Source organism: Diceros bicornis, chromosome 26, assembly GCF_020826845.1.
Source record: "Diceros bicornis minor isolate mBicDic1 chromosome 26, mDicBic1.mat.cur, whole genome shotgun sequence".
Lineage (NCBI taxonomy): Eukaryota > Metazoa > Chordata > Mammalia > Perissodactyla > Rhinocerotidae > Diceros > Diceros bicornis.
The window spans coordinates 43,691,747-43,965,225 of NC_080765.1; the positions used below are offsets into that span (position 1 = coordinate 43,691,747).

The following is a 273,479-nucleotide window of genomic DNA, read 5'->3' on the forward strand; positions in this document are numbered from 1 at the left end:
CCAAATTTCATGTCTTCCATAATCTTTATCCAGCAGTATCTCCCGGTCCAGTAAGAAAGTCTGACAAGGACGGGGTTATTAGCGTGGAGTGTGGGGGTGCTGACAGAGGGCACGAAGTCAGGGGGGGTGGCGCAGAGGAGGGGGCAGCGGGGAAGATGGGAAGAGGGAACGACAGACTCAGGTCATTTTTAAATGAGTTTTTAAAAAGCAACTGAGCAAAGCCATAGAACAAGCAATTCAAGCACGCAGGAAAAATAAATGCAGAAGAAATTTTTAAAAAACAAAAATAAAATCCAAACTCTATAAAAGGGTGTACGATGAAAATTCAGATTTCTCTCTGGTCCCTCCTGAGAGGACTCACGGCTAGCAGCCTCTTGTGGATCCTTCCAGAAGTTTTCTGTGCATATACACGCGTTTATTCTCGCTCTCTCCCTTGCACTTGGCTGCTGGCGCCTGCCTCGATGTGTGTCTCGGCGGTATTCCACATCCGCCTCTCATTCTTTCCCATGTGCACGGTCTTCCCAGTGTGGACGCCCTGGGTTATTTAGCCACCCTCTCCCGATGGCTTCCTCCCCAGCAACAATGCGCCTGCCCTCATGCATGAATGTCCCATCGTGCATGCTTGGTTCCCACGTGAAAGCCCCCTGCAGGGAAAGGCACTGGGAGAAGGAAGGAAAGGGTTTCCAGGCGGAGCTTCTGGGTGGGGGTGGGGGTGGGGCAAAAGCATAGAGACCAGCAAGGTTCCCTCCTGAGCCCCATCTGTGGCCCACTTGGGGTGCGGGCAAGGGGTCCTGTGAGCAAGCCCTGTGCTGAGTCCAGGCTTCTGCAGGCCCCAGGTGCCACCCACCGGTGTTCTGAGACCTCGGCTCCTCCCTGACACCTGCTCCCAATGTCGGCCGGCGGGAAGGCCAGTCCCTCGGTGCCCTCCAGGCCCCGTCCTAAGCTCAGAGCTGGGAAGGGAAGTCAGTTCAGGACAGAGGGAATCTCTCCACCCCGACCTGCCCCGGAAGGAACTCCCTGCCTGCGGGGAGCGCCTGAGAGAGGAGCCAGGCAGAGCCAAGTTCACAGGGCAAAGACCGGGTCAGGTTTGGTGGAAAGGGGTGTTCAGGGCTCCCCACCTGAGCACTGGGGGGCTGCAGGCAGGATCTCTCGCTCCTGGCTTCTCACAGAGAGGCCAGGGACCCCCGGGGGACTTGCCAAAAGATTCCTGAGCCCCTCCCCACACTGCCCAGTCAGGAGCTCAGGTGGCGGCCGGGGGCGGGGGGTGAGGTGGTGGTCAGGGCCCTGGAATCTGCATTTTCACAAACTCCCCGGGGATCCTGATGCACACCTTCAGAGCCGCTGCATCTTGCAGGATCCTTTATCCTTTTTAGGTTCCCAGACCCTTTTGAAAAGTTAATTTGAGGGTCATCAATTTTTTAAAATTATTATTAGTATGTACCACCCCCCCGCCCAGCCAAGAGAAAGGCCCTTTTCTCATCAATGTAGCAGAACCAGGCACCAAGGCTGGGAGAGTGTGTGTGTCTGTTGAATGAACGAATGAATGAACCCATTGAAAGTGATAGACCCTCCCCCAGAAAAACCCACGTATGGACACACACATTTTGAATGATATTCTTTTGTGTGTGTGTGTGAGGAGGACTAGCCCTGAGCTAACATCTGATGCCAATCCTCCCCTTTTTTCTTGAGGAAGACTGGCCCTGGGCTAAGATCCGTGCCCATCTTCCTCTGCTTTATATGGGACGCCGCCACAGCGTGGCTTGACAAGCAGTGCGTCAGTGCGCGCCCAGGATCTGAACCTGCGAACCCCGGGCCACCTAAGCGGAGTGCGAGCACTTAATCGCTTGTGCCACCAGGCTGGCCCCTGGACACACACATTTTGAAAGCAACCGTGGGGGGATTCACAGACCCCCCTAAGCCCACTCACAGATGCCCCGTTAGGAATAAGGTAACCTCTGTAACCCTTTGAAACCACAGACCTTTGGTGGCGGGGACAAGAGATGGCCTAAAGGACACTGCGTGTTTTCAGACGCTCTGGGGTCAGTGGTGGGAAAAGCCCCTGGGAATCAACTTGCCACCAACCTCCTTATTTCATAAATAAAAGCAGTCCTCAGGCACTGGTCTGAGGACTCTGGACGCCCAGCCGGGGGCTCCTGCCTCCCTCCCCGCAGACCTCATTGCCCCCAGTCTGAGCCCTAATAGCCCTTTGTCCATAACTTATCTCTCGGCCTCCTGGCATCTCCCCTGGAGACTGTGTGCTCCTCCTTCCCAGCCGGGCTCAGACGCCTCAGTGCCCACAGAGCGGTGCTGAACCCTCCGAGCTGTCGGCACCCCACTCAGGCTCACTCCCAGACCCGGCTTACTGTCTGTCCAGTTGCAGCCCTCTCCGTTGGCACACAGGGTAACCAGGCACACACTGGCCCACGGTCTAGCCTGGGCACACAGCAGCACGCAGTGTAACCGGGCACATGCTGGCAGAAGTGTGACTGTGGCTATTCTGAACCGGAATCGAGCAGCTTTTATGACCAGCCATGAAGTATTTCTATCATGCCAGGGTCTGGAGTTATGAAAGTTTCAAAGGATTTTTTGTCCGCTCTGGACTACATGATGATCATGATGGCAAAGATTCCTGCACATTCGGGCAGGGCGCTGTGCTAAGGGCGTTGTGTAAATTATCGACAGGAATCTCGTCATAACCCCTAGGGAGGGGGCAGTTGTCATCACTGTTTAACAAATAAGGAAACTGAGGCTGGAGCGGTAAAAAGCCTTGCCAAGGAGTCAGCTGACGGCGGCGGTGGATTTGAACTCAGGCAGGCGCATCCAGATCCCCCTTTTCTCAATTGCCTTCCACACTGCTCTCACGGAGTGTAACTGACTAGCCATCCAGGGCATGGAGACCCCCGGTCTCTGCCACACCTGTCTGGGGCCCAGCCGGTTGTCACCCAACCAGAGGGGAGCGCTGAGCGTCCGGGGCAGCAGAGAGCCAGGTGAGGGCCCGCAGCCAGGGGGCGCGCCAGGCCCAGGGGTGACGGGGGGTGCTGAGAGTGCTCAGGAAAGCGGCCTGTGCGCCCCCAACCGCCTGCCCAGCCACTGGAGTGCCCGGCCTGGGGGGCGCGTGGTGTCCCGACAAGACCCGGCGTCCCCGTCCCCAGCCCAGACCAGGCGCCCCACTTGCTCCGACCCGGCGAAGGGCGCGCGCCCGACGCGCCTGGAAGCCCCGCCTGCCCGGTGGCCCCTCCTCCGCGAAGGTAAGCGCCACCTTCTCGGGGAGCGGCCGGGAGACCCAGTGGCCGACGGGCGCCCCGCCCCCCGCGAGTAGTGCCCGGGCTCCGCGGCCGAGCCGCACTCGGGGCTCCCGCGCCGCCGCTCGCTCACCTGCGCCGGGCCCGCCCGCCGCCCAGTGCCAGCCCGGCGCCGCGACCCGCGCCCCGCCCGCGCACCCCGAGCGCCACCATGAACTCGCTCTTCAGGAAGAGAAACAAAGGCAAATACAGCCCCACGGTGCAGACCCGGAGGTGAGGAGGCGCCCGCGCTCCGCGCCCGGGACGCCCTCGGGAAACCCGCGCGCTGTGGGGCGCACTGCGCCGGGGAGGAACGGCCGGGCCTCGAGGGCTGCAGGGGGCCCAGCAGGCACGGCCCTGGGAGGCCCCGGGGGCGGGGAATTGAGCCAGGAGTGCGCGAGGAGCGGGAACGCGGGGCCCGAGGGCCACCCCTGAGCTGGGAAGCACCGCCGGCGTGGGGATGGGGATGGGCTGGGGGCGCTCGAGGAGACACACGGTATCTGGTGCGAGAGAGAGAGTTCTAGGAGCCCAGGGAGCACTGACTTGTGCGCCTAGAGGGCGGGGAACTGAGCTGGAGGCACAAGGGACTCGGTGAAATTGAGCTGGGGCGTCGGGGGGCGTTCCCCAGCGCTTCTTGGAGAGCGCTCAAGTGCTCCTGGCGTCGAGGAGGCGAGAGGTGGGGGTGGCGCCACCTGCCGCAGCACTGGCCGGCACCTGCCATCCTGCGCTCCGGAGCCTCGCCAAGAGGAACCGGTGGGTGCGGGGTCAGGTGGGGGGGCACCGGCTGAGGCACCCCGTGTCCCCCCTGGGCGGCGTCGCGGCCTCCTTCTCAATGCACGATTTCTTAGGGGCGTGGCTCCCCCCCCCCCCGCCCCGTCCCTCCGCCCCAGCCCCGAAACTGGCAGCGCCTCTGAGCCGCGGGTTCCCAGGGCGGCCTGGGAAGGGAATGACATGTCTGGATGTGTTTGCGTGGAGACAGCAGCCCACGTCCGTTTAGATAAGTCTATTGTATTCTCTTAATAACCGGTTTAGGGGAGCCTCGTGGTGATGCTGAGATTGAGGGAGGGGGTGGGACCTCCGCCCGTGCCTCTTTTCCCCTCTAGGGAAAATGGGGTGGGGGCTCCTGGCTGGCAGGGGGCTCCTGGCTGGCAGGGAGCGCTTTACCAAGCTTCTCCCGAGGAGGGCTTCATTCAGGTGGAAGGACAGGGAACTGCCCAGCCCACCTCCCTGGGAGTAGCTACTGGAAGGTGCCCTCACCATCAGCCCAGCCTCTGCCCCTGAGCAGCTCCTCACTCCCTCCCAGGCCCCAGATGAAGGCGAGGGGAAGACTGGCCAAGGCTCGCAGCCTGCCCTGTGGTCCAGCCCAGGCGGGCCTGTCCCACAGGTGGCAGAGGGAGTGTGGGCCCTCCATTTCTGTGACCTCCAGTGCTTTCAGAAAGTCCCCCACCCTGTGGTCCCACCCCATCTCTCCTTGGGACGTTTCAAGCTCAGAGGCATTTCTTTCCCTCCTCGGAGGTCTCCCCCCAGCCACAGCCTCCCCATTCTTTCACAACCTCTGAGATTGGGCGGGGCCCTGCAGGCTGTTCCTCTGTGCCTGGGTCCAGCTGGCTCTCAAGCCCAGCTGGGGTCCCGTCCAGTCCCCGCGCTGTTCTCTCGGGCATTGCACAATCGCGTGCTCTGTGCCAGCCACAGAGGACTGTGCTGTTCTCCCCCCGCCAAGACTCTGGCCCCTCCAGTCCTTTGCACATGCACAGCCCACACACCAGGGGATGAGCCAGGCCTCGCCCTGTGTCCAGTCCCCCAAGGCCTGGGCTTGGACCTAACAGAAGGTTATAATGAACCCAGACAAGCTGAGAGGGTCTCGGCCTTCCCAGCAGAGGGTGGGAAGGAAGGATTCCCATCCTTTACAGCTGCGGGGACTCTGAGGGCCTGGGGTGGTGAGGACGTGGGGTCCTGTCCCTCCCCATACTCCTGGCCCAGGGCAGCCACCCTCTGCCCCTGGCTGACAGCCATCGATCCCAGATCTCAGCTTAGCGGTCTCTTTCTCCAGGAAGGCTTCCTGATTCTTTCCCCAGGATGGAGGCAGAGACCCTTCCTGTGCCCCCTCCCTCCCCCTGCGCCCGGGCAGTCATAGCCCTGCGTGGTCTTGCCAGCCCAGCGCACCCCTCCGCCCTTCCCCTTGGTGGGGCCAAGTTTATGGACTGGATGGTGGGGTGGGGGACGACTTCTTGTTTATTCTCTCAACGAGAAGCTCTTGAGCATTACCTGGTGCCCTGTCCTGCCGTGACTATTTCACCCTGAGTTTCCTGGGGTCTCCTCCGTTGTCCGGGACGGGGTGGGGTTGCAGGTGAGATTCCGCATGGCGAGGTGGGTAGGAGCTGTGGCCCTGGGAGCAGAATGCCTCGCTTCTGATCCTGGCTTTGCCTCATCTGCTGTGGGCAAGTCAGGGAACCTCTCTGAGCCTCAGGTTCCTCATCTGCAAAGCAGGGGTGGTGCAAATAAGTGTCTTCTGCATGGGGTTGCTGGAGGAGCAGATGTGACAATGGAGAGAATGCCCCCAGCACACAGGAAGTGCCCAGAGGGTCAGCATCGCCGCCCCCATCTGGAGGGACCCAGGAGCCAGAGCTGTGACCTTTGCACCCAGGTGGTCACGGGCTTTGGCCCTCAGGTGCTGAGTTAGTGACCGTAGAGCCCCCACGGAGAACACCGCCCCTCCCTGTTTGTCAGCCTTTTAGCAGCTGAAACGGGAGGGCCGGGAGAGGGTGTGAACCCCGCTGCTCCTGTCACCCTGGTTCCTAATGACAGGTATGGAGCTGGTGTTCACACCTGAGCTAATGACAGGGTCAGGCCTGATGGCGCAGGTCACCAAGGACAGCACCCAGCCCAGCGAGGAGGGTCAGGAGGGGACTGGATTCCACCCTCCTGCTCCGTGGCTGAGAGCGCAGCCCGGGCCAGCCACTGCTTCCTGGCTGTGCGGCCTGGGGAGAGCTGCTTGGCCTCTCTGAGACTCTGTTTTCTCAGCTGTAGAATGGGCATAAACATAGTACCTGCCTGGTGACATTGTTGACATGAGGATTAAATGAAATAACGCAGGGAAAGGGTTGAGAATTACAGGAGGCCTCAATCCACGGCAGCTTGATGATTATAACTATTGAACAGGTGCAGATCAAGCACCTACTGTGTGCCTGGGATTGAACTGGGTGTGGATGGGCAGGCTGTGCACTGCACAACTCCAGGGGTGCCGTTCCCGGTGGTGAGGGTGGATCTGGAGGAGACGTTGACAGTCTCCCTGCACTTGATGGAGTTACGCTTAATTACCAGTGTGGTTACAGGACTGTGTCTGGGGAGGAGGGTGGTGGGAACCCAGCAGCGGGGCAGTGGGACATGGAGCTGGACAGACGAGGTCCCCAGCCCAGTGGCTCTGGTGCTCGCCGACTGGTCCGAAGTGAGAGCTGTCAGGGGTAGGGTGGAGACCTGGAGACCAGGGAGGACTTCCTGGGGGAGGTGTCCCACCTGTCCTGGGGAGGAGTGGAGTGGTTAAGATCCAGGAGTTAGACTGAATTCTGCCTCTGATTTGGGCAAAGACATTTGGCCTCGCCGAGCCTCAGCTTCACCACCTGTAAAATGGGTCTCATCTTGCCCCTCCACCTGGACCTGGGTCCCCCACCTCGCCTGGGCAGGGTCCTGCAAGAAAGGCCCAGTCCTAATGGGGCACCCTGCATGGGAGGCAGGGCCCAAGGCTCTGGAGGCTGGGGTCCCCGGACCCTCTTGGTGGTTAAGAGCAGGGTTTGATGTCATCCAGGTGTGAGTTCAAGCCCCAGCTCTGCCTCTCCTGAGCTGTGTGACCTTGAGCAGGTCACTTCACGTCGCTAAGCCTCAGTTTCCTCCTCTGTGAAATGGGAGTGGTGATAGCAGCGCCCAGCTGAGGCCGCTGGGTGGATGGAGCGAGATAATGCGCGTGTCGGGCCCAGCCCCAGACCTGGCGCACAGCGGCTGCTCAGCAGATCGCAGCAGCCCACGTTAGTAATCACACCCGGCTGTTATTAGGGGTGAGGATAGTCTGGGCCCGGAGCTGACCGGGCAGCTGGTCTCCTTCCAGCTGTGGAGGCTGCAGCCTGGGGAGTCAGGAGGTCAGCTGACTCTCATCCATTCACCCCCACATTCGCATGGACCCCCCCGAGCAGACCCATGGAGACACACACATGCGCACGTTGATCAGTGATGGCTGGAAAGCCTGAACAATTGGGGTGGGTCTGTCGGCAAAGCCCACCCCAGCTGTGTGGGTGACGTGGACTGGAGTGGTCCTGCCGGCCATTCCCAAGCACCTGCCGTGTGCCCGGCCCCGCCATGGACATTATGGCCTCTATTCTGACACCGTGCCCGCCAGGCTGGTGGTGGCGTCCCATTTCACAGAGGGTGACACTGATGCCAAGAGTAAAGGCACTCACCGTGGGCTCACAGCTCACATGGCCGACGCTGAGGGCCCAGAGCCCCCTGGGGAGGGAAACTAGGTCTCCCCTCCTGTACCTGGGGTGGATGGCAGCCGTCTCCAGGGACGGCCATGGGCCAGATGGCGGAGTCGCTGGCTTTTGTATTCCCTGACTCTGCCCCAGCAGCCCTTTCCCCTTGCCTCTCTCTGGCTTTGCCCCTACTTGCTCGGTCCCTCTCTTGGCAGAGGGAACGAGATTCAGAAGAGAACCGAGCTGAGCCTGTAGGAAGGGCTGCTGATGGCGGCGCTTCAGGATTGCCAGGGCAGTCATCTGGGGACAGGGAGTTTTGGGGGAGAGGGTTGACTTATTCGTGCCATTTAGGCGGCACCTAAGGAGGGCGAGGGGCGTCTGGAGGGCCCTGGGGGCTGGGGAGAAGCTGCCTTCGAGGCGTTTCCGAGGCTCCTTGCGAAGGGAGGAGGACCCGGGAGTCCCAGCTCCTCTCTGCTCCGCGCAGGGCCGTGCGGGGCGTTGCCAGCGCCACCTGCCACCTTCCAGCCTGCCTGCCCCGGACTGTCTCTGGAGCAGGAAAGGGAAACAGCCTCTGGTCTTTGTTCTTTGCTTTTGGTGGGTCTTCTGTGTTACAGCCTCCTGAGCCTGGGCAGGGAGGCCCCTGGTGCCCCTTCCTGCTTCCAGGCAGGACAGAGCTGTCTGCAGGGCCCAGCAGCCCTTTCCCTGACTTCGCCCTGCCTCCGGAGCTGGCCGCCCAGGCCTGAGCACTTGCAGCAGCCTCTTCATGGTTCCTGCTGCCGCCCCAACACCGTAGTCCCTTCTCCCCACGCGGCCAGGGAGCTCTTTGCAAGATACAAATCGGATTCTGTCTCCCGCTGTTTAACCCCCGCCCCAGGCTTCCCTCTGCTCCTGTTGTGCTGCCCTGCACAACACGAATGCACACCCCTCACCCTCTCCTTGCCACACTGCCTCCAGCCTCTCGGCCTTTGCCCACGCTGTTCTCCCTCACTGGAATGCTCTTCCCACCCCTCTTCGCGAGCTGCTCTTCCTTGGTTGGTCTCTGTTCCTCAGGGAAGCCCTCCCTAACCTCTTGTCGCTCTTGTCTCAGCAGCCATATGACTCTGGGCGTGGCCAGGTGGGGATGAAGGTCTCTCTCTCCCAGAGACTGGCTGTGCAGCGTGTGTGCTGAATGAATGAATGAATGAATGAGGGTGAGCCATGGGGGACTGCTAACGTTCTCTCCCTCCATAAACATCTCAGAGAGCACAAGCTGGTGTGTGCACACCCCCCACCCCCAGACCAAGAAGGGGTGGGTGGGAGTTCCATCTAGTGGAAAGAGGTGTGAGGGGCTGAGCAGAGTGTGCCCGTTGACCCCGGCCCCGCCCAGTCACCTTCTGTGTGCTCGGTAAACAGGTGGCAACAATGCAGGGTGGTAGGTGCTGAGATGGTGGAGGCAAAGGGGCCCTGACTGGCCAGGTGGGCTTCTGGGGGAGGGGGCGTCTAGGCAGCGCCCGAGGATCGGCAAGAGAGGGGTGGCTGGAGAGAGAGCCCGAGGGGGATGAGACGGGGATGGTGCACGTCCACGTGCATACAGCTGAAACAGCATCATGTCGTGTGAACACACCAAGTTGAGGAAGGTTACAGAGTACGTTTGGGTACACTTTAAAAAGCATTCATACCCAGCAATTCCGTAGGATGTTTCTGGATGCAGACACGGATATGCACTGAAAGTATAGAACAGGCTTGGGAAGAAACCAGCAGCTCCTACATTACAGCTACCCCGGCGGAGGGGGCTGAAGGGATGCTGAATGATGACGCTGTATCCCTTTTTACACAAAATCGGAAGCAGATATGGCAACGTGGGAACATCAGCTAAGTCTTGGTGGTCGGAGTCTTTCCTGCACTTTTCGGCGTGTTTGAGCTGGCTTCTGAGTTTTCACGTTCTCTGCAGGGGGTGCTGGGATGGACAAGGAGAGTGGCTGGCGGGAACATCGTGGGCGAGAGCCGGGAGTCTTGCATCTCAGAGTGCAGGCGGTAGGGAGAGAAGGGGTCTGGGGGAGGAAGAGGAGGCGGCTCAGGAGGGGAGGGGCCCGAGGCCTGGGGGGCAAGAATGGAGGGCAAGCAGGAAGGTTCCGGATGAGGAGACAAATGGAAAGTTTCAGGAAGCAGGGGACGGACTGGGAAAGGTGTGGACACCCAGGGGGCTCAAGGTGGAGTCCTAGCTGTGACTGTCGGCTCCCTTAGGTAACACCACCCTCCTCTCTCTTCCCTAGGTGAGGCTCAGCGTCTCAGTAGCCTGCCCAGGGTCCCTCAGCTGCTCTAACTGGGCCTTCGGAGCCGGGAGCCAGCGAGCTGGCTGGTGGGGTGTCCTGGCCGCCCGCCTGGCCCCTCCTTTCCTGGGCAGAGGGGTTTGTCAGGTCTTGTCAGATAAACGCCCCCCGGGCTGCTCGGCTGGCGGCTCCGTCCCTGGGAGGCTGTGCGGGGTGGGGGTGTGGCAGGGACACAGTCCTGTGCAGAATTCTTTGCTGTCCCAGCTGTCTGGGCTCAGATCTCAGACTCATACCTTTCAGGGTTTTAACTTCTCTGTCCTGGGCGTGGGGACTTTTTGGTTCCAGTTGGAGGTTGAGGAAGGAGGCTGAGTTTGTGCCACCAAGAACAGAGAGGGCTCCACTCCTGCTGCCCCGGATAAGGAGCTTGACTCTTCCCAACTATAAAATGGGCAACCAGGGGCTGGCCCGGTGGCGCAAGCGGTTAAGTACCGGTAAGGGGTTCGCCGGTTCGGATCCCGGGCGCGCACCAACACACTGCTTGGCAAGCCGTGCTGTGGAGGCATCCCATATAAAGTGGAGGAAGATGGGCACGGATGTTAGCCCAGGGCCAGTCTTCCTCAGCAAAAAAAAAAAAAAAGGCAACCAACCCCCTGTCACTTGGGGGGGAAGCTGAAGTCCATGGGCAGGGATGGAGGACATGGAGGGGACAGCAGAAAGCGCCTGGGTTTGGGAGCCACAGACCTGCCTTCCAGGCCTGGCTGTGCTGTTTGTCAGCTGTGCCGCTGGCCACATTCCTGCCCCTCTCTGGGCTTCATGAAGGCAGGGACTTTGCATGCTGTGTGGTCACTCCTATACCCCCAGAACAATGCCTAGCACATAGTGGGTGCTCAGTAAACAGTCGTGGAAGATCTGCTTTGAATCTGCAAACAAGAGGCGTATCGGATGTGGAGAGGACTGGAGATGGTATGTGTAAAGCATCAGGCACTTGGTAGGTGCTTAATAAACAGAGGCCGGTGCTCCTCGTCCCCTGGTCTCGAACCCAGAATGATGTCCTAACACCCCAGGGCACCAAGATTGACTTGAGCCCTGTTTAAACCTTGCATAAATCTTCAAGACACACCCTGGTGTTACCCGAAGCAGCTTGAACTTCTGAGTGTGTCTGTAATGAGCCCAAAAGCACATGGCCGACATGGGCACGGCGGAGATGGGTGGCCTTCCCTGGGCGGAAACAGGTGAGGCCATGAAACGGAGCCATTGTTGCTACACCAGCAACCCTCTCAGTTTAGCATAGACTTCCCCAGGATTAATAGCTGGGTGTGGAGGAATTTACTGTCTAATTACCACGGAAGTTTCTAGTAGGAAGAGTATTAGTCAATTGACCCATTAACCCGGTATTTATTGGGTGCTTCCTGTGTACTGCTTTCTCACAAGACCTCCTTCCTGTAGAAATCTGGGGGTTCTTCCTCACTCTGCTCCCCCAGCCCTGGAACACACTGCCGTGGTTCACTTCCTCGTTCCAGCCCTGGCTGCACATTAGAATCATCTGAGGAACTTTAAAAGCCATGTCCTGGCCCTGTCACAGACCAGTTAAGTCAGAATCTCAGTCAGGGTCCAGACTTCAGTCTTTCAATGGGCAGCCGGGGATGCAAACCACATGTTTACACTGATTGCCTCGCTCCTTCTTGTCCTGGAGTTACAAGCACCTTGCTTTCCCTTTTCAGTAGCAGTTGTCTGGTATGTCACACTCTATTCCTTTGTTTTCAACCTTCCTATATCATTTTGTTTCAGGTATGTGTCTTATAAAATGGCATAAAGCTGGCTTTTGTTTTGTTTTTGTATTCTCATCTCAGAGTCTTTATCTTTTAGCAAGCGAGTTTAACTCATTCATGTTTATTGTAATGACTGATGTGTTTGGACCTACTCCAGTCATGTTATTTTATATTTCCTGTTTGTCATGCTTTCTCTTTGTATTCTTTTTGCTCTTTTCCTGCATTTTATTGGATGGAGCTATATTTTTATGATTAAGTTAGGATATAAGGCCTGAATGGGACAGAGCAGATGAAAATACTCTGACCCAGGCAATCTGAATCTTTGTCATTATAGTCATTGGGGTGCTTTCTTAATCCTGCCTATTGGGCTATAAACTTTTGCACAATAAGGACTTACCTGTCTTTTGGGGGGCCTTTCTGTAGTTCTCAATTCCAGACCTTGCATAGGCTTGGGACTCAATAAATAGGTGTTGAATTGAGCAGACATTTTATAGCATGTTGACAGTACCTGTCTCTAGGGGCTTGGTAATGGAGAAGGGCCTGTCTCCAGGGCCTGAAAGAGGGGCAGAGAGATGACAAGGAGTTGGAGGGGTGAGGGTGAAGATTTATTCAGCAATTATTGACTATCTAGAAATAGTGACTATCTAGAAACAGCTGGGGTGGCAGCAGTCAGCAGCATAGACAGTCACTAACCCTATGGCCCTGAGCGAGTCTCCCCTCCTCCCCAGGGGCAGCCTCCTCATCTGCAGTGGGAGCAGTACTAGTACCAACCTCACGGGTTGTTATGAGGATCAAAGCACGAACACGTGTCAGGTACCGGGGTTGGGGTGGGGGGTATGGCCCAGGGAGGGGTCCCTCCGGCTAGTTCCTCCCCTGTGAAAGGCCTGCTGGCAGAGGGACAGGCTGGGAGCCCCTCATGGTGGCATCTTAGGAGAATGACTCAGCCTCAGTTACCACCACCGATTGTTACCCAACCACTGAGATTAATTGTTCTGACGAAGTTGCCAACGAGATATAAATCACTCTGCCTCCTGTGGGTGGTGAACACCTTGCTGCTTCATCCCGTCTCCCGGATGCCTCCCTGTCACTTTGTTTGTGGATCGGTATTGACGTCCCTCTTGTTCTGAGGAGGTGGCTCTGGAGCCTAGGGGCTTGGGTTCAAATCCTAGCACTACCACTTTTTAGCTGTGTGACCTTGGCCAGGTTCTGAACCCTTCTGAGCCTCACTTATCTTCCTCTGGAAAATGGGGAGATAGGAATTGTTGATGTGCTATAAAACGTCTTCTCAATTCAACACCTAAGTATTGAGCCCCAAGCCTGTGCGAGGCCTGGAAATAAGGGCTACAGAAGAGCCCCCAGAAGACGAGTGAGTCCTTATGGTCCAAAAGTTTGTAGCCTAACAGGCAGGATTAAGAAAAGTGCCCAGTGACTATAAGGGTGCCTTTCTCCTGGACTGTGAGACTTCAACACGTGATGCCTGAAAGGCTGAGCGGGCGACAGGCACCTGGTAGGGGCTCTCTATGTTTGGTTGTTCGTATTCAGCGGTCATCTCCTGAGTCCCTACTGGGTGTGCCTCTGGGTCAGGGCTGGGACAGATGTCCGGGAGTGAGGACCCTTCGCTCCCTCTGCCAGGCAGTAGCTAAAGGAGGTGGAGGCCAGGGCCACCCAGCACCCAAGGCGAGCCTCCCCCAGGGCTGGAGGTCCCTGGGGAGCCACGCTGGCCCGGGAGGCCAGCAGGACCCAGAAGAGGATGGCGGAGGCCAGCAGGAGGCCAGCCCCTTCTCTGGGTTCCGGGAGGGGCGAGGCTGATTCCCGGAGAGGTGTGCACTCCTTGCATTCCGGACATTCCTTCCGAGGCTGATGCCTCCCATTCCCCTGTGTGCACCTAGTGAGACAGAATTAACCCTAAAAGGGAGGAGCCGTAGACGTGATCAAGGGCCAGAACATGGGGACTGACTCAGGCCTGGAAGGCAAGTGGCCCTGGCCAGGGAGGGAGCGCCATCCCCACCAGACATGCCCCGCGCCCGCCAGTTCCCATCTCTACACAGGAAGAGAGAGCAAGAGGGGCTGTGACCGACGTGGGATAGAACAGTTCTGGGCAGACAGGGACAGCGGGGCGGGGGCTTATGGCAGGCCTCTCTGTGGCCTCTGGGGTGTGATCTGTTCCCCGGAGTGGGGGATCAGGACAGAGGCCGTCCTCCCAGCCTGAGGGAGGGACAGCTGGGGAGCCAGCCCAGTGTCCCGGGCTCTGCCCTGTGGCCTGTGGGCAAGGGTGCCACAGCGCTGGGGGCCTGGGGAAGGGTGTCAGCCTGGGGTCTGTGTGCCCTGGCACTCCACACCCAGACACCAGGCTCGGTTGGGTGCAGCTAGGAGCTCTGGTTTGTTTGGAAGTCAGGCAGCCAGGGACCCGTAGACAAGACTGGCCTTGGGGCAGGTGTCGGGCCCAGCTGTGTGGGTCTGGTGGCAGACGGAGTGATCACTTATTAAGTGTCTGAGCAGGGCAAAGAGATGCTCTGAGCATCCATTGGCTTTGTTAGGGCAGAACTGATGGGCTGCAGCCACTGCGGGCTTAGAGCGAAGTGGTCCAGAGGCCATAGAATCCCCTAGAACTGACCATCCCGTTTGGTAACCACTAGCCACCTGAGAGGTACTTAGAACAAACTGAGATGAGCTGCAAGTAAAAACCGTAGTATGAAAAAAAGAACGTCAAGTATCTCATGAAGAATGGTGTTCTATTGACTACCTGTCAAAATAACATTGTGGAAATATTAGGTTAAAGGAAACATCATCTAAAAATTAAGTTCACCTGTTTCAACGTTCTTCATGTGACTACTAGAAAAATTTAAACTACAGATGTGGCTCGCAGTCTATTTCTGTTGGACAGCAGTGGCCTTGAACGCATGAGAGCATTTGGGAGCCCCGGCAAGTTTGAGGCCAGACAGTGGCGAGCGTTGCAGCTGGTTGCAGCGTTGAAAGCTCTCTCTGACAAACGTGCAGAAGCTGGCGAGAGTCGGGGTGCGGGGAGTGGTATGGGGTGGCTGTTGCACTGGGCCAGGTGGGAGGCGGTGACCTTGATCAGGGTGGAGACCATAGGGGCAGAGGGAGGATGGAGGCCCCGGAGATCTGTTCCCAGGAGGAACTGGGGAGGGAGAGGCGGGGATCTGGGTGGTTCTCAGCGTTCTGCATGAACAACCGGGTAGGCAAGTCCTCCCCACCCTCCCTTCTGTGGTTTCTGTCCTGCAGACAGAAAGTTCTCTGGGGAGAGTTCTCAGAGCAGCAGAAACCCTGGGGGAAACACCCCATACCCCTCAAATCCCCAATCCTACTGACCCCATCCTTAGCCCAAACCCAAGATAGTTCAGCCGGACCAGTCCCAGGATCTGTGTCCCCCATGAAGCTTCACTGCCCGTCAACGTGCCCCAGCCTCCCCTGCAGCGTTGGAGGAGACGTTTCCAAATATTGAGGTTACATGTGAATTCCCCATGCCCAGCGAGGTGACCTCGCAGGCAGAACAGGAACACATCTGGGCTGGTCCGAGGATCAGTGTGAATGGCAGGGGCGGCCCGGGTCTTTTTTTAGCTCCCCGGTGCAGCGGGTTCTGACGGCGGGCCTCTCGACTGCTGGCTTTTATCAGCTCCTTAAAAGGAGCCCAGGTCCCCGGATAGTGGCCCCGGGTGAAAGCAGAGCCTGGGCTCCCGGCTGAGGAGCACTCATATCCTCTCTCTCAGTTAACCCCCACCCTGCGGTGCACGTGCCGCGACAACCCCATTGACAGATGGGGAGACTGAGGCTCAGAGAGGCTAAGTCGTTTACAGCTAATAAGGACTAAGCCAGGATTCAAATCCAGGCTGTCTGGGTGCTTAACCACTAGGCCATACTGCCCCTCGAGCTGCGGAAAAGGGCAAAGGGTGCCCCCACAAAGCTAAAACAAGGAAGAGATGACTAGCAGGGTGAGGGGCGAGGGTCTCCTAAGACATCTGTGTTCTCTTTCTTTGCCCGTGTGGATTATCTGTGGTGTCCAGATGACCTGGGGTGCCACCTGTGTCCCCGCTTCTCTGGTCGGCATCCCTGCTGACCAGACCGTGGGCTGTCCTGGGCCATGCCCCGGTGTCACGCAGCTCTGGGCTCCAGGCCCAGCTCCCCACTGGGCAGCTGACCGCTTTGGCTGTGCGTGGCCACCTATAAGGCAGCCGGGCTGTGGTCACTGAGTTTCTAAGTGCTGGGGACAGAGCGCAGGTACGTGATGCCACTTGAGGCTCCCGGGCCCTCTCCTTGCAGTTCCAAAGCTCTGAGTACAGCCCGGGACACAATCAGGCGCCTGTTCCAGGCTGGCGCCTGCGGGCTCAGACCCAGAAACCCCGCTTGTCCCTGAGTGTGTCCTCAGACCCAACCCTGGGCTCTGAGGTGGCGCCGGGCAGCCCCCCCCGGCCTACACCCTGTTTGCCCCTCCTTGCGCCAGAAGTCTCGTACACACACCAGGCCACGTAACCGGGCTCCTTGGGCCTTGGACGGGACTCGGGCGCTCCTGGACCCGAGCCAGACTCCCGCTTCCTCAGCCCTAGAGAAGAGAACAAGGGCCGATTCTCTGGAGAAACAGCCCCAATCTGCTGGGCGTGACCCCCACCTGGCTTGTGAAACCTGCATAGCAGCTCTGACCGCAGCCTGGGCTGGGCGGAGGGGGCCATTTCTGGGGACAGCTGAGTCCTGGGTCCCCGTCGGCTTTTACTGGGTGGGGTCTCGGGCCACGGCACCCCACCTCCTCCCTGCCTGTCTGCAGGTGGGCATCCTGGACGCCCAACACCCAGAAGCATCCGCTCCTAGAGAGGTTTGCCGGAAAACCCAGAAATCTAGAAGGAAGCTTTTTTTAAAAAAACTGAACTATAAACTTTTTTCTAATTCCCAGTTTTTCTCCTGGGGTCCCTTTTCTGTTCCAGGGTCCCACGTTGCATTTAGTTATCACATCTTCTCAGTCCCCTCCAGTCCGACTGTTCCTCATTCTTGTCTCTCGTGACCCTGACACTTTTGAGGAGGTCGGGTCGGGAGTTCTGTAGGCCGCCCCTTCATTCGGATTTGTCTGCTGGCTTCTGGCCATGAGATGGACGGAGGCGATGCATTATTGGGAAGGATTCTGCAGAAGTGATGTTGTGTCCTCCCCGGTGCCGGGTGTCGGGAGTTCCAGCATGTTGACGGGCCTCCTCCCCGGGATGTCAACCTTGTCGTCCTCGCCACTGTGACGTGACTGTTGTTAGACAGAACCTATTTTACAGGACCAAGAGCCACTGGCAGGCGGGGGTCCCCAGGAGAGAAAGGGGGGCCACGGGAAGAACCCCCTGCACAGTTCAGAGAGCAACCTAAGGCCTTAGTTTTGTTGTGAGTGGCAGCCCCTCGGGGAGTAAGAGCACAGTGAGTACGTGGTGCGTGAATGAAGGGTCCTTCTCACCATTTTGGAGCCCCCACAGTGTGCTAGGTGACTTGCGGTCCTTCATTGAACGGATACTTGCTGAGTGCCTCCTGGATGCCAGGTGCTGTTTTAGGTGCTGGTGAAACCAGTGACACCCCCTCGGGGGCTTAAATGCTCTCTTATCTGCTTTGGGGCCCCCAGAGGCTGCTTTGAACCTCCAGCTCAGTCCTCGTCCCCCAAAATGGTCTTTGAAGCTCAGTCCAGGTGTTTCCAGAAGTGGCCCTGACCCTCCCCGCCTACCTCACTTAACTAGGTGGGGTGTACTACTCCCATTTTACAGATGGTGAAACCGAGGCTCAGAAATACACAGTAGCTCCTCTGAGGTTACAGCGCTGGTCAGTGAGCCAGGACTGGAACCCTGGCCGGCTCTGGACCCCGGCTGCCTCCCGCGTGATCTGGGGTGGATGCCTCTGCTTCCGAGGGCCCCAGTTTGCTCCTCTGTGTAATGAGCAGGTGGGGCTGGATGGCTTCCGAGGCACCTTCTAGTGCCACGGCCGATCCCCTCAGCACCCGTGTCCACGTTCAACTTCCCAGTAAATGGAGGGAGGGCTGGGCGTGTCCCCCTCTCAGCGTGTCACTCAGATCTGCTTCCCTTCCCTTCTCCCTTCCAGTCTCTGGGGTGGGAGCGCCTCGGATTTTCCGTCTCCTTGGGTGGGACAGGACTGGGAGGAGGGTGAAGGTAGGGCTGTATCTCAGCCCCCATCAGCCAGGCTGACGGCCACGTCTGGCTGCCCTGGTGTGGCTTATTAGTGAGATGAAAAGCTGCACCGGCCCGGCCAGTTCCCAGCCCTCTTGGGACCTGCGCCCCCTCCCTGCGGTTCCCGACCCACCCACATTCCTGCACTCCTGGCGTGGGGCTCCGCAGCTCTCCCCGGGGGGCCAGCTGGACGGCGGGAGGAATGCAGGACCCTCTGGGGCCTCTCCTCTGGGACCCCAAACCCAAAAGGCGGAAGTGCTGGGACCGTGCTCCCGAGGCCTGGATTGGAATCCCAGCTCTGCCCTGCTTTCTGGCAGCGGGACTGTGGTGGAGTTATCTAATTGCTCCGTGCCTCAGTTTCCCCATTGTAAAATGGGAGAACAGTGTTTCTTCAGGGGGTGGTGGGATTAAATGAGCCAACCTATATGTGACTTGCTTAGCACAGGCCGGGCCCACGGTCAACCCTCTGTGAGTGTTACCCAGCATCTTCCTGGCAGCTGGGCATAACCCGGAGCTGGCCCAGCCTCCATGGAAACAGGATAAAGGGCGGGACTGACTCCAAGGGGTGAGGAAGAAGAAACAAGCCCCTCTCACTCGCAAATGGCACTTGCCAGTGTTTTCAGTAACAGCTTTGTTGAGATCTAACTCACTCACCAGGCAGTTCCCTCATTTAAAGTGTATAATCCAACGGTTTTTAGAATATTCACAGAATTATACAACCATCGCTGTAATCAAATTTTAGAACATTTTCATCACCTGGAAAAGAAACCCTGCACCCATCAGCAGTCACTCCCCATCCCTCCCCCCACAGCCCCTGGACCACTTGTCTGCTTTCTGCTTCTGTGGATTGGCCTGTTCTGGACATTTCGTAGATATGGAATCATACAATTCGTGCCCTCTTGTTCTGGCTTCTTTCACTGAGCGTCGTGTTTCAGGGTTTCTCCATGAAGCAGGTCTCGGGACAGAATTGTATTCCATCGTGTGGATGGGCCATGTTTTGTTTATTCATCAGTTGATGGACATTGGGGTTGTTTCCACTTTTTGTGTGGACCTGTGTTTTCACATCTCTTGGGTGGGCATCAAGGAGTAGAATTGCTGGGTTATATGCAACTTTAGGTTGAACTTTTTGAGGAACTTGTAGACCGTTTTCCAAAGCAGCCACACCATTTCACATCCCCATCAGCAGTGCGTGAGTGTTCTGATTTCTCCACATCCTTGTCAACACTTGTTATTGTCTTTTTGATTATTGCCATCCTAGTGAGTGAGAAGGGGTGTCCCACTGTGGCCTGGGGCACTTGGCATTTTAAGTTAATCTGTTAAGTGCCTGTGATGTGCTGGGAGCCCCGCAGGACTGTCGCCTGGGGTTGTTAATGGGCTGGACTCCTGGGCCTGCCTGGAGTGGAATTCTAGCTCTGACATTTAATTACTGTGTGACTTTCGGAAAGTTACTGAACCTCTCTGGTCCTCAGTTTCGACATCTGTAAAGTGGGGATGATAATATGATCACCCACCGGCCAACACCTACCTCGCAGGGTTATAGTGAAGATTAAGGAAGAAGTGAGTGGGGAGGCTGGCATGTGGAAAGTAAATGAGCTCATACTGTTAAGTGATGGTGGTTGTTGCTGGATGCTGGCTCCTGTGGTTTTCGCAGCACCCCTATGAGTAGCTGTTAGCCCAGCGTTTGACCATGTCGCCTGGAGCAAGACTGCCCGAGGCGATGGCTCCCCATCTACAAGCTGTGTGACCCTGGGCCAGTGCCTTGACATCTCTGAGCCTTGGTTTCCTCATCTGTAGAGGAGCCCACAAACCTCCCCCGGGGACTTAGGGTGAGGATGCTGCTGAGGTGGAGCCTGTGAACGTGTCTGATTTCTGGTGTAGCGTGTGCAGTAAGTGTCCGATTGCCATGATGCCTTTGCGGTCATCCCCAGTCGACAGGTGGAGAAACTGAGGCACCTCAAGGGTAAGGTGCTTGCCTGAGATGGTCCAAGCAGTAAACGGCCCAACAGGACCTGAAACCCACGCCAGTCTGACTGTGACTCCCGCTGAGCCCACCTCTGTTCTCCACCAGGAGTGCCAGGTCCCTGGGGCTGGCTGTCCCCCACCCCCTGTCCCCTTCCGGTGCTGGGCTTCGGCTGGAGTAATGGGCCGGCCAGGGTGGGGTCCAGAAGGCGCTTGCACCTGCCGCAACCAGTGAAGGGGCTGGTTTGGGAGCTGGCCCCATGCGCTGAGGTGGAGCTGGGCGGGCCCGAGAGGGATGGAGGCCCCCGCCCCCGCCCCCGCCTAACCCACACTGCAGGTTCCTGACGGAGGCCTGAGCCGTCATGGGTTAAATATTTGTGTTGAGACTTGCCGTGTCTGGGTGCAGCAGGCCAGCCGAGGGTCAGGGGCTGGGGTGGGGCTCAGGGGCCCGGAGGTGTTTACGTTCCCCGTGCTGTCCACCCAGCCAAGGGGCAGGGGCAGTGGGGGTAGGGGCAGTGGGGGATGGGGGCAGTGGGCATGGCGGGAGTGGGGGGTGGCAGCAGTGGGGGCAGGAGCAGTGGGGGTGGAGCAAGGGGTGGGCCCGTGTCGCGACAGCCCAGCCCTTACCCTCCTTACCCGGTTCCTCCATCCACAGTGCTCCTTTCCGAGCCTTCCTGGCCGCTCCACTGAACACCAGCTGTCTCCACTGCAGGACTTCTCAGAGCCTTTACTGGCTCCTGAGCTTATTAAGGGGTTAGGTTTTCCTAACTGCCTTGACTGGCGGAGCCTTCACCCCGGGAGTGACTTACGGGACCGGGGTTACTGGGACCCCACTTTGGGAAAGGCTTCCTCCTAGGTTGACTTTGTGGAGGGTGCCAGCTGGGTCTTTCTCCCCAAGAGCCGCCCCCTCGCCCGGTTCCTGTGTGTCCAGGCCTGGCACAGAGCAGGCCCTCAGGCAGGTTTGGGACACGGACGGACAGACTCCAGCTTCTGTTTGCTGTGCCCGTTCCCGCCCCCGCCCCCCCGACACCAGCAAGCAGCAGCCACAGCATTGGACCCCAGACTCTGGAGAGAACCAGGTCCCTGGGGAACCTGGGAAAACGGCAGCAATGATGATGCCGCTGCCTGGGCCCAGCTCTGGAGATGCGCGTTCAGAGGGCCTGGGTTAGTGCCTGGGGATCGGAATGTTTCGTGCCCCAGGAGCTGGGCCCCAGGCCTTGAGTGGAGGAACTCCACTCTGAAGAGCTGGCGGCCCCTTCTGTCTTGAGGGTCCCTTGACCCCCCCCCCCAAGGGACACACCCAGGACCTGCCTCTTTCATGGCCTCTCCTTATTGGAGCCTTTTACCCATGAACCCCAAACTCCTCCTCGTCCTTCAGACCCAGCCGCCACCACCTCCTCCAGGAAGGCTTCTCTGACCACCCCTGTCTCCACCCAGCCAGTTAGCAGCCTCCTCTCGGCAACCCCAGCCCCCATGCCGGCCTGTCTCACGACTGTTTCTGTAAATGCTGAGTTCCTCCTGGTCTAGGGGATGAACTCTCAGATGGTGAGGCTGCGTCTGTGTGCAGTGCTGGGCCTTACACACAGTGGGTGCTTAGTGAGTGCAGGTGGAATGAAACTCCTGGGTGCTTAGCTGCTCAGGCCCCACTGTGATTGGTACAAAAGGGTCTTCGATGGAGGTTGAGGAACTGGGCACTAATCTTCTCAACCATTGCTGACTGACTGTACGACATTGACTAAGTTGCTTTCCCTCTCTGGTCTTTGTTTAAAGAAAACAACAACAAAGGCAGGCTGGGCAACAGTCAGTGAGTCTCGTTAATAACTATAATCACAAACTTTTGTGAGATTTACTGTGTCCCTGGCTCTTTGCCCGCATAACCTCACTTCCATTCCTAACACCCACCGGGAAAGGTACAGTTACTCCAGGGGCTGTTCCGTTGGTCTCAACGTGTGCAGGCGGCCGAGTATCCAGCTAGAACCTCATGCCATTGTTTGATTTCCATGGAATTTATTTTGGTGGTTACTTCCATTTATGGTAAGGGCTTCTGGTTTTCTGTTTACAGTGGGGAGAGGAAGTTCCCTTTTTAAGTGAATTTATTTAAATATAAAGAGTGAGTAGATTGAAAGAAAAGTATCAGGTATTTGACAGAAAGGGTGCTTGCACAAAAGCTTGTACCCAAATGTTCATAGCAGCGTGATCCGTAATGGCCAAAAGGTGGAAACAACCCAGATGTCCATCAACAGATGACCAAATAAACACAATGTGAAATATCCACACAATGGAATATTATTCAGTCATAAAAAGGAACGAAGCGCTGACACATGCTACAACATGCATGAGCCTCGAAAATACTTTGTTAATTGAAAGAAGCCAGACACAAAAGGCCACATAGTGTGTGATTCCATTTCTATGAAACATCCAGAATAGGCAAATCCATGGAGATAGAAAGTAGATGAGTGGTTGCCAGGGCTGGGGGGATGGAGGAAGGGGGAGTGACTGCTGATGGATATGGGGTTTCTTTGTGGGGAGATGAAAACGTTCTGGAATCAGAGAGTGATGATGGTTGTATAACCTTGTGAATATACTAAAAACCACTGGATTATACACTTTAAAAGGGTGAATTTTATGGTATGTGAATTATATCTCAATAAAAAATATGGGAAAAAAAGAATAAAAGTGCTCTGCCAACAGGGCAGAATAGCAGCATTAGAGAGATGACCAGAGTGGGGGCTAGTTACCCCCAGGCGCTGCCTCATCTCTGTGGCGTTGTTAATTGAAAGAAGCCAGATGTCCCCCAGGGGACATCCAAGCTCCATCTGTGGCTCACTGTGCAGCTCCTGCTCAGAGCCGGGGCTGGGGACAGCCTGGGAGGCCGGGGCGCTGGTGGGGGGTGGGGACACGGCCCCTGCCCTCCAGGCCCTCACCCACCCCCGCCCCTGTCTTCTGCCTGCAGCATCTCTAACAAGGAGCTGTCGGAGCTGATCGAGCAGCTGCAGAAGAATGCCGACCAGGTGGAGAAGAACATCGTGGACACGGAGGCCAAGATGCAGAGTGTGAGTGCCCCCACTTCCCACCCGGCTGCCCCCCATCCCCCCAGCCCCGTACAGGACCAGGGTCTTGTCTGAACCAGTGGTGATTCTGCCCCCCGTGTGGCCACATCTGGAGACATTTTTGGCCGTCACAAGTGGGAGTGTGGTTGACGAGCATCTAGTGGGTGGAGGCCGGGGGTGCTGCTCAACATCCTGCAGTGCACAGGACGGCCCTGCACCCAGAATGATCCGGCCCGGATGTCAGCAGTGTGGAGGTGGAGGAACCTCGTTGTTGCTGTTAGTACCAGCCCCCACCCCGGGTACCAAGTTCCCGCAGCTTGTGGGCCCCGTCTGGAGAAGAACCCCAGCCTCAGGAGCCAGGCCCTGGTTAGGGTCCCAGCTCTGCCATTTTCTCTGTGACCTTGGGCGAGTCACCTTACCTCTCTGTGCACGTGATTCCGTCTGCAAGGGTGGCAGCGGTCGCCCCCATCTGCGGGCTGCTGCAGAGAGTCAGGGAGATTATGCAGGTGCGAGCGGGGCTCCATGTGATCGTCAGTGTCACCGTTCTTACCTCTCGTTCTTACCTCTCGTGTCACCGCTGTCCCAGCAGTCACTGACTAGCCAGTCACAGCGCTGGCCCCAGAGATGGCGTTGCCAGACTTAGCAAATAAAAATAAAGGATCTCCAGTTAAATTTGAATTTCCAAACACAAATTTTTTTTGTATAAGTATGAGCCATGTCCTATTTGGGCTATACCTGTTCTGCAGAATCATCCGTTGTTTACGTGAATTTGTGAAATTCACGTTTCACCGGGGGTCTGTATTTCATCTGCATGCCCACCCAGCGGGTGACTAAGAGGTGGGTCCAGAGGAGGGGGGACTGAGGGTGGACAGGTCACGAGGGAGTTCAAAGTCTGGGCGGCCCCAGTGCTGTCCCCAAGTCCACCCATGGCTGCCCCTCCCTCTGATCACCCAGCTGTCCACCCACCCGAGGGCCAGTCGGCGGACGGGGGTGAGGAGTGGGGGCAGGAAAGGCGAGTGGCGGGTTTTGTCCCCTCACTCCCGCTCCCTCCCTGCCCTCACCAGTCCTCAGCTGCCCCTCCTCTCCCCTCCCCTCCCCGCCTGCCCGCCCTCCCCCAGCGCCTCCTGTGATGTTTTTGCTCCCCTCTCCTGGCCCCTGTGGTGGTGTTTTCTTTCCTAAATGAAAACAGCTTTTTGGGGTGTGTCCTTTTTTCCTCCTAATAAAAGTAATATGTGTTTGTTAAAAACATTTCAGGACTGATAAACAAGTATAATGAAGCAAAGTAAGATCAGGAATAATTCCACCACCAGAGAGATCTGTCAGCTATTAACCTTGTGGCGTGTCTGTCTGACCTTTTGTCGTGTGTGTGTGTGTGTGTGTGTGTGTGTGTGTGTGTGTGTGTGTGTGAGAAGAAGGTCTAGCTCTCTCATTTTATTTGCTTAATGACTCACAGTAATGAGGATGCATTGGGGAGATAATTTTGAACTGTTTTCTAACTTCGGATGAGAAAACGTGAAAAAAGAACCTGTGCTTTGAAGGCCGCATGGTCTAATCTTTTTCTTTCTTTTCTCTTCCTTCCTTTCTTTTTTCAGAAGACATCATTATTAATTTTATTATCCAAAAGTTCTCTTGAATTTTCCTATTTTTTCAATTGAAGTGTGAGTCACCTAACATAAAATTGACCATTTCAAGGGTACTGTTCGGTGGCATCTAGTACATCTGCAGTGTTGTGCAGCCATCACCTCTGTCTGGTTCCGAGGCATGTCCGTCACCCTGAAGGGAAACCCCGCACCCCTCAGCGGTCACTCCCATTCCCCGTTCCCCCAGCCCCTGGCAGCCACTCATCTGCTTTCTGTCTCTCTGGATTTACTTATTCTGAATATTTCATATAAACAGAATCATACAATATGTGACCTGTTGTGTCTATATAAATTTTTAAACGTGCAGAAAAGTTGAAAGAGTTGCATGGAGAACGTCCGCGTCCCCACCGTCCAGATCCTACCAGTCACTCTGCCACATTTGCTGTCACCCGTCTGTCCATCAGCATGTGTGATTTATTAGATAAGTCAGTCCCTATGATTTCTTTTTACTTTAAAAAGCCTTTCTATGAGCTACAACGCATATAAGGCATATGGAAGGCGTCCAGATTTTGAGAGATCGCCCCCGTGAATGTTGCGTCGTGTAACCGCTGCTCAGGTCAAGATAGAGAACGCTTCTCGGAAGCTCGCCCATGACCTTCCCAATCGGGCTCCCCCAGAGGTCACCACTGTGCTGACCTGTCTCACCCTCCATCAGTCTTGCCTGACTTTGAACTCGTGAACACCTGCACGGCCTCTCTCAGCTGGATGTTCTCTTCCTCATCTCAGCTAGTGTGTTTTCAGAGGGCTTGGAGTCCCACACAGCACCCGCGTGAATTAGGTAATGATTAATGTACTTCCCCCTTTTGCAAAATTAACCTTTGACACTATAAGCCCAAAGAGCTGCAGGTCAGCTGGTGATGATGGAGTGGGTAAAATTCCACCCAAGCCAAGAACCGTAACATTTTGTTGTAATGTTTTTAACTGGCCAGACCCACCCAGGGCAGGGAGGTGGCCCAGCTCCATGGCCCCTGGCCTGGGGGGCCCGCCCCACTCGCCCCTCCCCCCTCCCCGAGTTGGCCGCAGAAGGCGGACTGGACACCTTTGCTTCCTCCGAGCGGAAGTCCAGTCTACTCGGTACCAGGCAGACTTCACCTCCGTCTACTGCTTTTTCCTTTTGCCGTTTCTTCCTTCCTTTCCTCTTCCTTTTTAGCCGCTTTATCGAGGCGTATTTTACATATCATAAAATGCTCCCACTTCAAGTGAACGATTCGGTGATTTTTAGTAACTTCACGGGTGGCGCAGCATTTCCGTCAGTTGGTTCAGCACGTTCTCATCCCTGGGGAAGGCCTCTCGTGCCCATGGACCGTTAATTCTGTCGCCACCGCGGCTGCAGGCACCCTCGCATCTACTCTCTGTCTGTGGGTGAGCCGACTCGGACGGGTCACATAAACGGAATCCTACCCTTTGTGTCTGGCTTTTCTCACTTCGCATGGTTTTCAGGGCTCGTTCATGACGGTGTCAGCGGTCCCATCTCTTCACTGCTGAGTGAGACTCAGCTCACGGCGATGCCTCTTCTGGGGGTGTTTTTCTTACTCCCATTGCAGAGCTGGGGACACAGACCCAGCAGGGGGAGGGGACTGGCCTCCTCTAGGCACCCCGTGTTCCCCCCGTTTATCCTAGATAGTCACTGACTCGTCATCGCCTCCCCCGCTGGCCTGGGGTCCCCAGGGCCTGGCACAGTGCAGGGCGTGGCTTCTGGAATGTTGACGAAGTGAATTAACAGGCTGTGGTTAGAAACCCACTGTCCTCACCCCAGTTCAGTGCTCTTCCCCAAACAAGCGGAGACCCCGGACTCATCAGCGACTATCGATTGTACCTCCCCAGTATCCACCCACTCTGTCCATTCTCGCCATTTCCACTGGCACCACCCCAGCCGGGGCCACCCTCAGCTCTCACCTGGGTGCTGTCGCATCTGCTGACTGCCCTCCCAGCTCATCCCCTCTCCCTGCAGAGCCCCAGGAGGCATTGCCTCTAAGGATAGGTGGGGCTATGTCGCTTCCTGCGCCCCGCAGCCCACAAGTCCTTCCTCCTCTGGTCCAGCCCTGCCTGCCTCTCCCACTTCCTCCCCCATCCCTCCTTTCAACCTTGGTGGCTTCAATCATGGCTTGCCCTTTCCTGCCTCAGGGCCTTTGCATATGCTGTTCCCTCTGTTTAGGACAGTCTTCCCTTTTGTCCTTCATTCTAGCTTGTGTCACGGCCTTGGAGGGGCCTCACTGACCACCGGAGCTAAAGCAGTTCCCCTTCGTTCCACCGTAGGTGTGTGTCCTTGGTAAACACAGACTCGTACGAACTTGCAGTCGCCTTTGTGAGGTTCATCTGTTGACTTGCCTGGGCTGGGGCAGGGCCGTGTCTCTTCGTTCACAGCTGAGTCCCAGAGCCCCCCACAAGTAGGCACTGAGAGCCCAGAGGAGAGGCTAGGTGGTGCCGGGGGGCCCCTCGCTAGCCCCTCTCCTCCCGCCCCCTCCCATCCCCGCAGTGACCACTGAGTCCCCGCCCTGTGCCCCCTCCCGTGACTCTCGCAGGACCTGGCCCGGCTGCAGGAGGGCAGGCAGCCCGAGCACCAGGACGTGGCCCTGCAGAAGGTGTCGGACTCGGAGAAGCTGCTGTACGTGCTGGAGGCGGACGCGGCCATCGCCAAGCACATGAGGCACCCCCAGGGGGACATGATCACCGAGGAGTAGGTCCCCTCTGCTTCGGGCCCCGGGTAGCTGCTCTGGGTCAGGGCAGGAGGGCTGCGGCCTGCTCGGCACTCAGGAGTTGAAGTCAGGGTTTGCTGAGGGCCAGCTAGATGCCAGGCGTGTGCCAAGTGCTTTACCTTATCCTCATGACGACCCGTTCTACAGTGGGGGAAACTGAGGCTTAGAGCACCACGACTGTTCTGGTCATTGTGTGACTGCAGCTCCCTGCCTACCATGCTGTCTGACCTCCAGGCTTGTGAGCACACTCTCCCACTGCCTGATGCCCAGCCAGCTTCCGTGCTCACGGCTCTTCTCTCAGCTCAGATGTGGATAAATCGACCCCCAGGATGCTCCCTTGTCCCAACCCCGCACCCTAGCAGGGGCAGGGGTCTCTTGGTGCCCCACAGCCCCCTGCTCCTGTCCCTGTCATAGCCCACACCACCCCTGTGGCCCCTGCTGGATGGTAGGCTCCAGAGAGCAGAGGACCTGCCTGTTTCTTCTGGAACCTTCTACGGTTCTGGGCACACAGCGGGCCCAGGGGAAATGTTGATGGAGGAAGGATGAAGGAAAGTGGACAGGAGGAGGGTGCCAGTGATTCTCCAGAACCCAAGGCCACTGTCACCCTGTCCTTCCGGGCCACCGAGCAGAAAGCCCGAGGCCGGGGTCTGGGGTGGGAGGCCCCTCCTTGCGGGGGATGCGGGCCGTGCCCCTGCCAACTAGCCCCGCTGACCGGGGCTACCGCTCTCCCCGCTCAGCATCCGTCAGCTGAAGGAGCGCGTGACCAACCTCCGCGGGAAACACAAGCAGATCTACGAGCTGGCGGTGAAGGAGGCGAGCCCGCAGGTCAACTGGGCGGCGCTGGTGCAGGAGAAGCTGGTACAGCCCGGGCTGTGGCTGGGGAGGGGGCCGGGCGTGTGCCGGGAGAGCCCTGCCACTTAATGGGCACCACGGCCTGTGGAGAGGGAGTCGTCCCGATGTTTGTGTCGGGAAGAAGAGCGAGGCTCAGAGAGGTGCAGAGCGTGACCCAGGGTCACACAGCAGAAGTGGTAGAGACTGGGACCCTCCTGAGGTCATCCTCCGACCGGGCTCCTTGGGGTCCTGGCCGACGTATGGCCGGCCGCTGCCCTTCCTGTGCCCATGCCAGCCCAACTCCACCTCAGAGGAGCGTGGCCACTGGAGCCAGGAGGCCTTTTTAAGTGGTGTGACCCTGGGCGAGTGACCCCCTGGCCGAGCCTCTGCTTCCCCATCTGTGAAACGGGCACGGTGCCGCGTGGGGCTCTGAGGTCGCCGTGAGGGTAAATGAGATGGCAGGTGTCGACGTGGTGGCAGAGGTGACAGCCTCCCCCACGTCTCTCGCGGGGCCGCCCTGCTCTCTCCCGGCGGCCCGTGGGGAGGAGAGCCGCGGCCCACGGCTGTGGTCCCCCGCCCGCCCGCGCAGGACAAGCTGAGCAGTCAGAGCTTCGGGACGGACCTGCCGCTGGTGGCCCACCAGGTGGGGCAGCACAACATCTTCCACAACGAGGTCAAGGCCATCGGGCCCCACCTGGCCAAGGACGGGGCCACGGTGGGTGCACGGTGCTGGGGGGAACCCGGGAAGGAGGGGCTCACCCCCGCGCCCCGCCCTAACCCGTGTCCTCCGCTCTGTCCACAGGAGCAGGATGGTGAGCTCCAGGCCAAGTACCAGAAGCTGCTGGTGAGCAGCCCCAGGGAGCCGGGGAGCGGGGTCAGGGGGAGAGGAGGGGATGGAGGGGTGGGGGGAGGTGGGGGAGTGGGGGGATGGAGGGGTGGGGGGAGGTGGGGGAGTGGGGGATGGAGGGGTGGGGGGAGGTGGGGGAGTGGGGGATGGAGGGGTGGGGGGAGGTGGGGGAGTGGGGGATGGAGGGGTGGGGGGAGGTGGGGGAGTGGGGGATGGAGGGGTGGGGGGAGGTGGGGGCGTGGGGGATGGAGGGGTGGGGGGAGGTGGGGGAGTGGGGGATGGAGGGGTGGGGGTTAGGTGGGGGAGAGGAGGGGATGGAGGGGTGGGGGGAGGTGGGGGAGTGGGGGGATGGAGGGGTGGGGGGTAGGGGGGCGGGGGGGTGGGGGGGCGTGTGGGGTGAGGGAGATGGGGGGATGGAAGGGAATGGAGAGGATGGGAGAGGGTGAAGGGGGTGGGAGGGGATTGGGGGCCAGGGCTGTGGGGACAGGAAGTGTGTGCAGTAAACATTTCAAACAGGACGGAGGGGATGAAGGGGAAGAGACGGCACCCCCGTCTGCCCTGTGCTCATGGAAAGCCCCGATATACCCTATGGATACAGCCTGGCCTACAATTTGCTTCTTATTTCTTTATTGAGCACCTACTGTGTGCCAAGTACGAGGCCATGTGCTATCAGCAAAAGTTCTCTATTTCCCTTTGTAAAACCTTTAAAGAGTGTGTGCTTTTTAAAACCGCACAAGTGATGCATAAATGCTTGTTGCAGGTGTTTCAGCCACCTCCTGGGATGGGGGGTACGGGATGGCCGTGAGGCAGCTCTGGAGCCAGACTGCCTCCTCCCCTTGTTGGTGGGGAGCCCTTGAGCCGGCTCCTTAGCCTCCAGGAGCCTCAGTTTCCCCCTCTGTAAAGTGGAGTTACTTTGACTGCCCGCCTCACAGGGTCGCTTTGAGGACAGCGCCAGTTAACGTGGAAAACACGGTCCTGGCACACGGCGCCCCGTGTCTGTGAGCTGCTGTTCTTATTTGCAGAGCAAGACCTCCCTCCTCCCCAGCGCCCCACACCCCACCTCTTCCCGGTTTGCTGTGTATCCTAGCCATCCATACAACAACATGATAAAAATAACAGTGGGAGCTGTAGCTGCTGGCGTTTACTGAGCAGCAACTGCATGCCGGTCTTTGTGCCCTCTGAGATCAGTGCTGTCGTTATCCCATTTCACAGATGAGCGAACTGAGGCTCCACAAAACTGTCAGGTCCCCGAGGGTTTTGTCTGTTTCTTTCACTGCTGTATCCCTGGTGTCTGGAGCCATGCCCGCACTTAGCGGACGCTCGATAAACGTTTGCTGAATGAATGAATGAGTTGCAGAGGGTCAAGGGGTTCCCGCTGGGAAGTGGTGGAGCTGGGCTTGTCCCCGGGCGGCCCAGGCCCCAGCCCTGTCCCTGCTCGGCCCACAGGCGGCGTCGCAGGCGCGCCAGCAGCACCTGGGCTCGCTGCAGGACTACATGCAGCGCTGCACCAACGAGCTGTACTGGCTGGACCAGCAGGCCAAGGGCCGCATGCAGTACGACTGGAGTGACCGCAACCTCGACTACCCCACCCGCCGGCGCCAGTACGAGGTGGGTACGGGGCCGGGGCCGGGGCCGGGCCCAGGCCCCGAGGGAGCAGGGCTGCCCGGCTGAGCCCCCCGCTGCCCCCCACTGCAGAATTTCATCAGCCGGAACCTGGAGGCCAAAGAGGAGAGAATCAACAAGCTGCACAGCGAGGGGGACCAGCTGCTGGCCGCCGAGCACCCTGGAAGGAACTCCATCGAGGTGCGTGTGCCCCGGCAGGGGGCGCCTCCTCCAGGCGGGCCTCAGGGCCACCCCTGGTGTGGGCCCCTGGGGTGGGGGTCCTGCGTCCTGTGTCCGTCTGTCTCTCCATCTTGCTCCGTCTGACCCTGCCTCCTCTCATTATCTTGATCCTTTTCTATGTCCTGCCTTCGGCCCCTCACTCCTGAAGCCCTAACGGTGCCTCATTTCCTAGGATTGCCGTAAAAAATGACCAGAAACTTGGTGGCTTTAAGCAACAGAAATTTATGCTCTCACAGTTCTGGAGGTCAGAAGTTTGAAATTAAGGTGTCGGCAGGCTTGTTCCTTCTGAGGGCTCTAGGAGAAGATCCTTCCTTGCCGCTCGCCCGGCTTCTGCTGCTGCCAGCAGGCCTTGGCGGTGCTGGGCTTGGAGCCACATCACTCCTGTCTCTGCCTCCGTCTTCACATGGCCTTCTCCCTGTGCGTCTGTGTGTGTCTCCTCTTCTCATAAGGACACCAGTCATTGGACTTAGGGCCCACCCTAAATCCAGCATAATTTCATCTTGAGATCCGTAACTAGTAACATCTGCAAAGACTCTATTTCCAAATAAGGTCACATTCTGAGTTCTAGGTGGACATGAATTTGGGTATGGGGGGGACACCATTCAACCCCCTACATTGCCTTTGTGAAAATATTTAAAAAGCACTACTTTTTCTGGGCAGACACAGCACCTACTTTCCCCTTGTGCAGTGCACAACCTGAGCACCAGTACATGGCAGCCATGCTTGACTACTCAACATGTCCCCTCTCTCCTCCCACCCCTGGGCAGAGCTGGCTGCCTCTGTGGGAGCCAAGCCCAGGCAGATGCCAGATACCTCCTATCCCACCATTCTCTGGTGCAGAATCCCACCATCCCTCCCTTGGTGTCCCAGGCACCTGCCCAGCAGCCGTCTACCCCCCTTCTCCTGGCAGGCTCACATGGAGGCCGTGCACGCAGACTGGAAGGAGTACCTGAACCTGCTCATCTGTGAGGAGAGCCACCTGAAGTACATGGAAGACTACCACCAGGTACCCGGGGCCCACTGGTGGGGGCATCAGTGCCTACTTGGCTCACGCCTGGCCTCAGAGCCACTTCCCCCAGGAGCTTTGCAAGGCTGCCTTCCCAGGCCTCACAGCACCCACACTTCTGATGGCATACCCGTGTGTGCCCTGAGCTGGCTTGGTCCTCATGTATCTTCCCTGGGGGCCGGGGCTGGAGGGTCTGGTTCACCAGGTCAGCCCCAGAAGCGTGTGTGGGGTTTTCATAAGAAATTTGCCATTTTAGCCATTTTTAAGCATATAATCCTGTGCTATTTATTCATTACATTCAGTGTTGTGCAGCCATCACTACTGTCTTTCCAAAACTCCTTCATCACTCCAAATGGGTTAGTCTGTACCCATTAAACAGTCACTCCCCATGCCTTCCTCCCCCTGCCCCTGTCAACTTCTAATCCTTTCTGTCTCGATGGATTTGCCTGTTCTAGATATTTCATGTAAGTGCAATCACACGCTATGTGGCCTTTTGTGTCCCGCTTCTTTCACTGAACGTGTCTTCTAGGCTCATCCACATTGTAGCATGAATCAGAACTTCATTTCTTTTTATGGCTGAATAGTATTCCATTGTAAGGACAGACCCCGTTGCATTTATCCATCCGTCTGTTGGTGGACACTGGGTTGTTTCTGTAGGAATGTGTTTTTAATGAGACTTGCAGGTGATTCTGTTGAGTGGGTGGCATGGGGACACTTGAACTCAGACTGCGCTTACAGAACTCCTGGTTTGGGTCTGAGCCCTGCTGGGCCGTGAGCTTCACAGGGTGCCAAAGTCCTGCTCACGGCTGCAGCCTAGGGACAGCTGACAATGAGTGATTCCAGAGCTGATGGACTGAAGAATGGGCAAGAGAATTTTCTAGAACAGAGAGGGGAGGCTTGTCTTCTGTGTCTCAAGACTTAGAATGAAAGTACAGCCTTAAGTCAGGGTGCCCCTGGCACAGAGAGGAGTGGAACGGAAGGGAACCCAGAGCTTACTGGTATATATATGAAAGATTCACATGTCATGGAGGTGCGGGCGTGTGGACTGGTGGGAAGGGACCCGGCTTCTTCCCTGCGAGGCCCCCAGGAAGTCGGGCTGGGGTGGGTTGGGGGTGTGGCGGAGCAGCAGAGCCTGTGGATTCAGGGTGAGCCCCAGCCCCGCTGGGGATGGGCTTGAAGCCACAGCCAGGCTGAGCCCCTGATGTCCCCGTGGTTTCCTGTCCATAATCGGGCGCCGGCTCCCCTCTAGTTCCACAGAGACGTGAAAGCTGCTCAGGAGCTGCTGCGCAAGGTGGACTCGGACCTGAGCCAGAAGTACAGCCCCGACTTCAAGGACCGCTACCAGCTGGAGCTGCTGCTGCGGGAGCTGGACGTGAGTGCGGGCCCCTCCACGCCCCGCCTGCCGCCTGCCCGCCCCCGGGAGGGCTGCGTGGTCTCACCGGGCGCCTGCCTGCCCGCAGGACCAGGAGAAGGCTCTGGACAAGTACGAGCACGTGGTGCGGGGCCTGCAGCAGCGAGGGCAGCAGGTGGTGCCCCTCCGGTACCGCCGGGAGACGCCGCTCCAGCCCGTCCCCGTGGAGGCGCTCTGTGACTTTGAGGGTGACCAGGTGAGCCGCTGCCCAGGCGGCCGGAGCCCCGGGCAGGCCGGCCCAGCCCAGAGCTGCCTCTTCCCGTGTCACCGAAGGGTCTTGGGGTGACATGGCTGGATGGCGGACCTCAGACGTTTTCAGGACCCCGCGTTCGTCTCCGTCGCTGGGGTCGCTCTGCCGACGCCCCGCCCACCGGCCGCCCGGCTTCTGTTCTGGCCGCTGAGCGAGCCCAGCCGTTCCGCGTTAGTCCGGGCTCCGCGTTAGTCCGGGCTCCGCGTTAGTCCGGGCTCCGCGTTAGTCCGGGCTCCGCGTTAGTCCGGGCGAGGGTTCCCATGGGCCCGCTTTGAGTCACGTGTCCAGCCTACACCAATCACAGTGACCGGGGGTGAGGCCGTTCTTTCATTGGCCAGGCCTGGGTCACGTGTCTGCTCGTAGCCGTCAGGGACTGGGAAGGGAGACAGGACGAGGCCACGTGGACTGGGAAGGGGGTTCCCCAAAGGGAAACCCAGCTGGGCGCTGGACCCGCAGACCCAACACACGTCCCCGGCCCCTCCCCACTCTCACGGTGGAGACGCCTCGGGGAGGGTCTGCGGGAGCCGGCTAACACTCCCCAGGTCCGAGAGTTGGGGGGGCGGGGGCGAGATGGCGGCTGGGTTCCCCGGGCCCTCTGACCGCGTGGCCTGCCCCGCCAGGGCCTGATCTCGCGGGGCTACAGCTACACGCTGCAGAGGAACAACGGGGAGAGCTGGGACCTCACCGACAGCGCCGGGAACAAGCTGACCGCCCCGGCCGTCTGCTTCGTGATCCCCCCCACCGACCCCGAGGCCCTGGCTCTGGCCGACAGGTACAAGGGCAAAGGAGGAACCAGCCTGGATTGGCACCCCCACCCCGGGGCCCGTCAGGCCCCGTTCACAGCCCTGGGCATCCCGACGCAGCCTCAGGAGGTGACTGACACCCCCGCACTTGCACCCCTTGGAGACCCAAGTGGGACAGGAGCGGATCCTCTTGGCTGGGCTGACTTGCTGTATGTGAACGTCCACCTGTGGGCACAGTTCAGCAAGCAGTTTCTCTGCATGTGCTGCTGGGCCCTTTGCACATGCTGTTGCTCCTTCTACATGGCCACCTACTTGCTGCCTGGTTGGCTCAAGCCTCTTGGCTTGAAGACCCAGCCCTGGGGTCACCTCTTCTGTGAAGCCTTCCCTGATTGCCCCCTGGCCCTCCACCCTGGCTCCAGAAGTGCTGCCACCTCTTGGCTCTCAAGCACCTTCTTCTGTTGCACATACCACTCTTTATTAGGATGCCCTGTATATGAGTCAGTCTCATCTGGCAGGGGCTCCTTGGAGAGATTTATTGTCTCCAGGGCCTTGTTCAGTACCCGGTGCACAGTAAGTACCCAAGAACTCTGTTCAATGAGTGAGTGATTCAAGGAATGCTTTCATTTATTCATTCAGTAAATATTTATTGAGCACCTACTGTGTACTGCTCCCTCAGGGGTAACCTCCTGGGGGGAAGATAAAGGAGCAAACAAGATAATTTTAGGTATAAGATTTGCCATGAAGAAAAGAGAGAAAGGAAGGAAGGAAGGAAGGAAGCGGTCCGTCGGAACCCAGGAGCAAAGAAAGCCCAGGTGTTAGCGCGAACCCTTCCTATGTGTGTCGTGTTTTAACTTTTCAAAGCATTTTGATGAGCCCCTGACTCCTCTGGGCCATATGTGTCTGTGGGTGGAGGGGGCCGTGGGCTGCCCGGGTCCCCAGCCCAGTTTTGTGGGTGGAGGGGGCCGTGGGCTGCCTGAGTCCCCAGCCCAGTTTTGCCCTCACAGCCTGGGAAGCCAGTACCGGAGCGTGCGGCAGAAGGCAGAGGGGAGCAGGAGTGCACTCCAGCAGCGGCACGAGGTGCTGAAGACAGAGAGCCCTGGAGGTGGGCGCCGGGGCTGTAGCCCGGGGGCTCTGGGGAGCCAGGGAAGTAGGGCTGGACCCGGGTCTGTGCCATGGATGGGGCAGGGTCGGGCACAGGAGGGGCGTCACGCACCGTCACCTGAGTCTGTGATTTCCCTCTGGCAGATGCCTCCGACCTGCGGGGGCGGCAGCTGCTGGCTGGCTTGGACAAGGTGGCCAGCGACCTGGACCGGCAGGAGAAGGCCATCGCGGGGATCCTGCGGCCGCCGCTGGAGCAGGGCCGGGGCCGTGCAGGACAGCGCCGAGCGGGCCAAGGACCTCAAGGTACCACCTAGCTGAGGGCACAGCTGGCCCCCTGCCTCTCTGGGGCTCCTGCTCAAGGTCTCGTCCCCACAGGGGTCCTAGTGCTCGATGGGGACCACCTGCCATGTGTAACAAGAAGTCCTGAGTCGGGGAGGTAGGGGGCTGTTCTAGGCTGAGGACCGAGGAGGTGCCTGAGTCCTGGTGCTCCCCCCAGACACATCCCCAGGAGAAAGGGTTGGCGAGGCTCACGCTGCCTCTGCACAGTTTGTCGCCTGCAGGCTCATGGCAGTACAGTCATGTGTCACTTAACGGGAATACGTTCTAGGAAACGCGTGGTTAAGTGGTTTCGTTTTGCGAACGTCATAGTGTATACTTACACACAGCTAGATGGTACAGCCTACTCACACCCAGGCAACACCGTAGTGAGCGGTCGGTCATTGACTGAAGTGTCATCGTTATGTGGCGCATGACTGTACTGACGACAGCAGCAACCGTGGCCTGAGCAGCACAAGGGAGCACGAGGCTCTGTGCGTAACGGCACTCCAGTTGCACAGAGCCAGCTCACTCGCTGCTTGACCACGGACGTGTTACTTCAGCCCAAGCCTCACTTTCTTCAGCAAAATGGGCTGGTCCCCACTCGCGGGGCCTTGGGAGGACGGAGTGAGGGCATGTGAATACCAGCCAGGATTCAAGCATCACCATCCTCGGTCCTCAGTGCCCTCCGCATGGGCATGACCGTTCCTGATGTACAGGGGAGTGCAGTGGCTCTAGCTGTGGCTCATGTCAGGGCTGGTGGGGGCCGAGCCAGGGCCCGGAGGATGCCTGGCGCTGTGGGGGGGGCATGGCCAGGCTCTACCACATCCTCCCTAAGCTGCTTGGAGTCATGGGGTCTCCCCCTGTGAACCGGGAGAGAAAAAGCACCTACCTCATAGAGTTGCCCCCATAGATGAATGAAATCACCCATGTGAAGTGCTTGAACAGTAAGTGCTCGGTAATTACCTATTATTTTCATCACTCTTGTGAGTCACGGTCCACTGCATCAGAATTCTCTGGGATGCCCATAACAAATGCAGACTCCTCGGCTGGCGCCCCACACCTGGAGAGGGCCCAGGCCTCTGCGTTTCAGTCAGGCCTCCCCAAAAGCTTCCACTGTCCCCTGAAGCATGGGCACCCCCCTGGGGGCTGGGGACTGCCTGGCTGTGGCCGACACGAAGGGCTCTGGTCCCCTCAGAACATCACCAACGAGCTGCTGCAGATCGAGCCCGAGAAGGCGCGCAGCACGGCCGAGTGCGAGGCGTTCCTACAGGCCGTGCCGGGCAGTGGCAGCGCCCCTCTGCTGAGGACTCGAATGGAGGACACCAGCAGCAGACACGAGCGCCTGCTGCAGCTGCTGGACTTGGCCCAGGAGAAGTGGGTGGCAGGCGGGCAGCGGGGAGGTCGGGCGGGGTCAAAGGGCCAGGCGGGCACCCTCTCTACTCCTGCCCCGTGTCCTCAGGGTCAACGTTGCCAACCGCCTGGAGAAGAGCCTACAGCAGGGCTGGGAGGTGCTGGCCACCTACGAGAACCAGCTCATCCAGGATGACACGGTGCCCGCGAGTGGCTGTGCTCTGGACAGCAAGAGGCAGGAGCTGGCGGTGAGTGTGGGGACCCTGGGCCTCAGGAGCCTTTCTCTCCAGGCGCTCCCACCTCACCACCTCTGGACACACGAGGGGCCAAGGCCCCATGGACAGTGGCAGCGAGTCTCTGCAGGTTTGGAATGTCTGCACTGTGCCAAATTGGAAGTTGCCAGTGGAGGCCCATGGCCCAAATCCCAGCTGCTCATGGAGTTTGTGTGGCTTGTGGAAATCAGGTGCTAGTGTTTGAAAACCAAATATCTGCATAACCCCCCAGATTCCCAGGATCTCTGGGCCCACAGGCCCCCGGGTGAGGTCAGCTGGAGCAGAGAAGCAGCTGCCCCAGCCCCAGCATCTGCTTTCTGTCGTGGTTGCCACTGGGCCCACTTCCCGTATTTGCCTGCCTGACCACTGTAGACAAATTTGAGTCTGTGGGCCTAGGGGAGGCGACGATCACACACCAGTTCACAAAATCCTTGCGGCGTGTTGAGTCCTCGCCTCAGAGCTGAGAGAATGGTCTCAGAGGACAAAGCCGTCACCGAAGCCTGGAGACTGGAGAGCAGCCGGCTATTCCAGTCCGGGCATGGTGTCACAGCGCATGTGCTGCCTGCTGCAGGGTGTAGAAGTTAGTTTTTCCGGTTTTGTTCATTGTAACGGAACATCACAGAAATGACCGCCAGGTTTGAGGAGAAACGCAGAGGCAAAGCCCCAGCCCCTCCCCAGGCCCGGGCTTACCACCCCCAAAGCAGGAGGCCCCAAGCATTTCGGGTAGCGCTGCCCCGGGCCCCAGGGAGCTCTGGCCACAGTGCCCGCCAGCTGTCTGCTTCTCCGCCCCGGCAGGCCCTGGGCTCTGAGCTGCAGGCCCAGAAGTCCCTCGTCGGAGAGGCGGAGCAGAACCTGCAGGCGGCCAAGCAGTGCTGCGGCTCGCTGGCCAGCCGCTTCCAGGAGCACTGCCCGGACCTGGAGCGCCAGGAGGCCGAGGTGCACAAGCTGAGCCAGCGCTTCGACCACCTCCGCCAGCAGGTTGAGCTCAGGTGAGGGGCCGTGGGTGGGGTCGACCTTGAGGCCACCAAAGGCTGCTTGTTTTCTAAATAATTTCCTCTTTTTGAAAACAGCAATACATATACAAAGTAAAAAACTCCAAGTGATCATAATGACCAGCGCTTTTCCCCCAAGGGAAGCACTGCTCCCAGTTTCTCGTGTTTCCTTCCAAAAACACTCTGTACAAGCCTGAAAGGTGGACAACAGGATGACAACATACCACACACACTGCATCTTGCTGTCTTTCCTGTCATGTATTTCGCCGGCCTCATGGGCAAGTGTTCCCTCCCCTCTTCTGTTTTCTGGAAGCGTTTGTGTAGAACTGATATTTCTTTCTTAAATGCTTGGTGGAGGCCGTCTGGGCCTGTGGTTTGATTTTTGTATGGGGAAGGATTTTAACTACAAATTCAAGCTCACTGACAGACAGCGGACTGCTTGGCTCGCTTCCTTCTTGACTCAGCTGCAGCAGTTTGTTCTTTCGAGGAATTTGTCCATCCCATCAGGTTGTTCAACTGGCATAAAATTGTTCATGATGTTCTCATCCTTCCGGTGTCTGCAGGATCTGAGGGGATGTCCTCTTTCTCATTCCTGTCATATACCTTCTTTGTATTTATGTATTCTTTTTTTTTTTATAATTTTATTTATTTTTTCCCCCAAAGCCCCAGTAGATAGTTGTATGTCATAGCTGCACATCCTTCTAGTTGCTGTATGTGGGACTCGGCCTCAGCATGGCCGGAGAAGCGGTGCGTCGGTGCGCGCCCGGGATCCAAACCTGGGCCGCCAGTAGCGGAGTGCGCGCACTTAACTGCTAAGCCACGGGGCCGGCCCTATATATTCTTTTTTTTTTTTTTTTTTTTGATTATTGTGTCTGAGGTTTATTAATTTATTGACCATTTCAGAGAACTAGCTTTGGTTTCAATGATCTTTCTCCTGTTTTCTTGTTCCCTGTTTCATTGACATCTGCTCTTTATTATTTCCTACTGCTGCTTACATTGGGTTTAATTTGCTCTTCTTTTTTATTCTTAAGGTGGAAGCTTAGACTGTTGATTTGAGAGCTTGCTTCTTTTCTAATACAAGCATTTAATACTAATCACTTTCCTCTAAGCACTGCTTTCGCTGTGTCCCACAAATTTTGGTATGTTTTTATTTTCGGTGAGTTCAAAAGATTTTCTACCCTTGCTTGTGATTTCTCCTTAGACATGTGGGTTGTTCAGGTCCTATAATACACAGCACGTGTCTCTTCAAGTCGGTACACGTGGACCCACCAGTTCTTTACAGAGGCCGTGGAGGACTCCAACTTAACACTCCATAATTTACTGAACCACTTCCTTTCTGGCAAATGTTTAGGTTATTTCCAATTAAATTACATTTGGTTCCCCGTCCCCTTTTACAAAATGAGCACAGATGACTTCTTTAAGAAGAGGTGAGGGCAGCTTCCAGTGAGGCATCTGCTCACCGTGGCAGAGGCCTGCCTGACCGGCTGGCTTTGCCCCACAGGGCCCAGAGCCTGCAGAGCGCCAGGGCTGCTTACGATGACTACCGTGGCAGCTGCGACCACGTGCTCCGGTTCTTATCCGACATCCCCAGCCACGAGCCCCAGGAGACAGACAGCCTCAGCCAGATGGAGACCAAGCTGAAGAATCAGAAGGTAAGATGGCTGCTTCCGCATGCACAGGCATGTCACAAGGTGGGGTCAGAGGTCAGCAAGCCCCTCTCTAGGAGAGCCGGGCGGTGGCTGCCGCTTGCCGTGGCAGAGCTGTGTCCTCACGGGACTGTGGCCCTGCCTGGCTCCCAGCACCTGACTCTAAGAAGAGGAACCGTGTCTCACTCACTCCTCCCTCCTCAGCGCCCAGCAGGGGGCCTGGCCCAGAGTGGACACTCAGCACAAGCTGGCTGAAGGAGCGAATGGCTACGGAAACATAAGAGGAGCCCTCGTGGGGAAAAGTCCCATTTCCAAAGTTCAGTCCTGGCTCCTCAGAAGGCAGCAATGCCTCAGGGTGAGGGCTGAGGACCATGGGAACCTAACAGCCTAGGCTCAGGTTGGCCGTGTACCCACGGGCAAGTCATTGAGTCTCACTGTGCCTCAGTTTCCTCACTCATAAACTGGAGATAATGATGGTGCTTACTTACCTCATAGGACTGTTGGAAGATTATATGAGGAAATCTAAGTAAGATATCAGAACAGTGCCTGACATTTTGAAGCACTCAGTAAGCTTTCGTTTCCTGGTAAAGATAATTATCTTCTTGGCCCTTCTTCACAGGGCCTTAGAGTTTCCTTTTGTAACAGACAAATGTGTTCGAGGAAGCCATTCCTTATACTTTGTACTACAGAAAAATAATTTTAGATTCCAAGGAATCTACCTACTTTATTAAGTTTTTTTTTTAACTTTTTAAAATTTGACTTTTAAAGTCTCTGTTGTTTTACAGAACCTGCTAGATGAGATAGCAAGAAGGGATGAGGAAGTACAGAAAGTCTGTCGCCAGTCCCAGCAGTACCAGCAAGCTGTCAAGGTGAGAGGGACACTCCTGCCAGAGCGCAGCCACAGGGCCTCTCTCCACCAGCTGAGCTGGGAAGAGCAGCGGCGGGGCCATCCCCAGGCGCTGCTGACAGCCATGCAAGCCGGCGCAGCCCTCTGGGGAAACCGGATGGCACCAGGCGTCGAACACCAGAAAAGGGTTTTCTACTGTTTGAAGCAGTAAACTGGGCAAATTTATCCCATTGGGAAAAAATAGAAAAGAATAATAATGCAGGATAAACAAAATCATTGTAACATCATCATTTACAATAGCAGAAGAGACAAACTAGAAATAATTTAAATGTCCATCCAGTGGCAGAGGAACAGCTAGGTAAACTATCACCCACCCACCTGATGGGTTATAAAGTCATCAAACTGGTCAACAGGAGGGTTAGAAGGTGGCGACATGAGAAAAGGCGTATGGCACAGTGTGAAATGAAGACAGCAGAATGTCACACTCTCTAGGCCAGGAGGGAGCACTCGGCGGGGGGAGGGGCACTGCGGGCATCCGTTTCCTGGTCTTGTCTGTTGTTCAGGGACGTAGCTATGTACTGCGGACGTATGATGGTTCTCAGAACCTCCTGGCAGTCAGCGCAGGTGCAGCTGTGTGGAGGACCTCTGCAGTCAGCTGGAAGCAGTGTAAGAACGTTTCCGTGTCAACTCCTTGTCTGCCCTCTGCCGTGTCTCTCACCCAGGACTATGAGTTAGAAGCAGAGAAACTGAGGTCCCTTCTTGACTTGGAGAATGGAAGAAGCAGCCACGTGAACAAGAGGGCCAGGCTCCAGTCCCCTGCTGCCAAAGTGAGGGAAGAGGTGAGTCTCTGCCCTTCAGGATGCGCGGCACGCAGGCCTGAGATGCACACGCAGTGGGGAAACCAGGCAAGAGCCCTCCTGGGTGCAGACAGGTTCCGTAAGAGAGGAAAGTCGACTTGTTCTGGGGCGGCGACACTGATGTGCCCAGAAAGAAGCCTGCGGGAGGGATCTGGGCCGGAGCATGCGTGTGGCAGGTTCCCACTTTGCCCCCCTCAGGAAGTACACAGAGGGCGGATGTTCAGTTTCTTCTATGCACTAGAACATGCAAGACTCAGACAGAGATCTGCTCGAGGCCCCTGGGGATTGAGACTTCTGACTCTAAATCTACTTTTCTCTCCACCAGATGAGACTGTAGTGTAGCTCCAGGTAGCAAGGGGCAGGAAGCTACCCTCTATCCCCAGATGCCAGACCTCCCAGAAACTGTCTGAGCTCTCTCTAGCTTAGCCTGCTGACTCCTGTTTGCTGATTGCTCTCCTGTAGGAAGCGGCTCTTGCTGCCAAGTTCACCGAAGTTAACGCCATCAACAGACAGAGGCTGCAGAATCTGGAGTTTGCTCTGAATCTTCTGAGACAGGTAATGGATCTTAGTAAGACATTCTACTCACTATTCCAGGGGCCCGCCCCATGGCCAAGTGGTTAAAATTCCACACGCTCTGCTTCGGCAGCCTGGGGTTCAGGGGTTCGGATCCCGAGTGCAGACCTACTCTACTCATCAGCCATGCTGTGGAGGCATCCCACATACAAAATAAAGGAAGATTGGCACAGATGTTAGCTCAGGGCGAATCTTCCTTATCAACAAAAAAATCACAACTGTTCCAGCAGGTGAGAAATAAGACTCATTCTGCCTCAAAGTAACAGCCCATGAGCTAGTGGGAGTGAGTATCCCTTGCTAACGTGGCTGGGCAGCACCAGCGTGAATACTGGCCCAAGCCAATGCTTCTGTTCACAGGAGTATAACTTAGGTGTTCCATCCAACAAACATTTGCTGAGCACCCAGTAAAAGGTAACTTAACTCATTTGTTAAAGTCCATAACGTTTATGACAGCATTGTGATAGCAGGAAACTGGAAGCAACTCAATATTCACCCGCAGCAGGTGATTAACTAAATTAGGGTCTGTGATACAATGGGAAACCGTGTAGCTGTTACGCAGTGAAGGAGCACTCTCGGTGCTGCTGCGGATTTCTCTCTATACATTAAGTGCGATAAGCAGGGTGTGGAACAGGGGACTACCATTTATTTGTTCACAAACACATGACGCACATTAAAAACACACGTGTCTCAAAGATGTCAGGTATCCTCTGGGAACAGGACCAGAGGGGGAGACTCTGGTTTCACTTCACGTCTTCTGTGGTTTTAAAATATTTCACCAGATGCATTTAAAAAACCTAGTTGTTTACTATTTTCAAAAGTAACCCTAGAACTCTAGTGGACCCAGTGCTGAGGGAGTCCTTGGGGACCATAGGACAACCAGTCCGACCTGTTCACAGGTGACCCAGGTGCGCTCTGACCAGATGAGAACAGGCTGTGCAGAGAGGCGGGCTTTAACCGTGTGCTGTCTTCTCCTTCCCAGCAGCCAGAGGTAGGAGTGACCCATGAGACCCTGCAAGGGAGCAAGCCAGGCTCTGGAGCAGAGGAGACATGGAAGATTCGGAAGGAGCTGGACGAGGAGACGGAGCGGAGGCAGCAGCTGGAGAATGAGGTCAAGAGTGCCCAGGAGGAAGTCCGGATTCTGCAGAATCGGAGCCCCCAGGAATCGGTGGTGAGGAAGGAGGTGCTGAAGAAGGTGCCAGACCCCGCACTGGAGGAGAGCTTCCAGCAGATGCAGTGGACCCTGGCAGAGGAGCAGCACAAGAACCAGCTGCTACAAGAGGAGCTGGAGGCGCTGCGGCTGCGGCTGCGCACTCTGGAGCAGGAGACCAGGGACGGGGGGCAGGAGTACGTGGTCAAGGAGGTCCTGCGCATCGAGCCCGACAGAGCCCAGGCCGATGAAGTCCTGAGACTGAGGGAGGAGCTGGAGGAGCTGAGGCGGCAGAAGGGCACCCGGGAAGCAGAGGCGGTCCTCCTGCAGCAGCGCGTCGCGGCCCTGGCCGAGAAGAACCGGGCTCAGGAGAAGGTCACGGAGAAGGAGGTGGTGAAACTACAGAATGACCCCCAGCTGGAGGCCGAGTACTGGCAGCTGCAGAAGGACCAGCAGCAGGAGGGCAAGCTCAGGGAGAAGCAGGAAGAGGAGCTGAGCTTCCTCCAGGAGAAGCTGAAGAGGCTGGAGAAGGAGCGGGCCATGGCCGAGGGGAAAATCACCGTCAAGGAGGTGCTCAAGGTAGAAAAGGATGTGGCAACAGAGAGGGAGGTCGGCGACCTCAGACGCCAGTACGAGGACGAGGCCGCCAAGGCTCGTGCCAACCAGAGGGAGAAGACGGAGCTGCTGCGAAAGATTTGGGCCTTGGAAGAGGAAAACGCCAAAGTGGTGGTCCAGGAGAAAGTGCGAGAGATCGTCCGGCCCGACCCCAAGGCAGAGAGGGAAGTGGCCAGCCTCCGCCTAGAGCTCATCGAGCAGGAGCGCAAGTACCGGGGGGCCGAGGAGCAGCTGAAGAGCTACCAGGCTGAGCTGGAGGCGCTCAGGAGGCGGGGCCCCCAGGTGGAAGTCAAGGAAGTGACTAAGGAGGTCATCAAGTACAAGACTGACCCCGAAATGGAGAAGGAGCTTCAGAGGCTCAGGGAGGAGATCGTCGACAAGACCAGGCTCATCGAAAGGTGCGATCTAGAGATCTACCAGCTGAAGCAAGAGATTCAGTCCCTGAAAGACACCAAACCCCAGGTACAGACCAAGGAGGTGGTCCAGGAGATCCTCCAGTTCCGGGAAGACCCCCAAACCAAAGAGGAAGTGGCGTCTTTGAGGGCCAGACTATCAGAGGAACAGAAGAAGCAAGTGGATCTGGAAAGGGAGAGGGTTTCCCAGGAGGAGAAAATCAAACAGAAGGAAGAGGAGCTTTCCCAAGTGAAGGAAAAGGTGGTCCCACAGGAGGTTATCAGGTATGAGGAGGAGCCCGGCCTGCGGGCCGAGGTGAACGCCTTCACCAAGAGCATCGATGTCGAGCTCCGGCAGATCGACAACCTCCGTGGGGAGCTGCGGCGGCTGCAGCGCCGGCGAGCCGAGCTGGAGTGCCAGCTGGAGGAGCTGGAGCGGGAGCGGCAGGCGCGCAGGGAGGCTGAGCTGGAGGTGCAGCGGCTGAAGCAACGGCTGGCCGACCTGGAGAAGGAGGAGGGGGAGGCACGAGAGAAGGTGACCCTCAAGCAGAAAGTGGTGCTGCAGCAGGACCCCCAGCAGGCCAGGGAGCACTCCCTGCTCAGACTCCAGCTGGAGGAAGAAAGGCACCGGCGGCAGGTCCTGGAGAGTGAGCTGGAGACCCTGAGAAAGAAGCTCGCCAACCTGGAGAAGATGGAGGTCAAGGAGAAGGTGGTCTTCTCTGAAAGCATCCAGGTGGAGAAAGGCAACACCGAGCAAGAGATTCAGAAGCTCAAGAGCAGCCTGGAGGAGGAGAGCTGGAGCAAGAGGGAACTGGATGCAGAGGTGAGCCGGCTGGAAGCCAAGCTGTCAGAGCTGGAGTTCTGTAACTCCAAGTCGTCCAAAGAACTGGACTTCCTAAGGGAAGAAAACCACAGACTCCAGCTGGAGCGGCAAAACCTGCAGCTCGAGACCCGAAGGCTCCAGTCAGAAATTGAAATGGCGGCAACAGAAACACGAGACTTGAGGAACATGACCACGGTGGGCTCCGGGACGAACCTCGACTCCAGACTGTGGTCCCTGGAGAGAGAACTGGACGACCTCAAGAGGCTCTCCAAAGACAAAGATGTCGAGATTGACGAGCTGCAGAAGCGCCTGGGCTCCGTGGCCGTCAAGAGGGAGCAGAGGGAGAACCACCTGCGGCGCTCCATCGTGGTCATCGACCCCGACACGGGCCGGGAGCTGTCCCCAGAGGAAGCCCACCGAGCTGGTCTCATCGACTGGAACATGTTTGTGAAACTCAGGAGCCAGGAGTGCGACTGGGAGGAAATATCGGTGAAGGGTCCCAATGGGGAATCCTCTGTGATCCACGACAGGAAGTCGGGCAAGAAGTTCTCCATTGAAGAGGCCCTGCAGAATGGAAGGCTGACGCCTGCTCAGTACAACCGTTACATCAACAAGGATATGTCCATCCAGGAGCTGGCTGTCTTGGTGTCTGGGCAGAAGTAGGCACAGCCCTGCCCTCCATCTTCTTGGAAGCAGACGGCTGGCTCTTTTCTACCTAATAACCTCCTGGTGTCGTCTGCTCCCTGGCCCCGTGCAGACCCCCTAATCTGTGCAGAGCCGAGCATGTTACCCGAGCCCTGGCCATCAGGCTGCTCACAGTGCAGCTCACTTACAAGTGGGACAGGCACTGGCTGAACCGTCATTCAACCTGGGTGAGTGACCCACTTCGTCCCCCAGTGATTCAGAACCACCCTGCCCTTCCTTTTTCTCCCTTTTCCTATACACACCCATCAATAGACTCCTTGTGTGATACCTGGAAGCAGGTAGATAGACTGGAAGCAGTCTAACTACTAAAGCACAAGACGACCAAGGCAGACAAGCCCGCTCCAGGGAGCACCGGCCTTTGCACACCAGACGGGGAAACTCTCGGGCAGAAAGGCTTCCCTTCCACACACCTTTCCATTCATCAGAGGACTGGGCCCCTCGGGGCTGCCAACCTGCATTCACACCCGTCTTGGATTCTGGCTGAGAGCCGACTTTCTGTCAGAGGCCTCCTAGTGAGACAGATCTGGGCTCTATGCCAGAAAAGGTGCCAAGAAGGCAGAACAGTGTCTGGCCCTCGGTGCTAGAGTGAAGGTTAACTGTCAGCCAGATTGTCCCAGGACAGCACGCCATCAGAGAACGTTTTATGGCTCTGCAAGTACAGTATTGCACAGTGGGCTGTGCTGCTATTAGCCTTAGTCTCATGCCTTACATGTCCTGCTTATTATCTCACTGGTATTTAGGTATATACTACAGCTGATTGTTCACCAAACAAATTCTGGGTTCTCTGTATCTCATGTATTAGATAAGAAAATGGGAAGTAATGGGGAACTCTATTCATAGTGCAGAAATAAATGCCCCGTGGCTTGATTCTAACTTTGTGGTGTGGTTCTTCATCTTTGCCATGTGAGGCTTATTTCACCGCCCCCCCCATCCCTCTTGGCTTTCAGTCAAAATGGATATTCCATATAAGACCAGCTCCTACAGGAGAAAGAACTGTTTGCAAATATGGTAAAAAGAAAAGACTGAGAAACAATGTTTTGGAAACCTTGAAACAATTTATTGAGTTACTTTATACAAGATTAACAATTTCCACACCACCCCCTAACACCAACTTAGTCGCTGCACAAAAGCCACAGCCCCTTTCACACCTAAGAAACGGCCGCACCAGGGAAAGCCCTGCAGCGCTGCAGCCCCCAGCCCCCAGAGCCTGCTCTGCCTGTAGATCTGCCTGGCCATGGCTGTTGAAGTCATTCACTCTTTCGTTACCACAAATAAAGCATAAACAAGAAAAAGAAATCTCATAAACTCCCCATCAAAGAAACGTTTCCCTGAGGCAAGAGGCATCACTAGATTCCTAAAAATGAGGGTATTCTGCTCCAGCTGCACACTCAGTGGTCTATGGGGAGGAGGGAGCACTGCAGGGAAGGGAACCGGGTGTTCTCGGGCAGAGAAGCCTGGTGAGCTCCTCCCCACCGCTCAGCATTCATGAACGGCCTCTGCGCGACTCTGAGCTCAGCAATACAAATCTCTTCTTTGGCTCTTTTGCTACTACCTAAGACTATTCTGTAAACAAACTGGAAACCCAAGTTGCAAAAAATAGATATAATAAAGGGATAAGGAATCTGCCTAGCCCAATGTGAAACACGTGTTGGTGCTTATGTAAAAAAGAAGTCAGAGCAGAGGCCTGGCTGGATAGCTGACAGAGGTCTCGCTCCCCTGGAAACCAGGCAAACCCCTGCATGAATTGTGAGTTACTGAGCATTGCACCCTGGGAGGAAGGGACCAAAAGAGCTGCCTGTGTCTCCACACAGGTGTACATTCTGAGGCGGCTCTTTATTCTCAACATATTTGAAATCACTTAGCTGAAGCAGTCAGTTCAGACACACCTTGTGGCACAGACTTAACAGGACAAGCAACTGCCCTAACAATCCTTGTGAAGCAGCCACTGGTTGAGTGGGAACAGCACGGTGACTTGGGAGCTCCGGGGTAACTGTCCTAGTCTGTCTGACACACCCACCAAGCTCACTGGCATGTCACCCTTAAGTCAATACATAGCCCCGCTGCCTGGAGAGCCCCAGGACTTCAAGGCCTGTTTCTATATGTGACAGATGGTTGCTTCACAGAGGCCTGTCCCTGCAGCTCTGCCTGAGAATGATTTCTAAATAAAACAAACTGGAATGTCTATCTGTGACTTGGAACCCCCAATATCCTTGGCCCTGAAAGAGATGAAGAAGGGCCTTGGGGCTCTGCAGTCTACCTGTATGAACTCTGGAAAAACAAAACAGAGGCCCTGGCGAATTGGGACTTGGGATTTGGGGGCCCAGATGACCTTCAAGTCAGGATGGCACAGATTTTATGATGTGCAACCATAGAAAACTCAAAAGTGGCTATGTCTTAAATATAGACAAATCTTTAAAAAAGGTCTTCATCTGAGATCCACTCAGAGGGCTGAATGGATGTGTGTCTAATTCTGCTCCACCATAAAGGCACTGGAATTATGTCTTCCTATAATATGACATGTGAAGAACAGTCCCATTCTATCCAATGCATTTAATGGTGATGAAAAGTGAGCCAAAAATAAGTTTCTTTAAAAATCCTATCACAATTGTTGAATCTACAAAGGTCTTTTCTCTAAAAGAGCTTCATTGTCATGTTCAGCGGAGAAACTGGCCCCCATGATGAGCACACAATTAGGTGTTCTGAGTATTTTTCCAAGAGACAAGGTAAGTCTCCCAGCTGTGGCATCAGCCCAGGTTTTTATCCTGTTGAGCACAGCCTAAGGATGGGACGGACACCATGAGCGTCCAGGGAGCGTACTGTGGCCAAAAACAGCCCTGACCAGTAGGGCGCCGTGAGGTACTCTGGCCAAACGCCAGGGGGTTGGACAGATTTAACACACAGGTGTGCCAACTGCTCTGCCCTGCCGCCAGAGCTTCAGACACAACCAGCGCGCTCCTCAGCCTAGAGCTGCCTCTCCAACGATTGTCCATAACAGAGCCACGAGGCCTGGAGCACCAGGCCAGTCAGTGGCTCCGGAGAAAGACGGGGCTGCTCCCCTAGCTGAAGGCACGTCACAAGTGCCAAGAGACGCTCCACTTAGCACTCAAACCTTCTCCAGAAGAAAACCAATCGGCAGAAAGAGCATAGTGATTATCCAATTTCTGAGACCTACTCGTTCAGCTTCCGGCCTTTCCTCTGAAGAGGTCACAATTTCCGTGGTACACCAGGCCCTTTCCCATGAAGCTGAGAAGCATCTGAAAAAGAATGAGCAAAAACAGAATACAAGTCTTGCAGGATCTCTGGTACCCTTAAGGCAGCAGTAACCAAACGTCAAGGGGATCACTTCTTAAATAGCAAAAGCCCCTGAACGCTGACTGTTCTCTAAGGCTTAAACAAGCCAAGAAACCCTTGACAGGTTGAGGGAGTTGCTGCTTGCCGCAGTCTGCAGCAGGCATGGGACTCTGAGCTGCGTGAAGGCAGCTGCTCGCTGAGTGCTGTGTTCACAGAACAGCAACTCTGCTATGCAATAGGGGCCATGTCGATTCTGGGCTACGACTACCATCCGGGGGCAGGCTGGGATTCTACGGCAAGGTCTGATGACCACATGGAACTCAAGTAGCAGTGAGCTTTCTCTCACCATCAAGAGACCCTCAGGTCCTACAGAGACAAGCTCCAAGGTACCAGCATTCTGAGTCCACAGAGAAAAGAAAGCAAAGCAGACAGAAGTCACACAGCTGAAGCGAGCAAACAACTTTTCATTTACAACCACTCTGTGTGATCCTACAACCTGAAAAATGTCGAGAGAGAGGAAAGCCTACTCACATAGCCTGTTTTAGCATAGGTGCGTTTCTGATAGACTTCTAATACTCAGAGGAAAAACTGCAAAGAAACAGTACAAGAAAGCACTTTCCCCTTTTCTGCTGAAAATGCCACAGGCCAGCAGTTGCATTCTAATGCCCCTCTGATTACAGTCACGTGTCGCTTAACGACAGGGACACCTTCTGAGAGACGGCGTTAGGCGATTTCACTGTTGTGTGAACACCAGAGTGTACTTGCACAAACCCAGATGTGCACAACTTCTACACAACTAGGCTCTATGGTACTGATCTCATGGGACCAACGTCATATACGTGGTCCGTCGTTGACCAGAACATCTTCATGCGGTGCATGACTGCTTTGTTTCTCTGAAACAAGAGGTGGCAGTGAAATGAAAGCAAGCAGAGGCAGTGCAATCTCTTTCAAAACCACAAGCTCTCACCTAGGTGGCTCTGTGACCCCTTACATTATACTGTTAGCTGCAGCGGCAGCCACCAGCTTGTGGAGTGAGTCCTCTGCACTGTACTGCTTCTCCAGAGGAAAACAGAATAACTGCTGATACAGGCTTAGCCCCTCAACTTCCTTCTCTCAAGAAGCAACATTTCCATCTTGGAGATATACAATCCATTCTTGCACCCAGATGGCCTCTGGCATTCACTATGAATGCGTCAGCCTCAGGACACGGGGGACAGGGACCCACAGCAAATCTGGAGCAGACCCAGACTCGGGTGGTGTCGGACCAATGCTCTCGGTGTGGCAGGTCAGGACACACCAGCTGGGCGGCTCCCGGTCTGCCACCTGGTACCAGTCCACCAGGGCTGCCCCAGGCTCAGCTTCCTGAAGAATGGCTCTCCCCACGTTGTTTCTGGAGCAGGCCTAGAGTAGTCGGAAGAGCAGTAGGCCAAAACCAACATCCCATGGGGCTTCACACCACATTCCATTAGGTGTACGTCAGACAAATTCCCAGGACAGGGCAAGGCAAACTGCTCACTGCAAGGGTGCAGGCTGGGGCATCTGTGCCCTCTTCTCAAAGTTATAAACCCAGGGCTTGTCGAGGGTCCCTTCTGAAAGCCACTGCTCTACAGAGAGAAAAAGCAAGGGAAGGGAGCACTGCCCGAGCTCCTGCTGTGCCCCCAAATCTCTGCTCTTATGTCTGAACTGAAAGCTGCTCCTCTCCTGGATACACGCAGACACCAGAGGTAAGGGTCCCTCCTGAAGCCTGGACCCTGTGACCTGCCATTGCCACTTGGACTTTACGTGTCACTTAAGTTTACAGAGCCGTCTGTTAGCTGGTACCACCTGGAAGGTGTAGCAGCCTGAATTTAAAGGCCTGTAGTGCCCCAAACAGCCCTTGGAAAGCTAGCACGATTACCCTTATGTATTTTCTTAATACAAGAAGAAAAGCTGAGCTAAGGGTGGGGAACTGCTCTGCCTCACACACAGACCACCAAGACTTCCTCTGTGATCACACAGGGTAAGGCTGGCCCAGTGGCAGTTCCAAGTGGGGGACCAGGGGAAATCTCAAAGCAGTAGAAGCCTGTGCCTTTCTGAGTACCCCCAGAGCCAGAGCCAGAGCCTCAAAGGACAAACCAAGACAACACAGTGACGACGAGGGGAAGATGCTGAAATCCTTGGCAGCAGACAAGGCATCCAGTGGGTGAGAGGGGAATGGTGCACAGTGCGTGTGGCACTCTGACCGCCCGGCAATTACCTGACAGACTCTGCGGGATGTGGGCGGACACGGCAGCGTGTGGGAGAGGCGCTGCATGGGGTGGGCTGGAGTGCAAGCCAGCCAGGAGACCTGAGAGAAAACAAAGGTGGGGAGAAAAGAACAAAACACACACATTGAAGACAGGAACAGAAAAGTAGCTTCAGCGGTCAAGAGCCCCAGATAACCTACTGGACCGGTTCTGGGTGAACACCCCAAAGGAGGGGGCTCAGCATGGTCCCCGGGAATGCTGCCCAAGATCACACACGAGACAAACACAGGAACCCGGTACACAACAACAGGACTCGTGGGTCACAGCAGAGGCACTGGGGAACATTCTGTACCTCCAGCCTGAGGAGAGGAAGGAGAGAAGCACTTACTGGGGCTGAGGCCATGGTGGAATGTCCCAGGGGCAGGACCTGTGACGATGGCATCCTTGGAGACCCCTGCTTTGGCAGGGGAGTCGGTGCTAAAGGAGAGCACACGGAGAGGAAATGGGGGGAGAAGTCCCAGGGCGTTTGAGTTCACGGCCCCGGGCAGCTTTGGGCTGCCTGACTTGTAGGATGAAGACAGCAGATTTAAGGGCGAGGAGCTGGTCAGCAGCACAGCCCCACTCGTTCCTTTCTGGGGAGGAAGCACACAAAGGGGTCAGAACTCCAGCCCCAGCCACAGCTCTCACAAACCAAACCTGGTAACGCACCGGGGCGGGACACATACGCGTGTTCGTCAACTGCCCCTGTGAAGGCACCGCACCCCCTACTCTGCAGCCTCAAAGGAAGGCAGAGGACAGTCGGTGCGCTAGCATGGAATGGCTCCCAGGACACACTGTTCATTTTGAAAAGCAAGGTATTAAATATGCCTCCTTCGTGCAAGAAAGAAAAGGAAGAATATTGTATATAGGTATCCATGATTTAGGTATATATGAGTATGTGAGTATTTATTTTAGAAAGAGGGAAAAAACCTGGAAACTAAGGCACCAGGTACCTTGCAGGGGTGGTAGGAGCACAGAGACAGGTGAGACCTCGCTGCACTTACCTTTCTATAGGTTTGTCTTTGTAACCACATAGTTTTATATATTGGAAAAACGAGAGAAGAAAAAAAAGCTCTCTCCCATTTCCCCAATCTGCCTCCAAATTCCTTGTAATTACCTGCAGGCAAGCCTCATTAACCACCAGACTCGGTCAAATCGCCTTTGTCTGACCTGCAGAGTCCTTCAAAACCCAATCAAGAGAATCACTCTTAGAAGGCACTGATCTTCCTGGGGCACGAACATCTCCACATAACTAGTGACCTGATAAGTAGCAGTATTTTCATCTTGTTTGGAGAGATGGATGGGTAGGAGGCTAGGGAAGGGAAGTTTTGTGGCTCATTCTATGCCACTCAGATTCAGAGCCTCCCTGCAAACACTGTGCTGACTGGTCCATGCCCTCTGCTTGTCCTCCTAAGAAGTTTCAGGCTCTCCTGGGATTCCTGCCACCAGAAAAGTAAAGACCTGAACACAGGAAGCCAGGGCCTCCTTCCAGTTTCCAGGCTTACTGTTCCTACCTGACCCTCACGTCAGATCTCACCCTCCAACCCGGGCAGGGCAAGTGGTCCTGTCCACAAGACCCACGAGGGGCGGCTGCCGTGCTGGGATACTCACTGGCAAGGAGGTAGACGATGTCACGCTGCTAACCACGCTGGGCTTCAGGGAGGAGGTCAGTAACTTTGCCACTCCCTGGGTCCCACCACTAGAATCTCCATTTGGACCACCTGGAGGGGCCACCAAGGTCAGCTTCTGGGAGACAGGTGGTTTTTTCACTGTGGAGCCTGGGACAGGTCGGCTGGCAGACTGTCCTGCAGAGGGAGGCTGTATACCAGGGACCAAGCTGCCAGAAGCAGAGCTCTGGACTGGTGTTCCCCCAGAGGAAGAGCTGCCAGAAGAGATCCCATGTTTGGAGACAGAGCCAGCAAAGGGACTATTCTTGTAAGAAGGCCCTGAAGCGCCGGCTGAGTGCTGTTTTGCTGGATGGCTCAGGGCAGTGGAGGACGAGGCTGGGGTCTTATGAGAGCTGCTGCTGGAGGCTGGCATGCCTCCTGAAGAGGCTGGCGTGGAGGGATGGAAACTCTGGCCTTTGGCTGCTGTCTTCACTAGCTGGAGGAGGGAACGGTGACACTGTGGGGAGGAAGGCTTTGGGCCCTGGAGCTTATTGACAAACGGAGCTGGGGGGGTGAAGCTCTTTTGCTGCTGAGCTCCTGCATGAAAGACTTTGACTTGGGGGCTGGGCACGGGAGCTACCGCCTGGGGCGCGTGAGACGTCCGTGGCAAACCATGGTGTTTTGCTTTGGACTGGTGCACTTCTGGCAGGCCCTTGCTGAGGGCAGCCTGACAGGACAGCTCTTTGTAGCCAGAACTCTCTGGTTTTTTCTCCTGAGAGGACTGCCCTAGTGCCAAAGCCTGTTCAGCCAGAAAATTGAGGGGTGACTGCAGAGAGGTGGAGGGTGGTGGGGCAGAAGGGCTGGGCTTCGGAAAGTTCCTTTTTTCTTCTGTACATAAAACCCCTGCAACCTTCTCTGCAGGTGCCTTTGAGGGTGCAGGCAGTGTGAACTCAGAGCTCCCACTTGCTCTGCTGTTCAGTGCGGCCAGTTCCTTGGACACAGCCTCCAGAGAGGAGGCTGAATTACGGACCAAGTCTCCATTCAGCGAGTCCTCCAGGTTGATAGGAGCAGGATTAGCAAGGCTGCCAGAGGCCTGGGATGAGAGCTCCCTGGTCGCAGCCCCAAGGCTCAGGCCTCCTCCCGGATGTTCTGAAGGCAAAGCAAGAGGGCCGCCAATCTGGCCTGATGGGACGGAAACCTTTTTATCAGGCTTCGTAGATGATTCCTAAAGGAAAGCAGAAATGCTGATGTTTAGAAATGTCCGAAGACGTCAACACTGGCCCTGTTGTGAGGACACAAGCGTGAGAATATCGTGAGGTCCAAAGAACTGGGCCTTCCTGTGTAATCACAAAACAAGGGAGGAAGAGAGGAGGTGCCATCCCAGTGTGGACTTGAAAATGCCACAACTTCATCCCCCTCTGGAACACGTCTGGCCAGGGCCTGACCCAAGCATGCTCTGTTGATAAGTACACACCCCCACGGGGAACTCTTCTTCTCTGTTTCCGAAAAAGTACCAGACTTGAGCAAAGAGATGCTCTCCCTACTGGCACTCACACTATCTCAGAGCGCGCCTAGCTGCCATCAGGAAAGGATGTGTGGCATGAGAACTGCCTTAAATTAGCTGTCTTTTCCTCCTTGGTTTTTATCAGCACATGTCTCCTCAGTGGGGTTCAAAAGAAAAGTCCTTTCACAGGAACAGGAATGGGGTGTGCCTGACATTCATTGTAGGAGCCCATCAGGTACTCAGGAATACACGAGTCCTATTCTCACGGACGGTTTAGGTGTGGTTAAGGGCACTACAAAGCCTCAGGAACCGGCAAAAATTTTGGTAAAACACCAATTTTTACTACATTGAGAGGTTCCTACAATATCTTAGATCATTTCCACAGTCTCTATTCTCCAACCACTGTATATCCCTCCATTTCTGTCAGGTAAACTCAACAAAGCCACCTGTCCTTTCCATTGTGGCTCCAGGCTCCAAGTGCAGCCAACCTGTACTTGGCTAGAATGTGTTCTTCCATAAAAGGATTATGCTGATAATGAGTATGATACTTTTACGTCTGGCAGGGGCTCTTCACTCCTCAGATGGCTGTCAGGAAATCCTCATTTAATCCCACAACAACCCCAGGAACTGGTCAGGTGGGTACTGTTGCCTAGAACCGAGGCTGGAGGGTACTAAGTTACCCAGCTCAGGTCTCTGCCCTGCCAACCCCAGACCCCTCCGGTGGGCCAGGCTGCCTCTTAGTGTAGCCTCAAGAGTGCCATCCTGAAGAGCTGTACCCCAGACCAGCAAAGCTCAATGAGCTGCCCTGGTCACTCGAGGGGGTTCGTGAGCATGGCTGGAGGGAGATGAGAAGACATGGCCCATGATCTGAGCAGGCTCACTCACCTTCACCTTGATTTTGGAAGGGGCCATTACTTTCTTCTTGGCCCTGTTCAAAGGAATGAACACAGAAAAGGTTTAGGGGAGTTCCAAGAAGGAGACAAAAACGACAGTAGTCCTGAGAAGTGAAAACACTGAGACACTCACAGGATTGATGTCAGGTGCCCGTGGCCTCGTCTGCTCTCCTTAAACAGAGTCCTGAAACAGACAGAACACTGAGCAGTTTGCATAAGCCCCCTGAGAGCAGAGACTTTGCTCCTAGAGCTCTCCTCCCATCCCTGGTACACAGTTGCTACTGCTCATTAACTGTCAGTGGAATGGTGAGCTTCACTGCTGGTGAGAGGATCTGAAGTGGTCGCCCTGGCCACTCGGAAGCCAAGAGTCTAGGATTTACTAAAAAAAGCTATGGCTCTGCCTCTACCCTTCTCACAGTGATTTTCCCTCTAAAGGCAGAGTGCTTTCCTTATTGCCTATTCGCATCCCTTCCAAGAGTAAAATGTGGAGTGACCCACAGCAGGTCTTTTTCCAGCACAACCCAACAAAATTTTCTTTATGCTCTTCCCCAAGTACCTTCATAAGTCCAATCTATAAGAGTAGAGCAATTCCATTTAAAGAAGGGACAGCGAGACACGAAAAGGCTCCATGATTTGTCCAAACCACAGAAGAAACAAGCCCAATCAAGAACACTAGCTCTGGGAGAGGAAGCTGGGAGGATGGCAGAGTAGGAAGCACCAGGAATCGTCTCCCCACCTGGACACCTGCACTGGCACAATGTGTCTGATGGAACTATTCTGGAACTCTAGAATTTGTTCAAGCCTTGCAACTTCCAAGGGACAACTGGGCAGGTAAAATGTGGTTGATTTCAGTCAATTTCAGCTCTTAGCATAGCAGCAGCTACCCAGCCTACACTCCCCAGACATGGTAGGCAGCTGTGCACATGTTCCTGGAGCAGCTTGCACACAGCTTGTGGGAACTGGGGGGGGGGGCAAAAAGGACCCTGTCCTCCAAATATCAGGGATCTGTGCTCTGTTTGCTGCTTCTGATCACAGTGGTGTAGACAGAGAGGTCAGCACGGTGTTGTTGCACCTCCCCTCGTTGTTGTAAGCCCCTCCCCCTCCAGCGAGAGAGACTTCCAAGAGATTTAATGGGCTGGCTTCCCTTTCTAACCACCTTCATTTTTCAATTTCCCCATTTCAGGAGCCAGACGTTAAAGACTAGGACATTCAACAACAACTGCATACACAGGGAAAATTAGAAAGTGACTGCGCGTGCCCAAGGAAAGGCTCAGAAAAGACCTAAGACGACAATAAGTTTACAGCTCAGGTTGATCCTCAGCACAGAGACAGTCTATAACAATAAAAAAAAACAAAAACAGGCCAGCCCAGTGGCGTAGTGGTTAAGCTTGTGAGCTCTGCTTTGGTGGCCTGGGGTTCACAGGTTCGGATCCCGGGCGTGGACCTACACACCACTTATCAAGCCACGCTGTGGCGGCATCCCACATACAAAATAGAGGAAGACTGGCACAGATGTTAGCTCAGGGACAGTCTTCCTCAGAAAAAAATAAAAAATAAAAAAAATAATAAAGAAACTTGCCCCTCCTTAAAAAAAAAAAAAAACCCAATAACAAAAAAAAAAGTAAACCCTGGGGAAGGAGGAGAATCTGATTTCCAGAGTTACCACATTATTGGATCCAAATGTCCAGTGTTCAACAAAAAAATCTTAAGGCATACAAAGAAACAGGAAAATATGGCCCATTCAAGGTAAAAAAGAAATCAACAGAAACTGTTCCTGAAAAACTGATGACAGATCTACTAGCCAAAGACATCAGTCTTTAAAGACAACTATCTTAAAGATGTTCAATGAACTAATGGAAGATGTGGAGAAGGTCAAGAAAAGGATGTGTGAACAAAATGGAAAAAAGAGATCAAGAGACAGAAAACCTAAAAAGAAACCAAAAAGAAATTCTGGAGGTGAAAAGTACAATAACTGAACTGAAAAATTCACTAGGGGGATTCAAAGGCAGATTTTCGCAGGCAAAAAAAAGAATGAGTGAGGGGACCTACACACTGTTTATCAAGCCATGCTGTGGCAGGCGTCCCACATATAAAGTAGAGGGAGATGGGCACAGATGTTAGCCCAGGGCCAATCTTCATCAGCAAAAAGAGGATTAGCAATAGATGTTAGCTCAGGGCTAATCTTCCTCACAAAAAAAAAAAAAAAAAGAATCAGTGAATTTGAATATAGAACCATGGAAATTATCAAGTCTGAGGAACAGAAAGAAAAAAGACTGAAGAAAAGCAGAGACTAAGGAATCTATGGGACAACATCAAGTGGACCAACACATGCACCACACACCATGGAAGTCCCAAAAGAATAAGAGAGAAAGAAAGGGGCAGAGAAAATAGTGGAAGAAATAATGGCTGAAAACTTCCGAGATGTGAAAGACAAATATAAACACCAAAGAAGCTCATGAACTCCACATAAGATGAACTCAAAGAGACCAAGACACAATATAATCAAACTTTCAAAAGCCAGAGACTAAGAGAGAATCTTGAAAGCATCAAGAGAAAAGCAAATCATCACATACAAGTGATCTTCAATAAAATTATCAGCAGATTTCTCATCAGAAACTTTGGAGGCCAGAAGACAGTGGGCTGATATATTCAAAGTACGAAAAGAAAAATATTGTCAACCAAGAATCCTATATCTGACAAAACTGTCCTTCAAGAGTAAGGGAGAAATTAAGACATTCCCAGATAGATAAAAGCTGACGTTTCTGACCAAAAAACATGCCCTGCAAGAAACGCTCACGGGAGTCCTGCAGTATGAAATAAAAGGACACCTTTTGCGTAATGATTTAACTAGAATAATTTAACAAAGAGAACTTAAGCTAAATAACAGACAGTAACTCAAAGCCAGATGGAGAAATAAAGATCTCAAAAAGGTAAATACATGGGCAAAGGTGTATATTATTACCTTTATATTACCTTCATATATTAAAGGTTATATTACCTTTATATTACAAAGGTAATATAAAAGCTAGTACTACTGTAACAATGGTCTGTAACTGCACTTTTTGTTTCCTACATGATTTAAGAGATTAATACATTTAAAGAAAAAAAATTAGTGTAAAAGCTAGTATTACTGTAACTTTGGTTTGTAACTCCAAATCTTGTTCTCTACGTAATTTAAGAAGTCTCTTAAATGCACTTAAAAAAATTATTAGTTTATGTTTTTGGGCACACAATGTATAAAAATGTAATTTTGTAACATCAACAACCAAAAGGGGTGGGGATGGAGCTGTAAGGGAGCAGAGATTTTGTAGGTTAATCAACTTACAGAAGTAAGTCCCTCCTCTGTCAGTAATTACTTTAAATGTAAATGGATTCAACTCTCTAATCAAAAGACAGATATTGGCAGAATAGACTGAAAACACATTGTCAAACTATACGTGCTGTCTACAAGGGACTCACTTGAGATCCAAAGACAAAAACAGGTTGAAAATGAAAGGATGGAAAAAGATATTCCATGCAAATAGTAACCAAAAGAGAGCAGGGGTGGCTATACTGAAAATAGACTTTAAATCAAGAAAGGTTATAAGAGACAAAGAAGGACATTATATATTAACAAGAGGTTCAATACAGCAAGAAGATGTAACAATTATAAACATTCATGCCCCTGACAAGCCACCAAAATGTATGAAGCAAAAACTGAGAGCACTGAAGGGAGAAGTAGTTTTACAATAATAGTTGGAGACTTCAATACCCCTCTCACAAAAATAGACAGGACAGCCAGATAGAAGATAGAGAAATAGAGGACTTAACACAATAAACCAACTAGATCTAACAGACAGATACAGAACGTTCTACCCAGGAACAACAGAATATACATTCTTCTCAAGTGCATATGGGACACTTCTCAGGATAGACCGTATGTTAGGCCACACACTAAGTCTCAATAGATTTTAAAAGACAGATATCATACAAAGTGTCTTCTCTGACCACAATGGGATAAAGTCAGAAATCAATAAATAACAAAAGGAAAACTGGAAAACTAACAAAATTGTGAAAATTAAAGAATAAACTTTTAAACAATCAATAGTTGGAAGAAGAAATCACAAGGAAAATTAGAAAATACTCAAAAGATGAAAGAAAATGAAAACACAACATACTAAACTTATGAGACGTAGTGAAAGTGGTGCTAAGAGGGAAATTTATAGCTATAAATGCTTCCATTAAAAAATAAGATCTCAAATCAACAGCCTAACTTTACAACTTAAGGAACTAGAAAAAGAAGAACAAACAAACCCTAATGCTACCAGAAGGAAGGAAATAATAAAGATTGGAGCAGAGATAAACAAAATAGAGAATAAACAATAGAGAAAAATCAATAAAACCAAAAGTTGGTTCTTCAAAAAGATCAACAAGATTGACAAACTTATAGCTAGACGGACTAAGAAAAAAAGAGAGAAGACTCAAATTACCAAAATCAGAAATGAAAGTGGGGACATTACTACTGATTCTACAGAAATAAAAAGGATTTTAACAGAGTACTCTGAACAACTGTACACCAACAGATTAGATAACCTAATCAAAATGGACAAACTCCTAGAAACACAAAACCTACCAAGAAATCATGAAGAAATAGAAAATCTGAATAGACCTATAACTAGTAGGAGATTGAATCAGTAATCCAAAATCTCCCAACAAAGAAAAACTCTGGACCTGACATCTTCACTGGTGAATTCTACCAAACATTTAAAGAACTAATAGCAGTCCTTCTCAAACTTTTCCAAAAAACTGAAGAGGAGGCAACACTTCAAAACTCATTCTATGAGGCCAGCATAACCAAAGAGAAAGACGCTATAAGAAAAGACAACGACAGACCAATATCCCTTATCAACACTGATGCAAAAATCCTCAACAAAATAGTAGCAAACAGAATTCAACAGCACATTAAAAGGATTATACACCATGACCAAGTGGGATTTATTCCTGGAATGCACGGATGGTTCAATGTATGAAAATCGATCAATGTAAAACACCACATCAACAGCATGAAGAAAAAACCCACACGATCATCTCAATTGATGCAGAAAAAGCATCTGACAAATTTCAACACCCTTTCATGATAAAACACTCAACAAACTATGAATAGAAGGAAACTACCTCCACAAAATGAAAGCTATATATGAAAAACCCACAGTGAACATCATACTCAATGGTGAAAGACTGAAAGCCTTTTCACTAAGATCAAGAACAAGGCAAGAATGCCTGCTTTCACCACTTTTATTCAACATAGTACTGGAAGTTCTAGAGAGAGCAATTAGGCAACAAAAAGAAACAAAAGGCATCTAAATTGGAAAGGAAGAAGTAAAATGATCTGTTTGCAGATGATATGATCTTACAGGTAGAAAACTAAGGATTCCAAAAAAAATTTTAGAAGTAATAAATGAATTCAGCAAAGTAGCAGGATACAAAGTCAACACATAAAAATCAGTTGCATTTCTATACACAAACAATGAACAATCTAAAAGGAAATTACAAAAATAATTCCATTCACAATAGCATCAAAAAGAATAAAATACTTAGGAATTAACTTCAACAAGGACATGAAAGACTTATACAATGAAAATTACAAAACATTGATTAGAGACATAAATAGAAACACATCCCATGTTCATGGACTGGAAGACAATATTAAAATGTATTACCCAAAGCAACCTACAGATTCAATGTAATCTCTATCAAAATCCCAATGATATTTTTTTGTAGAAATAGTAGAAAACCCATCCTAAAATTCATATGGACTCTTAAGGGACCCTGAATAGCAAAAACAATCTTGAAAAAGAAGAACAAAGCTGGAAGAGTCACTCTTCCTGATTTTAAAACTTCCTACAAAGCTACAGTAATCAAAACAGTGTGGTATTGGCAGAAAGACAGACATATAGACCAATGGAATAGAAGAGAGCCCAGAAATAAACCCTCACTTATATGGTCAAATGATTTTTGACAAGGGTGCCATGACCACTCAATGGGAAAAGGAAAGTCTTTTCAACAAATGGTGCTGGGAAAACTGGATATCCACAGGCAAAAGAATGATGCTGGACCCTTACTTAATACCATACACAAAAATTAACTAAAAGTGGATCAAGGACCTAAATGTAGGCCCTAAAACAATAAAACTCTTTGAAGAAAACATCATGATTATGATCAAAAGCATCATGACACTGGATTTAGCAATGATTTCTTGAATATGACACCAAAGGCACAGGCAACAAAACAAAATAAAACTGGACTTCATAAAAATTTTAAAATTTTGTGCATCGAAAGACACTATCCACAGAGTAAAAAAGCAACCCACAAGATGGGAGAAAATATTTGGAAATGATCTATCTGATAAGGGATTAATATCCAGAATATACAGAGAACTCCTAAAACTCAACAAAAAAAACCCAAGCAAACCAATTCAAAACCGGGCAAAGAACTAGACATTTCTCCAAAGATATATAAGTGGCCAATAAGTACATGGAAAGATGCTCAAAATCACTAATCATTAGGGAAATGCGAATCAAAACTACAATGAGACACCAACTCACACCCATTAGGATGGCTACAGTCAAAAACACAGAAAAACAAGTGTTGGCGAAGATGTGAAAAAACTGGAAACCGGTGCACTGTTGATGGAAATGTAAAATGAAAACAGCCACTGTGGAAAACATTGGTGGTTTCTCAAAAAATTAAACATAGAATTACCATATGACCTAGCAATTCCACTTCTGGTTATCTACGCAAAAGAACTGAAAGCAAGGTCTCAAAGAGATATTTGTACATCCATGTTCACAGGTAGCAGCATCATTTGCAAAAGCTAAAATGTGGAAGCAACATAAGTATCCATCGACAGGTGAATGGATAAGCAAAATGTGGTATATACATACAATGGAATATCATTCAGCCTTAAAAAAGAAGGAAATTCTGTAATATGCTACAACATGGATAAACCCTGAGAATATTATGCTAACTGAAGTAAGCCAGTCACGAAGACAAATACTGTATGATTCCACTTATATGAGGTACTTAGAGTAGTCCAAATCATAGACAGAAAGAATGGTGGTTGCTAGCATCTGCGGGGAGGGGGAAATGTGGAGCTATTGTTTAATGGATATAGTTTTAGCTTTACAAAATGAAGAGTTATAAAGATGGATGGTGGTGATGGCTGCACAACGTATTTAAAACCAGTGAACTACGCAAAATGGTTAAGAAGGTAAATTTTATGTTAAGTGTATTTTACCACAATAAAACATTTTTTTAAAAAGAAGAACATCAGGGCCAGCCCCGTGGCGTAGCGGTTAAGCGTACGCGCTCCGCTGCTGGCAGCCCAGGTTCGGATCCCGGGCGCACACCGACGCACCACTTATCAGGCCATGCTGTGGCAGCATCCCACGTAAAGTGGAGGAAAATGGGCACAGATGTTAGCCCAGAGCCAGTATTCCTCAGCAAAAAGAGGAGGATTGGTACGCATGTTAGCTCAGGGTTGATCTTCCTCACAAAAATAAACAAACAAATAAATAAAGAACATTAGCTCCAGCAAACTTTCTCTGTCTGCATATTGCAGATGTAGTCCATTCATGGGAAGCTACGTAACACAAAGTGGTCTATGAGAAAAGTCTGGCACCTAACTCCAATAAGTAGTCTGCCCTGCTAATTGCAAATGAGATTTCTGTTTGGAACATTAAGATGTTCCCAAGAAGAATCCGTCTCCCAGCTTCTAGGAGGAGCCATCATCTCAAACAGGAAAGGGCAAACTGAGGTGGGAAGAGCACATGGCCAACTTTGAACTGAAGTACGACAAAGAGTAACACAAAACCCCCCAGATACCTTCCCTCTTCTAGGGAAGACTGAGAAGACCTGTTCCTAGAGACCAATGTGCCCCACGACTACTCAGGTGAGATCAGAGTCAACTAGACAGTGCTTCCCTGAGGGAAAGGACCCTGTTGGCACAAAAGAAGCACTCAGTTATTTCTTTTCTGCAAGAACGCTCCACCTCATCCTCACACTGACCATACTGGCTGCTCATGGGCCCTCACCTGGCCTGCATCCAGCCTTTGGGCCAGAGAGGTTTGACCTCAGCATCCAGAAACGCCTTCACGTAGTCCTCCCAAGACTGGGCCTTGTTGTTCCTCTCCAGGTCATAGCTCTCCAGTTTTATTTTCACCACGTGGCAGAGCAGCTCCCTGAGGAGTAGGCAGAAGTCAGGAACTTCAAACTACCCCAAATGCTTCCTTAAGGTTTCAATCATGTGCTTCAGCAGCCCTGATTAAAGTAATGATTCTAACCTTCATTAGAAATATGGGAACATGCTCAGACACTGGCCCCACAAACCCTCCAATGAGGTAAGGTCCCAGTTTGGGCACACCTGATTTCATCATTCCACTGGAATTTCTTGCGGGGTCCCATTATCCTCCTGCCCCCCTTTTCTTCATCTTCTTCCTCATCAGAACAAATCCTCTCTCTCTGCTCCTTGTCCTTCTCCTCTTCCAGCATCCTACAGGGTGAAGAGAATTAAATAGGACCCTGAGGTCACCAAAGAAGAACTGCTTACGCCTGCCCACCACCTCCCCCCAACAAGCTCCCCCCATCCCCGCGATTTCTAAGATAAGAAAGTGAGAATACTGGAGAGAGCGACGGGACACACTTACTTAGCAACCTTGGCTTGTGTGTGTGCCTGGCATTCATCCTGGTACTTGGCCATCTGCTCTGGCATTGCCCTGCCAATGGCTTCCTTAAGCTTCTGGAGAGGCTCCTTCAGACGGCCCCCCTGCAGAGAGCAGGACATACCGTAAGTCTGGTTCATGCATGACTTCTTATACTGAGGACACACTACAGGAATAATCGCATGGAGGCAGTGCAGCCACAGACGTGGCATCTGTGAAAATTCACCTGCCCCACTCCAAAGGCACTCACCTGCTCATAGAGGTGAAGTTTTCGAGCACGTTTGACCAGGGTGTCCTTGCTGCAGGGCAGGAATGAAGCAAGATAGGCATATACCCCAGAACGGATTTGGCCACTCAGCTCCCGAGTTTGCACCTCTATGCTGAAGAACAGAACAGAGTTACCAATGGCTCGCAGCTCACTGCAGCTTCTCTCGTCACTAGGTCACCTGACCACAGAGAGGAAAGCTAGGATCCAAGAGCAGGTCAAACCTTACCTCATCAGTGACATAATGTAACTGAGTGGCCAGCAGTCACCACACAAGAACTCCCACACCTGTGAACTTGGCTAGGTAAAGTGGGTCAAGGCTCTCAGATCAAAGATAAGACCAAGGCAAAGGTAGTCAAGAAAACAGAGCCTGAGAGAACACGCTCTGATGTACGAAATTTCATAAATAAAACATAAAAGCTTTCAAAATGGAAAGTAACCAAGTTACTTGGGGTCGACAGGAAATACTTTCCAGCACTGTTTCCTCTTTTTCCCAGCTCCCAGTTCTATCCCTGATTAGGTTGTCAGGGAAATCCTGATCCCTCCAGGGTCCCCGTCTAGATGAGCAGAACAACCTTTGTCCTCAATCCTTGAGCTCTCCGGATTTGGCACGTTCCAGTAGGTGTTGTTGACACAAGCCTCTCAGCTGTGCTGACCCTCACGTGCTCTCTACAGCCCAGGATCCTGACCCATGTGGCCAATCCCGATCCTGGCCAGGGACCAATCCCGATCCTGGCCAGGGAAGGTCCTTTGCTAGAATATTCTCAAGTCTTAACACTGTTCTTACGTGTGCAAAACTCCCCAGTGGTTGAGCAACAAGCTTCCTCTGCTGCATAATGCAAGTGGGAGAGAAGCTGGCAAAGCTGGAGGGCCAGATACAAAGAATCTGGTTTGGATTTATATGTGTGGGGTTTTTTGCTTTTTAATCCAATTCATACAGTGTGGCATCTCAGAGGCTCAAGTGTTTGGGAGAAGTGTTACGGAATGATGTGCACTGGCTGTGGGAGCAGAAGTGAGAGCAAGAGGAGACTGACCAGGTACGCTGAGGAGTACCCCAGGAGAGCAGGGCTCTGGGCTGTACCAAGTTGTCTCCTACTTTTCTCAGAGATGGGCAAGCAACACTTTCTCTCTCATCTCTTCTCTTACTTGCCAAGAAATCCTCTTCCAACAGGCCATGACTATCATATACAGTGTTCTAATAACGTCTGCTGCCTAAAGACTAGTAAGGTCTATCATTTAGTAGAGACAAACATTTGGTGTCATCCTCCCACCTTTTAAAAAAGAATAACAACAATAAAACCCAATTTTTTTTTATCTCATCGGTGGTCACCTTTATGCAGTTCAATCATACTCCCATTTCCCCTGGCGTGCTCAACCCAGGCTGGGTAACAGCAGATACAAAGAACAAAAGATACTCACTCTAAGAGGATGCCATTAATATCCTGGGTGAAGAACTTCTGTCTGCTCTCTCCCTCAGCAGCTCTGGCAGCCTGGTTCACAGCAGACAGTAACATCCATTAGTGCCCTTTCCCCACACGGCCCTCACACTCACCCACAGGCACAAGAGCAGTCAGTCCCTACAGAAGACCTGTCGATGAAATCCTCACTGTGCCCTTCCCTATTCAGCCCTAACCCCAGATTAAGCACATCTATAATCACTATATGCTCCAGAAATGGTAGATCCAGCTCTTTTCAAATGCTGCTGAAGCATGTAGGGACCATCCGTTCTTCCCAGGACTTGAAACAGCAGTCACATAAAAGAAGACCACAGAGTCAAAGCAATCACGATGCATTTGATTTGGCCAGCTAGCTAACTCCATGCCCAGCACTCCACCATCTAAACTGTGAGTTGGAATTTCCATACATCTACCATATAAAAACAATCAAGAACTTTAACAAACCTGCAAGATTTGAAGGCCTTTATCCACCAAAATAATAATAATGATGATGATGATGATGATGATGATGATGATGATAATGTGCTGCTTTAGCATTTAAGCACATTATAATTCTTTGAAAATTTATAATTTACTTTGGTATATCACAAACTCTACTACCCAGACCATTGGAATGACTAACATACCTTGCTACCTATTAACACGAGATACAGCAGGTTACAGGGTTTGGCTTCCCATGAGAACACAGGTAATACCCCAGAGGGCAAGCTGGAGAGCCTGAAGCAACCACAGCAGGCAGCCCAGGCACTGAGTGCAAGAGCGAGGAAAGCAAACTCTGCAGAAGTCTGACCCAGTGCTTCTCCTATTTGACTGCACACTGGAATTATCTGGCAGCTTCCCCACCCTAGACCAAGCACATCAGAATCTCTGGGCACGAGGCCCAGGAATCTGTACTCTTTAAAAGAGTTTACCCAAGTATCAGTGCTCTTTAAAAGTAACTCTGGTGACTCTAATGTGCAGAAGATCAAGGACCGCTAATCTAAACCCAAGAGTTGCTGGTCCAAAGGCTTTATGCAAAATAAAATTTCAGGCTTGATATATAATAATGATGGCAAACAAAGGCAATAAGGTGAGTGTCTACCACAAAATGACTGATCCTGATCCACCCCTCTGAAACAGCAGGCACTAACGACCACCCTCCATCTTCATCTCGCCCCACTTGCCTCCTCTCATCGCATCCTCTGGGTGTTCCTCCTACCTCTGACTACTCCATCTCTGTCTCCTCCACCAGCTCCTTAACTACAGATGGACTTGCAAGGTTCTATCTAGAACCCACTTCTCTTAGCAATGTCTTCCCTTCACAGCTTTAAAATAACATATGCACATGTAGGTCTCTCAAATCTAAACCCTAGCCCTAAACCTTCTTTTCTAAGCTCTGTATCAGAATTCCCAATTACTTCTATGAATGAATGACCCTCTGGTATGCAAACTCAACTTGTCCAAGACAAAACCCACTGGTTTCTGCTCTCCCTCTGTATTCTAAAAACGGCATTCTATCCTTCTTAAATCCTTCTACTCCCTTCTTTAGAACCCTTCAGCAGCTCTTTCCAAGCCTAGAATCATACACAAACTCCTTCATGTGGCATTTAGGGTCCTCCAGGATCTGGCCCCAGCGATCCACTCCAGCTCCCATCTCGCCCCACATTCCACCGGGGTCCCTATCATCCAGCAACTCGCCCATCCTCAGCTCTGTGCCCTGGCTTACTGTAAGACCACCTTTCCCATGAGGCTGGCCAAGCCTCTTTGCTGCTCCCAGTCCAATTCCTATGTACCCCCACAGAACTTCTTTTACCTCCTTAAGTCTAACTGTCTGCCTGACCATCTACCTGGCCATCCAAACAGCACAGAGCTTGTTTTATTCTGCTTTGTCCTAAAGTCAATTGTTGACAGTTGGCCCATTTATATAACAAGCTCATGGAGAACAACAACTGAATCTCATTCATCAATACATTCCCCACAGCTGCTATCACTATAATAGATGCTCAGTAAATGTCAGCTGAGTGAATGGATGAACAAACAAACCAACAGGTATCACTGAAAAAATGCAAACTAGAGGAGGAAAAGCTTAGTACTGAACAAGCAAACAGAACTTGCAGAGGATGTGCAAAACTCAAGCTTCTGCAGATCCCTTGGCTAGAGGAGAGGGCAGAGGCCTGAGATGAAAGTGGGTGAAATGGACGGACGGAAATGGAAGAAAAAAAGGGCAGTGACTTTTAATCCATTCATCTGCCAATTTCTTATACTTTCACAAGGATTCAGAATTCTACCTGGGCACTTTTAATGTACTGGAAGTATGATTTTAGTTTGAGAGAAAATAGAACTAAGTCATTCTTTTTCTTAAGCTTATACACTGCTAGTTATAAGATCCAGAAACACCTTCATATTAATTCAATCTAATTTTAACACATATTTCAAATGCCCCACTGTTTGTCAGACCCATCAACACCTTAGGTTTCCAATCAAATTTTATTTTTAGATATTAGCCGTTTCTCCAATATTTCAGAAGCTTTCTAGCTACATAATTTTTTAAAAGATTTTCTTTTTTTGTGTGTGTGAGGAGATCAGCCCTGTGCTAACATCTACCAAGCCTGCTCTTTTTTTGCTGAGGAAGACTGGCCCTGGACTATCATCCATGCCCATCTTCCTCCACTTTATATGGGACGCCTCCACAGCATGGCTTGCCAAGCAGTGCATCAGTGTGCACCCGGGATCCGAACCAGTGAACCCCAGGCCGCCACAGCGGAGTGCACACACTTAACCACTTGCGCCACCGGGCTGGCCCCAAGATTTTCTTTCTTGATGCCTTTTGAATTGTGGAGACAGTATCTCTGAGGGTCTAGTTTTATACCAGACAATCAGAGTGCTGCATTTTTAAATAAATCTAATTAAAAGACCAATTAGATATATATCTGATAGTCTTCCAGAAATAAGTGAAGTCTCTCACCCCTAAGAAGAGATACTCTTGTCCAGGGAGTTGTATAAATTGATCAATCCTAGATTAACTAGGAAATGAAGTTAAACCAAACAGCCTGATCATGTTGATTTAGAATAATTCCAATAGCCTTTAATGAGCTGATTTATTATAAGAAAAGCCACTTGTAGCCTTTCAGCACCTAGATCAGAACCTTATATACTGTACCTGTTTTTGCTAAACAGAATGAAATCTGGCATGATTTTCTTTTTAAAAAAGATCAAACAGGTTAGTTTTTTTGACCTTATTCTCCTTGGATCCATGTCTCCCTGGATTTGCGATACAAGGGTTCTAACTCTACAGGAGGGTAAGTAGTGAGCGGGGAGAGCAGAGGGGTGGGTGACATGAGGTCTCTGTTTCTTCTCTATTCTAGGTATTGTTCCCATTTTACGCTTGACTGAAGAGGACAAAAACAGACCTGGGTCATCTGTAGGGACCAGGCTGAGTAGCTGCCAAACTACATCAAGACAGTAACCTGAGGGGGCGACACACCTGAGCTTTCCACCTAGACAAAAGACACAATCAACATCTATGAAGACAAGACAGGGTAAGGCCGTCAAACCAAATCACTGGATTCCCTCGGGCCTGTAAACAGGTACAGTACAAGGGAGCGAGAAACAAAAACTGGGCTAATGTGAGAAGAAAACAGTAAACATTGTTTGGGCATCCACCACAGTCACCTTCTTGGAGTATCTCTTTAACATATGTAAGTTTTTAAATATATTTTTAAAAATTTTAAGTATCACATCCAATTAGAAGACAAATCTAATTTTTCCTCTCCACAGCAAAAATTTGTCCCTAAGGGATCAATACACATCAGATTAGAATCTGCTTATGTACTGTGGTAGACTGCCAACAGGACCACAGATTCTGTCCCTCCAGGTACATGCATTCCCTCACGGAGAGGTGGCCACTAGCTCCCCAACCCTCAAATCTGGTTTGCACCTGTGACTCACTCTACCAACAGGGTAAGTGTGGCAGAAGTGATGTGGTACATGCAACTTCTAAGGCTAGATCTTAAGGGCCTTACTGCTTCCACCTTCACCCTCTTGAAATGTTGCTCTGAGACTGCCATGCCCTGAAGAAGCCCCAGATGAAAGACCAGACGAGGGAAAGGCACTGCCACCCCGGCCATCCCAGCTGTCCCAGTGCCCAGCCATCGTGCCAGCTGAATGCAGCCACAAGAGCAAGCCCAGACAGGACCAGAAAAGGAACCGCCCAGCCAACCCACAGAATCAGGAGAAAGGAGAATCACTCTTTGAAGCCACTAAGTTTTGGGGTAGTTTTTTAGGTAACAGTAGAAACTGATACACGTATCATTTAGGGCCAAGATTTAATATCTAGACAAATATTATAAAAATAAAGGAAATAAGAGGGGAAAAAAAGAAAAAGGAGAGTGAAAAATAAAGTGAGAAACACATAACACTGTTAATGTTAAAGGTATGTACATCAAGTTTAATTTAAATTTTAAAAATGCAATGTCCAGTTCAAGATCTCGGGCAGGGCTCCTCATTAAAGATCCAAATATCCACGTATGGCTTTTGAAATTATATGCAATTTTTGTATACATAGGCAGTTTTCCCCTGGGAAGAATATCTTTCCCAGCAGATTCTCAGTAGGGTCTGGGTCAGGTGCACTCGTGCACACATGGAGAGGCTCCCAGAGCCCCAAGTGCAGGGCTCTGGTGGGAACAGAGCACCTGGGGATCCTTTGGAGTGGCATTAAGTAACTTTCTAAAATAAGCCTTCTTTTTCATGCAACATTAAAAGTAATGAGGGCTTTATAATAATATTTATTAAGTGAAGAAACCAGAAAACAATTATTCACAACTATAATTACAACTGCATAAAAACATATACACAGAGGCTAGAAATGAATATGGAAATTGAAAATAGCTTTCAGATTGGCGGGATGATGGATAATTTCCACTTTCCATCCACTTCCCATAGTTTAATGCTGTTAGAGAAGGGCCAGAGACTAAGTATCGATTTCACATTTGAACACTGTATTTCGAAGCCAGTACATCAATCTCTTCTGATGACCACCTTTCTACCAGGACCCAACCCCACCTTATCTATGGGATCCTGAACCCTGTCTCCATTGTGCCCAAGAGATAACCAAGACTTGGCAATCACTAAGGACAGCTTGCTTACAGTGTCCACCCAGTGGACTCCAGAAAGTAAGGCTTTCTTGGATCACAACTCCACACTATTTCGTGTTATACCACTTTGTTTCCACTAAATTTGTCCATCTTTCCCAAAAAAGTGAAATAATGAGTTTAAGTTATCAGACAGACACAACCTATGGTGGGAGTAGGGACACATCCAAGAATTGTTTTGACTTGTCTCTAAAAAATGACTGGCTACTGCCACATATACCTTACTCAACTTACTTAACAAGACTTTCAGAAGCTACAAAACAATTTGATTACAAACCCGAGGATTGAAAAGAACAAAGAGTAATGTTTTTTTAACATAAATTCTGAGAGCAAACACAGGACAGTAAGCTCAAACGTGCCACGTTCAGATTCAACTTCTTCCACCTTAACGTCCTATTAAGATATACTCTGAATCCCTGATGTGGTACAATTCATTGAAATTGTTACATTCAAATAAAATATTTATATCCAACACTGCACACAGGCTAACGAGGATGAACTAGAGATCTGAATAAGATGTTCAATGTACTTCATATGTTGTGTTCAAGTATTTTTTGGAAGTGAGAAAATCATTTGTAGCAGTGGTTAACATTTTACCCTGCCCTAAAACATGAGGGATATTATATGTAACAGTGATTCTGAACCACTATGAGAATCACTGGTTTAAAACTTACAGCTATAGAGTATAAATGCCATTGGAGTTGCGTTACAAGTCATGATGCCCAAGGCAAAACGTTATTTTAACTAAAAGGTAAAAGTCATCATAACTAATGATCTGTGCTTGGTTTATAGTCAGTAATACATTACTAAATTGTCAGTTCTTAGCGCTCTGGGGATCAATTCCCACTCGCGGGGGGAAAAGAGCAGCAATGGCTGCTATATTCTAAAGACTGTCACTATTTTTAATGGGGCATGAATAGCATTTAGGGTTCCGCTCCTTTTTATTTATCACAATTTAGGTATTCCTGTAATCACTACCTAACACTGATGATGTGCAAGTCTAGGCAGCAACTGAAACCCAGTGGCAATTAAGCATATACGGTATGTGTGATATACGTCTGCAAATACTCGTGAATTTTCAAAACCTTCAAAAGATTACTAAAAAGATGGACCTCTGCCTCAGCTGCCTGCTGCCAACATTAGTGTCAGTCTATCACACAAAAGGAAAGATACTCTGTGGGAAAGGAACTGACAGGCAGAAAATGGAAAAAGAGAAAATCTCCCCAGAAGGAAGTAAATTTTCCAGTAGTGAAGGAAAACACAAAAGGCCTAAAATGATGCCTGACAGGCGGAGCTTACACTGTTTCCTCACTCGAGATGAGAAGACAGCTTGGAAAAGATTACACTGCAACTGCCAACTCACTAAGGGTTGCTCTGGGCAGCAAGCTTCATACGGTGCGGAACCAGCATCAATCTGCCCAAACCGCTTCCAGGAAAGCCCGGCCACTCTGTGTCACCATACCTGAGCCAGCTCCTTAACGCGCTTCTCCAGGGGTGCGGGCAGGCCTTCAGGGAGGGAAGAGGGCTGCCTGAATTCCTGGTCCAGTCCCACCCCAAGGGAATCGCTTTCATCATCCATATCACGGAAGGGGCTTCCTTCTGGAGACTCACTGAGCAGCTGCTCCAAGTCCAAATCAGTCAGGGAGTCCATGGCAGTGGCTGCCTGGAGCAAGTCGTTGTCAGATGCGGAGCCGAAGAGCGAGAGCAAGGGGTCAGAGGCACCCTCCAATTCCCGTAGGCCCTGAGCTTCTGCCGATGAGACCGCCACAGGCTTATGCTCTTCATCCCTCTTTCTCTGAGCCTCCTTCTCCTTCTGAAATTTCTTTAACATCTCTTTCACGCTCAAAGCCCCAGAATACTTCTTTTTCTTCTTCTCCTTACTGGCATTGAGGGCTGTGAAGCTGCAAACAAGGGGGAAATTGGTTACTAAGGCTGCAGCCCACTTCAAAACGGAAACTCACAGAGGGACTTCATCCCTGCTCCCAGCGCAATGGTCTCCAGGAACCTCAGTCACAAGTCCACCCTGTTATTCCTCCTCCCTCCTCTTGGCATATGGAGCTCCTTCTTGATGGGACCAAAGCTTGAGATTTAATACAGGTTAGCAAAACGGTGTCACAAAATGCTAAATATCCGATAGGTTTTTAAAACCACTGCCAGGCTGAAATAAAAGGTTGCAAAACGGGGGGGTTGGGGCAGAAAAATATTTAAAGGGAGAAAGCAGGAGCAGCAGAGAGCAGCAGCAACTTGAAGGGCAGCTGGGGTGAGACTGAGTGAGGCAAACGAAGCAGGACCAGAGAAGACAAAGGGAAACAGAGACAGAAGGAGAACTGGGGCAGAGGAGGGGTGCCCAAGAGAACGAGAGACATCAGCAATCATACAGGGACAGAAATAGCTGCCAACACTGACAGTGGGACAGAGAGCTCTGGATGTCTGACACACAGAGATGTGAGAGCACTGACTATGCCCACAATGGCACTGTGGGAGGCGTGAGGGGAACGGAAGGCCAAGCCCTGCTGCCTCTTCTGAAGCTGTGAGGAGGAGGGCGAGTCAGCTCCCAGGTGTCCTGCCCTAACAGTTCAGATCTTATCCTAGCAAAGAAGCTGCTGCCTCTCACCCGGCTTTGGAAAACTTGGACTTTTTCGATTTCTTCTCCTTGTCATAAGTGTCATCTTTTTTCTTCTTCTTTATCTTCTCACCACCTTCCTTCAACTTCCGCTTCTGAGAATTAAAGACAAGGCACAGTTACACGGCTCCCTAACTCTGGGAGCAAGTGCACTACACAGCACTGGCCTTGCTCCGCCCGGGGTACATCCTGAGAGCTGTCTTACTGCCTTCAGGAACACAAGCTTTCAGATCGGTCCCTGGGCCACAGACCTGCAGCAGGTCGATACAGCACTGACAGTGTCTCCTGGAAACACCGGGGCTGAAGCGACAGAGGCCATTCTGCAGCCTGATACCTTTCTAGTTTGAACTGAGCTGTATGTGGGTCCTACCTCTTGTTTTAAACACAGGCAGTGTAGACAGATTTTCAAATAAACTTATCTTAAGGCCAACTTGTTTTTGCTGGGATGACAGCCCTGGGAACTGAAGTCCTCTACATGTCCACAGAAGAGACACAGCAAGGCTGGTGCAGACTCCCTTCACTGCCCTCATCCCCGCCCTGAGACCACCTCATGAAATGAATCCCTGCCAAGCCTGCTGGGACACAGGCATGGACACAACAACCGAGACCTCCAGGCTCACGGCACCTCGCCACGGCATGGGTGTGAGAAGTGAACTGTCAACCCCGGCACAGCTCACGCCTTTCCGCCAACCTCCTAAACCGGCACAGCTCCTGGCAAGTCACCTACTGATCTTATAAGGTCACACAAAAAAGCACTTCTGAAATCTAAAAGCGAGCATTGTTCTAACCTTTGGAGATTTTTTCTTCTTTTCTTTAATGAAGTCATCCTCAGATTCTGATGCTTGTCTAAACTGCAGGGTTCCCGAGTTAATGTAAAATCCTCCATACTTTGTAGTCAGAGAAGCAGGAACAAGCTCATCATACTGAAGGGGGAAAACAAACGTTCAGCTCCAGGTTCTGGGACTACCTACAGCCCAAGGGTGCAGAGCAGGTCTTGACAGAGCAGATATGCCTCTGTTTCTCTGTCACATTTCAGACGGCATGCTAAGACATGCTTCTGGTCAATCAGGAACGTCTGAGCTAGCAGGTGCTTTGGACAGATCTAGTCATCGTTTTCAGTGAAGGCACCAAGGCCCAGGTCCAGGCTGTCACTTCCTCTCCTCAGTGCACTCCTTCCGCATGCTGAGGGCATGCCCACTCTGACCCCAACCCCACCTCTGGGACCCTCTCAGTAGAAGCTAGGGTGTGGTGGTTCTGAATCCACCTTTTCCTTAATACTTACCGCCTCAGAGTTGTCGATGAAGGAATCAGACTCATCATAGCCATACCCCATATCAATCAAGTCCTGTATTCGGTCTTTCCTACGTTTCTTTCCACCCTGAAATTTGAAAGCAATATGTCATATGCTTTTTTTTTTTAAATTGTGTGGTAAGAACTCTCAACAATTTTTGAAGTCTAAGGTCACGTGCTTTTTTTTGATACACAGAGTTACTGTAGCCTTGAACTCCATCAGCCAGTGACTGAAGGCTGTAAAAAGCACTGGAACAGTCACAGTCACACACACACACCAAAAGCTCCTTCCCTGAAGACCTTTAAAAATAGAACAGATTTATATCTGCATTTAATGGCCTAAAACAGAAGAAGAAATTAAATGGCTTCGTATGCTTTGTATCAAACATTTATTTGTATCAATATTAATTCTAAGGATAAATTCTAGGAGTAAAAGGCCCTTCTTGTTCATTTGTCCATTTAAGTCCACACACTAGTGCCTGCCACAGGCATTTTCTGTACTTTAACACACTTGTTTAATAATTGCATTCTGTTCTCTCCAAGCTCACATTTGCTTTCACATCGATGTTGATCAGATGACAATCCACTAAAGGAATACAGAAATGTCTGGAAACCTCTCCTACCCAACAAGGTTGTTTTGTTGCCCAAGAGAGAAATCTTACATATTTTTCTTCAAATTTCCGGGCAAGCACCTCCACTTTATGCCTTTCCTTTTCTTCGTCATTAAAAGGATCTGAGAGATCTTTCTTCTGTAAAGAGATCATTCCACAAAAATAAGAGTCACAAAAAAAGTCCCACAATCCTATTCATAGTACCCTCCCTGACTACTCAACACCTATAAACTGCATGATAAAAACTGTTTTTCATAAAAGACAAGGTGGAATACATGCTACCGTCCTGTCAGAGCTTATCTCAGTTGTTTAAGAAAGTACAATCTCAATTCACATAATTTGACAAGATGGGATTAAATGCCCACTACATCACTGGGTCTACAGGGCTCCAAACATGGCAGAGGGCCTTTAGTCGGGGATGCTCCACCTTACAGAACTGTGCTTCAATATAGCTGGTTTCCTTTGTAACACTAAACACTGTTTTATGCATTTAAAAACACTATTCAAAGAAGGGGTCCACAGGCTTCACCAGATTGCCAAAGCAGTCAACGGCTCAAAAAGTTAAGAACCCACTGAATGTAGTACAAGTTCTCAAGAGCTCTTCTACCTTATTGGCGAAAGTGTGGTACAAATTTGCTTTTCTCTCAGTGCTACCAAAAGCCAAACCCAACTTCACAGCAGTCCCTTTCCTTGGAAGCCTATCGTGAAGGATCAGTCATCTCCTCTTCTCTCTCAATCTCAATACTCACTCCAAATATTTTCGTGAAGTTTTCCAAAGTTCATTTCTACTCCATAAACTTAACTCTTGCATTTTTCTCATCAAGCAAATTTTCCAGAGTTGGACCTTAAGCTTCTTTGCCAAGGAATCTTAATTTTAATAAAAGACTCCTATACCAAATATGCTTAAGACTTGAGAGTAGGGCAGAAACACTAAAGAACAGATGCTTGTTTGAAAACCCTCCTATCTCTGCCTACTGAAATCCCACCCACCCGTAAAGGATCAGTTAAATGATTCAGTGCATATACGTAAAATGGGACATTACAGAACATACGTAGAATGTACGTACCACAAATGGGTGATCTTTAAAATATGTGTTTACCTGTATCTTCTAATTTTTCTACAATGATCACATATAGCTTAAGTGGTTAAAATAATTTTAAGAAATCCCACTGATCTGGAGCAACAATGGATTCAATGTGTACTCCTTAATGCCTTGCAAACAGCAGTCATCAAATAACTACTGTTTCCTGAATGTATTAAGGTCCAGCTCCGTCCAAACACAGGAGGAATGTAAGCCCTCATCTGTCCAAGCCCTCCAGGGCCTGTATTTGTACCAGACTTAAACAATTACCACATTGTGAGTCTTGTTACTTGTGTTCGTATAATTCTCCTAAAACATCTACAAGATCGTAAGTCCTTTTGAGGTTAGGACAGCAGCTTCTCTACCTTGATACAGTCCTCAGCATCTAGCACACTGCCTTCACATTATAAGAAATATATGCTAAATGAATTAATATATGCTAAATGAATTAACAGATGAATGTGTCAGATTACATTATGCTTTGAACACCTCAGAACAGACACATTGATTCAGGAGTTCTAAATCTGAAGGCCAAGAGTGAATCCCCCAAAACTGGATCCAAAGTTCTCTGTGTAGGCTCCATGCATTTTTCTGCAAGGGAGAAGGGCATCTGGACCCCAAAAAGGGGAAATCAGAGCATAAGCCTTCTAATTTCAGTTGACCTACTGATTTGGTTTGAGCCCATAAATAAATACCTTAACCAGTCCCTGTTATTTTCTCCTACTCTCAAGGAAGAGGATACCATTCCTACTTTGGAAAAGGGATTGTGAATGGATTTGAGATTATTTTTTCTCATTCTGCCCACTGGACCTCATTCTGCCCACTGGACCAACAAGGTTGGCCCTTGGCACAAACTCACTGGCTTCCATTCAGCCACTCAGATCTTAATCAAGGAAACACATTTTTATCTGAGCCAAGAAAAGTAGATAATCCTTCTAACCGAAGGCACTCACCCCAAATAGCCATGAACTAGACTGAAGGAGCACTGGCCACTGAGGCTCTGTGCCACAAACTACACCTGCATGATCTCATTTCCCCTCAGACACCCTGTGAGCCACGTCCTAATCTTATCCCCATTTTACTAAGAGCCACTCTAGAGACCAAAATGCTGCCAAGTACGGGACCCTACTAACCTTGCCCTTAGAGGCTAACACAGTGCGTGGGTATACAGTAGGTGTTTATAAATGCTCTTCACTTAGCTCCTACTCATACTGTATGATTCCACCTACATAAAAATACAAAAACAGGGTCGGCCCCGTGGCTTGGCGGGTAAGTGCGCATACTCCGCTGCTGGCGGCCCGGGTTCGGATCCCGGGCGCGCACCGAGGCACCGCTTCTCCAGCCATGCTGAGGCCGAGTCCCACATACAGCAACTAGAAGGATGTGCAGCTATGACATACAACTATCTACTGGGGCTTTGGGGGGAAAAATAAATAAATAACTAAAATCTTAGGGAAAAAAAAAATACAAAAACATGCAAAAGTGATCTAAGCTGTTAGAAACCTGGGCAGTGGTTACCCTTGAGGGCCGGGGTAGTATTTTGGGAGCGCAGGAGGAGGGTTTTTGGTCTCCTGGAAAATGTTATATTTTGTAACCCAGATTACACAGGCATGTTGAATTTGTGAAAATCCATCAGGCTTGCCCTATCAAATGTGTGCTTTTCTTATGTACATAATTCAATTAAAAAGTTTATAAAAATTTTTACAATGTTAATGAATTGCCAAAACAGCAGTAATAGTTGAAGCAGGGTGATGGGTACATGTGGGTTTATTATACTATTCTCTCTACTCTGTGCATGTTTGAAAAGTTGTATACTAAAAAGTAAAACAAATCTCCCAGGAAAATAAATAGATCATTTGAAAAGCATTTATGAAATCGAAGTGATTCTCAAAAGCCCTGAAGGCTACAACCCAATTCTGGCAAAAAATCAAGTTAAAAAAAAAGGGCAAAAATAAGTTTCTATCCATCCAGGTAAAGAAACTATCCAGAACATTACTGTGTTTAGAAGAAATGAGCAGTTGTCTTTTCTTGTCTGCCCTTACACTAGGCAGGCAGTGAGATTCCCCTGGAAAAGAAAAATGTCCAGCATGAAATTTCAGCACTGGAACAGCCAGGGACTAGTCACATTTACACATAACATTTATAGCCTTGGCATGAAAAAATTTGTTTTTATTTATTTTATTTATATATTTTTTATATCTTTGATTTATATTAATTAGTCATAATTGAAATTAGCCTTAGATGTGCCATATACGTTTTCCCCAGCATAAATGAGGAGAATGGGTCTAAGAAAGAATTCTATCCCTTCATGCCTAGAGACAAACCGAGCAAACTTGTGCTTGCTTTGGGATGAGTGCCTTGATCTTGGGCAGCCAAAGCCCCTCTGGTCTTGCTTCCACCCTCTGGAAGGCCCATTTGCACACGCAGTCCCCAAATAAGATCTGCAGAGTGCGTCTGGGGCCTCTGGGGTGTACCTTGTCTCCGGATTGAAGGCCTTTCACCTTCCCTCGTATGTTCTTCACCAGCTCTGGGTAGAAGAACTCTGGGCAGCGCTTGTGATCTGGCTCAAAGAGGGTGAGTGTAATCCGAACAGCTGCTGCAGCCGGCTCAGAGTCTTGAGGCTGTTCTGCTCCCCCAACCTCCTCTTTCCGGGATTTCTTCAAAAATGTGGGATTCAGAGAACCTGGGAGAGAGGTGAACTGGACCCTGTGGGGCTCCGACATGGCTACCAACAAGTCTTAGCGGTGTCACTGCATGGCTTCTGTTAACATTGAAAAGAAGGGCCAGGTCAAACCAAGATAATAAAAATGATTTTTCTTGTTCAGTTATACAGATTTAAGTTTAAAAGAATTTCATTGTCAAGAAGAATCCATTGTTAAATTTATCTTAATTACCATTTACTGCTTTTTTCCTGCTTAAATACTAGTCATCTTAAACAGAAAATTTTCCATGTACATATATACACACACACATATATATATACACACATATATATATGAAAAGCACCCCAAATCCTATCATTCAGAGATAACCACAGTTTAGCATACTTTTTTCCAGTCTTTTTCTATGCATATTCACTAGATTCTTGACATTAGAGAACTCATACAGACAGACCCTTAAAGAATCCTTACAATTGCAAAGAATCCTAGAGAATACTATTTTTCATTTAATTTATCCAATATTTTTTTTCTGGCTGAGAATAACCTCTTTCTTAAGACCTCGTTATTTTCATCACCAGCAGTTTAATTTCATTCAGGGCAATGACAGAGTTTTCATCAGCTCACAGAAGGTACTGCCTACTCTGGGATAAGTAAAAAACCAGCGTCTCAGGAGTGGTGTGGCTAGCTCACTTCCTAACACAGCAGCCTCTCACCCCCCAAACTTCGGCCTCAGCAAAGTGACAAATTATCACATGCCAAAGACCTTCCGAGTTGCTTGGGCATGCTCAAAGTACATTGTGAACTCCAGAATTCCAAGTATTTACAGACTACAAATATGCAAATATATGCTATATATATATATTTGCTTCATGTATAATTTTGTGTCCTGCTTTTTTAAACTCACATTCTAGTGTGAACTTTCTACCACATCAATAAATAAGGACATTCATTGCAGCCTTGTTTGTATAGGAAAAATGACAGAAGTAACCTGAATATCCAGCATTAAGGGAATAGTTGAAAAAACTGCAACTTTTTGTTGATTTATAAGGGCTTTTGATGTGTTATAGATGTGTAACGTATATTATAAATGTATAACGCCTGCCATATCTTTTATAAGTACTTTTTCCTGCTTCATTATCTACTGCTTAATTTTGCTTAAAGCAAGGTATGATGAAAGAAATTTTAACTTTTTATGCAGTTAAAATTAGCCTCTTCTCCCTTATGGTTTCTCCCGTTTCTTTTATGCCTAGAATGTCCTTCTCCAGCCAGGTAATTCTTGTGTAAGAATTTACCTATCCAGCCTTTTATAGATATATTTTTCACATTGAACTCTTTAACCCAAGTTGAATTTGCTCTGCTATAAGGTGAGAGATGAGGCTCTAACTTGGTTTTTCCCAGCATCAATCACTAATAATCCTTCTTTTCCCTGCTGATTTGGCATATATCATATGTAATGTCTTAGATATCTTAAGATCTATTTCTGAAATCTATCCTGTTATATTAATCTAGTATCTAGAGATTCCTCAACCAGTACCATATTGTTTTGACAAATTTTATATTTTAACATCTTGAATTAAAAATTCATCTTTCTTCTTCTTTTAAAAGTAATACTTGGGTCTTCCAACCTGTTTATCATTTCAGATCAATTTTAGAATCACTTTGACAAGTTCCCCCAAAAAACCTCACTGCATTTTGATTGTAAATGAATCATAAATATGAATTAATTCAGGAAGATTTTACATATATCATATACATCCAAATATATGTATATCTGTATATATGCAATATTCATTCTATTATGATCATAAAATTTTAATCTTTAAGATCAGATAAGGGAATAAAATATCTAAAAACGAAGAGTTAAAATAATTCTAATTAGACAGCAAAGTGATTAGCAGCAAAACAGGTTGGTGGCACAAAAGACCATCATGCATTAAAATGTTAAAAGAAATTCCCCTAAAAGAAACTTTCAAGGCCCCCAGGACATTCCTGATGCACTGGGTTATGAAAATAAGTCCCAGCTGCAAGCTGCAAGTCCCCCACTGATGAGAGCAGGCACAGCCTCACTGTAAGAGAATCTGCAAGTTAACCGATGGGATACAGGAAGGTCATCCTGGAAGCGGCAACCAGGTCCCTGCCCCTGTCTGGGCAGTAATTTAAAAATGTAACCTTAGGGCCGGCCCCGTGGCTTAGCGGTTAGGTGTGCGCGCTCCGCTACTGGCGGCCCGGGGTTCGGATCCCGGGCGCGCACCGACGCACCGCTTCTCTGGCCATGCTGAGGCCGAGTCCCACATACAGCAACTAGAAGGATGTGCAGGTATGACATACAATTATCTACTGGGGCTTTGGGGGGAAAAAAATAAATAAATAAAATTAAAATAACTGTTTAAAAAAATAAATAAAATAAAATAAAAATGTAACCTTATCTTGGCCCAAATTTTAGACATTTTAACTTCAAACCTATATGGTAAATCTGCTTCTCTTAGTTGTGGAGGTGACTTTGCCAGCCTGAGAAGTTATAGAAATAAGACTACAGAATCAAACCTACAGCATATTAACACTTAGATCTTGGATTAAGTTTTATAATCATCATGATAATTGCCGTCACTTGTTACTAAATCATTTGCAATATTTAAGAGAATCAAACATATGAATGGGGGCCAGCCTGGTGGCGCAAGCGGTTAAGTGCGCACGCTTTGCTGCAGCAGTCCGGGGTTCGCCGGCTCAGATCCCGGGCGCGCACCGACGCACTGCTTGGTGGGCCATGCTGTGGCGGCGTCCCATATAAAGTGGAGGAAGATGGGCACGGATGATAGCCCAGGGCCAGTCTTCCTCAGCAAAAAAAGAGGAGGATTGGCATCAAATGTTAGCTCAGGGCTGATCTCACAAAAAAAGAAAAAACAAAAACATATGAATGAATGACTTAGACTTACAATTTTAATTTGAAATCCTTAAGAAAATATAACTTTGAAAGTGTGCGTTTAAAAGAACCTTACATTCACACATTTATTAGCCTTACAAGAGTTAAGTCCTTGGAAAGACTTTACTACTAGCTTTATAAGTTCACCGTTCTATAAGTTTGAAGTATTTGAGAGAAAAAGCATATAAAACTTTAAATGCAGTTTAAAACACTTAAGGGAATTTAACTTTGTAAAGCGAATTCACTGTTTAGAGAAATTTAATCTGTTAAACTGACGCCTTAATCGAAGCTTTGTCAAAGATCAAGTATTTTTATTTATATAAACATTCTTAGATTTGTAAATAAAACAAGATTTGAGTAAAATTTAAAAAGCTTAAGAAAAGCTAAGTATTTAAATACTCAACTTTAATGAGTTGAACATTATTCGAAGTAAAAGCACAGTATTCTACACACAAAAACACCCCTCTTAAAAAACTCAACTGATGTTATCCAAGAAATGCTAGCCTCCTTTTGTATCTCAGAGGTTATTCCCCGGAATTGTATATTTTTTTGTTACACAACATCTTAACTACTATATTTTCAAACGGATTATTGGTGAAACAAAGAAAAGGAGAATTTTGTATACTGATTTTACAATTAGTTTCTTTACAAGTGAACTCTTATTTTAACGGTTTTCCCTTAACTTTTTTTTCAAAATAGGCTGACCTCTCATCCACAGAAATGAGAATTTTGTCTTCTCCTTTCTGAAAAATTATTTTTCTTATTTTTGTTTCACGTCTTATTACATTGGCTAGAACTTCCAGAATAATATTAGACAATATATTCTTTGCCATGTTCCTGACTAACGGGAATGCCTGTAGCCCAGTGCGATGTCAATTTAGGATTTACATATTTTTACCAAGTCATTAAAATACCCTTCCAAGTCCTCAAAAAATAAAAGTTTTTAAATTAGGAATGTGTGTTTAATTTCACTAAATTATTTTTTGGAATCTTAAACATGCTTTAAATGATCAGTTTGTCTTTAAAAAACACAAAACAGTCAATGACAGTTCCTGAAACTAACGGACGGTGTTTTAGGGAAACTGAACGCCCAAGAAAAACCAGGCTTCGAACAAGCTAGTTCGCTAAAAGCCCCTTACAACCCAAGTCTCCGCAGAACAAAACGCCTATGGGAGACGCGGGCGGACCCGCCACCTTTTCAAGCAGGATACGACCCAAGATCAGTCCGGTTCTAAGTTAACTCTTCCCTCGGACTCCCTGGAGTCTGCAACTGGCATTGGGACCTTCTAAATTTTGTTCCCTCCCTGGTGTGCGGACACTTGGGCAGGCGCTGTGCTGAACCGCCGATTACAGTTCCCATTCAGTGGCTTAGTTTTAACGTATCGAGACCGCGCCCGGCACCTGCCTTCCTGTTGTCACAACAGCCTGCGCCCAACTTCCCTCAAAGTGTCAAACTACAGCAAGGCAGACGCGAGAGCCCGGTCCCCACAAAGACACGCACCTTTGTCCCCGGCGCGACGCAGGCTACTGCCCCGCGGGCCGCACTCGTCCCCCGGCGGCCGTCCTCATGCCGGCCCGGGAGCCCGGGCTGCGGCGCCGCTAGCGGCCGGCCCCCGAGCCATGCCTCCCCGCGGGCGGCCGGCCCGCGCCGCGGCCCATGGCCGGGTCCCCGCGCGCCCGGGGGAGCCTCGCGGGCCGTGCCGCCGCGCCCGCCCAGGAGGAAGCGGAGAGACGCCGGCTCCACGTCGGCCGAGCAGCTCGCGACCTCGGGGCGGGATGCACCGGCGCCCCGGGACAACTTGCGGCGCGGACGCGGGCTCGGAGCCGCTCCCCGGACCCCGGCCGTCAGAAAGCAGCCTCCGAAGGACCCGTCGGCCCTCCGGGCGCGGCCACGTAGAGCTCGCCGGGCGCGGGGCCCCGGGCGCGGGCGGAGGCTGGCTTCCAGGCCGCGCCGAGGTCTGTCAGGGCAGCTGCCGGCGCGCCGAGGCGGCCGGCCCCGGGGCCCGCGCGAGACTAACGGCCGTAACGGAAGCGCCGAGGAGGAGGGGGCTGGAGGCCGGGACCCGGGGGCGGGGCGGGGCGGACCGCAGGGCCGGCTCCCTCGCGCTCTCGGCCGGCCGCACAGTCACTACCGCCGCCTCCACCGCCGAATCAGACCGCCGGCGCTTCGTTGTCACGAGCCGGAGGGAGGGGGAGAGGAGCCGGGAGTCTCGGGGCTCCGGCGCGCGGAGACCGCGGCTCCCGGGTCACGTGCCGCTCAGCCGGCCAATGAGCCCCGGCGGGCGCGGTGACGTCAGAGCCGCGGCGTGGCCGCTGACAGCCGGCCCCCGTCACGTGGCCGGGCGCACTCCAATGGGCGGCGCCGGGGCGCCCTGATGTTCCCGGCGGCCCGTGCGTCGGCCGTGGTTGGGTGGTAAGATGGCGGCTGTGAGTCTGCGGCTCGGCGATTTGGTGTGGTGAGTCCGGGCGGCCGGGGCCGAGCGAGGTGCGCCGCGAAGCTGCACCCCTGGGCACGGGGGTCGCCGCCAGCTTCGGAGCTGCCCTTCTATGCGCTCCAGGCCGCGAGAGAGGGCGAGACGAGGTGCCGGCGCTGGGAGCGACGCCGGGCGGAAGGGGCAGCCCGGCCCCGGGGGACTGAGGCCGAGGGTGGCCGCGGCGGGCCGGTCTCTGAGCCCCGGACCCGGACGCCGGCGGCCACGGTGGAGGGAGTGCCCGGTGCCGCGCGGCTCCTGCGGACGCCGGGTCCTCGAGGTCTTGCCCAGGCGTCTCGGAAAGCGGCAGAGTCGGGGAGCTGGCGGGGCCATCTCGCCGGGCGAGCCCGTCAAAACCCGCGTTGCGATGGAACCGACCTGTGCGGCGGCTCGGCCCGGGGTGTCGAAACCGGACTGTTGGCGCTGCCCCGTGAAGAAATGGAGGGGGGACTTCTCCTTTACACTCGGAGGCTTGGCGGGGACTAGTGCCTTTCTGGGTGCCTTCGTGGTCCGCTCGTGTGTCCCAGACAACCGCCCGAACTGAGACTGACGCTCGCCGTCTCCCTGGAGCTGCGTAGCTCGTTTCCCGACCCAGAGGAAGGCTCCCATTAGCATTTGTCAGAGCCGGGCCGTCCCGCGGTGAATTAAACCAGACTTGGCGAGGGGAAGTCTGTGTTTACAGAGCACACTGCTCCCCGCCCCCGTCCCGGGGAGGCTCTAGACAAGTGATTCTTGTGGTTTCATTATTGTGTATTTGTTGTCACCAGGAGAATGCACATACCTTATGCACATACGTTTACAATTTTGCATCCCAGCTCTGAGGGATTTGGGCCTCTTGGGCCCAGCTGTGGAAGCCAGATTAAGAACTCCTGTTTGCAAACTTGTTCTGGCACTTGAGGGTGCGAGTGGAGATTTAGAAAATAACTTGCATGTTGAGTGGGTTGAAGGAGATGGACTGGCTTTTCCAAGGCAAATGCTGATTCTCTGTGTTTTCTCTAGGGGGAAACTCGGCCGGTATCCTCCTTGGCCAGGAAAGGTGAGTGTGTTCTACTACTAGAAGCTACTACAGGAAGACATCTGAAGTTGCGTTTGAGAAGGTAGAGAATGTAAGATGCACCCGCCTCAATTTCTAGCATTGGGTCAAACTGGGCCTACTTAAATGACACTCAGAATTTTTTTTTCTCTATTATCAGTTTGTTTAGAAAAAGCAATATAATATAAACCAGGTCATTTAATCTACAGTAAATGCTTATTTCTTGAATCAGAGAGAGTTGTGGTGAAGTCTTTTAACTCTGGAAATCAATTCTAACTTGAATATAGCTTTACAGTTAAATCTAACAAAAAGAGAGGAAAATAAATTCTCCAGGAAGAGAGAAATCTAAATGTAGGTTAGTGAAAAGTCAAAGTATTTTTGTCCCAACTAAGTTTAAATCTTTCCATGTTACCATATGTGCTGCTCTCTCCAGTGCATCTTTGCAAAAGTTGGCATTCCAAATTTTGCATGAGGCGATCCGTCATAGCTTTCCAAATGTTCTGTTGTTATATTCTTGTTTGGAGCCCGGGAAATGTCTTTAGACTGTCTCTTTGCAATATGGCATTTTCAGTGCCTCGGTTGTCCTTCTTTGTCACTATTACCTGTCACAACTCTTCCTGCACACAAGTATTTTTAAGAGTGTCCTGTGTATTTCTTCAGTGATGACAAGGTCACACTGGGGGCAAATAATGTTGGTCTTAGTTGTAAATGCTTTTAAAATGCGGCCATTGCAGTAAAGGGGATATTGTATCTATTGAATGCTGTGCTACATGTTAGATGTAGGAACTTCTGGAATATTTGCATGTTTCCTCACATCATGATAAAGTGCCACATTTGGACGTGTGCTAGGCTCTGGGTTCTTTTTCAGTCATATTCCTTTTGTTTTATTTAGGTTTTTTTCTTGTTAATTTGGAGCTGTGGAAAAAAACTTTTTTTCCCTTTTATCCCCCAGATTGTTAATCCACCCAAGGACTTGAAGAAACCGCGTGGAAAGAAATGCTTTTTTGTGAAGTTTTTTGGAACAGAAGATCAGTGAGTAGTGCTCCCCAAGAGTTGCACTGTCCCTTTGTTTGAGCGTTGCCGTGGGTCTGGGCTGCTTTGAGAATATTCTAGGGACCCTAGTTCCTTCTTACTGTAGTGTATAAGAATGGCATATCATTCTGGCTTCTTACCTAAATATAAAGTGCTGTTCTTATCTCGCAGAAATTGTCTTGGGGCCAATAACAATGTCAAGTGAGAATGAGGGTTCACCATCTTCTACATATGGTAATCATGTTGAGATAGTTTCTTACATCTCTTTACCCAACTTCATAGGCAGTTCCTATTATAAGGGCCATGTTTGTTTCTCTTTTTAATGGCTGTTTATCATGTGGCTCATGCATAACGTATACAGCGAAAACTAAAATTTTATTTACCTTAATAAAAGTAGTGGGGCCGGCTCCGTGGCTTAGCGGTTAAGTGCGCGCACTCTGATGCTGGCGGCCCGGGTTCGGATCCCGGGCACGCCCCAAGGCACCACTTCTCCGACCAACCCGAGGCCAAGTCCCACGTACAGCAACTAGAAGGATGTGAACCTATGACATACAACTATCTACTGGGGCTTTGGGGGGAAAAAAATGAATAAATAAAATCTTTAAAAAAATAAAAAATAAAAATAAAAGTAGTTGTTTGATTCTGTTCTCTTTTGTGAAATTAGATGACTTGCTCTAACATTGTAACAGTAAAGCTTTTTAACCAGATCTGTCTTAGAGTTGAAATCAGGACCATCAATTTGAGATTCTTTGATAGGCCATATAACTTACAGTCAGGGAGAGAATGTGTATTTACTTAAGTTTCTGGTGATTTGTTTAGCTGTCTCATCACTACATCAATTTGATTACTTGGGTCTAGCTAGATGGTTTGATTTCTTTAAGTAGTTGTATTTCTATTTTTGACTCTTACAGGAAAATGTAGCTTTGGGTCTGAAAAACATCTGTGGCTTTTCTGATAAATCTAATACCAATGGTTAAAATACGCATTCCCAGAAAGCGATATATAATATTCCATAGCAAAATCTGTTATAAATACTGCCCTTCACTGACTCAGAAGTTTATACGTCTGAGTGCTTATCCCAGTTTAGAGTTTGCATGGCATGTTTACGTTAACCATATAGATATACTAATTACCTAGGCCCAGTTCTCTGTCACAAACTGATTTAGCAGCCTTTTGATGTTGATATTTCAAGGTAGTCACTGGCCCAGTGCTGTGAGAACCAGAGACACTCTGGAAGAGAGAATGTTCTGGTAATGCCATGGATTTCTTTTCTTTTTTTTTTTTTTGTCCCTGTGAGGAAGATCAGCCCTGAGCTAACATCCATGCCAATCCTCTTCTTTTTTTGCTGAGGAAGACCAGCCCTGAGGTAACATCTATTGCTAATCTTCCTCCTTTTTTTTTTCCCCTTTTTCTCCCCAAAGCCCCAGTAGATAGTTGTATGTCATAGTTGCGCATCCTTCTAGTTGCTGTATGTGGGACGCGGCCTCAGCATGGCCGGACAAGTGGTGCATCAGTGCGTGCCCGGGATCCGAACCCGGGCTGCCAGAAGCGGAGTGCGCACTTAACCGCTAAGCCATGGGGCCGGCCCAATGCTATGGATTTCACAAAAAATTGTCCTGATGCATAAAGCGGTGCTGATTGTGCAGCCACACTCCGCGTTGCTGACACCAAAGTGAACTTCCAGGAAAGCAAATGTGTGGTCTCCACCTTCCAGGAGCTCAGGTGACAAGACATAAACATTTCAGATGAGAGTAAGGACAGAAGGAGTGATGCAGGTAATTGCTAAAGGGTTCTAGAACAAGGAGAGATCAGTGGAGAACAGCTAGGTCAGAGAAAGCTGATGGAAGAGATGGGATGTGAAGCCAGCTCTGGAGGATAAATAGAATTTGGATAGGCAGGAACAAGAAGGGCATTCCAGGCAGTGGGGATACTGTGAACAACTAGGCATTAAGTTGATTGTATAGGCAGAGAGAGGCTCCCTCCCTGGGGTAAAGAACTTGGGGTTGGGAATAACAGAGGCAATATAGTTGGCCCAACTTGGTCAGTTAAACAAAGAAGTACACAAGTCTGAAACAAAAATGGGAATGCATAGAAAGTGGAGACTTAATCAGATTACAGGAGGCCTGAAAGCCATTGTGTTCTTATAATTAAAAAAGAAATGCTGGAAGGCTAGATGAATAAACTGTGGTCTCTGTGTATAAGAACTACTACAGATAGGACACAGAAAATTGAAGTTGAGTGACTTTCAGCACAGACAGGCAAACAGGTGAAGCCAACGAAAAGGATGCACTTACTGAACACAAAAATAACCTCATAGTGTTGGTGGTTGTGATATGATTTCTAACTAGCTAAAATTCTTGGAGGGGATTCTTAAGCAAGTGGATACAGGGCAACTGTTAGATACAATATCTTCAAGCCTTTTAAACTCATTTGATAGAGTTCCACATAAAAAGCTATTTAAAAGTTAAGTTGCCCTGGGACCAGCATATTATCTTTTTATGGCTATGCAGTTGACTTAACGGAGGGAAACAAAGGGTAAGGCTCTACAAGCACTTCTCTTAAGGGAGAAGGGTTCTTAGTGATCAACATTAAGGTAAATTTTATTTAGTATCTTTATATTATCTGAAGTGAAATCTCCAGATCTTTTTTAGGAGCGAATTACTTTGGGGAAAGAGTTCTGGATCTGTTACTGGCCTGATGTGCATTCAGACACCAGCTCCACCTGCTCTGTGATTTGGGAAAGCTGTTTCACCTTTCTAAGCCTCTGCACCGTTGTCCCTACGTGGGAATAATACTCCCTACCTCGTTGTTATGAAGAAGTTGTGTCACTTATTCATAGTATGGTTTGGCATACAGCAGGTGTTCAACAATCAGGTCAGGGGATAGATCTGTTACAGGAGAGGAAAAAAGCTGGTAAGAAGCAGGTGGCTTTAAGGAAAATGTGAGAGAGACAGACACAGACTCTGCCCATGAGAGAGAGAGAGGATCTGTGTTTCAAAAGAAAGGCATCTGAGAGCTGGAGGTTCCTGAGGGTGTCAGCCAGGTCTGCTCTTTTGACCAAAAAGGCTTTGAACAAAAACAATACATTTTTCCACCTTTTGGGGGGTAGGGGGCTCTTTTTTCTTATTTTTATATTGTTCCACCTTTATGTAAAAACTGTACCATGCCTCACCAGGAGTACTGCGTGCAGTCCAGTCCATGCTCCCAAAGGGATCTGATGGAACTAGTCAAAATCAGAAAAGGGAACCAAGTTAGATGAAAGAGTAGGACTGTCTAATGTGAAAAAGCAAAGGCTGGAAAAAGAACACAATCAGAATTGATGAAATAATGAATGGCCTTAAGGAGATAGACACTGACTTGTTCATAAACCCTCTGAGTGTCAACACGGGGCACTGTGAGTAGAGTAAATGTTGAGTGACTGTGTTCAGGGCATGTGTAAGGAGTACTATATGAGATAGGCGTCTGAGAGGTTGTTTAGACAGGAAATGCAAGTGGACGTTTTAGGGATGAGAACTACTTTGTGAAAGGCAAAGCCATAAATGGCTACAGAAGAAGCTGGACTCTACCTCACCTTTAATGCTTGATATCAGGGAGAGGGGCAGACGTTCCTGGCACATCCTGGCACATCCTGGGGCGGAGGCTCGGTTGGTTACTGGGACCTGACCTCGGTGGACAGGGTCTGGCCGGTTGGGGCTGTTCCTGTATTCCTGAGGAGTATAGGATTCAGTCAGAGATGTACTGTTTCAAGACTGACATACTACTTAAGGAAAAAATAGAGATTTGATTTTTTTATATTAGCAAGGACCTTTATTGAGTAAAAAGGCTAGCTCTTTAAGGCAAGATGAACAATGATTTCAATCTTTTAGAAACCTAATTTTTCTCTCTCTCCCTTCCTCTGCTGAAACATGTAACAAATTATGTTGACATCCCACTGTTAGGAAGAGAGGACCAGCCTTCCTCACCAGCCTCCCTTGCGTGGGGAAGGACTTAGTAAGATGGCCAGATTCGGCTCTCGGAGACTGGAGGCCACAACAGCAACTGCCCGCGGTAATTTTCCATCTCAGGGAAATAACAGAGGGAAGAATAAATTCAGCGTAACTTTGCCAACTCCACCAAGTGACCCCAACCAAAGATGAAGTCTCAGGTGCCTGAGGGCCCACCTTGGACAGGTGGTCACCCATTGGAGTAGAAGCTGAGCTCGGAGGTTAAAAGTTTCGTCAGTGGCTGAGGAAGGCAGAATGGAGGGAGTTTGTTTACTTTGCAGGTGCTCAAAAACCACCAGAAACAAAACAGTTTAGAGAATACTGTGGGCGAACAATGGGTAGATCCCAGACGACGACCCGAGAGTTTCTATAGCAGTCGTCACCTCTGAGCCGCACAACAGCCCTCCAGGAAATGGATAGGGTGGTTGTTCTGGTTCTTATTTCTTAACAGATATGCAAACTGAGAGGCAGGAGTTTTACGGATTTAAGTGATAAGATGTCCAGGATCCCAGCCTGAGGTACTTTTTACATCAAACCAGATATAAGGTGAGACAGGCTGGGTGTGAGGTGTCTGAGTATTAAAGTAACTCTCCTAGAAAAATCTGTGGTTCATAATTAGAAGCATAGCAGATTGGAACCATCTGAGCATCTCTTTTTCTTTTCACCTGGTACCTGATTGACCCACTTTCCCTACATGCGACACCGTGTGATAGTTGCAGAATTGAGCCAAGCGAATAGTGAGGGCCACTGCTCTGGGTATGTGGACTGAGCCAGCAGTGTCCCTCTGCCAGGGCTGGACAAAAGCTGTCCTAGAGAGAGTAGAGTAGATTCTCCTCTCCCACTGCCAGCAGCAGCTCCTGTCCTACAGGTAACACCCTTTGTGGCTGAGGCAGTGGACTCCAGGAGCAGGCATCATACACCAGAATTATAGAAACTGGCACAGAAAGAAGCAGCTGGCCATGTTGCCGCAGGCAGCACAGTTTGGAAGCCTCATCCAGCATTTGGGAATGTTTTCAAGTTTTGGAAACAAAGTCTTCTAAATCTATCTTATCTGCAAGTCTTTGTTGATGTCTGTATGATAATCGTTGCTTGAAGTTGACTGAGAAATTCTGAGTTACTTTATGGTTTTTTTTATTTTTTTTTTTTGATTTGTGATTTTTTGGGTGTCTTGATTTCTGAATAGCTTAGGCTTGGACCTTTGACACCTCAGTAATCTTCAGCCTCTTTCAATGGTTTAAAAGGGGTGGGGGCAAGCATAGAAATTATTTACTAGGTACTGCTCACCAAATCTAGGTGGAGAAGCGAACCCATGTCTTCTGACCACATCCTCATTCTCACCTTTGGACTGTGCTTGCACGTGTGTTCTCTCCCCACCTCTGCTCCTGCCTAGGTCATCATGTCTACGTGACGTCTGAGACACGTGTGAGGGTGTTGGAGGTTGTTCATAGACTGGCATCTTTAATATGATATCTACATGATATGATTTTAATTTAAGGGCAAAGCAGGTCAGAATTATGAAAGTTTTTGAAAATGTGAGGTTTTTAAATTCTTTTTGAGTAGAATATATAATCTGAGGGTGGCTTAGTGGAACGTTTATATTCGCAAATGAAAAGAATTTGTCACAGGTGTTATCAGAATACCAGGGTGAGTTTGCCCTCTGGGCAGTGTTACAGGTGCACTTACTTGGGCAATAGCTACCCACCTGAGCAAACCTACCAACAAGGAAGTAATAGAGGAAGCCTCTGGGCAGTCAGAATAGCCTATGTTCTACAGCAGAGGCCTTTATTGTTGATCTGTTGTTTTTTAAAGATATTACATGTTTATGGTTCCCCTAAAAAACAAATCAAGTTGTAAACCATGAAACAGTTCCCCATCCATTCATCTCCGTCCATCAGCCACCCTGTTCCTGGCCCACGGGCGTCCTATTATACTAGTTTCTTATGGCATGTTCCTCTGGAGATATTGTGTGCATACTCAAGAAGTTACATGTTGCTTTTTCCTCTTTTTTACACAAGTGGTAGCATACTACACACTCTGCTCTGCCTGTTACTTTTTTCTACTTAGCCAAATATCTTAAGGGGCCTTCCATTCTGTTCTTTGTAACAACCTCACTGATTGCCAGTTAGCTTGTTTCCAGGCTTTACTTCTGTAAACGATGTGTAATTAACTTCCTTGTACATAAAAGCAGAGCTGCGTACTTCAGACGCAACTTGACTAAACTTGATTTTTCTGACTTCCCAGCCTACAGCAAATTGGGCAGAAAACGTCCAGCTCCATCTAGGCATTGGGAGGATGACGTGAGGGAAATCACAAGTTGTAGCTTATATCAAGGAAAGAAACAGGACAGTCACTTAAAAAACATACAAACAACAGCAACAACCACAAAAAACCACTAAAGCCTTACAGCATTTAACCCAGAGGCCAGCAATCCAGCCCCCAACCATGCCTGAAAGACATCCCTCTACTCAGTGATTATTTACTGAGCACCAGTTGCATGCCAGGCGCCCCGAGCATCCTCAGTGGATCAGAGAGTGGTGCAGTATTGAAGCTCCAGCTGAAAAACCACCCTCTTTAGGGAGACAAGAGGGTTTTGCAATACAGCCTTTAGAGAAAAAATTCTTTTCGGATGGTCGATGTGATTTCGGTTTGGCTTGCTTTCAAGAGGTAATCCTCCTAGGGCTCTGGGGGCTGGCTTTTTATTTACTGTTTTTCTGATATGACAGGATGCTTCTCCAACAATAGGTTGATTTCTTAAGTAGATTAACGTTTCTTGGATTTATCCTCTTGAAGTCACATTTATACGGTCAGTTTATTTAGCAAACCATTTTCACTTTCCAAAGAAGGTCATAGAGGAAAATTTCGTTTTAGTATCTCAAATGCCAGTCTTCGGGATGAATGGAATTTTGACTATACTGTTCTTCTGGCAGAAATCAATAATCCACTTAAAATGCTTAAATGAAAAAGTAGACATGGGTTTATTGGTGCTTCCTCCACAGGTGTTCTTGCCTTTCTACTTACTCTGAATCAGAGGTTAATGTTGGGGTGGCAGGGAGGCAGGGATTAGGATTCTTAGAGTACGTTGTGCCATCTCAAGGGGCTCCATAAAAACCACCCCGTTGGTCTTATACTGGAAGTTGCACGGGTCTCAGCTTCTGACCTGAAGCTCGGAGAAGGAAGAGGCCTGTCCAGAGCACCGTGGCTCTTTAAGCTTCTTCACTGACAGTTGTGTCATCTCAGAGCCACCAGCTAGTGTGACACCTTAACTTTTCAGGACGTGTCTGGCTTTGCATCTGATTGCTCTGGTGTTCTATCCTTAGGAACACTGTAAATGCAAGGAGAGGCAAGAGAGTCAGTGGTGTATTTGCCAGACAATGTGGGGTCGAAATTTAATTCCGTTTTTCCTCCCTGTAGATTGGACCTATTGCCTCTATCATGTCAAATTTCAAACTTTAACACGAGTTGTTTCGCTAGAGAGGTACCTGCTTGCCTCACCTGGTTGGAGCTATGTGCAGTGAGACTAGCATCTGAGACCTGGTCATCATTCCATACTCTAGTTTTGTTTAGCCATAAATAACTAGTCCTGGTTTGCTGTTGCATTTGCAGGCTGATGGGCCCAGGGCTGTTGTGTTCCTACAGACCCATCATCACAACCATTAGCACAACCCTCAAAGCACAGGTGGCTGTTGGTGGGTTGGTAGCGTTATTTTTGTGTACAGAGGTTCACAGTTTTACTGTCATTAGTGAATATTCTCAGGCTTTTTCTAAAGGAGAGAACCCTGAGTTAGTGTGATAGCCCAGTTTCTACATCTTTAACCTGACCCACTTTTTCTGAAGGTTATACTATGAAACCTGTAAGTATTACAGGGTAAAATATAAATTAACTGTTACCTTGCCAAGCCTATAAAATTCTCTCCTTTACTGGGATTCTGTAAATGTTCAGTTTACAGAAAGCCAGCTGAGGCAGGTTGGTTCAGGTGAGAATGGTAGGCCAGATATTCCAGAATTGACAACTGATGGCTTTTTTCACTTTCCTGTGTTATGCATTAATGGTAGGAATTAAAAATTAAATATCAGAAGAATATTTTCTTCTACCTTTAATCACAAGCAGACTCTTGTTTTTAAAGGCTTCCTTTTGTGAGTGGTGCCCTCATTCCAAACCATGTGTCACATGTTTTGTGTGGTTTAGTAGCCATGGATACAATCATTTATGAACAAATATAGGCTCCCTGGCTGCAAATATCTGTAACAGCAGATTTTTAGATGATGGTGCATTTCTTTAGCCCCTCGTAGCCTCCCTGATTCTCAGTTGATTGATAGGTCATCAGTCTGGCTGAGGTTGTTGACAGGTGGTGATGCTGCCATGGTTGATAATGCTCCCAGGTGCCCTGATTCCCTGGTGTCCATGTGGGGCGTTTTGTACTCTGCGGTGAGAATGGGAGAATATCTCCAGGTTTCCTCTGCCCTGAGCAAGTGGCAGGGTATGTGTAGTTTGGTGTAGAAGGCTAGTGAATGCAAGTGGAAATAAATAGCCTCCAACACAATGATTTCATTTGGAGGATGTTCTGATTTTGTTTGTTGTTGTTCTGCTTGACTTGTTTCAAGAAAAGCTACTTTTAGGCTTAAGAGTTTGGGGTGTTGATAACATGTGAAAAAATGGCAGATCTGCTTCAAAGTACAGTCAAACCAAATGGATATTTGCATCTGCTACAGTGAAGTCTTTGATACTTGTTGGCATAGGCAGTGTGGATCATACGCTTTCTATGTGTGTTTTCTGCTAGTGCCTGGATCAAAGTGGAACAGTTAAAGCCATATCATGCGCATAAGGAGGAAATGATAAAGATTAACAAGGGAAAACGATTCCAGCAAGCTGTGGATGCCGTCGAAGAGTTCCTCAGGAGAGCCAAAGGGAAAGACCAGGTGAGAGACTCCTTGGTTCTCGCTTTATGCCAAGACCAGACCGGTTATTTTTGCATGGTAACTAACAGATTAAATGTCGCCCAAATCTAAAATTCTGTTCTTATGAAATACCGATGAAGAGAGAGCTACTTCAAATCTAAGGCATCATCAGTGTTTTGCTAATCATTTGAAACTCCATGTATGCAGCTGACCTTTCTGGAATAGATCGTTGCTCTTAGGAAAGTTGTTTGGACCCAGGAGAAGTATCTCAGCTTTTGAGTACAGCGCAGGCCATTTTTCCCTTTTATAGCACAGAGATTAGGAGCATAGCCTCTGGGATATATCCAGTCCCTGGATATAAATCCTACTTATTAGCTTTGGGACTATGGACAAGTGACTCGATTTCTCTTTTTATCTGCCTCCTCAAATGTAAGTGGGGATGACAGCAGAGCCTGTTTCATAGGGTTGTTGTGTGGATAATGCATGTAAAGCACTCGTCACAGGGCGTGGCTCGTGTAAATGGTGGTGGTGATGGCGGTGGTTGTTGTGGTGGTTATCATTATTATTATTAAACTTTCAGACATCATCCCACAATTCTGCTGATGACAAGAATCGGCGTAATTCCAGTGAGGACAGAAGTAGGCCAAACTCAGGTGATGAGAAGCGCAAGCTTAGCCTGTCTGAAGGGAAGGTGAAGAAGAACATGGGAGAAGGAAAGAAGAGGGTGTCTTCAGGCTCTTCAGAGAGAGGCTCCAAGTCCCCTCTAAAAAGAGCCCAAGAGCAGAGTCCCCGGAAACGGGGTCGGCCCCCGAAGGATGAGAAGGTTTGTTTTATCTCTGCAGCTTCTGGGATTAGTGACTTCCGTTTGTGTATGGCAGAGTTGAGCTGTACTGTATGCCTCAGCTCACTGAGTGGATGTAGAGTCCTGTGCCAAGTGCTGCCCTAACGAACCCTGCAGACCAGGGGAAGGACATGGCCTGGATGCACGGGCGTGAAATAGGAACACAAGAAAGCAAAGGATGGCTCGTTTGACCGGATGGTGGAGGCAGGAGAACGGTCCACCTGAGCCAGTGTGTGAGAGCAGGCACTGGAAGGGCTTAGCAAGACAGAAGGGAAGGCATTCCAGAGGTGGAGGGCACAGCCCACATGGAGCTTGATGTTGGCGTGGGTAGTCTTAGTAAAGTAGAGGGCAGGAAGGAGAGTAGAGAAATAAATGTAGGTTGTGACTGGATTGTGGAATGCCTTGACATCTGCTTAAGCAGTGTGATACCGTCGTGGAGTCAGTAGGGGGCCGTGAAGGTGTTTGAGCTGGGTGTGGACGTGGCAGTGTGGTCCAAGCTGTGTGCTAGTAATCACCGAGGGCAGAGAAGAAAGGCACAAAGCCAATTAGCAGGCTAAACCCAGGTGTGCATTCATAAGGAGCTATACTAAGGGGTGATAGCAGACATAGAAAGGAACTAAGTGAGAGGCACCTCAGAGGAAGAGTTCGTGAGTTGTGGCAACTGGCTGTGGAGGGGACAGATGAGAAAAGGGAAAGGGAGATGACTTCATGCTTGTGCCTAGGGAAATAGGGATACCTTTCTTAAGAGCAGAGGAGTCAGGAGAGGAGCTGGCTTACGGGGCAAGAGGACCAGTTCTGTTTTGAGTGTGATGCATTTGTGGTGACGCCTAGACCACCAGGGAGGCTTGAAGTAACATCAGGGTGGAAATGTAGACGTAGGAGGCGAATACATAGAAAGGATGTTGGATCCGTGAGACTGGATGGGGTTTGTCTTTGGGGAAAGTAAGAAAGGAGAAGAGTGAAGGGCAGAAGTCGGCTTTGCAGGGAGCATGCCTGTAGTTCAGGGTTGCAAGGAGTTGGAAGAGCCAGCAAAATGAAATAAAGCAGAAATAAGATACCTCTCACCTTCTTCCTATCGAAAGATTTGTGTCAAGTCTCAGAGGCCAAGGGAGGAAAATTCAAGACAAAGCGGGTAGCGTGTCAAAACACAAGATTGTTAGAGAAGGATCAAGGGGATAGAAGCCGGGTGGCTGGCAGAATCAGTCGGGTGATGAGGCTGTGATGAAATGCCAGACATAAAATCAGGGCTTGCACATTCAGACACCAGTGAGACCAGGTAATAGAAGCAAGGGGAGCCGACTGAGGTTCCACACTCTGCCCTGCCTCCATGCTGAGAGCACCAGGGGTGGCAGTGGCTGGCGGGCTGGGGAGGTCATGCTCTGTCCACGGGGTTCCAGCCAACTTTTGCCAGATTGTCTGGTTTTTCTCAAGAGGAGCTGAAAATACAGATTTTTATGTGAAATATTCCAATTTTAAATGTTAGAAGCTAATTCAAGTTTTTAAAACACTTTTAGATCCAAAGGAACATGTTTCTGTGCCGGCTTCAGCCTGTGGGCTGCCACTATGCAACTTCTGTGTTAGAGAATGTCCTTCTTACTGTTAAATGACCTAAGAGAGAATAGATGAGAGCGACTGTAGCAGTAAGGATGGCCTGGGTGACCATGAGCACAGGGAACTGCCAGCCAAAGGTGGAGGTTTAGAAAACTGCCAGCTGCAGTGCGTAAAGAATTTTTCAGGCAGTATGATTTAATTTGGTCCAAGTGAATTGATTTCCTGGGGATCTCGAGTACTGTGAGTTGTCAAGTTTATGCTATTCTCCAAATTCATATTCGGTCTAGTATCTTAAGCCATGGATCTTGCCAACTCCTGTGCTCGCCCTAGAAAGAAACTTCTTTTTGGATAAAGAGAAGTATGTATAAAGGAGAGGTTGGGAGGAGGCCTTGAGTTGGAATCATAACTCCAGGACTCGCTACAGCTGCGTGACCTTGGCCGGCTACCTCTGCCTCAGTTTCCTTGTCTGATCATTGGGAATGATAGAGATACCTGCCTCTTAGATTTGTTGGGAGAATTAAATGAGTAACACAAGCAAAGCACTTAGGACAGTGCTTGTGACACACTGCCCATTTGATGACGGTTGTCCGTCCGTTTGTTATCTCTCTGTAGTAGCTGTTGTGCAGTGAGAGAATGGTTGTTCTAGTGCAATCCCGGAGGCCGCTCCCCAGCTTGCTACTAGGGACTCTTCTTACAAGCTCCAGTCAGAAGTTTGCCCTTGGGTCTGAATTATTAACTGGGGGGTAGTAACATTTCTGCTGCTGTTCTCAGAGGCAAGAGTCCATCCAGGAGCTCTACCTGCTGTTGACCCTGAGCGGGGTCCTGTCTGCACGGTCTTCATGCATGGCCTGGCCTCTAGTGAAGGATTTGTCAGCAGGAGAGGAAAGAGCTTGGCTAGTGGTGCAGGGCAGACATGGCCGTTTCAGTTAAGACGTTGGTCTTAATTAAGCACCTTTAGGGATGTAGGGAATCTGTGCCTGGCTTCGAATTTTGGTGCATTTTATGATCTGATATATCCTCTGGTCTAAGAAGAGTGTGTGTGTTGCTATAGTAATTGTCAGTGGAATGGTGAGCTCCTCTCTGAAACAGAGAGCAGTAGCCTAGGCTGATAACTGGGCAAAGCCCTGGATGATTGCCATTCTGGGCCGTAATCCCCTGTCCCATGAGGATTAGTGGAAAAGGCTGACCTTGATGGCAGAGGTATTAATTACATACAGGCAAAGGTTGGGTTTGTGTCTAGACTTTGGTGCGAGAGCCATGCTGAGAGACGCGATCTCACCCTCTCCCTGGGGCTCTTGTTTCCAAGTCCTGGGCTGCGCAACACAACTCTGGGCACAAACCCCCTGACAGCAGAGAGCTATCAGTCCCATGGCTCCCCTAAAATCCCAGGCTAGTGCAGAGAGCAACGATGGAGAGCTGTGTTCTCTGCCTTACTCTCATTCTGTCGTCGTGGCCTTAGGCAAGTCAATGGAGCTATGCTGCCCCTAGCATGAGTGACCATTTACATTTAAATTAATTAATTAAATTTTTTTTAAAAGATTATTATTATTTTTTAATTATTTATTTATTCCCCCAAAGCCCCAGTAGATAGTTGTATGTCATAGTTGCACGTCCTTCTAGTTGCTGTATGTGGGACATGGCCTCAGCATGGCCGGAGAAGCAGTGCGTCGGTGCGTGCCCGGGATCTGAACCCCGGCCGCTGGCAGCGGAGCACGCACACTTAACTGCTAAGCCACGGGGCCGGCCCATTAAATTAATTTAAATTAAATACAATTTAAAATTCAGTTTCTCAGTCACACTAGCCACATATCAGGTGCTCCATAGTGACATGTGACTAGTGGCTACAGTATCAGCGCAGACATAGAACATGTCCGTCGTGGCAGAAAATTCTTTTGAGCAGTACTGCACTATGCCTCTTTTTTCCCCCAGACCTCGTATTCAACAGATGCTTATCAGGCAGCTCCAGGCCAGGGGTCTAGAGATAAAGCAGCATGAAAGATAGACAAGGCCTCTTTCCTGTTGATTTCTTCAGTAACTGTTGAACACTTACTGTGTGCCAGGCACGGTTTCCAGCATGGGATATAGAGTAAACAAAACTGGCGAACTTCTTGCTTTTGTAGAACTTGCTTATAATAACGTAGACCCTGAAGCGAAATCCCCTGGGTTTAAATTTCATTTACCACACCAATTAGCTCACTGACCGTAGGCAACGCTACTTCAGCTCTCTGTGCCTTGGTTTTCTCCTCCGTAAGATGGAGATGATGATAGTTCTATTTCATGAGGTTGTGAGGATTACATCAGAACATACATATAAAATAGTGCTTGTAGTAATGTCTGGCACACAGTAAGCCCTGTGAAAGCATTTGCTCTCATTACAGTCATCATCAGCATGACATTCTAATAGGGGAACATACAGAGAGGTCAAGGAAAGCACCTTGAAAGGGAGACATTTGAACAGAGACCTAAAGTGAGCGTGTGAGCCAAAACTGTTGGAAGAGCATTCCCAGCAGTGCAAAGCCTGGGGCAGGCGAGGTGCATGCTTGGTGTGTTTGGGGATCCGAGGGTGGAGGGCCAAGGGGGTGCTAGTGAGCTGGAGAGTGGTGAGGGAGGAGAAAGTAACAGGACAAGGGGTCGGAGATTAGCCTGGAGTGGGGGTTGCAGAACGTGTGGAGTCCCATAGGCCGCAGTAATAAAGGCTTTAGCTTTACTGTGTGAGACAGAAAGCCAGTTTTAGCAGAGAAATGACATGCTTCACTTTGGCAGCTGTGTACAGACTAGACTGTAGGGTTCCAGAGCGGAAACAGGAGATTCATTTTGTGACAGTCTAAGTGACAGGCCGTGGTGGCCTGAGCTTGGGTGTTAACAGTGGGGGTGGCGAGAAGAAGGGGTTGCAGATTCCCATTGTAAAGCTATACCATTTGCCAGTGGATTAGAGGAGAGGGGAGGGTGGAATCAAGGAGGACTCCAAAGATCTTGGCCTGGTAGAATAGAGTTGCTGTTTTCTAAGACTGAGAAGACTGTGGGAGGAACTGTTTGGGTAGGGGAAATCAGGAGTTCAGTGGGGCATGTCAAGATCCTATTAGATATTGAAATAGAAATGGCAGGAGGGCCACCGTGGGCAAGATGGCAAATGGGGAAAGGGAGTATGAGGTAAAATCAGTGAAGGGGATGACAGCAGCCCAGTTATAAAGCTGGAACAGCCCCTTTGCCCTGGACAGGTGTGGGCTGGGCCGTTGGTGAAGAGAAGCACCCCCTGTTCTGCTGGTCCTCTTCTTTGTGTCAGTCTGGGGAGAGAGTGGGGCTCTTGGCTCCTGATCACCTGAGTTCTAGTTCTGGCTTTGTCACTTAGTAGCTATAAAATGTTGGGCAGATTTCCTCATCAGCACCATGTGGCTTTCTTAGTTTTTTTGAGATATGGTGAATTCCTTCTGAAATAAGTACTGTTTTCTTCATGTTCGTTATTCGCCATAAGGAATATTCTCTGTGACCTGCTGATGACACTGCAGACCCTAGTTGGGCTTTCCAGTTACCTCCACCCTTGTGAAGTTTAGGCACAAGAACACATGTTGTTATTTCAAGAACAGAGAAGAAAGACTCTCACTCTGTGATGACAAGAACTTGCCTTGTTTCTCCCGATGGACAGTCTTCAGAACTGCCTGGGGACTTGAGCTTGAAATGATGCTAGGACCATGGAGCTGGCTGAGGGATTAGTTCGAGGTTGAATGTGACTAAAGGAAGCAGAGCAGTGAAGAGGTGCTCCCTGATTGGGGACAGGAAGACATCGCTGCTGAGGTGGCCGCCGCATCTTGACCATCTGCCTTTCCCTCTGTAGGATCTCACCATCCCCGAGTCTAGTACTGTGAAGGGGATGATGCCCGGACCCATGGCCGCATTTAAATGGCAGCCAACTGTGAGCGAGGTGAGGAGCTGTCCCTTGGGCCAGGACAAGCCAGCCTCAGAGCTGCTCTCCTGGCCTGACTGTGGTGCGCTTTTCCTTTTCCCCCTTTTCTTGTGTATGAGGCTTTTTTTTTTTTTTTTTTTAATTGCAAAACAGTAAGAGGTGTATGAGGTAAAAAGTGCAAGTCTCCGCTCTCAGGGGTGCTGACTGTTAACGTTTGATGTAACTTATTCTAGACCCATTGCTACACTCACTTGATCATCATTTATATAAGTGTATACCCATGTGTAGTTTTTATTGTCGGGAATAGGGTTTTTTCCACGAAAGTGAGATCATTCTGCAGATTTTTTTCACTCGATACTCTGTCAACACCCTTTCACTGTCTGTATACGCAACTCTGATGTTTAGTAGTCGCACATTGTTTTATCCTTGGTCTAGATGCACCGTTCCCCTGTTACTGTGCCTCATTGTGAAAAGCCCTTGAAAGTCCTGCAGTCATTAACACTTTATTTCTGTTAATATCGATCCTCAGTGAGACGAGACACTCTAGGGTCTGGCACCAGACACAAGTAGGCCAAAACTAAAATTGGAAAAGAGTCCTGAGAATTGCTTTGGCTTCATCTGCTGGGTTATCTGAAGTGACTGGTGAATGCTGGATTTTAAAAATACTAGTATGCCTTTTAAGTATTTTCCCACAGTTTTATTGGAATAATTTGTGTACCAACCCGGCAGAAACATCTGTTCTTTCCCACTTGAAGCCAGTTTTCCTCTAGCTGGAACAGGGGTCGTTTACAAAAGGCTTAGCCCAACAATGGGAGAAGAGTTTCCAGGCAGTTGTAGAATCGAGACCAGATTCTGGGGTGTTTCAGCCCGAGGAGAGTCCAGTTACCAGACAGAAGGAAGTGACCTTTGGTGGAAGATAACTTGTTTTATTGACTCATTTTCTGGTTTCATTTTCTGGTTTCAGCCTGTTAAAGATGCAGACCCTCATTTCCATCACTTCCTGCTCAGCCAAACGGAGAAAGTGAGTTGCTCTTTGTCCTTGTTTGGGGGCTGGCCTCGCGGGGAGTGCTGCTCCGTGGGAACCTTGCCCTACCAGTCTGAAAAGTTAGGCTCTGCCTGCACCGCTACCCAGAGCAGCTAGTCAGAAAGTCACAGAGGCCCACTCGTGACTCAGGCATTGTTAAGATAACAGATAAACGGAAAAACGCTTTTAAAACTCAGCAGCTGTGTGGTTGAGACATTTGTGGTTGCCTTCAGAGTCTATGGCAAAAACCAAACCTCGGGAAGTGTCAGCACCCATGAGGTGGCCCATGCTGCCGGGGAGACGCATTCTCAGGCTTGCTGGTCGAGTCTCTGTGAGCCCTCGGGATGTGGAAGGAAAGTTTCCCAAAGTGTCTACAAGCCTGTGAGTTAGGCTGAGCCCTGATAGGGTCTGCTGATACGGTGTGGCTTTGGAGTTGGACAGATCTGGGTTCCGAGCCCCGTTACACTGACCAGCTCTAATTCTGGGCGCATGACTTAATGCCTCTGAGTCTCAATGTCATCGTCCGCAAAAGAGCCTTGCAGGGTTGCGTGCGGAACTGAATGAGGTAATCTGTGTTAACTTTCTAGTGTGACATTTGGAGTTCGATAAAATTGGCAGCAAATAAGTTTTTGATGATAACATCCCACTTTAGGCCTAACCTTTTACAGAAATTATAATGAAGAGTGGTTAAGCGTTCAGTTTAATAAGCAGTCTTTTTTCCCCCCTTCTTTATTAGCCAGCTGTCTGTTACCAGGCAATCACAAAGAAGTTGAAAATATGTGAGGAGGTATGTAGGCTGCACACCTTGCCATTTTTGTCTTTCACTGGGGGCCTCGCCGCGGGCGCACTGACCTGATGACTTGTGCTTCCTTTCCCCAGGAGACCGGCTCCACCTCCATCCAGGCCGCAGACAGCACGGCCGTGAATGGCAGCATCACACCCACAGACAAAAAGTAGGACCTTTGGTGGAAGGGATTCCTGGGGCTCTGGTTCTGCTGGAGGTGGGGGGACCCCAAGGGGACTCTTAAAGGGCTCTGTCCCAGCCGTTGTTGGGACTGAATGGAAAGGTGGGGGTGAGTTGTCCTTCTTACTGATAATAATTCAGGAGTAAATTGACTTGCAGGCAGCAGAAGTTGTGCTATAAATGTACAGTGGGCTGGCTCCCTAGCTCTCTGGTGAGTCTCTGAGCAGAGAATACTCGGTTCGGTGGTTCTCAAACTTTGCCATGCTCCAGAGTCACCTGGAGGGCCGCTTGTAAAGCACTGATTGCTGGGCCCTACCCCCAGGGTTTCAGTCTGTAGGTTTGTGGCAGAGTCTGATAATTTGCGTTTTGGACAAGTTCCTGGATATGCTGCAGCTGCTAGTCAGGAGACCGCACTTTGAGAACCACTGGCTTCATAGAACTGTGGTGAAAACCCTGAAATTGGCTGGCGGAGGAGGTGTGAAGATATTTGGAGTAAAGCCCGTCGTCCTGCCTTCACCAGCACTCCCTGCTGTTGCCTCCTGGTCCTTCGTGTGCCTGCCGGCTGCTCCCTGTCCTGCCCAGGCAGGTGGAAAGGCTCAACTGTGGTCCCCAAACCATAGCTTGCGCCCACACTCGGCTTTGCCCTTACTCTGTCGGCCGGTTGTTTGCAGAGTTGTGATGATGAAAAGGGTTCTTTACTAAGAAGGAGCATTCTCCTGAGCAAGATGGCCAAGTCTCAATTTCCCATTGTGTCTTCCATATGATACTTTCTCAGACTAAAAACAGTCCGTCGTCTACTTTATTTGTAATTTTTTGTGCTGTTGAAATCACTGATTTTACCAGTTATTTTGGGTGAACTTCCCTTTGTAGAGTGGAGGACGTAGAGGCATGTTATGTGCTAATAAAAGGGAGATGGGCATCACCGATTAATTTAATGAGGATTGTGTTGGTCTAAAAAGAAAAAGACTAGGATGGGGCTGAAGACAGAGCCCCAGTGCTTTCATCCAAGGCTTTTATTGCCCCTCAGTCAAACCCTTTTTTAACATGAGTGTAAAGCCAACTACAAAGTGAACCAGCTGCATTGTACCCAGCCCACTTAGTCCACATTCTCCATCCTATCTCAAGACACCGTGAAGGACTGTCAGTTGCCATGTTAAAAATCCAGAAACTCCATCACCAGGTCTGCTTGCTTGTGCTGGAACACCAAGAAAAGGAAAGAGAGTTAGTCTGTCCTGATTTAGAATCATAGGGAAAGCTTGCGCTACCCATAGAGCTGAGAATGACAGAAGGTCTCCTTGTAAAGCTTCGGCTTGAAACTTGGTGGGCAAGGGTGCCATTTGTGAGGAAGGTGAACCACTTTCAACATTTGGTTCAAATAACCTCGAGCAGGCTGGGACAGAGCGTATAGGAAGTGCCTGTTCCAGCAGGGATTGGGGGAACATCTTACAAGAGCGACTTTGCAAAGGTGGCTGCCGATGTGACTCCCAGGAGACGGAAAATACCGCAAAGATAATGCGGGTCAGAGTGGAGAAGCTGCAGAGGGTGTCTAGGGTTGGGAGAAAACTGAGTTGAAAACTAGACCGTGGTGGGCCGGCTCCGTGGCTTAGCGGTTAAGTGCGCGTCCTCCGCTGCTGGCGGCCCGGGTTCAGATCCCGGGCGTGCACCAACGCACCGCTTCTCTGGCCATGCTGAGGCCACGTCCCGCATGCATCAACTAGAAGGCTGTGTGGCTATGACATACAACTATCTACTGGGGCTTTGGGGGAAAAATAAATAAATAAAATTAAAAAAAAAAACTTAAAAAAAAACTAGAACGTGGTATAATAAGAAATGAAGAAAGAGGCATTGTTTAGCCATGTCACATGCAAGGAGAGAGAAAGAAGTGCAGGAACCAAGAAGAGGCCTTTGGGTGAGAGAAAATCATTTGTAAAAGCATGTAGAAATAGCAGTGCTAGCTAATAGCCTCCAAGTTCTGGGGGTTGCGGGAAGGAGCAGGCTGTAGGAAGTGAAGGTAGGCAGAACGTACTATCCATTGGAGTGCTTTAGCCACAGAAGGATCCTCGTGGGTCTGCAGTTGGAAGCGTGTGGTGGAGAGCAGAGAAGGACGGGCCAGTGGAGAGCAGTAATGGGAGAGGTTTAGGAGAAGGCAGGCATGGGAAGAATTCATGTGCTCCAGAGCTCCGGGGAAGCTCGAAGAAGAGGGACAAGGCCCGTGTCTGCTGACAGCAGGAAGAATGCAGAGGTAGTGTTGGGTGTAGAGCTGGAGGGGGGAGTTGTAAACTGTGGTCCTGATTCCTGCGGTTGCAGAAGGGGCTGGCTCTGCACGTGTTGCTTCAGTGGCTTGTTACAGATCCTGACGTGCTTTAAAGTGGCATCTGAAGGCCTAGCACTCGAGGTGGCTGATCAGGAAACTGTTGCAAGAGCCGAAGACAAATGTCCACGTTCTCGCTGTCATGGAATTGTAAGCTCAACCCTCTATCAAAGCAGCAAGGAAGCAGTTTGGAAGACTTGTCCTAAACCGTATGAGTCATACTTCTTTCTGTAGCAGTCGAGGGTTTAGAAATGCCCGTTTAAATTGGGGACACTTTTAAACAATGGCATAATGAGAAAAGGCACAATCTGCATGCACTACCATTCACTCTGTGATGGTAGTGCCATCACGCAGCCAGGCAGTGTTCCTGGTCTGAGGTCCCGCTTGCAGGTTTATGAGGCAGCGAAGCCTCTGCTGCATTTAGGGCACCTTCTCCCCTGTCCCACCCACTCTGCCCCAAACTAATCAGTCTCTCTCTCTTTCAGGATAGGATTTTTGGGCCTTGGCCTCATGGGAAGTGGCATCGTCTCCAACTTGCTAAAAATGGGTCACACGGTGACTGTCTGGAACCGGACTGCAGAGAAAGTAAGCATTCACAGATGGTGCTTGTCAGGTGGGGTGGGACGGAGCCTTGACCCTTGGAGTTGGGGTAACTGAGGATAGGATTCTCTTCCTGTTGTCTGCGCTCAGTGTTCTGCATGCAGCAGAGGAGAAGCCAAGCTTTTAGTTCAGGCAGGTAGACTTATAGATATGTAAGCTCAGGATGTTATTATAAAAACTAAACATTTAAAAACACCCATATCTCTTTGTATCCTTTTTTCCATGCACAATGTGTGTATATGTATCATGAATTCCTTGATAATGAAGTGCATATAGATAGATCTGCTTCGTCCTTTTCAGTGACTGCACTGTATTCTGTCGTTTGGATTGTATGAACAGTGCTGTGCATTAGAGCATTCTGCAGCAATGGAGATGTTCTCTGTCTACACATGTGTCTCTTGAACACTTGAATCTAGCTAGTACGACTAAAGAATTGAATTTTTAATTTTATTTCACTTAAATTTAAATAGTCTCCTATGGCTAGGGGCTACCATATTGGATAGGACAGGTTTAGAAGTTCTTAACCTAAAGTGGTCCACGGCTTCAAGGGCCTGCCCTGAAATAGAATTCCAAGTGTGTGAATGTGCACCTCTTGTAAGGGAGAGAGGCCACAGCTCCCATCGAGGTCTCATCCAAGAAAAGGTGAAGAACCATGGTCCGAGGACCAGAAAATGAAAGCACTGTTGTTGCCAGGAACAAAGGAGGCGAGACTGAGAAAGGACCAGCCTCTTGAGGAACAGGGTCTGGCTGAGCATGTATTTGGGAAATGCCTGGGTGAGCATCCCTGTGTGTGCAGCAAGGGGAGAGCCAAAGTGAGGTGTGATCGCTGAAGGGGGTGGCAGAGCTGATGGATCTGAATTAACAAAAATGTTGTAGGCAAAGGAAAAATTCACTTTGCTAAAACAAAGTCCTTCTTAAGAATAACAAGGAACTGATGAGAGAGTTGAAGTGGGTCTGGGGAAAAGGGCACTGAGGCCGTGCTGAGGGATTTGGGCTTCAGGTACTGGGCATTGGTAGGCACTGTGGGGACCTAAGCTAGGAACAAGAGCTCAGAGCCCCATCAGCAGGCTATTTTGTGATTTAAGGCTTGGGTTACCAGGAAATGTAGACATGGCACAGTTGCAGAATGCTGGGAGAATCAGAGGGTTTGCATTGTAATTACATTGTCCTTTGATAGAAGTGCCTCTTATCATCCTGTTTTCTTGATTGGAAAGCCTAAATGTTATAAGCATGGCCATGCTTTTCAGATTAGTTTATGAAAAGGCAGTAGAGCAAAGTAGTTACAAACTTGGGTCTGGAATCAGGCAGACCTAAATCCAAGTCACAGCTCTACTGCGTACCCTCTTCAGCAAGATGGTTTATCTCCCTAAGCCTCAGAGTCCTTGTCTGTCAAGTAATGACAGCAGAAAAACGGCCCTGCTTCCGGGGGGGTGTAAAGATGAAATGAGATGATGTAAGGTACTCAGCAACGTGCCTGGCACAAAGTATGTAGTAAATGTCATCTTTTTTTTTTTTTTTGGGTGGGGAGGAAGATCAGCCCTGAGCTAACATCCATGCCAATCCTCCTCTTTTTGCTGAGGAAGACCAGCCCTGAGCTAACATCTATTGCCGGTCCTCCTTTTTCTCCCCAGAGCGCCAGTAGATAGGTGTATGTCACAGTTGCACATCCTTCTAGTTGCCGTATGTGGGACACCGCCTCAGCATGGCCAGACGAGAGGTGTGTCGGTGCGCGCCTGGGATCCGAACCAGGGCCGCCAGAAGCGGAGCGCACGCACTTAACTGCTAAGCCAGGGCGCCGGCCCCGTAAATGTCATCTTTAAAGAGCCATTTAATCCTTAGCACAATCCCTATGGAATTTTTGTAAAAAATCTTGATAATATGATTCTCTGGTTCTTCTAGAATAGTAAAGAGGAAACATTTTTAAACTTTCGGGGAAGGGAGAGTAATGAGGAACTCTCTCCCAAGCAAAGGTTAAAACATAATATAAAGCTACACACTGGAAGGCCGAGGTGGGTGTGCACTGCAATCCAGACGCAGCCCCGGCGGGTGGACTGGACGGCGTGGGCCTTCTCTGATAGAGGGCTCACTGCGGGCAATGAGACAGAAAGGGTCCGTCATATGTTCAGGACAACTGGTTAGAACTCTGGGGAAATACTAATCACTTCCTACCATGTGCGAAAATGTATTCCAAATAGATTACTGAGTTATTGTTTTCAAAAGGAAAAACCGGAAGAAAATAAAATTAAATACTAATAGATTTTCTAAGCCGAGAAGCAATCTAAATCACTAAAGAAAAAATAGGAGTTTTTGATGATACTCCCACAACAAAAGTAAATAAAAGTATGCCAACTAAAAGTGCTTAAAGCAAATATAATATGAAAAGGATAATATGTTGATTTTATTAAACACACAGTTTGATAATTCAAAGATAAAAATAGTTCACAAAAGAGGAAACGATAAACAAAGGTATTTAAAAAGTTCAGTAATCAAGAGTAATCAAAATATATCAAACATAAAGTTGCTGTTTTTGGCTGGTTAGATCATCAGGTAGGACAAAATTTTAACGTATTAATGGATGCCTGTTTGTTGTTTTTAAATGATGTACTCAGTGCTGGTGATTTGAGACCTTGCTGGTGATCATTATAAACTGACACAGCCCCGTTGGAAAGCCATTTGTCTACATTTATTAAGAAGTTTAAAACTATTTGGAGCCTGTTTTATTCTACTATGGAAACCTAAATTCAAAACATAGAGGAGATGTATTGTACGTAAGGATATTTGTTGGAGTCATAATTAGAAGCAGTCCAGACATCAAACTGCAAGGGAGCTGTTAGGTAAATTCAGGTATATCTCTTGATGGAATATTCTGCTGCCATCCATTATAAACAATAATTGTGAAAGACTACAGTATGGATAAATGTAAATCATACAAAATATTCAAAATAGTAGGTTCAAATTATTCTAATTACTTTTTTAATGCCTTTGGAAAAAGGAACTATACCAAAATATTAATGATGTGTTTTATTATGAGATGTTCTGGGTGATTTTGATCCTCAAAAGAAAAGTTAGTGCTTTTAGACCCCCGAGACATCTCAGGAAGGAATGGCAGGCTCCCAGCCCAGCTTCCCCAGCACAGTGCCAATAGCTCAGGGCACTGGGCAGGTTTTGCCACAGCCAGGACAGCCGCAGAGGGCTGCAGACAGGTTCTGTTCACATCCTGTTCTTCAAACAGGAAACCTTCAGCAGACGTTTGCTCTGTGCTTAACTGTGAAGTAGAACATTGTTCTAGGCACCAGGTATGCAAAAACACAAATGAGACAGTCTTTAGGGCCCCATCCACTTCACTCAAGACATCAGACCGCCAGCTCTGGTGTCTGCGGCTCCCAGCCTCAGCCTCCTGCCTTGGGAGGCCAACCAAGAGGACCAGGCACCGTGTCTCTGGCCTGCGGGTGTGTTTGTTGTGCACTGCCTGTGGCTCACCTTAGGATCTGTGACTTTTGCAGTGTGATTTGTTCATCCAGGAGGGGGCCCGCCTAGGAAGAACCCCCGCTGAAGTTGTTTCAACTTGTGACATCACCTTTGCCTGTGTGTCGGATCCAAAGGCAGCCAAGGACGTAAGGATCCCCTCCCTCCCCTCAGCGTCTCAGGTTGTGGCCAGGAAAGCTGGCTGGCCTCCTCCCCTTCTCCCCTGCACACCGAGTGAGTGTCTGCATGTGGGAGGGTTGAATTTCCCATCTGGGGGCCATCTCCCCTTGTGAAGGGTGTTGGCATAAATTGAATACCGACTTCCTTTAGTTCGGAACAAAGAATGAAAACTACTAGGGTCCCTGAGGTCCGTGCTAAAATGGTTCCTAACTGGCCATGTATCCTTGGTGAGCTGGAAGCTTTGGGGCTGGGTGTGCCCTTGGTCCATGTGCCAAGTTCTGTGTTTAGCTATCACTGTTATTTGTATGTTTTAAAAGTTCAAGTGCAGTAGTCATCTTGTTAGCTGGTGACTAGTCTTAATCCAAGTAAATGCAAAGAAGCCCCCCAAAATAAATACTCAGGTTCCATCTTTTAAATGGAAGGTTTTTAATAAAAAGAAACACATATATTCTTTTTGAAGAGAAATGGGAACATACTAGAAATACTTCTCTTTCCCTTGCTTATTTACTTGCTCCTCCCATTTCAGCCTTAATACTTAGCTCCTAATTGGGAAATGAGCCAAAAAAGCAGCAGGATTCTGACCTTAACATCTGTGGGGCTCCTGGGCATCTGGCTGGGAGCCTGGGCTATTGCTTCTCCCTTGTGTCCCCACAGCTGGTGCTGGGCCCCAGTGGTGTGCTGCAGGGGATCCGCCCCGGGAAGTGCTACGTGGACATGTCAACAGTGGATGCTGATACAGTCACCGAGCTAGCCCAGGTAGCAGCCTCATTCAGGCTGGCCCTCCAGCACCGTTTCAGTTGGAGCCCAAGCCCCAGGCTGACTGTGCCCAAGTGTGGGCACCTTGGTTACCTAGAGCCAAAGCCAAAGAGGAGAGGAGAGGCCAGTAGCCCTGGGACTAGCCTGTCTTCATTCTCTACCTCCAAAGCCGCAGCTAGTCTGAGTGGCCATGAGAGGAGCAGTGCTGCCCAGGTGGCATGGGCATCGGGTCCCGTAGCTGCCAGCCTCACAATGAGAAGCAATCCAGGCTGCCAGCACGGCCTTTTTGGTTTCAGTAGCTATCTACAGTTGGTACTAGCAGAATATGCCTCCTCCCTGAGTTGCTGGGCCCAAGCGAGGAGACCGGGCGGTGACTTCTGCCCCATGTATGTTCTGAGGGTGGCTGAAGTCAGGGAAGGACAGTGTCTGTGGGAGACGTGGTCAGCCAAGCCTTTGGCATGGCCAAGTTTGGTTATAGTCTTTGGTCTTTGTAAGAAATTCAGAGTAAATGGGAGCCTATGAGGAGACCCAGCTTCTCTGTTTACTGTATGTGATCAGGCATCTGTTGGAGGACGGTCTGCTGACCCTCCCGTGGCATTAGTCCTGAACCTTGGTACAGATGTCAGCTTTGGGGCCTTGGTGTGGAGGGCCAACTGCTCCCATCTGAGGACGCTCCTTGCTCCCTGCCCAAGATCCCTGGGAGAGACAAGGCCTCCAGAAGCTGTGCCTTTCCTTTCCAGGTGATTGTCTCCAGGGGGGGCCGCTTTCTGGAAGCCCCCGTCTCAGGGAATCAGCAGCTGTCTAATGATGGGATGTTGGTGATCTTAGCAGCCGGAGACAGGGGCTTATATGAGGACTGCAGCAGCTGCTTCCAGGCAATGGGGAAGACCTCCTTCTTTCTAGGTAACATGCTTGCCCACCTGTCGGGCCACTGCAGGCCTGGAGGCTGGGTGGGCCACATCCCCTCTGGACCGCACTGGTGACAGCGTCAGTCCCGCACGGCCTCTCTGCCTGGGTCCCCCGTGGGAAGGTTTCCTTTGACTTGCACAGTCAGTGCCTGGAAGGAGGAAGAGCCAGAGGGTCAGAGCCAGTTCTTTCAGGGCAGGTGAATGGGGCCTCTCCTGGGTGTAGAGGTAGGTCCGAGCAGGGATGAGGGTGGGCAGAAAGTCCCTGTCTGTGGAATTCTGAGGAAGTGACCGTGATTCTTTGTCCTGGGCAGGTGAGGTTGGCAACGCAGCCAAGATGATGCTGATCGTGAACATGGTCCAGGGGAGCTTCATGGCCACCATCGCTGAGGGGCTAACCCTGGCCCAAGTGACAGGCCAGTCCCAGCAGACACTCTTGGACATTCTCAATCAGGGACAGTTGGCCAGCATCTTTCTGGACCAGAAGTGCCAAAGTAAGTTGCCTTTGGCATCTCTCCTTGCGTTTTATTCTTGATTGGAGCTGGGGACCTGGGTCAGGCAGCAGTCACAGCAGAGTCTCTTCTTCAGGGCCTCATTGGGTATGAAAGATGCATCCTCCAGTCAGTCCATGCCCCTGGGGCGGAGGGGGTCCAGAGTCGTGCCGATGGGACTTGGGGGTGTAGGCTGGGAGCTTGTCTCAGCTTGTGTCTGAGGGGAAAGAAATGCTAGGTGTTGAGCCCTGACGGTACTGCAGGTGGCTTCTTATTTAGGGTCTTTTTAATTCTTCTGATAAGTGGCTTTCCCTCCCCAGATATCCTGCAAGGAAACTTTAAGCCCGATTTCTACCTGAAATACATTCAGAAGGATCTCCGCTTAGCCATTGCACTGGGTGATGCCGTCAACCATCCGACTCCTATGGCAGCTGCAGCCAATGAGGTAACTGCAGGAGGCAGTGGTGCGGATCCCTGCAGCTTCTCTTTGTTTTTCTGTGATTATTCCTCCCCTCTTCTCAGTTTGGCTTCTCTTTGCTCTTTGTCTGACCTCTCAAGTGGAATCTTAGGTCCTTGATTTTAGACTCACCTTTTTTAACAGGAGCATTTAAAGCTATACATTTCCTTCTGAGCTGTGCTTACTTCCCTTGTGATTTCTTCTTTGACCTGTGGATTACTTAAAAGTTTATCAAATATTTGGGGTTTTCCTGGATGTCTAATGGTTATTGATTTCTAATATATCTCTGTTGTGGTCAAAGAACACGCCCTGTATGATTTTTAACTCTTTAAATTTGTTCATACTTGTTTTGTGGCCCAGCAGGTGGCCTGTCTTGGTGGGCGTGCGATGTACGTAAGAAGTATGTGTGTTCTGCAGAGAGCAGTGAGGTCGAGTTGGTTTGTGGTGTTTTCAGATTGTCTTTACTGACTTTTTTCTCTAGTTCCTTCAGTTGCTAAGAGAGGGATGTTAAAGTCTCCAGCTACAACTGTGGGATTGTCTGTTTCTCCCTTTAATTCTGTCCATTTTGCTTAACGTCTTTGAAACTCTTGTTAGTAGGCTCATACCCATTTATGGTTGTATGTTTTCCTGATGAATTTGCCCTTTATTATCATGAAATGTCCCTCTTGATCTTTGTCTTGAAGTCTATTGTCTGAATTTAATATAGCTGCTGCCTTCTCAAGCTTACTGTTTTCATGGTATATCTTTTTCCATCTCTTTACTTTCAACCTGTATCTTTATTTTTAAATTGTATCTTTTGTAGAGGGTCTGTAATTGGGGCTTGCATTTTTACCCATGCTTACAATATCTGCTTGTTAATTGGAGTGTTTAGTCAATAACATTTTTTTTGAATGAGGTATTTATTAAGCACCTACATATGCACTTTTTGAAAACAGTTTTTTAGAAGTTCAACTTTCTCATCTCAACCTGGTAGAAGGGTAATCTTTAAAAAAAAGACAGGGGCCAGCCCTGTAGCCTAGTGGTTAAGTTCAGAGCGCTCCACTTGAGCAGCCTGGGGGTGCAGACCTACACCACTCATTGGCAGCCATGCTGTGGCTACGACCCACATACAAAATAGAGGAATATTGGCAGAGATGTTAGCTCACGGAGAAACTTCCTCAAGCAAAAAGAGGAAGATTGGCAACAGGTATTAGCTCAGGGTGAATCTTCTGCAGCAAAAAAAAAAAAAACACCACCAGCTGTGCATTATTTGTCTTTATCATAGACTTAAAATAAAAACTACATTTTGTGAAACACATAGATTGATTTATTTTAGGAGCTGTATCTTCCAGTTACTATAAGCTGATGTACATTTTCATTCAAGTTAAATTCTTATAGGTCTCAAGTGGCTTGTTCCAGCAAAGAAAAAGTAAACACAGTACTGCTGTTTTCAGACCTGCCTGTTCATAGTTTATAATTTTCCGTTCCTAAATTCTATGTCCTCTGTCCCTTGTTGGTCTGTCCGAACAGTTCAGCACACTTATTTCACTCCTTCAGGTTGCAGTACAATTTCAGTTTCCTCCTGTTTGTTTTATCTATGGGTTCTCTCTTGGCAGTGGACTTCCTCGTGTATTTTATCATTTTTTGGTCAATGAGCTTATCTTTAATTGTAGTCGTCTTTAACTTTAACTGAACCCATTCTGTGTGTGGCTCTTATTGGCAACACTTCTCTATGAAGTGATTGCGGCTTACCTCCACCCTGACTTCCTTGGCTTAGAAATGGACCTTTTGGTTAATTTCTCAGTGGAGCATGGCACTTTCTGACCATTTGGATGGTGTGAATTTAGGCCCTCCACCGTTTGGAGCTCAGAGTTTAGGATCCTAAGGTTAACCAGTCCTTTAATATTTGGTCTGTGTCTTGAAGTCTATGAGTGTGTTGGTTTTGGAGCTACTCTTTGATCATTTGATTGCTGTTTGTCCCCTCTGGTTTTTGTTTGTGTTTTCTCCTTTCTTTCTTTCTTTTGGGTTTTTTGAATATTTTTTAGAATTCCATTTTATCTATTGACTGTTTAACATGCATTATTTTTCTTTTATCTTTGCTCTAGGGATTGCAATATGCATACTTAACTTCACAGCCTACTTAGAGTTAATATTGGACCTCTTCACATGAAGCATAGATCCATTTACCTCTCCCTCCCTCATCCTCCAAGGCAGGGTTTCTCCACCTGGGTATGCTGACATTGTGTCATGGGAGCTGTCCTGTGCACTGCAGGATGTTTGGCAGCATCCCTGTCCTCTCCTTACTAGATGCCAGCAGCGCCCACTGGGTTGATAGGAGATGTCTCCAGATGGTACCATATGTGCCCTGGGGGCAGAATCACCTCAGGCTGAGAAGCCCTGCTCTAGGGCACAGGTGTGCTTTGTGTTACCTCTGCCTTTGTTTTAAACCCACCAGACAGTGTTGGAATGTTTTACTTTAAGAAGTAGTCATATGTATTTTAAAGAAATGAAGAGAAAAAATTATTTTCTGTTTCTCTAATTTACCATTTCCAGTGCTCTCCATTCCTGTCTGAAGAATTGCATTTCTCTCTGGTATTATTTCCTTTCAGCCAGAAGAACTTGCTTTAGCATTTCGTGTACTGCAGGTGTGCTGGCCACAATTAGTTTTCTCTTATCTGAAAAAGTCTTTATTTAGCCTTTGTTCTGTGTTGACAGCTACACCTGAGCTGTGATGGATACTCAGTTATAGTGGCTCCGACTGGACTATGTTTAAAAAAAGAAAACAACCACAGCAGGCTGTGCGGGAGGGGCCTCATGTCCAGCTGCATGTCCTCAGCATGACTGGCTGCCACGCTGCCGCTGTTGAACAATGGCTTTCTAATTCTTTTCACATTCTTTCATATTCACCTGGTATCTCTGGGGTGGCTGTTAATTGCCAAGCACTGTTCTAGGCTCTGGGAACATGTTGGGGTGCAGCCCCTTCCCCTCCTTTTAGGGCTTACATTTTAGTGGAAGGAGGCACAAAATCAGCACATAAGTATTTAAACAAGTCAGCATTTGGGAAGGTTAGAAATACGAATAAAATAGAAGAGTAAAGAGATAAAGGTGGCCGCCAGGGTAAAGTGGTTCAGCCGCTGCTTTAGATGGTGGTCAGTGATGGCCCGTGAGCTGATTGGGAAGGAGCCAGCCACGCAGACGGAAGGGTAAAGGACAGCCAGCAGCCCAGAGAACAACATGGGAAGGTTGGGGGGTTGCCAGCAGGAAGGGACATGATTATAATTATTAACAGTGCTGGGCCCTGCCTCTGAGCACTTACACCCTCCCTCCACTTAATCCTCCCCCGACCCTGTTACCTTCCCCACAATGTCCAGAAACAGTGGCAGAGCACAGAGCAACTGCGACACTTAGCCCAAGGTCAGGCGGGTCAGTGAGGGAGCCAGACAGCCTGGACTCCAGACCTGCCTGCCTAACCACATCTGGAACCGCCTCCGGGAAGCAGATTCATGTCTTTCGGTCAGTCCTGTGGCCAGACACTGAGCCCATCTCGTTTTTTTTCCAGGTGTACAAAAGAGCCAAGGCTCTGGACCAGTCTGACAACGACATGTCTGCCGTGTACCGAGCCTATATACACTAAGGCCTCGACACCCCACCCTTGCCCCCAATCTCCCCTCTGACCCCCTCTTCCTCACATGGGGTTGGGGTCCTGGGACTTCACTCTGGACCAGTCCTCCTGTCTCCATCTCCTTTTATACAGACTTTGAGACTTGCCATCAGCACAGCACACAGCATCACTCTTCCCCTGGAGGTCCTGGGGAGAGGAGGGTGTCAGCAGGATTGGCCTGTGGGAAAGCTCTTGAGCTGGGCACTGGCCCCCGGACTAGGTGGCTGTGTGTTCACAAACACACACACACCCCTACACCCACACCCACACACACCACACTGGCTCTCGCCCCAGGATAGAAGCTGCCCAGAAACTGCTGCCTGGCTTTTTTTTTCCCCTTCTTCTGAGCTTATTTTATCTCAGACCCCTTCCAGTCGAGGAACTAGTCAGCAGTGAGAATTGGAAGCCTTCCCACTGCTTCCCTCACAAGCGAAGAGGCTGCGGTCAAGTCCATGTCCCCCACTGGATCCCTCGCAGAGCACCTCTGGGCCCGAGGAGCCAGCACAGACTCTAAACAGAGGGTCCCTTGGGCCCGCCAACCTCAGGTGACCAGCTGATGAGGATTGTCAGGTTTAAGCTACCAACATGCAACCAACTCTCCATAAATGCCTTTGTGAACTGAAAAGAGATTGGCAGAGTCAAGGAAGACAGGGCTCTGGCTTTCCCGGGAGAGCAGCACACAGCCAGCCCGTAGGTGAGCCTCACAGAAGCCCGCTTTTCCTCGCTGCTCTTCAGCACCCGTCCCAGAAGTCACTCACTGCGGAACCCTGGGCTGTGATCCGACTTCCGTGCTCGGTGTAGGGGGAGCTCACTCCTTATAGGCTGTTTCAGTATTTGGATTTGCATTCCAGCCCTTGGGAAGGGGGTCCTGAGGGCCACCAGTGAGGAGTGAAGAGGGAGGGGGAGTGGGGTTCCTTCTTGTTTCCGTTATGCCACAGACTCTTCACTTGGTTCTGAAGAGCCACTCTGACCTGGGTCCCCTCGCAGCTGTCCCAGCTTCTCCAGCCTGCCCCTGCACACGTCCCCTGCATGCCCACCTCTCTCCATTCTCCTCCCTCCCCCCTTTTCTTCCCATGGAGACAGTATTTCTTCCTGTGTGTCTGTCCCTTCTTTGGCCCAGACCCAGCCTGACCAACGATGACCATTTCTTAGGCTCAGCTCTTGAAACAGGAACGAGTGTCTTCACGTCAGCCAGCAGCATGGTCTTCGGTGCTTCCAGGGCCCCAGGGTCTGTCGGGAGGGAAGAGGAGAACTGGGCCTGACCGAGCCTGAACTAACTGACCCTCAGAGGTGGATCTAAGGCATCCTCGAGGCCCTAACATTTCTCCTTGGGTAGGGGACCAGAGGGGCTTGGAATGTGGCATGAGAACAAGGAGAAGTCACCTAAAGGATGTCGGTGCTCTCCCTCTGCATGGGCTGGATTTTCCAAAGTCACACGTTGCAGAAGGTCAGCATTTATAGTGAATATATAATGATAGATGTGTAGTGAGGTGGCCACGCTGGTGTGGGCCCCTCTTCCCTCACTGATCAGAACCCAGGTTAGGGGATCTCAGAAGTGGGGGCAGGAGAGGGAAGATGCCTGTGGGGTTTTTGGCACAATTGTTAATTTCACTGGGATTTTGAATTCTTTTCTGTCTAAACACAAAGCCTGTTCTAGTCCTAGCCAGACACTGGGGGGTGGGGGAGGGGGAAGATGCTGTAATGAAACTGGTTAGTCAATGTCTTAATATTGTTGACAATTCTGTAAAGTTTCTTTTTATGAATATTTCTGTTTAAGCTATTTCACCTTTGTTTTGAAATCCTTCCCTTTTAAGGAGAAAATGTGACACTTGTGAAAAAGCTTGTAAGAAAGCCCCTCCTCTGCCACCCTTTTTTTCCTTTAAACCTCCTTTCAATGACAAATCTTCTAGGTAATTAAGGTTGTGAATTTTTATTTTTGCTTTGTTTTTAATGAACATTTGTCTTTCAGAATAGGATTGTGTGATAATGTTTAAATGGCAAAAACAAAACATGATTTTGTGCAATTAACAAAAAGCTACTGCAAGCGAAATAAAACGTTTCTTGGTAACACAACTGTGAGTGATTCCGTTGGTGGCGGTGTGCGGCCGGCCCCACGGCGCCGGGACAGTGAGGTCCCCCGGCTGGATTCTCCCGGACCAACGGAACTCTCGGTCCGCTGGCGAGGCCGAGTGGGAACGGACGGCCCCGTCCACCAATCCCCGGGCGCGGCGAGAGCAAGGCCATCCCGCCGGCCAATCAACGAGTGCAGGCGGAGCAGGGCGCCCTATCCGAGCCGAGGAGGGGCGGGACGAGCGGACGCAGCGCTCCGGCGCGAGAGCAGCGGTGGACACGGCGCCCGAGCGCTCAGCGCCCGCGGCTGGTGCCGGCGGCGTCCCGGGCGAGCCGGCGCGGGCGGGTTCGCGCAGCCGCCTCCCGCATCTCAGGGCGCCCGCAGCGTCGCGACCAGGGGCGGGGCGGGCGCCAGGTCAGCCAATCGGCAGCGGGGATGGTAGCCCGGGGGCGGGGCGGGAACCCGCTCGGCCAATCGGCGGTGAGGGGTGGGTCAGGGCGCCGCTGCGGACGGACGGCGGGCGGACCGAGCGACCAGCGGACGGAGGGCGGGTGACTGTCGCTGGGCGGCGGGCGGCGGCGATGGCGACGGCGATGGCAGCGACGGCAGCAGAGCGAGCGGTGCTGGTGAGGCGCGCGGCCCGGGCGGGGGCGGGGGCCGGGGCGGCGGGCCCGCGCGGCTGACAGCAGACCTGTCCCCGCAGGAGGAGGAGTTCCGCTGGCTGCTGCACGACGAGGTGCACGCAGTGCTGCGGCAGCTGCAGGACATTCTCAAGGTAACGCGCCCCGCGCGGGCCCGCCGCCCCGGCCCCCGCGCCGCCCCGGGCGCCTCTGCTGTGCACGCAGACCAGGCCTGCCCGCGGCGGACGTGCAGTCCAGCCGGGGACCCGCAGATAGTGACCCAGTTCCACAAGCAGCTGTGTGAGCGCGTTGGGCCCGCGCCAGCCCGGGGTCGGGGAGGGCTTCTTTTGGAGTTGTGACATTTAACCTCAGATCTGAAGGACCGTAGCACTGCGAACTCTGCCAAGTACTCAGCCTCCCTGGGCCTCCCTTTTGCCAAAAGGAGATAACAGTAGCGGCCTCACAGGAGTGTTGTGAAGATAGGCAAGCCAATCCACTCATAAAAATGTCCAGACACTGCCTGATACGGCCGGAATTGCGGCTTACCATGACTGTTGCCCTTCCCCGACTCTGCTCCCCATAGCCGAGCACCTTCACCGAGCGAGGCCGGCCTCTCCGTTCTGTATCCCCGCGTTGGCCACACCGGAGGCTCCCAGGGAATGTGGAAGGAGCAGGTGTCGGCCCAGGCAGGACCTGAAACTCAGGCTGGGGGGGGGGGAGTTGGGAGGGGCCTGGGAATGGGGCTTCTGGAAGGAGCACTGGGCTGGATGAGGGAACCTTTACCCCACTCCCCTCTCCCCACCAGGAGGCCTCTCTCAGATTCACTCTGCCAGGCTCAGGCACCGAAGGGCCTGCCAAGCAGGAGAACTACATCCTAGGCAGCTGTGGGTGAGCCAGGGCTGGGCGGAAACTAGGGGGATGGGCTCCTCCGGAGGGGGGACGCCTGGGATACCCTCTAGGAGAGGTGGCACCTCCAGAGGGTGTGCAGTGGGACAAGTGGTGGGACAGGCTGGACCATCCTGTGACAGCCAGGGGCAGCCTGCTGGGAGAGCCAGGTGATGGGAGGGGGCAGCCGGAGGCACCGCTCTGACCCCCTCGTGTTGTAGCACAGACCAGGTGAAGGGCGTGCTGACTCTGCAAGGGGACGCGCTGAGCCAGGCGGTGAGTCCCCCAGCCCCTCTCCCCTTCCCGTGTGCTGCCGGAGGAGCCAGTGGGGAAGGGCGTGGAGGCCTGCCTATTCCAGCTCTGCCACCGGCTACCTGTGTGACCCGCGGCAGGGTCCTTGATCTCTCTGGGCTTCGGTTTCCTCGTTTGTAAAATGACAACAACCCCCCTAACCTCCTCATGGGATTGGCATGTGGATTCAGTGAGAGGTGCCGGAAGGGGGATGCTTTGCACACGGCCCGGCCGGAGTCTGGGCCCAGTGAAGCGTGGGCATTGGCAGGATTAGGCTGGCCCCAGATCAAAGTGGAATCAGCCAACATCTGAGCTCCTTCTGCACCCGACCCTGTGCCAGGCGCCAAGGCATGGGGGAGGTACCTCTCGCCCACGGGTGGGTGTCCCATCTGTTGGCCTGTACAAACATTCCCGCTTTGTCCACAGTCACACGCCTCTTCCCAGCCCAGGCCACCTTCCCCTTTCTGGCTTCTTTCCCTTTCATTTCTTTGTGGTTCCTCTTGGGCCTGCCTTGCTGTTTCCTGACCTCCCTGTTCTTCCCCCAAATGGCCAAGGTGTTGAGAGACCTTCTGTCCTATGGAGTGGCTGGGGCCTGAGCCACCACACACCCCTGGTGTCTGCCCCCGGCTCCAGGGCTCAGCGTGGCCAAAAGCAGGAGGGCGTCCCTCTGCCCGTCTTATCCCACTCTTGCCCATCAGGACGTGAACCTGAAGATGCCCCGGAACAACCAGCTGCTGCACTTCGCCTTCCGGGAGGACAAGCAGTGGAAGCTGCAGCAGGTAACTGGGCCCTTCCCCGGCGGGCCTCAGGCCACAGGGCAGGCAGGGGCAGGCCCTCGCGGCACTGAGGCCTCCCGGGGCTGGCGGCCCTGGGCCCTGGGGATTCGCAGCAAGCCTAGGAGGGAGTTTCCTAGCAGCTAACCTGGGGCGGGCAGTGCCTGGGGCTCCAGAGCCCAGCCCTGTGAGAGGTGGGGAACTTGTCCTGTCTGTAGGCCCCCAGGCCGCAGTGGGAACCACAGGGGTCCCCCTGAACAAGGCATTCCCCTGCTCAGAGCCTCCAAGGGCTTCCCATGGTTCTTAGGACGAAGTCCCTGCTCCCTACCAGCTTCTGTGTGATTGGGCCCCGTCCTCTGCCCCATCCCCTCCCTTCTCACTGGCCACCAGCTGTGTCCACCTCAGGGCCTTTGCTCGTCCCTCTGCCTGGAGTCCTCTCCCCTGGCTCTTCTTATCACACGGGCGATGCTCAAGAGTTGCCTCCCTGGGGCTCCCCCCACCCCCTCCTGCGGGACCCTGTGTGCTTCCTTGGGCAAGTCTAGCAGTCAGTGGTCACCTTGTGCCTTTACCCCGTTACCATCTGTCTCTCCTTTAGAAGGTGAGCTGCGTGAGGCAGGGACCAAGCCTGTCCTTGGAGGGCAGCACCCAGCCAGGGCCTGGCCCTTGGAGGGGAGGGGTTGGGTGACTCGGGTCAGGCAGGCAGCACCCAGCCCTCCCCTCTGAGGACGACGGCCCCTCGGGGTGGGGGCATGTGAGCTGGGGGCCCGGCGGCTGTGGCTGCCCTGAAGCTGATGCCTCTCCCTGCCGAGGCCCGGCCCCCTGAGCACTCGGTGGGCGCTGTTTCCAGATCCAGGACGCCAGGAACCACGTGAGCCAGGCCCTTTACCTCCTCACCAACCGAGATGAGAGTTACCAGTTCAGGACGGGCGCAGAGGTTCTCAAGGTGAGCTGCCCACAGGGCGGGGCAGCCAGGTCCCTGGCCCTGGCCCTGACCCCTGACCTGGCCCCTGTCGATGTACACATGTCCGTCCAGCCACAGGCAAATGGCTCACGGCCCAGGCTCCAGTATCAGACCTGGGGTCTGATCCCAGGGCCTCCACTGTAGGCTGTGCAACCTCGAGTCTCTTGCTTAGCCACTCTGTGCCTCAGTTTTCCTACCTGGAAAAGGGGGACAAGCTGTAGTGACTACTAACTGTGATAATCTAGATAAAGTGGCTCTTAGTAAGTGCTCAGTAAATAGTAGCTGCTAGTGGTAGTCCCAGCAATGGCACAAACCTTTGTAATAACAAAGTGAATTCACACAGCCTCGTGGGAAGAGCTGAGCCTGGATGCCCCAGACTCATGCTTTAGCTCTGCTCCTGACTTGTGTGTCCTCAGGTGGTTCACCTACCCTCTCTGGAACTCTGGTTCCTCATATGAAAACTTGGAACTAAATGGACTAAGGTCCCTCCCGGCCATGTGATTGCCCTGGGAGTAGGAGGTGCAGCCCCATCCCTCCATCCAACAGTCCTGCCTTTCCTGGGAGCCAGGTCATCCCGGTGCCCACGGCAACAGCTGGAAGCATTGGGAGCTGGGGCTCTGAGAGGTCCAAGCCAGGGCTTTGCTATGTGGCAAAGTGAAGGGATGAGTTCCAGATGGTTCCGCTATTCAGTGGCTATGTGACCTTACCCCTTCTGAGCCTCAGTTTCCTCACCTGTGAAAATGGGGCCGGTGCCCACCTTAAAGCCTCAACTCAGTAGTCCCATCACCTCCTCCAGGAAGCCCTCCCTGGCCCCTTGGACCCAAGCCGGATTAGGGCCCCTTCTAAGCTCCTTTATTGCCTGTGCCCCATCCACAAAGCCCTCGTGCCCCTGGGACTAACTCCCTAGATCTTCGTCCTCCACTGGACCAGCACCCAGGGTCCCGTGCAATAGAGCGTCCTGGATGGGTGGTCTACAGTGCAGATGTCCTGCTCCCCTCCCCCAGCTGGAGCCCAATCACCTGCATCTTTATCAAGCCCCCCCTGCTTTGGGGCTCAGGCCCTGAGACCCCGACCACCCAGGGCAGGAGCTGGGAGCTACTGGAACCTTGTTGCTCCCTGATGCTGCGGGGCGGGGGTTGGGTGTGGGACTGGGCCCCGCCCTGCTGCCCTCGAAGCAGCGGTGACTAGCCCCTCCCCGCAGCTGATGGACGCCGTGATGCTGCAGCTGACCAGAGCGCGCAACCGGCTCACCACCCCGGCCACGCTGACTCTGCCTGAGATCGCCGCCAGCGGCCTCACGGTCAGTGCCTCGGGCCAGCCCCTGCTCCAAGAGGGGGCCCACGGCGGGGCCCAGCTTGCCCTGGGAGGGACACGGGGGTCCCAAGGGATCCTGGAAGCCCCACATCGTCATCCATCCGAGTGCTCTGTTGAAGCAGTTTTCTGGGATGGGGTCCTTGGCTTCCATCCTGTGTCTCCCAAATATGTCATCACCCCGGTCTGGGTCAGTGGTTCCCAAGCCCGGCGGTACCTGGGAAGAGTCTGGAAGCCCCAGTCCATGGGATGGGGACGGGGATCCCCCCAGGTGTCTCCGGGGTCTGTGCCTACCCGGTTCTCATCCCACCTGCCTGCCCGGCTCCCCCCAGAGGATGTTCGCCCCCGCCCTGCCCTCTGACCTGCTGGTCAACGTCTACATCAACCTCAACAAGCTCTGCCTCACGGTCTACCAGCTGCACGCCCTTCAGCCCAACTCCACCAAGGTGAGCGCCCCCGTGCGGCCTCCACCCTCCTGCGCGCACCCTGCAGCCCCGCGCCCTGACGGGGCCGGTGCTCTTCTGCCTAGAACTTCCGCCCCGCTGGAGGTGCCGTGCTCCACAGCCCCGGGGCCATGTTGTAAGTATGCCGGCCCCTCCCCACCCGAATCCTCGGCGCCTCTGGGCTGGGGGCCAGGCTGGCGGCAGCCCTCAGGGAGCCACCCTCTCCCGCCAGCGAGTGGGGCGCACAGCGTCTGGAAGTGAGCCACGTGCACAAGGTGGAATGTGTGATCCCCTGGCTCAACGATGCCCTGGTTTTCTTCACCGTCTCCCTGCAGCTCTGCCAGCAGCTCAAGGATAAGGTGGGGCCCTGGGGGCTGCGGGCCTGGGCCGGGGACCCCCTCCCAGACAGACTGGGCCAGCCAGGCAGCAGGCTGCTAAGCCCCTTCATTCTGGGGGGGATTCCAAGGGCTCCTGTCACGACTCCAAAACACCCCTAAATCTTCAGGCCCCTCCCCGCTGCACACACCAGGCAGACGCACCACGGCGTTGCTGGGCAGCAATATCCTCTCCCTGGCACACTGCCCTTGGATGACCTTGAATCTCCCCTGGGTCATGGAGGGTGCAGCAGGGGCCGGGCCCCCAGCCCCACACTCACCATGTCCCCCACCTCCCGCCCTCCCCAGATCTCCGTGTTCTCCAGCTACTGGAGCTACAGGCCTTTCTGAGCAGAGCACCCCAGGACCCTGTCCCCCGGGGAAATGGCCCCTGCCCAGGGGCTCCTGTCCCCCCACACACACCCCTCAGAGTGCCGGCCAGAGCCAGGCCCTGCGGGCTATTTATTTCCCTCTTCGCCCGTCCCGCCTGTCACATGTGCACAGATGGTAATGACCAGGGGGACTGCTGGGAGGGAGGACGCTGGCTTGCTTTCTGTTTGGGATGGGAGGGTCAGGAAGGCGGCCAGAGGTGGAACATGAGGTGGCCCACATTCCGAGCCCTACAGCAGGAACCTTTAGACTCAGGGTGGGGCCAGGCCCAGGGTTCTCCTTCCTCCCCACGGAGCTGCCCGTGATGGTGAGGGGCAGGGGTGGTGAGGGGCGGGGGTGGCCCTAAGCTGTGAGTTGGGAAGGAGAGAGGAGAAAACGGGTTGGCTCAGCCACCCCGACAGGGCCTCTCAGAAATAAAGAGCATCCAACTTTGCCTGTCTGTCTGTCTGTCTGAGTGGGGACCAGCCTGGGGGTCCCTGATGGTCGGAGCCCGGCGGAATACCAGTATCTGAGCGCCTGGGCTCCCTACGCCACCTATGAGAGGGTCCTCTCAGCTGCTGAGGGCCCAGGGATGGTCACAAGGGCTGGGTCTGAGGTTCAGGCCCCGAGTTTGAGCCCAGCTTCTCCTCCCTTGGGCAGTTGCTGGGTGGTCTCCAGCACGTGACTTGAGGTCTCCTGGTGACAGTCATGCCAGCTGAGGCTGTGAGGGCCCCGGTGGGCACCTAGATGAAGCGGTGCCGCGCTCTGCCCCCCCCCACCACCCCCAGGAAGCTCAGAACATACTGCAGACTCAGGCTCTGGGCAGACAGGCCGTTGTTACTGTCGCCCCGCAGGACACATGGGCAGAGGGGCTGGGGGACTCGCCACATTAAGGTTCCAGGGCCAAGTTGTCCACTCCCCTGGGGCTTTGCTGCAAGAGAGGCACAGGGGGGGCCCAGTGGCTTCACAACTCGGTTCCCTGCCTGCCCCTCTCCACAGCAGGCCCAGCACCACCCCCCCGCCGCCCCCTCCTCTGCCCCTGTGAGTACGGCTACCCAGTGCCTGCCCAGCCCAGGAGGCCCGCAGGGCTTACCTTTTTGGGGCTCACCTTCTGGGATCTGGGGGGGCGGCGGCTACAGCAGGTGCAGCAACAGCAGTGGATGCCAGCAAGCAGCAGCAGGAGGAACACGGCGCCTGGGGGCGGGACAGGTGTCCAGATAAGACCCTGGCCCTGGGCTGGGAGGCTGGTGGGGGGCCAGAGGCAAAGGCCACACTCACTGACGAAGACGAGGAAGATGATGAAGGCAGCGGTGTCCCACTTGGACTGGAACGGCTGGCGGCTGTTCAGTTTCCCCAGCACATCTCGTGCTGTAGTCTCTAGGTCCTTCACCGACAAATCCATCTCAGCTGGAGGGTCCTGGGTGCTACCTGCCCCAGCCCCCCAGAAAGCCGCCTCAGAACCCTGGGCTCCTCTGGGGCCGGGCTACATCCCGGCCTCCCGCAGCCCAGCCCTAGCCCTGCCCCTGCCCCCTCCCACAGCACCCCTCTAGGCCCCAGCCCCTACCCCAGCCCCTCTTCTGCTCCTCTCCTTGCCCAGCCCTTCTCCTGGTCCTGACCGTGACCCTGGCCTGGGCAGCACCTTCACCTCCCTCTCCCCCGACAACCCCGCTCCTAGACCTCCAGCTGCCTCGAGCTCCCCAGTCAGGCAGGTCCTGGGTCCTGGGAGCACAGACTACTTCCTGCTTCCGGATCCACACCACCTGAGGCCTTGGCAACCAGCTCCAGCCCTCCGCCAGAGCTCAGGGGAGGCGGGGCCTGCCTCCTGACAGCAGCAGGTGCTGCGGGACCCGGGGAGGGGGCCCCGGCCGTCAGCCTCTTATTCCAGAGGTTTTTCACTTTTTCTCAGTAGAGCAGACAAGCGGCCTGGAACGCAGTGGGCACTCAGCCACTGTTGACTTCATGAATGAAGGAGAGACAAAGAAAAGAGAGAACGGAGGAAGGGAAGAAGGGAGAGGATGAGGGAGGAAGGTAAAAACGGAGAAAGGAGGGGGAGCCGGGGAGGGGGGAGTTGTTTCCGTCTTCGGGTGGCTAGGAGGTGCTGGCGTCATGGTAGCCGTCTTTGGGGTCCGTATTCTCTCTATTCTCATCCTCACAGTAACCCTTACGAGACAATGGTTGTCGTCTCTCAAATGAGCTATTCCCCCAGAACTTGGGGCCTGGGGCCCCTGACCCCGCCCAGCGAAGCTGCTCTCCCTCCTCCCTTCTTTCAGAGCGCAGACGTGTCAGGGGCCAGAGACTGTGCTCAGCGCTTGAGGTTGGCTGCAAACCAGGTGCACACAGTTTCTTGTTCTTATGGTCCAGCAGGGAAGAACATGTTGGCTAAGGTTAGACTCTGCGCTTAACACTATCCGTCCATTGCCTAGTTTATTCCTCCTGGCCATCCTAAAGTGGGTATTATTGCTATTCCCATTTTACTGATGTGAAAACTGAGGCCTTGAGAAGTTCGGCAACTAGCTCAAGTCATACATCCAATGTATTCATTTCCCGTCGTCGCTGTAACGTACTACCACAAACAGTGGCTGAAAACAACACAGATTTATTGTCTTACAGTTCTGGAGGTCAGAGTCTAAAATGCGTCAGCAGAGTTGTGTTCCTTCTGAAGGCTCTAGAGGAGAAGGCGTTCCTTCCTTTTCCAGCTTCTAGAGGCCACTCACATTCCTTGGTTCATGCCCCACCCCCATCACTTCAATTTTTGCTTCCATGCTCAGGTCTCTCTGATTCTGAGCCTCCTGCCACCCACTTATAAGGAGCCCTGTGATTACACTGGCTCACAGGATAATGTCCCCATCAAAATCCTTCAGCACGTCTGCAGTCTCTTTTGCCCTGTAAGGTAACATATTCACAGGTCCCAGGGATTAAGATCAAAACATCTTTGGGGGTCATGATTCTGCCAACCACAGCCAGTGAGCAGAGAAGCCGGAATCGGGACCCAGGCATTCAGATTCCAGATACCTTGACCAGCATGTTATAGGGTCACCTGTGCTGGCATCCCCATCTCATACCCCACATCTCCTCTGTCCCATTCTGAGATCTCAGATTCCCATTGCACAGGGAGGGTAGTTTTGAAATGACTGGAGTGTTCTATTGCAAAAAGGGGGGGACGGGGGTGCAGCCACTGTGGAAAACAGTCTGGCAGTTCCTCTGCAAGTTACACAGAGAGTTGTCATACGACCTAGCAATTTCACTCCCAGGTACGTACCCAAGAGAACTGAAAACAGGGACTCAAAGTCTTGGACTCATGTTCAATAGCAGCACTATTCCCAATCCCCAAAATGTGGAAACAACCCAAGTGTCCATCAACTGAAGAATGGATAAACACACTGTGGTCCATCCAGACAATGGAATATTATTCAGCCATAAAAAGCAACGAAGCACTGACACGTGCTTCAAAGGGTATGAACCTCGAAAACATGATGCTCGCTGAAAGAGGCCAAAGGCCACACAGTGCATGATTCCATTCAGATGAAATGTCCAGAACAGGCAGATCCATAGAGACACACAGTACTTAGTGGTTGCCAGGGGCTGGGGGATGGGGGGATGGGGCAAGTGCTTAGCGGTTGTGGGGTTCCCTTTTGGGGTGATGAACATGTCTTGGAACGAGAGAGAGGTGGTGGTGTTTCAACATCGTGAATATACTAAATGCACTGATCTGTTCACTTTGACATGGCTAATGGTTAGTTTTGTTATGTGAATTTTACCTCAGTTGAAAAACACAAGCCAGAGAGAAGTCAACAACTGTGGCCCCTGCCCCCCAACTTGCCTGGCTGCGTGGACAGGAGGCCCACGGTCCCCTCCTCTCCCTGCCGACCCTCGGCCTTCCTGTCCAGACTCCCGGGTGCCTTGTTTCTTGTTTGTCGTTCCCATCGTGAAAGTAAGACCTCCTCATTAAAGAAAATCTGGGAAACCCCGACTTGTTAAAAGGCAAAACCCCTGTGGAACTCCCAGACCCAAGCAGAGCAGCGATGGGGAAGAGGCAGTGGCAGGACGAGTTTCAGGCGGGTCAGGCCCCTGGACTCGGATCCTGGTCCCAGCCCTTAACACCCACCAGTGTGTGACCTGGGGCATGGTCCCGGACCCCTCTCTGCCTCAGTTTCCTCATCCGTAAAAAGGGTGTGTGAACAGTATCCACCTCCTCGGGGTGTTGTGAGGATTGAGTGCAATAATCCACGTAAATGCTTCCTTAGCAACGGTGAAACGCACTAGAAAATGTGCACTAAATGGTGTGTATTACTCTCGCCCAACTTGTGGGCAAGTCCCTCCGGTCTTTTGTTTTTGTGTGTGTCCAGCTCGCCTGCCATCCTCACTCGGCTCAGATCCCTTTACCCTCGGCTTTTCCCGATCAACACGGCCAAGAGCACCTTGCCAGTGCTGCTTTCAGTGGACCTGATCTTCGGTTCGCAGTGTAGGCGCCCGCTGAGGCTTTCTTCCTTCCCCCCCAGTTTTTCAGAATCCCACAGCACTCACATGGGGTGGTTTCCTGGAGAAAGCGTCTTCTCTGCAGAGAGCCTTGTTTCCGTAGGGGACATTCCCAGAGGCGAGGGTCTGCTCCTGTTCAAGGTCACGCACAGTCACTGGCACTGCTCAGTGGTCGGCACACCACGTTCTCATTTGCTTTGGTGAGGAGGCCGGTCTCGCCAAGGCCCTCAGGAGCTGCGCGGTTGTAGCTTAGGAGATCTCTCTGTTGGGAATGGCACCGTGTTCCATGGTGGGCTCTGCCCCTGTCTTCCCACCCCGGGCCCTGCCCAGCCCCACTCCCGGCCTCCGAGCCTTGAAAGTGACGTTTCAGCCTCTGTGGTCGGCTGTGCAGAAGGTGGGGGACTAGAGGCACACAGGTACAGAGGGACAGAGGCTGGCTGAAGCTCAGACGGTTGAGGCGAGTGGCTTGGGGCAGAGTTGGTAAGTCCCCGTGGGCAGAGCGGGGTTGGCAAACCACCGCCTGCTTTTGTAGATAGTTTTCCTGGCACTCAGCCACCTCCGTCCCTTTACTTGTCCGTGGCTGCTTTCACACTGCAATGGCGGAGCTGAAGAATCGTTGCAACAGAGGTCTTATGATCTGCAAAGCTTAAGATCTATACGATCTGGCCTTTTATAAAAACCATTTGCCGACATCAGAGACAGGATTGCTTAGGGCTTGCAAACTCAGGTGCCAGGAAACACATGAGAAAGAAATAACTGAGTGAGATGGACTTGGTATAAGAAACATCTTATCATTAGGGAGGGAGACATTAGGGAGGGGTGAGGACTGTGGCAAACTGGAACGCACATGGCCCATCTAAAGAGGGCAGCTCAAGTCAGCTGTGGGCTGCCCCTAGAGTTGCCAGGGCCTCCAGTCTCTAAGATCCATTGGAAATCTAGATGTTTGTGTGAACAAGAAAAGAGGTGGTCAGGGGCCAGGCTGGTGGCACAGTTGTTAATTTCATGCACTTCGCTGCGGCAGCTCAGGGTTCACAGTTTCAGATCCCAGGCACGGACCTACACACCACTCATCAAACCATACTGTGGCGGCATCCCACATACAAACTAGAGGAAGATTGGCACAGATGTTAGCTCAGCAAGAATCTTCCTCACCAGAAAAAAAAAAAAGGAAAGAGGCGGCAGGCGGCAGAGGATGTGGCCTCAGATTCCAGCCCCACCATTTCCTCGCTATGTGACCTTGAACGACTTGCTTGCCTCTCTCTTATCTGTAAACAGGGGGTAGTGACAGCACTGACTTCATAGGGCTGTGATGATTATTGCACAGGTTGACATCCTAGGGCTCCTAGAACAATACCACGCACAGACTAAGTACAGAGTAAATATTTGCTAAATCGATGTCTTAATTTTTCAGTGCTGGCAATTTAAATCACTATGGTGCCCGCAATGGACAGGTCAGAATAAATGCACGGATGTTCTGCTTTCCGGCCGTGGGTCACGGGTCTGCTTCCCCTGGCAGAGTGGTTCGGGGCCTTAACTTGGAAGTCGGAGGGACTAGCTGAAGCCCAGCCTTGGGCAGGGGAGCTGCCCTGGGGCCCTGGGCTCCTGTCTATAGTACTAGGCCAGGGCCATTGTGAGGGTCACAGAGTAGTGTCCCTAAAGGGCCTGGAGGAGCAGCTTACCTGTCCCTGCCCTCAGCTCCGTGCTACAGAGGACCCCCCAGGTGGGGTGACCGGAAGGGGGTGCAGTTCAGATTCTTCAGTTAACTGTCGCCCTCTCCCCTCCCCCTCAACACATACACCGGGGTCCGCCAGGACAGGGCAGCTCCCCGAGGCTTCCACAGGGACCCAGGGCCCCCAGGTGCCACCGAGGCTGCTCCTCTCTCTCTCTGTCCCCCACAGGTCTGGCCCCTGGGCTCTGCCAGGCCAGCACGCTCTGCAGAGGGGGTGTCTGAGCAGAGAGCCTGCCTGGGCCGTGGGTGGGGGCGGGACAGAACCCTGGGCTGGCGCATCTCAGGGTGGGGGGTTCAGTCTCCCCAGGGGGCACCTCTCACAAAACCCCGTGGACCATGGGGACCTGAGGGATAGACAGATCAGGGGGTGCACCGTGGGAATCCCTGGAAGCAGAGCTCAAGAGTCATGGCTCAGAAATGAGAACTCAGGTGGTCCCCTCTGCAGCCCCAGTGACAGCCTCTCCCCACCCCACCCGCATGACAGGCATCGTGGTGCCCTTGGCCCCATGGACCCTCTGAGGCAGTCCCCCTCCCCCTGCTCATCGCGGCCCTCCAGCCCCAGGACCCCACCCTGTGAGACGCTTGGTTACGTCGGCATCGAGGCTGTACTGGACCAGCTGAAGATCAAGGCCATGAAGATGGGGTTCGAGTTCAACATCATGGTGGTGGGTGAGTGAGAGGCAGGGTGCTTGCAGGAGGACAGACCAATGGGCATGACCCTGTGGGCCTGGGTGTGTCGCCTCACTTCTCGGGGCCTCAGTCTCCCCATCTGTGAAGTGGGGCTGATGGAAGCACCTCATAGGGGTGTTATAGTGGGAAAGCTGGGAAACACTGAGTCGTTAAAAGACAGAAATCACCCGTGAAGCCCAACCAAACCCAAACAGAGCGATAGAAGGGGAGGCCGTGGCAGGAAGTGGTGAGCACCCGGATTCAGATCGTGGGCCCAACCCTAAACCCACCAGTGTGTGACCTTGGCCCCGGTCACACACTGACCCCACTCTGCCTCAGTTTCCTCATCGGGCTTAGCACGGTGCCTGGTGTTCAGGGGGTCCTCCATGGGTCAGTGTATCTGGAATTGCATTTTTATACATGCAAAATTAATTTTGTAGGTCCAAACTACACTTTTAACAAAATAAACTAGATACAGCAGAACATAAAATGTCAGCGTGTAGCACAGATTAAGGGTATTATCCTACAGCAGCACTGTGCTTAGAGATATAACATGAGCCACATACGTAATTTTTAAATTTCCCAGTAGCCACCTTTACAAAAGTAAAACGAAACAGGTGGAATTACTTTTTTTTTTTAAGTTTTATGTATTTATTTTTTCCCCCAAAGCCCCAGTAGATAGTTGTACATTATAGTTGCACATCCTTCTAGTTGCTGTATGTGGGACGCGGCCTCAGCGTGGCCGGAGAAGCGGTGCGTCGGTGAGAGCCCGGGATCCAAACCCGGGCTGCCGGTAGCGGAGCGCGCACACTTAACCACTAAGCCACGGGGCCAGCCCACGGTGGAATTAATTTTAATCATCTATTTTTTTAACACAAAATTTTCCAAACTACTATAATCTCAACATGTAATCCATGTAAAAATTTATCCGTGAGATCTCTTATGTTCTTTTTGTCGCACCAAGTCTGCAAAATCTGGCTTGTACTTGCCACTGATGGCGTATCTCAATGCAGATCCGCCGTATTGCAGGTGCCGATAGCCAGCTGGGGCAGCACAGCCCTAAGGACTGCTGCAGTTACGTACACAAGGGTGTGTCCTGCGTTGTGATGTAGATGTTTCCTACTGTGGCGTGATCCACAGAGTGTGAGAAGCCCCCACAGCAGGGAGAATGGACCATCTACAACCACAGGCAGCATGGGTGAATCTCACCAGTGTCGAGCGAAAGAAGCCAGACATAAAAGAGCACATGCTGTGTGATTCCCCAAGCTAAGGACGGGCAGAACTGCTCCCTGCTGATAGAAGTTAGGAGAGTGGCTGTCACAGGAGGCAGGGTTAATATTGCGGAGATGGGGCATGAGTGGGCTTGGGGGGTGGTGTGCGTTCTGTCTCTTGATCTGGTGCTGCGTACACGGGTTGTTTAATTTGTAAAAATGCGTTGAACTGCCCATCAATGGATGAATGAATAAACACAATGTGGTCTATCCACCAATGGAATATTATTCAGCCAAGAAAAAGAATGAACTACTGATAGATGCTACAATGTGGATGAACCTTGAAAACATTATGCTGAGTGAAAGAAGCCAGACTGCCTGAGTCTATTTACATGAAATGTCCAGAATAGGTAAATCCATAGAGACAGACAGTAGAGGAGTGGTTGCCAGGGGCTAAGAGGTAGGGAGCATGGGGAGTGACTGCTAACGGGTATGGGGTCTCTTTTTGGGGTGATGAAAATGTTTTGGAGCTAGATAGCATTGGTGGTCGCACAACACTGTGAATATAATAAATGCCACTGAATTGTTCATTTTACATGGCTAGTGGTTAATTTTTTATTACATGAATTTTGCCTCAATAACAAAGAGGGGTAAACACTGAGGTGGACACAGAAGACAGGCTGCACTTTTCTGTATGTAGGTTATACTTAGAAAATGGTTAACTCTCTAAAACAATTTATTAAGAGTGTGAGAAACACGGCCTGAACCGTCCGCCATCATTGCTGTGGTCTGCTTGCCACAGGGCAGAGCGGGCTGGGCAAGTCCACGATGGTGAACACGCTGTTCAAGTCCAAGATGTGGAAGTCCACCCTGCCGGGCCTGGGAGTGCCCACGCCCCAGACCCTGCAGCTGCAGTCAGTGACCCACGGTGAGCGACCCCTCATCCCCCCGCCCCGCCCCTCCCCGCCCGGGTCCAATCTCTCCCCGCTCCCCCTCCCTCCACAGTCATCGAGGAGAAGGGCGTGAAGCTCAAGCTAACTGTGACCGACACGCCCGGCTTCGGGGACCAGATCAACAACGACAAGTGGTGGGTCTTGGGAGTGGGGGCCGAGCCCAAGCTTCCCCTGCCCCTGCCCCTCCAGCCTCTGGGAAACAGCCTGGTCCTGGAGCCACCGGGCTGCGGCATCTCTGAGCCTCAGTTTATTCGTCTGTATAATGGGCATACCCAACTCTTCCTCCAAGATGGGAGGGAATCAAGTATGTAAAGGTGTTAACTTGCTGCCTGGCACACAATAACCTTGCAACAAAGGTTATGGGGACAGCGGGGGTTAGAAGCCCACCCTCCAGAGTCAGGACCCCTGGGTTAGACCACTTTCTAGCTGCGTAACCTGGGACTGGTCACAGAAGCCTCTGAGCTTTTGTTTCTTTCTTCGTAACTTGGAGTTACAAGTTGGGGTGACGACTCCCGCCTTGCAGAGTTGTTCTAGGCTCTCAAGGAGGGCCGAGGCCACACACACACGCGCACACACACAATCAGGCCTGGCTGCATAATTTGTGGGCCCCAGTGCGATGACATGTGGGGCCCCTTGTTCAAAGGTTATTAAGAACTGTAAGACCGTGACCACAGAGCGTTCAGCCATGCGTGGACCCTTCAAAGCACGGAGCCCTGTGTGACCGCTCTGCGCGCACTCCGTGAGGCCAGCCCCACACACAGCACTCCCCTGAGCACTTACTTTGTGCAAGCTCTGTTCTGGACCCAGGAATACAGCAATGAACAAAAGCGATGAACATCCTCGTCTACATGGTGTTTACACTGTCACAGGGGTGAGGGACAGACAATGAACAAAACAAATAGGTTATATGGAGGGTGGGCCTGAACTCTATCATCCAAACAGGCCATTTCAGAGAGTGACAGGGTACAGACCTGTAGCGGGGTGCGATTTTAAGCAGAGTGATCAAGAAAGACCTCCTGGAGAAGGTGACATTTGGGCACAGACTTCTAGGAGCTGAGAGAATGAGCTGTGCGGACATGCGCAGGACGAGTGTTCAAGGCACAGGGCAGCATGTGCAAAGGCTCTGAGGTGGGATGGGTTGGTGTGTTCGAGGAAGGCTGGTGCGGCTGGAGGGGCGTGAGCGATAGGGAGGGGAGAGGAGAGGGCCGGCAGGAAGCAGCAGGGAGATGGTGCAGGGCCTTGTGGGGCAATGGAAGACTACTAGAGGCCGAGCAGAGAAGGGACGTGATCTGACCCCTGCTCTTACAAGGATCTTCTCCGCTGCTGTGTTGACAACAGGCTGGCAGGGAAGGGACCCAGAGAGAGGAGTCAGGAGACCCTCGCTAGGGTCCTTGGTGGTTTGAACCAGGCGACGGCAGTTTCTCTCCTTTAATGTCGGCCCCTCCCCTAGGAAGTAGGTGTTCTATTGTCCCCATTTTACAGACGAGGAAACTGAGGCCTCAGCTCAAGAATGGCTCCCCCACCGTCTCTCTGATGATGCAGGGGAGTGGGGGGAGGGTACTTAGGTGACCAAGGGCCTCAGGTTGTGTGAGACTGAAAGTGCCACGTCCAGAGAACCCGGGCGATTGGTCATCCTAAGGGGAGGCGGGGTGGGGCTCCTGGGCATGGTTCTGAGGTCGGGTCGCGTCCTGCCCCAGCTGGGACCCGATCCTGGGCTACATCAATGAGCAGTACGAGCGGTACCTGCAGGAGGAGATCCTCATCACCCGCCAGCGCCACATCCCCGACACCCGCGTGCACTGCTGCGTGTACTTCGTGCCGCCCACTGGGCACTGGTGAGGTGTCTGGGCGGCCGAGGGAGGGCCACCTGCAAGGGGCAGAGGGGAGGAGGAGGGATCCTCAGCGCGGGCTGTGGGCTAGCACTCCCTCACTCACGTACCTGCTGCTGCCGCTGCCACCACCATCGCTGCCCCGCCCAAGCAGCCTGCGGCCCCTGGACATTGAGTTCCTGCAGCGGCTGTGCCGGGTGGTGAACGTGGTGCCAGTGATCGCCCGGGCAGACAGCCTGACCCTTGAGGAGCGAGAGGCCTTCAGGAGCAGGGTGATCTGGGCAGCTGGGCAAGGCTGGGGTTGGTGGGGGTGGGGAGGGAGCAGAGTGCAAAGGGTGGGCTGAGGTCACCTCTGTGCGGTCCCCAGATCCAGCACAACCTGAGGACTCACTGCATTGACGTGTACCCGCAGAAGTGCTTCGACGAGGACATCAATGACAGGATCCTCAACAGCAAGATCAGGGTAGGAGGCCGTGGGGGGCCAGGAGGCTAGCAGGACCAAGGCCAGGTGATTTCCTTTCCACTCATCCTTTCCATCTGAAGATTCATCTCTCTCTACAAGTCGGGGAAAGTTCATATATTTCTAGCAGGTGTGAATCTCCATCCATCCACAAACTCAAGGTGAGCAAGAATTAGGTCACATCAACAACCCACAGAATGGGAGAAAGTGTTTGCAAATGATGTATCTGATGAGAGACTTGTGTCCTGAATATATAAAGAACTCTTACAAATCAACAATAAAAAACAAATAACCCAATTTAAAAATGGGCAAAGGATTTGAATAGACATTTCCCCAAAGAAGTTGTACAAATGGCCAATAAGCACATAAAAAGATGTTCAACATCATTAGTCATAAGGGAAATGCAAATCAAAACCATGAGGGGGGGCCAGCCCCTTGGCTGAGTGGTTCAAGTTCCCTGTGCTCCGCTTTGGCAGCCTGGGTTCCCAGGTTCAGATCCCAGGCACAGACCTACTCCACTCATCAGCCATGCTGTGGAGGCATCCCGCATACAAAATAGAGGAAGATTGGCACAGATGTTAGCTCAGGGCTAATCTTCTCAAGCAAAAAAAAAAAAAAATGAGATTGGCAATAAATGTTAGCTCAGGGCGAATCTTCCTCACCAAAACAAGACCACGAGAGGGGACTGACCCACTGGCGTGGTGGTGAAGTTCGGGCACTCTACTTTGGCGGCCCGGGGTTCACAGATTCAGATCCCGGGTGTGGACCTACACACCGCTTATCAAGCCAGGCTGTGGCGGCATCCCACATACAAAATAGAGGAAGATGGACAATGTTAGGAAAATGTTAGCCCAGGGCCAGTCTTCCTCACACACACACACACGCACACACACACACACACAAATGACCACGAGATACTACTTCCCTCTACTTCACACTAGGATGGCTGTTATCAAAACGACAGACAATAATAACAAGCGTTAGTGAGGATGTGGAGAAGTTGGAACGTTCACGCACTGCTGGCGGGAACGTCACATGGCACAGCTTCTTTGGAAAACAGTCTGGCAGCTCTTCACAAGGTTGAGCACTCAGTTACCATATGACCCAGCAATTCCACTCTTGGGAGCAATGAACCCTATGTCCACATAAAAACTTGTGCGCGAACATTCATAGCAGAATTATTTGTAATAGCCAAAAAGTGGAGACAATCCAAATGTCCATTCACTTCTGAATGGGTACGAATGTGGTGTATCCATAAATGAACGGTATTCAGTCATAAAAGTGTGTGAAGTACTGACATGCTACGACATGGATGAACCTGGAAAACGTGACGCTCAGTGTGAGAAACTGGACACAAAAGGCCGTATATTACATGATTCCACCATAAGAAACGTCCAGAACAGACAAATCTCTAGAGGTGGAAGGTAGATGAGGGGTTGCCGGGGGCCGGGGGTCAGGGTGAATGGGTAGTGACTGGTACAGGGTACAGGGTTTCATTTTGGGGTGATGAAAATGCTCTAGAATTAGATTGTGGCGGTGATCGTGCCACCTTGTGAATATAATACTAAAACCACTGAACTGTACTTCCAAAAGGGCGAATTTTATAGTACATGAATTATATCTCAGTAAAGCTGTTACAAGAAAGAAAGAAAGAGGGAAATAGCTCATGTCTTCATTTTCCCTGAATCAACTGAATTCCAACTCCAAGCCCCTATCGTGCTGTCCTTGTGGTACGTTCAGCGTAACTCCGTCTGGACCCTTCGAAACACCTGGGTGAGGCCTGGGACTCATCATTCATAGACGCCAGGCCTCAACCCCCTCCCCCAGGGACCCTGGGAGCCTAACAGCGCTTTTGCTTGGATTAGAAAAAGGCAGCAGCTTCCTTCACAGATGGGGGCCTGCACATGATTTCAGCCCTACTCAGCCTCATGGCCAGGTGCCTTTGTGCAGTACACAAACCGCACATCTGTACATGGAGGCCCTGCCCACCACCTGGCACCCAATTTCTACACATTCCCTCTCCCCTTCCCCACTGGAGCAACGAACAGGATTTCCTGTGCAAGATTCAAAGAGCCTTGACCTTCACCAACTTCTGCTTTCTGTCCTGAGGTGGGCAAAGACAGCAGCCTGGCCACAGCTGGAACAGAGCTGGGAGAAATACAAGGAGAACATACTCAGATTGACATCTCAATAAATCATCCAGACGCATAAGATTTATTGAGGATTTACAGCGGGCTGGCTCATAATAAGTGTGTAACAGATAGTTATTATTATTAGCATCAATTTACTCCCTGTCACAAGCTAACTCTTAGAAATAAAAACAAACCCAGATACAGCACTTCGGAGTTTAAGAGTCTGAATCTCCACTTGCGGCCACGAACAAGTAAGCAACTAGAATTTGCAACAGGGCTTAGCAAACTTTGTTGTGAAGGGCCAGATGATGGTAAATATTTCAGACTTTGTGGGCCAAGCGGTCTCCGCTGGGGTAGCGTGAAAGCAACATAAACAAGAGCAGATGAGCGGGCCGGGCTGTGTGCCGAGAAACTTCACATAGGAAGACGAGCGCCGTAGGTCGCCAGCCCTGGTTTACAAAGTCACCCCTTTTAACCCCCATAAAGGTTGAAGGTAATTGTCGCTCCCGTTTCACAGTAAGAGATTTGACATTAGCAAGATTATATTATTAACGTGGCTACAAGTCATGACAGTTTCCAAGGGTGCTAACCCTAAATTATGCTAAGCACTTCCCAAACATTCACAAAGCCCCGTGTCAGTACTATTGTGATGCCCATTTTACAGATGAGGAAACTGAGGCACTGGTTAGACTTTGCATCTTCTGACTCGTTAGATACCTTGTGCTCCTTCTACCTCTTTCTCTCCCCACAAAGCACAGCGCCCCCCTTCCTACCTCAGTGTGTTTTCTCCCCACCTCCCCAGCGGGGCCAACCCTTCCATCTCATCCCCTGCCTGCAGGACCGGATCCCCTTTGCAGTGGTCGGGGCCGACCAAGAGCACCTGGTGAACGGGAGGTGTGTCCTGGGCCGGAAGACGAAGTGGGGCATCGTTGAAGGTCAGTGCAGGGACTGTGGGGAGGACACGGGTGGGAACGGGCTGAAAACCAGGGCACGCCTACTGCCTTTGGCATCCTTAGCACCCCTCACAGGGCCCACGTGGTTAAGCCCCAGAGAGGAAACAGACAGACCTGGGCTCAAGTCCCTTTGTGCAGCTGGGAGGCCTCGGGCAAGTCACCTCTCTGGGCCTCAGTTTCCTCACAGTAAAACGCACGTCACGGTAACATCAGCCTGATGGGGTGGTTGGAGGGGGCAGAGCCACTGCTTTGCACGAGGCCCGGCACCCAGGAGGTGCCCTATTTGCTCACCAGAATTTATTGTGGGCCTACTATGTGCCGGGCCTACTATGTGCAGTTCCTGAGGGGATACAGTGAAAGCAGGGCCAACAAGGTCCCTGTCCCCACAGAGCTGACGAGACGACGGGGGGAAGCAGCACAATGGAGGAAATTTGTGGGGTGCCTGGGGGGCTACCTGAGGAAGCAGAGGCAGGCCCTGGTGAGGGGGAGACTGGAGGTTGAAGGAGGAACAGCCAGGGCCCGACTCCCCGGTTTTTGAATATAGTTATTGAAAGTAGAATGTAATATATGTTATATATGGTATAATATACAGAATATAATATAGTAATTATTAAGTGTATAATAATAAATGCTCAGTGGATTCATTGATTCGGTAACTGTTTGTGGGAGCCGCCTGTACCAGGTGCTAGGGACATAGCAAGGAATGCATAAATGAATGAAGAGCAGGAGAAATGTGGGGAAAGGGCAGTGGTGGGTATCAAGTGGTGTGCAGCATACAGTGGGCGCCTACTCGGTGCTCACCGAGGCCAGGGCAGGCCCGGCAGAGCCCGCACTCAGTGTCGTGTTTTGCAGTGGAGAACATGGCGCACTGTGAGTTTCCCCTCCTGAGAGACCTGCTCATCCGGTGAGGGTGTGGGGAGCCCAGGGGGCTGCAGGGCCCCGGGGGGCACCGTGGCCAGCCCGGGCTGACCTACTGCCGTCTCCCAGCTCCCACCTCCAGGACCTGAAGGACATCACCCACAACGTCCACTACGAGAACTACCGCGTCTACAGGCTCAACGAAAGCCACGTGCTGCCCCGCGGGCCCGGCTGGGTGAACCTGGCTCCGGCCCCCACCGATCCCCCTGCCACTCCCGGGCCCTGGAAGGTCCGCCGGCGGGCCCACGACAGTTCTGACGAGGAGTGCTGAGCACCAGTGAACCCCAGGTCCCAGGGGCTCCCCGAGTCCTCGGCGGCCCCCCAGCACACACCTGTGTACCAGAGCACGTATTAAAGGTGGACACTGCTTTTTATGAAAGGCTGTGCTTTGAAAACAAAAGGCGTTTTGTAAATGACTTCTTCGAGCTATCCTCAAATGAAAGTATGGCTCTTTTTTAAGTAACAGCATGAGACCCCCCAGCCCTCGGGAGTCTTGAAGACCTGGAAGGGCGTGCCTTGGACAACCAGCCCCTTCTGCCCCAGAACGGGAGCCAAATTCCAAATCAGTCTCCACCATCTGTCTGACCCTCCCCCCTGGCACAGGGCCAGGCCCAGGGCACCATAAACACTTAAAAACTCCCCATTTCTGGCCATCTTCCCCCAACTCTGTGCCTCCCTTCTGCCGTACTCTTTGCTCTGCCCCAGCAGACCAGCACGGTGAGAAAAGAGCTCCAACTCTGGAGTCTGGCAAAGCTGATGTGAAAATCTCCGCTCTGCCACTGACGAGCAATGTGACCCTAGAAAAGTCACTTATTCTTCCTGGGCCTCAGTTCCTTCATCTGTAAAATGGGGACGATAGTATCGCCCACATAGCGCCATTGTGCAGACAAAAGAGTAACTCATGGAATTGGAGAGAGCATGGGTCCAGGGCGGAGGCTGTGCCTGCCAAATGTGTGAGCTCTTCCCAGTGGTACTGAACCTCTTAATCCCAGGTCCGTGCCCAATGTGCAGTAAACCAATCACTGAGACATCGGTGCTTGGAGATGGAGAAAGGTTTATTCAAATTGGCCAAAACGAGAATGTGGGAGAATAGGTTCTCTCAGATCTGCCTTATTAACAAGAGAAGAAAGCAGGGGGTCTTCATAGGTCTAAGGGGCTTGGGAGGAGGAGTTTCAGGGAAACAAAGGGAAAGTCCGTGTTTCTTTCACTTCAGATAAGACCTTGAGCAACTAGACTTCTTGGCACCAGTGGCAGCTGGGGTCAGGTCATCCAGCAGTCATAACTTCCTTAAAGGCATTCTTTTTCTTCTGCAAAACAAGCTCATAAATCCTTGTGACCACTGAGTCACCCCTATGGCTAAAGAAGAAAACAGCAAATTAGCAAAGCTCTAATGATGCATGGGCTACGAAGCAAGCATTTGGGCTCAACAAATACATCTAACAGAGATTGAGGTCCTTTATCTAGGATTTATGTGGGTACTCACTTCTTTTCATCTGTGGCTGTGTCGGGAACAAGGTTGAAGGGTAACCATGTTCTTATGGAATATTTACAGTAACCTTCAGGTACCCGGCTTCGCCAGGACTCTCTGGAACCCTCAAAAATAAATGGACTACGTGGAAGCCCACACAGAGGGGGCCAAGGCTCAGTTAGTTTGGTAACAAAAGGACGGGCGACTCCTTCAATCCAGGGAGCCAGTGCATACTCAGGCTCCTGTAGGGAGAGAGCATGTAGTGAGCATTCGATAAGTGACAGTGGGGAGGAGCAGTGTTGTTCCAGCTGTATTGGGGTCCTCCAGAGTCACAGAACCAATAGGACATATATACACATGGAGATTTATTACAGGAATTGACTCACACAGTATGGAGACGAGAAGTCCCACAATCTGCCATCTGCAAGCGGGAGACCCAGGAAAGCCAGGGGTGTAATTCATTCCAAGTCCGAAGAATTGGGGGGCCAATGGTCAAAGTTCCAGCCTGAATCCAAACACCCAAGAACCAGGAGCACTGATGTCCAAGGGCAGGAAAAGATGGATGTCTCAGCTCGAGCAGAGAGAGCAAATCCACCCTTCCTCCCCCTGTTTGTTCTATTTGAGCCCTCAGTGGACTGGATGATGCCCGCATAGGAGAGGGTGATGATTTTCACTCAGTCTACCGAAGCAAATGCTAGTCTCTTCTGGAGACACCCTCACAGACACACCCAGAAATAATGTTTTACCACCTGAGCATCCCTTGGCCCAGTCAAGTTCACACATAAAATTAACCATCACACCAGCTAAAAGTTACCTCCTCTGGGAAGCCCTCCTTGATTTCCCTAGGCCAACATACTCGCTGTCCTCACTGTGTATGTATCAACTGGTTTGTTTTCTGGCGAATCTTGCCCATGAGACTGAGAGCTCTGTGAGGGCAGAGATACGTCGGCTTCCTCCTGCACGTGACAGGTGCTCAGGACTCGGCTGTTAAATGAATGAACCCTGCAACACCTGCTCCAGAGCTAATTACCCGTCAATTTCACAAACCTGCTGCCTCCAGGCTTGGGGAACTCCCAGAGCCTGTGGGGACCCACACCATCCACACCAACATCTTGGAGTTGGCATGTTGCTACACAGGGGCTGAGCACATTCCCGAGGTTAAGATTAGCCCTAGGCAATATGGCAACATCTACAGCATTTCAAAAGCACACACCCTTTGGCTCAGCAGTTGCATTTCTAGGAACGGATCTCAAGGATAGACCGGGTTTTCTCAAACCTGGGCACTGTTCACACTTGGGGCTGGACCCTTCTTTGTTGCAGGGGCTGTCCTGTGCACCGTAGGATGTTTAGCAGCATCCCTGGGCCTCCACCCACTAGAGGCCAGTAGCACTGTCCCTCCAGCTGTGACAACCAAAAACATCTCTAGACATTACTAACTGTCCCCTGGGGGGCACAGTCTCCCCGGTTGAGAAGCACCAATAGAGGTACCCAGTGTAGTAAAGATGAGAAACAGCCTACCTGTCCACCAGCAGTGAACTGGAAAGTAAAGCACGGGACTTGCGTACTGTATGTATCAGTCTCCTGTGGCTGCTGTAACAAATTAGCACCAACTGGGAGGCTTCAACAACACACTTTTATCCTCCCACAGTTCTGGAGGTCAGAAGTCTGAAATTCGTATCACTGGGTCAAAATCGAGGTGTCAGCAGGGTTGTGCTGCCTCTGGGGGCTCTGGGGGAGGATCCACTTCCCGGCCTTGTCCAGCTTCTGGAGGCCGCCAGCATTCCTCGGCTCGTGGCCCCTGCCTCCATCTTCTTCAGTGGTCACATTGCCTTCTGTAGTCAAATCTCCCTCTGCCTCCCTCTGATGAGGACCCTTGCGATTACATCAGGCCCACTGCGATAAGCCAGGATCATCTCCCCATCTCAAAATCCTTAATCATCCAAAATCCTTAATCTGCAAAGTTCCTTTTGTCATAGAAGGTAAGATCTTTATAGTTCTGGAGCAGGAATTGGATATCTTTGGGGGCCATTCTTCAGCCCACCACACCACGGAATATAACATGGTCCTTAAAAAGAATGTAGCAGGACATACACTGTATGATCTCACTCATACGTGGAATCTTCTAAGAGTCAAACTCATAGAAATAGAGGGTAGAATGGTGGTTGCCAGGGGCTGGGGGGTGGAGGAATTGGGGAAATGTTGGTCAAAGGGTACCAACTTGCAGTTATACGATGAATCAGTTCTGGAGATCTAATATACAGCACGGTGACTATAGTTAACAATACTGTATCATATACTTGAAAGTTGCCAAGGGAGTAGATCTTAAACGTTCTCATCACACACACAAAAGGATAACTCTGTGAGGTGACAGAGGTGGTAACTAACCTTATCGTGGTAATCATTTCACAATATACACTTATATCAAATCATTACGTTGTACAGTTTAAACTTACACAATGGTACTTGTCAATTATATCTCAATAAAGCTGGAGGGAAAAAAATTGAGGCGGTTCTACAATGTCCCGCGTTCATTCCAGGAACAGCTCTCGAGGGCCCACTAGGAGCTGCGGCAGAGACAGTCTCAGCCAGAACAAAACCCAGTCGCTGCCCTCGGGAGCTTGCACCTGGGTGGGGCAAGATGGGGATAAACAAAGCAAGTAAAATGCCAAGCATGTTGCATTGTGATGGGTGCTCTGGCACCAAGGAAGGCATTTAAGGGGTATAGGACTGTCTAGGGTTGAGGGGGTTTGCAATTGTAAGAAGGGGGTCAGGGAGGGCCAAGCTGAGAAGGGGACTTTGAGTAAAGATATGAAAGAGTAAAGGAATAACGTGTGGGGATATCTGGGGGCAGAACATTCCAGACAGAGAAAGGAGGGCACTGCGAGGGCAAAGGCCCTGGGGCAGGAGTGTGCTGGATGTGTTCAAGGAAGAGCAAGGAAGCCTGTGTGGCTGGAGTAGCATGAACCAGGGGAGAGAGTGGGGGGAAATGAGGACAACAAGGTGGGGAAGGGCAGGAATTTGAGTTCCCTATCATGACTCTGTTTGTACAGATTTGTACGGATGATCATCTAAGAATATTGAGAAGACAACAAGGATCAATAGAGTATATAGTGGGTGGCAGCATACGGGGCATAAATATCTCTGGAAAGATCCTGAGGACACGGGTACAAATGGTTGCTTCCAGGAAGGGCAATCAGATTGGGGGTCCAGAGTGGGAAGGACACTTACTTTTCACTCTGTCTCCTTTTGTATCGTGTGAATGGCTTGTTAACCAGGCTCGTGTATTACCTATTCAGAAAACATTAATACATTTAAAACATTAGCCCATGGCCCTGCCCTGAATATTAGGATTTCCTCCGACCAGGGTCATCATGGGGACTGATGGCCTAATTTCCCCCATCCCCCTTCCTGGTCCCTGTGCTGTGGCCTTCCCTGCAGCTGACACCTCCCCGGTGTCAGCTCCAGTGACCTCTTCTCACTGCATTTCCACCACCGCCCGCTATCTTTCACTAGGGCAATCTTTTGGGGGGAGAGGATGGGGTATTCCAGGGAGTGTTGGTCCTGCTGTCTGCTGATGACTTTCCCTCCGGGTCTGGAAGCTCTTGCCACACCCGTGGTGACTCTGCAGCTCACGCTTGGCATAGACTCTCAGCTGTGCACCGCATAAGGGCTGGGCATAATTTCTTCTGCGTTTCCTGACCTACGACCCACGCCAGCTAGGCGAGGACGAAGGCCTCGTCTGACACATCTTGGGATTCCCCAGGCCCAGCAAGCGTGGGTTCCAAGTTCAGCTCCGCCCTTTAAACTGCAGGACCTGAGACAAGACACCGGCCAGCCCGAATCCATTTCCTCCTGTGAAACGGGCTCGGCAGTGCCAGCCCCCGCCTTAGGGCTGTGTGAAGGCAAACCGGCTCACGGATGCCAAGGCTCCAGAAGCAACAGTGTTTCTGATTGTTTTGTTTTGCTTGGTGAGTGTGGGGCGTTTGCAGGGTGCAGTACATTAAGCAGGTTTGTGTCGTAATGATACAGTCATAACATTAAATAACAAGAGGGAGCATTTCTCTTCAATTATTTTATTGAGGTCATAATGGTTTATAACATTGTGTAATTTCAGCTGTACATAGTTATCTATCAGTTTCTGTATAGACTGCATCGTGCTCACCACCAATAGTCTAATTTTTATCTGTCACCATACATATGTGCCCCTTTAAGTCATTCACCCACCCCACCCAACTCCCTTCCCCTGTGGTAACCACTAATCTGTTCTCTTTATCCGTGTATTTGTTTATCCTCCACATATGAGTGAAGTCATGCAGTATTTGTCTTTCTCTGTCTGGCTTATTTTGCTTAACATAATACCCTCAAGGTCCATCCACGTTGTTGCGAATGGGACGATTTTGTCTTTTTTTTATGGCTTTTTCCACTTTATATATATACTACATCTTTTTTTTGTTTTTTGTTTTTTTGTGTGAAAGATCATCCGTGAGCTAACATCTGACGCCAATCCTCCTCTTTTTTGCTGAGGAAGATTGGCCCTGGCCTAACATCCGTGCGCCCATCTTCCTCCACTTTATATGGGACACCGCCACAGCATGGCTTGACAAGCGGTGTGTCGGTGCGCGCCCGGGATCGAACCTGCGAACCCTCAGGCTGCTGAAGTGGAGCACGGGCACTTCGCCACTGCGCCACCAGGCTGGCCCCTATACCACATCTTCTTTATCCATTCATCAGTTGATGGGCACTAGGGTTGCTTCCACGTCTTGGCTATTGTGAATTATGCTGCAATGTACGTAGGGGTGCACACGTCTCTTTGAATTGTTGATTTCATGTTCTTTGGATAGATACCCAGTAGTAGGATAGCCGGGTCATATGGTATTTCTGTTTTGAATTTTTTGAGAAATCTCCATACTGCTTTCCATAGAGGCTGCACCAGTTTGCATTCCCACCAGCAGTGTATGAGAGTTCCCTTTTCTCTACATCCTCTCCAACACTTGTTATTTTTTGTCTTGGTAATTATAGCCATTCGGGAGCATTTTTTAAAATGAAGAATCACAAAATGAATTCCCATGTGCCTGGTAAATAAAACATCCACTAGATGACATAGACAAGGATGTTCGTAGCAACTTTATTCTTGAAAACCCCAAACTGGAAACTGTAAATGCAGGGACAGGAGAGTGGATAAATTGTGGCATCGTCATACAATGGAATGCTCCTTGGCAGTAAAAATGAACCTCTACTGATGCAGGCAACAGCATGGATGAATCTCACAGACATAACGACGAGTGAACGATGCCAGAGAGCAGAGAAAACAGACTGCGTGGATGCCATTTATAGAGTTCAATAACGGGAAAAATCAGTCTAAGGGGATAGAAATCACATCAGTGGTTTCAGGCAAGGGCTGGGGCTATTGTCTGGGGAGGGGCACCAGGGAGCCTTCGAAAGTATTAAAAATGACCTACATCTTGATCTGGGTGGAGGTTACACAGGTGTAGAGATTTGCACAATTCTTTGAGCCATACACTTAAGATTTGTGCACTTTACTATAGATACGTTATACCTCAAGTAAAAAAAATTTTTACAGAGAAATTTTAAAAAATTAAAATGGAAACAGTATACAGTCATTAAGGCCTGCTTAAAAATCAGCACTGCATTTATTTAAAATTATTTATGAAAACTTCACTAGGTTTCAATACTTCAAGCATGCAAATTCACAACAATGGCTATTTTGCTGTTGTCCTTGTTTTAAAAGCACATTAAAACTTGCTGTTTATGCCCCCTGCCCCCCTCACATCTCTCTCCAGCCTCTGCCCCACCACCATGGGTAAGCAGCATCCCGAATTTGGTGTTTATCCAAATCCCGGGCATTTCTTTACCCTTTTAGTACATATGTATATACCCCTGAATCATACGTGGTATTGTTTTGCATGTTTTATAATTTATGGAAATGGTATTGTGGGAGATCAAGATTTGGCCACCCTGAAATATATCTCTTTACCTTGACTGTTTTCTCTGAAGGACATTTGACCTCCCCCACTAACTGCCTAAAGAATTTGACATGGTGGCTCCTTCCTGGAACAGATCTTCTATCATGATGGCTATAAAGATAATGTAGGATAGAGGTTACAATAAGAAAGGCACCAAGCCCCTTTTTATCAAAAACTCTGTCCCTCCCTGACCACATTATCTATAGATGACCCTGAAAAGAATTGTCCTCCTGCCCTCTGAAGTCCCAGGCCACTACCCACCCCCAACACGCTCCTCGCCTTTAGCTGCAATACTTAAGCAAGCAGCTTAGACAGAGGGACAAGTTGCTCATTTCTGAGTTTCTCCCATGTATACATGTTATTAAACTTGGTATTATTTTCTCCTGCTAACCTGTCTTGTTAATTATTTGGCCAGCCATAAGAACCTTAAGGAAAAGGGCAGAGGGAGATTCCACCTCTTCCCCTGACAGTATCATACTACCACTTGCTTTTTTGCTCAACATCATCTCTGAGATTTATCCATCACTCTGTTGATTGACATTTAGATTGTTTTTAGGTTTTGCCATTACAAACAACACTGCTCTGAACACAGAGGTAGTCTATATTATTACAAAATTAGATATATGAAGCCTTTTCCGTGCATCTGGCGTTCTGTTTTGCCTCTTTTAATCACAATGGCGCCTATCTCAGGAGATGCCATTATCCTCATGCTACTAATGAGTTATTCTTGCCATCTCCCTCCTTCACCCCAGCCCAGTCAACCACAGGGCCCTGCTGATTCTGCTTCCAGCATCTGGATCGGATCCGTCCCTCGGTGACTACCAGCATCCCTAGTATTACCTCAACTCTGGACCACTCCAGCTGGTCTCACTGCTCCCCTCTGGTCTCCCTGAGATCTGTACTCCACGAAGCTTCCTATCCTATCAGGACACTCTCCTGTGTAAAACCCCAAACCTTACTGGTTTCCCATTGCTCTGAGGATCAAATCCTCAGTCCTCACGGAGCCTCCTTGGCCCTCCTGCATGGTCCTACATCTCCAGCCTCATCTCTCAGTCTTCACACCTGCACCCAGGCCACGCTGGTCTCCTTTGTCTCTCAAACGCACCCCATCCCTCAGGACGTTCACCCCTGCGGTTCCTTCTGGCGGAAGGCTCACCCCAATTCTCCAGGTGAACTCTAAGCTGCCTTCACTCCTCCACTCGACCGTCATTTCCACTCTGAGGGGGTCAGGTCCCCTCTGCTATACCCCTTTGTCAGCATTGACCAAACATGTGACTACATTATTTGTGCAATTATTTTGTCCACTGTATGCGTCTCTTGGTAGAATGTAAGCTTCATGAAAGCAAGCACCTGCTCACCACTGCGATAACCCCAACGCCTAGCAGAGCTGGCAGATGGGAGGACTCAATATGTAGCTTTTTAAAAAGTGTAAACGAGTGGATGAATGGTTTTGAACGAATTAAAGTCCTCCATTCACAGACGTGGAAACTGAGGCTCCGAGCGCGCGAGCGACTGGTCCCCGGCCTCGGCGACAAGGACTTGGCCGCCCCGAGGGTAAGCCCCTGGCAGAGCCTCGCGGCGAGTAAACCCTCGACGCAGCCCTGCACGCGCCGCCCTGCCGGAGCCCCCAGGCGCCCGCCGCCCGGGCGCGGCGCGGGGCACTCTGGGAAGTGTAGTCCCGCCCGCTCCCGGCTCCGGCGCCCGGGCCGTCCGCTGCCGGCGCGCCCCCGAGGCTCTGAGCCAGACGCGCCAGGCGGCGGCGGGTTACGCTGGGTCTCTGTTGCCGTGTCCCGGCCGCCGACTTTGAGTGTGCGCCTACTGTATGCGGCGCGCGGCTGCGCCCCTCGGCCGGGCGCTGGGGCTCGATCCCGGCGCGGAGGTTGAAGCCCCGGGAGGGGATGCTGCTCGGGCGCCGTCGCAGCCACCGGGGCGGGGACTCGAAACAGCGCTGCCTCCCCTTCCTGCCCACTCCTGGCAGTGGGGCCCCGGGCGCGCCCCAGACGGGGCCACTCGGCAGAGCGAGCTCCACCAAAGAGGACGAGGAAAGAGGATGCTGGCTTACTATTACCGGCTGGAGTGCATTAACCTGGTACTTAGGAGCAGGCGTTCTGGAATCAAGGATGTGGGTTCCAGTCTGATTTCTGTCACATCCTGGTTGTGTGACCCTCCCTGGGTTCAGTACCTAAAACTCTCGGGGCTTCAGGGGTTATTACCTGTAAAGTAGAGATAATCACAGTACCTCTATTATTACTAAATTAGGAACAAACAGAGTGCAAATGTGTATTGCCTGGTGCTCAGGAATTGATGACACTTATTACTATTTCAGAAAGCAGCAAGCAGAGCAAGGACTATTGGGATTGGGAGCTGTTGGGGACCTGGGAAGGGCAGGCTATGCGTTGACCTGGGAGGCCTTATATCCTAGGCAGAGGGTGGGCAGAGGCACTTGGTATCTCTTTTGCAGTCTTTTCTTGAACTTTTGCCTTTAGAAATGAGAACCCCAGAGCCAGCCCTGATGGCCTAGTGGTTAAGTTCCCCCGCTCAGCGTCAGCAGCCCAGGTTCGGTTCTGGGTGCAGAACCACACCACTTGTCTGTCAGTAGCCACACTGTGGGAGTGGCTCACATAGAAGAACCAGAATAACTTACAACTATACACAACTATGTACTGGGGCTTGTGGCAGGGGGAGAATTCCTTTGTTGATGCAAATAATCCATAACCAATCTATAAATTGAAATTGGGGTGAGTTTATTATGAGCCTACCCTGAGGACCATATAGCCTGGGAGAGTCATTTCACAAAAGAAGGGGACACTCCAAAGTGGTGGGGGTGTACAGAGCAGGTATATACCATCAAAGCGCATGCATCACATATGATAGGAATGTCCCTTTTACGATAGTCATGAGATTGCTTTGCCGACACAGCAGTTCAGTGAACACAGCGGGGTCGGTGGTCTCAAGGTGGGTGGTCACAAGGTGAGAGCAGCAGATGAGCAATCAATCCTTGGTTTAGGGAGAGATGCTTATCCTTAGGGATGTGCCAATGTGGGGGAAGTTACATCCTTATCTTTACTTAAAGCAGATAAACAATGCATGCTCAAAGGCCACATCAGGCCTTTTTGGAAAAACAAGTTCAGGCCCAATTAGTTTTACACCAAATGGCTTCCTCATATACTCCAGTATATCCTATTGCTTGTCATTTATTTATCACCTTCCATAATAAAAAAGAAAGAAATGAGACCCCCATAGGGCACTTTCTGCTTCTCAGAGCAGTGTTCTCTCTGTCAGGGACGGGGAGCCCCTTTACCCTGGAAGTCTTGGCAAAGGTTCTCTTCTTGACCAAACTCTACTCGGGCTCCTCTGAACTCTCTTCTCAACTAGGCTATGACTTTCAGGCTTCCGTGTTCATCTCTGCATCGCCCAATTTTAGTAAAGAATCTTGATAGGTCAGTTTAACCAGAACCCCCTGGTCTCTGTATCTGATTCAGTTCCTCATGCTCCAGCCTCCCCCGGGTGATGTCTCATCACCCTGGCCTGCCTTCAGCAAGAATCTTACTGGGTTGGTTTAGCCAGAATCTCCTCTTACACCTGATGCTTCCTCTTACAAATTTTTCATCCACCCTGCTCCTTGGCTATAAATTCCAACTTTTCCTTCTTGTATTTGGAGTTGAACCTGATCTCCCTCCTCTAGTGGTCCCTACAACTATCTCTATGGCCCTGGACAAAGTCTTCCTTACTGTTCTTTAACAAGTGGCGTGAATAACTTTTTCTTTAGCAGTGGTTGAGAAAGAGGCCCATTCCTCAAGTGTACCTCTGTCTCTGTGTGTGTGTGTCTGTCTCTGTCTCTCTCTCACAGGCTGACTCCCCTCTGTGTGGTTGGCTTCAGCCCACAGCAGACTTTGGGAAGCTGGACGTTTTACCTCTGACTATTTTTCTTCCCTTAGCTCTGGCCTGCTGCCCTTTCTAAGAAAGCCTTCAAAGAATGTATTGAAGCCAAGGAGGTCCTGGCTTCCCTTCTTGAGGAGGAGCCAGGTGAATGGATGGCCCTTTGTCTACATATTTTCCACCTAAAAGAGCAGCTGTGTCCTCGCTCCCCTCACCCTGCTGTGTTTTTCTTCATGGCTCTGTCACGGCCTGCATCACTGTCTATGTCCGTGGGCGTGCTTGTTTGTGGGCCAGACACAGCCCAGGAACGTGTTGATGTGTTCTGTTTATCTCACACAGGATTTAAAACCATTTTGAGTCTACTTTCAAAAGCGGGAGTTTTCACCTAGACATCCAGATATCTGGCTTCCGGGGAACAAGCAGCCTGGCTGGCAGCGTGGGGCCTGCATCCCCAACTTCCTGTGTCGCTGACCCTGAGGCCTGGCACCAGCAGCCATGGGTCATCACGCAGGCACTGCCGTGTTTCCTGTCGTAGAGAGAAGTTCTCCACACCACGTCGCTCGTAAGTGGTAATAAAAAGAAAGACCGAGAGGGACACGTGTTTTAAGAAAAATGAGAGAAAGCACATGTCTTTGTGGAAAGCAAGAATATTCCAGAATGTTTGGTGTGCAAACAAAGTCTGCCTGTGTCGAAAGCCCAGTCTTGTCTTCCTCCCTGGCCCTTGTGGGTATTTGGGCCACTCCCCAGGTCTGGAGCAGGTGGTGGTCTGAGGAGTAATCTTGTGCCATTCCAGGGGCTGGTGGTGGTTAGGGGTCTGGCTGTGTGCTATGGACTGAATTGTGTCCCCTGCAAAACTCATGTTGAAGCCCTAACCCCAATGTGACGGTATCTGGAGATAGGGTCTGTAGGAGGTAATTAAGGGGAAATGAGGTGATGAATGTGGGGCCCTAATCCCATAGGGCTGTGGCCTTACCAGGAAGAGGAGGAGAGAGAGCACTCTCTCTAGCCACCGTGTGAGGACACAGAGAGAAGGCGGCCGCCCACAGGTCAGGAAGAGAGCTCTCACCAGGAGGCACCAACGCTGCCGGCACCGTGACCTTGGACTTCAGCCTCCAGAACTGCGGGAAATAAATGTCTGTCGGTTGAGCCCCCAGTCTGTGGTGTTTTGTTACGGCAGCCCAAGCTGGTGCAGACACTGGGTGTTTCCCAAGAGGAGTGTGTGACTCTTCACCCCACTCTCAGTGATGTCTGGGCCGACGGCGAGCAGGGGCGTTTAGCAAACATCACCCCCACAGTCAGGATTTCCCAGCATGCCTGTGGTCCTTGACCCCCTTCTTCCTCCACAATCCAGCCTTTCTCCATGAGGCCTTCCTCCTGGAGGCAGCTCTCCCTCAGAGGAACCGAGCTTTGCAAGGCTGTCCTCACCCATCTGCTTCTCACTTGACTTGCTGGCTGTAGGGAAAAGAGATCGAGTTTCAGATGCTGGGTGGTTCAAGGTATAGACAGCGATGTTTCCCACCTTCCTGTGAGTCGATGTTTCCTCTCATCCTTCTAAAATTTCATAATGAACCAAAACACAGCCAGGCTCCAAGGTGAGATTTCACAGCATCGCACAGCAGGGGCCCTCATCCCTCGTCATTTCTGTTCGTGAACGTGACGGCAGAAGAGCAAAGGTTTACTGAGCGCCTCTGTGTTTCACCCTGGAGCCAAGTATTTTAATGTGCTGTATCACTTAATCCTGGTGAGTGTCCTCTGGGGCATAGGTACTGTTTATCCCCACTTACATTATTGCCAGAATCAAGTCTGCAATAAGGTCGGACCCCAGATTCCTCCATTCAGTCGTTCAGTCATTCAGCAAATATTTACTATGTGCCAAGCAGATCTGCCTGCTGTGTCTAGAAAACCAGAAGGAGCATTATGGCCACCTTGAAGGAGACTCTTGGGACAAGACCAGAATCTTCCAAGAACCAGCTCAGATATCTACTCCAAGGCAGGGCTCAGATGACCCGGCTGGCGTTTGAAGGTGCCTTCAGGGTGGGGGTCAGGGCAGCAGGCTCTGGAGCGGGCCTGCCTGCGTTTGTCTAGCCTCTTCCACTTTCCTGGCTGTGCGGCCTTGGGCAGGGCTCTGCCCCACTCTGAGCCTCAGTTTCCTCAGCTAGAACCTGGATCATAATGATATCTACGCAAGAAAGTCATCGTGACGATTTAAGAAGCACAGTGAAAACACAATCCCGTTCACTTAGGAAGTGCCTAAAAAACACTGGCTTTACTATTAGCTCATGGAGGCCTTAGAAAAAAAGTGATCAAACACCCATTATATATCAGTTTGGGGGCACGGTAGCCCTCTGATGACTCTCCTAGATAATTTGGTCAAATTAGTCAACTCTGACTAGTAATGAATTATTGGTTCTCAGTCGTTTGGACGTTGCGAAGTTGCTACCAAAGATGACTCAAAACGTTGAGTGCTTGAGTGCTTGATGGTCGACCATTTTTGCTAGCTGTAATTAAACAGTAAGAGCAAGTGTGAGCTGAATTGCCGCCTATGATGTGCTGTACCTTGTCTCAGGTGCTTTACAAGCATAATCTCATCCAGTTCTGTCAGCTCTCTGAAGTGGGAGCTGTGACAATCCCCATTTTACAGATGGAGAAGGTGAGGCTCACCCAGTTAATAAGCCGGATCTGGAGCCGGATCTGACACGCTGGTTTGGGTGTACGTTGATGGAGGCCCAAATTCATCCTGGTTTACATTTGTCAAGGACTGCGTGTTTGTGTCCCCCCAAAATAGAATTAAGACAGAAATCCTGGGCAAAGTAGAAATTTATTCTTTAAATCTCTGTTGGTTGCAGTCACTGAGAACCGCCTGGACAGGAGAGGGCCAGAACTATGTTAGCCAGGCCTGGTCACTGCATAGACTTGCTAACCTCTGTACATCCGGCTCCAAGAAGTTGCCGGGGCCCCGCAGCTAACCAGGAGGCAGTTAGAAACAGGAAGGTGTGGGGCAGCTTTGAAAATGCTGGCGTCCCCACCCCTGTCTGTCCTCCAGACAGAGCCCAGCGTGTCCTGCAGCCAGATCGTTGTCGTCCAGTCCTATGGAACCTGCTGATTTCCCTCAGATGCTCCGCCCATCTCTTCTCTTTCCCTCCTTTTCCTCTCCTACTTCTGTCTGTCCCGCCTTCTTCCTGCCCTGCTGCACACCCCTCTGTGACTTGTTCACATTACCCCTTTCCACAGCCTCCTCCAGAAGCCAACAGAGTGGCAGGCCTCTTGTACTGGACTTGAGCACCAGTCCTCTGAGCAGCTCTGCACTGGTCTCAGCTCACTCTACCATGCCGGTTTTCCTGACCGGCAGCCATGGTGTGAGGAGAAACTGAGGCACACGTGGTCCTGCCCTTCTTCAGCTCCCACCACAATGCTGTGGGGTTCTGGGCCACTCCGGAAACCTGGCAGCTGCTCTTCATGCCTTCCACCCTGTGAGGGGCGGTCTCTAGAAATCATTCATGGGCAGCCCAGTGTCTTATTCTGCCTGGTGTGCTCACAGTAGAAACTGGATATTGGATTTAGGGGGAAAAAATGAAACATGAGAGAGAATGGAGTGCAGGAGAGGAAGAAAAGAAAGAAGCCAGTGGGCGGGTGGGGTAAAGCGCTAGGTCTGGGGATGCCAGAGCAGAAGGACTTGGGAGTGACGATGTTTATGGGGCACTTAGGACATGCTAGGCACATAACTCTCAGTGTGACCCTTTACCTGCTTACCCACCATGCACCCAAGCCCCTCCCCCAGATGAACCTCAAGCCTGGAGTTGGAGGGGCCAGGGTAACCATCCACCCAAGGGTACCAGGCGGGGCCGCCGAGGGGCTTCAGGGCTCGTGGAGCCCGAGTGGGGGTCAGGTTGGGATGGAATCTGCATCCTCTCAGGAAGAGGGGCCCCTGGTTCTCACCGTATTTCCAAAGGGACCCCATCCCAAGAGGGCCGACTAATAATGAAAATTCAGCATTTCTCGAGCTCTGGCCGCATTCCAGGCTCTGTGCTAAACCCATTCCAAACAGCCCCTTTAGACCCCAGCAACCTGTGTGTAGGTGATACCACCATCTCTGCTTTCCAATTGAGGAAGTGAGGCCCAGAGAGGTTAAGGAATTGCCTGGGAATTAGCAGGGGGTTAGGAGCAAGGGTGGGTTGATATTAGCACTTTACTTTTGCCAACTAGGGCGAGTTGGCCCTGCGGCCAGGGCAGGGGCTTATGGGTACAGACACTTATCCAGCCCCAGAGCTGTACCCCAAATGATTTCATCGTCTCTTCACAGAGCCGTGAAAAACATCTTTCCTAGTGTCTGGCCAGAGGTATAGGGAGAGACAGGTTCGAACTCCCCGAGGCCAAGAAGGAGCAAGGCCCACCAGGAACAAGGCTACCGCCCCCAGCCTCCAGCCCCCGCCACCCCTGGAGCAGGAGGAGATCTTGACCATGAAGGTGGAGGAGGACTTCTGCTGGGAACAGGAGCCCTCCCTGGAGACGGAAGCCTCCAGCCGGAGACCTTCTGCCAGCTCTTCCAGCTCTTCGGACCTCGGGCGGCCCTGAACCGCCTCCGGGAGCTCTGCTGAGGCTGGCTGCGGCCCGAGCTGCGCGTCCAGGAGCAGATCCCGGAGCTGCTGGTGCTGGAGCAGTTCCTGATGGTGCTGCCGGGGGAGATCCAGGCCCTGGTGCTGGAGCGGCAGCCAGAGAGCGGTGAGGAGGCGGTGCACCTCGTGGGAGGGCTGTAGCGGGAGCCCGGAAAACAGAGCCGGCAGCTGAGGTGGGGGCATTTTGGCCCTGAGGTGAGGGAACGGCCCGAGTCCTCAGGGCCCTGCTGCTGAGGTCTGAGTTTGGAGATTCCTTGGGCTCTGGAGCCGTATCCAACCTTGGTCATTGGGAGGAGCTGGGGCTACCTAGACACTGGGAATTGAAGAGGGCAACTGCTTCTCAATGTTTCTCAACCTTGGCCAATGGGTGTCCACCCGCTGACTAACCACATATAGCCCCACTAAGCTGCCCTTGCTCAGCCGCGTGGATTGATTCATTGACACCATCCTAGCCTAGGCCAGACACAGGTTTTGATGGGAGGAAGGCTGGAGACCTTCCAAGGCAGGGCCTTGGAAGTTGAAGAGATCCCGAAACAGGGAGGAGCACGGGGAAGAAAGACCGGGGGCTGGTGAATGCCCTAGTGAGAGCCCCTGGAAGGTTCCCAATCTCTCTTGAGCCACGCCATCCAATATAGTAGCTACCAGCCATGTGTGGCTTTTAAAATTTAAAATGTAATTCCTAAGTCACACATGGATAGTGGCTATTGTACTGGACAGCACAGACATAGGACACTTCCATCATCACAGAAGGTTCTATAGATGGTGCCTCTCTAGAGCTCGCTCCAACTCCTTCTAACCAAATTTGGGGAGTGGGCAGTCTTTTACAAATCCCTCCTGCTTAGGTGAGATTAATTCCTCTGGGTTGGGTATTTGGCAAATGCTGACATGTCGGTCACCTTTCTCCCTGTGGCAGTGCCATTGGCCAAACACTGCTGTTCTTTTGCATCCAACAGGACGGACATATCCAGCAAAACTTGACCACAATGTTGAATTGAGTACAGTAAGCAAATCCTGCTATTGTGGTCAGCAAGAACTTAGATCTTCCCAGCCCCTCCAGCCTTGGCGTTTGGGGTTCCCGGCATGGCTTCCCTCTCTCACTGTGTACCCCATAACCTCTGGGACTCTTTCCTCTCAGAGGTGTGGAAGGTGGGCATGAGTGGGTCCGGGGTGCTGGTTTCGAGTTCCCTGGGCTGTGTCTTGTCCCGAGGATGTCGCAGAGCTCAGTAAACTCTGAGACCCAAGTTGATCCAACTCACCTTCCCTGGAATTAGGAAATAGGTTATCCCAGAGTACCTGTGGATGATTTCAAGAAACGTAGCAAAGGCAGTAACATGAGCTTCTGAAATGAGACCTGATTCGGGGTCCTTCTGGCCCCAGGGTCTGTCAGGAGTACCCGGGAAGGAAGGGTGAGAGTGTGACGGTGACAGCAATGCAGTGTGACGGGGAGATACCGAGGAGGCTCACTCAGGAGGAGAGCAGGCCTCCCTTTGTCCAGGTTGGGAGCCTGACCTTCCTGGCTCACATCCATTCTCCCTGGGAGCTGGTGGAGGGAGGACTGTGTGTGGCCCGTGGGGGACCACGGGGGCAGCCAGACACGACGAGGCAGCCCGGTGGGAGGCACAGTCGGGCAGAGCCCAGGAACAGGAGGGTGACCAGGGGGGCCCGGGACAGAGGGGTTGGGGAGCCTGTGGGTTTCCTTCTGACCTCCTGCGAGCTGGTGGGCAGATCTCTGTCCTCATGCAGGGCCCGGAGGTGCTCCCTGACCACACACTGCCCACGAGACAGGGGGACAGTCTTTGAAACACGAGGCGGAGACCCAACCAGAGGAGTTGTCCCTGGATGAAGGGGCTTGGCGCTCCAGTGAGCAGCCCCCAGCCCAGCTGAGCCACAGACCAAAGAGAGGCCCCTAGCTCTGGCCAAAGAGAAGCAAGTAGCTGCCCGTCTCAGGAAAGAGAAGCCCTGCGGGGAGGAGGCAAAAGGACAGGACTGTGGGGGAGGTCGGGGCCGGCGTGAATGTGGGATGGACGGGCTCCGGGTGGGGAGCTGAGTGTATGTGGGGAGCAACTGGACCTGTCTGGGACTTTGCTGCCGTGTGCAACGGTGGGCTGTGTGGCCTTCCCCACAACTCTGTGCTCTCTCCCAGGCCCAGTGCCCTCCTGGCGTCAGAAGACAGCGGCACCAGCTATGTCCTCCCTTTCAGCCAGGTCCTGGTTGAGCAGGCGTTCCCGGTCTGCAGCATCCCCGTGAATCCCGCGCCCTTGTTATGGGGACACTTCTTTCCCAGGTGTGGGGGGTTCAGAGGCTTCCCCCTGGAGTCACCCCTTTACCCCAACCTTTGCCTCCTGGGAAGTCTTGCCTTCTCTCGGCTGCCACCCAAGTATTAGGTGTATCCTGGAGGATTCTGGGTCCAACTGTGAGCCAGGGCAATCGCTTCCAACCCATCTGGGCGTTAGAATCTCTTGGGACTCTGGGAAAAAATGCAAATCCTTCCCCCAGCCCTGGCCTGGCATCGGAGTCTCCTTTGCTTGCTTGTTTAGAAAACAGCTTTATTGAGAAATAATTCACATACCGTACAATTCACCCATTTAAGTGTACAGTGTTCACTGTATTTACAGTTGTGCAGTCATCACCACGGTCAATTTTAGAGCACTTGCATCCCCTCCCAGAATACCCCGCACCCATCAGCAGTCCCTCCCCACTCCCTACCCCCAGCGTCTTGGCGGCCTCCAGTCTGCTCTCTGCCTCTGTGGATTTGCCTCTTCTGGACATTACTTGCTTGGGTCTTAACGCTGCTCCGCAAGTCAGTCTGGTCCTAGATTTGGGAACCACTGGCCTAGAGGCATCCTGAAGCTCCCAAGTCACCCCATTTGGGTCCAGGGCTGGCTTGAGCTGGGCCTGCTTACTCGTGTCCCCAGAGAGCGTGAGCCCCAGTGGCTGAGCGCACAGTGGGTCCAGCTGCTCCGCACAGTGAATCTGTCCACGCCGTCTCCAGCCCTGCAGCAGTGGGACAGTGCGTGGTGATAGGGTTCCCCCGAAGAGCAGGATGCAGCCCAGCGTGTCTGTGAGCAGAGCCCAGAAGGAGGGAGAGTGGGGGGAGGGGAAGTAGTGGGGAGGCCAGGACCTGCCATCGTGATGCAGCCCAGCCTGAAGGAACAGTGGCATGGGACTGAGCGGGTTGCGTTTTAGCAGGTGCCAGCGACCTTGGAGGACGTGGCCGTGTACCTGTCCCAGGAGGAATGGGGGTTCCTGGACCCGCCTCAGTGGGACTGCAGCTGGGATGTGCTGCCAGAGAGTGAGGGTAACATGCGGGGAGACCCTGGCCGCTGTCCCATGTTTCTGACATGTCTGACATGGGCCAGTCTCAGGGTGGCTCCTTCCCTCGGGCTGGCTGTGGCCGGCCCAGCATCTCCGCGACGGGCATGTGTTGGCCTCCAGGACCTAAGGCCCAGGCCAGACGACTTTCCCACTCAGTACCTTCCCTGGCTCGCCACCGCCTACAGGAGCCAGCCCAGCAGTTCTCAAACTTCAGTGGCCCGAGGAATCACTGGGGACCATGTTAAAAATAGGAACTCACAGGCCCTGCTCCGAGGGGTGGTTCTGTGGCCGGGGGTGGTCTCTGGGGAGGACTCCACGTGGCAGCTGGCTGTGTGCAGCCTGCAAAGCCAGGGTTGCTAGTGTCCCGTCAGTGGCCCGACTGCAGTGGGGCCAGCGTGGCTGCTCGCCCACGTCCCTGGCAGATGCCCAGAGCTGTCCTGGCTTCCTTCTTCCGCTCTTTCGCCCACACGGTTGGTCCAGTTTCACTTCAGCCTCTGTGCTACCCTTGGCCTGCACGGGCAGAGCTGCTCCTGGCAAGGCCCTGGCCATCCACGGCCTCTCCTCACCACCACCAGGCTCCCTGCCAACCACTGTCCCTTCTGCTCTTCCCACTCAGCTCATCCTGCCACTCCTGACACCCACTCAGTCCCTGAAACGGGTTTTTATTTATTTAATTTTTTTGCTGAGGAAGATTGGCCCTGAGCTAACATCTGTGCCCATCTTCCTCTATTTTGTATGTGGAACGCCACCACAGCACGGCTTGATGAGCGGTGTGTAGGTCCACGCCCAGGATCCAAACCTGAGAAACCCGGGCCGCCAAAGCGAAGTACACGAACTTAACCACTACGCCACCAGGCCGGCCCCTCTGAAACGTTTTCTAAAGGAGTTGAGATGCTGCTTTGTATCAGCTGGGGTTCTCCAGAGAGACAACCAATAGGGTATGTGTGTGGAAAGAGATTTATTTTAAAGAACTGTGTCACATGATTGTGGAGGCTGGCAAGTCCAAAATCTGTAGGGCAGGCCAGCAGCCTGGAAATTCAGGCAGGATTTCTATGTTGCAGTCTTGAGGCAGAATTCCTTCTCTGGGAAACCTCAGGTTTTGCTCTTAAGGCCCACCCACAGTATGGAGGGCATCTCCTCTACTTACAGTCAACTGATTGTAGATGTTAATCTCATCTGCAGATAACCTCCACAGCAACATCTAGACTGGTGTTTGACCAAACAACAGCCCCACAGGCTGGCCAGGTTGGCCCGGAAGATTAAACCATCACACACTTTCCTTTACAACCTCATTTTTTCCAAACTTAGTATCTGTGGGGTGAATGAAGATGAAACCTTCCTACTGCCCCATGTGAGGAGAATACTAATTGCTGTGCACACTGTTGCTGGACCGACGGTCGCTCTGTGCTCCCTGTGCCATGTCTGTCTCCCCTGTGCATTGTAACTCTTGGCCACTTAATCTCTGTTGTGAGGAAACTCTGGACCCCTCGAGGCATCAGGGTTTCCCTCCCAGAGCCAGTGAAAGCCCTGGGCCCTGTTTTCTCACTTCCCTTCCCTCAGAGGAAAGTCTACAGAGAAGCAAAACACCTCCCACCTCTTCTTTCGGAGCATCGCGCTTTTCCCTAGTCTTCTGACGCCCCGTTGCCCTCACGAGCAACAGGATGTTGCAGTTGCACGATTCCGACCCAGCCCGCCCTCACATCCTCTCCTCTTTTTCCCTCTGAGCAGGACTCCCCACTCCCAGGCCCCGTCTGATTGCTCAGCAGGGATGAGGGGAAGGCCCGTGGGACCCAGCTCCTGCTGCCCTGGTGCTGAGGGAGGTCTCTGGCAGGGCCGGCTGTGGGGAGGAGGGCAGTGAGAAGGAAGTGGGCCGCCCAGGCTAGATTCTCCCCTTCCTGCAAGTTCAGATCTTGCTGATGGAGTTTGTGAAGTTAAGCTCAAGGGCTTAGAGCAACGGTCAGCAGACTTTTTCTGAAAAGGGCCAGATAGTAAATATTTCAGGTTTTATGGCCATACTGTCTCTGTCACCACTACTCAGCTCTGCTGTGGTGGCGCAAAAGCAGCCATGGACAATGGAAAATACGTGGGCGTGGGCGTGGCCGTGTCCCGTGAAAACTTCATTTGTAAAGACAGGCACTGGCCGGCGGGCCTAAGTTCGCTGACCCCTGTGTAACGGAAAGGCAAGGGGAGAGAGATGACCTTAAGAAAGGTCTGGGTCTCAAGCAGAAACCCCTCAACAGAGAAGCAGGAGAGAGTCCTACCAAATCCCCCTGGGACAGCTTACCGCAGGCGGATGGAAAGGCAAAACTAGCCCCTGGGGGAGAAACGTGGGCCGGGAGCCCAGGCGTCCCCCGGTCAGCAGCGCTCACGCCCGAGTCTGACCTCTGGGTGGAATTGGCACGTCTGTGGTGAGTCTGTAACCTTTTGAGGGACTGCCAGACCCAGTTTCTCTGTAACAGTCCTTACGACAGGCCGATGAGTGGGGCCATCAGCATCTCAGTTGTGCACACGTGCAGACTGAGGCTCAGTAAGCTGGAGCTCAGGCCCACGTTTGGATTTCTGGAAGTGTGAGTTTGGAGACAGGAGGGGAGAGCAAGAGGGCCTGCCCCAAGATCTGGAGGGAGACACTTCCCAGGGCGGGGGGGAGTTCTGTCCCTCCCCCATCGGGTCACTGTGAGCCCCCACCCCCAGGTCAGTGTGGGCCCTCCCCTCCTCAGGCAAGTGTGTGCCTGCCGTGTGCCCAGGGCTGCTCAGGGGGCTCTGCTTGAATTCGTGTGCTCCGCGAGCCCCTGGCGCCCCAGCGTACCTCGTGCCACAAGGTCCCTAGGTGGGATTGCCTGGCGCATAGACGAGGAAGCAGAGAAGTAGAGCATCTGCCCAGAGTCACAAGTCTGGAAGGGCAGAGCCTGGGTCCAGCCCAGGGTACTTGCTCAGCGCTCGTGTTATCACCGCGGTGTCTCTCAAACTTGGATCCGTGAAGGGCTCTCAGGGGCTGCCCCTGAGAGTACAACAGAGAGGCCGAGGGGCTGGGCCCGCAGGCCTCCTGGTCCAGCTCCAGCCCACACAGCCTGGAGCGAGTGGACATTGGGGCTGGGTCGTCCTCTGCTGTGGGGCCGTCCTGTGCACTGGCGGGTGTTCATCCGCACCCTGGCCTCCACCCACTAGATGCCAGTTGCAACAGCCCCCTCCCCAGGCGTGACAACCAAAAATGTCTCCAGACATTGCCAAGCGTCCCCTGAGGGGCGCCACTGCCCCTGGGTGAGAACCCCTGACCTACAGGTCGTGAGCTCTGACTCCAGAGCCAGACTGCTGGGGCTCTTAGCTTACCAGCTGAATGACTCGGGGTGAGTTCCTTAACCTTCCTGTGCCTCAGTTTCTTCATCTGTACAATGGGACAACAACAGCTCCCGTCTCACGTGGGCCTTGTGAGGATTACCTGAGTTGCTGTGTGTTTACAGGAGTGTCTGCCATGGTTTCAGTACCTCACTCATGTCAGGGTCTGGCTGACACTTCCCTGCTGAGTGTTTAGAAGGGGAATTTGAAGAGCATCGCTCCACGTCATTGTCCTCAGATGGGAGGTCCCGCCCAGCCTTTCCTGCTTTCATATCAGAAGCATGCCCTTCCCTTTCCCCCTCTCTCATGAAGCCCTCAGGGACTGTGCTTTCTCTGTCTCAGGGCTTTCTCCCACTCATGAGACTAGAGTGGGACCGAGTGCTGTCAGCACGGTGCAGGGGACCCGCCCCCCACCCCCCCGCTCCCGGGTCAGGGGCCGGCCCTGGTCAGGGGCACAACCAGGCCCACGCGGCCTCTGGGAAGTGGGGGGCCCCGAGAGCTTGAGAAGCTGTACATGTGCCCCGAATGCGGCAAAGGCTTTAGTAAAACATGCCCCCGACCAAGCACCGGCGCACGCACCCCAGGGAGCAGCCCTACAAGTGCCAGGTCTGTGGGGAGGGCTTCTGAGACCACCCCCACTTGAGCAGGCACGGAGGGTGCACCCGGGTGAGAAGCCCTCCCTGTGCGCCGCATGCGTGCGGGAAGCGCCTCAGCCAGCCCTCCAGGCCGGTCGTCCGCCGCAGGACACCCTGAGGGGCGGCCCCACGTGTGCACAACAGCTCGCACTCCAGCGCCCACTACAGGATGCATACGGGGGAGAAGCCCTACACATGCCCTGCCTGTGGGCGAGGCTTCTGCCTGGCACTGACCTCCACAGACACCAGCGGACCCACAGCTGGGAGAAGCCCCAGCGGGTGGCACCCCAACACAGCCACACAGGCCCCCGAGGCTCCAGGAAGCCCCCTGGCCAAAGCCTGACCACCACGCACCAGAGTTAGTCACAGCTGATGAAGCTGCCAGAGTCGTTTGTGCCCCAGAACCAGCAACCCTGATCTTCAGGCATCTTCACACTGACTCTTTGCTCCCATGGGCGCAGCATGAGGATGGCAGTGGGCATTTCAGGTGCCCAGGCTGAGGGAGGCGGCTGGAGTGCTGGGCACAGAGCAGGTGTATTAGGGCCCTGGGGCTGCTGTATAAACGACAACAACCTGGGTGGCTTACAACAACGGGAATTTATTCTCACAGGTCAGGAGGCCACAAGTTCAAAATCAAGGTGTCGGCAGGGCTGGTTCCTTCTGGGGGCTCTGAGGGAGTCTGTCCACGCCTGTCTCCGGGCTTCTGGTGGTGCCAGCAGGCCTTGGCGTTCCTTGGCTTGTGGCAGCATCACTCCTGTCTCTGCCTCTGTGGTCACATGGCCTTCTCCCTGTGCGTCTCTGTCCTCTCCTCTTGCAAGTACACAGTCATTGGGTTTAAGGCCCCCTACTCCAGAATGACCTCATCTTAACTGATTACATCCACAAAGACCCTGCTTACCCAAATGGTCACATTCTGAGGTTCTGGGTGGACATGAATGGGGGGGACACTATTCAACCCACTTGGGGGGGAGCTTCAAAGGCTGCAGTTGCTTGTAGCATTACGCACCCCAGCCTTCCCCTCCAATCTTGTCACACTTTCAAAATGGAGCCTGTGGGGGCTTTTCCAGTATTCCAGTGGTGTCAACGAGGAAATGGGGTGAGTTGGGGGTCCCCTTTGTAGATCCATGGCTAGTCTGTAGGATGGACGCCTGGTGTGGGAACGCTTCCCCAAGACCCCATCTCCTGCCCTCCCCCAGCTTGTGAGGAAGCCTGGGAATTGGACTGGCCTTGCCACCTCTCCCCAGGGTGAGGTCCAGCACTGCCTCTGCTCCGGCCCCGAGTGGTTGTGTTCCAGGGTCAGGCTGGCCTTGGTTGCCCCACTTGGTCTGTCTGAGGCAGACGTGCCTCTCTGATCACCATCTATGGTCTCTTGAGTGGCTGAGGGGAGCAGTATAGAGTCCTTGTTCGGTTTAGTCATCACTGGAGTCGGGGCAGCTGCTGAAACCACTGGGTTCCGGAATGTTCCATCCAGAGGTATGGCCGTTCCTCATGGCTAGGTGGCTTTGGCCCTCATGCCAGCTGTGATCGTCCATACTGTTTTGTCACCCAATCGCTGTAAATATTTTCACCTTTCCATACCACCTACATTCCAGGGTGTGTGCCCTGCTCTTCTCTCTCTTCCCTTAGTAAACATCAGCCCTTCTTCTGGCCCCATGTGCTCCATTCTGGAGAATGGAGCCGCCAGGTTAAGGATGGTGTTTACTTTCAAGGCCAGCTTCTGGAGCTCTCGAGCATGAGGTACCCAGCCAGATCCAGCCGGGCCAGTGTTGCCGACCACCCGCCTCCCCCACATGGGCTCACTTCGCTCACGTCCAGGCTGGTGCTGGAGGTGGCTGCCCTCCGACTGGTGTGAGAGCTGGGCCCATCAAGTGCCTGCTCCACGACATTCTCTCATGCAGTCCGGTGACATAGGACTTTCATGATTCTCCTCATATAGATGGGGACACTGAGGCCCTCAGAGCTTTATGCACCTTGTCCAGGTGGTGGAACCAGCTTTCAACTCAGGCCTGAACTCCCACCGCCTCATCCTCCCAGCTTGCCTTGACAGACAGTAATTCACAGAGTTGAACTTGGTACAAAGTTTATTTTCTGTCACTGCTTGTGAAACATCCTAAATGAACTTACTGGCGGCATTAAAAGGGGTAGAGAGGGGGGAAATGGGGCTAAAAAATGGCCTTTGCTTTTGATGGCACGGCTGGCAGCACGGGCGGAGGTGTGCCACGTTTAGGCTGCCCTGTCCACACTGTGCCCCGGAGCTGAGGTGAGGGCCTCCACAGGCGGGAGAGGCCACATTCCCTGCAGGAAGGTCTCCCTGGGCCTGCTGTGGCCTTGGTGGAAGCCCACCTCGCATCTGGCTTCTAATGAAAATGCCCTCGTTGGGAGTGGGGGCTGCTGGTGGGGCCCCTGTGGCCAGATCAGGTGGAGTCTGTGGCCCGGATCTTGGCTGGCTGAGGTCGGGCAGGGCCTGTCTTGCCTGGCACAGGGCTGGATGGCAGGAGACCCTTGCCCACCCCCAGCGCATGGCAGCCAGCCATGACCCCAGCTGAATGCTGGAATCTGTACTCAAATGCCAAGGACCCTGCTGGACCTCCTGAGCCTCTAGTGTGGGGACCCAAGATGACTTCTCTGCTCTTCCTGTGGGGCAGGCGGGGAAGGAGCTGAGACTCTGAGCAGTGGATCTTGGAAGCACACAGGGGACAGAACGGAGGTGCCACAGATCAGGGCTTCAGCCTGGTGGGAGCAGCAGGGCTGGGAACCCCAGTTAGGAAAGGCCTCTGTGAAGACGGCGGGTGGGGGGATAATGCTTTCAAAGTCACAGGGCGAGGGAGACAGGGCGCCTCCTGTGGCCCCCAGCTGTCTCTGGTTATGCACAAGGGAGGGCGCTGCGCCAGCCCACAGGGACAGTTTCAGGTGTGAGAACATTCAGTATTCTATCTGTATTTAAGGGTCAGCTCCACCTTGAGTTTGGAAGGACCTTAGAACATATATGTGCCTTTGTGTGTTGGTTAAAGAAAAAAGAGAAATCAAATTTCAATCTTTACCCCTTTATCACCAAGTCCATTTGGGGTGTGTGTGTGGGTGGTGGTAATTTAGGAACACAAAATAGCAAGCATCCAGGGACCCAAAAAATCAGGCTAAATTCCCTTTCAAGACCCTTTCAACCCTGAAATTCTCTAAATATGTTTTACTTAAGTTTTATAGCTTTAAAAAAGACCTGGTATGATGGAAATAATAGATGCATATAAAAGAGAAAAAATGCAGAAATGGAAAAGGGTGAAAAGCTTTGTAGTCCCATCTCAGAACAAAACATCATCTTGATGGTGTTTCCTTCCAGGCCCTTTCAGAGGATAGGGGCTGCTTGAGTTGTCATGCTCTTTGTACCAGTTTGTACTGGCATCTTTGCTCTAAGTGCATGAAAATGTTCTGACCGAATTCTAACAGGGTTGGATCCACAGTCTGAGGGTCCCTGTGCTACAAAAGCACATGCTAATGGAAACAGGGAGAGCGAACAGACCCCCAGGGCCTAGGCATGTCGAGGAAATGTCACATCATCCTGATAACCTCCTCCTCCATTACCAGAGGCATCTACAGTTGGCCTAGAGGAGGCACCAGGGTCTCCCTGGCTGTCCCTGGCCCAGGAGGGTCCCCCAGGGCCCTGGGACTTCCTCCTGGGGGTCTGGCCTGGGTGCTCTGCCTCTCAGCCTGGAGTGTTACGTGTTGCTTCCTCCCAGTTCCGGATCCGGCAGAATCTTCAGGGGCCTGAGCCTTCTGGCCACTGGGACCCTTGCTGGCAAGCAACTTGGGCTGAGTGGTCCCCTTCCGAAATGCCCTGAGCTGCTGGAGAAGCTGACTTTTCCCGGTACAGTCCCTGTGTCACAAGAAGCAACCTCAATCAACACCACACAGAGGCCAGCACTTCACCACAGGACACAAACACAAAAAGCCAGAGTGCTTCCAGAGCGTGTTCCCAGCTTCTCTAGACGCTAAACAAATAAGGACTGCAGCCTCTGGGCCCTCGTCCTGTGCCGAGTCACAGGGCATATCAGCATGTTAAAGCCTCGGGGAGGAAACCTGTGTGACACTTTGCAACCCAAATCTGTCTTCTCTCTTTTTCCTATGATTCCTAATTAGGCATTAGGGGGAAAGCTGCATTAGACTCTGACATTCCCAAAGAGCAGGATCTGCAGGCTTTGCAGTTCCAAAAATGATAGACCCTGCCACAGCATATCATTCTAACTTGCTGGTGACCAGAGTGTGGGCCTCCCCATGGCAGAGACCCGAGGCTTCTCTGAACTTGACCTTTCACTTCTTCATTCACCCTGGCTAACAACTCTCACTGTGTTCCATCCCTACACTTTCCCTTCATTTCCACTGCCATCACTAGTAGGGAGCAAAATCAATCTGGGGAGCTATTTTTCAGGGACAAAGTGTACTGATCCCTTCTGGAGAGCAAGCTAAGGTGTCCTTGGTGAGGTCAGAATAGCAGGCCAGGCTGAGATGCTGCTGGGCCCCAGGTGGGCTCCCGCAGGCTAATCTCCCCACCTCCCAGATCCCCCCACACTCTCATGTGCTGGCCCTTTGGGTGCAAGACAGCTCAAAGCACAAATGTTAGAGTGCTGGTGAAAGCCTGCTGCGGAAAGCAGAGATGGGGCATCCCCAGGCCGCGGGAGCCCCCTCGTGGTTACCTCAGCCCCCAGGGGCCCTGCTGGTCTCTCAGAGCCGCTGTGTCCTCTTCCCCCTCCTCCTCGCTGTCAGAAGAGCTGGAGCTGGAGATGGGGGCAGGAAACGAGGGTTCGCTGGACGTGCCTCAGTCCACCCCGGCTCCCACTAGGGACTTGGAGCGTCCAGGCCTCCTTGGTGACCCAAGGCAGGAGGACCAGTAGGCCAGCCAAAGCCCAGCCAACCAAAACCAAAGGGCCACTGGGCTTCTGCCAAGTGGTGGCAGGACGGAGGTACCCGCGAGGCCATGTGCCCCGGCCTAGACTCCATTTCTTAGAAAGACTGCCCTCTGCCCCTGTTTCCTCCCTCCCTGCCGGGAGAGCCTGCTGATGGGACCCGGTGGGGTTGTTGACCAGGCTCAGTTCCTGGTTGGAAGCATTTCTCAACTGAGCGGTGCCTGTGAAGTCCCTGTTCCTCCCGAGGCCAGCACGGCATCTGCAAATCACTGGGTTTGCTGCGGGGCTGTTACCGCTCCCAGTACCTTTCAGACGACTCCTGGTCTGATGGCTCCTTCGGCCGCAGATCGATGAAGATGGTGGGAGGCTCTGCTGGGTTCCTTAGCCGCATACCCCTGGCCAGTGTCGGGCCCAGCTCAGCCTGGAAGCCCAGCTCTGTGGAAGCACATCTGAGATGAGAAGAGCAGGGAGTGCTAAGTACTTCTTGGTGATTACTGTGTGACCTGTGCTGGGGTCACGGCTGTGTGTGTGTGCGGGGCACCAAGATAAGCCCTATAAATGCATTTGCTCTTTGACTCTTCAGAACAACCCTCAAGATTTAGGCCAGCACCATCCAACAGAATTTTCCATGATGATTAAAATGTTCCATATCTCTGCTTTCCAGTACGGTAGCCACTTGCCACAAGTAGCTATTTAAATTTACATTTAAGCTAATTAAAATTAATAAAATAAAACTAAAAATTCAGTTCTTCAGTTGCACTAGCCACATTTCAAGGGTTCAGTAGCCACATGTGGCGAGTTGCTACTGACTGCACAGAGTAGGTCTAGACATTTCTGTTGCACACTTGGGTTGCCAGGGGCAGAAGCCCAGTCCAGCTAGCTCAGGTGAAAAGGGGACTTCATTAGCTCTCTGATTCCTAAAAAGAGTGGAACAAGCAAAGTGTCGGAAGAGCAGGGGTACACCTAGCCTTTAAGGGACCCCAGGGCCCTGTCCCCACCTCTGCCTCTCAACTTCAGTCTTTCTCACCACAGCTGTTCTTTCTCTGCCCTCCACCCCAACCCAAGACAGAGAGTGGAAATTCCCCAGGGAAAGACTCTAACTGGCCTGGCTGGGGTCAGATGCCCCGGGCTGGCCCCATCCATGGTGGCCAGAGGGCCAGGGTCCTACTCCTGGGGAGGCCATGTGGATGGTGAAAGGAGGGCTCCCATGGGGTAGAGGAAAGAGTGGGTGCTTTGAGACTTGAGTCCCAGCTCTGCTACATATGGTCTGGGCAAGTCAACCTCTCTGAGCCTCAGTTTCCCCTCTATAAAATGCACCCACCTGATCAGATTCTTGAGATGAAATGAGAAATACACACCAAGTGCCCCACCCATATATGCCTAATGAATGCTGCAAGGCTGCGGGCCAGTTCTAGCGAGGACAGGGCCGTGGCTGGCAGGAAGTCCCACCTGCTTGCGGCCTTCTGCTCGGTGTCCTGGGGTGTGTCAGCAGGCACCTTCCCGGCAGAGGCTGCAGCTCTGGACTGCGTGGCGCACAGGAGGGCAAGCTGTTCCATGAGCCTGTCCTGGGCACTCGACACAGCCTGGTCTGATGGGAGGGGGGAAGCTGCTTAGTGGGGATGCGGCCCTCATTTGACTTACAGTGGCCTGAGCCACTCGGGACCCCTTGTGGGGACGTACCTCGGGCTTGTGCATGGAGAAGTGACGGGGGTCCGCCAGAGGCCCCTGCCCGACCCCTCCTCTACTCTCCGCCCTTTATGAGGACCCCCCTCCAGCTCAGCAGGGCCAACGGAGCAATATCTTCATGAGCAGGGAGTTATATTCGAGCCTCGTGAAGTAGCAATGACTTCTTGCTAAAAGTGCATCCCACGCCCTCACTCCTGAGGCCCACTTGTCAGAGGGAACTATCATTAACATTCCGTGTGTTCCTTTTTTTTAACAGCAACAGGATCATCCTCTATAGATTTTTTTTCGGTGAATATTTTACGTCTTTCTGTGTGAATATATATGTAGATTCCCCTCACTGAGCTGCAGTGTTCTGTGATGACTCATTTAGCTGGACTCCTACTGAATATTGAATACGGGTCGTTTCCAGTTTTTCACAATTATAACAACACTGCAGCGAACATCCCTGAATACACATCTTTCCCCCGCAGGGTGCGTGTGTTTCCGAGACTCTAGAAGTGGAATAGCGTGATCAGAGGCTTATGTGCCTTTAAAATAGAGAATAGATTCTGCCACCTTGCCTTCCAAAAAGGGGGTACCAATTCCAGTCCCCCATCCCCCCATTCCTCACAGGAGGCTGGGTTTCTCCACATCCTGCTATAACCCCTCTCATATCCCCAGGGCCTAGTCCATGCTTGGCACATAGCAGGCAGTCACATATATAATGAATGAATGAATGAAGTGAATGAAGAAGTGAAGGCGTGAAGGAATGAATGAAGTCTTTCAAGGACTGGCACCTGAGTGTTCAGGACGGTGAGGGCCAAGCAGTGGAGAGGACATGGTGGCCTGCGGGGCTGACCGTGCCCAGCCCAGGCCCTATTTTAAAGAGAGGACCTGGCGGAGCTGCTTGTGGGGATGCACTTGGGCCCTGGCATTCAAGGTCAGACCTCGGCCCTGCAGGCGGTCAGTTGCCCACCACGTGGCTCCAGGTGGGCCATCTCCCCAGTCGTCTTCTCGTCCCACCAGATTCTGAAGGATGTGATCCAGATCCCACTCTTCGAGTTCCTGAAATAATTAAAATGGTGATTACGTGGCTGCCACAGGGTCCCGGAGGCATGAGTGCCGATTTCACAGCTGCCGTGACCAACGGAGGCTGTTGCGGGGTGTCGTGGGGCAGAAATCGGGGCTGAGGTGCACGCCCATGTTTGCACATGGGCTTGCTCACCCACCCTGTGCGGGCTGCAGTATGAACTGGTTTTCTTGCCACTTCCTTCCGATGCCTTTTTTGGGCAATACTTTCATTTCTGGCACAAAGACATTGTTTGACCTGGAGGTAAACCCAGTGTCATCTTAAAACTCTTTAAGTTCAAACAGGTTTAAAACGTTGGGAAGTTAAGACGTTTTGCTCTTTTAAGAAACAGGGCCAGCCCCGTGGCGTAGCGGTTAAGTGCGCACGCTCGGCTACCAGCCGCCCGGGTTCAGATCCCGGGCGCGCACGGACGCACTACTTCTCTGGCCATGCTGAGGCCGCGTCCCACATACAGCAACTAGAAGGATGTGCAGCTATGACATACAACTATCTACTGGGGCTTTGGGGGAAAAATAAATAAATAAAATTATTAAGAAACAGATTGTTCTAGGGAGGTACTAACACTGGAGGACTTGGAAGAGAGTGCTGTGGGGGTCGAGTGGGGTGATGAAGGAGGACATAATCAGGAATTCATGGTTCTTACGTGTGACCTTGCCACTCCCGGCAGCCCCAGAGGTGAGTGAAAATAAGGGTGTTTAGGGGCGAGCAGAAAGGAAAGAATGGGGCTGATAACAACAGAATTGGTGAAAATGACCTCCATGTACACCTGAGGCCAGTTTTCTCTAAGTTATTAAGAAAGTTATCCAACATTTGTAAATCGGAGAAAAAAGAGAATCGCCTGACCTTTCAGCATTACACCGGAGCATTTTCTAACAAGCCCACCTTTCTAAGGGAAGGTGACTTGGTCTGCACGGTAAACCAGGGCCCACCCGTTTTACAACTTTGTGAAACTGAGAGGTGCGATGGTTTTCTTTTCGGTCTGGTAGAGAAGATAACCCCAAAGATAACAGTTCCGTTGCCCTGAAGGATGTTGACCGATTTTCTACTTAATATAGGAATTTTATCTCAGCATCTATTTCTTTTTTCTCAGTGTCTTACAAAATCCTGGTTTCTCATACTCTCTTTGGCTTTGGCATCCTGCGGGTTCCTCTTGAATAGCTAAACACAGCATTAACCTGTGCTCATTATTTGTATGAGAATGCGGGCTTTCACGTTTTGAGAATTGTGCTTTGACAGAGTCTGTTCCCTGTCTTATATGTGGTTGTATGTCTTCATAAACATAATTGGGATTAGTATTCTTTTTTTTTTTTCTAAAAAAAGGCTGGCGTCTCCTTGCTCTTCCTCCTAGTTAACTCTACCTGAAGATGGTTCGTTTGCCAGGATGACACACCCTCTGAGAAACGGCTGCCTGCCTGCCGGTGGACCTGGGACCAGGGAGTAAGGTCGCTGCTATGGACTGAAAGTCTGTGTCCCTCCAAAACGCACATGTCGAAATTCTAACCCCCCCGTGTGATGGTGTTTGGAGGTGGGGCCTTTGGGAGGTGATTAGGTCATGAGAGGGGAGCCTTCATGAATGGAACTAGTGCCATTATAAAAAAGGGGGCCTCAAAGAGCCCCCGAATCCCTTTAACAGTGAGGACACAGCGAGAGGATGGCAGGCCCTCACCAGACACTGAATTTGCTGGCACCTTGCTCTTGGCCCTCTAGAACTGTGAGAAATGACTTTCTGTTGTTTCAGCTCCCAAGTCTGTGGGATTTTGTTATAGCAGCCCAAATAGATGAAGACAGGTGGAGGGGGCCGGCCTCAGGTTGGCCTGTGCAGGACCAGCTAGGGGCCACCGTGCAGGGCCCATCCAGAGGAAGCACAGGGCAGGGGAGACACTACCTGGAGGGAGAGCAGTGGCAGTCCTTCCAGGGGCTGCTCTGGTGGAGTTTCTGGTCTCGGACCTGACGCTGCTGCTCCACAGGGCGTCACCTTCACTTGACTTTGGTCACTGCAGGCTGGGCCCCGGGCATCCCAGGTGACTTTATGCAGAATGTCTCTTTTGATCATCTTCCTTCTCTCCCTGCGGAGGGCTCTGCCGTCTGCGGAGTCTGAGCCCTCACGGGCTCGGGAGGCAGTGCTTGGGGGCTGGGTCTTCAGGTCTCCTTCCTGGGGGGAGAGGGTGGCTTCTCCCTGCAGCCCCCAGGCAGGACTCTGGGATCCCTTGGTGTTGAAGGCCATGCCCCCAAGTTCGCCTTCCTGCCACCTGGGGGTCTCCTCGGACATCCTAAGAAGAGAGCTGCTCTTACCAGGGCTCTCCGAAGACCGACCAGGGCCCCTTCCTTCCAGAGAGGCCGAATCCTTTGTCCTCGCATCCCATTCCCTCCAGGGTTCGGCAGCAAATTCCACAGGCACAACTGGCTATTGAGAAAATAGGCGTCCTGGTGAACAGCCTCAAAAACATACTTCAGGGAATTTTTTTTAGTAAAAAAATTTTTACTACAAAAATTTTTTTTGTAGTAAAATACGTATATAACATAAAATTTGCCATTTTAACCATTTTTAAATGTACAGTTCAGTGGCATTAAGTCCATTCACAATGTTGTGCAACCATCACTACCATTTCCAAAGCTCTGGCATCTCCCCAAAGAAACTCTGTACCTCCCCTCCCTCCCACCCCCAGTACCTTCTAGTCTACTTTCTGTCTCTATGAATTTGCTTATTCTAGATATTTCATATAAGTGGAATCATACAATATTTGTCCTTTTGTGCCTTTTCACTTAGTGTTTTCAAGGTTCATCTACTTCGTAGCATGTGTCAGTACTTCATTCCTTTTTATGGATTGAAGAATACTCTGTTGTATGGCTAGACCACATTTTGTTTGTTGATGGACACATGGCTTGTTTCCACCTTTTGGCCGCTGTGAATAGGTCACACAGCTATTAGGGGGTGGACAAGATGAAACCCAGGCCCTTTGACTCCAGAGCAAGCCCACAGCCTCCACCTCCATGAGTTGGTATAGACTTTCCCATCCCAGATTAAGAAAAAAATCATCCAGAAGAGTTGCCAAGGTAATTGTAGAATTGAAGAAAATTAAAATAAAGTCCCGTGGACATCATTCCACTTGAACTAACCAGGGGTCTTGTCAGCGCTGGGAATTTCTCCTATTTGGGGTTCCTTCAGACATACTTCTAGGCCTCGCTGAGTGAGTGGGTGATTTCTGCCATGGTGATGGGTGGGGGACGTGCCCTGGCTCTGTAAGAAGACCCTGTGTCTGTGCTCACACTGAGGACTGCAGAAGTCTCAGCACACCACCACCCCGTCCAAACCTGCATCGAGAGACCTGAACAAACTCGGGCATGGCTTCTGGGAGCATAAGGCTCGGGTGAGCCCAGCCCCCCATTAGATGGTGGCCTGAGAAAGGAAGCTCAACGCTGCTGCCAGGAGAATTTACTGTTTGTTCTGCCAACGCCTGCTGAGAGGCCCCTGACCTCCCTTTCTTCCAGCATTTACTAAAAAGGGCTCATAATTGTGAATATGTGTCTCTACAATGCAGAAGCATCTGTCACGGAGCTGAGAGCCATTCCTTTGAAATGCACTCGTTGGGAAGGACAGGGCTTCTGTGTCCCTTCTCCTGGGAGGATAGCCTCCCGATGTCCCTAACTGCCACCAGCAGACACACCTGGCCTCGTCTCATCTACACTGATCAGCTCCTTGTGATGTTTCTCTCCTTGACGACTGAGCCCCGCTCCCCCCAGCCCTCATTCTCCCTTTAAAACGCCCACTCACCTCTGCACAAATCAGAGCTCAGCTCTGTCCCTGCTGTCAGTGTTACCGAGTAAAAGCTGCTTCCCCAGCTTTAACTAATGTTGGGCTGTTTGTCTTAGACAGCACACTCCACCCCCTGGTTAATGAGAGCTAGCCATAATGCTGGATGGAGCTGAGCTGCGGGAAGTGCACAGAGGGAGCCAGGCCCGGCTCCTGGAGCCTTTGCACACTGAGAACTGAACAGGCCTGACGGCTGGGGACATGTCCAGCGATGGAAGCCCACTGATGGGTTCTGTTTATAAAGGCAGCAATTAATTTTAGCATCAAGCCATGAATTTTTGATAGAGCTCTTGGTCTTACCTGGGGCCCTGGGAAATGGGGAGACAAGAAGATGAAAATTTCACTCTGACATTTGGCGATGACTGCAACTACAGTACAGTTGTATGTCGCTTAACGACGGGGATACGTTCTGAGAAGTGCATTGTTGGTCGATTTCGTCGTCATGTGACCATCATAGGGTGTACTTAAACCTACCACACACCTAGGCTATACGGTACTGATCTTCTGGGACCACCGTTGTATGTGCAGTCTGTCGCTGACCTAAGTGTCATTAAGCAGCACACAACTGTACCTAATTACAGAGTGTGCTCTGGCGTTTTCTAATTGTTTCCTGTCTTCATCTCATCTCCCCAGCCAGGGGCACCTTCTTACCTCTCAATCCCTACTGTCATCCTTACTAAATCAATGAACGTTTAGGAAGCGCAAGATTTTGTGAGAAGCCAGGTAGTGCTGAACCAGCTGGGTTAAGGGAGAGGCATTTATGACAAGTTGTGACAATATTCAGACAGTTCAGGGTGCCACGGTAGGGAATAGGCCAGCAGAGGTGTGTGTGAGTGTGTGTGTGTGCACACGCCCGTGTGGCTGGGGCTGAAGAGGAAGAGCAGAGGCAAAATCAGACAGAAAATAAGTACCCCCCCAACCCCTCTCCCAGCCCCGAAGTGAGCTGGGCCCTGGGAGAGTGGTGTGCATGAGATGGGGAGATGTCTGCTGTCTGAACATCTTGGGTTGCACCTGGAGACAGGCTTGGGTGTGCAGAGATGCCAGACCAGGGGTTTTAACCTCTGTGACCCACATTGCTGCTAGAGTCCGGTGAGAGCCATGGACACCCACCCCCACACCCCATGCTGCCCACAGGGCCCTGGCTTCATGGATGCCCAGAGCCTGCATCCCACAGACCTCAGGAGGGGACCCGTCAGCTGTAGTGACCCAGGCCCCGGCAGGGTCTTCCGCCAGCTCCTCCGACAAGTCTGGAATCAGGGCAGCTTGATTTCGCTGGAAGATGAACAGCTCCTCTTCCCCGCAGTCCGACTGTGGACAAACAAGACGGCTTCGGGATGACACCGCAGAGCAGAGCCAGGAGGGCCTCCCTGCTACCCTCACCCTGCCCCGCCCTGCCCCACCCTGCTGCTCAGGAGCCACCCCGGTTGGGGAGATTAGTTCTTCCCTAGAGGGCCTTGCCCTGCGGCTGGATCCTGCCGCTGATCTAGAAATGGGCTCAGCAGCACCACCTGGTGGAGGTGAGATCCAGGGCTCCGGATTCTGCACGTCCCTGCCACCCACAGCAGGTGATCAGTTAATGCCTGGTGCTGAATGCACAGGACAGCCAGGGGGTAGCTGAAAGAGCAGAGTCCAGCCCTCCCCCTCCCCCATGACCTTGAGCTACCACTTAATGACAGGAGCCTTGGTTTGTCACCTCTAAGTCGGGGGGGGGGGGCAATTATAGTTGCCAGCCCACCTCACAGGGATAGTCTGAAGATAAGAGCAAATGAGACTGAAGATGTGAAAAGGCACTGTGAGTGCGCTATCTACTCCCCATTAGCCTCGCCTGCACTGGAAGATCCCTGAGGTCCAGGAAGCTCTGTCGTGTTCATCTTTGTGGGTGCCCCAGGTAGGACCCACACCTGACACGTTACTTCTAAACCCTTGCCCTTTCTCTAAACGCTCTGCTCCAACCTGTGTGTTTGGCACCCATGCTGAGGAGCTCCTGCTGGTGCAACACCCACCTTGCATTGTCAGCAGGGTCGCTGTTGCGTCTTACATGTGTGGACAGGCCTAATTTCCACTACATGGAGAAGCTGGTGCAGCTCATTTAAGCCTGAATTCAGAGTCACTTTGGTCACCCAACATTCTCTTAGTTGGTAGAAACTAGAAACACAACCACCATCATGGTGAGGCAGGGTCTGCCACAGTGTATAATGTTACAAAGGACTCCTGGTCCTTGAAGAGGCTGAGTAGGCTCCATGAATGTTTGCTGAATGAATGCATGTGACCAATAACAAAATTACTATGTATTGTACATTTCCCATGTGCCAAGCACTGTGGCTTATGTAGATTATTTAATCCTTACGACAACTTACAATCAGAGCTGGGATTTGATCCATGGAGCCTCTTATATGATGTCCCTCTCTGTTTATTATTATCGTCCTCCACAGAGCAACCTGGGGGTTTTGCCAGGACATGACAAAGGCCAGGACGTGGATGATTTTGTTAACTCTGACCATTAATTGAGCATGCGCTCTGAGCCAGCCACTTCAAATGCAGAATCCGAAATTTGTACCAGTGATAACTATCTGTATTTTGCAGTGAGAAAACTGAGGCTGACCCAGGTGTGGCAACCACCCCCAGGTCACATGGTAAGTCAGTAACCGAGTGAGGATGGGGACCCAGGTCTGCTTGATGCTGAAGCCCCTGCTCTCTCTGCTCTGCTGCAGTGCTGTTCTCCACTCTCTGTTGGGCCAGGACGTGGCCAGGACCACCACTGAGAGGGGCTACCATTTCGGTGCATCATGGTAAGCCCTTGGAGAAGTTCTCCAGTTGTGGTTGGGGTCACCTGGAAGGATGCTGAGCACCAAGAAATGTATTCAGAGAACAAAAACAGAGATGGTGACAGACGCAGAAGCTGATAAGCTGTGGCGCTGTCTTTGGGTCAGCATCACGTCTGCCACGGGAAGGAAGGGTGGTCGTGGCCCAGGAAGATGTGAGAAGAAGGCGCCTGCTTACCAAGGAGGAATCCGAGTCCAGGGACGGCAGCTGCTCCCTGACAGCCTCAAGGACGGCAGCCCAGGGAGAGGGCAGTGAGGGCCCCGTATCTTTGTCATGGGATGCCATGGAGGCCGGGGCTCAGGGCATGCTTCTCAGTGTGCCATCATCCAAGGAGCCCTGCGGAGGACACAGGGTGAGGTGAGAGGGTCCAGGGGCCAAGGGTCCAGAGCTCCAGGGCATCTACCATCCCGTGGGGGATGCAAACTGACTCACAGACCTCCCACCCCATTTTCCTTCTGGTTCTGCAGGTTCCTGTTACTCAGTGCCAGGCACTGTGCATGCACTGTGTGTGTGTGTGTAGTGCAGTGTGGAGCCTGCAGATGTATGTATATGATGTATATAATGATAGTATATGATAATATATAGATACATGCATTGATATATAATGATATATGTACAAAGGTATATGTATATAATATATAGAATGATACATGCATATATATAGAAATATGTAAACTATATATATCTCCCATATAACATAGATACTATTATCTACATTTATAGGCTCAGAGAAGTTGTTGTTAGTAAATGGCAGACACAATTTGTATCAAATTTAAAGGGGATTTCAAGCCCCCCCCGACCCCCCCCCCCCCCCCCCCGACAAAGGAATAGACAGAGACATTTTGGAGTTCCCAGGAGAGGTGTTTTTTTGGAGTCGCCACTCAAATTAACCCCTATGCCCAGGCACTGAACCAGCCCCCTTTGTGTATCCCAGAGTCTAAAAGGAGAAGGCCTGGTCCCTCAAGGGTCAAAGGGGCCTTAGGAATGTGGGATGATGGTACTCCAGCCAGCGTCCGGAGAATCCTTGCAGCCTGGAGGCAGCTGTGCCTATAAAACGGGAAGAGAACTCCTGCCCCAGCAGAAGTCACTCTGCGTCAGCGCCCCCAACAGGTAGCGGCAGGAGACGGGAGTGGGGGGCTTCTTGCTTCCTCTGTGCCTACAGGAGGGGGGACAGGAGCGTGGTGCACCCTGAACTGGGAACAGCAGAGGGGATGCATCCGGTACGTACATCACGGGGTGTTCTCTCGCTGCCGGCCAGATCACAGGGCAACACTGAGAAGTTCTACAGGCGGACAAGGCAATAGGGGAGGGAAAGGCATTACAGGCTGCGGGAAGAACGTGTACAGGGGCTCAGAGGAGTGAAAACTGCCCAGCGAGTTGGGGGAAGACAGTGTCCGTCGCTGGAATATGCGCTGAAAACAGACCAGATCGTGAAGGGTCCTGAACGCCAACTTGTTGCTGGCTCGCTCCGCAGACGCAGGTTAAGTCCGGATCCTGACTCCGCCTCCACGTCCGTTTCTTGGCTGCAGCCCGTTAGCCCCGCCCCCAAGGCCCCGCCCCGGCCCCTTCTGTCGCGGGGCGGCCGGTTGTTATGACAACTAGACGCCAATGCCCTCCCCGGTCAGGCTTTAAATTCTAAAGCTCGGAAACAGGAAAACCCCTCGCCCGTCCTGCCACCCACCCTCAGGTCCTGTTTCCTCCCATCCAACTCCCAGCATTTATCTCCGCAGTTGCGGCAGGCCGGAGGCCACTCACCTCCGGCCTCTGCCTCTTTCTCCGCTTCCCGCGCGGTCCTGACAGGGCTATAAACAGTCTCCAGGGCGTCCCTCCGGTCGCTTTTGCCCCCTTCGGCCGCGGCGCAACTACTGAGGCTGTCGCCGCCTTCGGAACCCCGCCTCAGCAGAGTCTTACCTTACTGGACTCAACCGCTTTTTGCCCCCGGCTCCTCTTTCGGGACTTGGCGCGTCCTGCCTCTCTTGCAACAGGATTGGTTCCCCTGGCTGGGGGCGGGGGTGCAGGACGAATGCTCTCTGCTCATTGGCTACGTTCGGCGTCACTCAGCGAGCCGGGCGAGCGGACCGGAAGGCCCGGGTGCGGGTCCGGCGAATTCCACAGCGCTGGGCGCTGCCCCGGGGACCCGTGAGCGTCCCGGCGTGCTCCGCGCCTCCGGCAACCACTTCCGGGGCGCGCGCGGGGCCGTGGGTCCGGGCGCTGCGGCGGCGGCGGCCGGTGCGGAGGGAGCCTGGGCGGGAGCGACCGAGAGTGGGCCGGGCCGAGGGAGCGCGGCGGCGAGCGGCCCGGGGCCCGAGGCCCGAGGCCCGAGGCCCGGCGCAGGTAGGCTCCGCGGCGGCCCGGCCCCGCCTGGTGCCGGCACCTGCTGCCCGCCTGCGGGGCCCGGCGCGGGGCGTGCAGCCCTGCCGCTGGCTCCTGTGGGTTTATGACTCCGGGCTTCCGCTCCTGCCGCTGTGGAGCGGGGACGATGGAGCCGTGTGCCGCGTGGGCTTACGGGGCGCCCGGGCGCGTCAGTGCCGTCGGTGCTCGGTGCTTCCTAGGGACGCTGCCCGGGGTCTGCGAACGAGGTTGGGGGGCCCCGCCGGGGCGGGAGGGGTGCGCCGCGGCGTTTACAGACCTCCTCGTGGGCGTGACGGTCGACCACCACGTCGTTTTTACTTTTTAGTTAAAATATTTTGTTTATTTTTAAAATAACAGGTAGTAACCATTTTACAAAATGATTAGAACCGAAAGGTGGAGTGAAAATTAAAGAATCGCATCCCCAGTGCTGCTTCCTGGAGTTAAGTTCTGGAAGCTGTATGCCAAAGGCGTTTTCTCCAAGTGTATAAATATGCGTGTGAATGTAATCATGGTTTTCTTCATAACGAACACGCCATGACTCTATAGAGAGTTTGGCCTGTGGCAGGGTGACAGAGGAAGTGATAGGAGCTTTATGGTTCCTTGGCGTCCGAGTTGTCCCTCCATAGGCTCCTTGAGCCGGGCTGGTTCCAATTGTCCCTCCGCACTCTGCGGGGTCACACGTGTGAGCATCCAGTAGAAGGAGGGATGACATGGCCCCACCCCGGAGAAGGCATTCGGAGGAGAAGAGACACGTCCACAGAAGGCCTGAGGGGTGTATTGAAAGGGGCCCTGAACTGACACTCAGCTCCTTTGGATTCTTGTCCAGGCTCTGTGGGCCAGGACTGTCCAGGTTGGGGTTCTCATCTGCGAGGTGTGAAAGGTGGTGGTTCCAGGAAGCAGGCTTCTGAACTTCATCACCTACACGCCCCAGCACACGTACAGGTACTCTCACCAATGGCCCACAAATTCCTTGTCCCCCAAATTGGTGGTGTGTTTGTTGTTTGGCCATCTTGGTTGTCACCTGGGACTTGGAAGCATTCTTGAGTAGAGACTGAGGTCTCGGTCCTAAGGGCCCCTGTGAACCACTGTGGTACCTGTAGGCTGTCTGAGTGGTTGTGGCCTTCTTTGTTGTCTCCTTCTCTCCCTTTTCTACAATTGCTTCCTTGTTCTTTCCCGCCCAGGGTAGAATAGGAGACAAATGTCATTCCTGGCCTTAAGGGTTCTACTAGGAAGCTAATGACTTGGCCCTGGTTGGTTAGGGTTCCCAGAATAAAGGATTCTCATAATCACTCTTCATCCTGGTGTTGTCCCGTCTCAGGAAAAGTGTCACCCCACAAACTTCCCAGCCTATTGCATTCCCTCTTTATCTCCTCACTTTCAGGGGATGCGTAGGTAGATTTCTAGTCAGTTAACATTTGCTGAGCACCAGTCACATCCTAGTTTCTGTCCTGAGGCTTTCTTTCCATTTTTTTCAAAATTTGTTTTTAAAATTTACATAGAGTAAAATTCACTTATTTTGGTGTTCAGGGCTATGAGTTTTGATAAATGCACAGAGTCATGTATCTAGCAGTCAAGATACGGAACAGGTCCGTCACCCCCAATTTCATTCTTGCTGTGTCTTTGTGGCCCCTGCACGCCTAACCCCTGGTACCATTGATCTGTCCTTCAACCCTTTAGTTTTATCTTTTCTAGAAGGTCATATAAATGGACTCATACAGCAGATAGCCTTTTGAGTCTGGCTTCTTCCATCCAGCACGGTGCACTTGAGATTTGAGTGTTACGTGTGTCACCTGTTGGTCCCTTCTGCTTATTGCTGAGTAGCATTCCGTTGTATGGATGTGCCACTGTTTGTGTAGCCATTCTTCCCTGTGTTTGTGTGTGTGTGTGTGTGTGTGTGTGTGTGTGTGAGAGGAGGACTAGCCCTGAGCTAACATCCTATGCCAATACTCCCCTTTTTCTTGAGGAAGATTGGCCCTGGGCTAACATCCGTGCCCATCTTCCTCCACTTTTTATATGGGACGCCGCCACAGCATGGCTTCACAAGCGGTGCATCAGTGTGTGCCCGGGATCCGAACCCTGGAACCCCATGGCCGCCGAAGCGGAGCGCGCACACTTAACCGCTTGCGCCACCGGGCCAGCTCCCTTCCCTGTGTTTTTAACAGCGGCTCTTTGAGACAGTATGTCCCCACTAGGCAGTGAGGAACTGGGGATGGAGAGGCTTAGGAGCAGAAATAAATTTTGACCCAACTCCAAGTCCAGGGTTCTTTCCCACCACACCCGAGAGCTGACTTGGTCCACTGACCCAATTAGCATTTCTTTTTTTTTTTTTTTTAATAACTTTTATTTTATTTTATTTTTTTTATTTTTTATAATTTTTTATTTATTTATTTTCCCCCCAAAGCCCCAGTAGATAGTTGTATGTCACAGCTGCACATCCTTCTAGTTGCTGTATGTGGGACGCGGCCTCAGCATGGCCGGAGAAGTGATGCGTCAGTGTGCGCCCGGGATCCGAACCCAGGCCGCCAGCAGCGGAGCGCACGCACTTGACCGCTGAGCCACGGGGCTGGCCCCCCAATTAACATTTCTTTACTGCCCATCCGAGAGGTTGTCAGGCTCCTTGAGTTCTGGAGAATTCCCTTTCTGGAATCTGGGGCCTGGGGATTGATGAAGGAAGATACACACTGCAGTTTATGACTCACCACATATGCTCCTCTTTCTGTCTGGTGACAAGGTCGTACAGCCAGACAACATTTAGTGAAACAAAGTTGTCCAGGGCAGTCCCAGGAGTTGACTGCATTGGGGAGCAGTCTGAGAGGGTAGTGACATAGCAGACTACTGCAGGCAGGAGTGTGACCAACCTGTGTCATTCCCCGGAACAACCAGAAGGAAAGACCTAACCCCTGGGCCTCCCTCCACAGCGATGTCGGAGCTCAGCGATGAAGCCAGTGAGCCAGAACTCCTGAACCGCAGCTTGTCCATGTGGCACGGGCTGGGTACACAGGTCAGCCGGGAGGAGCTGGCCGTCCCCTTGGATCTTCACACCGCCGCTTCCATCGGCCAGTATGAAGTGGTGAAGGAATGTGTGCAGCGGTAAGAGATCCTGGGAAAAGTTCTTTCTCCTCCATTGAGTACCGTCTCAGTGGCTTCAGACCCCGCAGAGAAAGATCCGTAAGCTAACGGGGCCTTGCGGACAGTCGTAGACGTTAGTACATATGGCAGAGATTAACCCCTTCTTCTCTCGGACAGCTGTCAGTAATGATTTATGCTGGACACTAGTAAGGAAGGCAGTTTTTATTCCTAGGAAGAAAAAGATGGTTTAAACTTTTTTCATAGGCTTAGGAACATTTCAGGCTTGCGGACAGTCGTAGACGTTAGTACATATGGCAGAGATTAACCCCTTCTTCTCTCGGACAGCTGTCAGTAATGATTTATGCTGGACACTAGTAAGGAAGGCAGTTTTTATTCCTAGGAAGAAAAAGATGGTTTAAACTTTTTTCATAGGCTTAGGAACATTTCAGGCTTACTTTAAGCAGAGTAATTTTATGGTTTTCACTAATTGCAGAAATGCTCAAACAAATGAAACAAAAATAAAGATAGAAAGCAATGCCCTGTGGCCTTCTTTTCCAAGGGCGTTTGTTTTCATCCCCATGCCCTCCTCTCCCCTCTAGCTTCTGTCATGGGGGGGGGGGTTCGTCTTCCCCTCTGGAGGATTGCTTCCTGGACTAACTGCCCACAAGCTGCTTTTACTAATCTCATACATCTGTGAAGTCCCAATACCACGGCAGTGGCCCTCAGCTATGTCTTTTTTGTAGTACAATATGATACTTAGTAAGGATCTGTCTCCTTGCCTCCATGCCCTTAGGTCCACCACACTTTACGCTCACTGTCTCATAGATAACTTGGGGAAACAATCTATGTCTGTACCTACATGGGCCTTTTCCAGTTCCCGGGGAGCCACAGCGAACCCTCACCGAAACCCCTGATTTCTGGTGCCCAAGTCATAGCATCACTTATAAATACCTGGCCAATCAAGTACAAGTACACTGTGGTAAAGGATGATCTGTCCCACTCCTCTACCAGGTGGCCTTAGGAATGTGTAGCTGAGTACGGAGGCAGCACATCCCCCTCAGAGGGTCTCTGAGACCCCAGTTATAACTCTGCTCCTTTGACATTCTCGGACTTTTAAGCCTTTGAGTGTGCTGTTAAAATGCACAGTCCAGAGTGGCTCCACGGAGGAGAAGAGGAAAGCATTTGTGTTCTGATTGGGATTGTGATGCGAGCTGAGACTGAGGTTTGCTCACAGTAAGCACAGAGTAGGGACCCAAGGGGAGCTGGAGGCATCAGAAGGGAGGATTAGGCTGAAGCGCAGGTGCGAGAGCCTCCGAGCCGCTCTGCCAAGGGTCATGCTCCTCTCTCTCCATGTGGAATTGAGTGCTCTGTCAGTGAAAGTCATGTGGTAAAGATGAACTGGTCTCCATGCGGCTCTCCCAGCCAGTGGGAATGAGACTTCATTCCTGGGAGCAGGACCTTCCGGAATGGCTGCATGGGCATGCAAGTGACAGTCAATAGAAGATGCTAGTGAATGGAAAATCATTGTCTGGTGTAGCTTAATGTGTGTCTACCTGTGAGAGGCATAAACTGTGTGGACCGACTATCAGTTGTTCCCTCCACTGGAGGGAGAGATAGTGGAGGAGGAAAGCCTGTGGGGCATGAACTGTGTAGGGTGTGCCTGGAAGTGGATATTATTTCCATACCCCAACCCCAAAGTCTGGGTTGGGAGGCACACATCTTTTTCCTGTGGGAAACACTTTTCCAGAATTTTAGTGGAAATCAGTGAGAAAGATAGGATTCTCTGGTCATGGATTTTCCAACAATGTTTCTGTAGGGTGAGGTGACAAAGGAGAAATCACTTGCAGTGGAACTCGTCCATCGTCTGAGTCTCTTTCTCTTTCCTCTCCACCCAGCACTGGACTAGCAGACTCTGGTCTGTGGGTTGAAGGTAGTCAAGGCTCCAGGTCAAGGTTTCTTGACCTCGGCACTGCTGACAATCTGGGCCAAATCATTCTTTGTTGTGGGGGGCTGCCCTGTGTGCTATAGGAAGTTTAACAGCATCCCTGGCCTCTACCCACTAGATGCCAGTAGCTTTTTCCTCCCCAGTTGTGACAACCAGATATGTCTCCAGACTTTGCCAAATGTCTCCTGGGAGGCAAAAGTATCCCTGGTTGAGAACCATCTATCTAGCTGGTGGTAGGAAAGGAGAGAATTGCTGGCCCTGGGATAGGAGGAGGGGGCAGAGGAGAATGTGACATCAGAGGAGGGAGACAAACACTAAGGACTTTGCCGAGGCAAATGTCACCATTTCCCCGCCTGCCTTCCCCCAGCCCCAGTGATGTCCAGGGTGGCAGATATTCTGCTTCCTGTCAGCACTTCGCGCTCTTTCTCTTGGCCTGGCCTTGCCGCCGGCTTTGGTAAAGCCCCCATGTGAGCGGCTGGGCATGCCTAGCATATCTTGCGTTTGTTTAGGAGAGAGTTAGATTTGAATAAGAAGAATGGTGGTGGCTGGACCCCGCTGATGTATGCCTCCTACATTGGACACGATACCATCGTGCACCTGCTGCTCGAGGCGGGGGTGAGTGTGAATGTGCCGACCCCGGAAGGGCAGACTCCACTGATGCTGGCTTCCAGCTGTGGCAACGAGAGCATCGCCTACTTTCTCCTCCAGGTGAGCTACGAGGGGGCTCAGGCCCAGAAACCGGAGGGGCTCCCCGGCCGCTCTGGCAGAGACGTGAACTACTGCAGGCCCTGGTGTGCGTGCACGTGCTCGTGTCATCACTTCGATTCTTTCAGCATGGCGGCCTGGAGGGTGCCCACCCCGCGCAGAGGAGACAAGGCCGTAACGAGCATTCTGTGTTCTCTTGAAGCAAGGTGCTGAGCTAGAAATGAAGGACATTCAAGGCTGGACTGCCCTCTTCCACTGCACCAGCGCTGGGCACCAGCAGATGGTGAAGTTCCTTTTGGACAGTGGAGCTAATGCCAACGTGAGGTGATTACCAGGTCTTAAGTGGCCATGGGAGTGGGCTTGGTCACTTCTACCTCTGAGGAGGACAACTGTAGAGGCAGCTACAGGCCAGAGTGCAGGCGGCCCCTGCCTCGGTATGGGAGGGTCAAGACAATGGGGCAGAAAGGACAGTCCCGCCTGGGATCCTAGCTTTTTCACGCATCTGTCAGGTGACATTGGGTGCGGCACTTTAAGCTCTCTGAGCCTCATTTTCTTTATCTGAAAACTGGAGGTAGCAATACCTATGTCATAGAGTCTAGAGTCGTTAGAAGAAATACATGTTCTGTCGTATGCCAGGGGCCTAACGTAGTGAATGGCACTTAATTGACATGCATTAGATGCTAATTCTTTTCTCCTTTGTGCCTTTTGTATGGGTCAGGTGAGGCGATGCTTTGAAGACAGTCGTGAGTTTTGTAAGCCTGAAGGGATATTATTGCCTAAAGTGTGTCATGACGATAATTTCCTTTCAACACAGCTTCCAGCTGACACTGTGCACACCCCCTGGCTGATGTCATCCATCATATGACACACCGTAGCCTTATATGCCACTGAGAAAGAAAAAAATGGTACTAGTTAAAATGCAACTCGCCTATGGATTTTAAGACACATTCTGACTTCAGAGGTGTTAAAATGTGAGAAAGGTGTGTCTTAGGGTGGATGACACTGAGTATTCAGCTTGGTTCCTGTCTTCTGGACCAGCATGAGAACAGTGAGGGTTAGGAGCACTCTGAAGACAGCGCTGAGTGAACTGTAACCGAGCACAGAGAATAAGCACCAGGTACTAGGCGTAGAAGGGCAGGGTAGATGATGTGTCCTGGAGCCTGGGGAGGGATCCTGGAGGATGGTAACTCAGACGATGGGATCTGGATGGGCGGGTAGAACGGTAGCTTTCTGTGGGCAGTGAAGCGCAGCAGCTTTTCGCTCGTGATTCAAGTGGAGATGTAGAGATAGCAGGTGGAAGCAGCTTAGAAGGAGGGAGGATAGGGAGACATTGTCTTTGGGACAGAAGACCCGAGCTGGGGGTAGAAACCACAAGAGTTTGTGGGCTGCTGTGTGGATATGCACTTTCTCATCTCTCCCCGTTAATTCTTGCGAGAGGGAGGCCTCTACGCTTGGGATGGACGGCTTGGCACCATCCTGCTTTTGTCTGCAGCAGAGAAGCTTCTGCCTGGCAGACCTTCTCTCCACGAGTCATCTGACTGTGGCCTCTGTCTTGCAGGGAGCCGATATATGGATTTACTCCTTTGATGGAAGCAGCGGCCGCTGGCCATGAGATAATCGTGCAGTATTTTCTGAATCATGTAAGTGACTCTATTTATTAGCTTACAGTTTAGTCACAGTAAGTGAACAATCATCACTGAAGTATAAACTATAAGAGAATTTTCTGATACACGGAAATAACTGCTCTTTATCTGTTTATTCAACACATTTTCATTGAGTATCTATTGATGCCAAGTGTTGAGTGGTGCCTAGGCATTAGGGGTACAGTGGTGAGTAAAAATAGACACCTATTCCTGTGATAATTTTGAAAATACTTTTATTCGAAAAGTATGGAAAATATATTTTAAAAAGTAAATAGCACTCATCATCCCATTACTTAAAAAATAGAGAGAGAGAAAGAAGGCAAAGATCCTTCTCCCTTCTCAGCCACTCCCTGTTCCTCCCCAAGATGGCCACTTGGTGTGATAAAGAGACACCCAGGACTTCTCCTCTGCTTGGAAAGGTATGTCTAGAGACATCTGCAGACACACTGTTTGTTTTGAACAAAGTGGGATTCTACTGGATGTTTGCTCTGCAGCTTTTAAAAAATAACTTACTGTGCCATAGACATTTTATTCTTGTACAGTATTCTGTGTGTAATCCCTGCCATAATTAATTTAATCAGTTTCTTATTAGTCGAAACGTAGGTTTCCAGCATTTTGCAGTTATAACCAGTGCTCCAGAAGATGTCTGTGTACACATAGCTTGAGTACACATGCAGTTATTTCTGTATGCTGTACTTCTACAAGAGGAGTTGCTGGTGCTCACATTTTAAATTTAATAGGTCCTAATAAAAAGACAATTATAGGCAAAGGATCTGAATAAACGTTTTTCCATAGAAGACATACAGATGGCCAATAAGCATGTGAAAAATGCTTGACGTCATTAGTCATCAGGGAAATGCAAATCAAAACTACTAGGATGTCTCTAATAAAAAAAACCAGACAAGGGGCCGGCCCAGTGGCGTAGTGGTTAAGTCTGCTTCAGCAGGCTGGGGTTCATGGGTTCAGATCCCAGGCGTGGACCTACACACTGCTCATTGAGCCACGCTGTGGCAGCATCCCCTTACAAAACAGAGGAAGATTGGCACAAATTTTAGCTCAGGGACAATCTTCCTCAAGCAAAAAGAGGAAGATTGGCAACAGATGTTAGCTCAGGGCCAATCTTCGTCACCAAAAAAACAAAAAAACCAGACAATAACAAGAGGTGGTGAGGATGTGGAGAAATCAGAACCCTCATACGCTACTGGCAGGAATGTACAATGATGCTGCGTCTTTGGAAGACAGTCTGGCAGTTCCTCAAACAGTTAAACATATAGTTACCATATGACCCAGCACTTCTACTGCTAGGTATATACACAAGAGAATTATATACCAAGTCCATGCAAAAACTTACACACAAATGACCATAGCAGTGTTATTCATAATAGCCAAAAGGTGAAAACAACACAGATGTCCAACCCAAATGATAAATGGAAAAATAAAATGTGGTCTTTCCATACAAGGGAATATTAATTGGCCACAAAGGAATGAAGTACTAATACATGCTACAATATGGATGAACCTTGAAAACATTATGCTGAGTCAAAGAAGCCAGTCACAAAGGACCATGTATTGTATGATTCCTTTTATATGAAGTGTCCAGAATAAGCAAGTCTTTAGAGACAGAAGGTAGGTTAGTGGTTGCCTACAACTGTGGGGGGATGGGAAGATTGGGGAGAGCATGATGGTTAAGGGGTACAGGATTTCCTTTTAGGGTGATGAACCTGTTCTAAAATTGATTGTGGTAATGGTTGCCTGCCATTGAATTGTGCACTGTAAGTGGGTGAATTTCATGGTATGTGTATAGCTTAATAAAGTTGTTAAAGAAATCCAGTGGAAGAAATATTTAGTAAGTCCTAACAAATTCCTACTAAAAAGGTTGTCCTCTGTGTCCTTCCCACCAGTAATCTACGAAGGTACCCATTTCCTCTCATCCTCACCAGCCCCGGATGTTTCCCATCTTAAGTTTTTGCCCATCTCATGGGAGAAAAGTGGCATCTCACTTTGGTTTGTACTTATTAATGAGGTTTAACATTTTAAAATATGTTTATTTGCCATTTGTATTTCTTTTATAGGAATTGTCTCTATGTTTTGAGGCCAGTTTTCTATTGGATAGTTGTTTTTTCTTACTTATTGGTGGGAACTTTAGAATAGTAAAATGTTAACATGCTGTATCTTTTAAAAACAGGATTTAGGGGGCTGGCCCTGGGGCCTAGTGGTTAAATTCAGTGTGCTCTGCTTTGGCGGCCCGGATTCGGCTCCTGGGAGCAGACCTACTCCACTTGTTGGTGGCCGTGCTGTGACGGCGACCCACATACAAAATAGAGGAAGACTGGCACAGATGTTAGCTCAGGGCCAATCTTCCTCAGCAAAAAAAAAAAAAAGAATTTGGGGACCGTACATTAACATGGTAAAAACGAGGATGAGACAGAAGGTACACAGTGAGCCTGCCTCCCACCTCTGCCTCAGTCCCTCGATCGCTCTCCCCATGTCTGCTCCTCAGCTTGCTTGTTTTTTTTAAAACTTAACTGTCCTGGAGATTGTTGTGTATCAGCATATATAAAGCTCTCTTCTCTCTCTTTTTTTGTGGCTGCATGGTACTGCCTTGAAGGGATGAATGAGAGTTTCTTGAACAGTGGTCTAAGATAGAGTTAGGTCGCTGCCAACCGTTTGCTCTTCTGCACAGTGCTGTGGAGAGTATCTGTGCACAGGTATCTCTGCACACATGTGAGACCACATCTGTACCGTTCGGTACTGTAGGTGGCAGTTCTGGGTGAAGCGTAAGTACAGTCTCAACACGGAGGTTGCCAAATTGCCATCCAAAGAGCAAGTTATACCAACTGACACTCTTTCCACAGCAGCAAGAATTCTGAATCTTGAATTATGAAGTACTTGAAACATATAAAAAAGTACAGAAGACAATATTCATAAGCTAATGCATGTGATCTAGAGGTAACCTGTCCACACGATAGTCTGTGCCTTTCCTGTCCCTGATTTTACACTTTTCACCACATACTGTGTGTCCTTAAGCAATGAACAGACTTGTTTTATATATTTTACAGATTTACTTAAATAATGCACCAGACTGTATGTGTCATTCAGCAGAGCGTTGGTACGTGTAGACGTAGTTCACTCATTTTAACAGCTCTGTATTTATGGACTGTATGAATATATTACATTTACCCATTCCTTTCTTAGGGGACGTTTAAGTTGTGTCCACTCTGCTATTCCTAACAGCACTGCAGTTGGCATTGTTTTTACCTGTCTTCTTGCGCATGTGGGAAGGGATTTCTTTGGATCAGGATGTGTTCTTCAAAGCCGAATTGTTGGTGTGTAGGGTGGGTTCGTCTTCACCCCCACTATTCATAGGACAAAGAGCTTCTTCCACAGCTGTCCCCTCGACACTCCTCTCATTGGGTTTGGTGGCTCTTGTCCTCCTGCACCCTCAATAGCACTTGGTACGTGGTTTCACAGGAGCTGTCTCCTGTTGACTTTTGCCTTTCCCTGATTTCTGGTGAGGTTGAGCATCTTTTCATACATTTATTGGCCATTTGGACTTACTTTTCTGCAAATAATTATTCTTTGAAGGTAATTGCACTCACACATACAAGGCATCCTTAAGACATAGTAGAGAGTCAAGAATAGATGGGTAGGGGCCCAGAACTGAAAAGCATAACCTCTGCTTCTGAGTTTAGAGTCTGATTTTAAGTAAGGTACAACTGGAGATTGTAAGGGACAGTTACTCTCACAATTTTTTAAACAGAAAACATTGGAAAATCAGACTTTAGATCATTTATCTACATGCAGATTACGCCCTCATTTGGTGCCTTTACTCCCCAGCTGGGTCTGAGATTGTGTGTGGGCACCTCATATTGAGTGAAAACAAATTGTGTTGGATTTCTTTGGGGAATTTTTTTTTTTTTTTTTTTTTTTTTTTTTGCTGAGGAGGATTTGCCCTGAGCTAACTTCTGTTGCCCCTGTTCCTCTTTTTGTATGTGAGCTGCCACAACAGCATGGCCACTGTCTGACGAGTGGTGTAGGTCCTTCCCTGGGAAAAGAACCCAGGCTGCTGAAGTGGACTGCACTGAACATAACCACTAGGCCACTGGGACTGGCCCTAGAAAAATTTTTAAATTTTAAATTTTGAAATAATTTCAGACTTAAAGAAATGTCACAAAATAGTACACAGATTAGTACCTTTACTAAATTCCCCAAATGTTAACATTTCACCTCATTTTCTTTATCAGTCTCTCTATATTTATATACATATTATATTTTTGGAACCATTTGAAAGTAAGTTGCTGCCATAATGCCCTTTATCCCCTAAATACTTTAGTGTGTATTTCCTAAAAACAAAAATTTTCAGGGCCAGCCCGGTGGCGTAGCGGTTAAGTTTGCATGCTCTGCTCTGTGGCCCAGGGTTCGCCAGTTTGGATCCTGGGCGTGGACCTACTCACCACTCATCAAGCCATGCTGAGGAAGCGTCCCACATAGAAGAACTAGCAGGACCTACAACTAGGATACACAGCTAGGTACTGGGGCTTTGGGGAGAAAAAAGAAAAAAGAGGAAGATTGGCAACAGATGTTAGCTCAGGGCCAATCTTCCTCAAACAAAAAGAAAAGAATTTTCTCTTTCATAATCACATACAATGATCAAATTCAGGAAATCAACAGTGAGTTCTTCTCCAGCGCACCAATCAGGAATCAAAAGTGTTGGTCAATTCCAGGTGATTGCTTTCTGGCTGAGGGGGCCGGAGGGCATGGCCTGGAGTTCACGGTGATGGGCCAGGTTGTTCTGCTGCCGAGGAGGCTGTCTGGTAGCCCTGTGCGGATGCCCCTCATTCCCTGCAGATGTCCTCCTGCTCAGTCATGGTTAGACTGCAGGGAGCCGGAGGGGTGGGCCCACCTGGTCTCCTGCCCTGCCCCTCCAGATCCAGGCTCCCTCCTCAGAGATGTAGAAGTGGGGAAGTGGGTGAGGCCCGGCACCCTGTGCTCTGGGCCAGGGGAGAAAAGGGCTGTAGCTGCTTCCCTTGCACCTCCTTTCCGGTCTTCCCTCGGGGCCAACCCCCTGCAGCTCAGTCGGGGCAGGAGGATCTGGGCGTGTTTGGGCCTCTCTCAGGAGAGAGCTGAGAGCTGAAGCCCTGGCCCTCAGCTTGAGGAGTGTGCCCACCATGATACTGCTCTGTGGTCTCTCAGCTTTTTGATCCCACTTTCCTGTCAGTTAAAATGAATTTTGATCATGTACTTTCTAATAATAAATTATGTACATAATAAAATAGGTAGAAAAATAGAAAAAAAATTTAAAGGATAAATAAATAGATAGAAATTCTAATATTTTCTTCCCTCATCTCAGGGATATTCCTTGTCTCGGTTCTGTTTTCTTCCTCATTTCTTACTCACTAAGAGTAGTATTACTGCTATTTTTCCCCTTTAGCATAATCTGAAATTGAAGTCTTCCAGGCTTCAAAACAGATATTCGTTAAAACCCTACAGTACAGATGGTATTGTTTGTTCTGGTTGAAACCTTTGGGTTCCTTCTGTCAAACTGAAACTAGAAATTACCTTTTTTTCCCCCAGTTTTATTGAGATGTAATTGACATACATCATTGTATAAGTTTAAGGTGTGCAGCATAATGATTTGACTTACTTATATTGTGAAATGATTACCACAAGTTTAGTTAATATCCATCATCTTATATAGATACAAATATATATATATATATACTTTTTTTCCTTGTGATGAGCACTCTTAGGGTTTACTCTGTTAACAACTTCCATGTATACCACACGGCAGTGGTGCCTGTAGTCATCATGTTGTACATTACATCCCAGTACTTATTTATCTTATAACTGGAATTTTCTGCCTTTTGACCACTTTCATCCAATTCCCCTTCCCTTTACCCCCCTAGAAACTGTCTTTTAAGGCTGAAGCTTTCATAGCTGATTTCATTCTTTTTTGTGTGTGTGTGTGTGTGAGGAAGATCAGCCCTGAGCTAACATCCGTGCTAATCCTCCTCTTTTTGCTAAGGAAGACCGGCTCTGAGCTAATATCTATTGCCAATCCTCCTCCTTTTTTTTTTTCCCCCAAAGCCCCAGTAGATAGTTGTATGTCATAGTTGCACATCCTTCTAGTTGCTGTATGTGGGACACGGCCTCAGCATGGCCGCACAAGCGATGCGTCGGTGCGCACCCGGGATCCGAACCCGGGTCGCCAGTGGCGGAGCGTGCGCACTTAACCACTAAGCCACGGGGCCGGCCCCTCATAGCTGATTTCTAACCAGAGCTCTGGAAAGTGGGGGATTATAGAAAGTAAAGTTCAATTAGGCTCTTGTAAAAATGGGGTTTTTTCCTTCCAGAGGGAAGTGTGATAATCACCTTCTGTACTGGGCTCAACCGAGACTGTCCGTTGATCATAGTTTTTCAAAATAGGGGAAAAGAGTATATATATTATTATTTATTATACACATGATATATATTTTCTATAAAAGAATTAGAAAGTACAGTTAAGTGAAAAGAAAGCAAAAATCACTCATAATCCCATCACCCAGAGAGAGCACATGTTAACACACTGTCAAATTTCCATCTAGTTTTTTAAGAGATGTGTATTTTAAGTCAAAGTGGAATCCCGTTATACAAAACGTTTTGCGATACACTTTTCTTCTCTTACGATGTCATGTGCACACCTGTCCGCGTTACTGCAAACCCTTGGACCTGTCACATCAGTGGGTGGGTGGTGTTCCATTGTGTAGATGTGTTCGCACTTATTCACTAATGCCATGTTTTAGGCTCTTTCCATTCTCACTGTGCTACATGCTGCAGGGAAGACCCTAAACGTTAGTGTATGTCCTTAATTATTTCCCGAGGTGAAATTCCTAGAAGTGGCATTGCTGAGTCAAAGGGTCTCTGCACTTTTAACATTTTCACTTCCTCCTCCTAGTTTGCCTCCAGAGCACTGAGCTCCAGTACCCCACCCTCAGACACGAGACTGCACTGCTGAAGCTTTTAAAATGGAAAGCTTATTGGGCTTTTCCCGTTTCAAAAGTAAACATGCTCATAGTAGTAAGTTTAGAAAGTATAGAAGTATAGAAGGTTAAGAAGAGGGGAAAAATGCCCATTACCTTACTGCTAAAAGGGAGGAAGACTATCCTCTACCCACTCTGGGTCTTTTCTGGCTGGGCTACAAATTAAATTGACATGAGACTGAATAGCAGGAGAAAATCAAACAAAGCTTTATAACAGGTACACATGGGAGAAACCAGGGAAACTGAGTTTCTCAACAAATGGTGAGGTTTTCACCTTAAATAGCATATTCAGGTAGACAAAGGAGGATGTTGGGGGGGAGAGTCAGCTATGGGGGATTACCAGAAAGCACAGTAATCAAGAGTATGCAGATTAAGTCCTAGCCTTCCACACTGATAAGCGTTTCTAGAGGTAAGGTCATCCTCCCTTCTTCCAGGTACAGAGAGGGAGATACCTTTACAAATGGAGATTTCCCTTCAACAGAACTTTGATGAGAAAGGGCTTAGCAAGGACCCTCCAGTCTGTCACTTTTAGGCAGTTTAGGGGAAAGTGAAATGTCTTTCAGAGAAAATAATCAAGATAAAGAGACATATGTTGAGGTGGCCAATTTTGATCTCCCACACTGCTTGAGAATCATATCAACAGTTTGGGCATGTTTCCATCCAGTATTGCTTTCTGTTCACTTGCTTGTTTTGCTGCAGTTGTGTACAGTTTTGTATCATGGTCCTTTTTTAAACTTAGTTATACCAATTATTTGTAAATACCTGCATTTAGGGCAGTCACATAGCTGACTCTCCACTGTGAGCGTTTAAGTTGTCTCCAGGTTTTCATTATTGCAAATATGTTGTGCTGAACATCTTTGTGCATTAATGCTTTCTCTGTATTTCGGGTTATTTCCTTAGGATAGAGTCGCAGAAGTGGAATTACGGTGCTGAAGACTATAAGTACTTCTTTTTAGGGCTTTGGATAACAGTTACCAAATTCTGTTTCAGAAGTGTGGTGCTCATTCTGATTATGATTTGTAAAGGCTGCTTCTCTAGCGAATCTGTTGTCTCCAGTTTTCTCTGTGCAAAGAGAAGCGAAGTGAGTTGGACACTTGCCCAGGTGTACAGGGTGAAGGCTGGGCTTCCCGCACAGCAGCCTGCTGTGTATCCTTCCCCACCCTGAGCACGTGCCTGCCTCTCTCCACTAAGCCACCCCCAGGCGGCTGCACACCAAAGGAGAGTGAACCTGCAGAGCTGCTGCAGCTGTCAGGTGACTGGATTACTGCTCCTTTTGATGAGGCAGCAAGCCCCCCAGCCCCCATCCTTCACTTAGTCCTTCGTTAAGGAGAGAGTGAGAGACCACACAGGGCTTTGCCTCTTTCTCATGCAGATGTGGGGTTGTAGAAGACACAGGACCAGACCTTTCTAGGGTGGTGGTAAGAAGCCGGCGCACTTCCTCTTCTCATCCAGGGTCCACCGCCCGGAAGTGAGGGTGCTTTGCTGGCGCACTTCCTCTTCTCATCCAGGGTGAGGGTGCTTTGCAGCGGAGCTTTCTAACTTGTGTTCTTTCCCAAACTTCCACAGGGTGTCCAAGTGGATACGAGAGACCACAGTGGAGCCACAGCCCGGATGCTGGCCAAGCAGTACGGACACATGAAGATTGTGGGGTTGATAGATGCTCACATGCCTTCTCTGCCCAAGAGCCTCTATCGGAGCCCAGGTACGTGCCTCTGCGCTCTGCCAGAGTCCCACGGGAGAAAGAAGACCCCTCCTGCTCTGGCTCCCACCTGCTCCCCTGAGGTCTGGCTCCTGCAGCCTTGCTCCCCACTCTTCTCTGCCTCCCCCGGTGACTCCATCGTGCAGTGAAGCTTGGGGCCCGCTTGTCTAATGGGAGGAGACAAGGGAGAGTGTAGAGGGGTACTTGCCAGGTGAAGATGTGCACAGGATCTGGGGCGGGTGGCGCCCACGAGAGGTAGGGCAGCCTCACAAAGGGGATCGCTGCCGGGGTTTTTTCTTGACTTTGCTTATGGTGTTTGTTGCCATGCCAAATGTTTTAATTTTATACAGTCAAATTCATCAATCTTTTATTGCCTTTGGATTTTGAGTCACAGAAAATCTTTCCCTGTGCCCTGGTTGTACAGGAATTTGCCAGTGTTTTCTTCCAGTATTTACATGGTTTCATTCTTTTATTTAGATCTCTGATCCATTTACACTTTATTTTCATGCATGATGTGAGGTGTGGTTTTTTTCGGATAGCTCCCCAGTTGTCCTAGCATCATTTATTTAAAAGTCTGTCTTTGCCCTAGTGATCTGAGAGGCCGTCTTTGCCATACATACCAAGTTTCCATCTGTGCTCCGGTCTGTTTCTGGACTTCCTGTCCTGTTCCACTGTCTCTGTATTCGCACACCAGACCCTTACTGTTGTAATTAGAGGAGCTTTTTGTGATATGTTCTACTATCTAGTGGGGCTAGTCTCCCTCATTACTTTCCTTTTCCAGTGTTTTTTAGCTATTGCTTGTTTATTATTCTGTATGAACTTGTCTAGCTCCTTAAAAACAGGGTGTTGATATTGAGATTGTGGCAAATTGATAAATTAACTACCCCTTTATGTTGTTGAGTCATCGTGTCTAACAATAAGGGATGTCCTTTTGTTCAGGTTTTAGATTTTTCCTCATATACGTTTTATATGTAACGTAAGTTTATTACTAAGTGATTTTCCTTTAATAAGTGTAGAATTTTGTCAAAGGCTTTTTCTCTTTCTTTTTTGTGAGGAAGATCAGCCCTGTGCTAACATCTGCCATTCCTCCTCTTTTTGCTGAGGAAGACTGGCCCTGGGCTAACATATATGCCCATCTTCCTCCACTTTACATGGGACGCTGCCACAGCATGGCCTGACAAGCAGTGCATCGGTGCGCGCCCGGGATCCGAACCTGGGTCACCAGTGGCGGAGCGCGCGCACTTAACCACTACACCATGGGGCTGACCCCTCAAAGCTTTTTCAACATCTATGGAAATGATCGTGAATTTTTTCCTTAGATCTGTTAGTACGGCATATTATATTAATGAATTTCCTAATAATGAACCAACTTTACATTCTTGGCATAAATCCCACTTGGTGTATTATTTTCTTAATGTGGTGTTGGATTCTGTTTGCTAATATTTTATTTAGTGTTTTTGTATGGTTATTCATTCATAAATGATATTGGTTTGTAATTTTCTTCATTTGTTCTGTCTTCTTCAGGTATAGGTCCCACCGTTATACTTGCTTCCTAAAATGAATGGAGAAGTTTTCCTTCTCTTTTTGTGCTCTGGAACAGTTTATGCAGCATTGGTACCCCATGGTCTTTGAAGGTTTAGTGGGATTCTCCTATGAAACCACCTGGGCCTGGTCTGTCTTTGGGGGGCGGGGTATTCCCTTGATAAGTTTTTCAATTTCTTCTATAGAAATTGATCTGCTGAAGCTTTCTAATTTCACTGGGGTCAGTTTTGGTAAACTGTCTTTTCCTAGGAAATCGTTTCATCCAGGATTTCAAACTTATTTACATAGAGTTCCATAAAATAGTTTTTTCTCTCTCTCTCTTTTAAAAGTGCCTTCTGTTTCAGCGGTTCCTTCCCCTCGTCAATCCTCATTCTGCCTGCCTTCAGTCTCAGCCATTTCTCTCTGACCATTTACTTCCCTCTCCATCTCTTTCAGTCTTTGGTTGTTTTCTTACTTTTCTTCAATGCTTCTGGTTTAGTTTCTGTTCAGATCTGTTCTTCCTTGGGCACCTTGTAATTTAGTCTTCATTTTGTAATTTGACTTTTTTTTTTCCTATTTCTTTCCTGAGTTCAGTTTTCTTCTCTCACTATTCCGTGTGTGTGCGTGTGTGTGTATTTGTTCTCAATTGTTGAGTTTCTGGTTCAGGATGCTCTTTCCGATCTCCAGATGCTGTTGAAGGCTGTGTCGGTTCAGAGTGTCGTCTTACAGTTGTCTTCTGCCTACTCCTTGTTGGTTTTTTGGTGGGGGTGCGGCGTTTTCACTTGCTGAAGTGTTGGGCTCTCCCTTCCGCATCCTCCCTGTAGTTGTATGTGGTTGAAGATCACTTGTGCTTTCTCACAGGCGGGACTCAGCAGCCTGACTAGCGTGTGAGTCCTGGTTCAGGAGCTCCCTCCACTCAGTGTCACAAGGAGAGTTTCCTTACTGGATGGCTGTTTTTTTGGAGGGGGATGTAGTTAGGCCAGTCGTTGCATATCCTCTGATATGTTTTTGTCTTGCCAGATCCTGAACGTCCCCTGCTTGCTTTTTTCCTCACTGCCCAGTTTCCAAAAGGTGCCTCTCTCCAGAAGTGTGGCTGTTCTAAGACCGCTCCCACAGGTCCCATGTGTGTTAAGTCACTTCCCTGTGGTCGTGCTCCGCTCCGCTAGGATTCTTTCTCAGTGTTTTTGCCTGTAGAATGGACTTTGTCTTTCTAGGGGTGACGTTGGCATTGCCTTCCCCTCGTCTCTCTTCTGTGTGGCTTTTTCTAGCCTTGCTTTGCTCCGCGCAGAGAATTGGGGTGAGCGAGCAAGAAGTCTCTCTGCTAGGAACGGGTGTTTGTCTCCCCCTCAGGGGGTGAGGAACTTTGAGGTCTGTGGGCTCTCTGCTCCAGGTTACGTTGAAGGTGTGGGGTGTGTGTGGTTCTGTCTGTGATTCTTGCTGACTCGGGCAGGTTTGAGAGGATGTGTCAGGACGCTCAGATTCATGGAGCCGCCTTTTCCTTGCTTTTCCCTCCCTTGTACTTTTATTTTTTATGACGCTTTCATCTTCTGCTTGGACGGGACCATGGTCTCCTGGCGGCAAGATCCTGGAGCAGGTGGGAGTGAGGTGAACTGGGAAAGGAAGGAGTGGTCCATGAGTTTGGAACCTGGGCCAGGCAGCCACTGAGTTGAGCTGTCACTTCACACCTGAGTGGGCCACTCCCCTTCCAGGGCTGGCCCAGCCGGTGCCCTTCCTGGCCTCAGGGTTGTTTTGTGATAAACCAGCTCACATGAGTGCAGTGGTAATGAAGGGCCTCTCTGTGTCTTCACCCCTGTACCCACTCCAAAATGAGATCTTATCAGCTAGGAGCTTTACACCAGTCAGTCCCTGAATCTTGCCTTCTAGGTGTGATGAAATGTGGAAAACCATGAAAAGCTATACAACCCTACCAGCTGTAGGCGCACTGAGCTCTGAGGCTCAGGTGGGTGGTGGTTTGGAACCCTTCCTAAAACAACACACACAGCCATCGTGTGGCTTGTTTCCCAAGAAGTTGTCCAGGTTGAGAATATAAAATTGCTAAGAAGTTGTAACTGATGTTGTCATATGTTTATGAAGCGATGGATCTTACCACTTCAATTTAGAATAAAATTTATTTCTGATTGTAAACTGAATACATGCTTGTTATAAAAAATTCTGAAAACCCAGACAAAGAGAGGAATAAGAATTAGACTCCCCATCATGACAACCTTTTTCAGCTCAGCCTCATACTTAGCAAGATTGCTGTCCCCTAGATGTCCCCGTGGCTCTTCTGAGCAGTGGACTGGCCCATTCTGTCATTTTGAACAAGTGAAGTCCTGGGAAACACACTTTTCTCCTTAATTTAAGAAAACCAATTAAGATCATTTTCTTCCAGTTTACCATGAGAATTAGTAAATTAGTCCACCACTGAACAGATTGTCTAATTTTGGTGTTTGACCCACAGAAAAATATGAAGATCTAAGCTCTTCAGATGAATCATGTCCTGTTCCTCAGAGACAGAGGCCCTGTCGGAAGAAGGGCCTCAGCATCCATGAGGGGCCACGAGCCTTGGCCAGGATCACAGCTATCGGGCTGGGAGGCAAGACCCAGCGGCCTTGCTATGGTGAGTGTTCCCCATTTCCTGATGGCTCTTTGACAGGGCATTCTAAGATTCTGTCTTGACAATGAACAACTTGCAGGCTCCTAAAATGTGGGCCACTCGGTGGGAGCAACAGCTCAAGGATTCAGAATTGATTATAGTGGTGGAAACACATTAGTCATTGGCTAGCTCTTGGGCTTTGGGTCATTCTTTGATTATCCTTTTCATTGGTTAAAATTATAAATAGAACTTTCTTTCTAGTAGCAGGAATGTAGCTAACCTCAGATTTCATTCATCACATGGTAGGTCAGCTGCGGCAGGGAAGATGTGACCTTGGAGTCTCACTTCCTGTCTGCCCACATCACCTGGGCAGAAAACCTTAACACATTTGCCGGCCACGAGTGGGATGTGCCTCTGGGGCAGGCCAGGGGTGACTCTGCTCTTGCTCTCTCTTCTCAAGGTGACTGATTTGATGCTCAAACCCTCCTGAGAGCTGTTAGATGGTACACTTGGTGGGGTAGATTCCTAGAGTCCGAGTTTCCAGATCTGCTAAGTTTATCCTCAAATTGTCGGCTCTTGAATGTCTAGTGCAGTGCTCTTGGGGACTGCGGGGGGCGCTGCCACTTCTCGGGGCGAGTTGGGTTTGATGCTTACGCTCTTGCTCTGGCCTGATCAAGTGATCAAACTGGTCTCCGCACCCCTCGGAGCCTGTCTCCGCGCCTGCAGGCTGCACGGAACAGTTATATCCAGGGTGCTGTGGTGAGTAGGTGGGATAATGGCCAGGAAGATACGAGTTTCCTTCCTGCCGGCCTGCAGCCTGGGTCTTCCCTCATGCCGAGGCTCCTCTGAGGAGGTGGTTGCTTTTGGAAGGAGGAACTTGTCTTCCCTTTTGTGTTCATGTGGGTTTATGTGCCCTATTCTTTCCACAGAGCAGGCACCTCCCCGGGGCTATGTCACCTTCAACAGCAGTGACGAGAACCCCCTGGAAGAGAGGGGCCTCTGCTACAGGGACGTCACCTCCCCCATCAATGACCGGGACGTGGAGAGCAGCAGCAGCAGCAGCCGGGGTACGCATCCCCACCTCACCCTGCACTGCCCAGCCAGGGGCTTGCTCAGGTTTAGGAATTCCTGGGTGCCTCCCACCCCTATCCTGTGGGGCTTGGCGCTCTGAGGAGCCATCGTGTAGAGAATGAGAGGGTGAAAGATACAGAAGCCCCTGGCTTTTGTGAGGAGAGTCAGAGAATCGGGCATGGGGACAGGTGAGGAGAAGCTTCCAGCCCAGCGTCTCTCAATGCAGGGCCTGTGGGAGTCGTTCCAAACCGACAGGGTTAGCTCCTTGATCAGTAAGCCCTCAGGGAAATGTCTTTGTTATAGCACATGTATCATTCATTTAACAGCTGTTTAATGAGTGCCCTATGTGCCAAGCACTGTTCTAGATACTTGGATTGATCAGTGAACAAAACAGACGTAATCCTCGCCTGTGTGTGCAGAGAGGGCGGGCTTAGGCAGGCGGCAGGCACCAGAAGCGCACGGTATAGTTAAGAGTTGATGAGAGCTGTGGATGAAACAGCTCAGGTGCAGGGCTCGGGGGAGTCACCACAGGCGAGACCTGCAGTCGTGTCCTTGTCTTCTCCATCGGCAGAAGAGCACGCCTTCTGTGCCCACCTTGGGGCTGTGCGCAGCAGCAGCAGCAGCGAGGGTCTGGCAAGAGCCCCAGGAGTCAGCAGCGAGGCCTCTCTGGAGAGCAACGAGGTGATGCTTCTCCTCCATTCTTGATCTCCCATCTCCCTCTGCTTCCTTGGTGTCATGGGGGATGTCTGATAGTTTGCTTGAAATGTCTGAGTCTGGTAACGAGTATTTAATGCGTGTCTACGCTGTGCTCGGACGCACGAGATCCGGGCCCACCCTCTAGGAGCACCAGCCGGGTGTAGGTGGCGCAGACCACAAGGGAAGTCACCGAGGAAGCCTCCGTGTGGCAGGTGGGGGGGGTTCACGAAGGGTTTCAGATCTTACCCAACCCATGAGGAAAGTGGCACCGATCAAGAGAGAGCAGCTGGAACCGTGGGTGGAGGGCAGAGTCTGGATGCAGCCACGTTAGCCGCAAGCCGTCAGTGTTGCTTTAAACATATACACCTCTTGCCACAGGATTCGGATCATGTACGTAAAAGCTCAGTTCGCAAGCAAACTAAAAGTTACATGAAGACCAAGAGTCGTTACAGCAACAGTGACAGCCAGTGGCCTCCCAGCACCGGGACCTCTGGGGCAGCCTGTTCCCCAGGATCTATCCCGCAGACTGAGCAGTCCGCCTATTCAGGACCCCAGGTAAGACCATTTGTGAAACTGGTGGTTATGCTGTTAGAAAGACGGCGCTTTCTGTGATTTGTGAGGCGTTTATTGTGGACTTGTGATGGGCCAGGCACTGTTGAGAGGACAGTGGTGGTGATTTTTCCCCACATGGCCTATAAAGCTGCTCGGGCTGAGAGGGTTCCTAACGGTCAGAGGGGCCAGGTGCAGGGTTTGTGTTTGTCCCTTTCCACAGGAGGGATCTCTCTCCCCCCTTGGTTTCCATACTCATTTCTAGACTCAATTCAGCCTCCCTGAGCCTGGGGAGGAGAGCAACACGATGCATGTGAAGCAGACAGAGTGGCACACAGTGTGCCCTCAGTGAGAACTGCTGTTCCCGCCTTCCTCATCGTGGGTCACTCTGGCTAAGCAATTTCTTAGGGATTGCAGGTGCAACTCAGCACCTCAGCTGTTTAACATGTTTACTGAGTTCTCCTGCCCTCCGTGGGCATAAGTGGTACAAAGATGAAAGAGAGGTAAATGTTTACTGTTGATTGTTAGTCACGGCTCTGCTGTTCACTAAGAGCCTGTGACTTTGCTGGCTTCTCCTTGCAGCCCTCCAGGGAGCTCTCTCCAGGGCCTGTTTCAGGCTCGGCGAGCAGCTGCCCCTGTCGTTCCTTAAACATGTGTTGATTGGAGAGTTCGTGATGGGGGGAGGTCTTAAGGCTGTTTCAGAAAGTCAGTTGAGGAAAATGGCAGAGTAACCACCTTGGAAAATTTGTTCCTCCATGAAAGGCAACAAAAAACTGGCAAAAATGGTCAGAATCAGTTTTTTCAGAACTCTGTGAATCAACTAAAGGCTTGCAGCCTGGAGAACGTTTATTCAAGAGAAATGGCTGAATCTCAGTGAGAACTGCGAGCTTTGTAGTGTTGTAACTTGCCCTGGTCTCATCCCCAACTCTCCAGTGCCAGGGTAGCTTGTGACAGCCACCGGAGGGAGCAGAAGGGAGCTGGAGCTCTTTCAAAGCACCATTCGCAAAGAATCGGCATTACTGGACCTGTCTGATGGTGCCCTAGCAGACCATGCTTACAAGGCTGTGCTTGACTTGACTTGGAGCCTGTCCAGCCAGTACCAGAGCCCTCTCCTTGGGGAGGCACGTGTGTGAGCTGTGCGGCTGCTGGAGGTGGTGGGGAACAGTTGGGGAAACAAGGTTAACCACAAACTTCAAAGGAAAAGCTGGGGAGTGAGATGTCCAGAGGAGCTGTGAAAAGCTGGCTTATTACTGGGACTCTAGCAGGCCACACACGTGCTCATGGCTGTGTGTGTGGTCAGGAAAGCGCTGAGAAGACCTCCAGATGACCTTGAGACTCGGAGCAAGCAGGAGGTAAAGGCTAAGGTAGGACTGTCATCTGCCTGGCTGAGTGTGGAAGATGTGCCCCAACAAGCATCTGAGCTTCTCGGGGAAGACTGGGAGGTTGGTTGGTTCCAGGTGTTGAAGGAAATCTGTCTAATCCTTAGCTGACTACTAAGCAACCGAGTGGAGACTTCAGTGGCCGCACATGAGAAAGAATAGCCTTTACAGAATTATGTTAGAAAAGCCAGCAAACAACAACTTCAACAAGCAGCCACATCCAACTACAGAGGGAGGAGAACCAATCTCCAGAGCTTCCATGTTAAAATGTCCAGTTTTCAACAAAAAAGACAAGATGTGCAAAGAAACAAAGTATGGCTCATAGACAGTAAAAAAAACAATCAGTAGAAGCTGCCCCTCTATAATCACCAAGACAAAAAATAACAAATGTTGGAGAGGATGTGGAGAAAAGGGAACTCTCACTCACTGCTGGTGGGAATGCAAACTGGTGCAGCCTCTATGGAAAACAGTATGGAGAGTCCTCAGAAAATTAAAAATAGAAATACCTTATGATCCAGCTATCCCACTTCTGGGTATTTATCCAAAGAACCTGAAATCAACAATCCAAAGAGGCTTATGCACCCCTGTGTTCATTGCAGCATTATTCATTATAGCCAAGACGTAGAAGCAACCCAAGTGTCCATCAACAGATGAGTGGATAAAGAAGATGTGGTATGTATATACAATGGAATACTACTCGGCCATAAAAAAAGACAAAATCGTCCCATTTGCAACAACATGGATGGACCTGGAGGGTATTATGTTAAGTGAAATAAGCCAGACAGAGAAAGACAGACTCTGTATGACTTCACTCATATGTGGAATATAAACTAAGACACAGACAGAGAGAACAGTTTGGGGGAAGGGTTGGGGGGTGGGCACAAGGGGTGAAGGGGTGCACTTATATGGTGACTGACAAATAATAATGTACCACTGGAATGTCACAGTTATAAACTACTATGACATCAATTAAAAGAGTTAAAGGAAACCAGGTCTAAATAGAGAATATCAATAGTGATAAAAATAAAAATGAACCAAATAGAAATTCTGGAGTTGAAAAGTACAATAACTGAAATGAAAGTTTCACTAGGCGGGTGCAACAGCAGGTCTGAGCAGCCGAGGAAAGCCTCAGCAAACGTGCCGGAGATCCACTGAGATGATCCAATCTGAGAAGAAGGAAGGAAGAGTGAAGAAAAGTGAAGAGAAACCTGTGAGAGCCCATCAGGCAAACCAGTGTACACATAATGGCGTTCCAGGAGAGGAGGGAGATGAAAGCAGAGAAGGGTTCAAAATAGCCAGACCTTCCCAAATTTGATCCAAAACATGAATCTGCACATCCAAGAAGCTAAATGAACTCTAAGTGGGTTAAACTCAGAAGCATACCTACACACATCATAAACTGTCAAAAAACAAAGACTCTTGAAGGGAGCAAGAGAGGTGCCTCCTCACAGACCAGGGACTCTGGAGATGAACAGCCAGTTTCTCATCAGAGACGGTGGAGACCAGGAGACATTTGGATGACATGTTCAAAGTAATGAAAAAAAGTCAACCAAGAATGCCATATCCAGCAAAAACTAGCCTTTACAGCTGAAGGAGAAATTAAGACAGTGCCATTTAAACAGAGACTTGCGAGAACATGTTGCTAGCAGACCTGGCCTACAAGAAATAGTGCAGGGGTCCTCCTGGCTGAAATGCGGACACTAGATCCAGAGGCACCAGTGGCCTGAGTGTCTGGCTCCCTGCTCTGCCTGAGGCATGGAGAGGAGGGGCAGCTGGGCTCTTGTCTGAGGTCCTGTCAGTGCCACTGCTGGACCTGGGGGGATCAGCGGGGCTCAGAATGGGGACACGACCTCACGACTCCGGTGCTGAGCAGGAGAGAAGTGGCTCTGCCCTGCAGCACGTACCCGTGTCCCTGTGCCCCGCCTGTCCCCCCCACCCGTCCTGGCTCCTTTGCCCTCTAGGACCTGGCCACACTGCTGGAGCAGATTGGGTGTCTGAAGTACCTGCAGGTGTTCGAGGAGCAGGACGTGGACCTCCGCATCTTTCTGACCCTCACTGAGAGTGACCTGAAGGAAATTGGCATCACGTGAGTCCCGAGGGGCCGTCTGTGGCCTCACCCCCTCACTTCAGCCAGACGTTCCGGGACCAGGGACCAGCTCAGGTTGCACCTTTCCAGCATTTGGATGGAGCGCTGCCCCACCTAGAATCAGCTCTCTCCTGCAGTTGGCTGTCCTCTCCATGCCTACAGCCACTCCTGGCTTAGATGCCCATGGCCATGGCCCTGCGGCTCCTGAGGCCCCCAAGCGGGCCCGGCTGACTCTGCTGCCTTCAGGGTACCGACATTTTCTGCCCGTTCACTTCTGAGAGCTTCTCGAGCTGACAGATGGTTGTCCACAACCTAGAGCTGGCCAGCCCCACCTGGGGGTTCAGTGACAGCAGCAGCCGGGCAGCAGGAGGGAACAGGTGGGGGAGGCCAACCCCAAGTGCAGTTGCTGTCCTCTGCCCCAGGATCTGGGGACCGCTCTCCCCTTTTAAAGCTGGGATCTTTCCTAGGGGGACAGTCTTGATGGGAGTGTGGTCCATGGAGCCTCCGTGCACACGGCGGATGCCAAACCACATCCTCTCATTTACCCCTGCAGGTTGTTTGGGCCCAAGAGGAAGATGACCTCTGCCATCGCCCGCTGGCACAGCAGTGCCCGCCCCCCGAGTGATGCCCTGGAGCTGGCCTATGCTGACCGGCTTGAAGCCGAGATGCAGGAGCTCGCCATCCAGCTGCACAAAGTGAGTGGGGAGAGCCGGGAGGGGACGAGAGGCGTCTGGAGACCCACGCCTGTAGAGGACACAGCCATGGAGAGCAAGTGGTGGGGACAGATACCCAGAATCAGCAGAGAGAAGCAGCCAGGGCGGGCGGTAGGACAGTGAGGGCAGAAAGCATTAGAGCTCATAAGCAGGAGGGGAGATGCACTGGTGGGCATGCAGAAGGAAGGCTCAGAAAGATGGGGGCCATTAGGCAGGTCAGAGGGACATAGGAGAGATGAGACGGAGGGTGAGGGCAGAGGACAAGTGGCTGGTGTGGACACCAAAGGGCTCGCAGGAGGGACTCAAAATGGGGGAGGCTCTGAGGGGGAGACAGGCACCCCCAGCCTGGGAGAGAGGGTGACCATCGGGATGGCAGAGGTGGAACCTGGAGGTGGGGGACCCGGCCTTAGCAGCCATGGCCTCGTGTCCCCGGGATGTCTGCCCAGCTCCTGCCTCTCCCTCTCCCACTGCAGCGCTGTGAGGAGGTGGAGGCCATGCGGGGCCAGGTGTCGCAGGAGCAAGAGCTGCGGGCCGTGGTGGAGAGCTGCCTCCTAGAGCAGGACAGCACCCGCCAGGACGTCCACGCCCAGCTGCAGGAGACCTGGGCCCTGGCCCGGGACGCCGCGCTTGTCTTGGACCAGCTGCGGTGAGGGGGCAGCAGAGTTGCTAGGCCAGGGCCAGGCCGAGTCATGTTTCCTCCAGATTCTTTAACCAAGGCGTCATTCGCTGCCACCCCCCATTTCATTCTGGCTGTTCCTTTCTGCAGGACAGACCAGGCAGCAAATGGGGCCCCAAGAATCTGTACCCCTGTGCAGGTCTTCCTCCGCCCTGGTCTCAGGCCCTGAGAGCTTATCAGTGCGAGTGTTCGGTGTGCCTGCCATGCCCACACGGGTGGGCTGGGGAACAGGGCAGAGCCCCACCTCACACTCAGGGAGGTGGGCGGTCTGCCATCCCCTGCCCTCTGGGGCCATGGAAGGCACCGTTGCCAGGCCTCTCCCCTCACCAGCACTTGGTCTTGTGTCCGGCAGAGCCTGTCAAGCCGAGCTGTCAGCCCGAGTGAGGCAGGATGAGTCCCCTTGCAGGGCCACCCTGGGCCCAGCCCTCCCCACAGCTGGTAAGGAGAGCAGCGGCCTGGCCTGGGCAGATGGAGGGCAGGGGTGCCTCCTCAGGCCAGGTTTCACCCCTTGTCTCAGCACAGTTATCACACTGACACCTCCCAGGTCCCCTGGCACTCAACCCCAGACTCCAGGATGAGGGTGCCCCGCCCAAGCCCATCACCTCCCGGTGGTGGGAGTTGACCGCCCTTGGGCCCTGGCTGACTGTGTTGTCCTAGGCCTTACATGACAGCTGGGGCCTCCCAAGGGCACAGCCCCGCAGTAGTGTAGAGACCCTCACACTTTGATTCCTGGGGCTGGGCCCCGACCAGCAGTCAGTGCTCCGGTCAACAAGTGGGAAGGGAACACACTGTGATGTAATGAGGGAGTTGTGCAGGCAGGCAGTTGGGTGGGTCCCCTGGTCACAGCAGCTCAGGACAAAGAGGCAGGGCCTGTGAGCACAGCCCGCGGGCCCACCCAGCCCTCTGCCCCACAGACTCCAAAGGCTGGCAGGCTGCCCTGCAGGCCCTGAGCCTCCCTGAGCTGTCGGGAGCATTGGAGGATCGAGTCCATGAGATGGGTGAGTCTCCGGGAGGGCAGCCAGTGGCCCTCACCCCTCCCAGGACCAGATGTGGGTGAACAGGGAGAGCCCCTGGCTGCTGTGCGACAGCCCCGCCACAGCCCACTGCCCCTCAAGGCCATCCATCCCCAGTGCTCCCGAGGGCCCCCCTTCCTCCCCCGCTGCCCAGACTTGCAGAGCAGTAAGTGTCTGCTCGGTCCCCAGGGCGAGTGCTGTGCTCAGTGACCCAGAGCCTGGAGAAGCTGCAAGTCCTGAACGGGAAAGAGAACTGGCGGGAGCCGTAGCCAGAGGGACGGTGAGTGTCTGCCACCCCAGGGCCCCGGCCAGGGGAGCAGGGTCCACGGGTAGCTGAGCAAGCGCCCACCTCAGTCTTCCTTTCCCTCCTCAGAATCTGACGTTGGGTGATTGCTCCACCCTGAACCTGTGTGCCCGGAGGGCAGTGAGCGGGGGGCTGCAGCAGCCCACGCCCCAACTGGGGCCAGAGGATCAGGGCCCAGGAGCAGCCAGCAGAGAGGCAGGACGGGGCTGTGGCCGGCACAGGGCAGCGGCCCCCACGGAGGCAGGATGAGGGTCTCCCGCCCAGAACCTGGCGCTAAGGCCCAGAGCAGGCAGGGCCCTGGGAGAGAGCATGTCCGCAGACACCACAGGTGCCACACTGAGGTCTGCCCTGATGGGTGAGGACTGGGGCACCTGGGCAGCATATGTCATTTGCTGGAAAATAAAATTGAAGATTAACGGATGAAGGGCTCAGTTCTGGTCACACATGTGGTACTGGCTGGCGTAGCCACACCAAGACCCCCAGCCCCAGTGACCCACTGGGACCCAGGCCCTTTTTGCCAGGACAAAGAACACTGTGCTCAGAGCAGAGCCAACTCGGTGACCTCCCCTGCTCCATCGTCCCCAGCAGCTAGGGCCACCTTTGCTCAGAGCCCCCGTGATTCTACAGAAGCTACCTGGAGAGCAGAGCATGCCCCTGGAAATGAGAGAGGAGCAAGGTCCAGGAGTTTTATTTACAGAGTGAAGTGCCTTTGCCCACAATGCTGGCTGCTTCATCGAGGCTCTAAGGTGAACAGACCCCCCCCCAGCTGGGCGGGGGCACTGCTTTCCTTACCAGGCCCAGCAGGTGCTGTGGAAACTTTCCAGACACAGGGCCATAGGAGACCGCCAGTGGTGACCTTCCTGTCTGCAGTGGCTCTGCTGGTGTCATTCTGCACACTCAGCCGGTGCTTCCAGACCGTCCCCTGGAGGTGCTTGCAGACTGTGCTGGGATGGAGAAAGGAGGGCTTTCAAAGCAAAGGAAAGAGCAGCGGGCTCAGCCCAGGGCCACCAGGTTCAGGAGGGGGCCTCATGACGGTCTCAGCACAGAAGCCCCAGACCAGGCTCATGGCCCAGAGAGGTCCATGGCCAGCAACGCCACAGCAAACACGAGGAGGTGGATGACGCCCCCACCTCGGACAGGAGGCCGGTGGCAGCTCCACTCTGAACCATGCCTAGAGCTCTTGGGCCTGGCCCTGTCCTTAAGTCTCTGGCTAGTAGGACAAGGGGACGCCCTCCTGTGCCCAGCCCTGGGCTGCCAGCCAGGACCAAAGACCACACAGAGCAGCCGAGGAGCGACTTTATTGTCCTTTCTCCTTCGGCCCCACCTACAGCTGGGCCCCACGGCCCTGACTGTGCTTGGGGACCGAGCCAGCTCTCTTTACCAGTGGGGTCAAGCTGCTGTGAAGCCTCTCCCAAGTCACACAGCACAAAGAGAAAACCTAACTGAGTAAAGCTAACCACCACCAACGTTAACAGTACAACATCCCACCCCCAAGCTGGCTCTTCTCCAGGCCCTGGGGTTGCCCTGGGCAGGACACAGCAATGAGTCAGCCCAGAGCAAGGCGTCCTCCACGACAACAAACCAACTTCTCAGTGGTCCAAGGGTGTGTGCACCTATCCACTGAGAAAGTCAGGCCATACCTGGGCCTCTGCCAACCCCTGAGACACACACAGAGGAGGGTTTGAGCCTTGGGGTGGGTGAGAATGTCCTGAGCCTGGAGAGCCAGGCCCAGTGCACTGACCAACCTGAGAGGGTCCCCGCTGGCCTGGCCACCACCTAGTGACTGCTCAAGGCACTGGAGAGAAGGAGACGCCCACTCGCCCCACGCACTCAGAATGGGGTGCAAATACAGAAACACGCTAAAAGATACTCCCACAGGAATTCAGGGCCCAGTCTCAGCCCATGGGCACAGACAGAACTGCGGGAGGGTGACCGACACTCAGCACAGGAGCAACCTCAGGAGGAAGACGGGAGAAGCTTCTCTAGGGCCTTCTTCTGCTTCTCAGTGGCTGCAGCCAAGGCCTCAGCCAGCTTCTCCTCGGGCATCATGTTGAGCACCTTGAGAGCGAAGAGGAGCTGGTACTTGGCTGTGCTTATGAAGGCGTTGCTCAGGAAGTTGGGGAAGCCGCCGACTCGATCCTTCTGGGTGTAGAGCGGGACCCGCACGAGCCCCAGCACCTGCATGGAGAAAAAACCAGGGTTGGGGCCATGCCCCCACACTGGTGGCGCAGCCCTGGGAGGATGGGCCTGGGCCCTGCTAGGCCAGGGGACAGGCAGCCAGGATGCCAAGGGCATAATGGGAGACCCGGCAGGGTCTGGTGAGGCAGAAGCCAGCTAGCTCCCTTGGAGTGGTGCAGCCCCTCTCCTCCCCAAGCAAGTTTCAAGGCCACCCCATGCACTTCCCACCCTCTGCAGCCTTGGTTCCAGCCCCCAATCTGCTAGCAGGAAGCCCCCCAGTCCACACCCCATGCTCCCCCTTTCACCTGATGAGTTCCAAACACCCAAAGTGGCACTCCCAACCATTCCAGACCACAAACCCCACAAATTACAAAAGCCTTCATCTGCAACCATGAGATCCCAACCTTCTTACCCCCAGTCCATTAACCCAGCCCTACACATCCCCGTTTTTGCTTTTCAGCTTCCCATCTCCCCAGGCAGACACCGCCCCATCCCATCCCCCACACCGATCCCACTCCCCACTCCCAGGATTGGCAATGGCAGGCAGCAAGGCAGATGGAACACAGCCCCGAGGGAGCCCCAGCCCTGCCCCACCCCCCAGGTCCCTCTCCCCACCCCGATGCTGGAGACAGCGACCCCCACCCTCCCGGCCAGGGGACCCTCAGGGGGACGTGTTACCCATCGATGCCTTCCACGGGGCCAGAGCCAAACCCCGGGGTGGGGGGCGGGGCCCAGGCGGCGGCCCCACCTCCAGGCCGTGGTCGCGCGAGTGCACCGCGCTGATCTCCACAGCGTGCAGCTGCTCCAGCGTCAGCTGGCGCGCGTACAGGTGCGCCACGACGCGGTGCGGGCCCTCGGTCAGGTGCGAGCTCAGGTAGTCAGCCTCGGTGAGGCGCAGGCAGCCTAGGCCCAGGCCCAGCACCCGGTTCAGGCCGTCCTCCAGCGACCAGAAGCGCCGGTCCACGAAGCCGCCGGGGAAGCCCAGCAGCCCGTCGAAGCGCATCTGCATCTGCAAAGGAGCGCGGTCACGGGCTCGGGTCCGAGCGGCGCCCGCCTCCCCCCACCCCCGGCCGCCCGCGTCCTCACCAGCACCGAGAAGCGCATAGGGATGCGGCCGAAGAGCTGCCCGGGGTTGGCGGCATACAGCATGGCGTGGCATGAGTGGCTCCAGCCCGGCCCCAAGCGCATCGCCTCTACCCGGCTGATCTGCTTCAGCTCAGGCACCGCCGCCGTCGACATCTTGGCACTGCCCCCAGCGGCCCGGGCACGGCCCCTTAAGTGCATGCGCGGGCCCGCCCCCGCCGCGCCGGGCCAATCCGCGGGCAGCCTCGCCCCTGGGCCACGCCCCTCCGCCAATCGCCGACGCGCACCGGGGCAAGGCCCATCGCGGCGCTCCGAGGTGTCGTTGAGAGGCGGGAGGGGCGTGTGCAAAGGGAGCGGCGGTGCGCGTCCCAGCCGTCATCCAATCGCCGCGCACCCCGAGCTGCGGCCCCGCCCACGGCTCTGGAAAAGCACAGCGCCCAGGATGCAACGCGCCAGCCGATCTCGCCGGAGCCGCGCGCGACTTTGGGGGTACTTCCCTGCTTGCTCCGAGGGCAGCGGGGAGCCCCAACGATCAGCGGCGCCTGTCCCGTGGGGGCGAGCGCCTCTCGCCTCCCCAGGAGAGCTCAGCGGAGCCCCGAGACCAGAGGGCACACCCTCCCCTGCACGCCCTCGAGTCCAAGGTCACTGCTGGTCGGCCTGACTCCAGAGGGCACAAAAGCAGGGCCTGGCAGAGCTCCAACTGCCCCCACGGTTCCCGTCCACGCTCCGCCCTGGACTGGGAGTGGATGGCGGGGAGCGCTGGGCTCCCTAAACCCAGCCTGCTGGGGCAGCAGTGACTTAAATCCCGGGGCTGGGAGCTTCCCAGCCCAGCGCCCCAAGTATCCTCCAAGACAGGCATCGTATGCCAGGCAGAGGATGAGCAAGAGCTGGCAACATCCACCAAAAACTCACTCACACGTTAGGTCCATGGTGGTGGTCTGTGAGATGTGGGGAATAAGGGCCTGACGACGGAGGTTCTCACTCCTCCTGTGGCCCTCTGCCGGGATCAGAGCTCAGACGGGGCAGCGGGCAGAGGGACGCCAGATTCAAGGGCAAGTAACAGTGTCTGAAGGGGAGAGGTCCATCCAGACAGGACCCTGCCTCCAGGCCACAGGGTAAGACCCAAGCCCAGCACCAGTGGGGAGCAGGGGCCACGGAGGAAAGGTGCCCCTGCCCCAACCCCTCATGACACCAGAGTTAAGAAAGGAGCTGAGCCTGTTTGGGGGAAGTGTGGAGGGAGATGCAGGGAAGAAACTGTCTGACCCCAAGCGCCTTTCCACCCACACTGGGACTGTGCCAGACCCAGGCACGACAGAGCAGCTGCACAGCAGAGGGTGGCAGGCCTTTCCTGGGGCGGGGACTGGCCAGCTGAGAACACTGGTTCCTCCCTCAAGCGCCTGAGTCAGAGGGGGCCCATGGAGGCAGCTTGGAACTGTGTTTGCAAAGGAGCTAGGGGCCCTGCCAGCGGGCAGTGGTGCAAACGGTGCTGTGGTGGGCATTCTGGGGCACCAGCCTCTCCCTGCTGGGAGGCCGCTTGCTGGGCCAAGCAGAGGGCCCTTGGCTGGGATCCAGCATCCTGGCAGCCAAACCTGCCTCTCCAAACTCACTCACCCCACATGACAGCTGGAGAGAGTGGCTCCCTTGCTTAAAAACCTCTAATTGTTATCTGCCCCCACAAGGTCTTGTGGTATCTACACCCCACAACCCTCGATTCTGACGTTCCAGCCACTTCGGCTTCTTTCCACTCAGTGGACACACTAGGCTCACTCCTGCCTCCGGGCCTTTGCACTTGCTGGGCCAGCTGCCTGGGGCACGCTTCCAGGGCCAGCTCCTCCACATCCTTCAGGGCTCAGCCTCAGAGAAGCCCTCCCTGACCACGGATAAAATTAAGTCCCCCACGTGACTCCACCGCACCACCCGCTGACTCTCTTCCTAACAGTACCAAACCTGGAAGATCTAGACAACTTGTGCAGGGTCTCACTAACCAGAACGCAAGCTTTTTTTGTGTGTGAGGAAGATCAGCTCTGAGCTAACATCCCTGCCAATCCTCCTCTTTTTTGCTGAGGAAGACCAGCTCTGAGCTAACATCTATTGCCAATCCTCGTTTTTTTCCCCCTTTTTCTCCCCAAAGCCCCAGTAGATAGTCGTATGTCATAGCTGCACATCCTTCTAGTTGCTGTATGTGGGACACCGCCTCAGCATGGCTGGAGAAGTGATGCATCAGTGCGCGCCCGGGATCCAAACCCGGGCCACCAGTAGCGGAGCGCACGCACTTAACCGCTAAGCCACGGGGCCGGCCCCAGAATGCAAGCTTCTAACGGTCCTTGCCGGTTCTGCCTTCTGCTGGCACACAGTAGGTACTCAGTACACACCTGTGGGATGAACCAGCGATGCACATGGGGACTGCAGCAGCAACTCGCCCATCCCGAGGCCCAAGGCTCCTTCTCCACCTGCTCAGGAGACCAGGCCACACCCTAAGGGTCCCCTTGGCTCCAACCAAAGAACCAGCACGATGACCACGCGCCTGGCTCACACGGCGTCTCGGGCGCCCTCACCCCCTCTTGAAAGCCATCAGTCACTGACACCTTACACGTGATGGCGCTTGCGCTGCTGTGAGAGTGCCAGAGCCGCCACTAGCCACTCAGCAGTCCTGTCTCTTGACCAGGACACAGCTGAGGTCCTGCGGTGCTGTGCACGGAGGAAGGAGTGAACAGGATATTGCCGCATGATTTTATTACTATAAATATACAGTAAAAATGAACAAAAACTAGCCAATCAGAGTACATCAAATGATAGCACATATAAGTCCAAGACAGGCCAGTCCGAGTCCCGTCGTTCAGAGCACTGGCCCAGTGCCGATGGCGAGGCCAGGGTGTGGGTGGGGGAGAGGGGAGGGGCGCAGGAAGAGGGCCGGCCGCCTGCGTGTGTGTGCACGTGTGTGTGTGCACATTGGCATGTGTGCACCCGGGAGCACAAGGTAGGCGGGAGGCAGGCGGGGCGGGGAGCCAAGCGGCCGGGGCAGGTCGGCCTGAGCGTGGCTCAGAGCTGTGCATAAGGCAGCGCTCCGCTCACAGGCTCAACCAGGAGAAAGCGAGTCGTCCACTCCAAGCGCCCCACTGGACAAAGCCTCAGGCCGTGCACACGTTCTGTGGACTGCTGCCGGCTGCCCCAGAACCATCCTGCCCAGGAAGCTGCTCAGAAGCAGGCCCAAGGAGCTGCACACACCCACCTGGCCGGCTCCAGGTCCCTGCTGGGGCAGCTCTCACCCTGGTGCACCAGGGATGGGCGACCCCTCTGCCTTTGTGTTGCCCATAAAGCTCATCTTAAAAAAAGAAGAGGTCACCTCAGATGGGACCCTCCTCCACCAGGCAGGTCCCAGCAGGGCCCCACACAAAACAAAGCAAAAAGAAATGCAAAGTGAAGTTTAAATGGCAAAGAGGAAGCGGAAAAGGTCCTTCCCCGGGGTAGGTGGACGGCTGGCCACGGGGAAGCCCCTCCATCTGGAGGGATCTGGCGACACGAGCAAAGCCACCTCTGAGAGGGTGCGGGACTTGGAGAGGGGAAACGGGACACCAACCGCTGCAGACAGGCTGTGCGTATGCACCTCTGCCCGGGCTCGACACCCAGGCTACCCAGAGGACAGGGCCGAGGGGAAGGGCCTCTGGCTGTGGGATGCAGGGAAGGGGCAGCAGCAGAGGGCACAGATCAGCAGCGACTGCCAGGCTGCGAGGAATCCATGTACACAGGGGCTGGGGACAAGCATTGTTTCCTTCACTGTCCATGACTCGGAGCCCATGTCCCTACCTCCCCCACGACAAGGCCCCCATGGCGTCGCTGTGAAGACAGCACTGCAACCACCACTGAATTCTCTTCTGCTGGCTTGCTGAGATCTCGGGGCATCAACCCTGGCTGGGGGGCTGGGCGAGGCCAATCCAGGCTGCATGTGGGCAGTCAGCCCTCGCCCAGGGCATTTGAGGGAACCCAGAGCTCAGCGCCCGGGACAGAAAGCTGCTGTCCTTCATCTTGTACCATTTACAAACACATCGACCGGAGACAAGGGGGTTTGTCATAGGAGACAGTCCACTGTGCTCTTCAATGAAGGGTCGCATGGCCCCTCGGAGCCAGCAGCCACGCAGGGCGTGCGGACAGGAGAGGCCAGGGTCACACTGGAGTCTGGGCGGCCCCTCAGCAGTCTGGGGAGCTGAGGGCTCCATGCTGTCAGCCTGGCCAGGCTCTCAGAGTGGGGTGAGCTCGGTGGTCCCGGGGTCAGGACTGAGGCCACCAAGTGGAGGCCAGGGAGGACCGGTGGTGCGGAGGCTGCAGGGTGTCTCCATGGAGGTGGGCCATCCTGCAGGCGGGAGCAGAGGGAGGAGGGTCATGCTCAGCGGAGTCGTCCCTCCTCACCTGCTCCCTTCACCCGCAAGGCTCTGGATTCCCACCACTCGTGAGCCCCTGGAGGGCAAGACCACCCAGCACCCCCCACCACGTGTCTGGGGTGATCACAGAGGGCCCCGGGACTCTAGCCTTAGCTGTGAGCCAGGCCTGTCCTTCTCGGAGCAGATCACCCCGGGGTGCCAGCAACAGAGCCACAGTCCCCGGTGCCTCGGGCTGCTGGCCCCGGGTCTCCTGCCCACCCCCCTCCAACCCTCCCACACTTCCTGGGATCTGAGGAGCCACTGTCCTGGATGAGGCTGGGCCTCGGGCAACCCCTGGCAGAGGGGAGTGGACTTGGACCCGGGTGCACAGCCAGTGCTCAGAGCAGCCCCAGGAGCCCCAGCCCGCCTTCCTCAAAGGCCTTTTCTGCTGTTTCCACACTGTGGCCTCTGTGATGCTGTGAGTTGCTCTGCCCCTGGACCGGCTCTGCCCCCTGGGCACAGTGCAGGGAGCCCAGGACCTGGGCCTGCAGCAGCGAAGGGGCCAACACACCTCTCAAGGCTGCAGAATGCACGCCACCCACCACCCACCCCCTTGAATGCGGGCCTCCACGGGGCATCTCCAAATAGTAAACCAAGGGGTGCTTCTGCCACAGGCCACCTGCGACAGACCCTCCAGTGAAGGGACTATTTCCTTAGGAGCTGTGGCTTCGTGCAGGAAGTCAGCTCTGCCACAGCAGCCCACAGATGAAATACGTTCTCTGTAGCTCAGTCTGACCTGTGCTCCTACTTCTAGAAGTTTTACCTAAATTGCAACATTGAACATCTTCCACAATGTGGAGACCGGGGCTGACTTTATAAAGTGTTGGGCCCTATTTCAATAGAGGGTAAGATCTGTCAGAAGAAATGTGCAAGGAGGACGAGAGGTTGGTGTGGGAACCTAAGAGCAGCCATCAGAACAAGGGACAGATGCCGCAGCCCAGGCTCAGGACAGCTGACGGGCAGGAAGGCCAGACACCAGCCTAAGGTGCGTCTCCAGGCCAGGGCTGCCGGAGTGCTCCACGCCACACAAGTCTAGGAAACCCTGGGCCACCGAAGGCGCCAGGTTCTCTGTCATCAGGCTTCCCAGAGCTGCTAACATCACGTGAAGGAGAGGAAGGGAGTCCCCAATGCTGTGCCTGTGTTTTGGTGGCACTCTTGGAACCATCTTCCATAAAATGTCCCTTGAGTCACCCAGAGGGCACCTCCCTGTCAGGCAGGGAGTCAACCTTACATGGCCTCCTCATAGACTCAGACCAGAGTAGGCTGCTGTTATGGAAGGTTCCAGAGGTGGGATGGCAGATAGACTAGTCAGCAATGGTGGGGTCGCAGCTAGGCCTGTCTCTGTTCCTGGGATCCTAAAGGCTGGTAGAGCTGCCTAGTCCAGATGGAAAAACCTCTGGCTCCCAAAGCCAGCATGAGAGCACCAGGACCACTCTTAGGGCCCAGGTGCAGCAGCGTTTGGAGAGCTCTGCATTCAGTATCCAGGACCCGGGAGAAGACATGAATGTGGAAGCAGCCCAGAAAACAGGAGGAACCCCCACGGAGGGAGCAGCACAGGAAGAGGCAGCTTGGTGGAGGGGGTCCTCCCTCCAGCAACCTGCCAAGGATGCCCTCACAGCCACCCCGCAACGCGTACAAAGGTGAGCACGTACCAGCTTACTCCTCTATACCAACAGAGCAGGAGTCGGGCCCCAGGGCTGTGCAGAGGAGGAGAGAGACGAAGCTCGGTTAGCAAAGCGCTCAGACAGACCAGCACATTCCATAGCAAACGCACTGGCTTGAAGACAAGATGCCCGGGGGAGGGAGACAAAATGCCCCCACAAACTGATGTGCTGACACAAAGGAGAAACATGCTGAAATATGTCTCCTGAGAACCAGAGCCCTGGGCCAAATTCTAACGCAGAGGAACTCAGCCCAGGGGAGGACACCACGGCGGGCTGGGGCTGGGCTGAACCCCGGTGGAAGACAGGGCCTGGGGAGGCCCCCACCCCCCAGGGCTGCTGGGATGTGGGCAGCTGGGTTTTCACCATTTTCTGGATTTTCCCCCAACCTCCTTTTTTCCCATCATCAGACACTGAGGTTCACTAAGTGATGCCCCATCCACCCAGGGAATGGCCGCGGAGTTGCTGGAAAGAATGAAGACTCCTGTGCATGCGCGTGTTCACGTTCTTAAACACACAGAGGTCAAAGATGTTCAGGATCTCCACTAAGTGAAAAAAGCCAGCGGCAGAAGAGAGAGCGCCCGTGTGTAAGGAAAAGACAGGTACATGTGCTTACAGAGGCGTGCACACCCGCGCCGACCCTCGCCACCCCCCCACCCCCCACCCCCGTGCAAACAGTGGGGCTGCCTCGTCTCTGAGCTCCGGCATCGAGAACCAACCCGACCCTGCACAGCAGGTAGCGCAAAGTGCCAGGGTGGGGCCCAGGCCCAGACACCACGACATCGCCCACTCCTACTGTCCAGCCAGGCCCCAGGGCTGGGTTTTGGCCTTCTGCAGCCCCGAATGCAGACTCCGGCCTCTCCTCTACCATGTCAATGGCTGACTGCCTCTCGTCCCGTGTGTGGAGCTGAAGAAGGCCCGAGATGTCGGCCCAGGGACGGGGGCCCAAGAGCCCGAGGTCCTGGTCTCACCTGTAGGCTGAGCCCACAGCTGTGGTCCGTTCTGACCCTGCAGACACCTGAACACTCTAGGGGCCACGCGAGGGGCAAGGGGCAGCACTGCAGAGGCTGCACGGGGTCAAGGTGTCCCCTCACCCATACCCAGTGGGCCCGAGCAGGGGCCATCCTGCAGGGCCAGGACTCCTGGTCGTGGCTCCAGGAAGCCAAGTCCCCCTCCTGACTCCTACCCTCTCCCCATTTTTACTCATAATGAAATCCTTGAAGTCCTCTGAGAGAACTGACTGGAATTCTGTGTTTCTCTAAGGGGTGCTGCTGCTCAACACAGCTTTTGCCCATGGGTTTCCCTCTGGGTTGGCCCGTGTCACCAATGAACCAACTTCTGCCCTGCCTCCTCACACCTGCTGACCCTCTGTCCTCTAACTGGACCCTCTGTCCACACAGGCTGCTGCTCATCCAGAAGCCAGGATGGTGACAAGAGGCCCTTTCAAACCAAAGCACGTCAGGGCCCCTGATGCCCAGGCCAGGTTCCCAGGGACCAGGCAGTGGTGGCTCCTGGGGGGCAAAGGGGTGTCCCAGCCACGTGTGAGGCACCAGGCTGAGGGCAACGTGGCTATTTATCTTGATTCCAGAACCCCAGATGGCGTCCGGACAGGTGCCAGGACAAGCGTCTGCGAGTCCTCCACTCCCGTCCCCACTCTTTGCAGCTCAGGACTTGAAGCTGAGGATCTCAACCCAGAGAAGCAGAGAGAGGGGCTGAGGCCGTGAGGCCCCGGGCAGAGGCCTTGGGAAAGGCAGACAAGAAGAGAAGCAAGACCACTCCCCGCTGCTCTCAGGCCTCGCTGGCACCCCAGCTTGTCCTCCCGTGCTCTGGCCTGGGACGTGCTGCTTTACCCGGCACCATGGGAACCGGACAGCCCCTTGGGCAGGTGGTGAGGGCTGGTGGCCCAAGTCAGGCCTGGGGCAGGCGGGTGGCTTCTGTCTATAGCTCCCTGGGGCAGAGGCTCTGCCACTGGGGCACTGGCAGGCCCAAGGATGAAGGAAGACACGGCAATGGCAGTGGGACCAGATCTGCTCGTGGGGCCCGGAGCAGGACACAGTCAGGGAGAAGGTCCTTACATAAGCAGCCTTTCTCGCCTGCTTGAGGCTGAACAGGCTCCGGGGCGGGCAGGGGCCGCCGGCACAGGCTCTGCCCCAGAGAGCCAGGCCCAGCAGGAGGGGCGACTGTGGAACTGAGCTGCTGAGGCTGGGGAGTCGACGGAAGGAGCGTGGGCTCCCCATGGGCCAGCCCCTCCCTGAGCAGTCAGAGCAGGCCCCCAGCTCCACAGAGACAGTCACGGCACTGCCCTCAGGCCCAGCAGGCCCCTAGCACCAATGGAGACAGTCATGGCACCAAGTCAGGGGTCAAGTGCTGTTACCTGGCAGGTAGATGTCGGCAGGCGGGCGGGGCTGGCCGCGGCCACAGGGCTGGGGGCTGCCATCCTGCAGGACATTCTCGATGGACGGCACTCGGCTCCCTGCAGAAGAGGGGACAGGTCAGGGACCCACAGGCGGGAGGTGGGTCCAGCCATCCCTCTGGTCAGGAGCCCCAGGAGCCCATCTTCCTCCCCAAGGGTTCTATAGCCACTGGGGGCCCAGGATTCGGCCCCAGACTGCCCCCCAACTCCCCCCAACTCTCCAGGGACCCCAGAGGTAGAGGTTTTCTTTCCTCCCTCTCTTTCCTTCTCTCCCAGCCCAATGTGAAGCTTTGGTTTTGTTTTTAGGACGAAATCATTACATACCCACTTAAAGCAAGATGAAATGGTAATAAATTTAACCGTCTCCGCTTTATCTTTCTGGAGGAGCAGGCGGGGCCACAGCCCGCCGGCCCACACGCCCCACAGCAAGGAGCTCATGCGGTCCTGTGTGGGACCTACGCACGTGGCTGTCCTCCCTCTCACATGTCACTTTTCAGCCTCCTCGTGCAGGAGCTCCCCTCCAGCAGAAGAGGGGCCTGGACCCCGTGACAGGCACACCCGAGGGCCGCCCAGTCCCAGCACAGGCAGGAAGCAGCGGACAGTGCAGGAGGGTCGCGCTCGTCCTGGGGCGGGGGGCAGGACGTGAGGCCTAATGGGGAGAAGGACTTGCTCTGCTCTACGCTGGGCAGGAAGTGATGGTGCCGTGTTCCCAGGAGACAGACACCCCTAACCCAGCACCCTGCCCTGGGACCCCCACACACCTAAGCCCAAGGGCCCTGGCCCAGCAGCCTGCAGGCGGGCCCCACACATGTGTGGTGGGGGCTGCTCCCAGGAGGGATGTGGGTCACCACACTGCAATGCTGGCCAGGGGACCACCCGGCAAAGAGGGGGTCACAGCAACAGAGTGGTTGCAGGTTATGTGAGGGGGCTTGACCACACTGCGGGCCTGGGAACCAGCTGGCCAAGGCCAACTCCTAGCTCTGTCACCTCTAAATTAAGTGGCCCTGGGCCTCCCCTCTGATACCAACCCTGAGCCTCAGTTTCCTCATGTGTCTGACACTGGGAAGGAAGGACCAGGACAGTGGAGGGACAGCATCCCCCCAGCAGGCAGAGGCAGGCCCGGGAGGCACCTCATTAAACCCCACAACCACCAGGAGGTCAGGCAGGGTCATCTCCCCACTCAGAGCCGCGGGGAAGCGGCAGCTGGGCCTTGACCCCAGTCGGGCTGCTCCGTACTAAACCTCCCACTTAGGAGAGGCGCCAGGCCCTCCTCCATGGGAGACTCGGACACGAGAGGAAGGGCCTGGCTGAGCTCACACCCACACGCTGGCCATCTGGCTACGCCAGGCCCAAGGCCCCAACACAGACCCCAGGAGGGACCCACTCCAGAGGGAGGGGCACAGCCCCCTGCCAGGCTGGGCGGCCCGTACAGGACACGCACGGAGAGCTGACCGCGAGGAATGGTCAGGCAGGAAGTAAAACGGCCGCTGTAACTAACGCCGGGTGGGGAGGGAGAGGGGGGAGCGGCTGCGGGCTGTCCTCTGGGGAACCGTGGAGTGACCACTGTGTGTGATTCCCAAGAGGGCAGCCGGCACCGCTGGGAGAAACCGCTAGAAGAGCCGTGCTGGAGCCCCCGCCTCCCCCAGCAGGGAGACCGGAACCCCACTCCTCAGGAAGGGGCTCACCTTGCTTTAGCGACATCTCATCAACCTCCTCTGTCAGGAAACTCTAGAAGACAAAGAAAAAGGCGCCTGGAGCTCGGGTGCCGACCAGGGACTGGTGCACCAGGGGAGGGCGCAGGGCGAGCTGCGGCCGCCAGCCCAAGACACGGGCGTCTGGGGTGCTTCACACAGAGCCCCTCCTCCAGCCTCTGCTGCGACTCCACCCCGCAGATGAAGAAACCGAGCTGGGGGAAGTCACAGCCAGGCCAAGGTCTCCGAGTGGGGGAGTGGCGGAGCGGGCCGGGCGCACCACGCCACAGGTCTGGCAGGCCAACAGGACTCAGAGCTCAGGTGGCGAAGCGGCCTGGGGAGGGTGGGCCAGGGAGGGGCCTCACCTCAGGGGAGCTGCTCAGGGCCAGCCCCAGCCCGCCCGGCGGAGGAGCAGCATCCGAGTCCTGGGAGAGCTTCTCCTCGTCTTCTTCGTGGATGGGGGACGATGGGGACGGCAGGGTGCTGGGGACAGAGAACCGGAGGGTAGAGGAAAAGGCGATGAGAAACGCCAGCCCCACCAAAGCCAACGCCAGCTGGGGGCGACTTGCAAACGTGCGCCCAGGCCCTCACTGGACCAGGCGCCCCTGGGGACCAGCACGATGCGCGGCGGGCGCAGCAGCCAGACAGACATGAGGCCTTCGCCTGGGTGCCGGCACCGGCCTGAACACAGCTTTTATTCCCAGAAGGAGAAGAAAACTGCAACGATATTACCCTTGGGGTGGGAGGGCTGGGGCGTGGGCAGCAGCAGGAGAGACCCCCAGTTTCCTTCCATATTGTTGGAGAGGTTCCCACGTGTGTGAGGCGTGGGGCCGTGGCAGGTTTTATAGAGCCTGTGCCTTCTTTATACTTATCTAGAAAAAAACCAGCCTGTGTCTGAGGAAAGACAACACAGCAGGGCTGGTCGCCTGCACCGCACAAGTGTCCCAGGGAACCACGACTGAGCCTTGGCCACCCCTGGGCTTGGCCCTGGAAGGTTCCTTATGTCAGTGACAATGATCTGGTAATCGCCTCTGGCTTGTCGGGCATAACCGAGGTCGATGATGTGCACCTGGTTTCGCTGCGGCCTGGGTTTTGGTTGCCATTGCTGCTTGCACAGCAGGATGTGCCCACATCACCAGCCCCCAGAAACTCCCAGAACCCAGGGACTCAAACTGCTCCCCTGGGCAGAGACACCGCACACGCCCCTGCGGTTTGCTGCCCCTGTGTGGCCCAGGACAGGGAAGGACAGCGGAGGCCTCTGGCCTTCACGACGTATCTCTTTCCTGCTGCCTTTGGTGTCATCAACCTCAGCGGAGAGCCTGACCCACTACTGGTCCTGTGAGTCCTTCTGGCCAATCACTGAAGGAAACACGTTATAAAATTCTGTAAAGCTGCAAACAAACCCCATCTTGTGCTTCTGATCCGCTCCCACATGCCCAGCTCTGCTCAGGCCCACAGAGTAGGCATGGGGGTCCCCCGCATCCTTCCCCAAGGGGTCCTGGGCCAGCCTCACCTGTCAGGGGATTTGCTCCGCGGCTTGCCCTTCTGGTGGCTGCTTTCCATGATTCGATCGATCCCAGCAAGTGGACAGCTGGCCTGAGACAGGCCGTCTGAGACACCCGAGTAGGTGATCTCTTCATAAAGGGGGGCCGAAGGAATGGCTGGGGAGATGGCCCGAAGGCCGTTGAGTGCCTCGAGCAGGGAGATGGGCTCGTAGCCAGGAGGGACGCTGTCGGAGCTCTGCAGCGACAAGAGCTGGTGAGGGCAGGGCCAGCCGGGATCCCTGCCCACTGCCCACGGCCAGAGCCCCAGACGCCGGGCTCGTGCCCCAGCACATTCTCCTCCCCAGAACCTGCTTTCTGACCATCTGCTAGCTCCACCTTCCAGGAACTCCAATCCCCTCCCTCAGAGGGGCGCTGAGAGCTCTGCAGCCATGTCAGACATCCCTGCCCAGGGCTCCCTCGGCCATCAGCCACAGCACGCGGCCTTGGACGCCCAAATGCCCCACTCATCACCCAGGATGAAGGCAGACAGGGCATCCGGAATAGCCACTCCCACCCCAGCCTCGGCCAGCCCCTACCTGGCTGTCTGTTCCTGCCTGGCAGGGAGTGGAGAGTGAGAAAGGGGTTAGTGGGAGAGCGGAGAACTCAGGAGCGGTGGAGAGCCAAGCCATGCCTGAGGCAGGAGGGCCGGGGACCACACACGAGCAGACCAGGGAGGCCCCAGCCCCCCAGGAGCCTTGCCCAACACAGGTATCCAGCCCCACGTGGGGTCCTCCACAGCCTGGGGCAGGCATCCGTGGGCGTGACGTGCTCCAGGTGATTCTAGTGGACACTCCTGGTTCACAACCAGTTTCCCCCTTTCTGGGAGTAGAGCAAACCAGCAGGCCAAGTCTCACTTTAGGGTTAAAGGTGAAGGGAGCAGGGAGATGCTGGTGCTGGGGGTGTTAGTCAGGCCATTGGGGCACTGTGGGGTGGGGCAGCCAGCTGCCCTCACTCGTGAAAGTGAAGGGCAGGTGCTCCGAATGCTCCCTACGTGACCCCCACCCGCCCAAGCCTGGAAGGAAGGGGAGCTGTCTTTCAGGGAGGCAACAGAGCGACCCTGGGGACCACGGGGGAGGCAGAGGAGCCAGGGTGGGGCTTCCTGTCCTCAGTGAGCACCTCTCAGGTCCCCGGGTCACTGGGCCCGTGGTAGCCTGCACTAGCTCCCAACCTGCCTTCAATTTAAAGGTAAATAATTGCTCTGAACCCCTCACCCCTGTGAAAAGGAAAACTCTCTAGGTTGACTCTCCAGTGACTTCCACCTCAACATCTCACCCAGCCCAGCTGCCACACACTGTCTGGACCCCAGCCTGCTCCCTGAGATGCAGGGAAAAGGCAAGAAAACCAAGTCCTCAGCCCAAAGAGCTCAAATCCGAGGGGCGGAGAGCAGGGATGCAAGACAAGCACGCAGGAGGAACGCTGTTTGCAAACCTAGCGGCAGCGTTAGTTCCACCCCCAACGTCATTCCACTGCCAGCAAGAAAAAAAAGGGAAACAAGGGCATTCGGGGCCAGGGCGGAAGCAGAGCTGGCGAGAAGGGCGGCCCCAGCCGTGGGGACTGGCTCGCTGCTGACAGACCCTGAGCTTTGCTCCTTCCACACAACTCCCTTCCTGGGCAGGGACGCCAGGACTGGGGAGAGTGGATGTGACAGGTTAAATTAGCCACACATCAGCCGGGGGCGAAGAGGACTTCCCGTACTTGTGACTGGTTTAATATCAGGGTGTGGGGCAAAGACGTGGCCATGGGGCCAAACACACTTACTGTTTCCCTTTTAGGTTTCTTGCTGGCCAGGGAGGCGGGGTGCGACTTTGATTTTTTAAAGGGACACTGTCAAGATAAAAATCATACATTTTACAACAGCCACCCCCACGCGGCGCCGGAGCTGGCTGGCTGGGGTCTCTGGATTGCTGGCCACTAGGTGCGCCGTGAGCCAGCGCTTCGCCAACGTAACGTGCATGTGGATGGTGGGGGCCTTGCCAAGAGCAGGTTCTGCCTCGGGGGCCTGGGTGGGCTGAGCCTACACATCTGTGCAGCTCTGGTCTGTGGCCACACGGGGAACAGTGAAGGTAGAGGGTCCGTCACTGTCTCCAATGTCCGCCCACAGTCTGTGTCACCCCGAGCAGCAGGTCCTGGCCAGGGCAGGTGTGAGAATGGCCAGGTGCTCCCCACACGTGGGTCTGGCTGGGCATGGGCAAGGGCCGAGGCCCCCGGGCACCTCTATGAGGCTTGGCACTACCTCGTAAACTTATCACCAACATCTAACTCCTAAAGGTAGCTGGGGAGAAAGATGAGCCCCAGATCAGCCCCCTCCACAATGATCTTAACAGACTCTGGAGAAAAGACCTAATTTGGGTTCTCCCTGGTACCATGTGGAAACTGCTCATACAGGGAACACGGCAGAGAACAAGGACCCATTTAGGGGCAACTGTAACCCTGCGGAAGGGAAGGCATTGGTCCTCTGGGGTGAGCGAAGGTTACAGTCCAAGCCCCAGGCCGCCTTGCGCTGCGGGTGGTGTCTCGGCTCTCTCAGGATGGCGACAACCACAGGAGGGCCCAGCCTGACCCTCAGCCACCAGGGACAGGCACACACAAGCAGTAAGGGAAACCCACCACCTGAGCATCCACCCCTCTGTAAGAACAGTAAGAATCCTCTTCCTGGGCAAGTTCCACTAAGTGCTGCTCCTCTCTCCGGCTGGAGGAAGCACGCCGAGCTCCTGAATAGAGCCCACTGTTCAACATGCTGGGGGCCCTGGTTCAGACGGGGGCCCAGCAGGTTGTGGCTGGCCCCGGAGAAGCGGGTCTGCTCCAGCTGCGAGACCACACCTTCAGATGTTGAAAGAGAAGCCAGAAATCTCAGTTTTAAGGGAAATTCCTAGAATTTTAAGTGTTGGCCAAGTTTTCAGAAACACTGTGAGGACGGAACACATCACACCTGCTGGCCCAGCGCCGAAGTCCATCTTGTGGGTACTCCAGTCCAAAGGGTTTTGGTCCTTTTTTCTTTTTAGAGAGACGGCAGGGCCTCTAAGAATGACTGGGTCCAAACAATCTCAGTTGAGAGCCAAGAAAACAGACTTTCCAGGTGACAACGCTCGTGGCCAGCTGCGATCAGGGAGCTCGAGACTCGGGCCTGCCCCACACTCGCCCCTCAGTCCTTCTGCCCCTGTCTGACCACCTGAGCCTCTCCTTTCTCCCCCCTTCCCCGTCTCTGTGTGTCTCTCTCTGTATCTCTCTCCCACCCTGTCTGTGTCTCTTCCCGTGTCTCTCTGCATCCCTGTCTCTCTCTGTCTCTCCACATCTCTGCCCATCTTCCTCTGTGTCTCTATCTCTCCCCATGTCTCTCTGTGCCTCTATATCTCTGTGTCTCTGTCTGTCCATCTCTCTCGAGATCCCTGAAGCCAGAGTCCAACTTCCCTCATCTGCCTGGCAGCAAGGTCTACCTCACAGTTTCTCAGGGAGCAAGTGCAATGGGCAGTTGCCGAGGTGCCCTCCTGTGCGCCCAGGCTGGGAAGAAGTGGGCAGGGAAGGCGCAGAGGACATGTCACAGCCACCTCTTGGAGGAGACTTCGTTTCCTAAGATTCACAGATTGCCCCTGGTTTTCTGGCTTGGTGGAGGGATGGTGACAGACACGGGGGCTCAAACTCGAGAAGGGGTAGCCGCCACCTCCAGGCTCTTGCTATTGGCAGGAGCATCAATAGCCCCAGAGGCCGGAGCTCACTGGGCTCAGCCTAGGGCACCCCTTCAACCCCAGAGCCACCGTGGAGGCCACGCCTGGCCCACCAAGCAGATGAGGACAGGGGCCAAGACAGCCGGTAGGCGGAGGTACTGGCCAGACAGTCTGGGTGCTGCCCTGGCACTTCCTCAAGGGCAGTGCCTAGACGGGCCTCCTCCTGGCCACACCACCTGGCCCGACAGGGAGCCAGGCGCTGTCCTAACCCGACTGCGGGCCCTGCACAATGGGTGGCAGCTTCCTCCAGAACTCTTCGTCTCCACCCCCACACCTCCCAGGGCAGGAAGAGGCGCTTACAGAATGTTCGTCGTGGTCCATGCTCTGGGCCAGAACGGGGCTGAAGGAGACGGGGGACAGGGCTCCTGGCTTCTTCCTCACCGCCCGGATCTGCAGAAGGGCCCGGAAAGCTGTGGCAGAAGGGAGGGGCTCATGTGAGGCAAGGGGCAGCCGGTTCCAGCAGCACTGAGACCCTCCACGCTCCAGGGACACTGACCACCCCCTACTCCACGGGGGTCCTGGGACAAGCCACATTCCCGAATCAGAGACGAAACAGAGTCGTGACAAAATGGCCCCAACATGGAGACATATGAGGCCAGGACAGCACCAGCCCAGCTCAGATGGCGCTTCTGGGGCGGCAGGCAGGGAGCAGCCAGCCTCTCGTCCACGAACCCCAGACCGCACACTAGACAGCAGACGCCACTGCCAGTTACACCTGCCGACCAGCTAAAAGCGTGTGGTGTGCTCTGGACACCGGCTGGTCTCTTCCCGGACTTTACACCAAGGAAGTGGCCCGCAGGCAGGCAGATGTGCACAGGAACGGCCGACGGCACAACACCTAGGCTGGGAAAACTAGAAGCAGCAGACACTGACCAGCAGGGAAGTGGGAAAATAAACCAGGACCCAGGCCACCAGGCATCCCAAGCGTCCGTCCCCTAACAGCAATGTGATGTCTGGAAGACACCGTGAGGTGAAGGTGTAGGTCACATACGGTCCACAGTCACAAACGGTACCAGCCGGGCCCCAATAAAAGAGTCATGTCCCCGGTGGTGACGGCAGTCGCCCCAATCTGTAGGCCTCAGGGACAAGGGCCCTGGCCCAACTCGCCCTGCCCAAGTGCTGGTCCTCCAGACTACGCTGTGCCCCTCAGAATGCCCCAGGAGGCCGGGGTGAGCACGGCAGGCTGGCCTTCCATCTCAGCTCAGGGTCCCGCCAGCTCTCACAGCCCCCCACCCCAACTTCCTACTTTCCTGTTCCCTGCCTTTCCCTCAGACAGGAGAGCGATGGGCCCTGCAGGCTGCAACTCAGAGTGGGCTGGGCAAGGTCCCTCCAGGCCCAGAGTACAGCCCCCTGCAGCCTCCCCTCCCAGCCCCTGCTATCCCGTTGAGGCTGAGGCATCCTCCTGGGCTCTGGACCCCCAGACCACATGGCCTTGCCCTCCACTTCTGCACACCCAGCCTGCCCTGCAGTCCCTGCACACGTACGCCCTTTCCACAGCCCACCTGGCTATCCCGGGGGGACAACCCCTATGATGTGCTGGTGGCTGGCTCTGGTTCACAGCGTGGGCTCTGGGGCCAGACCCCAGTTCAAAGCCCACCCCTGCCCCTTACCAGCTGTGACCTTGGGCAGGTCCCCACTGAGCCCCAAGACAGTGACAGATCAGGACACATGGCTGATCCTGGCTCAGGAGCTCGAGGGTGAAGAATGAGTACCCCCGGGAGAGGTGGACCTGCACACCAGGTGCAAACGGCAGATAGGCTTTTTCTAAAAAGCTATTTCCCTACTAAAAGAAAATGTTCCGCAGCTCCCACATCCGCTCTCCCCATCCGTACCCCGTGTCCCCACTGCTGGGACCCACGAGGAACCGGGGCCAGGACCGCTGACCCACCAGCTTGCCGCTCATTTCGACCCAGCAGGACTTTACCCTCAGAATATTTAGATGCCCTCTATTGGAAGACAAATATTTTACTCAGAATTACGCCCAATGTGATGACTTTTGACTGAGAAAATGTCTGGAGTGCTCCAGGAAATGATCGAAATTTAATTCCGTGATCATTTACCCAGCACGCTTTTCATGAGAGAGAGAGAGAGAGAGAGAAAGATCGGCCCTGAGCTAACATCTGCCAATCGCCCTCTTTTTGCTGAGGAAGACTGGCCCTGGGCTAACATCCGTGCCCATCTTCCTCCAGTTTATATGGGACGCCGCCACAGCATGGCTTGACAAGCGGTGTGTCAGTGTGCGCCCCGGATCCGAACCGGCGAACCCCGGGCTGCCACAGCTGAGCGTATGCACTTAACCGCTTGCGCTACCGGGCCAGCCCCTCACTGTAATTTTTTGTCAAAGTATTTTCCACATAATCTTTAAAATAAAACTATGACTCACTGATCAATTTTTGTCCAGTTCCAATTTCACTGCGAACACCTGCCTGGAGCACCCCTCCTGGCCGTTCATTCTAAAAGTCTGATTTTCCTGGAGGCAGATTTTGAGGATCTAACAGTACACGGGCCAGTATAGTGGCTGTGGGTGTTAACTACACCCACATGTTCCGACTCCCCGTGCACTGGGCGGGAGGCTGACAGCTCGTCATTTCCTAGCCCCCGGGCTGCCCTGGCGCCGCGAGCCCACTCACGCAGCCGGCAGATGGGGCAGTTGCTGGCCTGGTAGCGCAGCGTGTCAGCGCAGGAGTTGCACAGGCACAGGTGGCGGCAGGGCAGGATCAGCGTGTCCCGGAGGTCTGACAGGCACACCACGCACTCATTGCTGTTGTCGCTGTTCTCCTCGTCTGAGGGCTGCAGGGACATGGAGGGTCCAAGTGTTGGCGGGCTCCCGAGGGCCAGAGGCTGGGGCCTGGGATGGTGGGGGCAGGGAGGGGGCCTTCCTGTCCCCGGCCGCCCACCAGCCGTCCCGCACTACCCCTGAGGGCTGCTGTGGCAGAGGGAAGCCCAAGAGAGCGGAGGAAGGTCACCGAGGAGCAGGACTCAGGAGATGCAGGCCAGATCCAGTCACACCCACCCCACAGCAGAGACGAGAATCTGTGCCCCACCCCCAGGCAGACCCCAAATCAAGACAACTCAGGTCTCTTTCTATTCCTCAGAACCAAAGAGAAAATATGGAAAAGACGTGATACTACGGAACACGTCTTCATTTGGTTAAAACAAAAAAAAATCAGACAAGTCTCACTTGTTTGAAATATTTTCATTTAGTAATGGCAGCTTCTAGAAAACAAAATTAGTGTCTGGGGCCGGCCCCGTGGCTTAGCGGTTAAGTGCGCGCACTCCGCTGCTGGCGGCCCGGGTTCGGATCCTGGGCGCGCACCGACGCACCGCTTCTCTGGCCATGCTGGGGCCGCGTCCTACATACAGCAACTAGAGGGATGTACAGCTATGACATACAACGATCTGCTGGGGCTTTGGGGGAAAAATAAATAAATAAAATTAAAATTATCAAAATTAGTGTCTGGATCAAGAGACAGTAACATTCTAAAGCAGGAGTCAGCCACCTGTTTCTGTAAAAGAAGTTTTATGGGACCACGTTCTCGCCACTTGTTGCTATAGCGTCTCTGGCCGCTTCTGCAATGTAACGACAGCGTTGGATAGATGTGACAGACACCGTACGGCCAACCAAGTCGAAATGTTTACTACCCTGCCCTTTACGGAGAGTCAGCCGACCTCTGGTGTAAAACAGTTGAAATGGGCAGAGCGTGCTCATCTGAGGCTCAGGGCCTGGCCAACCCGCCCTGTCCTCCAGCTTCTAGCCAGTTCCAGCCATCCTCAAAGCTGGCGTGTGAGACTTTGGGAAGTTTTTAGAAAGAAGCAGCCAGTGTGCCTTTAAAACCGATGACAAAGGTACTGGCTTGATTCTCTGCTACTCTCCCCTGGCTGAGCCAGACCATGACTCTGCCAGCCCCCAGCCTCTGTTACAGCACCCAGAAGGTGCAGCCCTCCACATCACGCAGGGCTCGGGCCGGGGAGACGAGCCGCTCAGCGGGGGCAGCGGGGGCTCAACCGCTGGTCATGAGAACAGAAAGGCCAAGGCAGCACCAGACAAGTCAGAGCAAGCAGGAGGGTCCCCACGTCCCCAGGCTGCCCTGACGGCCAGCAGTCCAACGATGGTAACAAGCCAGTGAATTTGCTGGAAAAATGACAAAATGTCCCATAGACTGTGTTAACTCTCAAAAAAATTCAGGACAAAGGACAGCGTCTGGGGGTCCCGAGGCCTGCAGAAGAAGGTGAGGAAAGCGACTGGCTCATCTCCCATCAACCTGCTGGGCCCTGGGCACAGCAGGGACCCCAGGCAAGTCTCTCCCGTGAGCTGCTCCCGTGCACACGGAAGGCAAGCTGGGAGCAGGCCGGCCCGGAGCCCCGGCAGGTGCTCACCCCCAGCACACACCTTCGTCTCCTGGTTGTTCTTGTTCTCGATGCCGTAGATCTCCTGCAGCAGGTAGCTGACACGGTCCACCTGGAGAGCAGAGAGGCGTCTGGGCACTTGCCAGCCCCCTGAAGGGCTCCTCTGCACCCACTTGGCCCAATGCCACCGCCCAGGTGCCAGGCTCACGTCCCAGGTGCAGGCGTGGTTGGGACTTCCACCCAGCGGAAGTGGGCCCAATGCCAGGACACAGCCAGGGAGAACCGGCTACCTGCCCAGCCCAACTCACAGCACAGGCGTAGGCCTGGGGGCCCAGTGGTCCTGCCCACACAGAGGGCCTGGAGTCAAGCTCCACACCAGCCCAGCAACCACACCCTCTGACACCTGACCGTCCCCAACCCAGAGAAAACACACTTTGGACCCACTCATCACCAGCTGCGCAAGAGTGACCAGGGTCAGGCCTCACATTGACCATGTTCAAAAGTGGTCTGAGCTGCTCCCGTCCCACAGTTCCATAGACCACAAACACCTGTCAGCCAGCTCTCCTGAGACAAGTGCTCTGAGCATCGCTGGGGTCTCCTGCCCTCCTGTCACCTTCAGGGGCCGGACCTGACAGAGCTCTCTACCCTTCTTTTAAGAAACTAACCAACATCACTCTCGGACTGTGGTTGATGCACCTGAGCAGCACACACAAGGACAACCTAACCATGGCTTTGGAAAACAGACCCCACCATGGCCACTGTTAACATCAGTCTCAATATCAGATCTAACATGGTGCATTCAGGGGACACCATCCTCTAAATTCTCACAGCCACCTGGAATCATTCTTCCTGGCGTAGGACCATGGAATTACTGACCCCAAAGAAAATGGGTCTACAGCTCCCATTTGCTCCCGGATATTCCATCTTTCCTCTCAAATACTGATTAAGTCAATCCCAATCTTTGCCTAATACTGAAGTATTTTCAGCAATTTGTAAGGAGAAGGGGAGGTTGCAGTCCTTCTGTTTCCTGTTCCCTTCCTCCCTCTGTCCAGTCATTCACTTGGCAAACATTTACTGAATGCTCAAGCCGGACAAGACTCAGAGCTACAACAGCCAATGCTGGTACGTGGTGGGTGTGCAGTACACCGCACACATCCAATGACCCTGACGTCCAGGAGCCCAGAGCCCACAGCGATGACAGACAAGTCAACAGGCCGTCACCAGCTACCTCAACAGCAGCCATGGTGGCTCAGGGAGAATAATCCACGAGACCACTGGATCACGTGTGCATGCGCCTTTTAAATCAAAAGGGCTGGGCCGGCCCCGTGGCTTAGCGGTTAAGTGCGCGCGCTCCGCTACTGGCGGCCCGCGTTCGGATCCCGGGCGCACAGCGACGCACCGCTTCTCCGGCCATGCTGAGGCCGCGTCCCGCATACAGCAACTAGAAGGATGTGCAACTATGACATACAACTATCTACTGGGGCTTTGGGGGGAAAAAAAAAAGGAGGAGGATTGGCAATAGATGTTAGCTCAGAGCTGGTCTTCCTCAGCAAAAAGAGGAGGATTAGCATGGATGTTAGCTCAGGGCTGATCTTCCTCACAAATAAATAAATAAATAAATAAATAAATAAATAAATAAATAATAAAGTAAAATAAATCAAAAGGGCTCAAGACATTTCCACTGATGGACTTACGATCTGCTTCTGCTTTAAAGGCTTCACGGAGAAGCTGCCATCGACGTGCTGCAGGAGAGAAAGACAGAGGTTAGCTTGGCCCCCCTGGCACGGCTCAGCGCTCCCACTCAGCCAGCTGAAGGCTCTTCCTCAGCCACTCCACAACCATGGCTGAAAAAAGGAGGGACCATGCGAAGACTAAAGAGCCAGGCAGGGTTTCTAAAATGTGGCCGTCTGACCTGGGCTTGAAGCTACCTGGAAGAAGCTTCTAAAAATACCACCTCCTGGGTTCTGCTCTGACCTGTAACACCCAACTCTCCCGGGCAGTTGTCAAGCACACTCAAGTTCACGACCATCAGCTAAGCCTGACGACGGACAAGAGCCTCCCAACAGCAAGAAGCAGCACCTGAACAGCAAGAACTCAGACAGACCAGCTCTAGCCCTCAAAGGGCTTGGTTAGTTGAGGAGAAACAAGGACACGCACATGCAGGCATACGCAGGGAAGCCCGCAGCTCTCAAAACCGTAAGCACACGAGCCAACGCGTGCAGTGGTGTCTGGGGAGACACACTGCTCAGAGGCAACACGGTAAATTAAGGGATGAGATCTGCGACACCACCAATTAACCTTCTGAGTCAACCGAGACCAACACTCAGCATTTTCTGGTAAGGCTAATGGGTTCCTACAGAAGTTTCTAGTATGTTGCACTCCAAAAATAAAGCAATTTCTCACTGGGCTTTCAACTAGAAGCACAGAATGGAATATTTGCCAGCAATGGCCCATCCACCTTGGCCAGAGAAGTAGATGGGTAAATAGTGACCATCTCTTCCACAAGGCTGGGCTTGGGGAGCACAGCTGGCAGGCCCAGAGCTGGAGAGGGAAAGGCCCAATCTCTGCCTGGGGGCCCCAGTGTCACCACGGCCCCAGGAGGCCAGGGAGAGCACAGGACAAACGGGCCAGAGGGCCTCAGGTCCAGAGGTACTGACTCCCTGGGGCCTCTGGAAAGACCCAGATCACAGGAAGAAGCCGGGCTCTGCACTGAAGGCTCTTGGGGCTTCAGACACACACCAGCTGAGGAAGCCCGGGGTCAGCAGGACGCCCAGGTGTGATGGAAAGTCCAGAACAAGCAGTCTGTGCCTGGTTTCCCTGTGGGGTCCTAGATCCTCACCCACCTGGGCCACAGGCTGGTGCTGAAGACACTTTACTACTACAGAGCCCTGACCAAGGTCAAAGAGTATTGCAGGGGGTGTCAACACAGCATCTTCAAATGGGGACCCCACTACCACACACCCCACGACCTCTGGCAGGGCTCTCAGCGAGCAGAGACTCCGTCTCAGCACAGCTGGGCACTCGCTCGCTGCACGGATGGACACACAGGACTGCCTGGTCCCCAGGTACAGCAGTGACCAGTGAGCAGACTGTCCCTAGAACCCATGACGTCCTAACACGGAGTCAGCAGTGAGGCTGACCGCCCCATCACCAAAGCCAACATCCCATGACACCCCGTAATCACGACCACAAAACACAAAAAGCTGTGGGCATGGGGACTCGGGTCTGCACAGAAGAAAGGGCCAACACCTCCCTAAGTTCAAATACATGCAACACTAAAGGTAATATTAAGTGACTCCTTCCATGTAAACGTCCTCTTTATAAGTGGGGTGTCAGCTTGGGGACCCCCGGACAGCCTGGGTGTCTTTTCCCTCTGCCACCCACACAGGGTCTGGGGCCATGCTAGGCAGATGGCAGACCCTCGTTCACCCCACCAGCCTCCACTGGGTGCCTCCTGCATGCTGAGCACTGAGGAAACGACAGAGAACGGGGGGGCTCAGTTCCGCCCTCACGGACATGTCTGCCCCACAGGTCAGGAAGGTCCCGGCAGGGAGTGACATCCATCTAGCCCCTCGGAACCAGGATGACACAGCCAGATGGAAGCGGGGCAGAACGTGTGTTTGAGGACTGGACAGGACTGAGGGGTTCTGATGACACCCAGGACCCCAGGCCTGGGGGAAAAGGCCACAGCCCTGGGAGCTGGCAGCCCTGGATGATCCCTCCACATTCCAGAGGAAAGCTGGTCTGTGTCCTGGCCCCTGTGCTGGCAGGTTACAGGGAGTTCTAAAGGGCTGGGCTCCCAGAACATTCCCCTCACCAGACGCCAGATGCCCTTGGAAAGGCCTCCTGATGGTGACACTCGGCTTTGACGCCCAGCCCCCAGAGGCACCATCTCCCCGGAGCCCAGAATGACCAGCAAATCTTCCATCTGCCCTGGGCCTCTGGCACTAAGCCCACTCAGCCAAGCATGATCCCCAAGTTCAGATTTCTGGTCTCAAAACACCACCCCTCTGCCCACAGCTCCCAGGTCACAGGGATGGTAAGGGGCAGGATGGCACTTACCTTTTCAAAGGCAGCCAAGAGCACATGAGCGTGGCCAGCCACTTCCACAACTGCCCGGGAGAGAGAGACGAGAAAGGGGTCAGAGCTGGCCTCAGCCCCTCCTCTGCCCCCCACCCCGGCTTCTCTTCCTCCTTCCTCTCAGCTGGCTCCTTCCCAGAGACCAGAACCCACTGGAGGACTCATCCTCATCTTGCCCTCCTCTGCCTGGGGGGCCCAAGGCTGGCCCTGCCCCTGCTGTCTCACTCTGCACACGGAGGGATGTTTCGGCAGGGCTTAGGAGCCAGGACTCAGCCAGTGGGCCTGGGGACAAGCCTAGCCCTGGCAGGGCTCCAGCATTCACACCCTAGGCTGGGGGGCCTACAGCCCACAGCAGTGGCAAGGGAGAGACCCTCGAGACTGGCAGGAGGAGGAAGGGCCAGTTAGGAAGTCGATGTGGCCTGATAAGCCGACAGTGAGCAGCACAGAGCCCATCCTGCTCCGTGCTGTTCTCTGCTGCCGTCATCATCCCACTGCAGGGTAGACACCAGAATCGGAGGCCTGTCCAGCCACTGTTCCGCAGTGAAAGCCAGGCTCTGCCACAGGGACTTGCCACCGGCGGAGGGGGACAGGCTGCCGGGAGAAGGAGCTGGAGAGACGGCCCTGCTGCCCCAGGTTGGGGAGGCGCCAGGAGCAGCATCACCCCAGAAAGGAGATGGAGAGCTCGGTGCTTGAGTCCCACAGCCCTAAACCTGCTAAGTAGGCTGAGCCAACACCCTTCATCACTTCTGGAATGAACTCCGCCCTACTGACTGAAGTGAGAAAGGCCTCAAGAAGTGGCTTCTGCCCCGCAGGGTCACACGCCTAGAAGGGAGAGTGGAAGAGGAGAGGCTGCTCACCGTCTCCTTCATCCACCACGGCCTGGATGACCACTGGAAACACGCCCCGGTCCAGGTCAAAGTTCAACTGAGGAGAAAAGCAGGCGAGACGGGTCAGACTGAGCTGGAGGGAGAAGGCACGGGGAACAGGATGGCGTCACGGCAGAGCTCGAGAGGACAGACAAAATGGCGAGGGAAGACCCACCTGGCTAGCATGGCAAAATAGATAAAAACAATTAAAATGGCCAATTTGTCCAACATCACCCTGATCCCAAAGCCAGGGAGGGACAACACAAAGAAGGAAAACTATAGGCCAATATCCCTGATGAACACAGATGCAAAAATCCTCAACAAAATATTGGCAAACCGAATACAGCAATACATTAAAAGGATCACACACCATGATCAAGCAGGATTTATACCAGGGACACAGGGATGGTTCAACATCTGCAAATCAATCAATGTGATATACCACATCAACAAAATGAGGAATAAAAACCACGTGATCATCTCAATAGATGCAGAGAGAGCAGCTGACAAGATCCAACAGTCATTTATGATAAAAACTCTCAACATGGGTATAGAAGGAAAGTACCTCAACATAGTAAAGGCCATATATGACAAACCCACAGCCAACATCATACTCAACGGGGAAAAAACTAAAAGCCATCCCTCTGAGATCAGGAACAAGACAAGGGTGCCCACTCTCGCCACTCTTATTCAACATAGCACTGGAGGTTTTGGCCAGAGCAATTAGGCAAGAAAAAGAAATGAAAGGTAAGCAAATCGGCAAGGAGGAAGTGAAACTCTGACTGTTTGCAGATGATATGATTTTATATATAGAAAACCCTAAAGACTCCACTGGAAAACTATTAGAAATACTCAACAATTACAGCAAAGTTGCAGGGTACGAAATCAACTTACAAAAATCATTTGCATTTCTATACTCTCATAACGAACTAACAGAAAGAGAACTCAAGAATATAATCCCATTTACAATCGCAACAAAAAGCATAAAATATCTAGGAATAAATTTAACCAAGGAGGTGAAAGACCTATACAATAAAAACTATAAGACATTATGGAAAGAAACTGATGATGACATAAAGAAATGGAAAGATATTCCATGCACATGGATTGGAATAATAAACATAGTTAAAATGCCCATATTACCTTAAACAATCTACAGATTCATTGCAATCCCAATCAGAATCCCAATGACATTCTTCATGGAAATAGAACAAAGAATCCTAAAATTCATATGGGGCAACAAAAGACCCTGAATAACTAAAGCAATCCTGACGAAAAAGAACAAAGCCAGACGCATCACAATCTCTGACTTCAAAATATACTACAAAGCTATAGTAATCAAAATAGCATGGTACTGGTACAAAAACAGACACACAGATCAATGGAACAGAATTGAAAGCCCAGAAATAAAACCACACATCTACGGACAGCTAATCTTCGACAAAGGAGCCAAGAACATACAATGGAGAAAGGAAAGTCTCTTCAATAAATGGTGCTGGGAAAACTGGACAGCCACATGCAAAAGAATGAAAGTAGACCATTATCTTACACTATACATAAAAATTAACTCAAAATGGATTAAAGATATGAAGGTAAGACCTGAAACCATAGAACTCCTAGAAGAAAATATGGGCAGTACACTCTTTGACGTTGGTCTTAGAAGAATCTTTTTGAATACCATGTCTACTCGGGCAAGGGAAACAAAAGAAAAAATAAACAACGGAACTTCATCAGACTAAAGAACTTCTGCAAGGCAAAGGAAATTATGAACAAAACGAAAAGACAACCCACCAACTGGGAGAAAATATTTGCAATCATATATCCGACAAGGGGTTAATCTCCAAAATATATAAAGAACTCATACAACTCAACAACAAAAAAACAAACAACCTGATCAAAAAATGGGCAGAGAATATGAACAGACATTTTTCCAAAGAAGATATATGGATGGCCAACGGGCAACTGAAAAGATGTTCAGCATTACTATTCATCAGGGAAATGCAAATCAAAACTACAATGAGATATCACCTTATACCTATTACAATGGTTATAATTGCCAGGGCAAGAAACAACAAATGTTGGAAAGGAGGTGGAGAAAAGGGAACCCTCATACACTGCTGGTGGGAATGCAAACTAGTACAGTCACTATGGAGATTTCTCAAAAAATTAAAAATTGAAATATCATATGACCCAGGTATTCCACCACTGGGTATTTATCCAAAGAACATGAAATCAACAATTCAAAGAGACTTATGCAACCCTATGTTCACTGCAGCATTATTCACAATAGCCAAGACGTGGAAGTAACCTAAGTGTCCATCAACTGATGAATGTGTGTGTATATATATATACGTATATACGTATATATATATATATACACACACACACACACACATACACACAACAGAATGCTACTCAGCCATAAAAAAAGACAAAATCGTCCCATTTGCAACAAAATGGATGGAACCTGAGGATATTACGTTAAGTGAGATAAGCCAGACAGAGAAAGACAAACACCGTTTGATTTCACTCATATGTGGAAGATAAACAAACACATGGACAAAGAGAACAGATTAGTGGTTACCAGAGGGGAAGGGGGCTGGGGGGTGGGCATAAGGGGTAAAGGGGCACATATATATGGTGAGTGACCAATAATAACATACAACTGAAATTTCACAATGTTATAAACTATTATGACATCAATTTAAAAAAATGGCCAATTTGTGTTCTAAGTGTGTAATTCAGGGGCATTAAGTACATTCATAAGGTCATGCACTCATCCCCACCATCCATTTCCAGAACATTTTCATGATCCCAAACAGGAACTCTGTCCCCATTAAGCAATCACTCCCCACCCCCCTCCGTCAGCCCCTGGTAATCTCCACTCTCTACTTCCTGTCTATGGACTTGCCAATTTAGACGTTTCCTAGAAACGGAATCATACAACATCTATCTTTTGTGACTGGCTTCTTTCACTCAGCATCATGTTTCGAGGTTCACTCATGTTGCAGCACATGTCAGTGCTTCATTCCTTTTCACGGCTGAATAATATTCCACGGTATGCCCAGACCACACTGTTTATCATTCACCTGTTGACAGACACCGGGCTGCTCCCCACTTTGGCTGTCATGACTGATGCTGCTGTGAACACTGCTGAACAAGCATCTGTTTGGCCCCGTTTTCAGTTCTCCCGGGTAGACACTGACGTGCATGGTCCCTCAGTGGGTCCCACGGTAACTCTGTGATGGACCTTGTGAAGACGGTGCCTAGTGCGGCCCCAACCAGAGGTGGAAGGAAAGGGAAGGGGACCACACGGCACATCTGAGCTCAAGGAGAAACTCCTTTCATTTTTCATTCTCCTCCAGCTTAAATCCCTCCATGGCTCCCAGCTGCGCTCCAGCTGAAGGCCACTCTCCCCTCCCAACATGTCCGCTTGGGCGTAGTCTCCACACCCGCTCACCAGTGGGGGCCAGGGGTCAAGTCACACAGAGCCTATGGGACAGAGGCAACCAGCCGAGGACACCCGCGGTGGGGGCAGCACAGGAGAGGCCTGGAAGCTGCGTGTGGGTCCCAGGCTGTCAGTGGGAGGCAGGACTGGGAGGGAGAAGGACCAGGTAGTGGGACAGGGTCAGACTCAGGACTGCCAGGTTCAAGTCCGGCTTCACAACCTGAGCCTCAGTTTCCCCATTTGTAAAAAAGGGATAAAAGCTATGCCAGTTGCAAAGGCTCTGAGCGTGGTGCCCAGGAGAGCAGGTGTGAGCACCAGCCATTCAAAGCTCTGCATGATCAGGCAGCGGGAGCCAAGGAGAGCGGTGGTGGAGGAGGGCCTCACAAGACGATGCTGGGCAGGCACTCCAGGGAACGCAGGACTCGGTGGGGACGTGCGCACATCACTGGCATGCGGGGAGGAGGGGGACATGTCCAGGCTGGCCCAGGACCCAGCCAGGCCTCACGCTCCCTGCGGCCTCAGGGTGGAAGCACAGCACCCCAGAAACCTGGACTTCCAAGAGGGAGGGACCCCCTTTCCACGCTCCTGCCCTGCTCTGGGGTGACCCCCGGGGGGGTGTGGGGAGGTGATCACCCGAAACAGGAGTTACATGTCATCCGCAGCCATCTGGGGGCCCCTGTGCAAGCCCATTTCTGCCCTCCCCACCATGAGCCAGGGCACAGGAAGCGATCTTGCTCACCCTGGTGACGCAGATGACACTGGGTGTGACGCTGGGTGTGACGACGAGGAGCTGCCCTTCAAAGGGCTGTAATTAGGCCCAGGAGGGGGGCTGTTCAGGCGACAGAGCCAGGTGGGGGCAGAGCTTTGTGCAGCAGCCCATGCCGCCCCTGCACTTCTGGCCGGCTGCTGGCACATCACCCTCGGCGTGCCGTGGGCGGCTGGTGCGGTGAGGAGCTGCGAGGTGATCTGCATTTTCTTTCTCCTTCCACACTAAGCCGAGTGCTGCCTCAGCAGCAGCTGACAGTCGTGTTTCACTGGCGCTGGAATAACAGCCAACAGTCTGGGGAGGTGTGTGTGGTGGTCACACCAACAGGTGGTGACCGGGGCCCTTCTCTACTCCTGTCCCCTGGCAGACGGGGCTCATAATGGACAGCCGGTGCTAAGTGAGCCCTCCACACACAGACGTCCTTGGGGAGGTCCGGGAACAACCTCTCTCCTACCCTGGGCCTGTGTGGTCTGGCCAGAGGACAGCATGAGCCTGCTTTGAGCGGGGGCCCCAGAGGGAGGGCACACAGCCTAGGACGGTCCAACCGAGCACTCTGGGACCCAGGTCGGGACTGTGTCACTCCACTGACCTGCACAGCACCAGCCCGAGGGAGGCCGGCTCAGGCGGAGCAGAGTCCTGATAACACAGGCCCCTGGAAGAAACCGCGAGCCACCCAGCTTTTCCAGAATCTATGCCAATACATTCCTAGTTTTCTTTTCCTAAGCCAGATTGAGGTGTGTTTCTGTCGCTTGCAACCAAAAAAGTGCGGACACAGACACTGCTACAAAGGCTCCCCTGCAGCAGCCCTGCCAGCGCCTCCCGCTAACATTGCCAGCAGAGGCCAGCACAGCACGCCAGACATGGCACTCACTCACCTGACTAAGCAAGCCCTGAAGAAGGACTTACACAGGCCGGCCCAGTGCTGGGCCAGGGCACGGAGATGGAGACGATGGGGGCACCATGACTCCAGCTCTCCCCAGGCACCAGGGCCCAGGCGCGGTGCCACCCTCGGATGCCCGGCCACAACACGCCTCCACACACGGGGCTGCCACCTCACACCTGCCTTCTGGTTACCTGCCCATGCATCTGTAGTTGGCCCCCCATCCTGGTGACATCACACAGGAGGGCGAGACTCCCCAGAGGCTCACGGAGTGTGGGGACCCAGGGAGCAAGGACCATCTCCCCTGAAACGCCTTCTCCCCAGAGCTTGGCACACAAGTCACACACCAGAGCAAGGCACACCGGGAGAGGACGGAGACTGCCGCCCACCCCAGAGACTGAGGGGGATGTTGATTGTTAACGCAGGAAGAGAGGCTTTCTTAGGGAAGAGGACCGCCCAGGTCAGGAGGAAGCCGGGCAGCTGACGCCAGCACGAGTCACGGCCCGGCTCCCCGGCTCCCCAACACGGCCTGGTGGGAGCCTTGCATGCAGCACCCTTGGGAGGAGCCTGCCTGACAAGGGTCTTTGCAAGCCCCTGGCCAGATGGACACTGGGAAATAGGGAAAAGGCAAAGGACGGAAGAGAGGGATGTGGCTTTGACAGAAAAAAATAGAAGCCCACAAGGGGGCTAGTAGGGAAAACCAGCAAAGCAGCCACTCCAGCCATGAGGGGATCTGCACGTGCTGACCTGGAAACGTCCACGTGCAATTCAGCCAAAATAAAGGTAGGCACATGCCAGGCAGGGGGTATATGGGAAATCTCTGTACCTTCCTCTTAATGTTGCTGTGAACCTAAAACTACTCCAAACAAATAAAGGTTTAAAAAAATAAAATTAATTTAAATTAAAAAGCAAATTGCAGCCAAAAGAAATGAAAACATACATCCACACAAAAACTTATACACAACTGTTCACAGCAGCATTATTCACAATAGTGAACAAGTGGAAACAACCCAAATGTCCATCAACTAATGAACAGATAAACAAAATGTGGTCCATCCACAGTGGAATATTATTCAGCCCTAAGAAGGAATGAAGCACTGACACACGCTACAATGTGGACGAGCCTTGAAGACATGATGCTCAGCGAAAGAAGCCAGACACAAAAGGCCACATAGTGTATGACTCTGTTTATACGAAATGTCCACAACAGGCACATCCGTGGAGACAGAAAGTAGATAAGTGGATGCCAGGGGCTGGGGGCGGGGGAGACAGGAGCGACTGTTCATGGGTACAGAGTTCCTTTTGGGGATGATGAAAATGTTCTGGAATTAGAGTGGTGATGATTGCACAACTCTGTGAATATAGTAAATACGACCAAATTGTACACTTTAAACGGTTGAATTGGGGGCTGGCCCGGTGGCACAAGTAGTTAAGTGCGCATGCTCCACTTCGGCGGTCCGGGGTTTGCAGGTTCGGATCCTGGGTGTGCACCGACGCACCACTTGTCACGCCATGCTGTGGCGGCATCCCATATAAAGTAGAGGAAGATGGGCACAGATGTTAGCTCAGGGCCAATCTTCCTCGGCAAAAATGAGGAGGATTGGCATCAGATGTTAGCTCAGGGCTGATCTTCCTCACAAAAAAAGAAAAAAAAAAAAGGATGAATTGTTTGTATGTGAATTATATCTCAGTAAGCTATTTAAGAAAAACAAACTACAAAATGATATTTGTACAATATGGCTGCATTTTTACAAAAAACAAATGCACACAAGAAAAAAGTCTGGAGCACACACCCCAAATGGTCAGAAGTGGTCACCCCTGGAGAAGGAGACTCAACTGTCGGGGAACATTCTGCTTTACAAATTCTGTATAATTTGCACATTTTACAATAAGCATATATTACTGTTATAATCTTTAAATAGGCAAATCTGGGGAAAATAGCTAAAAAAAGGATGGCTAAGCCTCCGATGGCACAATGCTTGTTGCTGAGGGGACACCTGGCCATGTGGAGACATCTTTGGTCGTCACAATGGCAGCAAGGGGACATTCCTGACGCAGAGGCCAGGGACACTGCTCAGCATCCCAGGGAACACAGGACGGCCCCACCACGAAGAGCACCCAGGCCCCAAGCGTCAACAGCACCAAGGCTGAGCACCCTAGTATGAAGGAGCAATCTGAGTTTGGGACCAGAGTGTTTGTCACGTCTCTCACACCTGCCAACACCCTCTTCCACGCCTTCAGCAGGCAACGCCACGATGCTAGGACGTAAGACATAATAACACCATTTTGTTCTCCATACAGCTTAACTTCCGGAACCTTCTATTTACGGCAAGGCCTGGCAGTTTCCCAGCTACAGTAATGACTGATAAAGTTTCCATTTAAAAATACATGTAAAAGAGGGGTGAATGGGAGTGATTGCTTAATGGGTGCAGGGTTTCTTTCCAGGGTGATGAAAATGTTCTGGAACTGCAGAGTGGCGCACTTCACTGTGAATGTACCTCACGCCACCCACAGTAAATTTTATGTTATGTGTATTCTATTGCAATAAAAAATTACATAAAAGAAAAACTGTGAGTTGATTTTGAGAGGAACACATTAGCTGAGGTGATAATCAGAGAAGGCAAAGATGAGGATGGGGTCCTGGGGTAACTCAACACTGGACAGGCCCGGTGCAGCCGCCACCACGCCTGCCGCACCTACCCACACCACACGCTGACAAGTCAGGGATGTGGGTTCCCTGACGCTCTGAGGGAGGAAAGGGGGCGCTTTTATGTGGCACTCGAGACTGGCACCAGCCAGGTGTGCCCCCAGGACAAGTGACCTCACTGGGAGTCTAGAACCCAAACCAGTGGCCCGACTCAGCACATCTGCAAACGCACAGGGGATCTGGTTTGGGGCCAAAATGCCAAGGGACTGGACTCTGACAGAGGTCACCAAACTGAGGAGCAGCCTCAGCCCAGCCCACCCACAAGTCACCACAGGCGAGAGCACCTGCGTGTCCGCCCAGCCCCTTTGTGCCCTCCCAGGCCCCTTTTCCTTTGGGGAGCTGCCTTCTCCCATTCACAGAAGGGTGCGCAGGACCAGACGCACCTGCTGGGTACTGGAACTGGAGTGTGTACACAGAGGGACGGAACTAGGGACCAGCCGTCCAGCTCTTCCTTTGGCTTCAACTGTGCCGTCCTTCCTTCAGAAGACCCATCTTTCTCAAGTAAGTGATGCACAGGCAGCTTCTGTTGCTGGCCATCAAAACACCCTGACTAGCAAGCACACACAGCCAAAAGCAAACTGTCTATACCCCATAATCCAGAACCTTCCTGGCCGATTCCTAGACCACACCATGCCTTGCTACTCCATTCCTTCCCCCTTTACGTATTTTAGTAACATAATGCATGTTGCCTTCTATTAAAAAAACTAGAGAACTCAGATGAGTGAAAGAAGTCAGACACAAAGGCCACATATTGCATGATTCCATTTATATGAAATGTCCAGAATACACAAATCCATAGAGATAGACAGCAGATGAGTGGCTGCCAGGGGTGGGGGGTATGAAAAGGAATTAACTGTATATGGGCACAAGGGATCCTTTTGGGAAGATGGAAATGTTCTAAAACTGGATTGTGGTGGTGGCTGTGATCACAGATTTACTAAAAATCACTGAACATTTAAAATGGGTGAGTTTTATGGTATGTAAATTATAACTTAATAAGCTGGTAAAAAAAAAGAAAATGAAACAAAATAATTCAGAACTGTAGACAGTATCGACACTCACACTGCATATGGGTAGTGTGTGTGTTATATAGCTCCCTTCCTTACACCAAGACCCTCTGCAGAAATAACCACTGTCTTCAGCTTGATGGGGACCTTTTCCAGTTTTTCCTCTAGGATTATATACACATACATGTACCTGAAGAAATAATTTTGTGCATTTTTGCAGTTGTCACATAGATGTATACTGTGTTAGTTTGCAACTTATTCTTCTCTGAGCCCAGCAGGGGTTCTCCACACCAGTATGTATGGTATACACAGGTCTCTTGCATCTGCTGTAAGGCTGCATGGCATCCCATAATAGAAGTGAACTGTGGTGCCCATATTACATATATAGATGGTTCCTCTAACATCAGTGAACTAAGGAATCCCCTCATGATGAACATGTAGGCTGTTTCCAGTTTTTACTATCACAGACATAACTGCAGTGAACATCCCTCCTGTCATGTAAATTACCACCCCCAGCTGTGGAATCTCTGGGTGGAAGGGATCCCGCCACCCTGCCGTCCTTTGGCCCTGAAAACCACCCCAAAGCCTGGTACCAGGGCCTCTAACTGCTGCTGCTCCCTCCGGCCTCGATCATCCAGACTAGCCAACATTAGGACCGAACCACACTCCACGGTCCAAGGCACACCCGACCGAGCACACAGACCTTGGTCAGCAGCCACTCCTGATGTTTAGCAACCATGCAAGGAATCTGAGCAAACAGGCCCCACAGGGCCTGCCGCCCCCACAAAGGGGAGGGGATTCAGGAAAGGGGCCAGGGGAGAGGGGTGCCCAGCCAGGAGGTTACCTCATCGTCCTTCCACTCTGAGAAGTCGATCTTGAAGGAAGGCAGGGAGAACTGCTGGCTCACACCTCTCTTATAGTGGACGGTCTCAGACTGCAGGGCAGGGTTCTTGGGGCTGTACCTGAAGGGGCAGCCAAGAAAAAGGACATGAGACTCTGCCTTGAGCAAACGGTCTGCTGCGCCCTGTCCTCAGGGCAACCCTCGCTGGTGCAGGACCTCTGACACAGAGGCCAGCAGCCACTGGTCTTTTGGGGACCTAGAGGAAACCAAACTTGCAGGTCCCAGCCTTCTCTGGTGGGGCAGGAAGCCGGCCTACATGGCACGTGGCCCTCGCCCTCCCACAGGCCTCACTCTGCTCACCACCAGCTCTGCCCGAGTCGGGCCTGGTTACAAGGCTTCCGAGCCCACCCTACCCAACAACTCTGCTCCCTTTCCAGATGTGGCTATGCCTTTCCATTTGGTTTTTACAGTTTGCTGACTTTTTTGAACGAACGTGGTACAAAAATGCACAGGGTGCAAAGTGCCGTGCGCCCCACCCCCACCCACGCTTGAGCCCAGCCACCTGCTTCTCTGCCCCATCCTCGACCCATGTGTCATTCCCGGGCAGTCAAGGCATATTCATGCCTGTACGCACAGTGTCTCTTCTTTACTGTTCCAACAGCAGCCCACCAACACTGCTCCTTCACTGCTCATGCACCCCAAAGCTGTCCCAGAATCATCACATACAGAGGTGTCGTGTTCTCTGAACACCGCCTGGGCTCCACTGCGGTTTCACTCTAACTGATTCAACCAGGTCCACTGGGGGACACCAGGTGGTCTCCAATACCTTGCTATTCCAAACAATGCTTCCAGGACCCACTTCTGCACATATCTTAGACACACGTGCAAGCATATCCCCAAGATAAATTCCCAGAAAAGGAATGGCTGGGTCGAAGAGTACATGCATTTTCAACTCTGATAAACTCCAGCATCTCCGCATTCAGGAATCCAACACGCAATCCTCTGCCCCACTCACACCTGCTGTATCTGGGGCCTCTCTCAGTCTCTAGGACGAAGGACAGTCTCAAGGGCGTAGGCACATCTGGCTGAGAGACTGGCACTGCAGGAGGGGGTTGCTCGTGTGCACACAGAGACTTAAAGCCCGAGCTCAACCACTGCTCCATCCCCAGATCAAACCTGGCCTCCGAGTGGTTTTCTCCTACAGAACAGAAGCCCGTCCTGTCCCGTCCCGTCCCATCCGGGTGTGGCCTTGGAGACTGGAGGCAGCCCTGCCATGGTCGCACTGAAGTTGCAGATTTCAAACTTTTTGGGCTAGCAGGACCCTTATTTCAAATAAACTCTCTGAAAGCTCAGATACATAATACAGACAGAAGCAGAGCTGCTGGGGCCAGTCCCCCTGAACCCTGGCCCGCCGGGTGCCTCTGGGACTCACGTGGCCGTCCCATTCAGGAACTCCTCCACCGCCTGACAGTAGATGGTGATGGCCACCCGGGCGTCGGCATCAAAGGTGAACTCCAGGCTGTAGAGGACACGGGGCTTCTCGCCATCCTCCGTGGGGCTGTCGGCACCATCTTTGTACCTGCCAGGGAGGCAGAGGAACAGGCAGAAAAATCAGGGGCCATGCCTGCAAGAGCGTCCCCACCCCACACAGCACATACCACCCCGAGGGGCCCCCGGAGCCAGGTGCCTGGCCACATCCCATCTTTCTAGAAACGTGGAGGCTGTTCCCCATTTGGACAATAAGGCCCAACAATACAGGGCTCTCCTTCTCCTGCCCACAGAAAGGGAGACGAGCCCTCTTGGTTTAGAGATGGCCCCAGTGCCTCAAGTCTTCCAGGTTTAAAGCAATTTCTCGGCCCTGATGTTCAGGGGCTGTGGGGCCGTCCATGCACTGCAGGGTGTTGAGCAGCATCCCTGGTCTCTGCCCACCAGATGCCAGTAGCACCTCCCCCACAGTTGTGATGAACAAAAATGTCCCTGGACACGGCCCAATGTCCCTGGGGCACAGTGGCCTGACTGAGAAACCCTGGTCTAAAGCTCGGTTCCATGGGCCGGCCCCGTGGCTTAGCAGTTAAGTGTGCGCGCTCCGCTACTGGCGGCCCGGGTTCGGATCCCAGGCGCGCACCGATGCACCACTTCTCCGGCCATGCTGAGGCCACGTCCCACATACAGCAACTAGAAGGCTGTGCAACCGTGACGTACAACTATCTACTGGGGCTCTGGGGGGGAGGAAAAAAAACATTATAATAAAAAAATAAAAGCTCGATTCACAAGCAGAACCCTGCTGGCCCTCACCCCTTCCCACCCTCACCCCAGGGGCAGCCCCAGGTCGAGTCCTGCTTGCAGCCTTCTGATTCTACACACGAGGGAGCAGAGACCTCCAAGCATCAGGGGACTGTGTGGGGCTGCAGTGCCCCACAGAGCGAGTCAAGGGTTACCTCACGAGCCGGAGCGAGTCCTTTCGGATGTTCACCAGGCTCCTCAGCGTCTTCACCGGCTCATGGGGGGCGGGGGTGACATAAGGAAACTAGAAGGGGAAGACCCAAAGCAACGTCAGGTGACTCCCCAGGGCACGGCAGGGGCCAGAAGACAGGGATAACTGGAGCAAGGGTCACAACCCACCTGTCCTCTAGGGCCCTCATGCCGACCAGTGGACGGCATTATCCTCGTTCGCATGAAGGAAAACAAAGCCAACAAGGTGGGCACGTGGGGAGCCGGGACCAGAATCACCCTGAAGGACCCGGCCACATGGCCATGGCCCCCCAATTCCAGGAACGACCCCCAGCGAGTGCGACCTGACCCTAGGGACCCAGGGGCAGCGGTTAGGGTTGGGGCTCCCAGGCCGCGTTCCCGGAGGTGGGACCTGACGTCCCACTGCTGCCCTCAACAAGGCAGGCTTTCCACACAAGGACGATAGTCCATAAAGGTTCCAGAAGGGACACGCGCACACAGGTGAGTGCTGTAAACTGGCGGCCTCAGGAGAACGTGGGTGCATCAGCGTCAGCTTCCTGCTGGTGACAGCGCAGGAGTTTTACAAGACGCTGTCACGGGGGAAACCAGCTGAAGGGCATGCAGGCTCTCGCTGTAGCAGTTCTTACAACTGCAGATGAATCTACCAGGGTCTCAAAGTAAAAGTTAAATAAAGAAACAGATTTACGGGAGGCCTGTATGAGCCAGGCCCTGGGCCGGAGGGTGAAGTTCTGTTCTCGCTCTCGTGGACCTGGGAGGGTGCGGCAGGCTCAGCACAATGTGGAAGCCCCAGGCGTCCCGCTGGTAGGGGACACTGCAGTCTGGGCCCCAGCCCCTCGCCTTCCATCCGTTAAAGGATCAAGACTGTGTCAATCAGCTGTTCCACGGCTAAAACAGCCTGGAGTCCCCTGGTCCAGAGGACTCCCCACCTTGCCAGGGGACAGGGACACCCCAGGACTCAGCAGCCTTGGGGACAGAGTCCAGTGTCTCCTGAGAGAGAGAGCCTCCCGGCTGACCCCACACTCACAATGGGGACCATCATTTCAAAGTACAAAACCCAATTCCCTGCTCAGCGTGCCCCCACATGGGCCCTCGCCCGTCTCCCTCTCGCTTTTTAGTCCCAATTCATCAAATGTTCTCTTCTTTATTGTCTGCACCCCCCACAAGGGATGGGGCAGGATATGTCCTCTGCCCCGCGCCCCCCAGACTAGAAGAGCCCCAGGCACACAGCAGGTGCCAAATGTGCTCAGAATGAATAAACAGCGGATGCTCCTCTGGTGACTAGTGAAGATGAGCTTCTGACAATGTCCACTGGCCATGTGCATCTCTCCCTTGGATCACGGCTCTTGCCCAGTGTTCTATAGAAAGTGAGTGTTCTTTTTTCTTTTTAAAGACAGCCATCCAAGAGGCCTGGGATCAGATCTATAACCCTCGGCAGCCCCACAGCCTGGAGCCACTGGGTTCAGTAGCAGCTGCCTTGTCCCTCAGTGATTCACCCTCAGCTGTCCAGCCTTTAAAGGGGCAGCGCCAGGATAGGCCCCAGTCCACGTCACATGTACACACCCATCGGGCAAGCTCTGCCCCATTTGGGGTGACGTGGCCCCTGCTCGTCCTCACAGCTGAGACACAGACGGCTGAGGGCAGGGGCCTCACCCCCACGCCCCCATGCTCAGCCCTGAGACCCACCTGGACTGGGCGATTGCCCAGGAAGTTCAGATCCATGTTCTCTCCAAACAGGTAACCTTCAGGGTGCGGGGTGTCGAATTTCTCACCTCCCATGAAAAAGTGCGAGGCAAAGTAGTTTCCTGCGTAAAAATGGAAACACAGTTGTAGATGATGAGCTCCACAGGGCCCAGTGGGAGCACCTGCCGGTCAGCCCTGAGAAAGGCTCCATTCCCAGAGAGGCCTCAGGGCCACCCCCTGCTCCGGCCTCAGCCTCTGCGTCCTGCCCTGCCCCGGACCTCTCCTCCCTGCCCACGGACCCCTCCAGGCCTTACTCCAGCATAACTGCTGTCTGCAGTGGGCTGAGGTGTGTCCCCACAAGGACACGTCCCAGTCCTAACCGCCCATACCTGTGCGTGTGACCTTATCTGGAAACAGGGTCTCTGCAGAGATAATCAAGTGAAGAGGAGGTCAGACTGGACTGGGGAGCCCTAAATCCAGTGACCGGTGTCTCCATGAGAGAAAGGAGGGGAGATTTGGATACAGAGACAGAGGGAAGGCGGCAGTGTGACGACGGAGGCAGAGACTGGAGTCAAGGAACGCCTGGAGCCGCCAGAGGCTGAAGAGGCAGGAAGGCTCCCAGCCTAGAGCCTTCAGAGGGAGCACGGCTCTGTCCATACCCTGATTTTGGACTTCTGGCCTCCATTACCATGAGAGAATGAATTCTGCTGTTTTAAGCCACCTGGTCTGTGGTACAATCGGCCCTCCACATCCATGATTCCACATCTGTGGATTCAACCAACCACAGATCGAAAGGCCTATGATGGTTGCGAACACGCTGAACATGCACAGATGTTTTTGTCTTGTCATTATTCCCTAAACAATACAGTATAACAACTTTTTACACAGCATTGACATTGTATTAGGTATTATAAGTAATCTAGAGATGATTTAAAGTATACGGGAGGATGTGCATAGCCTATATGCAAATACTGTGCCATTTTACATAAGGGACTTAAGCACCCACAGGGGGGCCTGGAACCGATCCCTCAGAGTCTGAGGGACAGCTGTACTTTGTTACGACAGCCCTGGCAGACTAACATACTTTCCCTGACCCCCAGACTCAGTCAGCTCCCCCAACTCTAATCCAAGCACCGAGTACTTTTCCACCTCACCGCTGACCACAGTTTAAAACTCTGTGTGGATCTGTGTTATCATTCCATTCGCCTCTGGCTCCCTCCATGAGGACTGAGGCTATAACTGGTCTGGAGGGAAGGCCCAGGAGAAGGCAGAATGGGGCACGGGAGCCAGGCTGTTCCCACAAGGCCTTCCAGGCGAGAGACAGGTCCCTGGCCCAGAGCCTCCTGCTCCAACCTCCTCCTGGGGGAGCTTCAAGGCCCAATCACTTTCTATCCAACAAGTCTCCAGAGTTTCCTCTCCACAGGCAGTAGATGGGTGAGGTACTCTCCTCCAAGATGGCCCACGGTGCTCACCTCCTGGTATTCATGTCTCTGGGTAGACTCTCCCCACACTGAGCAGGGCTGACCTGTGTAATCAGCAGGATACTGTGGAAACGATGAAGCGGGACTTCTGAGGCTCTGGGGAAAGCCGGCTGCCATGTTGTGAGGACATTCAACCAGCCCTCTAGAGCAGTCTACTAGGCAAGGAACTGAGGCCTCCAGCCTCCAGCCACCAGCTTGCCACCCCAGTGAGGGAGCCACCTGGAGGCAGATCCTGCAGCCTGACTGCAACCTCAAGGAATTTGGGAGACTCTGAGCCAAAACTACTAAGCTAAGCCACTCCCAAATTCCTGACTCACAGAAACCGTGAGATCGTAAGGATTTATTGTTACAAACAGCTAAATTTTTAATATATTACTCAGCAAAAGACAATATAATGGGCTTCCGAAATCCAGTCTGGGTGATTTTTTCTCCCCTCCAGGCTCCTGATTCTAACATGTTTCCATGGCCACCACCCTGGTCAAAGCCACCAGCATCCCTGCCTGGATTACTGCAATCCGCTCCACCAGTCTCCCCACTCTCACCTAACCCCAAAGTCTGTTTCCACATCCCACTGCTCACAAACTTCTGATGGCTTCCCAATCATGCTAGAATAAGTTCCAAACGCCTCCCCATGGCCTGCAAGGCCCTGTTCAATGCAGACTCTGCCAACTCCATTCATACCCCAGCGCCTTTGCACTTGCTGTTTCGTCTGCTTGTGAAGATCTTCCTCCAGAGCTCTGCCTTGATCCTTCACCTCATGTTTCCTTCTCAGCAAGGCCTTTTCTGATTATTCCCTTTTAAATTTACAAGCTCCACCCTTCCAGCCTGCTTGCCCACTCCCCTTCTCTGCTATATTCTCCCCACAGCACCCTTCACAACCTGATACTGTACTATGCACAGAAGGCCCCCACATCTCAGTGCAGTTTTAAGCTTTAATAACCTCAGAGGTATAAACGCTGCAAACTAAAACCTCTGGATTAAGAGGCAATGGATGAGTATTACTTTTTTTTGCTTTAACTGTATTTTATATGTTGTCTTCAATTAACATGTACTATTTTATTTACTGATTTATTTTTAACGTGTATTATTTTAAAACAAGAAAAATTCTTTTAAAAAGACTGGAGACAGGGGAGAAGGATGTGTGTTACAGCAGCGGTTGTACTATCACAAAACTAGAACCATGTTCTGGAAAAACTAGTAAGTGCACCGTACACTTCACAGCATGTGAATTATATCTCAATAAAGCTGTTATTAGGAACTGGAGGAACTGGAGTTTTCAGATGGTAAATCATCAACAATATTTTTTTGGTATTAGATCTTTATGTGATCTTTATCTTTTTTTGGTACATAACTTGGAACTGGATGCTACTGCTATATCAAACCCCTGTTCATTCCCATCTACTTATTCATGAACAAGCATTTTCAACTTGAAATGAAACACAGAACTAGAATGGACGCTGACCTGTCTCATTCCAGCAACAGGTTACACACAGCTGTGACCACATGAATTCACTGGTGGAAAAAAACAGCCCATCCACTTAAGAGGTACACGTTCAACATCTTTTATTTACATTTGTTATTTATAAAAACTGTAATGTTGGTGTTGTTTTAACCAATTGGGTGTTTGTGATGGCCACTCAAACCAGAAGAAAAAGTCTCACTTTTTTTTTTTTTTTTTGTGAGGAAGATCAGCCCTGAGCTAACATCCATGCCAATCCTCCTCTTTTTGCTGAGGAAGACTGGCCCTGAGCTAACATCCATGCCCACCTTCCTCTACTTTATGTGGGATGCCCACCACAGCACGGCCTGACAAGCGGCGCGTCGGTATGCGCCCGGGATCCAAACCCGGGCAGCCAGCAGCGGAATGCGCACACTTAACCGCTAAGCCACGGGGCCGGCCCCTAAAACCCTAATTCCAATGTATGTATATATTTTGGCTGCAGAGACATACAACATGGTGATCACTAAAAGCCCTTTACACATAAGAAGCTGGAACCACCTCCCACGCTCCTTGATAAGGAAGCGGAGAAACAGACGGTGGCAGTCACAAGACGGGACAGCACAGCAGGCGAAAGGTCTGCGCCAGGCTCCGCAGAGCGGCACGGAGCAAACACAGGACTGTGGACACACATCACAAGGCAGCCCCCGGCTCACGACACAAACATGGGAAGGAAGCGCCGGGTGCAGACAGGGCAGGAGGAGACGTGTTGGGGGAGGCGCTGTTTGACAGCATGGAAAAAGTGACCCGTGGATTCCGAATGGAGGGCACTGGCTAAACTACTCTCTGCACTTTCCTATGTGTTTTTAAAACGTTCACATTTTGGGGCCGGCCCGGTGGTGCACGCGGTTAAGTGCACGCGCTCCGCTACGGCGGCTGCCGGTTCGGATCCCGGGCATGCACCGATGCACCGCTTGTCGGGCCATGCTGTGGCCGCGTCCCATATAAAGTGGAGGAAGGTGGGCACGGATGTTAGCCCAGGGCCAGTCTTCCTCAGCAAAAATAAGGGGAGGATTGGCTGATGTTAGCTCAGGGCCGATCTTCCTTACAAAAAAATAATAAAATAGAACGTTCACATTTTTTAAAAATGAACTTTTCAAGGAGGAACGTGCGCATCAGAGGGCACTGGCAGCCACTCCCACATGTGCATGTGTGCCTACAGGTGTATTGTGCATATGTGTATGTATGCAAGTGTGTATATGTGTGCATACAGATGTGTATGTGTTCGCGCACGTGTATGTTGTGCTTGTGTATGCAAATGTCTGTATGTGGGTATGGTATGTGTGTGTTATGCATATATGTGGGCATCTGTGTGTGCGTGCACACTTGAGGACCAAGAGCAGGCAGAGGTATGAAAAGGGAGGGAAGGAAAAGAGAAAGAAAAGGCGACTGAGGGGGAGAAAGAAAAAGGAAGACTCAAAGATGAAAAGAGAACCAAAACCTCCCTCCCAATCCCCCCCCCCCCCCGCCCCGGTTCTTCTCCCCTCTCCCATGGTGCCCCGGCCCGGTTTTCCCACAGAACCTATCAAGAGGGGACAAATCCTGCCCCTACTTTCCATGTGGGAAACTGAGCTCAGAGTCACGCAGCTGGTGATGGCGGAGCCCATGGTGTGTCTCAACCCCAGGCGGGGCGCCCCTCTCCCGCAGCACAGGGCACGGTGGTTAAGGGTCAGCCGTGTCACTGCCGGTCACAAAGGGCGGCTGTTCACACACAATGAGCCACACGCGAAGGCATTCCTATCAAAAATCCTTTTGGAGGGCCTGCCAGAGGACACAGGGTCCCGATTTTGGCCTGGAAGCCCCAACTACAAGGCACCAAAACACTCCAGGACCCCACAGCCTCAGACCTCAGAGGGGCTGTGCTCAAACACTTTGGCTACAACAAATTCATGCCTCTGTCCCCTGTTTCTTGTCACCGGTCCAGGGGCACTCAAGCTCAGATGGTTCACCTCCTCTCTGCCCTAATTACGGGCATCCAGGTGACATGGATGACAAACAGGTGAACAGCCACTGAAACCAAGATGGAGAGTGCCCTTCCTGGGGGGCCTCGCAGCGTTCCCACACACGGCCCCACTTTCCTTTATACACGCCAGGTGCGGAAGGACACACATGTTCACCATCTTCTACAGATGAGGAAAATCAAAGCCCTGAGACCACCAGTGAAAGCCTGTTTCAGTGATGGCGGGGGAGGTGGGGAGGCGCCATCCCTTCCTCACGGACCACAGAGCGAGCAAGCGGACTGTGGGGTTCCCTCTTGTTTCGTCTGTTTCACTTCCAAATGTCTGGTAGAACACGTGTGCAATGAGCATCATTTACAACCAAAAAGTGGAAACGTTCTGAATTACTTAAATGATCTAACCCTGCTAAGGAGCAAGGCACCAGGACAGGCAAAGACCTCCAGGGGATCAGAGTAAAATGGGAAAACACAGGTCAGATGGAGAGCCCAGACGGATCCACTAAATGAAGGGCCTCCAAGGAGCCACACCAAACCTGCTGGGAATCTCCTGAGGAGACGGGGAGACGGGTGGGAAGAGTAAAACAGGGACCTCCACACTCTCCCCAAAAACCTCTGCTCTGAATCCCTCTACGCACTCCAAGTTTTTAAAGCCCAAGTTTATCAAGAGACCAGAGTCTGGGACCCTGCTACAGACTGTTTGTGTCCCCGAGATTCACGTGTTGAAACCTCGCCCCCAATGTGATGGCATGTGGAGGTGGGGCCTTTGGGAGATGATCAGGTCACAAGGACAGAGCTCTGATGAGCGAGACTAGTGTCCTTATAAAAGAGATCTCAGGGCCAGCCCCGTGGCGTAGCGGTTAAGTGTGCGCACTCCGCTGCTGGCGGCCCGGGTTCGGATCCCAGGTGTGCACTGATGCATCGCTTCTCAGGCCATGCTGTGGGACGTCCCGCATTAAAAGTGGAGGAAGAGGGCCGGCCCCGTGGCGTAGCGGTTAAGTGCGCATGCTCCACTGCTGGCGGCCCGGGTTCGGATCCCGGGTGCGCACCGACGCACTGCTTCTTCGGCCATGCTGAGGCCGCGTCCCACATACAGCAACTAGAAGGTTGTGCAGCTATGACATACAACTATCTACTGGGGCCTCAGGGAAAAAAATAAATAAATAAAATTAAAAAAAAAAAGAAGTGGAGGAAGATGGGCACAGATGTTAGCTCACAGCCAGTCTTCCTCAGCAAAAAGAGGAGGATTGGCATGGATGTTAGCTCAGGGCTGATCTTCCTCACAAAAAAAAAAAAGAGAGAGAGAGACCCCAGAGAGCCCCCTAACCCCTTCCACCAGGTGAGGACACAGTGAGAAGGTCCATCTGCGAACCAGCAAGCCAGCCCCCACCAGACACCAAATGTGCCGGCACCCTGATCTTGGACTTCCCAGCCCCCAGAACTGTGAGAAATTTCTGCTGTTCATAAGCTACCCAGTCTGTGGTATTCTGTTATAAAAGCCCAAAGGGACTAGACAGATCCACTGGGTCTGAGGTCCCAGGTCTGGATCGTGAGAAGCATTTGCCCCCAAACCCACCAACCTCTGGGACACCCACAACAGAAAGAAGCTGGGCAGGCGAGGTGCCACCCAGCATCACTGTGGGGACAGCCACCACCACCACTACCATGGCCACGGCTGCATCAACTCCTGGCTTCACCCAAGAGCTGAATGAAGAGACATCATCAGAGGCAGAGCCCCCCTGGGGGAGGTCAGCGGCTCCTCAGACCAGGCTGCTGTTCTGGTGGTCCCCTGAAGGACCTCCTCACAGTCCTGGAGGAATCTGCTTAAAACAAAAATGGGACATCTGAACTCGACCCCTTAACCCCTTCCGTGCCCCCTCCAGCCCCCGGGGCCAGCACCTGATTCCTCGTCCCTGGAGCCTCCCTCACCTCCCACCTCGATTCTCGGCAGCACCCACCCTTCTTCCCAGCCCTTCCAGCACACCTGTGCCTTCCAGCCTCAACGCTTCTGCCCACGACGCCTTCACACCTCACCTGCCCTGGCTCACCCCGTGTATAGCTCAGAAAGGCCTTCCCTCTGCAGCCCCAACATGGGGACCGCGTATGGACTCACACACAGATGACCCTCATCTCTCTCCGACCTGGGGCAGGGCTGTGCAATGGGATGCCCGCATACCCGGGAGCACCACAAGGCCCAAGAGCTGTCTGTCTGGGGAATGTGGGTTCCAAGTGCCTGACTCGGTGCCCTTTCCAGCACGGTTCTAGGTAACCTAGCCTCCCTCCCCACACTCCAGATGCCACACTTTGACCTAAGGGCCTGGCACCCGCTCACCACTCTGCAAACCAGTGATTCTGCTCTGCGCTGCCCACCTCGCCTCGCACCACCTTCCCGGCCATTTCCCAGGGTCCCTGAGCTCTCTCCATTCCCTCTGGCCCAATAGGCTGCTCCCGCCTGTGACTCCGAGGTCAGGCCTCCTATGACCTCCCTGCAAGCCTCCTATCCCAACTCACTTGGCAGTGTGGGTCACTGGTTTTGGTCATAGGGTGGTGGGTTTACACTCTGTCCTCCCCCTGCCAAAACCAGGGGTCATACGTTTGTTCACCGTCCCATATCCCCAGTGACCACCACCTTGGCCTGCACACAGTAGGAGCTCTATAAAAATTCGCCAAATGAATGAAGGTGGACGACACTGTGAGTACTAGTCGACAGTCAAGGAAACTGAGGCACAGAGAAGTCAAATAACCCGCTCAAGCCACACACCAGCGAGAGGTGGTGTCCTCACTGAAAACTTGTGCTGCCCCCAGAGCCTGCATTCTCAACGACGCCAGGCCAATGTGGTTTTTTTTTCCTCAACACCACCAACCAATTCCCCAATTCTCAGCAGACACTGACCAGGTTGTCAGCCTACAGATTTAGCTCAATCCTGACACTATCTACCTGGAAACAGCGTTAGATCCCACGGCTTATTGGCTCAGTCCCACACGACTGGCCCTCCTCCCCTCCACTTCACATGCCAATCATAAGTCCAGGTTGTCACCTGTGCCTCTGGCTATAGATCAGAGGTTCCCACAACCCCCTCCTTGGGTTCGATTCATTTGCTTGAGCAGCTCACAGAACTCAGGAAAACAGTTTACTCACTAGATGACGAGTTTATTATAAAGGGATACGACTCAGGAACAGCCACATGGAAGAGATGCACAGGGCGGGGTATGTGGGAAGGGCCGCAGAGCTCCCATGCCCTCTCCAGGTAAGCCACTCTCCAGCCTCTGATGTGTTCTCTACTCTGAAGCTCTCGGAACCCCACCCTTTGGGTTTTGATAGAGTCCTAGGCAGGACTGACTAAATCGTTGGCCATTGGTGATCATCTCAATCTCCAGGCCTGCCCCCTCCCCAGAGGTTAGGGGGTGGGGCTGACAGCTTCAACCCTCTAATCAGACGGCTGGTTCCCCTGGCAACCAGCCTCCACCCTTAGGTGCTTTCCAAAAGTCATTCATTAACACAAATTCTGGTGTGACTAAAAGTGGTATATTACCAATATCAGAGACACCCAGTTCACTTTTATCACTTAGGAAATTCCAAGGGTTTTAGGAGCTCTGTGCCAAAAATGGGTAAAGACCAAATACCATATACCTCTTATTATAATTCACAACATCCCTGCCAGGTAAACCACGACCTTAACAAAGACACCTGTGTGCCCCCCTCCTAAGAAACCCAACTGGCACTGGAACCTGTGACACTGGGTGTGGATTTCGCTCAGCTGCCCCAGCCATCACTCCCACCGCTGTGGGGGGAGCGGGAAAGGCGAGGCCGTCTCTGATGGCCAGGAACAGCTCACTGATTCCACCGGCCGAAAATCTCTCTCATGCTACACCAGGACAGAAGTTCCCAATTACCAGCTTCCTGAAAGCCGCTGCGGTGCTTCCGCTACGTCCCAGCTGAGCCTGACCAACCTGAGACCAGAACATCACAGCCCCCGGAGACTGCAGATCTCGGGAAAGCATCTCCAGGCGGGCGAGAACACCCCGCCAGGTGGGAGGCCAGCCGCCCACAGCCTGTGAGCCTGTTCCCAAAGAGTCAGAGAGAAGAGACTGACCCCAGGGGGGTCCAACCGAGCTCTAATCACCCTGCTCATTGATGTGCCCTGTGCTGAGGTCACATGAGCACCGAATAGCCTCTGCTCACCACACTCAGGCCCGGCAGCTCAGCGTGCCTAACCTCTCTGGGCCTCAGTGTCCCCGTCTGTAACATGGGAGGCCTCAGTGAAGAACACTGGCTGGAATCTTGATTTATCTGCATACTGGAGATGAGAGGACATCTCTGAATAAAAGGAGCTGATTATGCAAAGGAGCCTTGCACAGGTGAGAAGACACCTGACGAACGTTTCTTTCCCAGCCTCCCTCCAGGGTGAAAGCATGACCACAGCAGCACCACATTAAATAAAAGCTCTCAGCCCCAGCACGGAGGGGAGAACCATGAGCTGAGAACAACTCTGACCGAGCAAAGATTCTGGGTCACTGAGTTCCCACTGAGTAAGTTTTTGTAGCCACCTTTTGGGGGGGTAGGGGTCCTCCCCAGCTTACACACTTCTCTGGAAACAGCCTCCACCACCCACAGGGGTGGACCCCAGCTGCCACCAGAGCACGCAGCCCCCACCCCCTGGACAGAGCTGGCTGGCCGAGGTGGACACCTGACGGTGCTGGGCCAATACTCAGACTTCTCCCCCATGGAACCGGACCGGGCACCCTGAGCGCCTTCGGTGGGCAGCCATCGCTCCATGCATGTCACAGCAGCACGACACTGAGGCCAGTGCGGGTTCCCCTGTCCTGACAGCTTCAACCTCTTGGTTCCCTACCCTTGGGTTCCAGAAATGCACCCCATTTCTTGTCTTAGCTGGTTTCCATAAACACCACAGCAAAAGCCAATTTCCAAAGAATTCAAAATGTAATAAAAAGCTCTTAGGAAAGAACTCCTGCAAATTAGTGAGAAAAGAGAGACAACTCAATATAAAAAATACGCGTAAGACCAACAGGCACCTCATAAAAAGAGGAAGAGAAATGAATGGCGATTTACACACGAAAAGCTGCCCAACCTCATTGGTCATCAGGCAAAAGTAAATTAAAACTACAACGAGATATCCATGGCTAAATTAAAAAAACATTTATTTAAATATTAACATGTATTAAACATTTATTAAAATAAAACACACACACCTGACACCACCCAGTGTTGGTGAGAATGCAGAGCGATCCAGCAAACCGTAAACCCTGCTGACGCTACACACGTGCACCCGACGGCCCCGGATCCCACTGCCAGGTACAGAAATGGACCCAAAGAGATGAAGTAATGAGGGAAGTCAAAATCACAGAGACAGAAAGTAGAATGGTGACTGCCGGGGAGGGGGAGGGGCGATGGGGAGTTGGTGTTAAAAGGTTGTGAGTTTCAGTTTCCCAAGAGGAAAAGTTATGGGGATGGACGGTGGTGATGGTTGCACACCAATGTGAACGTAGTTAATGCCACTGAACTGTACACCGAAAATGGTTAAGACAGTCACTGTTATGTGTATTTTACCATAATTTTTAAAAAGAGTGAAAAAAAAAAGGACCCAAAGAAATCAGACTCATAGGCACCAAAGCCAGTCACAAGAGCATCCATGGTGGCATTATTCACGAGAGCCCAAAGCGGAAATTCCCCCAACGCCCCTCCACGTGAACCGACGACACACAGTGGCATCAACAGACACTGGAATACCACGTAGCAGAGAAGAAATCAACCACTGCCCCTGAACACTGTCAGGGCCCCTCATCACTGAACGTGGAGGGAAGAGTGTCCAGTTCCACTTATATCAAGCTCAGAAACAGGCTGTCAACCCACAAAAACAGACACCAGTTTTAAGAGGCAAAGCGTTTATTTGGGATCAAAGAATTGCAATTCAGGGAGGAAACAGTCAGGTAGAAATCCAAACAGTGTCCTGATTACAGGAGAGGGGCTTAGGGTTTTTACTGGAAAAATGGAGGAGGAGGTGAGTCGTATTAAGGAAGAGTTCACTGGTGCTAGATGAGGTCAGGCTAGGTTTGTACTTCACAGATTGGCCTGAGGTTCGGTCATCAGGCAAGAGGCTAGACTTGTGCTTCATCGACTGGTTAGCGATCCAGTCATCAGAAACGTCCAGATCCATCAGTTCTTACAGACAGGAGATTCTTGTCCTTACTGACTTCTTGGAAGGCTGGCGGTTTGCTCCAGTTTGGAAGATAAAGAAAACAAGACGTGCAAGGCAATTCCTCTGAAATGGCTGCTCCGGCTCTATTTTAATATGGCTCCACTCCTGTCATCTTTCACAAGGCAAAACACATCCAATGGAGTCAGGAGGCCGTTTCCCAGGGAGGGAGGCAGAGATGGGGAAGGGGCACCACGGGGCTTCTGGGACGGCTACCATTCTATTTCTTCAACGTGATCATTCATCAAGCGGTACACTTATGATGTGCACATTTTTTAAATGTGTTACACTTCAATTTTAAATATATCTGTGTGTATATACACACACATTTTTTAAAGCACTGAACTGAATACAATTCCTTCTTTTGATTCCCCCTGAAGGCACCCAGCGGTCGGTCATTCACGGAGATCACATGGGACAGGAGATCCGGGAAACAGAGAGCTGCATTATCAGAACAGCCAGAGCCAGCACAGTGGTCTCTCACCTCGGGAGGCTGGCTCTGCAGATGCGCAGCGCCCAGGACCAAGGGGGAAGGCCCAAGTCGAGATGGAGCCAGATGAAAGGACTGAGAAAATGGAGTTCTTTCTACCTGGCCTTAGGCCTTCTTTCAGACACAGAGCTAGACAGACGTCCAATGTCAGTCATTTCACAAGCCTCTGGCTTCCTCACCTTCGTCTATGAGAAAGCAAGCCAACTAATTTCTTACTAGAGAGCAAATGACCGCTCTCCCACGCTGTTCCACCCATCGGCTTTTCTGCTAAGAGCAGAGGGGCACCACTGCTCACTCATTCCTCCTCCGACACCATCCTGGGGAGATGGTCACCCCCGCTCAGGGCACAGGCCAGGGCTGAGCCTGGTTCCCCCCACCTCTGAGGAGCTGGGCAGCCACGGGGGCAGTTGGCAGAGCTGAACAATTTCACAGTTATTTACTAAGCCCCCAAGTCAGGTGCTGCAGGGGTGGTGTATGTGACACCATCGCCCTTCATTTTATGGGACAAGAAAGAAATGTGAGGCCAGATGCCTGTACATGACCACACGGGAAATGCCCAATGGAACATGGCCCCGTGCAAATGTCTGGCCCAGCAGCACTGGGTTTAGGAAGTGAGGCAGGCAGCAGTGGTCTCTGCCCGCCGGGGTCATCCAGGAAGTCCAGGATGTTCACGAGGAAACTTGCGAGTCCACTGAAAAACACAACCTCGGTTGGGCCAGGGCCAGGGCTTGGTCCCTCCCTGCCCGCTCACATGGACTCTCAGAGTCAGAATGGCAAGAGGCCTGGGGATCCAGAAGTTAACACGGGTGCAGCTGGGGAAACGGGGACCCAAGAGCAAGAAAACTGGCTCAAGGCCACAGTATGTTATTGGCAGAGCCGGGGCCAGACTCGGCCTCAGGACTCAGAATCCAGTGCTCCTCCCATCACACCACTACAGGCTGAGGGTAGAAAGGGACAAAGGACTGTGCGCAGCGTGTTTGTCTTCACAGTGCTAAACTGATCTTCGACTTCCCCGCCCATGCTTGTGAAAGGGTGTGTCGTACACACTGTCGAGTCCACCCCAGCTGCGAGGAAGAAAACACACGCACACATGCACACGCCCCTTTTCTCCCGGGCAGCCAGGCCCTCAGCCCCATGGCGGCCTGTGGACAGCAGCAGCCACCACCCGGCCCAGGGTAAAGGGCCCACTGGCCACCAGACCAGACCCGCCCGAGCTCGGGCTTTCCTCAACTGGAATGCGGGCTGTGTGGGCTGCAGAGAGCACAAGTTCCAAGGGCCGAGAGAGGTTTTATTACGTTTCAGCATGAATCATCCAGCAGGGGAATGTTCCACAGAGCCCAGGGAGGGCGAGGCGGGCAGGAGGCGACTTAGAGCCAGGTGATTTTCGAGTCATCAGAAAGGGACAGTTTCTCAACAATTCCCAGAAAACTATGAAAGGTCCCCAGAGTCATCGCGCCCTGACACACATGGAACTGAGTGACCGAAGCGGGGACCTCAGAGACGAACACACAGAGCTCCGGGCCCTCTCAAACCCTGACGACAGGTGACACTCCAACATCAAGGCCCCACACACCTCAGCTCCCAGTGGCCACAGAGCCCCAGTGCCACCAGCAGGCCCCTAAAGCCACGCCCCCTCAGCTGCTGCTTCAGGAAACAGCTTCTCAGCCGCCCAGCCCCCCACGGCCAACTTAACAGTTGTTTTGTTGCTGTTTTTACCCAAAATATAGCAACGGAAGCCGGGAAAATACAGCTTATTTGTACAGCTCCTACAATGATAAAATCCAAACCAAGTTACCATGAGCAGAAGCACAAAACTAGTTCTGATGTGACTGGCACAGGCGACACTTGGGGAAGCTGAATCTGCTCACGGTGCCAGCGGTGACGGTGCAGGTCTTTGCACGGGGGGTGGGGGGAAATCCCTGTGTGCAGGTGGAGCCCCTTGGTCCTGACCTCCCCATCCCAATGCCACCAACGCGTGGGTCTCACACTCTTGGGACAGTGATGGCCCACGGACTCAGAATGCCCCCAGTGACAGAGGACACCCTCAGTGACACAGAATGTTGTCCCTCGTCTAGAACACCTGCCTCGGTTCTTTCCTTCAGGAGCCAAGTAAATCAGAGTCGGCAAAGCCTTACTCTGGAAAGGGTAAACCCAACACAAGTGTGGAGCATGAGTCGCCGGCTGCGTTCACAGACATTTCTAGACTGCCATCAACACAAAAGCACCCGCAGCAAGTCTAGGACATCCATCACATGGCAGCAGACCCAGGAGTCCTCAGACCCCCGCCTGACACCCCATGGATAAGATGCAACCCAGTCTGAGCAGCTTGTACACTAGAGAGAGCAGGTCTGCTTTCTGCAGTAATGATGCTGCATAAGCATCTACTAAATGCCTACGGTGTGCCAGGCCCAGGTGCTGGGCGACAAAGGGCTCAGTTTGATTTCTAGTTCCTCCACCAGAGAGGACAAAAGTCTGGTGTCACAAGGACACGGCAAAGCTCCAATAAGATAATGGCAGTGAACATGCTCAGAAAGCACACGCACCTGATATGCAAAGGTTTAGGTCTTGGGCATAGTCCCCCTCCCGGGGCTGGTGGGTCACAGGGCCGATGGCCCCTCCTTCTGACACTTCTCTTGGGTGATCTGGTCCCAGCATGACCTCCCTCAACACCAGGGCAGGGCGGCCGGCATCGCTCTGAGACACACAACAGTAACAAGAGCAGCAGGAGGAATAACCGTAGCAGCAGCTGCCCAGGGCCAGGCCCCCTGAGTGGGCACCCACCGTGCTCTGGCTCTCTTCTGCATGTGGGACACAGCCTTCTCTTTAAGAGCCCAGCTGGGGACCGGCCAGCTGTGTGACTGGGGCAAGGGACTGCAGGGCAAGGGAATGCAGAAATAAACCCTCACATTTATAGTCAACTGAGGTTTGACAAAGGTGCACAGGCGATTTGATGGGAAAAGCATAGTCTTTTCAACAAATGGTGTTGAAATAAATAACAATCCATATGCAAAAAAAATGACCTTAGATATTTACCTCAAACCATACATGAAAAAAATTAACTCAAAATCGTTCACAGACCTAAATGTATGAGCTAAAATTATAAAACTTCTAGAAAAAACATAGGAGAAAATCTTTGTGACCTTGGGCTAGGCAAAGATCTCTTAGATATAACTCCAAAAACATTAACCATCAAAAGAAAAAACTGATAAATTGAACTTCACCAAAATTTAAAACTTTTGCTACTCAAAAGATACCATCAAGAAAATGAAAAGATAAGCCACAGACTGGGAGAAAATATTTGCAAATCACAGAACTGATAAAGGAGCTGTATCCAGAATACATAAAGAACTCTCACAACTCAATAAGATGACAGACAATCCAAGCTTTAAAAATCAAATAGAAGACAAACAGACATTTCTCACACACACACATGATATACAAATGGCTAATAAGCACAGGAAAAGATGTTCAACATCATCAGTCATCAGGAAAATGCAAATCAAAACCACAGTGAGATACTTCACACCTACTAGCATGGCGATAATCAAAAAGACAGACAATAATAAATATTGGCAAAGATGTGGAGAAATCGGAACCCTCATACACTGCTGGTGGGAACAAACGTAAAATGAGGCAGCCACTATGGAAAACAGTCTGAAAGTTCCTCAAAAGGTTAAACACAGAGTTACCACATGACCCAGCAGTTCCCCTCCTAGGTGTACACCCAAGAGAACTGAACAGGGCCACGTGAATGTGTGTAGCAGCATTATTCATAAGAGCCAAGAAGTGGACCCAAATGTTCCTTAACTGGTAAAGAGATAAACAAAATGTACTACATCCTTACGATAAAGTACAGACACGTGCTAAAACATGGATGAACCTCAAAAACACACTGAGTGAAAGAAGCCAGACACAAAAAGACTCCATGTTGTATGATTCCATTTATATGAAACGTCCAGAAAGGGCAAATTTTAAAGACAGAAAGCAGATTAGTGATGGAGCAGGGGTAGGGACTGACTGCAAACAAGTACAAGGAAATTCGGGGGGATGATAGAAATGTCTAAAACTGTGCTGATGGCTGCACAATTCTACAAATTTACTAAAAATCACCAAATCATATGTTTACAATGGATAAGTTGTGTGGCACACAAATTATACCTCAATAAAGCTGTTAGGAATAAAATAAACAAGTACTGGGGCCGGTCCCGTGGTGTAGCGGTTACGTGCGTGCTCCGCTGCTGGTGGCCCGGGTTCGGATCCCGGGCGCACACGGATGTACCACTTCTCAGGCCATGCTGTGGCGGCGTCCCATATAAAAGCAGAGGAAGATGGGCACGGATGTTAGCCCAGGGCCAGTCTTCCTCAGCAAAAAGAGGAGGATTGGCATGGATGTTAGCTCAGGGCTGATCTGCCTCACAAAAAATAAATAAATAAATAAATAAATACGATGAAAACAAAGTAAATGTTATTAAATTTGAGCTAGGTACTGTTGCAGTGCATGCGGAAAGTTCTGACAGATCTTAAAAGTTCTCACCACAAAAAAAAAAAAGGTAGCTGTGAGGTGATGAATGTGTTAACTAACCGTATTGTGATAATCATTTCCCAATATATACATATATCAAATCATCATGCTGCACACCTTAAACTTCCACAATACTATGTGTCAACTACACCTCAATAAAGCTGGAAAAAAATTGGACAGCATTACAGGGGTGTTCAAAAAAACTGACACCCAACGATTCTCTCTGATATAATCAACAAAATTGACAGAGACATGGAAAGAGAACAACTTTCTCATAAAGTGATTGACGAGTCCATGGGGGCACCCCCTAAAATCCTCTCAGACCCCCTGCAGTGCCCAGTTGACCTTGCAGAAACATGCTGAAGTACTGCTAAGGTCCCTTCTGCCTCCAACTCACCATCCCTGAGCAAGGTGGCCAAGGGACGAGGACACAGAGAGGACAGCCTTTGGACTGGACAGGCCCAGGAGAGCACTGCTGTCACCTGCAGCAAAATCAAGGTGGCCCGTGGCATTCACCTGGGTGCCAGCCCCAATTCATTAGTCGTGGCTAACTGAGGTGTTTGTTAATGGATTCTGAAAGCAAGCCAAGGCTCAGTGGGAAAGAGTGTCCTGACTGATTAGCAAGGTAGCATGGTCGGCCAGTCGGCATCCCCAAGAGCATGGTAGTCTCCACCTCCTTTGTTTCCTGTAGCCCCAGACACTCATCTTTCCTCTTCCAAAACCAGGGCAAAGCAGTTCCAAACTTGAGTGGACATCAGACTCACCTGGGGAATAGGTTTTAAATGGGGGTTCCTGGACCCCAGCAGGTCCGAGGCCAGGCCTGGGAAACGCATGTTTTACAAGCTTCCCCACAGATGGGAGCAGGTGGTCCTGGACCACACTCAGAGGAAGCCTGGCGTAGTGGATGCTGGCAGGCCAACTGCGAGGCCTAGAAGACCAGAACATCAGAACAGATGCTTCAGAAGCCAGGATGAGAGAGGAGCCAATCTGAAATTCCCCCATGACGTCCAAAACCCTTATCCTCTTCCCTCCTTTGCATAGAAAATGACCAGATGAGGCGATGGAGAGTGAGGAACAGGAGCTAAAGTTCTGGGTCAGGCCACACACATCATTAGAGGCAGCAGAACAGAGTGGGAACAACTCATCTGGGCGTCGGGGTCCTGGTCCTGGTCCCAAATGTGCTTCCACGCAGCTCTGAGACCTTGGGAAAGTCACTTCCTCCCCAGTGGCTCAGGTCTCCAAGCCACAAAAAAGGAGACCAGAAAGCCTGGAAGGTCCCCTCCAACCATTCTCCTGTTCTCCAGCAAGGACTCCTAGCCTCTCTCCCACAGATTATAATCGTATCCTTGGGCCCAGTCGCACTCCTCCCACCACCCACCCATCATCCACACGCCAGGAGGTCACAGGAGCTAAGCCTCTGTCTAGATGGGATGGAGAGTGTCCAGAACCAGTGGCGGGGTCTTCACACCAAGCCACCAAAGAAAGCCAAAACTGGCGATGGTGTGACGTCAATCTTTTTGACAACGACCACTTTGTAAGCACAAGCCACGCGCCGGGCACATCCAACCCCTCGCCAGCGTCGTGGCTGGCACCTCACCCTGGCCCTAGGAGTTTCCTACTGAGAGTCTCCCCACTGCGCAGACAAGGGAGCTGAGGCGCGCAGGGGCGAAGTGACTGACCCAAGGTCAGTTAGCCGGGACGAGGCAGTCAGCCGAGGGCCTCACCTCCGCCCCGGAGTCCGGGTCGAGGGCGCGCGGAGCCCCAGGCAGAAAGGCGGCAGGGAGGGCCGCGGGCCGAGCAGAGCCCCCACGCCACCCTCCGCGGAGTGCCCGCGCGGGCGCGCCCTGTCCCCGCGCCCGCCGCCGGAGCCGCGTTCCGGCCCGCGCCTCTCCCTCCATGCCCGGGGCCGCCGCTCACCGGACTTCGGTGGGTAGCGATATGCCGAGTTCGCCTGGATGTCGATGTCCTCCACGCCCGCGATGCGGCGGCTCAGGATGGAGCCCATGGTTCGCGGCGTGCCGGGCCGGGGCCAGGGAGGTGGGCGGCGGCAGCGTCCTCACGCGGACATGGCCCGGACCAGGCCGCACGGACGATGGCCCACGGCCGCGGGCGCCTCGGCCTCGGAGCCCCCACCCGTTCTGCCCCTGGCCCGACGCCACGGCGGCCCTCCGCCCCCCGCTCCCGAGGCACCTTGGGAAATGGAGTCCCCTCGCCGCCGAGGGCGCCCGGCTGCGGCGCAGGAAGCCCGCCTAGAAACAACATTTCCCAGGATGCTCCTCGCCCGGGCCCTCTGAAGGTGTTGACAAGCGCTCCGGGACAAACCAAACGGACCTGAACCCAGAGGGGAGGAACCATCAACCGCATCGCAAATTGTCCTTCCCTCGGCATTCCAAGCACCGCACTAACATCGTAACTCTTTAGCCTCCTAACAGCTTGTTCATACATAGACCCTTTTAGGAACCCAACGCCTTCCATTTACCCCCCTCTCTGAAATATCTCCCTGAGCCACCGTGTTTCTCCCCACTTCCCAGGGTTTATCTCCTGCCTCGGCCAGCAGAGGGCACACCTTTACCTGCCACCCAGAAAGAGCCGGGTTGGCATCCAAGCTTACCTGGAGAAGCACATTTTTTTAGCCTTTTCTGGAACTCAAGGCATCTCTTAGGCTCCACGTCCAGTACAATTACTTTGAAGACATAATTTTACAGCCCCCCCTCCACATACACACACACAGAGGCAGTAGGCCTCTCCCCATTTTACAGTCAGGGAAACTGAGACACAAAGAAGTGAGGGCCGCATATAAGATGCTAAAGGCAAGCTGGCTAGAATTAGGGTCAGGATTAAAGCCTCGCAGGTTGCAATGTACTTTCCTGGCTTTTGACTCACACAAAACTCTGTAAGCAGGCCAAGTGGGGATCTGTTTTTACCTACTTTTCAGTTGAGAAACTGGGTTTCAGTGAAGAAAGTGACTTCTCAAGTCAACCCTGCTGTATCAAGAATGCAGCTAGAGAGGGCAGCGGCTGGCTAGGAGTCTCAAATGGTAAATTTACCACAGTCCACGTTAAAATGAGTCCCACACCCTTCCAGGGGCTATTGTCAGGGGACCTGGGAAGCCCAAACTAAGAAAAGAGGTGAAGGACTTGGGTGATTATGAGGGAGAGTCCTGGTCTTGGAGGAGCATGATTAAATCTCTGCCCCACAACCAAAATCCTCTTTTACTGAGCACCTACTACGTTAGGTTCTATTTTCATTCCCAATTTACAGAAGAGGATAGTGAGGCTGGGAGAGGTGAAGTGCTCCACTCAGGTTGCATAGTAGGTAAGTGTTAATGAAGCTGGAATTTGAACCAGGCCACTCCTTTTACCAACACACTCCCCTGCCACCCCAGAGACAGGAATTCTCCAATGTGCCAGATTTCATGTCCCTTGCCCCCAGATGGGCGTGAAGACAGCCCCACCCCGTGTGATCTTTCTTTCCTTACTTTAAATTTCTTTCTGTTAAATCACCTAACGTATGTATAGATACACACATACATAAACCAACACTGCATTCAATTTAGTGGCTTCCCTGTTTGGGGGAGGGAGGGAGAGTCCTGAGGCCCCTGATGTTCCCACTGAAAAATAACCCTAAGAGCCTGTCCTCCCTATGGACCCTGGACCAGGGCAGTTGTTTCCACAGGCTGGATATTTGATTAATTAAACATTCCTCTTAATAGAGCTTTGGACTTGGAGTGTATTTTTCTGTGCTTATCCACGCCCTATCTGGAGAAAGGGAAACAGGCTCTTTCTAATTTGGTACTAGTTCTGCTACCAACATCTTGGCTGATTCATTTATTTATTCAGCAAATGTTTATCATGCAGCTACTATGTGACAGGCAATGAGCCAGGCAACAGGGATCAAATGGTGGAACACTAGACCTGGAGCATGCAGGCTAGTGAGGAAAGACACTAAAGAGGTGAACAAGCGTATAAAAACAAAATGTGGTGGGTGCTCTGGGGGAATGGATTGAGGTGTAATGAAATAATAGGAGAGACCTCCTATTGATAGAGAAGTCAGGAAAGGCTTCTCTGAGGAGATGACATTTAAGCCAGGACTTGAAATAGAAGAGCCAACCAGGCAAACTCTGAGGGAGTAAGCCAGTCCCTCATGATGTGCAAAGGCCCAGAGGTGGCAAAGAGATGAGTATGATCCAGGAGCTCAAAGGCCAGTTTGGCTGGAATCAAGTAAGGGGAAGAGTAGAGGAACAGAGGTCAAAAGTGGCCAGATCTCAAGGCCCATCAGTCAGCCAGCACTGGGTGCTTTGAAACATAAAGGAAGACCCTGGGCACTGGCTTCCTGGTGTGAGTCCCTTGAGTCTAGACTTCTCCTCCTGAGGGGGCGGGCTCCTCACCTATTCATTCTTACGCTCCCAGAGCTGAGCGCCCAGTGGCTGTCTGACAAACACTCACACCCATGGAGTGATGAAAGGGGGCGGGGAGAAGGTGGCCAGTGGGTGCTGGAAAGGCCAGGGCCCTGGGCCCTCCATTGACTGGCTATGCCAACTTTGGCAAAGCCCTCTATCTCCCTGGACCCCAGGTAAGATGAGGGCATTGCCTTTCAGAAATGCCTTTTATCCCCCTTCCCCCCATCTACTGGCCCCAGCTGTCAGGCCCCATCCAAGCCTGCTAAGAAATCCAAAGTCCACTCTCTAGCCAGGCTGATCCTGCCTGAAAACAAGGTTGTTTTTCCCTTCCCTGCAGCCCTTGGGGAAAACAAGGCTGATGGGGGGCCACAGGGGCCAGAAAAGTGACCTTCACTCCTGCCAGCCCCATCTGCCCCACCCCAGCCAGCTGGCTGGCCTGGAAGAGCTCCTTCTGGGCTGGGCAAGCCTAGGCAGGTACCTGAGAGGTGCCTGGAAGAGGGTGGGGGAAGGGGTGAAGGTACTTCCTGCCTCCCTGAGCAAGAAAAGCCCCTAGTGGGCCCTGCCAGGACAGCGCCCACTCTCCCTTGCCAGAAACACACCCTGCTGGCCCACTGGGTGCCTGCTCTTCTCCACTGGCTCTGAACACCTGCAAGAGTGTAAGGTCCAATTCCAGCCTCAGTTTCCTTATCTGTAAAATGGGGATTGGGCCCCCTAGAGTGGTCCAGATGGAGGCAAAGAGGCAAGGGCAAGAAATGGTGCCCTGAGTGCCAGGCCCATGCTGAGCACCTCCCAGCCATTAATCCTCCACAGCAGTCCTGGGAGAGCTCCTCGCTCTTACCTTGTTCTACAAATGAGGAAACAAGCTCAGAGCCGGAAAGTACCTGCCAGCCACCAGAGCCATTAGGTGTGGGAGTCACGACTGACAGCCAGGCTCCAGAACCTGCTCACCTTCCACCATGCCCTGTTGCTGTCCCAGTGGTAACAGCGATAGTGGTCCATACTCAGAGCTGCCTACCCCGGGCCGAGCACTTTGCCCACATTAATTCATGCTTGTGATGCTTTGCGCAGGTGAGGGGCCCTTCTTAGTAAAAGCAGAAATCTCCTAGCACCATCCAGGTTTGCAAAAAGTGGTGGATCCTGAGTGATCCTCACGCAGCAGAAGAGGCCAAAACCTTATTTCCCAAGTGGACAGGCAACTTCTGCAAGGGCTGAGGTGCCCACCTGGAAGGGGACACTGGGAGTCCTCTCTCTGTCAAAGGGCCAAGCTCCCAACTCTAGCCCTCAGGGGCCACTAAGCAGTCTCACTGTGCCAAGCTTCCCTCCCAGAAGCTATCCTGGTGACTCAGCCTCCACCCAACCCCGACATCTTGCGACCTTTCAGACTTTGTCGACCAGTCCCCCACATCCTCTTTCCACTAACCCAAGCCAGAATCCCTGGAAGGGTTGAGGGACCCAGGAAGGGCTCCCCAGAGAACATTGAAGGCCCTCCCCCAGCCCCCAGTGTGGGACACTTCCCTTCATTCAGTCCAATTCTGCAGGCGAGGCGCTGAGCAGGCGCGGACTCCCTTGGAACCAGACACACCTAGAACACGGCCTGATCCGAAAAGGACCCCTCCGCCACCATCTAGTCTCCACACTGCGGCAGCCACAGTAATCCTAATGCGGACAACGGATCAAATCTGTTAAAACCCCTCAACGGCCTTTAACCCACCACCTCCAGGGCCTGTGCCTGCTTCCCGAGTGCACGCTCCACACTTGCAATCTTATATCTGTCCTTGGGATTTGTGACACACACCCCCACCCCAGCCCCGCCACCAGCCGACAGGTCTCGGGTTTGCTCTCGTCCAGGTCAGAGACAGGCACGGAGTGAGGGGACAATGAACAGTCACTCAACGAATGAAACTCGGGCCCAGAGAGCGCAAGGAACCGGGACAAGGTCATTCAGAGCGGGGTTGACTGAGCCAAAACTCGGCCCGGTTCCCCACCCCGGCGCCCCGATTCCGGTTCTGAGTCTCTCCTACCCGCGACATCAACCGGAAGCGGCGCGTGCGGGACTGTAAACACAGCCCGCAACGCCCCACCCCCTTGCTCTCCAGCCCCGCCCCCGCCCGCCACGTGACGCGCCCCCGCCCGCCTCGACCCAGTGCCCGCCCCCGCCGCCGCTTCATTGGGCGACCAGCTTTGTTTACCTTATATGGCCAGGTCCTAACACTCTGCGGCCGTCCATTGGCCGAGGTGCGGCCTCACTCACTTGACGTCATTTGAGACCGAACGATGCAAATAAACCGGGGCATTCTGGGAATAGGAGTTCAGGGCTGCGCCGGAACTGGCTCCGCGCGGTCCTGGCGCCCGCCTTCCCAAAACCGAGATTTCCGGCAAAGCGCACGGGATTTTGCGTGGGAAAGTGGGAGCACCACGGGGAAGGGACCCTGACGCGCCAGAACCTGCCGGCCTCGTCTGCCTGTCCCGGGCGCCATCCCTTCCCCAGACCTTCCTGGGGCCTACTGTGCGCCTGGCC

At 52.3% G+C, this 273,479-nt stretch overlaps 11 protein-coding genes across 29 annotated transcripts; 6 read left to right on the plus strand and 5 right to left on the minus strand.

Annotated features, from left to right (window-relative positions):
- The first annotated feature begins 3,388 nt into the window (after positions 1-3,388).
- Positions 3,389-46,103, plus strand: PPL (periplakin). The gene is given in 23 exon segments (XM_058570113.1): positions 3,389-3,515; positions 22,830-22,929; positions 27,089-27,243; positions 28,000-28,120; positions 28,683-28,808; positions 28,896-28,937; positions 30,387-30,548; positions 30,636-30,743; positions 31,693-31,788; positions 33,038-33,160; positions 33,249-33,395; positions 34,070-34,221; positions 35,197-35,294; positions 35,438-35,556; positions 35,558-35,596; positions 36,807-36,985; positions 37,071-37,209; positions 38,029-38,222; positions 39,727-39,877; positions 40,657-40,740; positions 41,441-41,557; positions 42,038-42,130; positions 43,128-46,103. Coding segments are annotated over 23 exon segments (5,268 nt in total). The 5' UTR covers positions 3,389-3,453; the 3' UTR covers positions 45,789-46,103.
- A 762-nt stretch (positions 46,104-46,865) lies between these two features.
- Positions 46,866-84,330, minus strand: UBN1 (ubinuclein 1). Of its 2 annotated transcripts, XM_058570114.1 has the most exons (18): positions 83,627-84,330; positions 79,020-79,306; positions 75,515-75,601; positions 74,845-74,940; positions 74,351-74,485; positions 73,554-73,657; positions 72,402-72,840; positions 65,773-65,843; positions 64,339-64,468; positions 64,074-64,192; positions 63,791-63,919; positions 63,462-63,608; positions 55,523-55,573; positions 55,382-55,424; positions 52,997-54,217; positions 51,735-51,978; positions 51,358-51,447; positions 46,866-49,084 (listed from the first exon to the last, which is right to left on the minus strand). In XM_058570114.1, exons 2-18 carry the CDS (start codon positions 79,266-79,268, stop codon positions 49,035-49,037), a joined length of 3,405 nt encoding a protein of 1,134 aa, XP_058426097.1. In that variant the 5' UTR covers positions 79,269-79,306; positions 83,627-84,330; the 3' UTR covers positions 46,866-49,034. The 2 variants fall into 2 exon arrangements, with proteins under 2 accessions (XP_058426097.1, XP_058426098.1); XM_058570115.1 differs by lacking the exon at positions 51,358-51,447.
- Positions 84,331-84,523: 193 nt separating this feature from the next.
- GLYR1 (glyoxylate reductase 1 homolog) lies at positions 84,524-118,699 on the plus strand. 2 transcript variants are annotated; one of them, XM_058570116.1, is made up of 16 exons: positions 84,524-84,581; positions 85,596-85,632; positions 86,582-86,661; positions 95,423-95,561; positions 96,121-96,363; positions 101,765-101,851; positions 102,798-102,854; positions 103,594-103,644; positions 103,737-103,810; positions 106,618-106,717; positions 110,236-110,346; positions 111,032-111,133; positions 111,874-112,036; positions 112,353-112,532; positions 112,850-112,974; positions 116,525-118,699. In XM_058570116.1, the coding sequence occupies exons 1-16, from the start codon at positions 84,544-84,546 to the stop codon at positions 116,597-116,599; spliced, it is 1,662 nt and encodes a 553-aa protein (XP_058426099.1). In that variant the 5' UTR covers positions 84,524-84,543; the 3' UTR covers positions 116,600-118,699. The 2 variants fall into 2 exon arrangements, with proteins under 2 accessions (XP_058426099.1, XP_058426100.1); XM_058570117.1 differs by having other exon boundaries at positions 110,254-110,346.
- Positions 118,700-119,201: 502 nt separating this feature from the next.
- On the plus strand, positions 119,202-125,178 carry ROGDI (rogdi atypical leucine zipper). 2 transcript variants are annotated; one of them, XM_058570118.1, is made up of 11 exons: positions 119,202-119,323; positions 119,401-119,472; positions 120,123-120,205; positions 120,424-120,478; positions 121,192-121,272; positions 122,114-122,209; positions 123,429-123,527; positions 123,871-123,984; positions 124,068-124,117; positions 124,214-124,340; positions 124,665-125,178. In XM_058570118.1, exons 1-11 carry the CDS (start codon positions 119,279-119,281, stop codon positions 124,704-124,706), a joined length of 864 nt encoding a protein of 287 aa, XP_058426101.1. In that variant the 5' UTR covers positions 119,202-119,278; the 3' UTR covers positions 124,707-125,178. The 2 variants fall into 2 exon arrangements, with proteins under 2 accessions (XP_058426101.1, XP_058426102.1); XM_058570119.1 differs by lacking the exon at positions 124,068-124,117.
- A 363-nt stretch (positions 125,179-125,541) lies between these two features.
- On the minus strand, positions 125,542-126,440 carry SMIM22 (small integral membrane protein 22). Of its 2 annotated transcripts, none has more exons than XM_058570121.1 (4): positions 126,402-126,440; positions 126,003-126,152; positions 125,833-125,918; positions 125,542-125,655 (listed from the first exon to the last, which is right to left on the minus strand). In XM_058570121.1, exons 2-4 carry the CDS (start codon positions 126,124-126,126, stop codon positions 125,614-125,616), a joined length of 252 nt encoding a protein of 83 aa, XP_058426104.1. In that variant the 5' UTR covers positions 126,127-126,152; positions 126,402-126,440; the 3' UTR covers positions 125,542-125,613. The 2 variants fall into 2 exon arrangements, with proteins under 2 accessions (XP_058426104.1, XP_058426103.1); XM_058570120.1 differs by having other exon boundaries at positions 125,818-125,918.
- A 4,992-nt stretch (positions 126,441-131,432) lies between these two features.
- On the plus strand, positions 131,433-140,325 carry SEPTIN12 (septin 12). The gene is made up of 9 exons (XM_058570593.1): positions 131,433-131,598; positions 133,612-133,737; positions 133,815-133,896; positions 135,460-135,597; positions 135,746-135,863; positions 135,959-136,054; positions 139,022-139,118; positions 139,989-140,040; positions 140,124-140,325. The coding sequence occupies exons 1-9, from the start codon at positions 131,436-131,438 to the stop codon at positions 140,323-140,325; spliced, it is 1,074 nt and encodes a 357-aa protein (XP_058426576.1). The 5' UTR covers positions 131,433-131,435.
- An 8,621-nt stretch (positions 140,326-148,946) lies between these two features.
- On the plus strand, positions 148,947-163,644 carry ZNF500 (zinc finger protein 500). Its single transcript, XM_058568881.1, is given in 10 exon segments — positions 148,947-149,385; positions 155,710-155,898; positions 155,901-156,165; positions 156,325-156,367; positions 157,780-157,928; positions 158,142-158,226; positions 162,989-163,054; positions 163,056-163,200; positions 163,203-163,499; positions 163,502-163,644. Coding segments are annotated over 10 exon segments (1,821 nt in total).
- Positions 163,645-165,360: 1,716 nt separating this feature from the next.
- DNAAF8 (dynein axonemal assembly factor 8) lies at positions 165,361-179,447 on the minus strand. The gene is made up of 9 exons (XM_058570122.1): positions 179,321-179,447; positions 177,743-177,901; positions 175,919-176,050; positions 172,817-173,335; positions 170,789-170,906; positions 169,626-169,764; positions 168,482-168,625; positions 167,967-168,077; positions 165,361-167,149 (listed from the first exon to the last, which is right to left on the minus strand). Exons 2-9 carry the CDS (start codon positions 177,848-177,850, stop codon positions 166,867-166,869), a joined length of 1,554 nt encoding a protein of 517 aa, XP_058426105.1. The 5' UTR covers positions 177,851-177,901; positions 179,321-179,447; the 3' UTR covers positions 165,361-166,866.
- A 405-nt stretch (positions 179,448-179,852) lies between these two features.
- Positions 179,853-208,722, plus strand: ANKS3 (ankyrin repeat and sterile alpha motif domain containing 3). 9 transcript variants are annotated; one of them, XM_058570123.1, is made up of 19 exons: positions 179,853-179,899; positions 180,744-180,859; positions 182,836-183,007; positions 185,441-185,639; positions 185,839-185,960; positions 187,195-187,276; positions 187,645-187,698; positions 195,865-196,000; positions 199,980-200,138; positions 201,044-201,181; positions 201,757-201,866; positions 202,260-202,436; positions 205,771-205,895; positions 206,449-206,590; positions 207,082-207,254; positions 207,637-207,722; positions 208,199-208,282; positions 208,487-208,577; positions 208,671-208,722. In XM_058570123.1, exons 3-18 carry the CDS (start codon positions 182,838-182,840, stop codon positions 208,564-208,566), a joined length of 2,037 nt encoding a protein of 678 aa, XP_058426106.1. In that variant the 5' UTR covers positions 179,853-179,899; positions 180,744-180,859; positions 182,836-182,837; the 3' UTR covers positions 208,567-208,577; positions 208,671-208,722. The 9 variants fall into 9 exon arrangements, with proteins under 9 accessions (XP_058426106.1, XP_058426107.1, XP_058426110.1 ...); XM_058570124.1 differs by lacking the exon at positions 179,853-179,899 and adding an exon at positions 179,997-180,144; XM_058570127.1 differs by lacking the exon at positions 179,853-179,899 and having other exon boundaries at positions 180,189-180,859; positions 185,441-185,546.
- On the minus strand, positions 208,721-212,033 carry NUDT16L1 (nudix hydrolase 16 like 1). Of its 4 annotated transcripts, none has more exons than XR_009224137.1 (4): positions 211,866-212,020; positions 211,458-211,788; positions 210,557-210,779; positions 208,721-209,545 (listed from the first exon to the last, which is right to left on the minus strand). XR_009224137.1 is itself a non-coding variant. In XM_058570137.1 (4 exons), exons 1-3 carry the CDS (start codon positions 212,016-212,018, stop codon positions 210,558-210,560), a joined length of 636 nt encoding a protein of 211 aa, XP_058426120.1. In that variant the 5' UTR covers positions 212,019-212,033; the 3' UTR covers positions 208,721-209,545; position 210,557. The 4 variants fall into 4 exon arrangements, 3 of the variants coding, with proteins under 3 accessions (XP_058426120.1, XP_058426119.1, XP_058426121.1); XM_058570137.1 differs by having other exon boundaries at positions 211,528-211,788; positions 211,866-212,033; XM_058570136.1 differs by lacking the exon at positions 208,721-209,545 and having other exon boundaries at positions 209,885-210,779; positions 211,528-211,788; positions 211,866-212,033.
- Positions 212,034-214,578: 2,545 nt separating this feature from the next.
- MGRN1 (mahogunin ring finger 1) lies at positions 214,579-268,659 on the minus strand. Of its 4 annotated transcripts, XM_058570134.1 has the most exons (18): positions 268,480-268,659; positions 250,406-250,524; positions 248,689-248,777; positions 247,683-247,829; positions 246,254-246,371; positions 236,593-236,659; positions 235,718-235,767; positions 233,350-233,397; positions 231,699-231,767; positions 229,939-230,098; positions 227,609-227,718; positions 225,345-225,410; positions 223,556-223,782; positions 222,408-222,525; positions 222,037-222,079; positions 220,313-220,411; positions 217,930-217,974; positions 216,126-216,210 (listed from the first exon to the last, which is right to left on the minus strand). In XM_058570134.1, the coding sequence occupies exons 1-17, from the start codon at positions 268,565-268,567 to the stop codon at positions 217,934-217,936; spliced, it is 1,659 nt and encodes a 552-aa protein (XP_058426117.1). In that variant the 5' UTR covers positions 268,568-268,659; the 3' UTR covers positions 216,126-216,210; positions 217,930-217,933. The 4 variants fall into 4 exon arrangements, with proteins under 4 accessions (XP_058426115.1, XP_058426116.1, XP_058426117.1 ...); XM_058570132.1 differs by lacking the exon at positions 217,930-217,974 and having other exon boundaries at positions 214,579-216,210; XM_058570135.1 differs by lacking the exon at positions 225,345-225,410 and having other exon boundaries at positions 268,480-268,658.
- Between the last annotated feature and the right edge of the window lie 4,820 nt (positions 268,660-273,479).

Bases quoted from the DNA above. Each gene is read 5' to 3' on its own strand.
- UBN1 (XM_058570114.1), bottom strand. From the start codon at position 79,268: ATGTCGGAGCCCCACAGGGTCCAGTTCACCTCTCTCCCAGGTTCTCTG. The intron at 73,658-74,350 runs GTTAGAACAATG...TTTAATTCTCAG, and splicing joins AGAAGAAAAAATCTCCAAAG to AAGCGGAAGTTGAAGGAAGG. The intron at 64,193-64,338 runs GTGAGTGCCTTT...TGCTCTCTGCAG, and splicing joins AACTTCACCTCTATGAGCAG to GGGGGCCGTCTGAAGGAGCC.
- GLYR1 (XM_058570116.1), top strand. From the start codon at position 84,544: ATGGCGGCTGTGAGTCTGCGGCTCGGCGATTTGGTGTG. The intron at 95,562-96,120 runs GTGAGAGACTCC...TTAAACTTTCAG, and splicing joins GAGCCAAAGGGAAAGACCAG to ACATCATCCCACAATTCTGC. The intron at 110,347-111,031 runs GTAAGGATCCCC...GTGTCCCCACAG, and splicing joins ATCCAAAGGCAGCCAAGGAC to CTGGTGCTGGGCCCCAGTGG.
- ROGDI (XM_058570118.1), top strand. From the start codon at position 119,279: ATGGCGACGGCGATGGCAGCGACGGCAGCAGAGCGAGCGGTGCTG. The intron at 119,324-119,400 runs GTGAGGCGCGCG...CTGTCCCCGCAG, and splicing joins CAGCAGAGCGAGCGGTGCTG to GAGGAGGAGTTCCGCTGGCT. The intron at 120,206-120,423 runs GTGAGCCAGGGC...CTCGTGTTGTAG, and splicing joins TACATCCTAGGCAGCTGTGG to CACAGACCAGGTGAAGGGCG.
- SMIM22 (XM_058570120.1), bottom strand. From the start codon at position 126,126: ATGGATTTGTCGGTGAAGGACCTAGAGACTACAGCACGAGATGTGCTG. The intron at 125,919-126,002 runs GTGAGTGTGGCC...TCCCGCCCCCAG, and splicing joins CATCTTCCTCGTCTTCGTCA to GCGCCGTGTTCCTCCTGCTG. The intron at 125,656-125,817 runs GTAAGCCCTGCG...CCTCTCTTGCAG, and splicing joins AGAAGGTGAGCCCCAAAAAG to CAAAGCCCCAGGGGAGTGGA.
- SEPTIN12 (XM_058570593.1), top strand. From the start codon at position 131,436: ATGGACCCTCTGAGGCAGTCCCCCTCCCCCTGCTCATCGCGGCCCTCC. The intron at 139,119-139,988 runs GTCAGTGCAGGG...CGTGTTTTGCAG, and splicing joins GAAGTGGGGCATCGTTGAAG to TGGAGAACATGGCGCACTGT. The intron at 140,041-140,123 runs GTGAGGGTGTGG...GCCGTCTCCCAG, and splicing joins CTGAGAGACCTGCTCATCCG to CTCCCACCTCCAGGACCTGA.
- DNAAF8 (XM_058570122.1), bottom strand. From the start codon at position 177,850: ATGGCATCCCATGACAAAGATACGGGGCCCTCACTGCCCTCTCCCTGG. The intron at 169,765-170,788 runs GTCTGACCTTGA...CCCTCCCATCAG, and splicing joins TGACCGCCTGCAGGGCCGAG to ACCAGGCTGTGTCGAGTGCC. The intron at 168,626-169,625 runs GTGGGACTTCCT...TTCTCATCTCAG, and splicing joins GAGCAGAAGGCCGCAAGCAG to ATGTGCTTCCACAGAGCTGG.
- ANKS3 (XM_058570123.1), top strand. From the start codon at position 182,838: ATGTCGGAGCTCAGCGATGAAGCCAGTGAGCCAGAACTCCTGAACCGC. The intron at 200,139-201,043 runs GTGAGTGTTCCC...TTCTTTCCACAG, and splicing joins GACCCAGCGGCCTTGCTATG to AGCAGGCACCTCCCCGGGGC. The intron at 207,723-208,198 runs GTAAGGAGAGCA...TCTGCCCCACAG, and splicing joins CCCAGCCCTCCCCACAGCTG to ACTCCAAAGGCTGGCAGGCT.
- NUDT16L1 (XM_058570138.1), bottom strand. From the start codon at position 212,018: ATGTCGACGGCGGCGGTGCCTGAGCTGAAGCAGATCAGCCGGGTAGAG. The intron at 211,789-211,865 runs GTGAGGACGCGG...GCTCCTTTGCAG, and splicing joins CTATGCGCTTCTCGGTGCTG to ATGCAGATGCGCTTCGACGG. The intron at 210,780-211,457 runs GTAACACGTCCC...TTCTCCATGCAG, and splicing joins CCCGTGGAAGGCATCGATGG to GTGCTGGGGCTCGTGCGGGT.
- MGRN1 (XM_058570132.1), bottom strand. From the start codon at position 268,567: ATGGGCTCCATCCTGAGCCGCCGCATCGCGGGCGTGGAGGACATCGAC. The intron at 246,372-247,682 runs GTGAGTCCCAGA...CTGCCCCTTCAG, and splicing joins TTCCTGAATGGGACGGCCAC to GTACAGCCCCAAGAACCCTG. The intron at 222,080-222,407 runs GTGAGGCCCCTC...TTTGTCTTCTAG, and splicing joins CCCTGAGCAGCTCCCCTGAG to AGTTTCCTGACAGAGGAGGT.